The sequence below is a fragment of the Elephas maximus genome, chromosome 8, assembly GCF_024166365.1.
Source record: "Elephas maximus indicus isolate mEleMax1 chromosome 8, mEleMax1 primary haplotype, whole genome shotgun sequence".
Classification (NCBI taxonomy): domain Eukaryota; kingdom Metazoa; phylum Chordata; class Mammalia; order Proboscidea; family Elephantidae; genus Elephas; species Elephas maximus.
Genome location: NC_064826.1, coordinates 1,286,911 through 1,575,268, shown reverse-complemented (window position 1 = coordinate 1,575,268; position 288,358 = coordinate 1,286,911). Strand labels below are relative to the sequence as shown.

Sequence of the window (288,358 nt, the reverse complement as noted above, 5' to 3'; positions counted from 1 at the left end):
CTCAGGGTCTCTGGAGGGGGGCTCAGATCCTCCGAAGGGGACCTCAGGGCCTCTGGAGGGGGGCTCAGCACCTCTGGGGGCGGGGCTCAGGGCTTCTGGAAGGGGGGCTGAGACCCACTGTAGGAGGAGTGTCAGACCCTCTGGAGGAGGGCTTAGGGCCTCTGGCAGGAGGGCCTCCACTCCCCTGCAGCATGGGAACCTGGTCAGAGGAAGCCAGTGGAATTTCTAGAGCCCTCATGCTCTGCAGGGATTCATGATGGCAAAGTCGACCCACCTGTCCCACGGCACACACAGCCCTGAATATGCTGTGTTAGCATTTAGTATCATTTGAATCATGCCTGCCTGTCTCACCGTGGGCAGGCGCATGTCTGCTGGAGCTAGAAGGAGCAAAACTTGCAGACAACGCTCTGGCAGCGAGTTGCTAAGTGATTCAGATGTGAGACTCAAGTTTGCTGTGTGAAATTATGGTCAGATGGGTGACCGTGGCTGAGGGCCACCCAAGCCTGGGCACACAGAATTCACCTGGTCCAAAACATCATAGAGTACAGAAACTTACCTGCCAGCTTGGTTGTTCTCTTGATCACAACAACTAAGAGAAGGAACAAAATGTAGGGAAACAGTAAATAAAGATCTTTGCTAAAATATGACGATCTCTTCTCAGTCCAGGCTTCATGGTTGGGAGTCACAGGACCTTATTTAGCTCTCTGTTCCTCACTGTGCAGACCCGGGCCTCAAGGAGCCTCTCACCTCCTGAATCCTGTGGCTCTCACGCTCCCCTTGACATCCTCCAGGAGAGGCTCCAGGGGAGAACACATCTTTTGGCCTTCTCCAGCTTCCTCCATCTTCAAAGCCAGTCTCTCCCTGGCTGACCCTCAAAAAAGACCTCCACCAGGATAGTCCAGATAGTCTCCCTATCTCAGACCCTTAATTCGTCATATCTGCAAAGTCCGTTTTGTCGGATGATATACGGCACACTCCCAGGTTCCAGGGATCCAGGTTCCAGGGATTAGGACATGAATGTCTTTGGAGCACCATTTTTTTGGCCTAGCACACCTAGATGAATTTGAGAGTTGTGGGAAAAGGGCACTTTCCTTCACAGGTCTGTGGCCTCTGTTGATGGAGGAATGGTCTGAGCTCTGGCCTGCTCCCTCACACCTGTCTATGGGAAGTTGAAGACAGGTCCCAAAGGTCAGCTGACCACACTGGCTTCAATGGGAACAACACTGGCTTCAACGGGAACAGGGGCTGAGCCACGCTGGCACCTGCAGCCCATGGCCCACCTCTGCCTGGAGTTTACAGCAGATGGGCAATCGTTCCGGCTGCCTCAGGAGTCTTGGGACAAGTGAGATGGGCCTCTCGGGGGAGGGACACCCCCTTTCCTTGGGTAGAGATTGGAGGGACACTAGGGTCGAAGTGAGATTTTAGTCACTGGGTCTGAGAATAGTCAATGTACAACAAGTACTCGCTGGTTAGATAATTGATTTGGTTTAGCCTCTACTTAAACGACATTCAGTTGGCAGACGAAAGAATTAAAAATAGCAAAGTGGGTTTGGGTTCTTTGCTGATCGCTTGATTAGTTTTAACTTTGGTTCATCAATAATGTGCACTTGTGTGTCCTTTGGGAAGGAGTTTTTAAAAAGCAAGACCTTAGACACAAAAGCCATTCATCGACCACAGGCTCCTTTTCCTAAATTTTTGCTTTTACCAATTTCACATCTCCATGACGTGCGTTTCCGCCCTGCGCAGTCCGATCATGAGGTGTTGTCCTGCATGTGAATCATGGCGTGCATAGCTCAGCAGAAGGGCACATGTCCGTCCGTGGTGAACAGAAGTAAAACTATGATGCCACCTTCAGGGAACCAAAAGTCTGTCCTTACAAAGCACTAAATAGCTCCACATCGCTTAAAAATACTCCTGTGTTTGAAGACAAACCTTTCCGTTGTGCCGTGAAAAGAGTGGGTGAGGTACAGATGAAGTGGGGCCAGCTCTCTGCAGTGAAATGTGGTAAGACTGTCCACGGAGACACGTGGGATTCAGCGCCCCTGGAGCTGGGTTGTGACCCCCTGGCTCCTACGTTTGGTCACAGACACTGGAGAGGAAGGAAGCACCAAAAGGAGCCATCAAAGCTGCCAGCATTCCTGGTGAGATGCCTCCGTTGTCCTTGAGCTTGTGTGGATTGTTGAAGCTGCCAATGCCTGTGTCGAGGGTGCCAGCTTCCGGCCTCGGGAGTGTATCCTGGAGAGCCGTGGTTCACATGTGGGAGCCACGTGCGTTTGGAGAAGAGCATTAGATCGGCCACCATTGCAAACAAAACGGGGTTAAAAATTCAAGCTGCAAGGGGTTAAAATATGTCGTGGATTGAATTGTGTGTGTTGAAGTTCTAACCCAGTGAACGTGGCCTTGTTTGAAAATAGGGTCTCTGGAGCTGTCATCACTTATGAGGTCACACTGGAGGAGGGTGGGTCCTGATCCATCTGAGTGTGTCCTGTAGAAGAGAAGAGACACAGAGGGACAGACACAAGGGAAGACACCATGTGAAGACAGAAGCCAAGATTGGAGTGACGCAGCCACAAGCCAAGGAACACCTGGAGCCACCTGGAGCTGGAGGAGACTAGGAAGGATTCTCCCCTAGAACTTTCAGAGAGAGCGTGGCCCTGCCAACACCTGGATTTGGACTTCTGCTCTCCAGAACTCTGAGACATAAATTTCCGTTGTTTTCAGCCCCACCGTGTGTGGCTCTTTGCTACTGCAGCTCCAGGAACTAATACAAAATGCAGGTCTGGATTCTGAGACCACAGAGGGCTCATGCAGGGGAAACTGAGGCTGGAGAGGATCCAAAGCCTGCCTGAGGCCAGAAGCTACTGGACTCGGGGATGAGTGCCCAACGCTCAGCCTAGGGTCCTTCAACAAGCAGGCACCAGGCTGCTCTCTCCTAGAGCTGTCTGGCAGGATTCCGTGGGCTAAGGCCACAGCAGTGGAAAGAAGACAGCAGGGAATCGCTTTTTCACTATCCGCTCCTGCCCCTGGACCTGTGTGACCCAAGAAATGCCATCTGTACTTGAGCCAGAAAAAGTTTAAGACTAAGAGTTGTAGGACTCATCCTTCTACTGCACACCCAGAGCCTGTCCCTCCAGAAAAGCCTGGACAATCTGACCACTGGGGCTCAGCCACACCCAGGAACCTGTTCCTGACCCGCATTAACTAGCCTCCCTGTTCCTGTAGAATTCTGGCTCAAGGCTGTGTGTCTTCAATAAGTAAGGTTTGCTTCTTTATACCACTCTGCTTGGTAGTTTCTCTGCGTCTGAAGGGGAAGCATTCCAGAACCCACGAACCTCGTGGGCTAACACGGAAAGTGTAATTTCAGCACTGAGCACTAGATGGCAGACTCCCCCAGCTTGAGGCGTCGACAGATCTTTAACAAATTTCCAACAAGATCATTTTAAAACCATGTTCAAACTCTAGCTCCCTGTCTAAAAACGAATCTGTAATAAGGTGCATCAATAATCATAAATGCAGGGTATCACTACTCTCCCATTTGGGTAAATCATCGGAGGAAACACGATTTTCCAATCTCAAGTTCACCTAGAAGCCGAAAGGTGAGATAACCGACATTGAGTGCAGTTGGATATGTTATCAGGTGTTCTGAGTACAGTGTGCAGTCTTGCTAAAGACAACAAGGGCAAAATTCAGAAAATCAAATGAAGCAGTGTTTGTTTTGTTTTAATAACAGGCAGTGGGAATTTTATCTGCAGAATGAAGCATTTAGTGCTTTCACAGACACCGTTAATGCTGACAAGAATTTAGGGCTTAAAAGTTTATTTCCATAAATGTATTTTACTGTCTGATCAGGAGGGCACATGTCTCACAGTTTAAGGCAGAATCACTCTCTACCAGGGCTTTGAACCAGTGCATTCTGGTTCAAACCCCTTCTGAGAATTTACATTTCTAACAAGTTCCCAGGAAGTTATGCATAAGAACCACCTGGGCATCTTATTAAAATGTAGGTTCTGATTCAGTACATCTGAGGTGGAAATGCAAATTCTCAGGAGGGAACCTGTTAGAAATTCCAATTCTCAGCAGGGGTTGGAACCTAACTGGTTGGAAGCCCTGCTGTCTGCTTAGTGAGGCTTTGATTCCAGGATAATGTGAGTAGGAAGACCTTCTATGTAGCCCTCCCCCTGGGGAGCCAAAGAAGGAAGAATTACAGGAGAGAATCATGAAAGTAAAAATGTCACTTTATTTAATTTAGTTGACAGTTACACTATTCAGTAGTTTTTTGAAAACTAAAAAAATAATTAAAATATTCAAGTTTGTGTTTTAGTACATCAAGTTTGAAGCCAAGTTTGCAAAGAAAGTTTTAGTTTTTTCACACACAACCAAGCATGTGATAAGTGTTAAAAATTTTTTAAATATAGTCATTCAGAAATATTAGAAAAATAGACCAGGGAAATCATAAATACTACATAAGATTTGAAATATTTCAGCAACAAGTTTCCTCTTTCAGTTCCAAAAAAATTTTCTACAAATATATAATATGCTTCTGAAATTGAATAAACATAAACAAACAAAAAAAACATTGCTGCCAAGTCCAACTCATAGTGACCTTGTAGGACATTAGAACTGCCCCACAGAGCATGAGCTGTTAACCACTGCACCACCAGGGCCCCTGAATAAATCTAGGTCCCACTTTAAGGAATTTTATTTTATTTATTTCCCATAGGAAGAACTAAAAAAGAAAATAGTGTTAATGAGTGGCTACAATGAAAGACGAGGTAGGATATTATTCCACAAAGAGAAGGAAAAACTGCAGTCTGAAAGAATTCCAGGACACTTTTCATAGTTTTCTGTTCCCGCAGATGACATAGCGGCCGCAACAATGGGCTCAAACACAGCGATTGTGAGGATGGCGCGGGACCGGGCACCCACCAGCAATAGCAACAGTCCTGCAGATATTGTTAAGCTTGTCATAGCAAGTATAGTTTTTCTTTGAACTTTTTATTAAATTATGAAATACACACAGAAAGGTATGTAAATTGTAAGTGTACAGTTCCATCGATTTTCACAAAGTGAACACAGGTGTGTCCCAGCGCCCAGGTTGGACTACAGCATCAGCATGTTAACCTCGTCCCAGAAACCTGGCTCATGTCATTCCAGGTTCCCAGAGAAGCAGGACAACACCAACTTCCAGCATCACGTGTGAACTCGGCCTGTTTTAAACTCCGTACAGATGGAATCCTGGAAAGTGGCCTCTTTACGGTTTGGCTTCTTTAACGCAACATTGCGTTCTTCTGGAGGACATTTGGATACATTTTTGTTTTTATTAATACTGTTCTGAATGGTTTTTGTGTGTCTTTTGGTGAATACAGATTTGCCTTTTTCGCCGTGTATGTACTATAAAAAAAAAAATATGTACTATATTTTTTATGTACTACATTAGTTACTCAGCGCTGCTATAACACCAACAACAACAAAAATACCACAAGTGTGTGGCTTTAAAGAACAGAGATTTATTTTCACACAATTCAGGAGGCTAGAAGTCCAAATTTAGGGTGTGTCTCTAGGGGAGGTCCTTTTTTGTCAGTAGCCCCAGGAGTTGCTTGGTGTTCTTGGAATTCCTGGCTGTCTGTCTCTCCCCTGTGTCTCTGTGTCTATTCTGCTTTTTATAACTCAGAAGTAATCGGGCTTAGGACCCATTCCACCCTGATATGACCTTGTTAACATAACAAAAACGCCTATTTCCAAACAGGGTCATATTTACAGGTACAGGGGATAGAATTTCAGCACATATTTGCGGGGGACACAATTCAATCCATAACAGATACTTAGGAATTCTAAAAAATAACTTATATCTGATAGTCCGGTACACAAGGTCTGTATTGTCTATTTCTGCTGTCTCCTAACCCTGCCGTTTCTTGCTCATGGTTCCTTATTGTCTTGTATTCTTGGCTTCCTTTGAATACATGCTGCTCGTGGCTTAGAAAATACTCTGTGGGGATTTCTCAGGGCTGGGATGAAGAGCTCTTCCCACACAGATGGTTCACCGTCACCTGGCCAGGTACCCAACACTAGCGCAGCAGGGCCACCTCTCACCTGGTATACAGCTCGGGGCTCCCTGGACCCCAAAAGAGCCCCTGCAAATCCATGCCAGGACTTCACCGTGGCCACACTTCTCCAGGCCAGGCTTTTTCTTCTTTCTTTCCTTCTCCCCCTCCACCTAGTGCTCAGGCAACTTCCCAGTGGTCCTCTGGGGGTGGAACCCCTCCTATCAGGGTCCTAACTTATATGGGTAGGGTCTTCTATCAGATACCCCAACATGGGCAGGCCTTGACTTCTGTCCTCCCCTACCACTGTGTCCCCAAACCGAAGCGAATGACCCAGGAAGCAAATGATCCAGGGCAGAAGCAGCTGTGGTGTCTCGGGTCCTACCCCTGGATTCTCAGCCCCCAGAATTTAGCCTGGCTGCCCCCCACTACCTTGTATACACTCTAGTGCTTTTAATATTTCCTTATAAGCAGAATTTTTGGTCGTGTTCGACAGAAGGTTTAAAAAGAAGGATGAACAATTATCTGTGATGAAAATTAACTGTTGGTTCACCTTGATTCTTTTCTTTCATCCTTTTTTCCTCGATTATCTGATGATGTTTATCTGTTTTTATTTATAAGTCAAGACGTACATTTATTAACATCAGTAGCTTTTAGTTTTTCCTTCCCACCCAGAAGTCCTTTCCAGTGAATAGACTGCTTCTCACAGCCATCGCGTACAGATGGTTGCGTTGGAGAGCAGTACTTACAATCCACTGCTGAGGGAGCCGCCTTCCTTCTGTTCCTGTAGGTCATGGGGAAGCACAGCAGTGTGTAGGTCACGGCTTGGAGGTTGGATTAACTAGGACCCACCACCAGAGTCCTCCTTAGAGAAGTGAGGATGTCGAGACTGCGTCTCACATACTTTGGACATGTTATCGGGTGGGACCAGTCCCTGGAGAAGGACATCATGCTTGGTAAAGTAGAAGGTCAGTGAAAAAGAGGAAGACCCTCAACGAGATGGACTGACAAAGTGGCTCCAACAATCGGCTCAAGCATAACGAGGATTGCGAGGATGGTGCAGGACCAGGCAGTGTTTCATTGTTATGCATAGGTCACTATGAGTTGATGGTGCCTAACAGCAACACCAGATGTGGAAAATGAATGAGGACCCTGAGTACTCCTTCTCTGCCCAGTAACAGAGAAAACAGTCTCTGCAGCTTGCGTTTTCCCAGGCACCTGAGACAGTGGCCCAGGGACAGCAGGTGGATCGGGCAGCAGCTCAGCTCAGCTTCCTGCTGTGGCTTCAGGGCATTGTAGGGAGAGAGCGTGTCCAAGGGTGACAACTGAGTTTATTTTCTGGTTGGTCAGCAGGAGAGGTTCTAGAGGTAAGATCATTGTTCTTCATGTTGTTAGTTTCTGAGGTATGTTTTTATTTTGTTAGATGGTACACACACTCAACTTCTATTTTCAATATAGAAGAAAAATCATTTACTGTAGTTTTTGTCACTCTTGTCAAAGAGAAAAAGAACCGGTTGTATTGTGTTGACTCCAACTCATAGCAACCCCGCATGTGTCAGAGTACAACCGTATTCCATAGGATTTTCAATGGCTGATTTTTCTAAAGTAAATCACCACACCTTTCTTTCAAGGTACCTCTGGGTGACTTGAACCTCCAACCTCTCGGTCAGCAGCTGAGTATGGTAACTGTTTGCACTGTGCAGGGACTGAAGAGGGGGAGGGCAAAATGCACAAGTTCCTCAGTCGTGCCTGAAATAAAATAGATAAATAAACTCAAAGTAAACTTTATTTTTTTCCAAAATGATCAGTACATCTTCTTACTACTGTGTGGAATCAGGAGATGAATTACAACAAAAGCCAAACAGCAGCTGAAGCCCAGTTGTCAGTAAGCACCAACAGGTAAGCTACTGGGGAACCTTGGGTTAGGTCACATGACCAACACAGATTATTCCAGTCCTCGCCTCAGGAAGTCCTGAGTGGTGCCAGGGCACCCGATTATGCTGTCTTCCTGAGACCCACGTCCCACGTACTGAGGCTGCAGAGCCTCCCTCTCATCTGGCCCTGGGTTCTCTGTGGCATTTTAGAGCAAACCAAATGGAGAACCGTGTTCATATTGTTGTTGTTGTTAGATGCCGTCAAGGCAGTTCCGACTCCTAGTGACCGTGTGTACAACACAAAACACTGCTCGATCCTGTGCCATCCTCACCGTTGTTGCTATGCTCAAGCCCATTGTTGCAGCCACTGTGTCAGTCCATCTTGTTGAGGGTCTCCCTGTTTTTCACTGACCCTCTACTTTACCAAGCATGATGTCCTTCTCCAGGAACTGGTCCCTCCTGATAACATTTCCAAAGTGCATGAAAGGAAGTCTGGCCATCCTTGCTTCTAAGGAGCATTCCGGCTGTACTCCTTCATATACAAATGGATTCAAAATGCATTTAGAAAAAAATTATGTCTGTTATATTCATGATTTATTTTTAAGAAGGTGTTTTCATAAGATGATTAGAACCAGAAGGGCTGGAAGAAATAATAATATGCTGCCATGCGATATTCGAGACCATCTACGAATGCTATACTGCAGGGTCCCTATGGGTTGGAATTGACTCCACGCCCACGGATTTGGGTTTTTCTTTTTTTTTTTTTTTATGTATACTAATTATACATGTGTCTGCCAGTTTGTCGTACTGTGGTGGCTTGTGTGTTGCTGTGATGCTGGAAGCTATGCCACCGATATTCAGATACCAGCAGGGTCACCCATGGAGGACAGGTTTCAGCTGAGCTTCCAGACTAAGACTGAGAAGAAGAACCCGGCAGTCTACTTCTGAAAAGCATTAGCCAGCGAAAAACTTATGAATAGAAGCAGAACATTGTCTGATATAGTGCTGGAAGATGAGCCCCCCAGGTTGGAAGGCACTCAAAAGACGGCTGGGGAAGAGCTGCCTCCTCAAAGTAGAGTCAACCTTAATGATGTGGATGGAGTAAAGCTTTCGGGACCTTCATTTGCTGATGTGGCATGACTCAAAATGAGAAGAAACAGCTGCAAACATCCATTAATAATTGGAACCTGGAATGTACGAAGTATGAATCTGGGAAAATTGGAAATGGTCAAAAATGAAATGGTATGCATAAACATCGATATACTAGGCATTAGTGAGCTGAAATGGACTGGTATTGGCCATTTTGAATCGGACAATCATATAGTCTACTATGCTGGGGATGACAACTTGAAGAGGAATGGTGTTGCATTCATCATCAAAAAGAACATTTCAGTATCTAGCCTGAAGTACAATGCTGTCAGTGATAGGATAATATCCATATGCCTACAAGGAAGACCAGTTAATAAGACTATTATTCAAATTTACTCACCAACCACTAGGGTCAAAGATGAAGAAACAGAAGATTTTTATCAGCTCCTACAGTCTGAAATTGATCAAACATGCAATCAAGATGTATTAATAATTACTGGCGCTTGGAACGAGAAAGTTGGAAACAAAAAAGGGTCAGTAGTTGGAAAATATGACCTTGGTGGTAGACAATGCCAGAGATGGAATGATAGAATTTTGCAAGACCAACGACTTCTTCATCGCAAATACCTTCTTTCACCAACATAAACTGCGACTATACACATGGACCTCACCAGATAGAACACACAGAAATCAAATTGACTACGTCTGTGGAAAGAGATGATGGAAAAGCTCAATATCATCAGTCAGAACAAGGCCAGGGGCTGACTGTGGAACAGACCATCAATTGCTCATATGCAAGTTCAAGCTGAAATTGAAGAAAATCAGAGCAAGTCCACGAGAGCCAAAATATGACCTTGAGTATATCCCACCTGAATTTAAAGACCATCTCAAGAATAGATTTGAGGCATCGAACACTAGTGACTGAAGACCAGATGAGTGAGTTGTGGCATGACATCAAGGACATCATCCATGAAGAAAGCAAGAGGTCACTGAAAAGACAGGAAAGGAAGAAAAGACCAGGATGGATGTCAGAGGAGACTCTGAAACTTGCTCTTGAGCGTCAAGCAGCTAAAGCAAAAGGAAGAATTGATGAAGTAAAAGAACTGAACAGAAGATTTCTAGGGGCTTCTAGAGAAGACAAAATAAAGTATTATAATGACATGTGCAAAGAGCTGGAGATGGAAAACCAAAAGGGAAGAACACGCTCGGCATTTCTCAACCTGAAAGAACTGAAGAAAAAATTCAAGCCTCGAGTTGCAATAGTGAAGGATTCCATGGGGAAAATATTAAGCGACGCAGGAAGCATCAAAAGAAGATGGAAGGAATACACAGAGTCATTATACCAAAAAGAATTAGTCGATGTTCAACCATTTCAAGAGATGGCATATGATCAGAAACCAATGGTACCGAAGGAAGAAGTCCAAGCTGCTCTGAAGGCACTGGCGAAAAACAAGGCTCCAGGAATTGATGGAAAATCAACTGAGGTGTTTCAACAAACACATGCAACCCTGGAGGTGCTCACTCATCTATGCCAAGAAATATGGAAGACAGCTTCCTGGCCAACCGATTGGAAGAGATCCATATTTATGCCTATTCCCAAGAAAGGTGATCCAACCGAATGTGGAAATTACAGAACAAAGTCATTAATATCACACGCAAGCAAAATTTTGCTGAAGATCACTCAAAAACGGCTGCAGCAGTATATCAACAGGGAACTGCCAGAAATTCAGGCCAGTTTCAGAAGAGGACGTGGAACCAGCGATATCATTGCTGATGTCAGATGGATCCTGGGTGAAAGCAGAGACTACCAGAAGGATGTTTACCTGTGTTTTATTGACTATGCAAAGGCATTCGACTGTGTGGATCATAACAAACTATGGATAACACTGCGAAGAATGGGAATTCCAGAACACTTAATTGTGCTTATGAGGAACCTTTACATGAATCAAGAGGCAGTTGTTCGGACAGAACAAGGGGATACTGATTGGTTTAAAGTCAGGAAAGGTGTGCGTCAGGGTTGTAATCTTTCACCATACCTATTTGATCTGTATGCTGAACAAATAATCCGAGAAGCTGGACTACGTGAGGAAGAACCGGGCATCAGGATTGGAGGAAGACTCATTAACAACCTGCGTCATTGAGATGACACAACCTCGCTTGCTGAAAGTGAAGAGGACTTGAAGCACTTACTAATGAAGATGAAAGACCACAGCCTTCAGTATGGATTATCCTCAACATAAAGAAAACAAAAATCCTTACAACTGGACCAATTAGCAACATCATGATAAATGGAGAAAAGATTGAAGTTGTCAAGGATTTCATTTTACTTGGATCCACAATCAACAGCCACGGAAGCAACAGTCAAGAAATCAAAAGACACATTGCGTTGGGCAAATCTGCTGCAAAGGACCTCTTCAAAGTGTTGAAAAGCAAAGATGTCACCCTGAAGTCTAAGGTGCGCCTGACCCAAGCCATGGTATTTTCAATTGCATCATATGCATGTGAAAGCTGGACAATGAATAAGGAAGACTAAAGAAGAGTGGACACCTTCAAATTGTGGTGTTGGTGAAGGATATTGAATATACCATGGACTGGCAAAAGAACCAACAAATCCGTCTTGGAAGAAGTACAACCAAAGTGCTCCTTAGAAACAAGGATGGTGAGACTGCATCTTACATACTTTGGACATGTTGTAAGGAAGGATCAGTCCCTGGAGAAGGACATCAAGCTTGGCAGAGTACGGGGTCAGCGGAAAAGAGGAAGACCCTCAATGAGGTGGATTGACAAAGTGGCTGCAACAATGAGCTCAAGCATAACAACGATTGTAAGGTGGCGCAGGACCGGGCAGTGTTTCATTCTGTTGTGCATAGGGTTGCTATGAGTCGGAACCAACTTGACGGCACCTAACAACAATTATACTAGATACACTAAATACACTATACTAATCATATTAAATATACTAAATAAACCAAAAAAACAAACACCTTGCCGTCGAGTTGATTTTAACTCATAGCGACCCTATAGGACAGAATAGAACTGATCCATAAGGTTTCCAAGGAGCGGCTGGTGGATTTGAACTGCTGACCTTTTGACTAGCAGCCAAGCTCTTAACCACTGCACCACCAAGGTTTCCAAATACACTGTATGAATTATACTAAAATAATCCATGTTTATGTGTTTATTATACTTCTATTAAAAATTATTGATTGGGCAAAAGATATGAATAGACACTTTACTAAAGAAGACATTCAGGTAGCCAACAGATATATGAGGAAATGTTCACGATCATTAGCCATTAGAGAAATGCAGATCAAAACTACAATGAGATTTCATCTCATTCCAACAAGACTGGCATGAATCCAAAAAACACAAAATAATTAATGTTGGAGAGGCTGTGGAGAGATTGGAACACTTCTACACTGCTGGTGGGAATGTAAAATGGTACAACCACTTTGAAAATCAATTTGGCGCTTCATTAAAAAGCTAGAAATAGAACTACCATACGATCCAGCAATACCACTCCTTGGAATATATCCTAGAGAAATAAGAGCCTTTACATGAACAGATATATGCACACCCATGTTTATTTCAGCACTGTTTACAATAGCAAAAAGATGGAAGCAACCAAGGTGCCCATCAATGGATGAATGGATAAATAAATTATGGTATATTCACACAATGGAATACTACTTATCGATAAAGAACAGTGAGGAATCTGTGAAACATTTCATAACATGGAGGAACCTGGAAGGCATTATGCTGAGTGAAATTAGTCAGTTGCAAAAGGATAAATATTGGATAAGACCACTATTATAAGAACCTGAGAAATAGTTGAAACTGAGAAGAAAACATTCTTTTGTGGTAACGAGAGGTGGGAGGGAGGGAGAATGGGAGAGGGGCATTCACTAATTAGACAGTAAAAAAGAACTACTTTAGGTGAAGGGAAAGACAGCACACAATACAGGGGAGGTCAGCACAATTGGACTAAACCAAAAGCAAACAAGTTTCCTGAATAAACTGAATGCTTCAAAGGCCAGCGTAGCAGGGGCAGGGGTCTGGGGACCATGGTTTCAGGGGACATCTAAGTCAATTGGCATAATAAAATCTATTAAGAATACATTCTGCATCCCACTTTGAAGAGTGGCGTCTGGGGTCTTAAATGCTAGCAAACAGCCATCTAAGATGCATCAATAGGTCTCAACCCACCTGGATCAAAGGAGAATGAAGAACACCAGGGACACAAGGCGATTACGAGCCCAAGAGACAGAAAGGGCCACATGAACCAGAGACTACATCATCCTGAGACCAGAAGAACTAGATGGTGCCCGGCTTCAACTGATGACTGCCCTGACAGGGAACACAACAGAGAACACCTGAGGGAGCAGGAGAGCAGTGGGATGCAGACCCCAAATTCTCATAAAAAGACCAGACTTAATGGTCTGACTGAGACTAAAAGGACCCAGGTGGTCATGCCCCCAGACCTTCTGTTGGCCCAAGACAGGGACCATTCCCGAAGCCAACTCTTCAGACATGGATTGGATTGGACAATGGGTTGGAGAGGGATGCTGGTGCGGAGTGAGCTTCTTGGATTAGGTGGACACTTGAGACTGTGTTGTTATCTCCTGCCTGGAAGGGACATGAGAGGGTGGAGGGAGTTAGAAGCTGGCAAAATGGACAGGAAAAGAGAGAATGGAGGGAGGGAGCGGGTTGTCTCATTAGGGGGGGAAGCAATTGGGAGTGTGTAGCAAGATGTATATGGGTTTTTGTGTGAGAGACTGACCTGATTTGTAAACTTTCACTTAAAGCACAATAAAAATTATTTTAAAAAAATTATTGATTGTTCATCTGAAATTCAAATTCTGCTGAGCACCCTGCATTTTCATTTGCAAAACCTGGCAGCCTTACTACACAGCCTTCTCCCTAGGCCATCAGCACACTGAACTGTGTAGAAAAACTTAGGGAACTGTTAAAAAGGCTATTTGTCTACTATTTTAGAATGTTTAAAATTATTCAGAAGGGAAACTATTGAAAGATACTTTTTTAAAGCCAACTTTGTATCCAACACTTGGAAATAAGGTATAAGGAGGACTCCTCAGTGCTGGTTGGGATTACTTAAATATTTAGGGCAACGCACTCATCTTGCTCTCTATTAATGATTAAAGGGCCAAAATCTGGGACATCAACTATTATCTTGAGATATCTGTCTGGTAGAAGAGATAACCCTGAAAGGCGATTGATTCATTGCTTTGTAGGACAGTCACAAGGTCCCTGGTGGCACAAACAGTTTGCGCTCAGCTATTTGCCCAGAGGTTGGTGGTTTGACCCTTGAAAGAAAGGCTAGCACTCTGCTTCTATAAAGACTGCATACAAGAAAACCCTCGGGAGTAGTTCTACTCCGTAACACATGGAGCCACCATGAGTCAGAACTGACTCGACAGCAATGGGTTTAGGACATTGGCCAGTTTTACCTCACCTAGGACTCTCATTCTAACATTCTTTTATAACCCTCTGCAGTCAAATTGATTCCAACTCACGGTGAAGTCACGTGTTTAAGGGTAGAACTGTGCTCCATAGGATTTTCAGATGGCTATTTTTGTTATAAATTTTCTCCAGAAAGATGTTTACCTGTGTTTTGACTATGCAAAGGCATTCAACTGTGTGGATCGTGACAAATTACAGATAACACTGGGAAGAATGGGAATTCCAGAACACTTAATTGTGCTCATGAGGAACCTGTATTTACACTAAGAAGCAGTTGTTCAAACAGAACAAGGGGATACTTTGTGGTTTAAAGTCAGGAAAGGTGTATGTCAGGGTTGTATCCTTTCACTATACTTATTCAATCTGTATGCTGAGCAAATAATCAGAGAAGCTGGTCTCTATGAAGAACAGGGCATCAGGATTGGAGGAAGACTCATTAACAACCTGCATTACGCAAATGACACAACCTCGCTTGCTGAAAGTGAAGAGGACTTGAAGCACTTACTAATGAAGATCAAAGACCACAGCCTTCAGTATGGATTACACCTCAACATAAACAAAAACCTCACAACTGGACCAATAAGCAACGTCATGATAAATGGAGAAAAGATTGAAGTTGTCAAGGATTTCATTTTACTTAGATCCACAATCAGCACCCATGGAAATAGCAGTCAAGAAATCAAAAGACGCATTACATTGGGCAAATATGCTTCAAAAGACCTCTTTCACATGTTGAAAAGCAAAGATGTCACTCTGAAGACTAAGGTGCGCTTGACCCAAGCCGTGGGGTTTTCAATTACCTTATATACATACAAAAGCTGGATGGTGAGTAAGGAAGTGCGAAGAATTGACACCTTTGAATTGTGGTGTTGGTGAAAAATATTGAATATACCATGGACTGCCAAAAGAACAAACAAATCTGTCTTAGAAGAAGCACAACCAGAATGCTCATTAGAAGCAAGGATGGCGAGACCTCATCTCACATACTTTGGACATGTTATCAGGAGGGATCAGTCCCTGGAGAAGGACATCATGCTCAGTAAAGTAGAGGGTCAGCAAAAAAGAGGAAGACACTCAACGAGATGGATTGACACAGTGGCTGCAACGATGGGCTAAAGCATAACAATGATTTGTGAGGATGGCGCAGGACCGGGAAATGTTTCCTTCTGTTACACATAGGTTTGCACCTAACAGCAACAACAGAAATTAATTCTCTCCAGGAACTTCTCCTCCCCCCGCCACCCCCCGTTGTAATCCATCTTTCTGTAATTTCTCCAGCATTAACTTTGGGAGAGAGCCAGCATTTAGCTAAATATATCTAAGTTTGCCATCTTAATAAATTTTGCCATCTTAGTAGGATGCAAATTAACTTTTCCATTTATTTCTATGAACTATTTGATTAATTACTCAAAAATTACTCATCTTTTATTTTAGAACATAAAAGTAATTAAGGTTACTAATCAGCTGACCTTAAAATAGGGAGCGTGTATGGACGGTTCAGGTGGGTCAATGTAACCACATGAGCCCTTAAAACTAAAAGAGGGGGACGGTGCAGGTAAAAGAGGGGGACGGTTCAGGTAAAAGAGATTTGAAGTGTGATAAGGGTTGACCGGCTGGCTTTGACCATGGATGAAGGGGGCCATGAGCCAAGGAATGTGAGTTGTCTCTATAAGCTGAGAGCGGTCCCTGACCAATGGCAAGCATAGAAACAGGGACCTCAATCCCAAACCACAAGAAGTTAAGTTTGGTCAACAATCTGAATGAGCCCGAAATCTCATCGCTCTGGAAGCCTCCCCACAGGAGCCCAGCTGGCTGACACCTTGATTTCAGCCTTATAAAGCCCCAGCTGCCGGGAGCCTGGTGGCGCATTGGCTAAGTATTCAGCTGCTAACCAAAAGGCCTGCGATTTGAACCCACCCAACGACTACGAAGGAGAAAGGCAATCTGCTCCCATAAAGATTACAACCTAGGAAACCCTATGGGGCAGTTCATCAATGTGACAGCACACAACAACAAAGCCCAGAGTGGAGAAACCATTGAATCCACCCGGTCTTCTGACCTTTAGATCTTCAAGAGAATAAATTTGTGTTGTTTTCAGATGCTGAAACTGTGGTAATTTGGTACAGCAGTGATAGTGAACTAACACGAAGGCCTTATATCTAAATGCGGTGCAGTGCCCTGGCTGAAATTCCACTCTAATATATGTATTTTTATGTGAATGTTCATAGCAGCTTTATTTATTTGTTGTGCTTTAGATGAAAATTTACAGAGCAGGTTAGTTTCTCATTCAACAATTTATACACCAATTGTTTTGTAACATTGGTTGCAATCCCCGGGAAGTGTCAATACTCTCCCCTTCCACACCCCAATTCCCCATTTCCATCCATCCATTTTTTCTGTCCTCCTCCCTTCTCGTCATTGCTTTTTACCAGGCATTGCCCTTTTGGCCTTGTATACGTGAATGAACAGGAAGCATGTTCTTCATGTGTGTTATTGTTTGTCTTATAGAACTGTCTAATCTTTGGCTGAAGGGTGAACTTTGGGAGTGGCTTCAGTTCTGAGTTAGCAAGGTATCCATTGGCGATAGTCTCAGGGGTTCTTCCAGTCTCTGTCAGAGCAGTAAGTCTGGTCTTTTGTGAATTTAACTTTTGTTCTACATCTTTGTCCTGCTCTGTCCAGGACCTGTATTGTGATCCCTGTCAGAGCAGTTGGTGGCGGTAGCTGGGCACCATCTAGTTCTTCAGCTCAAGCCGGAGGAGGCTGTGAGTCATGTGGTCCATTAGTCTTCTGGACCATTATTGCCCTTGTGTCTTTGGTTTTCTTCATTCTCCTTTGCTCCAGGCAGGATGGGACCAGTAGCTGTATCTCAGGTGGCCGCTCGCAAGTTTTTAAGAGCCCAGAGGCCGCTCACAAAAGTTGGACGTAGAAGGTTTTCTTTATGTTTTTGTAACCTCAGAATGAGTCGCAAAGAAACCAACAGCCAAAAAGCTGTAACGGTGCAGCCCTGCAGCAGGGCTTGCTGAGTCCCACCCCTCCTAGATGTTCATACAGACAGATCAGCTAAGGTGAGCACACAGACAAGGCAACCAAGCTGGGAAGATCCCCGGGAGCCCCAAATGCGCCAGTGAAGACCTATCCTGGAAGAGGGGCATTAATGAAGCAATCAGAACGGGAGTTTCAGTGTGCCTCATACATAGATACATTAGATACATGCCGAGAGGTAAGGGAAAATATTGTGTTGTGGAAATAATATCAAGTGGCTATGAAACAAGAAAAGTTTGTTAAGAAAAACACAGTCAATTCTGCTTTCATGTGACACACGCACTTCTAAAAATCAAAGTACTGTGCAAAGCTGCATAGCAACAACCAGACGCTCATGGGGAAAATGGGGTTGGGGGACAACACTTTGACGGTGATACATTAAAAAAAGATAGGAAACTAATAAAAACGCGGTTTTACACACGTTAACTAAGAAATCGGTAAATGGTACAATAAATATGGTACCTTACCTCAGAAAAAGATCGAAGCTTTGTCTGTAGACATGGATGCTGGAAGGGCTGTGAAGTGGTGGCAGGAGCCTTATCTGAAATAGGATGGAAAGTTGTGGCCTCAGATGTGAAAGAATGTGGTTAATAGCAGCTGCGTGAGCTGAGGGACCTGGGTGAGGAGCATGTGTGCGTGTGTGTGTCCGTGTGCGCGTGCGTGTTTGTGTGTGCGTGTCCGCGTGCACGTGTGCGTACTGTGTATTCCTATGCGGTTCAGTTGGGTGCATTACTTCTGCGGCTCCCTTAGTGGATCTTGTGGATGAAGTCAAGCAGAAGCAAATGTAAAATTTGTGGTATGCTCTAATTGTTTCCTAATACATCAATCACATTAGGAAAAAAAATCATGTTTTCAAAAAAAATGTTAGAGCAAAACTGACTGTAACTTTGAAACCAAAATTCTATAATCAGCCAAATTCAAGAGTGAGAGTTAAAACAAAAAGAAATGCTTTTAGTTATTTAAGAACTCAGACAGCTTTCAATTCCTAGACATTCTCTGAAAGAAATCTTAGAGCAAGTGAAGAAGAGGAATTCAGGGGGAAGCAGTGAGACATGAGGAACTATTGTGAGCAAAGAAAAGTAAAACTTATTGTTAAATAGAATTTTATTATTCGTAAACTGAAAAGGCTGGATCTAAAATCTGAGACAATATCCATAGAAAAAGTGGGGGATAAGGGGTGGTGGAGGGGAATGAAAGGAAGCTGATTCTCTCCGTGCCTGGGGATAGGAGGAGGAACGATTTGGAAAGTGATTAATTTTAGGACTTTTTTTTTTTTTAAGAAAAAAAAAAACAAAATTTAAGTGTAACCCCTAGAGGAATAATTTTTTTTTAAACATGTAATTATCAATTATTAGAGAAAAAGGGGACCAAAGGAACATTAATCAAAAGCAGGAGAGAGGAGAAAAAATAAAAAAGAAACCACTGAAAATAGAAAACACAAAATTGGATATGACGAATAACATCCTTGTTGTTGTTGTTAGGTGCCATCGAGTCGGTTCCGACTCATAGCGACCCTATGCACAGCAGAACAAAACACTGCCTGGTCCTGCGCCACCTTACAATCGTTGTTATGCTTGAGCTCATTGTCGCAGCCACTTTGTCAATCCACCTCGTTGAGGGTCTTCCTCTTTTCCGCTGACCCTGTACTCTGCCAAGCATGATGTCCTTCTCCAGGGACTGATCCCTCCTGACAACATGTCCAAAGTATGTAAGACGCAGTCTCACCATTCTTGCCTCTAAGGAGCATTCTGGCCGCACTTCGTCCAAGACAGATTTATTGGTTCTTTTGCCAGTTCATGGTATATTCAATATTCTTCGCCAACACCGAAATTCAAAGGTGTCAACTCTTCTTCGGTCTTCCTTATTCATTGTCCAGCTTTCACATGCACATGATGCGACTGAAAATACCATGGCTTGGGTCAGGTGCACCTTACTTAGTCTTCAGGGTGACATCTTTGCCCTTCAACACTTTGAAGAGGTCCTTTGCAGCAGATTTGCCCAATGCAATGCATCTTTTGATTTCCTGACTGCTGCTTCCGTGGCTGTTGATTGCGGATCCAAGTAAAATGAAATCCTTGACAACTTCAATCTTTTCTCCATTTATTATGATGTTGCTCATTGGTCCAGTTGTGAGAATTTTTGTTTTCTTTATGTTGAGGTGTAATCCATACTGAAAGTTGTAGTCTTTGATCTTCATTAGTAAGTGCTTCAAGTCCTCTTCACTTTCAGCAAGTGAGGTTGTGTCATCTGCATAATGCAGGTTGTTAATGAGTCTTCCTCCAATCCTGATGCCCCGTTCTTCTTCATATAGTCCAGCTTCTCGGATTATTTGTTCAGCATACAGATTGAATAGGTATGGTGAAAGATTACAACCCTGACGCACACCTTTCCTGACTTTAAACCAATCAGTATCCCCTTGTTCTGTCCGAACAACTGCCTCTTGATTTATGTAAAGGTTGGTTCCTCATGAGCACAATTAAAGTATTCTGCAATTCCCATTCTTCGCAGTGTTATCCATAGTTTGTTATGATCCACACAGTCGAATGCCTTTGCATAGTCAATAAAACACACGTAAACATCCCTCTGGTATTCTCTGCTTTCAGCCAGGATCCATCTGACATCAGCAATGATATCCCTGGTTCCACATCCTCTTCTGAAACTGGCCTGAATTTCTGGCAGTTCCCTGTCGATATACTGCTTCAGCCATTTTTGAATGATCTTCAGCAAAATTTTGCTTGTGTGTGATATTAATGATATTGTTCTATAATTTCCAAGTTCGGTTGGATTACCTTTCTTGGGAATAGGCATAAATATGGATCTCTTCCAATCGGTTGGCCAGGAAGCTGTCTTCCATATTTCTTGGCATAGACGAGTGAGCACCTTCAGCGCTGAATCTGTTTGTTGAAACATCTCAATTGATATTCCATCAATTCCTGGAGCCTTGTTTTTCGCCAATGCCTTCAGAGCAGCTTGGACTTCTTCCTTCAGTACCGTCGGTTCCTGATCATATGCCACCTCTTGAAATGGTTGAATGTCGACTAATTCTTTTTGGTAAAATGACGCTGTGTATTCCTTCCATCTTCTTTTGATGCTTCCTGCGTCGTTTAATATTTTCCCCACGGAATCCTTCACTATTGCAACTCGAGGCTTGAATTTTTTCCTCAGTTCTTTCAGCTTGAGAAACACCGAGTGTGTTCTTTCCTTCTGGTTTTCCATCTCCAGCTCTTTGCACATGTCATTATAATACTTTATTTCATCTTCTCGAGAGGCCCTTTGAAATCTTCTGTTCAGTTCTTTTATTTCATCAATTCTTCCTTTTGCTTTAGCTGCTCGATGCTCAAGAGCAAGTTTCAGAGTCTCCTCTGACATCCATCTTGGTCTTTTCTTTCTTTCCTGTCTTTTCAGTGACCTCTTGCTTTCTTCATGGATGATGTCCTTAATGTCATGCCACAACTCATCTGGTCTTCGGTCACTAGTGTTCAGTGCCTCAAATCTATTCTTGAGATGATCTTTAAATTCAGGTGGGATATACTCAAGGTCATATTTTGGCTCTCGTGGACTTGCTCTGATTTTCTTCAATTTCAGCTTGAACTTGCATATGAGCAATTGATGGTTTGTTCCGCAGTCGGCCCCTGGCCTCATTCTGACTGATGATATTGAGCTTTTCCACCGTCTCTTTCCACAGATGTAGTCAAATTGTTTTCTGTGTGTTCTGTCTCGTGAGGTCCATGTGTATAGTCGCTGTTTTTGTTGGTGAAAGAAGGTATTTGCAATGAAGAAGTCATTGGTCTTGCAAAATTCTATCATTCGATCTCTGGCATTGTTTCTATCACCAAGGCCATGTTTTCCAACTATTGATCCTTCTTCTTTGTTTCCAACTTTTGCATTCCAATCACCAGTTATTATCAATGCATCTTGGTGGCACAGTGGTTAAGTGCTACAGCTGCTAACCAAAGGGTCAGCAGTTCAAATCCACCAGGCGCTCCTTGGAAACTCTATGGGGCAGTTCTACTCTGTCCTATAGGGTCACTATGAGTCAGAATCGACTCGACAGCAGTGGGTAATAACATCCTAGTAAATCACAAATCAATGTATTGATAAATAAAAGTCAATATGAATGGAATAGCTGTGCCTCAGATTAGATAAAAACAAATTAATCATATGATATTTAGAAAAGGTACAATAATAAATGACAAAGAAAGCTTTAAAGTAAAGAAATGAAAAATATTCATGCAAATACTGACAAAAAAGGAGGCAGTCTAGACATATTGCTGTTGTTAGGTGCCATTGAGTTGGTTCCAACTCTACATACAACAGAGTGAAACACTGCTCCAGCCTGCGCTGTCCTCACAATCATTGTCATGCTCAAGCCCATTGTTGCAGCCATTGTGTCTATCCAGCTCACTGAGAGTCTTCTTTTTTTTTTGCTGACTCTCTACCAGGCATGATGTCCTTCTCCAGGGACTGATCCCTCCTGATAACATGTCTGGAGTATGTGAGACAAAGTCCCACCACCCTTGCTTCTAATGAGTATTCTAACTGTACTTCTTCCAAGAGATTTGTTCGTTCTTCTGGCAGTCCATGGTATATTCAATATTCTTCGCCAACACCATAATTCAAAGGCATCAATTCTTCAGCCTTCCTTATTCATTGTCCAGCTTCCACATGCATATGATGTGATTGAAAACACCATGGCTTGGGTCAGGTGCATCTTAGTCCTTAAAGTAACATCTTTGTTATATTGATAGGAAATGTAATATAAGCCAAAGCAAAAAGGAGACAAAAACTCATTGCCATCAAGTACATTCCGGCTCATAGCGACCCTGCAGGACAGAGTAGAACTGCCCCGTAGTGTTTCCAAGGAGCAGCTGGTGAATTCAAACTGCTGACCTTTTGGTTAGCAGCTAAACTTTCAACCACTGCACCACCAGGGCTCCAAAAAAGGGCCAAGGAGGGATGTTTCATAAGCAAAAGAAGCAATCTAATAAGACGTGTAGTAATCATGCACATTTTAGTACTTAATAACATAGCTTCAAAAGAGGTAAACAAAAGTAATAGAACTACAAGGGTAATTGATAAAACCAGTGGGAGTATTCAATATACCACTGGCAGAAACTGACAAATTAAGCAGACCAAACATAAGGAAGTACAGTAAAACCTGCAAAGGCCAGAACCTGTGTAAGGCAGAAACCTGTCAGAGAAGGAAAATTCAAATATTTTCCACTAATAGAAAACCGCTAAGACTGCAAGATTGCACCTGTCAAAGGCATAAAACTTGCAAGATCCAGAAAAACAAGACAGTCCCATCGAGTTCCAGCTCCCGCAGGTTTCACTGTATAAAGAGAATTTAACACCAATAAGAGACTGATCAAATAGACCATCTGTACCCTGCAAAAAGAGAAAACACATCCTTGTTCAACGTAAATAGTACAGTTAAAAATATTGATCAAGTATTAGGCCGCAAAGGAAAACACAACAAATTCCAAAAATTGGTACCATATAGACCACATGGGTTGGACATAGGTGGGAAGGCTGACTGACTATACTGTACAGCTATAATCAAAACAGTTTGGAACATTGTATTCTTTTTTAAAAAGTTAAAGATTTTAAATTAACGTACAGTGAAAATAACTCTTTGTGGTGCATCAGCTTTATTCACAATCACTAAAAACTGGAAACAACCCAGATATCTTTCAGCTGGTGACTAGATAAACTGTGGTTTTTGACAAAAGGTTGAGTGGTGTGTCCACCAGGACGGTTATGATCTAGAACATTCCATAACTCCAGAAATTCTCTCATGCTGCGCCTTCTTTGTCAGCCTCTTCCGCCACCCCTCGCGCCTCGTAACCACTGATGTAGTCTCTGGCCTTTCCCAGAATGCCATGTAAATGGAAACAATTTGTAGCCTTTTGGGTCTGGCTTCCTTCACTTAGCAAAATGCATCAGAGATTCTTCCATGTTGCATGGGTTAATAATGAATTGCTTTGTATGTCTGAGCAGTATTTTATTAAATGGATGTACCACAGTTTATCTAGTCACCAGCTAAAAGATATCTGGGTTGTTTCCGGTTTTTGGTGATTGTGACTAAAGCTGATGCAAATATTCCAGTTTTTGTGTGAGCCTAAGTTTTCGTTTCTCTTGGGCAAATACCTAGAAGTGGAACTGCTGTGTCGTATAGTACGTGTGAGTCCCTGGGTGGTACAAACGGTTAACACGCTCAGCTGCTAACTGAAAGGTTGGCAGTTCAAATCTACCTAGAGGCACCTTGGAAGAAAGTCTTGCTTTTCTGAAAAACCAGCCACTGAAAACCCTACGGAGCACAGTTGTACTTTGACCCATGTAGGGTCGCCAGGAGTCAGAATCAACTCAACAGCACCTGGTTATAGTAAGTGCAGGCTTAACTTCATAAGAAGCTGCCAACCTGTTCTCCAAAGTGCAGCACGTTCTGCATTCCCACCAGTAATGTGTGCGTGCTGGTGGCTCTGCATCCTGGTCAGCACTTGGCGTTGTCATTAAAAAAAACACAGCCATTCGAGTAGGTGTGTAGTGCTATCTCACTGGGTTTTAATTTGCAGCATTTCCTTAGTGATTTATGGTGTTGAGCATCATTTCACTTACTTATTTACCATCCATGTATTTCTTTGGTGAAGTGTCCTTTCAGTTTTTGTTGTTGTTTTTGTCAAAGCCGGATTGCTCGTTTTCTTATTGTTGACTTTTGAGAGCTCTTTGTATATTCTGGATTCAACTCCTCTGTCAGGAATGGATGTTCTATTCCCATGGGTGCCATTTGCTCAGCCAAGTAAGAAGCCAGATCATGGGCTGCGAGTGAGGATGGGATAGGAGGTGTAGGAAGTTTGAGGGAGGAGAACAGGTAGGAAATCGTCTTCTGAGGAAGTGGAGGAGTGAATGGCGGGGGTGCGTGTTATGGTTAGCAGGTGGCATCAGGGCCAGCTGGAGGTTTGTGGTCCTGGAGTGAGACAGGGGCCAGGTGATGCAGCGTGATCTTTCTCCGCCCACAGTCGCATGAGTGGAGGACTGGAGCAGGCAGAGGGGTGGTTCTAACTAGGGCTATAGTTCTGCTAAGTGAGTATGATGAAACCAAAGAGGAGGGAAGGAGTGGAGGGTAACTCAAGGGGTTAGAATGGCTAGTAACTGACTACCCATGGCAACTGAATGGAGTAGGAAGAGAAGCGAGCACAGGAGAGGATGGGGGACAGTGGACCAGAGGTCCCAGCATAGCCAAAGGATTGTGGGGGTTGGGGTACAAGGGGGAGTGGACTGGGAAGGCAGGAGTAGTTGTCTGGGATAATGTTGGGGGTTGCAGTTGTTGGTAATGACCGGGTCCAGGCCATGAGCACAGGTCTGAGTGCCTGAGCCGGGAGGGGAAGTGGAAGGCATAGTCAGATGACGCAAGATTCAGGTCTGGTTCATTTGTTGTGGAGTAAGAACAAAAAAAAAAAAAAAATTTTTTTTTTTTTTTAAGAAGGGAGAATGGCCCAGAAGCACCAATGAGGAGGAAGGGCAACAAGGTAGAGATGATGGGGCAGCAGGCATCAAGGGAAGATCCAGACTCTGGGGCCAAGTGCACATAGGGCTAAATCCCAGGTCTGCCACTTTGCTGTGTGACCTCGAGCAAGTTACTTAACCTCTCTGGCTTTCAGTTTCCCCATCTGCAAAGTCCTGACAGTAATACTTAGATGTTAAGAGTTCCTGTGAAGACTGTGGACAGCAGGTGTAAAATGCTTAGCACAGTGCACTCAGTGCTGCTAACTATCAGGGTCACTAACACGCACACAACCAAAAGCTAAATGGGGAACAGAGCCCTGGGGTGACCATGGGGCCGTCCTCCGCAAAATGAGGCCAGACCTTTGAGTCCCACCATCCTGGCAGCAGGGGTATAGCAAGGCTAACAAGGGGCATTCTCTAAATTGTGCTTCCACCCCGTCAATTGCAAGATGAATAGAAGTTGATAGTGGCAACGAAAGGAGAAGCTTGCTCCCTCGGCCCGTGAGATCTTCCACCACCCCACGTCCCTGGAGACATGACAGCTGTGGGACCTCAGGGCTGTGACTCATCCTGGCAGACACCAGAGTTCCCGAAGCAGAGAGCCTCACCGAAACATGGCTGAAGAGGGCATGGACTTTCTGAAGCAGCTCAAGTCCCGCATAATTTGGTCTTGGATGTATCTCTGGACCATGTAGTGTCACCCCCTCTGACAATGTCACGTGGTGCAGTCCACAACCCTCGTGCCCCTTTAGTGACATCATTGGTGTCCCCTTGGACTTGCATCCGGGGCTAGTGCCCCCCTCTGTTACCCCTTGCTATGCCTCTGTTATATTTGTAAATATCTGTAGTTATAATCGGAAAACCTGGTGGTGTAGTGATTAAGTGCTACAGCTGCTAACTAAGAGGTCAGCAGTTCAAATCCACCAGGCGCTCCTAGGAAACTCTATGGGGCCGTTCTACTCTGTCCTATAAGGTCACTATGAGTCGGAATCAACTCGACGGCAGTGGGTGGGTAGCTATAGTCTTCATTGTAAATGTCAGTTATCAATTATATCCAGCAAGAAATATAAAATACCCAAGTCAACATCAAAATGTGAACTCTAAAATAAAAATTAGAGGTATTCATAAATTATCCCAGACGCTCATTTACCAAACTAGACAACTAATTACAATTATGCTCATCAATGCATGTAAAATAGGTCGTTCAACAAAGTAATCAAGAAAGTGTTTGTGAAAGTGCCTGATTCTTAGGTAAGAAGATGTTTAGTAGAAAAAGCTAGCCCACACCCTTCGATCATCAATAAATAAAATGAGTGGGACCCAGGAGGATTTGTAGGGAAAAGGAAACAGACTGCCTACGTGTTTCCAGCTGGGTGGGAGGGAGGGCAGGGCTTCCTGACACTTCTGCAGATCCTGGGGGCCTCATGTGCAGGAGAGACCCTTGTGGTCTACAAAGCCTAGAATACTTACCTCCTGGCCCTTTACAAAAAGAGCGTGCGACCCCATCTTAGAGCATCATAACGGGCCTCAAGCCGGCCCCGTTGGGTTGTGATCGTTGCTCTGCATTCTCAGCTGGCATCTCCTGCCCACTCACAAGTAAGACCCCCTTTTCAGGCCGACCTCCGTGGCCCTCTCAACGCTGCGCTCCAAAGCCACGAGGTGCTGCCTCCCTGCCCCGAGAGCCACTCCACGGTCGCCTTTAATTGACGGTGCCACAAGGTATAGTCCGAAAGGCTGGGCTGCACCTTTCTGTCGTTGTACGCGGTTACTGATGATCAACACATGTGTAATGAGTGCCCCCCCCATGTCCAGTCCCTGCCCCGGTCAGGAGTGGGAGGCTTCCAGAGTAGATGAGACAGAGCTGGAGCGAAATTGTTGTGTGTGTCATTGGTTTTGTTTCTGACTAGTATTCCACGGTAGGAATGCACCACAGTTGTTCAGCCATTCACCCACTGAAGGTTTCAGGGTTTGGGCTATTACAACTCAAGCCGCTATATTAGTCACACAGTGCTGCTATAACAGAGATACCACAAGTGACGGTTTTAACAAACAAGTTTATTTGCTCACAGTTTAGGAGGCTAGAAGTTCAAATTCAGGGCACCAGCTCTCGGGGAAGGCTTTCTCTTTCTGTTGGCTCCTGGGGAAGGTCCTTGTCTCCTTTCAACATCTGTGGCCTCAGCATTCCTTAGAGATTGCTATGTGTCTTACAACAATCCTCTGCTGGGTCTAGAAAGTTCTCAGCACAGGGCCCCTGGGTCCAAAAGACACACTCTCCTCCCGGATCTTCTTTCTTAGTGGTAGGAGGACCCTCTCCTCTCTTGCTCACTTCTCTCTTCTTTTATCTCTCGTCAGTTTGCTGTACAGTGGTGGCTTGCATGGTGCTGTGATGCTGGAATCGACACTACCACTCTTTCCAATATCAGAAGTGTCGCTCAAGGTGGACAGGTTTCAGAGGAGCTTCCAGCTTAAGACAGACTAGGAAGAAGAGCATGGCAGTCCAATTCTGAAAAAATTGGCCAGTGTAAACTTTATGAATAGCAGCAGAGCATTGTCTGATACAGTGCCTCAGGTTGGAAGGCACTCAAATATGGCTGGGGAAGAGCTGCCTCCTCAAAGTGGAGTCAAATTTAATGATGTAGGTGGAGTAAAGCTTTCAGGACCCTTCCTTGTTGATATTGCATGAGTCAAAATGAGAAGAAACAGCTACAAACACTTATTAATAACCAGAATGTGGAATGCACGAAGTATGAATCTAGGAAAATTGGAAGTCATCAAAATTGAAATGGAACACATAAAGATCGATATCTTAGGCATTAGTGAGCTAAAATGGACTAGTATTGGTCATTTTCAATCAGACAATCTTATGATTTATTATGCCAGAGATGACAAATTAAAGAGGAATTGTGTCACATTCATCATTAAAAAGAACGTTTCAAGATCTATCCAGAAGTGCAATGCTTTCAGTGATAGGATAATATTTATGCCTACTAGGAAGACCAATTAATACGTTTCTTATTCAAATTTACAAAAACAACCACGAATGCCCAAGATGAGGAAATTGAAGATTTTTACCACATCTGCAGTCTAAAATTGATTGAACATGCAATCAAGATACATTGATAATTACAGGTGATTGGAATGTGAAAGTTGGAAACAAAGAACAAGGATCAGTAGCTGGAAAATTGGCACTGGTGAAAGAAATGACAACGGAGATTCCAGATAGAATTTTGCAAGACCAAAGACTACTTCATCGAAAATATCTTTTTTCAAAAACTTAAATGGCAACTATACACATGGACCTCACTGAATGGAAAACACAGGAATCCAATTGACTACATCTGTAGAAAGACATGATGGAAAAGCTCAACATCATCAGTTAGAACAAGGCCAGGAGCCGACTGTGAAACAGACCATCAATTGCTCATGTGCAAGTTCAAGCTGAAGCTGAAGAAAACTAAAACAAGTCCATGAGAGCCAAAGTACAACCTTGAGTATATCCCAACTGAATTTAGAGACCATCTCAGGAATAGATTGATGCATTGAACACTAATGACCAAACTCCAGACAAGTTGTGGGATGATATCAAGAACATCATACATGAAGAAAGCAAAAGGTCATTAAAAAGACAGGAAAGCAAGAAAAGACCAAAATAAATGTCAAAGAAACTCTACAACTTGCTCTTGAATATAGAATAGCTAAATAAAAAGGAAGAAATGATGAAGTAAAAGAGCTGAACAGATGATTTCAAAGGGCAGCTCAAGAAGACAAACTAAAGTATTATAAAGACAGGTGCAAAGACCTGGAGTTAGAAAACCAAAAGGGAAGAGCACTCTTGGTATTTCTCAAGCTGAAAGAACTAAAAAAATTTAAGCCTTGAGTTGCAATATTGAAGGATTCTATCAGGAAAATACTGAACAATTCAGGAAGCATCCAAAGAAGGTGAAAGGAATACACATAGTCATTGTACAAAAAAGAATGGGTCACTGTTCAATCATTTCAAGAAGTAGCATATGATCAAGAACTGATGGTATTGAAGGAAGAAGTCCAAGCTGCACTGAAGGCATTGATGAAAGACAAGGCTGCAGGAATTGACAGAATATCTATTGAGATGTTTCAACAAACGGATGCAGCACTGGAGATGCTTACTTATCTATGCCAAGAAATTTGGAAGACAGCTACCTGGCCATCTGACTGGAAGAGATCCATATTTGTGCCCATTCCAAAGAAAGGTGGTCCAACAGAATGCAGAAATTATCCAATAATGTCATTAGTATCATGCGCAAGAAAAATTTTGCTGAAGGTAATTCAAAGACAGTTACAGCGCTGCATCGATAGGGAACTGCCTGTGCTTTACTGACTATGCAAAACCATTCAACTGTGGGGATTATAACAAATTATGGGTAATATTGTGAAGAATGGGAATTCTAGAACACTTGGTTGCGCTCATTTGGAACCTATACATAGAACAAGAGGCAGTCGTTTGAACAGAACAAGGGAATACTGCGTGGTTTAAAATTAGGAAAGGTGTGTGTCAGGGTTGTATCCTTTCACCATATCTATTCAATCTATATGCTGAGCAAATAACCTGAGAAACTGGACTGTATGAAGAACAGGGCATCAGGATTGGTGGAACACTCATTAACAAACTGCAATATGCAGATGACACAAACTTTCCTGCTGAAAGTGAAGAGGACTTAAAGCACTTACTGATGAAGATCAAAGACTACAGCTTTCAGTATAGATTACACCGCAACATAAAGGAAATAAAAATCCTCACAACTGGACCAATAAACAACATCATGATAAACAGAGAAAAGATTGAAGTTGTCAAGGATTTCATTTTACTTGGATCCACAATCAACGCCCATGAAAGTAGCAGTCAAGAAATCAAACAATGTATTGCACTGGGCAAATCTGCTGCAAAATACCTCTTTAAAGTGTTGGGAAGTAAAGATGTCACTTTGAGGACTAAGGTGCATCTGACCCAAGCCATGGTATTTTTATTATTATTATTAATATTTATTGTGCTTTAAGTGAAAGTTTACAAATCAGGTCAGACTCTCTCATACAAAAATTTACATACAACTTGCTATACATTCCTAATTGCTCTCCCTCTGATGAGATAACACAGTACTTCCCTTCACTCTCTCTCCTCGTGTCCATTCAGGTAGCTTCTGTCCCCCTCTGCCCTCTCATCTCCCCTCCAGAGAGGAGATGCCAACATAGTCTTATGTGACTGCTTGATCCCAGCAGCTTGTTCTTCACCAGTATCATTTTCCATCCCCTATTCCAGTCCAATCCCTGTCTGAAGAGCTGACTTTGGGAATGGTTCCTGCCTTGGGGTGACAGAAGGTCTGGGCAGGCTGATGTAGTCTCTGGTTTATGTGGTCCTTTTTGTCTCTTAGGCTCATAATTATTTTGTGTCTTTGATGTTCTTCATTCTTCCTTGTTCCAAGCAGGTTGAGACCAATCGATGCATCTTAGATGGCCGCTTGCTAGCGTTTAAGACCCCAGATGCCACTCTCCAAAGTGGGATGCAGAAAGTTTTCTTAATAGATTTTATTATGCCAATTGACTTAGATGTCCCCTGAAACCATGGTCCTCAAACCCCTGCCCCTGCTACACTGGCCTTTGAAGTGTTCAGTTTATTAAGGAAACTTCTTTGTTTTTGGTTTAGTCCATTTGTGTTGACCTCTCCTGTATTGTGTATTGTCTTTCCCTTCACCTAAAATGAAGCTTATCTACTGTCTAATTAGTGAATACTCCTCTCCCTCCCTTCCACCCTCCCCCCTCTTGTAACCATCGAAGAGTATTTTCTTTTCTGCTTAAACTGTTCTCCAGTTCTTATAATAGTGGCCTTATACAATATTTGTCCTTCAGCAATTGACTGGTTTCACTCAGCATAAAGTCTTCCAGATTTCTCTTGTTACAAAATGTTTCATGGATTCAACATTGCTCTTTATCATTGTGTGAATATACCATAGTTTATCCATGCACCCATTGATGGGCACCTTGGTTGCTTCCAACTCTTTGCTATTGTAAGCAGTGCTGCAATGAACGTAGGCGTGCATATATCTGTTCATGTAGAGACTCTTATTTCTCTAGGATTTATTCCAAGAAGTGGGATTGCTGGATCATATGGTAGTGCTATTTCTAGCTTTTTAAGGAAGTGCCAAATCGATTTCCAAAGTGGTTGTACCATTTTACATTCCCACCAGCAGTGTATAAGTGTTCCAGTCGCTCCACAACCTCTCCAACATTTATTATTTTGTGTTTTTTGGATTAATGCCAGCCTTGTTGGAGTGAGATGGAATCTCATTGTAGTTTTGATTTGCATTTCTTGGGTTTTTTTGGAATGGCTAATGCTCAAGAGCATTTCCTCATGTATCTGTTAGCCGCCTGAATGTCTTCTTTAGTGAAGTGCCTGTTCATATCTTTTGCCCATTTTTTAATTGGGTTATTTGTCTTTTTGTGGTTGAGTTTTAGCAGAATCATATAGATTTTGGAGATCAGCTGCTGGTTGGATACGTCATAGCTGAAAACTTTTTCCCAGTCTATAGGTAGTCTTTTTAGTCTTTTGGTGAAGTCTTTGGATGAGCATAGGTGTTTGATTTTTAGGAGCTTCCTATTATCTGGTTTCTTTTTGGCATTTTTAGTAATGTTTTGTATTCTGTTTATGCCATGTATTAGGGCTCCTAAAGTTGTCTCTATTTTTTCTTCCATGATCTTTATTGTTTTAGATTTTATATTTAGGTCTTTAATCCATTTTGAGTTAGTTTTTGTGCATGGTGTGAGGTATGGGTCTTATTTCATTTTTTTGCAGATGGATATCCAGTTATGCCAGGACTATTTGTTAAAAAGGCTATCTTTTCCCCAATTAACTGACACTGAAGCCGTGGTATTTTTAATCACTTCATATGCATGCAAAAGCTGGACAATGAGTAAGGAAGACCAAGGAAGAATCGATGCCTTTGAATTATGGTGTTGGCAAAGAATATTCAGTATATCATGGTCTGTCAGAAGAATGCACAAGTCTGTCTTGGAAGAAATATAGCCAGAGTGCTCCTTGGAAGTGAGGATAGCAAGGTTTCATTTCATGTACTTAGGGCATTTTATCAGGAGGGACCAGTCCCTAGAGAAGGACATCATGCTTGGTAAAGTAGAGGGTCAGTGAAAAAGAGGAAGACCCTCAAAGAGATGGATTGACACAGTGGCTGCAACAATGAGTTCAAGCATAACAACGGTTGTGAGGATGGCACAGGACCAGGCAGTGTTCTGTTCTGTTGTACATAGGATAGCTATGAGTCAGAACCAACTAGAGGGCACCTAACAACAAGATAAAAGGTGTGACTCAATCAAGGGTGTTGTTTTAAGTAAGGGTGGTGAGATTCAAGATACATCGTACCCTAATTCTGCCTCATTAATTTAACAAACATAACCTAATCCTCATTAATATAACCCAATCCTGCCTCATTAACGCAGAGGTGAGGATTTACAGCACACAAAATAGAGGATAACTGCATCAGAATACAAAATGGAGGACGACCACACAATACTGAGAATAATGGCCAAGCCAAGTTGACACATATTTTAGTGGACGCAATTAAAATCCACAACAGCTGCAATGAACATTCGTATATAGGTTTTTGCATAAACACAAACCTTCATTTCCCTGGAATAAATGTCCAAGAGTGCTGTTGCTAGGTCATGTGGTAGTTGTAGATTTAGTTTTTTTTTTTTTAAGAAAGTCCTGCCCAGTTTTAAAGGTGGAAACACAAGAGTGTGCTAAAGGTGAGAAGAATGCTCACAAGAGGTGAAGTAAAGGCAGAGGTCTGAGCAGAAGTAGACATCCCCATCAGCCTGAATACACAGTTTGGCTTTTTAAGAGAGTAGCAGGGCATGTTTTTTCAGGAGCGGTGAAGAAATAGGAACAAAAATGGGGACACTGACAATGGGGTAAAAGTTGTGTTTAAAAATTAAAGCAAGAAAAAAGAAACAATGTGTACACATATTCAGGGCTTAGAGCATGGAGAGGGAAAGGTGCGTTTAAGGGTTAAGATACAGCTCAACTCCAAGATGTTTCCTCAAATTTGGGCATCTGTAGATTATATAATGGTCATTCTAGAAATATACAGATCACCACAACTTTCGACAGAATTTTAAACTAACAATAAACTCATTAAAGTAATTGAATGTTTCATGTTTGCAATCTTTTACCAAGATGGCTACATGTAGTTTGATGATTAATACCCTGAGCCACTGGTCAAACACCACTGCCAGTTAATTTGTTTCTTTTCTCTTCATTCTACTAAATCAGAAAATTACAGAGCTTCACCATTGCAGGCTGTCAAGACGGCAGCAATTTTTTTGTTTCTCTAATTAGCAGTGGGAAACCCTGGTGGCATAGTGGTTAAGTGCTACGGCTGCTAACCAAAGGGTCGGCAGTTTGAATCCGCCAGGCACTCCTTGGAAACTCTATGGGGCAGTTCTACCCTGTCCTATAGGGTCGCTATGAGTCGGAATCAACTGGAAGGCACTGGGTTTGGTTTTGGTTTGCTAATAAGCAGTTATGGACATGCAAATGTAAAGAGAACCTAGAACTTTATGGAGAGAATGTTCGCTGAAGACCAACTTCTGTCCTGCATTAATACTGAGTTAATGAGCATATCAACAGGAACCCTGGTAATGCAGTGGTTAAAGCGCTCAGCTGTGAACCAAAAGCTCGGCGATTAGAACCCACCAGCAGCTCCACTGGAGAAAGATGTGGCTGCCTGCTTCCGTAAAGATTTACAGCTTTGGGAACCTTATGGGGCGGTTCTACTTTGTCCTATAGGGTCACTGTGAGTTGGATTCGACTCAATGGCAGTGTTTTGTTTTGTTTTGTTTTTTTTGACTGAGCTTATCTCCGTCAAAATCTAGGAGAGAGCAAAGGATAAATTTCAGCAGAGCTTCCAGACTAAGGGTAGAAAGAAAGGCCTGGTGATCCATTTCTACAATTACCCAATGACAATTTCACCCATCAAAACAGAACATTGTTTGACTCGCTTGCTTTGGACATGTCACCAGGATGGATCAACTGCTGGAGAGGGACATCATGTTTGGTGAAGTGGAGGGCCCACGGTGAGGGAGACCCTCAAGGAGATGGATCAGCACAGTAGCTGTATCGATGGACTCCAATATGCTGCAGAGAGTGAGGATGACAGAGAACCGGGCAATGTTTCATTCTGTTGAACATAGAATTGTCGTGAGTAGGAGCTGACTGTCCAGCAGCTCTCTAACCATCTCTGTTTTCATGGAGAGTATTTCTTTTTGTTTATTCTGCATTTGGACATGCTACTTAAATATGCTGCACGAGACATCATCAGTTTCTTCCCTGATGAAGAAAACTGCACATCAGGAAAGAGGTAAGCTCCGTGACCGAGTCACTACACCCCTCTTCTACATTCAGGCATCCTGGCGGTGGCTTCTCTGAAGGTTACAGATAACCGCATGGCTCTGCTGTCACGCTAGGTACAGGCTTCACAATACACCGAACACGGCTCAGTGGCCGCTGCAGAGCCAAGAAGGACAGACGTGCTGGCGATGGTACACCCTGCAGGAAGAAGAGCTTCCCCCAGGCTCTCTTTTAAACCCCACCAGCACTTCCCCCAGAGCCGGCGGACTTGCATGTGGGCCAGCAGAATCTCCTCATCTCCCAGCTGCCCACAGTCACCCTGACATCAGGCACACTTCAAACATCCCTCCTCAGAGCACCTCCCTCCTCGGAGCACATCACCGGCTGGAATGGTTTTCTGTGAGCAGAGCTGTGTGTGGAATCCTTGGTGGCCACCCCACACACAGAGCCAGGGTCCACCCACATGGCACCAATGGGCGTTTCTAGTCTGCATCACGGCACGAAAGATAGTCATAGAATGAAATGCCTCACTTCCGCAGCACGAGTTTTCGGTGGTGAGCAGAACAGAATGTCATCAAGCGTGTCCCCTGTTCTGCGTATCTGCAAGAGCTGACTCATACTTCGTATGCGGTGAACTTACCCAACTGTAAAGCAAAACCTCAGAGGTGCTCTTTCTGCTTTTATGTCACGTAAGTTATGTGACATCCCACAGGGTCATCTGATGTAGGCGTTTAGCCAAGAGCTCCATTATGGGTTGAAACGTGTCCCCAAAAAAGATGCGTTGGTGTCCCAACCCCTGTACCTGAGAACGTGAGCTTGTTTGGAAGCCAGGCCTTCACAGATGTTATCAGTTAACATGCCATCACACTGGAGCGGGGTGGGTCCTGGTCCCATCTGAGTGGGGTCCTCGTAAAAGAGGAGAAACACAGAGGGAAGACGCCACATGATGACGGAGGCAGAGATTGGAGTGATGCTGCCACAAGCCAAGGCACACCGACGGTTTCTGGCAACCACCAAAACCTGGAGAGACAAGAGAGGACCCTCCCGCAGAGGCTTCAGAGGGAGCACAGCCCTGCCGACCCCCGGAATTCAGACTTCTGGCCTCCAGACCTGTGAGTGAACACACTTCTGTTGTTTGAAGCGGCCTGGTTGATGGTCCTGTGTTCCAGCAGCCCCAGGAAGCTAAGACAAGCTTGTTCTGCTTTCTCTCTGAGCACAGCGCTATCTGGCGATAATTTTTGTAGCTGGTTTTACCAACTTTTCTGCAACCCTGTAATTAATCATACCCTTGCTACGAAGAGTGCAACCTTGCATGAAGTCTGAGTTTTGTCCTCATCTGCGCCTGTCATGACAAACTCATTTATTTCATGCTGAAAAGCATCGTCTTGCCCCTTGGAAGGAGGTGAAAACAAAAGCTTGGTTCATCAGGGGATCACCGTTTTGTTAGAAAATGCTGTGGCATCTCAGCGGCCTCACGCTAACGCTTGAAAAGTTTTGAAGGAAAATTAGCTGGGAGCAAGGTGGTCCTGCAGGACTGAGTTTTTGACACAGTTTCTGTGCTCCACACCTGCAGCCTCCTCCGGGCTGATTTTGAGAATTGTCCCCACGCACGTCCACTGGTCCAGCTCACACAGGTCTGCACCCCGTGTCTGCACAGACCCTGTTCACACCTACGTTGCTATTCTGAGCTGTACCGTTTACCTTCCTATTTCAGTCCCTTTTGAGTCATTGATCCTTTTTTGCACTGAGGATATGACATCACATAACGGTAATTTTGAAAACTGCCGGTTTAACAGTTATAAGTGATGTGGAAACAGACTGGGGACAACGGCGCCTTGTTGACTCAACGGGAGTCCCGCCGGCTCAGCCCGAAGCTCCAGTCCCGCCTCTGTGACACAGACCGGTCATTGCGGGAGCTCCAAGGAGACTCCTCAGGAAGGGCCTGCGGGCGCCACCAGTACTCAACAAAAGTGCTTGTGATCAATGTCCCTGGGTGGTGCCAAAGGTGAACACAATTGACTATTAACCAAAGGGCACCTCAGAAGAAAGGCCTGGTGATCTGCTTCTAAAAAATCAGCCACTGAAAACTCTGTGGAGCACAGTTCTACTCTGACACACATGGGGTCACCACAAGTCAGACTCGACTTGGCAGCAAGTGGTTGTTGTTTTGTGTGTGTGTGTGAGATTGTGCTGAACATGACGTTCACAGACTGAGAACCAGAAGCGTTCTTTGTGAGCTTATTCAGCAGCAAGTAGAGCAGAGCCGCTCTTGGAAGCGGACGAGACTGGGGCTCCATGGGCGACACATGGATCGATGGAACCGCGAAGGAGAGATGCTTGGGAGGCTGAGAACACGCTGCACTCTCCGGCTGCTGCGGCCACTAAGCAGAGCTTCAGGTGTGCTCGGTAAGTGACCACCACAGAAAAGAAACCCTTACAAATCAGTTTTAAAGAGGGGAGACACAGCGTCAGGGAATTCTACTCTAACAACGGGAGCGCCCACCAGGTGAGCAAGCATCTACGCAGGTGAATGTCCAAGAAGAAAAGAAAAGAAAATTCCAGGGTCAGAACTAGGGTGGGGTCCTTGCCTCGTGCCCAGAATTTACAGGATGCCAAACTGTAACCTTTTGGCAGTGGGCTTTTTGGTCTTTTGGTTAGCAGCCAAGCTCTTAACCAGTACGCCACCTGGGCTCTCTTTTTGCCAATTAATTTTGTGCAAATTGACATCCGGAAACCCCGGCAGCGTAGTGGTTAAGAGTTACGGCTGCTACAAAAGGTCAGCAGTTCAAAACCACCAGGTGCTCCTTGGAAACCCTACGGGCAGTTCTACTCTGTCCTGTAGTGTCGCTATGAGTTGGAAGCAACTCGACAATAATGGGCTTTTTCGGTTTAAACTGACATCCCACAGTGGTTTTAAAATTTACGTTTCTCTGATTGCTAATGAGGGTAAACATTTTTCATAAATGTATTGGCCGTTTTTGTTTTCTCTGCTGTGAAATGCTCATTTGGGTCTTTTACTCATTTTTCTTAGTGATTGATTTTTTTCCACCGGCTTTCTGTTATGTTTTTCTCCTTGATTTTGAGGTTTTTTGTTTTTTGTTTTTTTAAATGAATTCTGGATACTAACCTTAATTCTGTTGTGTGTGTTGCTCATGAATCTCCTGAACTTCTAGAGAGGGCCCTTCTTTGGGGTTTGCATGCTGAGGGGCTTGCCCCAGAGAGACCCCGTGCTGAGGGGCTTTTCCCAGAGAGCCCCTGGTACCAAACTCAGTGATTCGTCCCCAAATGTCAGATTCCTGTGAATTGAAGGTGCAGCTCCTGGAGCCAGCCTCGATCTTCCCACTGGGCCAGGCCAGGCACATTGACAGCCTGCTGACCATGGACGGGGAGGAAGCTATGTATTGTCCTCTGCAGGAAAGTCCTAGTGGGCTTCCACATCCCACCCCACACAGTCGGGCAGTCGGCCAGTCTACCGTGAAAACAATACTAGCAGAGAACAAGAGAGAACTCTTGGAAATTAACATAAAATAAAATTGTGTTTTCAGTAGAAGTATCAAAAGATAACAGAGGAAATCTCCCAGAAAGTAGGGAAAAAATTGAAAAGTAGATGGACAATAAGAGGAAAAAAGGTGAAAAATGGAGGTTCAGCCCAGCAGGCCCTACACCCAAGTAAGAGGAGTTCCAGAAAGAAAGAAAAAAAAAAAAAATGGAGGGAAGTAAACTATCAAAGAACTAAATTTACCAGAATTGAAAGACATAAAAGCTCATATTGAAAAGACCCACTAAGTGCTCAGCATAAAAATAAGAAAAGAGAAACCAGCTCATAGCCAAGTCAGTCAACAGTAAAATTTCAGAACACCAGGAGCAAAGGGAAGAACCTAAAAGTTCTCAAACAAAGACAAACAAAAAGAGGTTATAATACAAAGGACTAGACATCAAAATGGCATAGCACTTCCCCACAAAGCACTGGGTGATAGATAAGAATAGAGAAGTGCCTTCAGAATTCAGAGTGAAGATGATTTTCAAACAAATGCTGTCCCCAACCAAACTATCAATGAACTGTGAAGGTAGAACAGACAGTTAAGACACACAACTTGTAAACTCTACCCCTGCACACACTTTCCGGGAAGCAGTGAAATAAAGGGATGGACAAAGGCAGGACCGTTACAGAAGAGTGGGGGGCCCAGAAGGACAGATTTGGTCCTGGTGCACGGCTTGGGGCAAGTGGCCTCCACCATGAGCAAACAGACTAGAAATAATATCTGGCACATTTGGGTATGGTAGGCCTTCCTCGTCCCCACCCCACCCCCCCAGAAAAAAACCCTGGAGCTCACCGAGTGGCTTTATCTTCTTAGTTGGTAAAATGCTGCCCTGCCCAGCTCCTCCCAACCCAAAAGGGATGAAATGACAAGTTTTTAAGCAAATCTTTTTTGTTAGATCCACAGGCTAGTATGAATTCCTAGTAGCTATTATGGATTGAATTGCGTCCCCCAAAAGCACGTGTTGAACTCCTAACCCCTGTACCTGTGGATGTAATCCCATTTGGGAATGGGTTTTCTTTGTTATGTTAATAAGGGGATATCAGTGCAGGATGTATCTTAAACCAATCACTCTGGAGTATAAAAGGAGCCCAATAGGCACAGAAGCAGGAAGCCTGGATGAGAAGATTGTTGCCACGTGGAGACCACCAAGGTACCAAGGAAGAGAAGCTGGAAGAGACAAGGACCTTCCCAGAGCCAACAGAGCGCCTTCATCTAGAGTTGGCATCCCGAATTAGGATTTCCAGCCTCCTAAACTGTGAGAAAATAAATTTCTGTCTGTTAAAACTGCTCATTTATGATATTTCTGTTGTAGTAGCTCTAGATAACCAAGACAGTGGCCAAAGGTATTAGTTGCCCAGGAGTGATCTTTAGGTCTGGGAGGAAATTATGACTTCATGGCTTGCTTTGTGGCCAACACAATTCTTTCCAGTTTCTTGTATGGCCTCAACTGTGAAAGAAAATAATTGGATATGCTGTGATGAAAATAATAGAGTGAGTCCTCTTGTTGCCATGGTGACAAGAATAAATGAAATGCATTGCTATGAAAAATTGCCCCAAAGTGTACTTTAGCACAGTGGGTGTATTTGTCAAGAATTTTAACCTGTCAGCTTCCATCAAAATGGAAATATTTTGCATCTGTACCTTTAGCTGGTTTTGATTATGTTGAAAGAAAGTTGTGGAGAAGGAACAGACATCATCATGTTGGAGATTTAAGAAATTTTCAAATCGTGTCTTTCTAGGCACAAGCCTGAGTGTACATTGTTCCCAGTCATGGAAACGCTGCGTCAGCACCAGCCACAGCACTTCAGTGTCTTTCCCGTCATCAATAACCACCAGGCTGAGGCTTAGCGAGGGAAGGCAGGGGGGCACTTGCCCCTCGGCACAAGTACAAGGGGGGTGCAGGGGGCACAGATCCCACGGGGTGACACTGTCAGAGGGGGTGACACCACACGGTCCAGAGATACATCCAAGACCAAACTGCACAGGACTCGAGCTGCCCCAGAAAGCCCGTGCTTGCTTCAGCCATCTTTCAGTGCAGCTCTCTGCTTCAGGGACTCTTGTGTCTGCCAGGATAAGTCACAGCCCAGAGACACCACTCAAGGCCTGGGTGCCCCTGGAGGCCACGTGTCAGGCCTCCCACCCCCCAGGACGAGGGAGCAGCGGGAAATCACATGCAGGCTGCAGGGCACTTGGTTTCTGCTTTTCCCAGCTGCTATCAACATCTGTTCATCCTGCATTGTGTGTGTGGTAGGGGGGCAACTTAGAGGCTCCAGGTCCTGCTCAGCAAAACTTGTCACAGCCAATAAAGAAGGAGCTGAGCTGGGAGATCAGAAAGGCAGCTTTATTTTGTTGCACAAGGAAAGGAACAGTCGGGACTGGTGCCTCCAAGATTGCTGAGCAAGGGTGAGAAGGAAGGTTACTTTAAGGGGGTTTACAAGTAGGAGGTTCATACAAGTTACATCAGCAACATTCTTAATCACACTATGCAGGTGCAGTGTGGTTTACATATAACTTCATGCATTGCATGTTCAGAAAACGCCAGTGAAACTTCGCCTAGACATGGGAAAGTTAACATGCATTAGGCACTTAATAGTTGGAAGGTCACCCGAGTGTCAATATGGTGCCTAGGCTGGTTTCAGCTAACTTCATCTAGCTCTGGGCAGCAGTTAAGGAAAGGGAAATCAGGATGTTAATGTAAAGCTACAGGACAAGTCAAACAAGCGGCTTGAGGCAGTGGAATTGTCCACAGCCTGGGGACCTCTGTCTTACCTGGGCATTCATTACCCTCTCTAGGCCCCTGAAATTGGATTCACAATCAACACCCATGGAAGCAGAAACCAAGAGACACTCTGCGTTGGGCAAATCTGCTGTGAAAGGAATTTTCAACCCCATTATATGCATGAGAAAGCTAGACAATGAATAAGGAAGACTGAAGAAGAATTGATGCTTTTGAACTGTGGTATTGGAGAAGAATAATGAATGTATCACAGCCTGCCAAAAGAACCAACCAATCTCTCTTGGAAGAAGTACAACCAGAATGTTTCTTGGAAGCAAGGATGGTGAGACTGCATCTCACATACTTTGGACATGTTATCAGGAGAGATCAGTCCCTGGAGAGGGAAATCATGCTTGGTAAAATAGAGGGTCAGTGAAAAAGAGGTAGACCCTTAACAAGATGGATTGACTCAGTGGCTGCAACAATGGGCTCAAGCGTAACAACGATTCTGACCACGGCGCAGGACGGGGCAACGTTTCGTTCTGTTGTACGTAGGGTCACTATGAGACAGAACCAACTTGACTGCACCTAACAGCAACTAACAGGTTCCTGAAATATAAAGGTAATCCTTGAGTTATTCATCCAGTATTTATTTTTCAAAGTGTAACAAAAAGGGCTTTCCAGCCTGGAATAAAGTCCCTAAAAATATTTTGTTCTCCTCAAGCTACATGTATTAAAGTCACAAATTATAATCTAATTTCTCGTAAAACATTTAGCTAAACAGATAAATCTTGCTACTTTATTTCTGAATCTAACAAAGATTGTATAAAAAGCAACATTATCTTTTGTTCCTTTATTAATATTGCAGTGAACTCTTAACAGACCAATTGTGCTTAGATGTTTGATATTACTTACAAAATTAATTAAATTCTCTTGGACATTTCAAACTCTAATTAGAAATTTAATAATACATCTGATTCTCTCAAATACTTCAAGGACCTGAGAAAGAGTTCATGTAGAGGTTACTTACAAGGGGGAAGGTGGGGGTGAAGAGTTGGGCCAGAAAGAAGATGTGGCAAGCAGGGTAACTGACTCCATCTGAGACAGTGCACAACCTAGACTTTCCTAGTGCACAGCTGAAAGCTGACTGTATCTCCTGATGAGCCCACCCCACCAGCCCCTGTTCAAGGGCTGCCCCAGGGACGAAACATTCTCAGGCGCTTCCAGCCTTGGCTGCCTGAGGGCAATCTTTCCACAGGAGTCATCAGGACCTGGAGGCCCAAAATGGAGCAGCTCTGAGGGTGCAGGGGGCCCTGACCCAGACCCCTCTTCCTCTCACTTTGTGCTCAGTGGATTCATCCAGAAGAAGAGAGGGTCTGGTGGAACCAGCTTCTGCACCTCCCACCTCCTGAGCTTTCTAGAGTCTCACACCCCCACCAGCACCTCTGTGATGTGGCAGTCCAGACAGCTTTGGTTCCCAACACGGCCGTAACTAAGTGCCACACACTGGGTTCTCATTGTTGTTTGTTAGGTGCCTTTGAGTCCGTTCTAACACATAGTGACCTGTGTACAACAAAACGAAACACTGCCCAGTCCTGTGCCATCCTCACAATTGTTGCTGTGTTTGAGCCCATTGTTGCAGCCACTGTGTCATTCCATCTTGTTGAGGATCTTCCTTTCTCGCTGACCCTCTATTTTACCAAGCATGATGTCTTTCTCCAGGGATTGATCCCTCCTGATAACATGTCCAAAGTGTGTGAGATGAAGTCTCACCATCCTCACTTCTAAGGGGCATTCTGGCTGTACTTCGTCCAAGACAGATTTGTTTGTTCTTTTGGCAGTCCGTGGTATATTCAATATTCTTCGCCAGCACCACAATTCAAAGGCGTCAACTCTTCTTCTGTCTTACTTATTCAGCGTCCTGGTTGCACATGCCTATGAGGTGATTGAAAACACCATGGCTTGGGTCAGGCGCACCTTAGTCTTCAAGGTGGTATCTTTGCTCTTCAACACTTTAAAGAGGTCTTTTGCAGCAGAGTTGCCCAAAGCAATGCGTCTTTTGATTTCTTGACTGCTGCTTCCCTGGGTGTTGATTGTGGATCCAAGTAAAATGAAATCCTAGACAACTTCAATCTTTTCTCCATTTATCATGATGTTGCTTACTGGTCCAGTTGTGAGGATTTGTGTTTTCTTTATGTTGAGGTGTAATCCATACTGAAGGCTGTGGTCTTTGATCTTCATCAGCAAGTGCTTCAAGTCCTCTTCACTTTCAGCAAGCAAGGCTGTGTCACCTGCGTAACGCAGGTTGTTAATGAGTCTTCCTCCAATCTTGATGCCCCATTCTTCTTGATATCCAGCTTCTCCGATTATTTGCTCAGCATACAGATTGAATACCTAGTGCTGTCGAGTCGATTGAATAAGTGCTGTCGAGTCGATTGAATAGGTATGGTAAAAAGATACAACCCTGACACACACCTTTCCTGACTTTAAACCACGCAGTATATCCCCTTGTTCTGTTCAAACAACTGAGGAACACACACTAGGGGGCTTATAAAAACAGGAATTTATTCTCTTACTGTCCTCGAGGCCAGAAATCCAGAGTGTCGGCAGCGCCGTGCTCCCTCTGAAGGCTGCAGGAGAGCATCGCTTCAGCCTCTGTTGGTCTCTAGCGTCCCAGACTTGTAGATGCATCTCCATGCGGCCATCCTCCCTCTGTCCCTGTGGCTCTTGTCCTCTTTTATAAGGATGCAGCTCAGACTCACCCTACCCCAGTAGGGCCTCACACAGGCACATCTTCAAAGACCCAATTTCCAAACAAGGTGACATACACAGGTACAGAGGTCAGGACTTCAACATGTCTTTTAGGGGAACACAATTCTCTGCTTAACATAGACCACCATCTCTGGGGAGCCTCAGCCCCTTTGTACCACGCCCTCCTCAAATGCACTGAGATGTCCCCAGGGCTCTAGACACACTCCTCTCTGTCCCCCCCCCCCCCCGACCAAGCAGTGTACCTCCCAGGACAACCATGTTCTCTCCTCTCTGTCCCCCGCCCAGCAGTGTACCTCCCAGGACAACCTGTTCACTCCTCTCTGTCCCCCTCCAGCAGTGCACAACACAGGACAACCATGCTCACTCCTCTCTTCCCCCTCTCCAGCAATGCACCTCCCAGGACAACCATGTTCTCTCCTCTCTGTGCCCCCCTCCAGCAGTCCACCTCCCAGGACAACCATGCTTGCTCCTCTCTGTCCCCCCAACCACAGCAGTGCACCTCCCAGGACAACCATGTTCACTCTTCTGGCCCACTGCTCCAGGGGCATGAGGAGGCCAGATGACTGGGCAGCACCCGAGCTTCAGTGAGGACTTCACTGTATGCTCTGGTAAGCGTGTCCTCCCGGCAAACCCTGCACAACCAGCCAAAGGTAAAGTTGTAAAGACAGGAAGCACAAATTCCCCAAGGGGCTCCTGAGTGCTGTGGTGAGGGTTTTGCTCCTAAGTCCAACCATGGTTCCCAGAGCACAACGATCAGCCACTGGCTCCAGCTGTGTACTAAACCCCTGGGCTCTAGTTGTATACTGAACCCTTGGCTCCAGTTTTATACCAAATCCATTGGCTCCAGCTGTGTACTGAACCTCTTGGCTCCAGCTGTGTACTGAACCTCTTGGCTCCAGCTGTGTACTGAACCCCTTGGTTCCAGCTGTGTACTGAACCCTTGGCTTCAGCTGTATACCAAACCCCTTGGCTCCAGCTGTGTACTGAACCCTTGGCTCCAGCTGTATACTGAACCCTCAGGGTGTCATCTCCAAGCTGGTGCCTGCTCTGTGTTTGTAAGAGACCATTCTAACGTTCTTTTGGGTCAGGAGCTGGCTTGGTGTGTGGGCGGGTCTGTTGAAAATGGACTGCTACCTCAGCACAGACAGTATCTGCCCCCAGGCAGCTGCCCCCTGAGCTCTCAGGTGGTTTTTGTAATCCTACTAAACCATGTCTACAAATTTAGCAGGTGAAATTTTCTTCAACGCTTCAATCATCTTAAAAAGCAAAGAATACTCTAACGATTGTTGCCACACCTGCATATTGTTGTTGTGTGCCACGGAGTCAATTCTGACTCATGGCAAACCCACGTGACAGAGTAGAACTGCCCCATAGGGTTTCCTAAGCTGTAATCTTTACAGAAGCAGATCACTAGGTCTTTTCTCCCGTGGAGCCACTGGGTAGGTTCAAACCACCAACCTTTCGATTAGCAGCCAAGTGCTTAACAGTAGCACCACCAGGGCTCCTTACATCTGTATCCAAACAAAATCCATTGCCTTTGAGTTGATTGTGACTTATAGTGACACTATAGGACAGAGTAGAACTGCCCCATAGGGTTTCCAAAGAGCAGCTGGTGGATTCAAGCTGCTGACTGTTTGGTTAGCCGTAAGCTCTTCACCACTGTGCCATCTACATCTGTGTAAACACATCCAAAAAGTGAATTATTTCCTCATCGTCTCCCTACTTGCTCTTTTTTTTTTAAACGCCTCCGTAGGGCCATTAAGATCCTGAGTAGCCATGGTTACTTGGTTGGAAAGTCAGGACCAATCGCCTTGTTGTTGGTCAAAGAAACCCAGCCCATGAGGACACAGCTCCCCAGCACCCACAAGATGAGGTGGGACTCCCCGGCCAGAGCAACTGAAGGGGCCACGTTTATTTGCAGGATCAGCCGAGCTTTCTAAGCTCGTGTCCTTCAGCTGGGCTATGAGCAACCATACAGGTTTCCATTTCTTGAAACTCAGTTCCTTTCCCCAATGGCCAGTTGGTTAGGATAATGAGGACTTTGTAAAGTTCCTGGGCTTCACTTCATTTTGTTGCTAAAACGTCATGGTGGAACCTGGTGAATTAGTAACGATGTATGCTGATAGGGTCCAACCCCTTAATTGGTCCCTATTCTGCTCCCCTCTCTATTACAATGTTTATAGGCTTTCATACTAACTTACTGGTCTTGAATAATTCCTATGCACCTCAGTGACCAGCACTCTTTAATCACTTTATTAATCAAGGAAAATAGATCATACAAATTGAGTTCTGCCATTGTGCCTGAAGCGTCTGAAAGGGTACACCCATTACACACGGCCAACCACAAACCGCACTGGAGAGGGGCGCAGAATACATTTTGTTACAGGTCCTGTTGGGAATACTTCACTGAGTTCCTGGGTGGCACAACGGCTAATCGCTCAACCACTAACTCAAAGGTTAGCAGTTAGAACCCACTCAGAGGTGCCCCCCGAAGAAAGGCCTGGTGATTTACTTCCGAAAGGTCACAGCCATGAAAACCCTGTGAAGCACAACTCTGCTCTGTCACTCACGGGGCTGCCACGAGTGGGTCGACTTGACAGCAACAGGCTTGGTTTATTTTTGGTTTTGTGTTACATATGAGAAGTTTCCTGACTGTGGCTAAAGGAAAAATGTGTCCAAGGCTTTTCTTTCTAAAGCTAGTCAGGCAAGTCCTTATACTGACGAAGAAAAGACCTCACGTTTTAACAGCCTCCACCCCTCTGGAGAGCTTATATTTAGGATGTGGTTCATTTGAAAGCTTTATTTGCAGGTAAACTGGGTCAGTGTGGAATGGTAAGTCAATATGCACCAGTGAAAGATAACGAAGAGAAATGGCAGGTCCTGTCTATTTGGAACTTTCTAAAGATCGTTTGTTTTGCCAGGCGCCAGAGAAAGACATAGCTGGAACTTGGCAGGACAACGGGAGATGACGAAAGAACCGGCCTGGAATCGGTGCTGTTTGTGCCCATTTGGGCCACTGGACTTCTTGGGCCGAGTGCAGTGGACCAACTCCCGGGACGCCTCACCTGGGCTGATTCCAGGGGTCCCCCTAAACAGTGGTGCTGGGACGGCAGCTCCTGTAACTGCACCTGGAGACTGAGAAACACCCACCATAGGAACCAGGGACTGAGAAAAGCCCGCTGTATGAAAAGTACCTTTAAGAACTGGAGTCCCCGGGTGCCACAAACAGTTAAGCACTCGGCTGCCAGCCAAAAGGTTGGTAGTGTGAAACCCCCAAGAGGCACCTCAAAAGACAGGCCTGGCGATTTCCTTCTGAAAGGTCACAGCTGTGAAAACCCTGGAGAGCAGTTCTACTCTGTCACATGGGGTCACCTGGAGTCAGAGTCAACTCACTGGCAACTAACAATGTCAGACCAGCATCGAGGGGCTCCCCACTCTGGAAGCAAGCGTATCTCCGTTTCCGACATGCGTTCCCTGGAGTTTTTTGTCTTAAAAACAGCTGTACTAAATGCCATATTAATACAAAGCTGGAAATCAGCTGCCACAGTTTAAAGTGGCTATTTTCCAATCTTCTAAAGCCAGGGTTGCTGTAATTTGTGAAAATATTTTAATAACATATTTGTTAAAACTCGAAGGAATGTATAGTTAACAGGGTGGACTGTACCCAGGCTCAGTGGCCTGAGCTCACCAGGCTGGGCCAAGTGTTTCCACAGGTAACCTTTCCTCTTTGTACAGGAAGCGGGAAAAGAAACCTAAAATAAAGCAGAGTTTTACTTTAATTACTGACAGCCAACCAAGGGTGTTGGGTTTGTTTTTTCTCTCTCTCTCTGTTTCTCTGGAATATTCCATCTAGTGTTGGCAAAACAAATGCTTCAGAACAAAAGCAGAAGAAAGATCATGAAAAGAGCGCCGACATTAAGCTAAAGTGCCCCTCTGAAACACTATGTACTTGTTTTTTCCCTCCTGTAGCATAAGCTTTGTTTTGGGGTGAACCACATTCTGCTGGTCTCTCTCCCTGCAGAAGGCAGGCTCCCCCGAGCCAGCCTCAGGCAGGAGGAACAAAGCCAGAAGCAGGTTGAGCTGAGGTCAGGTACCTGGAGATGCCAAAGCCTGGTCCAGAGTAGAAAAGCACACTCCAGGATGGGTGGGGGCCAGAGGCGAGCCGGCAGCCAGAGACGCCAAGTGCAAACCAGGACAGGGAAACGCCCGCGTCTGGAGTGAGTTTAAGAGCAGACCAGAAAGCGGCGGATGGACAGCAGGATACAGGGTCTGCGGGCACAGGAAGTAGGTGTGCCTAGTCTACACAGGAGGCACCTCAAGGGGGCCAGTTAAAGCCGTCGGCTGCTAATCATAAGGTTGGAGGTCCAAGCCTACCCAGAGGTGCCTCGGACGAAAGGCCTGGTGATCTACGTCTGAAAAACCAGTCTCTGAAAACCCTGTGGAGCCCAGTCCTACTGACACACAAGGGGTGCCTGAGTCGACTCGACAGCAGCTCGTAACTGGTAAACCTACAGAGTCAGTCTTTGCTGGGGGCCTTCTCCTCAACCAGCTTCCACTGGTCTTCAAGCAGCAGTGCTCCGAAAAAATTAGGGAGGGGATGAGGAGCAACGGGTGTAAGACAGAGACTTGGTTACGCACAGACACGCACCACCACTGCAAACCCAAAAAGGAAGGCCTCAAGGCAACGCGCAAGATAGATATTCGTGTTGTTTATTTGAACCATAAATGATGTATGACTGTGAGTATAGCATCCAGCACCCATCTGTCAGTTTGTCCTACTGTGGGGGCTTGTGTGTTGCTGTGATGCTGGAAGTTATGTCTCCAGTACTTCAAATACCAGCAGGATCACCCACAGTGGACAGGTCTCAACAGAGCTTCTGGCCTAAGACAGAGGAGGAAGAAAGGTCTGGTGATTGACTTCCAAAAATTAGACAATGATAACCTTATGTATCAAACAGAGTATTATCCAATATAGTGCTGGAAGATGAGGCCCCTAGGTTGGAAGGGACTGAAAATACACAGCGGTCTTAACAGTAGACTCGAGCCTGTCAGTGATCATGAAGGCGTCACAGGACCAGGCAACATTCCATTCTGCTGTACCTGGGGTCACCACAAATTGGCGCCAACTCAGCAGCGACCACAAGAACAACAACTATAGCACACCTGAATGCACAGTGAGCCAGAGGTAATACTCATCCCATAATTCATTCATTCAAATGCTTACTGAGTACCGGCCATCAGGCACCGCGCTGAAAGCTGGGACGAAAAGTTAACCGAAACATTGTCTGTGCTATCAAGGAATTCACAGAGAAAGGGGCAGACAAGTAAACAAGCTGCTTGCGTGTAGTGCGTTGTGCGGGAAGTCGCCGGGTGCTAAAGTAAGGTGAAATCCACACTGAGAGCTGGAGGGGGAGCGAGCAGAACCTGTCTCCTTACCAGAGTGTCGAGTTTAATTACCCCTGAGAGCTGTGGAGAACTTGGAGAGAACAAGACAAAAAACGAACGAAGGCCCGAAAACAGCCCACCTGCAAGGAGCAGAGGCTGTAATGTGGTTGATCTTGAGAACTGTCAAAAGCGTAATTTTTAAAATGCTAAAATACATAGGAAGCCCTGGTGGTGCAGTGGCTGAAAGCTCAGGCTGCTAACCGAAACGCCGGCAGTTTGAATCCACCAGCTGCTCCTTGGAATCCTACGAAGCAGTTCGACTCTGTCCTATAGGGCCACTAGGAGTTGGAATCGACTTGACAGCAACAAGTTTGGCGGTTTTTTTGGTTTTAAAATATATACACATAGAAACAGGTGTCAAAGTTCTAGTTAATTCATTAATGAGGGAGTCAACAGGATGGCAAGGTGGTCCAAAGGCAGATAGTAGATATACACATGTACATGTACACACATACACGCACATATGTACACACACGCATGTACACACTACACACATATATATACCCACACACATATGTACACAATACACACATATGCATATGCATACACATGTATGTACACATATGTAGTGCATACACATGTACACACGCACACGCTACAGCATACGTGTACACACATGCACACGACGCACATACGTACATACATACACATGTGTACACACATGTATTACACAATGTGCACGTCTGTGGGCACACATATGTATACACATATATGTACACATGTGTACATGCATACATATGTATGCCCGTAATACACATATGTACACATGTATGTATACACTATGCACATGTACATACATACAGACATGTATGTACACAATATCCATACATGTGCACACACATATATGTATACACACACGTATACAAGCAAAACTTGGTAACTCGGTTTTAGGCCTGCGTCTGAGCGGGGCCTGGACTAGAAGTGGCCACTGGAGGACAGAGACTGAGGGAGCACACGTTCCACCTGGAACAGCAAAATGGCAGCTCCTTTGTCTTTATCCTTTCTTTCCCTGAGTGTCCACTTCCCCAACTCCCACTATTTTACTGTACTTTTTACTAATTATTAAAATAATACATGCTCAATGTTGTCGGTTGAATTGTGTTCTCCAAAAAGATATCTAAAGTCCTAACCTCTGGTACCTGTGGATACAACCTTGTTTGGAAATAGGGTCTTTGCAGTTGTTATCACATTAACATGAGGCCACACTGGAGTAGGAGGGCCTTAATCCAATCTGAGTGGTCTTCTTTTAAAAGAGGAGAAGAGACACAGACGCAGAGGGAAGGGGCCATGTGAAGATTGAAGCAGAGAGTGAAGTGATGCAACCTCAAGCCGAGGACACCAAGGATGGCAGGCAACAACCAGAAACTAGGAAAGAGACACAGAACAGATTTTCCCTCAGGGCCCTTGGAAGGAATGGACACAGCTGACACCTTGATTTTGGAGTCCCAGCCTCCAGGATTGTGAGACAATAAACTTTTGTTGTTTGAAGCCACCAAATTTGTGATACTTTGTTGTGGCAGCCACAGGAAACAAATACATTTGGTATAGAAAAACATTACTACGAAAGGGTATGCAAACCTACACACCAACGTCTCCAGATTGCCAAAGGGCCAAGACCTCTCCTCTCTTGGCCCATCAGCAGCACTTGACACACAGTAATCCCTCTGTCCTCCTTAAAATACTTTCTCACTTCCCTTCCGGGATTCCTTCCTACCTCACTGGCTGCTCCTTCTCGATCGCCTAGTTCCTCCTCTTCTCTTCAACCTGTTAACACTGAAGCACCCCTGGACAATCCTTTTTCCTCTTCTCTGTTGGTTATCTCATCCTGCTTAAGACCATAAATAACATCTATATGTTGACAACTCCCAAATCTGTGTCTTCAACCTGGATTTGTTCTCTCAGCTCTAGATTTACGTATCCAAATGCCTGCTTGGCATCTCCTCTCAGATACCTAACAGACTTCTCAAGCGTCCTATGTTCAAGCATACATCCCTAATCTTTCTTCACAAAACCTACTCCACTCATACTTTCCTCCATCTCAGTTAACAGCATCTCTATTTTTCTCGTTGCTTAAAATCCTTGTGTCATCCTTGCTATCACTTTCTCAGAACGTGTTCAAAATCCATCTGAAAACATGTAAGCAATCCATCAGGAAATCCTGTTGCTTCCTCCCTTGTTCCCTTGTAGTTTATTTTCAAGAGTAGCTAGAGTGAGCCTCTGAAAACATAAGTAAGATTATATTATGCCTTTGCCCAAGGCCCTCAAAGACTCCACATCCTTGCCCAAAGTAAAAGAAGAAGTCAGACTATGGCCTTCGAGTCCCCGGTCACTCAGCACACACACATACCTCTGAGGTTATTGCTTACCACTCTTCTCAGTGTGCACTGCATTTCAGCCACACTGCTACAGCCACTTTGTGAAGCTTTGTGGAAGTTAGGCATACATATTGTAAGTTACAGCAATTCTACTTCTAGTTATTTACCCAAGAAAAATGAAAACTCATGTTCACAAAAAGACTTGTACGTGAATGTTCATAGCAGATTTATTCATAATAGGCAAAAACTGGGAACAAGCTCAAAGTCCATCAACAGACATATGGATAAAGAATCTGTGGTAGAGCCGTAGAATGGAATACTACTAGCAATAAAAAGGAATGTACTACTGGTACATCCGATAATATGGTGCAGTGCGATTAATTACCTTTATGCATGGCCTTTCCAGCCCTGGTCTTTTGACTCCCACTCAGGTGATTGGACAGGGCTGTGCAAATAAGATAATCGTGGCCCACTGACGGGATTGGTCAGTTCTGGCTTAAAAGAGACCCATTTCCAGAGCAAAGAGGGGAGCCCACCACCACCAAAGAAGGAGAGACCTGAGGCAGAGACCCGGGGAGATGGTGCACTGGGCTTCCTGGCCCACGGAGTAAGAAAGCTGAGTGTCTTTGGGCAGAGTCTGAGGGCCAGGGAGAAGTCTATACCTCACCCACAAATTTGGGACTTGACAGCCTCCACAACTGCGTGAACCATTTCCTTCATATGGTTCATGAGTTCTGTAAGACGTTGCAGTGAATTTGGGAACCCAAAGACAAGAGGGAGAGTGCCGAGGGGAGAGGGATGTTAGAGATGATGTTAGAGATGATGGAGTGGTACAGCAACTTGGAAAAGTTGGAGATTTGGGACATCTTTAACCTCTGCCTCATAGGAACCAGCTTGGTGCTGATCCTTATAAAAGAAATTATTTGCTTAGCTGGTGTCAGAATAATGGGTTTCACTACAACAGCCCAGACTCACTGGAATATGTGGTTTTGGAAAAAGGGGTAAATGGCAGAATGAGAAACCTTTAGTTTCTGGATGGGATAAAAAACACCTGTGGATTGAAGCAGCTATTTTGTTGCAATCAGTTACCCAAGGCAAAGGCTGTTCGTGGCATTCAGGAAAGTGGATCTAACTCCTGAGGAATTGGCTAACTGGATGTATATGGAGATACAGAGTGATAAGGAAAGGGGCAGACAAAATTTCTTGGTTTCTGTAATAGCTGCAATGGCAGGGAAAAGAAGGTAGGGACTGATTTTAGCACTGAACCAAGCCCGGATCCGGTAGAGTCAGCTATGACCAGTAATCTCTGGGCCAACCTGGAAAGGAAAAATCAGGTCAGAACAACAAGCAGTTGGTTCCTCTACTACCGTTAACCGCCAAGGTAGCCCAGGAGGGAAACAGGTAAAACCAAGAAACTATATAAATCTGGAGGTATAGTGTAAAGGAGTTGCTTCAATTTGTAGATCAGTATAGTCAGCTTCCCAAGGAACCGTTACTAAAATGGATTGTGAGAATGACTAATTTAGGGGCAGTGTCTTTAGTTTTGAATGCTGCAGAACAGAAGAGTATGTTTGGGTTGATACAGACCCACAACTCACTATGGAACAGTCACGAATGATGATACAGGATCCAGTTACACGGCAGGCTAACCTGGAGGGGACAGCCAGCCTGGTAGGCTGGATGAAATTTGTAGTGAGATTTGTTTACCCTGAGGAGGGAAACTGCCCCCTCCTCTAAGTAACAAATGGAACTCTCCAGAGGAAGCAGCTGATGTGCTGCTTATGCAAGGCATGCTGGAATGGCCTTCTGTTGGTCGTGATAGTCATTCAATGAGTATGCCCCTTGCACAGGTCATGGCAGATATGGTGATCATGGGAGCCCGTTCTGCATGGGCACCCCGTGTAACCTTGCTACTATGAAGCAAAGCAACTATCTGAGAAGACCCGTCGGATCTGTTGGCACAGCTTCCCTGCATGGGTCTTACAGATGCAAGAAACATAAGAGTGATTCATAGGAAAACAGGAAGAGGCAATGGGGAAAAAATTTATCCCAGCACGAGAGAGATTTTTAGATGGTTACTAAAAATGGGATGAATATAGCAGACATTGATGGAGCTGAGACAAAGTTTTTAAGGCAGCACTACAGGAGTTTGGGTGGACCACTGGAAATTCCTGCTGGTCCCCCAATGTTAAAGAGGCCTAAACAAGTCAGTCCTGTTCACCCCAGCTGGGAGGTATTTAATGACAGGAATTCCCACCTAGGAGCATTGGAAGCGGAGGCTCAGCTAGCCGGTCAAGGTAAGGACTGACAAGGGGTCAGGGTCTTCTAGTCCAAACACTAGCAGGGCACCTAAGGTCATATGCATACGTGTGGGTAAAATGGCCCAGGGGTGGGGAAGAGACATTCTTGGGGCACCTGAACACAGGAGCTCAATGTACTGTAACCCAAAAACCTGTCAATAAAATCCCGAAGGGGCCTAAGTTTAGACTGGAGGGATATGGGGATACAATGGTTGATGGACTAAAGTGAAAGTTTGGATGAGAATTGGGAGGCTTAAACAGATCTTGTATGAAGTAGTTGCATCTCTCTTACCTGAATGTACTATTGGTGTGAATATTATGTTTAATTGGGCAACACTCCCTATACCTGATATTGTAAAACTGAAGGTATATAAGTCTGCCCTTAGGCCAGTATTGATTGGACATGCTAAATGGGAACTATTAGAATTGCCCAAACCTACTCAGGTTGTTAATTTAAAACAGTATAGGATACCTGGTGAACAAAAAGGAGATTGCTGCCTTCATTAAAGACATGATAAAGGCTGGAGTATTGGTGCTGACAAATTCTCTGTATAACAGCCCTGTATGGCCTGTGAAAAAGGCAGATGGCTCATGGAGGCTGATAGTAAACTATCGAGGCCTAAATAAAGTAGTGCCACCTGTGGCTTCAGCTGTTCCAGGCATGGTATCAACAGTGAAGAAAATACAGCAAGCTAAAAGAGATCGGCCTTGCAAATGCCTTTTTCTCCATACCAATCTCAGAAAAGAGCCAGCCACAGTTTGCTTTCAGGTGGGAAGGATCTCAGCTTACTTTCACTATGTTGCCGCAAGGTTACCTGAATTCATCAGCTTACTGTCATAGCTTGGTTAGAAGACAGTTAGACTTGGTGTAGATCTCAAGTACAATGATATATTACATTCCTGATATTATGTTAATATCAAGCACTGAAGAACAGGCTAGGGCTGATTTGAATACAGTGGTGGCCCACATGACCGACAGAGGCTGGTAATAAATCTGGCAAAACCCCAGGGCCCTGCCCAAACAAGGAAATTCTCAGGAATAACTTGGGCAGGAGCCATCCATGACACTTTGCAGGCAACCAAGAGTAAGTTGTTGTCGCTACCTACCCCCAAGACTAAGCAGGAGGCCCAATGTTTGGTTGGTTTATTTGGATTTTGAAGAACACATATTTCAGTCTGGGAATATTGCTGGCCCCCATTCATCAAACCACTCGGAAGAAAACTGCATTCGATAGGAGGCCACAGCAACAGCAGGCGATGTCTGAATTACAAAAAGCAATTTCACTCTCTCTGCCATTAGGCCTTTACAATCCACATTCAGACCTGATTTTGGAGGTATCTGTCACACATGCTTATGCAGACTGGAGCTTACGGCAAAGACCTGAGAGTACTGTTCTACAGTGACCGCTGGGATTCTGGAATAGGAAGTTTCCAGATGTTGTGGCATGATACATGCCCTTTAAAAGGCAGTTACTTACCTGCTGTCAGGGGGTTGATTGAGACTGCCTCAGTGACAGAAGGACATAAAATCATCACGAGACCCAAAATACCTATAACGTCTTGGGCGATGTCAGAGAAACGCTTTAATAAGAAAGGCAGTGCCCAAAATAGTTCCATAATAAAATGGAATGGTTCATACAAGAACAAGCTACTGGGGAAATGCAGGGAGGCACCCACCATATCCATGAGCAGGTAGCCTTTTTCCCATAGGTCCTACCCTGGAACCACCTGAGAAGCTGCCAGAGCTCGTTGCTACATAGACAGAGCCCTACGAACAACTTTCTGCTGACCAGGGGAAGGTTGCTTGATATACAGGTGGCAGTTCCAGGGTACATGGACATGTGAATGTAAATGGTTCTGCTGACTTGCTGTTATCCCCCTTTGCCTTCAATTTCTCCCACCTGTAATGGAAATGTCCACCTTGTGCCTGTTCCATCATTGTTCTTTGGAAGCAGAAAACTTGTAGTCTAGATTTCACAGGTTCACAGATGAAGAGGAATTTTGCTACAGGATGGAACATGCCTAAAGTCTCACTCATATTTTATGTAGATGATTTGGAAGATGAGATTTTGGACTTGGAGTTGATTTAAGACTTTTGGGATGATGTGTTGGGTGAATGTGTTTTGCAAGTGGGAAGGACACGAATTTTGGGGGGCCAAAAGGTGAAATGTTGTGGATTGTATTACGTCCCTTCCAAAAATGTGTTGTAAATCCTAACCCCTATATCTGTGGTTATGATCCCATTTGGGAATGGGTTGTCTTTGTTATATTAATGTGGCAGGATTAGAGTAGGGTATGCCTTAACCAATCTCTTTTGTGATATAAAAGAGCAGATTAAGCAAGTGGAAATGGAGGAAGATAGATGCCATGCCACGTGAAATCTCCAAGGAACCAAGAGATAGAAACTAAAAAGAGACAAGGACCTTCTGCCAGAGCCAACAGAGAAAGAAAACCCTCCCCAAGAGCTGATACCCCGAATTCAGACTTCTAGCCTCCTAAAGTGTGAGAAAATAAATTTCCATTTGTTAAAGCCACCCACTTGTGATATTTCTGTTACAGCAGCAGTATATAGCTAAGACACAAGCATAATGTCTCTGAGGTTTGTCCATATAAATGAATAATCTCTAAGTATCAGCACAAAGCTGGTTCCTATAAGGTGGAGGTTGAAGATGTCCCAAATGTCCAACTTTTCCAAGCTGCTGTACCATTCCATCATCTCTAACATCAGCTACTCCCTCTCACTTCAGTACTCTCCCTCCTGTCTTTGGGTTCCCTAATTCACTGCACCGTCTTATAGAACTCACGAACCGCATAAAGGAAATGGCTCATGCAGCTGTGGATGCTGTCAAGTTCCAAATGCGTGGGTCAGGCGTAGACGTCTCCCTGGCTCCCAGGGTCAGGTGCAGACGTCTCCCTGGCTCCCAATCTCTGCCCAAAGGCACTCAGCTTTCTCACTCCATGGTCCAGGAAGCCTGCTGTGCTGTCTCCCTGGGTCTCTGCTGCAGTTCTCTGCTTCTTTGGTGGTAGTGGGCTCTCTTTTCTGCTCTGGAATTGGCTCTCTTTTAAGGCAAAACTGACCAATCCCCTCAGTGGGCCACAATTATTTGTACAACTCCGTCAAATCACCTGGGTGGGAGTCACAAGACCAGGGCTGGAAAGGCCACACATAAAAGTATGTAATCGCACAGCAGGCCACCCCTTGGTTTTTCCAGCCATGGTTCTTTCATATTTGGAGGATAACTTCTCCCTCCCAATCATATTACCAGTCCAAAACAGTCATCAACAACTAGTCCTTCAATAGGGCAAAGAATCCAAAGGGTGAGTTTCCTCAATTACCAGGCATTCAGGTCTGCTGCGGATTTCCATTCAATCTGGTCAGGTTCTCTGAAAGTCATCTTGTCTTCACCCTTTCTGGCCTCTGACAAAATTCAACTCAGAGAAGATTATTCCCTTGTTCTGAGTCTCTCTGGAGGTATCAGTATGTTAGGTTTCCCCTGCTGCTTAGCACATTTTATTCATTCCTTTACCTTCAGCTATTATTTCTCCTTCCTCCCATCTGTCATTTATTTTTACCCAAACTTTTCACCTTGGGAAGGAGCATCAGGTTCACTGCTGCGGTTGTCCAGATTGCTGGTGGCAAGGCCAGTCTAGGAAGTGCTTCCCCCTCAGTCTGCTCCCATTCATGTGGGGTAGGGTTACATAGGTACAACATTAGTGGGCTTTCTCCCACTAGGCAATACGGAAATATGGCAACCCCAATTTGCCAGATGAGGGATAGGCATAATCTGTCCTAAAAGGCCCTTGGGAATTCTGGCATACGTGTTCAGGGGTATAGTTATAGTCTCTTGCTTAAGGATCATCCCTGCTTCTGGCACCCGCAGCTGCATCCCTGCTCCTGGGACCACAGCATCTGGCAGGAAAAAAAAAGACAATTTTAGATGAGATGGGGAAGAATTGTATAATGGCACTAGTGTCCTCCGCCATCCCTCTTCCCCAGATCCCCCAGAGAAGCATAGGAATCTGTCCAGTGGTGATCTTCCCCTTGTCCGCCTCATGTTGAGTGTGAGTACACACTCATGAAGGTGTATGAGCCAGCCCTTCATGCGTTTATGTCCCCCTATTTTAGATAACAAATGTTTCAATTGCCCATTACAATTCTCTATCAAACCATTACCCTGAAGGTGGTATGCAACATGGCATGTCTATTTAATATGATGTCTCTTGGCCCATTGCTGTACCTGTGGGCTGTGAAGTGTGTTCCTTGGGCTGCTGAAATATAACTCAGTGGCCAAATTGGTCAGTATCTTTTGTTCCAATTCCTTAATGATATTTTTGGCATTTGCATCTGTCACGGGACACGCAAAGTCAGTCCAGAATACGAATCTATTCCTGTGAGGACCCATTTGTAGCCACCCAGTGCCACTGGCGTTATTGTCCAATATAATCAACTTGCCAGCTATGTGCAGGGCCTTCTCCCTGAGGAACCTGCCCCATAGCCATCTGTAACCTCTGGCTTTCTTCCTGGCAGACAGAGCAGTCTTTAGTGGCATTTCGTGCCTCGGAGGGTACAAGGGAATGTGTCTAGATTCAGCCCATCTCTGCATTGCTGCAGCACCCCCAGGTCTGTTTATTTCATGGACACAATTGGTCACCTCAAGTGAACATACGAACAGGTCACTTGCTGATTCCAATTGCCTTCCAATCCAGGAAGGGGGTTTATCTGCTGGGCATCGACATGCTCTTCTCTGACGCCCCCTCTAAGTTCCCAGAGTGCTTTCCGTAGGTTCATGCCCCGCTTGGGTGTCCCCTTAGTAGTCCAATTTTCCATCGCCTGTTTGTCTGACCCTATAGCCAGGTCGTTAGCCACTGCCCATGAATAGGTAAAAATCTAACATATGGGCTCTCACCATTGCTCAATTCTACCATCATGGCTAGGAAAACAGCATGTAGCTCAGCCCACTGAGCTGATTTGTTCTTACCTTCCTCAATCAGAGTCTTTCCATCTGCTGGTCTTAACTCAGCAGCTTTCCATATCACATGTCCATGTACCCTGGAACTGCCACCTGTATATCAAGCAACCTTCCCCTGGTCAGCAGAAAGTTGTTCGTAGGGCTCTGTCCATGTAGCAATGAGCTCTGGCAGCTTCTCAGGTGGTTCCAGGGTAGGACCTATGGGAAAAAGGCTACCTGCTCATGGATATGGTGGGTGCCTCCCTGCATTTCCCCAGTAGCTTGTTCTTGTATGAACCATTCCATTTTATTATGGAACTATTTTGGGCACTGCCTTCCTTATTAAAGCGTTTCTCTGACATCGCCCAAGACGTTATAGGTATTTTGGGTCTCGTGATGATTTTATGTCCTTCTGTCACTGAGGCAGTCTCAATCAACCCCCTGACAGCAGGTAAGTAACTGCCTTTTAAAGGGCATGTATCATGCCACAACATCTGGAAACTTCCTATTCCAGAATCCCAGCGGTCACTGTAGAACAGTACTCTCAGGTCTTTGCCGTAAGCTCCAGTCTGCATAAGCACGTGTGACAGATACCTCCAAAATCAGGTCTGAATGTGGATTGTAAAGGCCTAATGGCAGAGAGAGTGAAATTGCTTTTTGTAATTCAGACATCGCCTGCTGTTGCTGTGGCCTCCTATCGAATGCAGTTTTCTTCCGAGTGGTTTGATGAATGGGAGCCAGCAATATTCCCAGACTGAAATATGTGTTCTTCAAAATCCAAATAAACCAACCAAACATTGGGCCTCCTGCTTAGTCTTGGGGGTAGGTAGCGACAACAACTTACTCTTGGTTGCCTGCAAAGTGTCATGGATGGCTCCTGCCCAAGTTATTCCTGAGAATTTCCTTGTTTGGGCAGGGCCCTGGGGTTTTGCCAGATTTATTACCAGCCTCTGTCGGTCATGTGGGCCACCACTGTATTCAAATCAGCCCTAGCCTGTTCTTCAGTGCTTGATATTAACATAATATCAGGAATGTAATATATCATTGTACTTGAGATCTACACCAAGTCTAACTGTCTTCTAACCAAGCTATGACAGTAAGCTGATGAATTCAGGTAACCTTGCGACAACATAGTGAAAGTAAGCTGAGATCCTTCCCACCTGAAAGCAAACTGTGGCTGGCTCTTTTCTGAGATTGGTATGGAGAAAAAGGCATTTGCAAGGCCGATCTCTTTTAGCTTGCTAACTCAATAAACATGATATGTCTATAAGTCACCTACAGCAGACTACATGGCTCTAGGAACCCAGATGTGGAAGTAGACGTGGCTCCATTTTCCATCACCCCCAGTCATCTATTTAGGAGATTTGTGCTTCCTGAGCTACTACTATAAGCATTGTGAATCTAGAGGTTTTCGTTCCCTGTGGGAAAACGCCTCCATCTAGAGACCCAGTAGAGTCCCACTGGACTTAAGCCAAGGCTGCTGCTCAGTCACTTTAGGGTCCTTGTGCCAAGAGTCCAGCAGACAAGGAAAGGTGTCACCATGTTGGCAGTGAAAATTGCCTCTGGTCATCAGTAGGAGGTAGGCAGGTAGGTCTGCTGCTACACACCTGTGCCATTGGTTTGGCACTCAGGTCATCCACTGGGACATCACTTAGTGCTCCTGTGCTCAGTTTTAAAGGTATGTGTACAAGTACAGAATATACTGCCCAAGAAGAGCAAGGTGACAAGGCTCACACCCTTCGGGGTTGAAGTCAGATCACCTAACAGGGCAAGTCACATTGATCAGCAGGAGCACTGGCCAAAGGAGAGGGGAGCCTGGAATGGGCAGTAGCAGAGGGGCTGATAAGCAACAATCATAGCCTGGAGACCAACCATGACAGTAGGGACTATAGTTCATTCCACTAACTCTTCCCTTGTAAGTTCCCCCAGAAACAAGACTGACCAGAATCCTAGAGGAGCTGCTCCAAGTAGGGCAAACTTATAAGAAGCAAGTGGAGTTGAGCAGCCCAAGGGGTGGACTGTAATGGACACTGTGCTGCTCCACCTAGGTCCTTTCCTCAGGACCAATGCAGCCATCCTCCACCTGCCAGCAAGACCAGCTGTGAAAGCTTACAGTTGGGTCTTTCATTGGAAATTGTTCTCAGCCACGGGAAACTGCCTTGCCCCAGATTGCAGTCTCTTCTCACGGATCACCCATGCCAAACATCTTATTGGCTTGTAGCTGTCCGTCTTTCAAAAACTGAAAACTTCCCTTTTTTTTTTTTTAAATGAATTGAAAAATCTGTTTTTCAATAATATTTCTATGTAGACATTCTCAGAATTTAGCTAGGAAGTGGGCTAACTAATTACAGTGGGGTATAGTGAAGGACGTGGCTTTCTCTGCACCCAGACTTGAGCGGAAGGACCACGTAGGTAGGTGTTTCCAACTTTTAAAAATTCTCTCAGTCCACTTCTGCTGCTGCATATCCCCCAACCCAGCCCATCTGCCTTGCTCATTTAGATTCTTAAAACAAGGTGCTCTGATCCTTCCCCCATTCCGCTCCTTTAGACCCAAATTCTGGCTCTGAGGGTTTTGACCCTGGGGCATTTCATTGCTCTTCCTCCTCATGGTAAGCCATATCATTTCTGCAGCTTGCAGAGTTAGGATCTCTGCTTATTCGTTTTTAGAAGGCTTTCTTCTCAGAGTTAACCCTCAAGTGGCTCCTGAAGTGAGACTCCTCCCTTCCTTGCTGGAAGAGGGTTCTAGATGATGATAAGGTGAGTAGCAGAGCCTTCAGCTGTGACAGGGCCTCTTGCCAAAGTCTGCGTGTGGTCCAGGTCCCACAGGTGCACATGCCTGGGCCTTAAAGTCACAGTACTCATAACCCAGTGTAAGCCGATGAGGGTGGGCACCTTGGTAACTGTTGCCCTCTTATTTGCCTCTAGATGACTCGATGCTTGAGGCCCAACCTATCGGCAAAACATAGGAAACAGAAGAGCCCCAACCTCAAAGAGATGGTTATTTAAAAGCTGGAGCTCATTCAGTCTTTATTATAGGTTATGACTCCCTGATCACTGAGGTAAGTAACTTAATTAGCTGAAATCCACAGAGCTTAACTGGTGTGTTAGAAACAGAAAAATAATCACTAATATGATTGCTTAGAGCTTCAATTGAAAGCCTAACTCTGCTCCTTTTGAGATGTAATTAATTTGTGTTTGTTGTCTAACACGAGCACATTCTGAATACCTCAAAATGCATTCAAATAAAAAAATACGTCAGAGAACTGAATGACGGCGCTATGGTCCGGGTTTATGTTCTACTCCACGACTTCTGGTTCTGGACAAAGCAATTTGGAAAGGAGCTCGCCAGGAGGGTTGGTGTTTCTTTTTTGTTTTGTCTTTTGTTTTTTAGCGTAAAACTTTTTATGGGCTTTCTCTTTGCGCACTTCCCATTTCTTTCTCTTCACTTTTATTCATTGTTTTGTCCCATCTTTTTCTTCTCTCTTTCATTCTATGATAAAAAAAAAAAAAATTTTTTTATATACTTTTTAAAAAGCTGTCTCTCTTCCTCTTTCTTTTAGTTTCCTCCTTCATTTAACCTTTCTCTAAATCCCCCTTGAGGGCTGAAGTCTTCCTGTTTCAAGGTAACATATGTGCTAGCTATGGCACACAGCAGGCCTGCCCAAGATATCAGCATGCCGAGAATGGTACCCATGGATGAGCCAGAAACTGGAGCGTGCATTCTAGCAAGGACATGGGTGCTTTAGAAAGCAGCAGCGGGACAGTTTTTGGAGGTGACGCTATACCCTGACGTTCAGCTCACGCGGTCACAGGCTTGTTTGAGGTGAAAAGGTCTCTGATGCACAGCCCACTCTATCTTCTCAACAGCCCTCCTGGTGGCTCCTCACTTCTTTGACCTCAGCCTCCTGACATTGGTGTCCTTCCCCCAGGTCATCCAATAAAAATGAGTGCATTAGATCCACAGGGCTGTCATTAAACTGCACATATTTACCTGGGCAAGCAGGGTCCTCTTTTGGTTTCCTCGCTGGCGATTGGTGTAGATCCATTTACAATGCTGTCTTGAAGGAGACAGTGATACGATGGAACAGAGAACTTGGGACAGGGGAGACAGCAGAGGAAAAGACTCACCAGGTGGAGTGCCTCACCTCAGTGTCAGGAGCTAGGGAGGAGCAGACAGAAGGACCCAAGTGAGGAGAGAAATGAACCGTGGGAGACTCATCTGACCCCAGAGGACTTGCACTGCTTTGCTGGCCAGGCTGCAGGAGAGAAGCTTCATTTCCTCTTGCGGATGCTGTGCTTCCCTGTCTCTGAGCCTTCCTCTCTGGTCTCTGCCTGATTTGTGACTTAGAAAAAGCAGTCAGTGACGCACAGTACATCAGAGCTGGAGAGGGCACAAGCCATGAGACTGAGGCCCAGAGAGGTTGGACCTGCCTGCCAGGACAGAGGGGCAGAGGCATGGGGCATTCTGAGTGATAGGGACCTTCTAGTGACCTCTGCTAAACCAAGCCATCAACACAGTGCTGTGGATTCCACTCCTGGGTATTTATCCTAGAGGAACAAAAGTGTGTCCACAGAAGGACTTGTACAAGAATGTCCATAGCAGCTTTGTACATGAAAGTTCACCACTGGAAGCAGCCAGGTGCCCATTACTAGGAGAAGGAATGGGCAATCTATGACTTGCATGCACTGGAGTGCTGCTCAGCAGAACTCTGGGCCCAGGCACCAGCACTGATGTCCCTCACAGACATCTCACTGAGCAAGGGTGCCAGATCCAGACACATGCACACTGCATGATTCCACTTGTGTGAAGTTCTAGGACAGACAAAACTAATCTGTCTGTAGTGGGAAAAATCACAATGACTGCCTGGGGGTGGAGGGATGCAGGGTAGGATTAACTAGGAGGAGACGTGAGGGGGGCTTTCTGGGATGATGGTAATGCTTGATAAGGGTTTGGGTTACACAGGTGTATGAAGGAGTCAAAACTCATGGGAGAATGTACTTAAGATCTGTGCATTTCGTTGTGTGCAAATTTCATCTCATAAGGAAAAAAAAATATTGAACTCCCTGGATTTCACAATTATGTTGCTGTTGTTGTTGTTAGGTGCCATAGAGTCTGTTCCGACTCATAGCAACCCTATATACCACAGGACAAATCACTGCCCTGTCCTGCGCCATCCTCACAATTGTTATGCTTGAGCCCACTGTTGCAGCCACTGTGTCAATCCATCTTGTTGAGGGTCTTCCTCTTTTCTGCTGATCCTGTACTTTACCAAGCATGATGTCTTTCTCCAGGGACTGGTCCCTCCTGATAACATGTTCAAGTATGTAAGACGCAGTGTCCCCATCACAATTTCACAATTATATCAGCTAATAAGTTCCTTTTTCCCTTTAACTTGTTTAGATCGTAATTTTGTCACTCATCAAGAGTCTTGACTGCTATGCTTGTCAACTGCCTCCACCACCTAGACACCCTCTTCCATTCCCCTCACCTCCCAATCAACAGGTTAGAGAAATCCAAGACCTATTTAACTCACTCCTCTCCTCTCTTCCAAAATTCAGTTTGGGACTGAGCCTCATGAATTCCACTACTGCGATAGTTGCTGAATCCCCAGTCCCTCCCCCACCCTTGCTGCCACTAACGGAGCTAAGGTCCTCATTTACCTTTCTAAGGACTTTTGCAATAACTTCCTAGCAGGTCGTCCAGCCTCCAGACTCCACCTACTTCACCTCCTTTATAGACCCCCTTTCATGAAGCTTAAGTCTAGTTACGTAATCCCCCTCTTTAAACAGCTTCAGTGGGCACAATTTGCTTCCAAAATAATAGTCCTCATTCAGATTTCTTAATACGGCCTCAAATCAATGGTTTCAACCTTACCCCCTTATCTCCTACCCTGCTCATATACTAAGCTCTAGCAAATTGTTCTCAGCTGGTCTCTGGAAGAGTCCCATCTTTCCTGTCTCTGGGCCACTGCTCAAGCTGTTCCTTCTGCCTGAGACAGTCACTTCTCTTCTCTTCCCATCCCCTCATCATCTCTGTCCACCAGAACCCTCCCCTCCTTTCAAGTCCTTCCCAAATGCATCTCCTCTGACCTCTCCTGGCTTCTCAATGGGATGTTCTCCCATTCCTCTTGAGCACTCCTTCCTTCCTTCACCTCCCTTGGCTCAGGAGTATGCTCCTTTCCATTCCATGTAGGTCTAATGGACCTTCGGGAGGAGAGACCTTGGCACAGGTGTGGTCATGTGACCAAGCTTAGCCGATCAGACCCAGTCTCTGGGGATTTGCCCCTGAGTGGAGACACTCCAGGAGAGAGGATGGTGCAAACAGATAACACTCAGCTGCTGAGAGGTTGGACAGCAGCTGGCTGAAGACATCCCAGGACATTGGGTGGTTGGCTGAGCCGGCTGCTCACAGCGCCCTGGATGGTGCTTAGCTCTCTCACTGCAGTCCCCATGGCTGCCCTGGTTCTAGGCTCTGTAAAGGGCCTGCTGATCTACCCAGGCTCCATTCAGTAAACCCACTATTTTTCTTACTTAGGTTACTTTGTGTCCATTTCCTTCATGGGCATCCAAAGATCCCTCCTGATAAGCTTTGAATCTCAGAGCACAGTGCTGTACATCTCAGAACCAATGGGTTAGAAGCCGGAGCATGGTGCTGTACATCTCAGAACCACTGGATTTCTGCCCCCACTGTTTTCCTTGAGTTTCTTCCTTCCCCCTTGCTCTTCTCCACAATCAAGAGCTGGTCCATTCTGTGTCTGCTGCCTCGAAGGGATGTGATGGAGCTGAAAAAAGAGAGAGAAAGAAGTTTCTTAGTACACCAGAAACGGCTCACGGCATTGGGAAAAGAAGCAAACTTTATTATTCATGATAGGACTCCCTGCCCCACTTGCCCAACCTCCCAGACCAGAGGAAAGATGGAGATCAAAGGCACACCCAAAGTGCCAATTGGTCCTGGAGGGAAGGATGATGCCCTCCATCCTGTGTTCCAGGTTCAACCTTAGGGAGGCAGCAGGACTGCTCCTCACCCCCGCCAAAAAAAAAAACAAGTTGTCATTGAGTGGACCGACTCATGGTGACCCCATGTGTGTCAGAGTATATCTATGCTCCACAGAATTTTCAATGACTGACTTTTTTGAAGTAGATCACCAGGTATTTCTTCCAAGGCACCTCTGGGGTTGGACTCTGAGCACCACCCAGAGACTCCCAGCAAGACCCTTAAAGAAAATTAATGGGAGGTGTGTTTAAGCAAGCTGAGAAGTGGCACACAGATTCTCATGCAAGCCAAATGAGAACGGCTAGAAGAGGCAGAGAGAACAAAAGACCCTGCAGGGCCACTCAAAGGGAAGGAGTGTGTCCCTGGCGCTGCTGCACAGATGGATGACGGGGAGTCTGGGGCTGTGACGTCTCAGCGGAGAGCACCGTGAGGTGACCCTGAGGAATGTGGAGGCCGCCTCATGATCCTTCACTCCTAGAATTTAGTCATGACTGAAAAATAGTGGGGACCCTGCTGAGTTTATTCTAACTCCCAAAAGGAGGCTGAAAACAAAAATTAGGTTGTATCTTAGTCATCTAGTGCTGCTATAACAGAAATACCACGAGTGGATGGCTTTAACAAAGAGAAATTTAGTCTCTCATAATTCAGGAGGCTAGAAGTTTGAATTCAGGGTGTCAGCTGCAGGGGGAGGCTTTCTCTCTCTCTTGGCTCTGGGGGAAGGTCCTTCTCATCAATCTGCCCCAGTTGAGGAGCTTTTCAGTGCAGGAATCCCGGGTCGAAAGGATGCACTATTCTACTGGCTCTTGTTTCTTGGTGGTGTGAGGTCCCCATGTTTCTCTGCTTGCTTCTAACTTTTATATCTCAGAAGAGGTTGGGTTAAGACAAAATCTAAGCTTGTAGGCTGGTCCTGCCTCATTAACATAACTGCCACTAATCCCATCTCATTAACATCATAGAGATGGGGTTTATAACACAGAGGAAAATCGCATCAGATAACACAATGGTGAACAATCACACAATCATGGCCTAGCCAAATTGATTCACATGTTTTGGGGGGGCACAATTCAATCCATGACAAGTTGCTAAAGAAAAATATACAAAGAAATTGTTCTTTCTCACGTGAGTTGAATCCTAAGATTTATCTCCCTATACGTTTATTTCTGTGTGTCTTGTCCTCCCGGTCAGACTCCGACAGAGCAGGGACTCAGAGGTGTAGAGAGGGTAATGAGCACTCAGGGGAAAACTGGCTGCTGGCCTCCTCGTCGACTGGGCTGTCTGACCTCCATGGCTGCTGCAACTGCTGTCACGAGAACTTACACAAAATAGATACTCAACAAATAAGTCTCTAAATTAAATTGGATGAAATCAAGTGTGAATTAGGAAGCGAGTAGCAGGGTGGGATGACCAATGGCAATGAGCTGCTTACTCCTGATTTATGGGGTGGCCCAGGGCACTTTACATATTTCTAGAGAAGATAGAGGGGCTGACTCGATGGTCTGAGAGTGTCAGTGGAGTCTGCTTCTTCACAGAGTGAAGACGGTTGGCCCCAGTGACTAGAAGGAGCCAGCCATTTCCCACCCACAGCCAGGATGTTGCCAGTGGAAATCTCAGGTTCTGCTCGGTGAGACTCATTACAGCCAATAAACAAGAGGCCAAGTTGGGAGAATAGAAAGGTACTGTTAGTTCATTGCACAAGGAAAGGAGACAGTCGGGGCTGCTGCCTCCAAGACTGCTCACAGGCAGCTTGCGGAGGCAGGCTTTTATGGAGAACTGACAAGGAAATTCATTATGATTATTCAGGATTGACCTTTATGCAAGCACCCAGAGTTTGGGGACGACTATGCTTTTTCTCTAGACAAGGGTTCAATCCCCCAGGATTAAGGAAGAAGTCTATTTTCCTTCATTAGGATGTTAAGTCTCCACTCAGAAGTGGGGTGCTTATATGTATTTTGTACTTAGTGAGCTAATAGGTCACTTAAAGTGTTAAGATGGTGAGAAAACCTGCTAAAGCTGGTTGAGGTCAGCTATGGCTGTTTTGTGGTTATCTTGTCAAGGACAATTTCAGAAGACTGTGCAGCCTATTCCACTCAGTGTAGGAGGATAAGCCAAAGCAGGTGTCTCCTAGAAGGGCTGAGCTCTGAGGCTACCTGTGTCAAGGAAACACCATGTTTTTGCAGAACTGAACCACAGAATTCTAGAACTGGAAGAGATGTTAGCTATCATCTAGTCAACACCCCACTTCCAGGTGAGACGAAATCTGAAGCTCAGGGGCACATGGTGACCTACCCAAGGTGGCAGAGTCATCGAGAGCCAGAGCAAGAATCAGTCCTTCTCATTTCCCCACCTTGACCTAGTGGCCACAGTAGTGGACTTGACAGGCCCATGATCATGAAGGTGGCGCCTGACCTGACAGCGTTGCCCTCTGTTGTACATAAGGTCACCAAGATGGAACTGCCTGGATAGCAACCAATAAGAATGGCATCTCCCTTCCTGCCCTACCCAGCCTAGATTCCTCCGACACTTCATCCCCACCGTCCACTCCCCCGACCCCAGCCACTGGCAAACTTCCCTTTGCATCTGCCAAGCTTTCTGCTCTCTGTACACCTGGGCTGCCAAGCTGCACTCCAGAACATCAGACAGCCCCACAGATTGGTGCCACCAAAATGTGTGATTGCTGGGCTCAGCAGGGACCCCTCCATGTCCCAAGCATTGGTTCATCCTTGTGGCCTTTCTCGCATCACTTCCACCTAGTTATTTCACAGTTCTGCTCACCTCAAGGAGCCCTGGTGGTAGAGTGGTTAAGAGCTACAGCTACTAACCAAAAGGTTGGCAGTTTGAATTCACCAGCTGCTCCTTGGAAACCTTATGGGGCAGTCCCACTCTGTCCTATACGATCACTATGAGTCAGAATCGACTTGACGGCAACGGGTTTGGTTTTTTTTTTTTTTGGTTTGCTTACCTCAGGCCTCTGACCCCACTGCCTCTCCCCTGTGCTCTTCTCAGTTCCTGCTCCAGCCACACTGACTGTCGCCATTTGTGTTCTTAAAATGCCTCACGCTCTTTCTCACCTGGCTTCCCCACCTATGGGCCTCACAAGGCTCTTCCTGCCTGTAACACTCTATCCCTACCTCCCCCTCAAGCTCTCACCCACTGCGATGGTTAAGGTTGTGTGTCAACTTGGCTGCGCTATGATTCTCGGTGTTTTGGCAGTCATATAATACTGTGATCACTTCCCTGTTGAGATCTGATATGTGATCACCCCCCAAGTTGCGATCTGTTGTGAGCAGTCAATCAGTTAAAAGGGAGTTTCCTTGGGCCTATGACCTGCATATGAATATAAGTGGACATTCTGGCTTTTGGCTACTCTGGATCCTGCAGCTGATTCCTGTTTGTCTGACCTCCAGTTCTTGGGACTTGAGCTAGCAGCTTACCTGAAGCCTTGCCTACTGATCTTGGGATTCATCAATCTTCAAAGCCTGTGTGCAACAGCCCTGCTCTCTGACCTGCCAATCTTGGCTTTGTCAGCCCCTGCAACTACGTGAATCAGGAGAAGACCTATGGCCTCGCCTGCCAATCTTGGGATTCGTCAGTCTTCTCAGCCTGTGAGCAACAATCCTGCCGATCTTGATTCGCCAGTCCCTATGGCTATGTGAATCAGAAGAAGCTTCTACCCTGATTCCCAAACTTGGGATGTTCCAGCCTCTACAACTGCATGAGTCCTTTCCTTGATATAAAACTTTCCATGTATTTATACCCTTTACTGGTTTTACTTCTCTAGAGAACCCAGCCTAAGACACCCATCTTGGCTGTACTCCCTCCTAGCCCTCAGGTCTTAGCTCAGCGTCATTTGCCCCAGGAAAACAGTCCCCTCCCTCCCCCATTCTGAGAACCTGGCCCTCCATCTCTAATGCCTGGTCAGCTGTGTCAACATGGCAAGGCTGTGTTCCCAGCATTCAATCTAACCCTCATGTAGCTGTTGTGAAATAAAATCTCAGTTTCTCTCTCTCAGTATATGTGTGTGTGTGTGTGTGTGTGTGTGTGTGTGTGTGTGTGTGTGTGTGTATGTGGGTGGGTGTTATATGTAGGATTTTCTAGGCTGGAATCTTCACAGGAGTGGATGGCCAGGTCTCTCTCCTGTGGAGCCACTGGATGGGTTTAAACTCCCAACCTTTTGGTTAGCAGCCAAGTGCTTGTCCAGGGTTCCATATGTATTTATATGTGTTGTTGCTGTCAGTTGCTGTCAAGTCGACTCTGACTCATGGTGACCCCACGAACAACATAACGAAATGCCGCCCGGTCCCGTGCCATCTTCACAATCATCGGTGTGCTGGTGTCCATTTTTGCAGCCACTGTGTATTTTGAGTATCTTCCAACCTAGTGGGGCTTATCTTCCAGAACTACATCTAACAATATTCCATTGTGATCCATAGTGTTCCCACTGGCTGATTTTTAGAAGTAAATCACCAGGCCTTTCTTCTTAGGCTGTCTTAGACTGGAAGCTCTGCTAAAAACTGTCCATCATGGGTGACCCTGCTGGTAGCTGAAATACCTACTGGTGGCATAGCTTCCAGCATTACAGCAACACATAACCCACCATAGTATGACAGACAGATGGGTGGCATGGATCTATATGTGTGTATATAAAAGAAAAACAGCCCAAACCTATTGCTGTCGAGTCGATTCTGACTCACAGCAGGCCTACAGGACAGACTAGAGCTGATTCTGTCTCTCCGGGGAATCCCGACAAACACACTGTCCATAAAATGTGTCATATCTTTAAATCACTGCATTGTTTGTCCGTTTCCTGCTGCAGGTTATAAGGTCTGGCATCGTTTGTGCTGACTGGTGCATTTTTACCACCTGCCTCCACAACTAGGGTGGGACCTTTAGGGGCAGGGACTTGGGTCCTCTGCTCTGTCTGAGAGCCTAGGACAGGGCCTGACATGCTGGACAGGCTCAATAAATAGCTGTTGAATAAACTAAATGACACCTGGGCTGTTATATTTCAACACAATGTCAGATTTTTAGGTAGCAGAAAACATTATGATTTATCTTGTAAATTAAAACACCCAGCAAATCTTCTTGAAATAATATGGATCTGTTTTGTTTGGAGGCCTCTCGCCTTGAGAGACCTTGAATTATCTTCCCAGATTGACGGCTGCGGGTCTGACATGTCTGTGTGGGGCAGCTCCAGAGCTCCCCACCTTGAGAAACCTCAGTTCTCCTTTTTATGGAAAGATTTTTCTACTGGAAAAGCCTAGGGGCTGCTTTAATGTGAAATAATGACCTTAAACACATGTGACAGCCCTTTTACTTAAAATCATTTATGAGATCCCAGTGAATACTTAATGACAGATTCAACTTTAAATGGCCCTTCCTCCCAAACGCTTTTGCTTTAATGACCTGCAACTGAAGGTAGCCTTTGTCAGTTTTAGAAAGCTCCTCCTACTTCCTAATGCCACCAAGGGACCCTGAGGGGACTCTGAGCACTTCTGTGAACCGGAGGCCTGAACTGGCCCAACTCTGCCACTCACTAGCTGTGCATTCCTGGGCATGTGGCTTTCCTCCTCTGAGCCTCAGCTCAACCATCAGTGAGGATCTCTAAGGCTGTTTTAGCTCTCCCAGTCGAACCTAACTCCAGATTAGAGAAATATTCGTGGAAATATAAGGCTCTCACCAATGTAGAAATATAAAGCTACTGTTCCTTCAGTCTCTAAAGTTCCAGGTAGTAAAAAAAAGTATTTGGCCAGTTTAATTAAGCATTCTTTTCAGCACCCAAAATTAAGTGTTTGGTAGTGTCTTAGTCGTCTAGTGCTGCTATAACAGAAATACCACAAGTGAATGGCTTTAACAAAGAGAAATTAACTTCTTTGCAATAAAGTAAGATGAAAGTCCAAATTTAGGGTGTCAGCTCCAGGGGAAGGCTTTCTCTGTGGCCTTCTCATCAGTCTTCCCCCGGGCTAGGAGCTTCTCCTCACAGGGACCCCCATCCAAAGGACGAGCTGTGCTCCCCGGCACTACTTCATTGACGGTATGAGGTTCCGCCTCTCTGCTAGCTTCCCTTTCCTTTTATCTCTTGAAAGATAAAAGGTGGTGCAACAAGATAATTATGAGCCCAAGAGACAGAAAGGGCCACATGAACTAGAGACTTACATCATTCTGAGACCAGAAGAACTAGATGGTGCCTGGCCACAATCGATGACTGCCCTGACAGGGAGCACAACAGAGAACCCCTGAGGGAGCAGGAGAACAGTGGGATGCAGACCCCAAATTCTCATAAAAAGACCAGATTTAATGGTCTGAGACTAGAAGAATCCCAGCAGTCATGGTCCCCAAACCTTCTGTTGGCCCAGGACAGGAACCATTCCCAAAGACAACTCATCAGACATGGAAGGGACTGGACAATGGGTTGGAGAGAGATACTGATGAAGAGTGAGCTACTTGTATCAGGTGGTCACTTGAGACTGTGTTGGCATCTCCTGTCTGAAAGGGAGATGGGAGGGTAGAGAGGGTTAGAAACTGGCAAAATTGTCATGAAAGGAGAGACTGAAAGGAGGGAGCGGGCTGACTCATTAGGGGGAGAGTAAATGGGATTATGTAGTAAGGTGTATATAAGCTTATATGTGACAGACTGACTTGATTTGTAAACTTTCACTTAAAGCACAATAAAAATTATTAAAAAAAAAAAAGTGGTGCAAGCCACACCCCAGGGAAGCTCCCTTTACATTGCATCAGGAGTGTGACCTGGTAAGGGTGGTGTTATAATCCCACCCGAGTCCTCTTTACCATAAAATTACAATCACAAAATGAAGGACAACCACACCATACTGGGAATCATGGCCTAACCAGGTTGATACACATGTTTTGGGGGGGACATAATTCAATCCATGACAGGGAGAGATTAAAATTAGATTTAACAGTCAACAGCATTACGAAAAGGGGAAATCCTAAAGGGTGATGTCTCTCCCACTAACCAGAGTCTTTAGTGGTTTGCAAAATAGCTTCTCTCACTTTAAGAGTTCCGGAAGCAACAGAAATGAAGACTCTCCATTCTATATTAATGTATTTATATTCGACTTGTTACAGAAAAGATCAATAAAGTTAATAAAAAATGAATCTTCATCCAGTCCCTACAGAGGAATCGATAGAGTATAATCTCTCCACCAAGAAGAAAAGAAAGATCTCAGGGTGAGATGCAAGTGGATGAAAAGTCACAGCCCTCTCGCGCTCTGCCAAGAAGAGCGGAAATACCGTGATTGAGGGACCAGGGTACCTGTGCCTTCTTTTTGCGGGGCCCACGCCCTGGGACCAGCACTGGGTTCAGAAAACAGCCTGTCCCTTACCAAGATTAGAAGCAAGATAGGAGTTTTTACTAGAGTAAAATAAGAGTCAGTGGGACAAGCAGAAGCAAACTTGCCCTACCCTACGTCTTTATGTTTGGAAGCAGGTCAGCTTGGAGAGCTCTGCTGTGGTGACTGTGGGGGACATACAGGACCTGGCCAACGAATGTCTCTGCTTTCTTCTGTAAGCATTAAATACCTTTTTTAAAAAATAACATTTACTGGTTTTAGTTTTGTTTCCCCTGATTTTGACAGTAATCCCCAAACACTAAAAAATATATAAAAGTCTAAAGAAGAAAATAAAAACTGCTCATAACCCCACCCTTCAGAAATAATCATCTCTAACATTCTGGTGTATGTACAGTGCAGAACAGGGGTGATTTACATCATACAGATAGATAACAACATATGATACATATTTTTCCCATGTAGTCTATCACGGCCTTTGTTCTTTGCCATTAAGTGCTTTTCAAAACATGTTTAAAAACAACGTAGTGACCCATCAAATGGCTATGTAATTTATTTACCCATTTTCTCTACTGTTTAGGTGATTTGAAGTCTTTTGTCATTCAATATAATAATATTGTAATAAATACCCTTGTACATAAATCTAGCTATATTCCTGTTTATTTCTTTTGGAAAAATTCCTAGAAGTGGAATTTCTGGATGAAAGTTTTTTAAGCCTTTTGATATATAGTCAAAAGGTCCTGCAAATTGTAACAACCTGTACCAAGATTAGCACATGGGTGGTTCAGTGGTAGAATTCTCATCTGCCACGCTGGAGACATGGTGGTTAAGAGCTATAGCTGCTAACTAAAGGTTGGCAGTTTGAATCCACCAGGCACTCCTTGGAAACTCTATAGGGCAGCTCTGTTCTGTCCTATAGGATTGCTATGAGTCAGAATCGACTCGATGTCAACAGGTTTGGTTTGGTTTTTGGTACCAAGATTATTAGTTTATACTCCCAATAGCAGAAAGTGAGAATATCCATTTTGATGCATTCTAGACCTCATAGGTGTCTTAGGCTGGCTCTCCAGAGAAGCAAAACCAGTTATGCGTATAAATATAGAGACAGATTTATATCGAGGAAATGGCTCAACAGGAAAGTGATTACGACATTATATGACTGCCAAAACACTGAGTATCATGGCCAGCCAAGCTGACACATGATCTTGACCATCATATCAGGTATTCTAATTTTAAAATCTTTAGTGGAATTTTTAATTGGAAAAAAAAAAAAACCCAAATGTCAGTATCCTTATACGCTTCAAGTTCTTGTCCATACGCATACATTTTTGGCATACTTTTATGTTGAAAATATATTTGTTATTGGCTTTTTTCATTCATTTCCTAGTCTTTAATTTTAAACCAATTTTTGTAGTACAGATGACTAACCTCCGTAGTTAGACTTCCAGGTTGTTTCCTATTTTTGCTCTCTTCAAAAAGCAGTCTCCGGCATATCACTTCCGTTAAATTTATTTTTTAGACCAACTTCCCAGGACAATGCTTTTCGTAGTCAAGAGTAGTAGGAGTAGTGTAACTGGACTAGAGCCCATGGTTGTTGTTGAGGTTCTCGGGATGACTTGATAGATTTATTTTCTAGGCGGTTGTACCAGCTACATCATTTTGCTGACTTTAATTCTTGGTAATTTTGCTTGTGACTAACTGTACTAAAAAAGAGGCGGGGAGAACTTACTAAAGTTAATATTACTAATATATTTATTATCTGGTGTAGTAGAACCCACTAATTATTCCCAATATCTGTTTTACCTGTCTTCTAAAGCAGGGGTCAAGTCAGTGAGCTAAACTGGCCTGTAACCTGTTTTTGTGCATAATGTTTTATTGGCACACAGTCATGCCCCCTTGTTTACATACTGCCTATGGCTGCTTTCACACAACAACAGCAGAGATGAGTAATTGTGACAGAGGCCATGTGTCCTGCAAAGCCACATGAAATAGTTACTGAAAATGTCTATAATAATAAAAGGCACAAGTTTTAGGCAGTATATGGGTGCCTGGAATAGACTTCATTTCCCAGCATCCCTTGCAGGAATAAACCTCATTTCCCAGCATCCCTGCAAGAACAGATTTCATTTCACGGTGTCCTCTACAGAAATAGACTTTGTTTCCCAGTGTCCCCTGTTTTATTGACTATGCAAAGACATTCGACTGCGTGGATCGTAACTAATTATGGATAACATTGTGAAGAATGGGAATTCTAGAACACTTCATTGTGTTCATGAGGAACCTGTACACAGATCAAGAGGCAGTCACTCAAATAGAACAAGGGGATACTGCATGGTTTAAAGTCAGGAGAGGCGTGCGTCAGGGTTGTATCCTTTCACCATACTTATTAAATCTGTATGCTGAGCAGATAATCGGAGAAGCTGGACTTCCTCAGGATTGGAGGAAGACTTAGTAACAGCCTGTGTTATACAATGACACAACCTTACTTGCTGAAAGCAAAGAAAATTTGAAGCACTAACTGATGAAGCTCAAAGACTACAGCCTTCAGTACCGATTACACCTCAACATAAAGAAAACAAACATCCTTACAATTGGACCAATAAGCAACATCATGATAAATGGAGAAAAGATTGAACTTTTCAAGGATTTCATTTTACTCGGATCCACAATCAACACCCATGGAAGCAACAGTCAAGAAATCATTGCATTGGGCAAATCTGCTGCAAAAGACCTCTTTAAAGTGTTGAAAAAGCACAGATACCACCTTAAAGACTAAGGTGCGCCTTATCCAAGCCATGGTATTTCCAATCAGCTCATATGCGTGTGAAAGCTGAACGATGAATAAGGAAGACCAATAAAGAACTGATACCTTTGAATTAAGGTGTTGGCAAAGAATACTGAATATACCGTGGACTGCCAAAAGAACAAACAAATCCGTCTTGGAAGAAGTACAACCAGAATGTTCCTTAGAAGCGAGGATGGCAAGACTACGTCTCACATACTTTGGACATGTTATCAGGAGGGATCAGTCCCTGGAGAAGGACATCATGCTTGGTAAAGCAGAGGGTCAGCGAAAAAGAGGAAGACCCTCAACGAGATGGATTGACACAGTGGCTGCAACTATGGGCTCAAGGATAATAACTGTGAAGATGGTGCAGGACTGGGCAGTGTTTCGTTCTTTTGTACATAGAGTTGCTATGAGTTGTAAAGAACTCAGGGGCACCTAACAACAACAACCTGCAGGAATGGACTTTATTTCCCAGCATCCTCTGCTGGTATGCCATGTGATGAAGGGCTGGCAGTAACATGAAGTGGAAGATTATACACACCTCCACCCTGACCCAAAGGTGATTTTGAAGGTAGAGGCCCAAAGCTGGAGCCACGGGGTGAAACCAGACTGGCCCCAATACCGTGAGCGTCCTCTGAAATGGACATTCTGCCCAGATTTCCAGAGAGAGCAAAATTAATTTTTGTTTTGGGTTTTCTCTCTCTAACAACTAAACCTAATCCTAATATACCTGGGTATAGAGTCCCCAGGTGGTGCAAAGGCACTCAGCTCCTAACTGAAAGGTTGAAGGTTCACATCCACCCAGAGATGCCTTAGAAGAAAGTCTTGGTGATCTACTTCTGAAAAATCAGCCATTGACGATCCTGTGGAGCATGGTTCTCCCTGACACACGTGGGGTCGCCACGAGTCAGAGCTGACTGGATGACAACTGGTTACCAGTTACGTCCATTTTAACAGAAAATGTAGCTAAAACTCTAAAGACATTTAAAATTTTCTGTCTTCAAACAAAAACACATTGTACCTGCATGCAAATCAAAGAGCAGACATTTCCAGAGCTTCCTAAAATAGTCCAAATAAGGGACCCCACCCCACACGGTAAAAGCGTCATGGCAAAACAGGTGTTTACATCTAAAGCTTTGTTTTTATAAGCTGTATTCCTCAATGTATTGTCCTCATCCTTAATGGGGCGAGGACAGGATGTTATTTCTTGTAATTATAATAATTATTAAACAAAGCTGCCACACCCTAAGTAATTGAGAATGTCAGGTTCAAAATATGTACTTTCTTAATATGTCACCACAAACGCACTTGGGGCGGGGGATCAGAGACATATTGTCTACCATTCTAGCTTTCTCCTCTTGCTGTTTTCTTTTTGTCTTCACTGTTAAGTAGTAAAACTGTCCCATCCCAACAGGTAAGAAGTCTGGGCCTAGTGGCACAGCAGGTAAAGGGCAGATGTTTTAACAAAATGCCTTTTTGTCAGTTTAATTAGCACCTGTGATTCCAGGCTGGGGGTGCAAGAGCTAGAAGCCGAAGCATGAACTCTAGAGAATCCTCCTTCCCCAGGCAAATGTCTCTCTGAGTCTCATTCTCCCCCTTCTCCTTCCAGGGTAGTGTCACTGGTCATTCCCGTTGTCCCCTCTTGGCTTTACCACTCTTTCTTGGATTAAAAGAGTGAAAACATTAGCCATTCTAAAAATCGTCATTATCCAAATATTTCTTCTTTGATGAGAAAATTTTTGAGAGCCATTTAGGGAACTAATAGTAATTGAGTATTTAAAGTGGAATCATAGAATTTGGGATAGCAGAAACTACTGCTAGGATCACTTAGCCTCACTCCTCACTCTTCGGAGAAGAAAACTCTCAAGGAGTGAGATGTTTTACCCAATGTCATGGGGGAGTCTGGACTAGAAAGTAAACCCTTGGCTTCTAATCCAGGCTCTTTTTACAAATGGAACAGATTATTCAGTCTCAAATCATAAGACTTTTTGAGGAAACATAGCCCTGAGCTTGATGTGGTTTGTGTAATGTGTTTTAACACCAGAGGGGTCCATCAGCGAACACACAGTCCCCCTCTTAAAGCATACTGACAGTCAGGACAGCCACGGTCAGAGCATGTTGTCAATAAAATAGACTCTGGGCCTTCACAGATTTGACCTTCAAAGACTCACCTATCCAAGGGTGATCTAAAGGGTCTATGGACTCAGTAGTTTTGCTGATGTGTGGATTTGAATCCTGTGCTGTGAAAATGGTGTGCCATTAGAACTCCTCTAACTTCAGGGGGACAGAGGAGAATCAAGATCAGCTTCAGCTCAAAGCTGATTTCCATGAGGTGGAGGTCAGACATTCCTCCACTCTCCAACTTTTTACAAATTCTGACACCAGCTGTCCCTCCCACGGCACTCTCTGCTTCTTTGCTGGGTTCACTAATCTGTTGCAATGGTCAGAGAGCACTCAAGTACCATACTCACAATTACGGAGTTTATTATGGAACTACCAGGTTACAATTCAGGACCAGAACACTCGGCATACACTTCTTTGATCAGGACAGCTCTTTTTCAGCTGTGCCTCAGGCAGGTCTCTGCCACTGGGCCCTGCTTGAACTTGGCCTCTCGTTCTTGAGCTTGGCCTTCTCTCTCAGCCCCAGCCCTCATGCTCAGCCTTGGCCCTTGCTCTTGGCCTTGACCTACGCTCAGGCTTGGCCTCTGCTCTGCTCTGCCAAGTGTTACAAAGCTCTTCAGCTCTGCCGATAAGTGCCCAAAGGCACCCTACTCTGCCAGGAAGCCTCTTGTCCAAAGGTGCTCAGCTTTCTCCCTCCATGGGCCAGGAAGCGCACTGTAGCCACTTCGTTTCATGGGCCGGGAGGCCAATGGGCCATCTCCCACTGCCACCTACAGTGTTACAGCTCTCCTGCCTCCTGGGTCTCGGAGGTTCTCAGTGCAGAGACCACACGTCCAAAGCACACACTCCACTCCTGGCTTTTCTTGATGGTAGTGGGGTCCTCCTCAGCCTTTGGGATTAGCTTCCTTTAAGTCTAGAAGGATGGCAGAACTCACCAATCCCCTACAAGGGTTCCATGTACCTTATTTGCATTAGCAGGCTATCCAATCCCCTTGGTGGGCCACGAGCACCAGCTTTGCATAGTCCCACCTGATCATTTTGTGGGAGTTACCAGACCATGGCTAGAAGGGCCATATAAAAGCAATTCACTGTACTGCATGTGCTCTGCCAGGCAAATCTCTCAGAATGACCCTACAGTCACCCAGGCATCTACCCACTGTCAAATACTCTGTGATTCTCTTGTGGTAATTGAGTACTCACAAACTCCCCTACAGTGATTTTTAAAGATTGTTTTTATTGCGGCTAATGCTTCTTTTAGTTACAAGTGATAGAAGGCCAGTTAAACTGGCCCAGGTCAAAAATAGGGGAAATGATTGATCCATGCAACAAAAAAGTCTAGGATATAACAGCTCCAGGCAGGGCTGGATCCAGATATTAAATGATGGGATTAGGAAACAGTTTCTGCCTCTCCACTTTGTTTTCTTCTGTGTTGACTTCCTTTTCAGGTTTCCTTCTGTCTGCTTGTGACGGCAAAAAGGCTATCACCACCCTACTAATTTAGATGGGTTGACACAGTGGCTGCAATGATGGGCTCAAGCATAACGATTGTGAGGCTGGTGCAGGACAGGGCAGTGTTTCGTTCTGTTGTACATAGGGTCGCTATGAGTCAGAACCAACTCACTGGCACCTAACAACAACAACAACTGAGCAGCCACAGAGGGGTTACCTTGACTTATTAAGGTTCCTAGAGTTGGGGGAATGTGATCAAAAAACTTGGCCTGCATGAACTGAGATAGATATAGCGGGTGATACCCAATGATGTACTGGTAAATGTTCAACAAGCTCTGCGATGAGGGAGCCTCATTTGTAGCATTTGCCAATTTCTGCGGTGTAAATTCTCCCACTGTGGAGGATTTCAAGCTACCAGCGTTGGGAAAGATGGATGCACAGGAGACCATCATTATATGTTTATGCCACACAGGTACAATAAACATAAATGACCTCAAGAGCACCTAACAACAAAATGTAGTAAAATAATTAGAAAACGATGTTTTTAGTATTTTTACCTTTGTTTTTAATGTCATTTGTTTAATCATAAGTTTATGTAATTTGATTTTAAGTAATGATTGTACATAACAGCGGGCTTGCCAAATTCCTGAAATTTAAAAAACTGCTCTCATGAGCCAGTACAAGCCAGCTTCAGCACACCCTGGCAAATGCCCCAAGAAGAGAAGGTTTCTACAACCAGAATAAGGTGGAAAGGACGCTGGGCAGTCAAAGATGATAGATGTCTCTTATCAGTGATAGGTAAGATTTTAGTAAAAGTTGAAATCTAGTTAGCTTAAGGGAATGCAAAAGAAAATTTTTATTCATGCCAGACACAGAAACATATTTTGAAAGAGTGTCTTAGAAAGTTAGGAGACATACAAAGATCTATTACAGAGAGGTAATAACAGAACTTTGGCAGCCTCAACCCTCAGAGTTGTGGTGGTTTGGTATAGGACTCCAGGGGACACACCTAAGACTGTGAACAGTTGTAGAGACATGGAGCTTGCGTGGGGGGGGTGGGGTGGGGAGAGGGATAGAATTGGAAAAGGGTTTCTCAGAATCCTGCTCCCACTTATATCCATCATAAAAGTCAATATTAGTAACTAAAAATGAATGTAGACAAGGCCTTTGTAAATTGGTGGAAGTCTGGTTTGTAATTTTTTTTGGAAGAACTGATATTGCATTTCTATCCACCAGTCCCTGGAGAACGACATCATCCTTGGTAAAGTAGAAGGTCAACAAAAAAGAGGAAGACCCTCAACGAGATGGATTGACACAGTGGCTGCAACAATGGGTTCACATAGCAACCACTGTGAGGGTGTTACAGGAACCGGGCAGTGTTTGTTCTGTTGTACATCGGGTCGCTTTGAGTTAGAACCATCTCAACGGCACCTAACAATAACCACAACCTCAGTAAGTCAAATGGCCCCTAAGAAGTCTGTCCTTGCTAACCCAAAGTGCACTGATCTCTACCTCTCTGGACTTCCGTAATACTTTGCTGCTGCAACAGAAATACCACTAGAGTTCAGAAGGCTGGAAGCCCAGATTCAGGGCACCAGCTCCAGGAAAAGACTCTCACTTCTGTTGGCTCTGGAGGAAGGTCCTTGTCTCCTTCAGCTCGGTTCCAGCTCTGTTCCTGGGTTCCTTATGGATTGTCGCGTGGCATCTGTCTTCCCCACTGGTGCTCAGTTGTCTCTGTGTCTATGCTGCTCCTTGTATCTCAGCAGTGATTAGGTTTAGGACACACCCTACATTAACAGAACAAAGACACCCTATTCGGAGATGGGATTACATCCACAGTATATAGGGGTTGGGATTCCAACACATATTTTTGAGGGACACAATTCAATCCGTAACAGGAGGCAAAGTTATCTTCCAGGTAAGGAAATGGAGACAATTATCACTCAATTAAGTATCTTAATTAATCATAGTACATATTAGCAAAAGTCATAGTCTTGAATGCCGTAATTATAGAGTCTTATTCAATATTTCTACCACAGCTGTTCCCCAGACATTTCCCCCACCCCTCACTGAAACAGCTTCTTAAAATGATAGTCTGGTTTGGGACTGGTGTTTTCTCATTTAAAGGAGATTTACACCATGTATCTGCAGCTCTCTCCTTTTGGTTTTACTTGAGTCTCTTTGGGCCAGCTGCCTTCAGCAGATGTAAATTTGATCCCTCAAAAGGATCACATCTGTTATGGTACCTGCTGGAATCTTTTCTTCCCATTTCACACAGAATGACATACAGTTCTGCCTACAGGCTGCTCTCTCCACACTTAAAATTATACCTAAATTTAATTTTAATTCCAAACACAATCTCTCAGAGCAGCAAATACAAAAAAGTAACTAGAAGTTTGAGAGTTTCTGATATGGTAATAACATGCAGAAACAGAAAAATTGCATAAATGTGGAATTTAAGGAAGAATATGGCAAACTCACCTTTTGCAAAACACCCTCACCTGAGGTAAACACAGTATTATTAAACTATAGTCAGATTCCACTAATATCCCAAAGACTTACAGAATGTGACTCTGCATAGCTGATTTTCCAAAAACAGTTGAAAGTCTTTAAGAATCAAAACTTTAACATCATACTCATTTGAAATCTTTCTAGTATGTATCACATTGTTTATAAATACAATTCAATCCATCTCTTAATGACTCACAGTCATCCCCATGAACTTTGTTCATCACACTGTGCTGTTGTAGCAGAGAGTGCACGAGACAAAAATAAGTCTTGCTCATTTCCATTCAGTTCCACAAACATTTGTTACTTTGCTCTCTCCCTGCCAGACATCCTGTGAAGTCCTCAGAATAGAGATGAAGCAATCATGGGCCCTGGATTCAGCGTTGCTTAGTCCCACTAAAGGGACGTTGGAGCACGGGAAATGGGCGGTGAGGGTCACAGACAACTGGCCCTGGATAGTGGTGTGGATTGAACTGTATTCCCAAAAATACGTATTAAAGTCCTAACACCTTACCTGTGGATATGATTCTGCCTGGAAATAGGATTTTTCCTTTGTTATGTCAATGAGGCCACCCCAGGGTAGGGTGGATCCTAAACCTCATCAGTAGTCACAGACACACACAGAGGAAAGACCGCGCCATGTGAGGATCCATTCACAAGCAAAGGAATGCCAAGGATCACCGGCAGACACCAGAAACTAGAAGAGAGGCCACAGAAGGAATCAACACAGCCAAGACCCTGATTTGGACTTTTAGCCTCTAAAACTGTGAGAAAACAAATTTCTGTTCTTCAAAGCCACCCTCTTGTGGTATTTCTCTTACAGCAGCACTAGGTGACTAAGACAACAGGTAAGCAGAAAGCAGATGATGAGGTAGTATGGACATGACCCTGGTATGTTTCACACGGGGAGTTCCCTGATGAGATTCAAGGATCACCAAAGGGCAGTATAAAGAATGAACAAGGCACAGGCACAACTGGAGACAACAAGATCAGCGTTTGTAGAATGCTGCTAGAGTCCAGACAAGAAGTGATGCCAACCTGAGGTGAGGCAGTAACAGATTTAGGAGGCAGACCAGCAGAATCTGGTGTCCATCTTAATGGCGGAATGAAGAAGAATCTAGATAGCTTGCTTTTGTTTTTTATTGTACTTTAGGTGAAAGCTTACAACTCAAGTTAGTTTCTCATACAAAAATTTATGCACACATTGTTATGTGACCCGAGTTGCTATCCCTACAATGTGACAGCACACTCCCCCTTTCCACTCCAGATCTCCCATGTCCATTCAACCAGCTCCTATCCCTTTCTGCCTTCTCCTCTTGCCTCTGGACAGGAGCTGCCCATTTTCTTATGTAATTCCTTGAACTAAGCACACTCTTCATGAGTTATCATTTTATGTCTTAAAGTCCAGTCTAATTTTTGTCTGAAGAGTTGGCTTCAGGAATGGTTTTAGTTCTGGGTTAACAGAGAGTCTGGGGGCCATGCCTACTGGGGTTCCTCTAGTCTCAGTCAGACCATTAACTCTGGTCTTTTTACATGAATTTGAGTTCTGCACGTCACTTTTCTCCTGCTCCATCAGGGACTCTCTGTTGCGTTCCTTGTCAGGGCTGTCATTGGTGGTAGCTGGGCACCATCTTGTTCTTCTGGTCTCAGGTAGATGGAGTCTCTGGTTTATGTGGCCCTTTCTGTCTCTTGGGCTAATATTTTCCTTGTGTCTTTGGTGTTCTTCATTCCCCTTTGCTCCAGGTGGGTTGGGGAAAACATGCATCTGAGATGGCCACTTGCTAGCTTTTAAGACCCCAGATGCTACTCACCAAAATGGGATGCAGAACATTTTCTTAATAAACTTTGTTGTGCCAATTGACGCCTCCATGTGTCTGTCACTTTGTCGCACTGTGGGGGCTTGTGTATTGCCGTGATGCTGGAAGCTATGCCACCGATATTCAAATACCAGCAGGGTCACCCATGGAGGACAGGTTTCAGCTGAGCTTCCAGACTAAGACAGACTAGGAAGAAGGACCCAGCAGTCTACTTCTGAAAAGCATTAGCCAGTGAAAACTTATGAATAGCAGAGGAACATTGTCTGATATAGTGTTGGAAAATGAGCCCCCCAGGTTGGAAGGCACTCAAAAGATGACTGGGGAAGAGCTGCCTCCTCAAAGTAGAGTTGACCTTAATGATGTGGATGGAATAAAGCTTTTGGGACCTTCATTTGCTGATGTGACACGACTTAAAATGAGAAGAAATGGCTGCAAACATCCCTTAATAATCAGAACCTGGAATGTACAAAGTATGAATCTTGGAAAACTGAAAATCATCAAAAATGAAATGGAATGCATAAACATCAATATCCTAGGCATTAGTGAGCTGAAATGGACTGGTATTGGGCATTTTTGAATCAGACAATCATATAGTCTACTACGCTGGGGATGACAACTTGAAGAGGAATGGTGTTGCATTCATCGTCAAAAAGAGCATTTCAAGATCTATCCTGAAGTACAATGTTGTCAGTGATAGGATAATATCCATACACTTACAAGGAAGACTAGTTAATACGACTATTATTCAAATTTACACACCAACCACTAGGGCCAAAGATGAAGAAATAGAAGGTTTATATCAGCTGCTGCAGTCTGAAATTGATCGAACATGCGATCAAGATGCATTGATAATTACTGGCAATTGGAATGCAAAAGTTGGAAACAAAGAAGAAGGATCAGTAGTTGGAAAATATGGTCTTGGTGATACAAACAATGCTGGAGATCAAATGTTAGAATTTTTCAAGACCAACGACTTCTTCATTGCAAATATCTTCTTTCACCAACATAAACGGCGACTATACACAGGGACCTCACCAGATAGAACACACAGAAATCAAATTGACTACGTCTGTGGAAAGAGACGATGGAAAAGCTCAATATCATCAGTCAGAACAAGGCCGACTGTGGAACAGACCATCAATTGCTCATGTGCACGTTCAAGCTGAAACTGAAGAAAATCAGAGCAAGTCCACAAGAGCCAAAATATGACCTTGAGTATATCCCACCTGAATTTAGAGACCAACTGAAGAACAGATTTGATGCATTGAACTCTAGTGACTGAAGACCAGACGAGTCGTGGCATGACATCAAGGACATCATACATTAAGAATGCAAGAGGTCACTGAAAAGACAGGAAAGAAAGAAAAGACAAAGATGGGTGTCAGAGGAGACTCTGAAACTTGCCCTCAAACGTCGGGCAGCTAAAGCAAAAGGAAGAATTGATGAAGTAAAAGAACTCAACAGAAGATTCCAAAGCGTGTCTCGAGACGACAAAGTAAAGTATTATAATGACATGTGCAAAGAGCTGGAGATGGAAAACCAAAAGGGAAGAACACGCTCAGCGTTTCTCAACCTGAAAGAACTGAAGAAAAAATTCAAGCCTCAAGTTGCAATACTGAAGGATTCCATGGGGAAAATATTAAACGATGCAGGAAGCATCAAAAGAAGATGGAAGGAATACAGAGAGTCATTATACCAAAAAAATTAGTCGATGTTCAACCATTTCAAGATGTGGCATATGATCAGGAACCGATGGTACTGAAGGAAGAAGTCCAAGCTGCTCCGAAGGCATTGGCAAAAAACAAGGCTCCAGGAATTGATGGAAACATCAATTGAGATGTTTCAACAAACAGATGCAGCGCTGGAGGTGCTCACTCGTCTATGCCAAGAAATATGGAAGACAGCTTCCTGGCCAACTGATTGGAAGAGATCCATATTTAAGCCTATTCCCAAGAAAGGTGATCCAACCGAATGTGGAAATTATAGAACAATATCATTAATATCACACACAAGCAAAATCCTGCTGAAGATCATTCAAAAACAGCTGCAGCAGTATATTGACAGGGAACTGCCAGAAATTCAGGCCGGATTCAGAAGAGGACGTGGAACCAGGGATATTATTGCTGATGTCAGATGGATCCTGGCTGAAAGCAGAGAATACCAGAAGGATGTTTACCTATGTTTTATTGACTATGCAAAGGCATTCGACTGTGTGGATCATAACAAATTATGGATAACATTGCGAAGAATGGGAATTATAGAACACTTAATTGTGCTCATAAGGAACCTTTACATAGATCAAGAGGCCGTTGTTCAGACAGAACAAGGGGATACTGATTGGCTTAAAGTCAGGAAAGGTTTGAGTCAGGTTTGTACTCTTTCACCATACCTATTCAATCTGTATGCTCAGCAAATAATACAAGAAGCTGGACTATATGAAGAACGGGGCACCAGGATTGGAGGAAGACTCTTTAACAACCTGCGTTATGCAGATGACACAACCTCACTTGCTGAAAGTGAAGAGGACTTGAAGCACTTACTAATGAAGATCAAAGGCCACAGCCTTCAGTAAGGATTGCACCGCAACATAAAAAGAACAAAAATCCTCACAGGTGGATTGATGAGCAACATCATGATAAATGGAGAAAAGATTGACATTGTCAAGGATTTTTCATTTTACTTGCATCCACAATCAACAGCCACGGAAGCAGCAGTCAAGAAATCAAAAGACGCATTGCATTGGGTAAATCTGCTGCAAAGGACCTCTTTAAAGTGCTGAAGAGCAAAGATGTCACCTTAAAGACTAAAGTGCGCCTGACCCAAGCCATGGAATTTTCAATCGCATCATATGCATGTGAAAGCTGGACAATGAATAAGGAAGACTGAAGAAGAATTGATGCCTTTGAATTGTGGTGTTGGCGAAGAATATTGAATATACATGGACTGGCAAAAGAACCAATAAATCTGTCTTAGAAGAAGCACAACCAGGATGCTCCTTGGAAGCACGGATGGCAAGGCTGCATCTTACATACTTTGGACATGTTGTCAGGAGGGATCGGTCTGTGGAGAAGGATATCATGCTTGGCAGAGTACAGGTCAGAGGAAAAGAGGAAGACCCTCAACAAGGTGGATTGACAAAGTGGCTGCAACAATGAGCTCAAGCATCACAACAACTGTAAGGATGGCGCAGGACTGGGCAGTGTTTCGTTCTGGTGTGCATAGGGTCGCTATGAATTGGAACCGACTTGACGGCACCTAACAACATGCCAGTTGATCTAGATGTCCCCCAAAACCATGGCCCCTGACCCCCACTCCTGCTACTATGTCCCTTGAAGTGTTTGGTTGTGTGTTCAGGAAACTTCTTAGCTTTTGGTTTAGTTCCCTGTATTGCGTGCTGTCTTTCCCTTCACCTGAGATCATTCTTGTCTATTATCTAGTTAGTGAATTCCCCTCTCCCCCCCCTTCCTCCCCACCCTTGCAACCATCAAAGAGTGTTCTCTTCTATGTTTAAACCATTTCTTGAGCTCTTATAATAGTGGTCTCATACAACACTTGTCCTTTTGAGACTAACTTCACTCAGCATAAGGTCTTCAAGATTCATCCATGTTGTATTTTGTGAATTTATTGTTGTTCTTTATCATTGCATAATATTCCATTGTGTGAATATATAATTTATCCATTCATCTGTTGATGGGCACATAAGGTTGTTTCCATCTTTTTGCTGTTGTGAACAGTGCTGCAATGAACATGGATGTGCATATATCCATTCACGTGACAGCTCTTTCTCCAGGATATATTCCAAGGAGTGGGATTGCCGGGTCATATGGTACTTCTATTTCTAGCTTTTTAAGGAAGCGTGAAATCGATTTCCAAAGTGGTTGTACCATTTTACATTTCCACCAGCAGTGTGTAAGTGTTCCAGTCTCTCCACAACCTCTCCAACATTTATTTTGTGCTGTTTTGTATTAATACTTCCCTTGTTGGGATGAAATGGTATCTCATTGTAGTTTTGATTTGCATTTCTCTAACGGCTAACAATCGTGAGCATTTCCTCACATATCTGTTAGCTGCCTGAATGTCTTCTTTGATGAAGTTCCTGTTCATATCCTTTGCCCATTTTTTACTTGGGTTATTTATCTTTTTATTGTTGAGGTTTTGGAGTACTTGTAGATTTTAGAGATTAGAACCTAAGCGGATATGTCGTAGCCAAAAATTCTTTCCCAATCTGTAGATTGTCTTACTTTTTTGGTGGAGTCTTTGGATGAGCCCAAGTTTGATTTTTTAGGAGCCCCCAGTTATCTAGTTTCTCTTCTGCTGTTTGTACATTTACTTATGTTTTGTATTCTGCATATGCCATGTATTAGGGCTCCTAGCATTGTCACTATTTTTTCTCCCATGATCTTTATTTAGATTTTACATTTAGGTCTTTGATCCATTTTGAGTTAGTTTTTGTACATGGTGTGAGGTAAGGGTCTTGTTTCATTTTTTCTGCAGATGGATATCCAGTTATGCCAGCACCATTTGCTAAAGAGACTGTCTTTTCCCAATTTAGCAGACTTTGGGCCTTTGTCAAATATTAGATGCTCATAGGTGGATGGACTTATGTCTAGATTCTCGATTGTGTTCCATTGGTCTATGTTGTTGTACCATTACCAGGCTGTTTTGACTACCATGACAGTATAACAGGTTCTAAAATCAGGTAGAGTGAGGCATCCCACTTTGTTCTAGATTGCTTTCTTAGTTTCCAACTTGCACGACTAGGTAGATGGTTTCATTAGCTGAAATGGGGAATTCAGAAAGAATGGGCTTCATAAGAGAGGCAATAAGTTTGGGTTTTCACTCATTTATTCAACAAATATTTATTGGCCACCTACTATGTATCAGTCACTGGGCCAGCACTGTGGGTATAATGGTCAGCAGAAAGGGATAAGATCCCTGCCTTTTTAGAACACACAGTCTACATAGGAATTGCAACTGTGATGATTGCTAGAAAGGGACATGAAGCTACAAGGGCTTTTAACTGGGGGATTTTATCTGCCCCAGGAAGTCAGGGTACCTTCCTGAGGGGCTAATATTAGAGCAGAGATAGGATGACCAGGAATAACTAAGTGAAGGAGAGACAGAGGACGTTCAGGAGGGCACAGAATGTGCAAAGGCTGGACTGTGGTATTTCCAAGGATCTGAGAGAAGACCATCACGGCTGCACCAAGGGAGTTGCTGCTGTTGTCAGTTACCATTGAGTTGATTCAGGGCAAGGGAGTGCAGGAGTTAAAGCTGGAAAGTGGATCAGTGCCAGACTACAGAAGGCCCTGGAAGCAGGCCTGATGGCCAGCCAGTCTACACTAACAGGACCATAATGCTGTTAAAAGACTGAAATACTCTGTACCATTGATGCACAGGTGCTGCACTGAGCTACCCTGTCCCTCTTCCACTACCCACCCCCCCCCATATACACTCTCCCTCCACACTAATCCTGCTTCCCAGCCCCTCTTCTGGACTTCCCCATGATCTAGTGATAGCCAGCGTAAGGGTGGGGTTAAAAAATGCTACTCCAAGACGCTGGCAGTTGTTCCGATTGGCTAGTACCTATGCGATACTGGTTGTTAGATATTTTGAATATACTCCCTACTGACAGAGTATGTAAGGACTTTAGTGTTTATCCCACAAGCAACAAGATGCCTTTTAAGTAGGTAACATGATCAGATATACATTTTGAAAATACCACCCCGATTGCAGGGTGAATAACACATTGGAGGTAGGCCAGAATGAGGACAGAAGGACCAGTTAGTACACTGGTGTAGTCCTTAGCTCTTTGTAGGGTGGTGATGTGGTAGGCATGGAGAGAAACAAACAGATTCAAGATATAGAGAAAAAATCCCAGCAGGCTTTCTTATTGAAATCAATAAGCCAACTTCAAATGTATATGGAAATGCAAAGGGTCTATATTATGGATTGAATTACGTCCCCTCAAAATACGTGTTGTAATCCTAACCTCCTGTATCTGTGGTTATAATCCCATTTGAGAATGGGTTTTCCTTGTTACGTTAATAAGACAGGATTAGTATAGGGTGTGTCTTAAATCAATCTCTTTTGAGATATAAAAGAGATTAACAAGCGAGAGACTCAGAGATGGGGAAGAAATGCCAAGCCACATGAAGACTGCCCAGGAGCAGAAGCTCAAAAGAGACAAGGACCTTCCTCTAGAGCCCGCAGAGAGAGAAAGCCTTCCCCTAAAGCCAGCACCCTGAATTCGGACTTCTAGCCTCCTAAACTCTGAGAACCCCCATGTATCTGTCACTTTTGTTGTCCTGTGTGGGTTTGTGTGTTGCTTTGATGCTATGCCACCGGTATTCAAACACCAGCAGAGTCACCCATTGCAGACAGGTTTTCAGCTGAGCTTCCAGACTAAGACAGGCTAGGAAGAAGGACCCAACAGTCTACTTCTGAAAAGCATTAGCCAGTGAAAACCTTATGCACAGCAGCAGAACACTGTCTCATCTAGTGCTGGAAGATGAGCACCTCAGGTTGGAAGGCACTTAAAATACGAATGGGGAAGAGCTGCCTCCTCCAAGCAGAGTCGACCTTAATGACATGGATGGAGTCGAGCTTTCAGGACCTTCATTTGCTGATGTGGCGTGACTCAAAATGAGAAGAAACAGCTGTAAACATCCATCAATAATTGGAACGTGGAATGTACAAAGTATGAATCTAGGAAAGTTGGAAATTGCCAAAAATAAAATGGAACACATAAAGATCAATATCCTAGGCATTAGTGAGCTGTAATGGACTGGCATTGGTCATTTTGAATCAGTCAATCAATGGTCTACTATGCTGGGAATGACAACTTGAAGAGGAATGGCATTTCATTCATCGTGAAAAAGAATATTTCAAGATCTATCCTGAAGTACAAAACTGTCAGTGATAGGATAATATCTGTACGCATACAAGGAAGACCAGTTAATACAACTGTTATTCAAATTTACACACCAACCACTAAGGCCAAAGATGAAGAAATTGAAGATTTTTACCAACCTCTGCAGTCTGACATCAATTGAACACATAATCAGGATGTACTGATAATTACTGGTGACTGGAATGTGAAAGTTGGAAACAAAGAAGGACCGGTAGTTGGGAAATATGGCCTTGGTGATAGAAGTCATGCCGGAGATTGCATGACAGAATTCTGAAAGACCAGCAACTTCTTCACTGCAAACACCTTTTTCCACCAACATAAATGGCGACTATACATGTAGACCTTGCCAGATGGAATACACTGGAACCACATTGACTACATCTGTGGAAAGAGATTATGGAAAAACTCAATATCATCAGTCAGAACAAGGCCAGGGGCCGACTGTAGATCAGACCATCAATTACTCATATGTGAGTTCAAGTTGAAACTGAAGAAAATTAGAGCAAGCCCACAAGAGCCAAACTACGACCTTGACCATATCCCACCTGAATTTAAAGACCATCTCAAGAATAAATTTGACATGTTGAACACTAAACACCAAAGACCAGAAAAGTTGTGGAATGACATTATACATGAAGAAAGCAAAAGGTCATTAAAAGACAGAAGAGAAAGAAAGATCTAAACGGATGTCAGAAGAGACTTTGAAACTTGCTTTTGAACATCGAGCAGGTAAAACAATAGGAAAAAATGAAGTAAAAGAGCTGAACAGAAGATTTCAAAGGGCGGCTCAAGAAGACAAAGAATTATGACATGTGCAAAGGCCTGGAGATAGAAAACCAAAAGGGAAGAACACACTCAGCATTTCTCAAGGTGAAAGAAACTGAAAAAAAAAAAAAAAAAAAATTTAGGCCTCAAGTTGCAATACTGAAGGATTCTATGGGGAAAATATTAAACAATGTAGGAAGCATCAAAAGAAGATGGAAGGAAGACAGAGTCACTATACCAAAAAGAACTGGTTGACATTCAACCACATTTCAGGAGGTAACATATGATCAGGAACCAACGGCACTGAAGGAGAAGTCCAAGCTGCACTGAAGGCACTGGCGAAAAACAAGGCTCCATGAATTGACAGGATACCAGTTGAGATGTTTCAACAAACAGATGCAGTGTTGGAAGTACTCACTCATCTACGCCAAGAAACTTAGAAGACAGCTACCTGGCTGACCTACTGGAAGAGATCAAATTTATGCTTATTCTCAAGAAAAGTGATTCAACCAAATGAGGAAATTATCAAACAATATCGTTAATATCACATGCAAGCAAAATTTTGCTGAAGATCATTCAAAAGTGGCTGCAGCAGTACATTGACAGGGAACTGCCAGAAATTCAAGCCAGATTTAGAAGAGGTCATGGAACCAGGGATATTATTGCTAATATCAGATAGATTCTGGCTGAAAGCAGAGAATACCAGGAAGATGTTTACCTGTGTTTTATTGACTATGCTAAAGCATTCGACTGTGTAGATCATAACAAATTATGGATAACGTTGTGGAGAATGGGAATTCTGGAACACTTAATTGTGCTCATGAGGAATCTGCAAATGGATTAAGAGGCTGTCACTCAAACAGAACAATGGGATACTGGATGGTTTAAAGTCAGGAAATGTGTGCGTCAGGGTTGTTTCCTTTCAGCATACCTAGTCAATCTGTATGCTGAACAAATAATCCAAGAAGTTGGACTATACGAAGAATAGGGCATCAGGATTGGTAGAAGACTCATTAACAACCTGCATTATGCTGATGACACAACCTTGCTTGCTGAAGAGGACTTGAAGCACTTACTGATGAAGATCAAAGACCAAAGCCTTCAGCATGGATTACACTTCAACATAAAGAAAACAAAAATCCTCACAACTGGACCAATAAGCAACATCATGATAAATGGAGAAAAGATTGAGGTTGTCAAGGATTTCATTTTACTGGGCTCCATAATCAACAGCCATGGAAGCAGCAGTCAAGAAATCAAAAGAAACGTTGCGTTGGGCAAATCTGCTGCAAAAGACCTCTTCAAAGTGTTGAAAAGCAAAAATGTCACCTTGAGGACTAAGGTGCCCCTGACCCAAGCCATGGTGTTTTCAATTGCCTCATATGCATGCAAGAGCTGGAAAACGAATAAGGAAGACAGAAGAATTGACACCTTTGAATTGTGGTGTTGGCGAAGCCAATTGAATATACCCATGGACTGCCAAAAGAACAAAAAAATCTGTCTTGGAAATACAGCCAGAATGCTTCTTGGAAGCAAGGACGGCGAGACTGCATCTTACATACTTTGAACATGTTAATCAGGTGAGATCACTCCCTGGAAAAGGACATCATGCTTAGCAAAGTAGATCAGTGAAAAAGAGGAAGACCTTCAATGAGAAGAATTGACACAGTGCCTGCAGCAACGGGCTCAAGCATAGCAACAATTGTGAGGATGGCAGCAGACCAGGCAGTGTTTTGTTCTATTGTGCATAGGGTCACTATGAGTCAGAACCGACTCAACGACACCTAACAACAGGCTGTGAGAAAATAAATTTCTGTTTGTTAAAGCCACCTTAGTCACCTAGTGCTGCTATAACAGAAACACCAGAAGTGGATGGCTTTAACAGAGAAAAATTTTCTCTCTCGCATTCTAGTAGGATAGAATCTGAATTCCGGATGCCAGCTCCAGTGGAATCCTTTCTCTCTCTGTCAGCTCTGAAAGAAGGTGCTTGTCATCAATTTTCCCCTGGCCTAGGAGCTTCTCAGCACAGGAACCTTGAGTCCAAAGAATGTGATCTGCTCCTGGCACTACTTTCTTGGTGGTATGAGGTCCCTGTCTCTCTGCTCAAGTCTCTCCTTTATATCTCAAAGGAGATTGACTAAGACACAACCTCATCTTATAGATTGAGTCCTGCCTCATTAACATACTGCCTCTAATCCTGCCTCATTAATATCATAGAGATAGGATTTACAACACATAGGAAAATCACATCAGATGACAAAATGGTGGACAATCACACAATACTGGAAATTATGGCTTAGCCAAGTTGGCATATTTTGGGGGGATATAATTCACTCCATAATACCACCCATTTGTGATATTTGTTCTAGTAGCACCAGATAACTATGACAGTCTAGAATAGCCAAAATGATTTTTAAAAAGAAGAACAAAGTTGAAGGACTTACGTTAACTGATTTCAAGCAATCAAGACAATATGATAGTGGCATAAGGATAAACAATACATCAATGGAATAGAAGAGAGAGCATTCAAAATAAAGTCCACACTGTATGACCAATTGATTTTTAACAAAGGTGCCAAGGTAAGTCAACGGGGGAAAGGACAGTTCAACAAATGGTGCTCAAAAAGGTAGATATGCATATGGAAAAAATGTATAATCAAAATTATCACAGACTGAAATGTCAAAGCTAAAAGTACAAAACTTCTAAAAGAAAACACTGAAGAAAATTTTTGTGACCTTGATTAGGCAGGTTTGTTAAACGGAATGCAAAAACCACACACACACACAAAAAGAATAAATTGGACTTCATCCATTTTTTTGCTCTTAAAAAAAAACTGTTGCTTTTCCAAAAATATTAAGAAAATGAAAAGATAAGCTACAGACCGGGAGAAAATACCTGCAAAACATATATCTGATACTTGTATCCAGAATATATAAAGATCTCTTACAACTCAATAAAAAGACAAACAAAAAAGGCAAAAATATATGAATAAACACTTCACCTCCTCTTAAAAGGTGTATAAATGCAAACAAGCTGACAACAAAATGCTGAACATCATCTGACATCAGGGAAATGACAAAGCCAAGGCCACAACTAGAATGGCTAAAATTAAAGTGACTGACAACACCAAGTGTTGATGAGGATGTGGAGCAACTGGAACGTTCACATATTGTTAGTGGGAACGCAAAATTGTACAGCCACCTTGGAAAACAATTTGGCAGTTTCACATATTCTTACCATAAAAACCAAAACCAAATCGAATGCTATCCAGCTGATTCTGGTTCATGGCAACCCCATGTGTTACAGACTAAAACTGCTGCATAGGGTTTTCTTGGCTGTAATTGCTACTGAAGAGGATCACCAGGCCTTTCTTCCATGGTAGCACTGGGTGGATTTGAATTGCCGTTAGTTTAGTAAAGCAGAAAAATCCGTTTTCATTGATTCCAACTCACAGTGATTCTATATGACAGAGTAGAACTGTCCCCATAATGTTTTCAAGGTTGTAATCTTTACAGAAGCAGATCGTCACGTATTTCTTCGGCAGAGCATCTGACGGTTTGAACCACCAACCTTTCAGTCAGTAGGCAAGCGCTTAACTACCATACCACATTAGTTTAGTAGTCAAGTGCCAACTGTTTGCACCACCCAGGGACCTTACTGTTACCATAAAACTCAGCAATCCCACTCCTAGGATTTTCCCAAGAGAAATGAATACATATGTTCACATACAGCTATAAATTGGAAACAACACAAGAGATGTCTGGGACTACCAGAAGCTGGGGGAAACCAGGAAGGATCTTCCCCTAGAGCAAGTGTTACAGATTGAATTGTGTCCTCCAAAAGGATATGTTCGAGTCCTAACCTCTGGTACCTGTGAACATGACCTTATTTGGAAATCAGTTCTTTGTAGATGTTATTAGTTGACTTAACTTGCAGTCATACTGGAATAGGCTGGGCCCTAATCCAATCTGAGTGGTGTCCTTATAAAAGAGAAGAGACACAGACACAGGGGAGACAGTCTTGTGAAGACAGAGGTAAAGCCTGGAGTGATGTTGCAACTGCAAGCCAAGGAACCCTGGGGTACCAGAAGCTGACAGACAGACAAGGAAGGATCTTCCCCTAGAGGCTTCAGAGAGAGCACAGGCCTACTGACACCTTGATTTCAGACTTCCGTCCTCCAGAACTGTGAAGAGAAGAAATTTTTTGTTGTTTTAAGTCTCCCAGATTGTGGTACTTTGTTATGGCAGCCCTAGGAAACTAAGGCAGTGAGCAAGGAAGAAAACACAGTGCCTTTCATGACCAAGTGTCACATCATCACTTCTACTTTATTCTGGTTATAAGAAGCAAGTCATTGAGTTTAGCCCACACTCAAGAGAGAGAAATCTGGCTCCACCTCTTAAAGAGAAGCATATAAAAATTCTGTGGACATATTTTAAAGCTACCATAAAGAACATTAATTAATTCCAAGGACTGCTGCATCTTAGAGGCTGAGGTCTCCTTGGGTGGACAGAGTGCCTTGCAGCAGATAAATTATACAATTTTACCAATGCAAAATCATTTTTAAATGGTTACAGCTGTCTTCAGTAGAACCCATATCATGGCTAACTTTAAAATTAGACAAGGAAAACTCTTAGCATTTTTATTATTTTCTTTGAGAATACTAGTCAGAGTGAGAAAATTAAAACTCATTGCCATCAAGTCAATTCTAACTCATAGTGACCCTACAGGAAAGAGCAGAACTGCCCCACAGGGTTTCCAAGAAGCAGCTCGTGGATTTGAACTGCTGACCTTTTGATTGGCAGGAGAACCCTTAACCACTGTGCCAACAGGGCTCTGTGAAAAATTAACATGTTTACAAAATTCATCTGTCAACAAAGTGCTATTTTCAAATAATCTGGTTGAAAATACTTTCAGTATTCCTTACACAAGGTATTACAAGGAGCATTCTAATATACTGAATATTATATTGCATTTGCCATTTTGAGTTTTCTTTTTACATTGCTCATTAGCATGCTGAACTCCCTATTATTACATGTATACAGTATGTTGCTGTTAGATGCCATGGAGTCGGTTCTGACTCCTAGCGAACTCATGTACAACAGAATGAAACACTGCCAGGTCCTATGCCATCCTCATAATCATTGCTTTGCTTGAACCCATGGTTGCAGCAACTGTGTCAGTCCATTTTGTTGAGGGTCTTCCTCTTTTTCACTGGCCCTCTACTTTACCAAGCATAATGTCCTTGTCCAGGGACTGATCTCTCCTGATAACATGTCCAAAGTATGTGAGACATAGTCTCGTCAGCCTTGCTTCTAAGGAGCATTCTGGTTGTATTTCTTCCAAGGCAGATTTGTTCATTCTTTTGGCAGTCCATGGTATATTCAATATTCCTTGCCAACACCACAATTCAAAGGCATCAATTCTTTTTCAGTCTTCCTTATTCATCATCCAGCTTTCGCAGGCATATGAGGCAATAGAAAACACCACGGCTTGGGTCAGGTGCACCTTAGTCTTCAAGGTGACATCTCTGTTTTTCAACAATTTAAAAAGGTCTTTTGTAGCAGCCTGCCCAAGGCAATGTGTCTTTGATTTTTTGACTGCTGCTCCCATAAATGCTGATTGTGGATCCAAGTAAAATGAAATCCTTGACAACTTCAATCTTTTCTCCGTTTATCATGATGTTGCTTATTGGTCCAGTTGTGAAGATTTTTGTTTTAGGCTTAAGTGCAATCCACACTGAAGGCTGTGGTCTTTGATCTTCATTAGTAACTGCTTCAAGTCCTTTCCACTTTCAGCAAGCAAAGTTGTGTAACACAAATTATTAATGAGTCTTCCTCCAATCCTGATGCCCTGTTCTTCTTTATATAGTCCAGCTTCGTGGATTATTTGTTCAGCATACAGATTGAATAAGTATGGTGAAAGGATACAACCCTGACGCACACCTTTTCTTTCTTTAAACCACGCTGCATTCCCTTGTTCTGTTAGAACTCCCTCTTGATCTATGCACACGTTCCTTCTTCGTAGTGTTATCCATAATTTGTTATGATCCACACAGTCGAATGCCTTTGCACACCCAATGAAACACAGGTAAACATCTTTCTGGCATTCTCTGCTTTCAGCCAGGATCCATCTGACATCAGCAAATGAAATCCTTGGTTCCACACCCTTTTCTGAATCCAGCCTGAATTTCTGGTAGTTCCCTGCCAATATACTACTACAACCACTTTTGAACGATCTTCAGCAAAATTTTACTTGCATGTGATATTAATGACATTGTCCGATAATTTCCATATTCGGTTGGATCACTTTTCTTGGGAATAGGCATAAATACGGGTGTAAAATGTAAGTATTGGGAACTCTGAAGCCAGGCTAAAGTTGCCTCAGAAGTTGAAAAATTCTTGAGCAATTCTTTCTCTCACCATTTCTTCTTTTCTGCATTCTTCCTTGACATTTATTTCAATCACCAGGTCCTAAAAATTACTTTGTGAGATCCAATTTGACATCATACTTATCTTACAATAATTATTCTAAATACAAACATTTTGGCTAAAAACCACATTTAATTTGGCACTGTTCTTTCCCAGGCCTGTGTCCTTACACTGTTGCATCTTTTTATACAGCAAGCAATCCTAACAGTCTAAACGCACCAGTTTTTCTCCTACAATATTTTCAGTATACTCAACTTCCCTTTTCTTGCCTTTAAAATAAACTCAAGAATCATTATTTTACATGTTATTAAGAGTGTATCTGTTAAGACTTTGTGGGGGAGGCAGCCATTTTAGACAGACATGCAGGGCCAGTACCATACCACCCTCACTGGCAAGAAGGAATCTCCCACTGCTCCTAACCTTTGCCATTTACTCAGCAGGAGTTAGTCTTTCATTCCCTAATTTGCCTTAAGCTAAACGAACATGATTAGCATTTGTTTAGAACTCTCACAATGAACAATGCATTCCATATGCATTAACTCACTGGACCTGCACATCCAAACTGTGAGGTACTATCATCTCAGTCCTCCTCCCTTCCAGGGTCAGGGTTCTAAGAGATTTGGCCAAAGATGGCCATGGTCACAGTAGACATCATGCAAATAGTAAGCAGGAGAGGCCAAGCTGACTTTTTAACCTAAAGTCCTACATCTTCCACTGTCACAGGCTGACTTATTTCAGTCCAACGTGTAAATTATAGTTCTCTGAGCCCTGCCCTGAAGCACTGCTTTGAAGGTGAAGGGAACCCACTTGTGGCAGGGACCTTGAGGATGTGGGTAACCAAGAGTCCTGCATGAGTCCAACCAGGAAATAGAAACCACAGTGGGGTAAACAGCAAAGCTGAATATAAAGAATTATTAACCCTGATAAAAGAGTAACTATCAGATATCAGGAAACTCAATGTGGTGCTCTGGGCTGCAAGAGAGCCCCCAGGGAAAAACAAGCTTGGAGGGTCCAGGCGTCCTTGGAGAAGGTGGGGTCAACTCACCAGACAGCAGAGAAGCCAATGACTGGGCCAGGCTGGAGCTGGTCTGGAGTTGCTGGGAGGGCAGGAGGCCCCCTCCAGAGTATGGACAGGGAGCAGGCATCCAGCCACCAGTGGGTGGGCTGCAGTGGGGGCACCCCTAGGGGCAAGAAGCCTTGAGAGTGCAAGCTGTGTGCATGAGTGGAAGCGGAGCCTGCAGGGTGTTAGGTATTGAATTGTATCCCCCCCAAAAAGACATGCTGATGTCAATCTCTGGCACCTGTGAACATGACTTTGTTTAGGAGTAGGGTCCTTTTGAAATGGAGTAGAAAATCCACTGCTGTCAAGTCAATTCCAACTCATAGTGACCTTGTAGCACAGAGCAGAGCTATCCCATAGGGTTTCCAAGGCTGTAAATCTTTACGGAAGCAGATTGCCACATCTTTCTCCCGTGAGGCAGCTGCTGGGTTCGAAACAACTTTTCAGTTAGCAGCTGAGTGCTTAACCACTGTGCCACCAGGGCTCCTTAGATGGACCCTAATCCCTTCCTGAGTGGTGCCGTATAAAAGAGAATAGACACAGATTTAGACAGAAGACAGACAGCCACGTGACAATGGAGAAATACAAGCCAAGGAACCCCAAGGTTGATGGCCATCACAGAAGCTAGGAGAGAGGCGTGGAACAGAGTCTCTCTTAGAGCTCTCAGAAGGAGCTGGCACGCGATACCCTGAATTGAACCTCAGCTCCAGAACTGAGGCAGTAATATCTGTTCTTTAAAGCCATCTAATCTGCGGTGTTTTGCCATAGTAGCCCTAGGATGCTAAGACAGAGTGAGCAGCTGCTGCTTGGTGTGACCCTCCAATCACAGGCAGGCGTGCGGGCACCCAGGGAGGGCTGGTAGAGGGAGTGCAGGCCCAGAGACATATCGATGGAACAGAACAGAGAGCCAGAGATGGAAACACACAAGTATCTCTCAACTGATTTTTGACAAAGGTGCAAAAGCACAACAATGGAAGGAGGACAGCCTTCCTGACAAATGGAGCTGGAGCAACTGGACATCCATAGGCCAAAAAAAAAATCAATCTCCACCTCCACTTCACACCTCATAGAAAAATGAACTCAAAATGGACCCTGGACTTAAAACGTAAAACTATAAAATTTTTAGAAGAAAAAATCAGGACTTAGGGCTAGGCAAAGAGTTCTTAGACTTTACATCAAAAGCATAGTCCGTAAAAGGAAAAATGGATAAACTGGACATAATCAAAATGAAGAAATTTTGCTCTGCAAAAGACCATTTGTGAGGACGAAAACACAGGTTCTAGATTCCAGTGGAGCAGGAACACCAGTAACAAGAAGACACATTTACATTAATGGCCCAGCAAAGCACTAGAATTCACAGAATGAGATTAATTTCAGCATGGGAAAGCTGGGAAGTCTGATGAGGACCTGAAGATGAAGTAAGGTTTTAACGAGTGGACCCAGGAGTGAGAAGAGCAGCCTAGGCAGATTACAAACACTGAAGGGAAGTGCCAGGAATGTTTGTACGGCGAGGAGCCCACTCAAGGTGGACTCAAACCTCCAGCCTTTGGGTTAGCAGCCCAGCGTGGTAACCACTTGCACCACCCAGGGGCTCTGTGGGCCAGTGAAGTAAGTGGTTTATAAAGTGTTTACTCAAGAACCATCACAGTAAATGATTTCTCTGTTTTTCAAAACCTTAGGTATCCTGGGATTAAAAAAAAAAAAGGCTTTTTTAGGCGGAGCATCAGAGTTTTACATTTACTTTTTGCGTTACGCACCTCATTCCATCAGGAAAACTTACGTGTCTGTGGGTCAGTGAATTTTATCCCATCACCAGTTTCTTCCAGGTGGTCTTGCTGGTACCTTCAGAATATAAATATTTTTGCACTGCCAAACAAAATTTCCTCATCTAGAAGCAATTAAATAAGCAATCTAGTAACAACTAGTGAAGGAGGCAGAGGAGGAGTTACCCAGGTCTCCCCTCTGAGTAAAGGGTTAGCTGTTGGGAGGAGGGGGCAGGGAGAACTAAGAGAAAGTATCTTTGACAGGAGTGGGAACAAGAGGAAAGTTATGTATTTTGAATATTCAGTTGCTGACTTCCCACCTGTTTTGTATGTTTTGCTCCCCCTCTGAGCTATGCAGGGGGAATATTTTCACATCTTTTTCTCATCCTGGTCTTCCCTCTTGGTTAACTGGTTAAAGCTGACCTGAGCCCTCATGGCCTGTCAGAGAAGCCAAAACCCACGAAGGGCCTTGCTGCTGCTGAGATGGACCAGTGGGGACGTTATCAGCAAAGATAATGTAAGGCTGTCTTCACACAACAGAGTCCAGTTTCTGAATTTACATTGTCAGCAGAAGGAACCAGGAACTATTTATCCAGATTCCAAATCGGAATTAAACATTATTAAAAACTGGTCAGACAACAGCAATTCAAAAGACTAGACAGGAAACTTAGGGGGCAGTAAGTTTATGTTAACAGGAGAGGAACAACTCAGAAAAGTAGAGAATGGTTGCACAACTTGAAGAGTGTAATCAATGTCACCAAATTGTACACGTAGAAATGGTTGAATTGGTGTATGTTCTGCTGTGCATACTCTGAACAACCACAATGAAAAATAAATAAAAATGGTCAGAGGAATTCTGCAAATTCTAAAAAGCTCTCTTCACTTACCATTCCAAGGAAAAATTAATTGGCGGATAGGAAGTAATCTTCCCATCAAAAAGTAGTATATCTTTTTTGGTTATTACCTGTTAACTGATGACTCCAGTTTGCACGGTTCTTGAGCACCCATTTTTCTATCAACAGAAAATGAACTGACTTGAAAAGCAACCGACCTACATACCAGGAAAACCAAGCTTGAAGGTCACTGAAATTTCTTGAATCCTCTGTATACACTCTCTAGATACTATGTTGTTGTTGTTAGGTACCCTCAAGTCAGTTCCGACTCATAGTGACCCTACGTACAACAGAACCAAACACTGCCCGGTCCTGCAACATCCTCACAATTGTTGTTATGCTTGAGCCCATTGTTGCCATCATTGTGTCAACCCATCTCGTTGAGGGTCTTCCTCTTTCTCACTGACCCTCTACTTTAACAAGCATCATGTCCTCCAGGGACTGGTCTCTCTTGATAACATGTCCAAAGTATGTGAGATGAAGTCTCACCATCCTTGCTTCTAAAGAAGCATTCTGGCTGTACTTCTTCTGAGACAGATTTGTTCATTCTTCTGGCAGTCCATGGTATATTCGCTATTTTTCACCAACACCGTAATCCAAAGGCATCAATAGTTACTATAGCTGTCTTTTAAAGTACAACACATAAACAAATCGTAATTAGCTACAAAGTTTTTCCTGGCACAAATGAAGTATGACCTGGAAAACACACGTCATCATTCATGACTAGAATGCTCTTTCCAATTTAACCAATAAAAACTTGGAATAATCCAAGAGCTACTTTACATAGATTCCCTAAGTGTGCTCATGAGAGAACAGTGGCTCAGTAGCTTACATCCCACTTTCAGCAATGGGGCAAGTTCAGTGTGGCGGGAGGTTCTCAGAGGACTTTTGCCCAATGTTTATGAAAAAAACATCAGGACACCCTGCGGGCAGAGAAGAGGCAGAGGAAATCTTCACAGAGCAGATGCTGTTGGATAGGTGACTGCAGCCCAAGGGCCAGGAGAAGTGGCAGAAATGGAAACTGGAAGGTAGACTGTTACCAGCTTTGGACTTTACTCTTTAGGTCTGTCAAACCATCAAGCACTTTTCGTAGGTGAGTTACATATTAATGACAATATACCAAATGGTCAGTATGTGCCAGATACCCAACACCATGAAATGCTGTAACTTATTTCTCAAAACCATCCTGGGGGTGGCAGGAGGGGCGGGGAAGTACTGCTTAAGGAGGGCTGAGTTTCTGCTAAAGGTGATGAAAAAACTTGGAAACAAATAGCGGTGGTGGTTGCACATTGCTGCGAATGTGACTGCCACTGGGTCCCACACATAAGATGGCTGAAACGGCAAATGTCTTGTTATACATACTTCACCACAGTTAAAAAAATCATCTTGTGAAGCTTGTACTGTTCCTACTTTACAGGTGGAAAAACTGAGGTGGAGACAGATGGGATAAATTTCTCAAGATCAAACAGCTAGTAAGCAGTTAGTCTAGCTTAGAGGCCATTGCGATGTTTTCAAAAGGTAACTCCGAGCTGTGAAGGATGAGTTAGAGGAGAAACCAGAGGCCGTGAGGAAGGCCCACTGCCACAGTTCAAATGAAAGATAATACGGGTCTGACCTTGATAGGATTTAGTGAACAAGTGGTCACGGAGGTGAAAGAGGGCCGAATAAAACACAACTGAGGCTTTTACTCCAATGACTGGGTGGATGGTGATGCCAACACCTGAGAGAGAAAACAAAAGAGAAGGCCTAGGATGGGCCAGGGGGAGAAGAGTAGGCTTTGTCTGAAGCCAAAATGGTCTGAAAGATGTGGGACATTCAAGTAGAAGGGTCTGGCAAGCAGTCAGGGGTCAAGCCTGAAGACAGGTAGAGGTGGATACCTTAAAGGAAGGATACTCTTGAAGGTAGTGAGGCGTGAGCTCCAGCCTCCTTACCTGCATTGGCCCTTCCAAGCCCCTACTGGGCCCCTATACTGTGCTCACGTTGTTGTTAGGTGCTGTCGAGCTCGTTCCCACTCACAGCCACCCTATGTACAAAAGAAACCCTGCCCAGTCCTGCGTCATCCTTACAATCTTTGCTGTTCGACTCCACTGTTATAGCCACTGCGTCAATCCATTTCGTTGAGAGTCTTCCTCTTTTTCACTGACCCCCTGCAATGTGCTCACGTAGTCAGATTTTTATAAACTTTTCAAAAGGTTATTTTAACTGCAATTAAGACTGCTGCTTCTTTGTACCCCAAATTCCTCTCCTTCACTCCAGTAAGATAGCTTTGAAGTGTTTCAGGCAGTTAGGGGGACTAAGGCCTGGTGGCATAGTGGTGAAGAGCTACGGCTGCTAACCAAAAGTTTGGCCGTTTGAATTCAGCAATTGCTTCTTGGAAACCTAAGGAACAGTTCTACCCTGTCGCATAGGGTTGCTGAGTTGGAATTGACTCGATGACAGTGGGTTCAGTTTGGTTTTCTAGAGGGAAGCTGAGTTAGGAACACAGCATAGTTTGGGTTTAGTGGGATACACCTATGTGTTTCCATGTACAGTTTTTGCTAGCCATTCTAGTGTGCGAATTTTCTTAAAGAGCCCCTCTCCCCCGACTGTGTAAACTTAAGGTACCACTAACCCTTAATGTGTCCCTGGGAAGAGCTGGAAAGTGATTATTTGAAACAGATGACAACTGAAGCCATGGAAGCTGAGAAGAACACACAAAACGAGAATGTAGAAAGAAGACTGCCAAGATGGAACCTTCAGGAAGCCACACTTGAGGTGGGTGGAAGAGAGCCAGGTGAAGAAAATGTTACCAGACTGGCTGGAAGGGCCATAGGAATGTGTTGTTTGGGAGCCAAAGGAGAACTACTTCCGAACGGAGGGGTGGGCAGTAGTCGTGCAAATGCACAGAAGAACAGCTGAACTAAATAGGTAGATTGGAAGAGGCTGAGTAGTCATCAGCAGGGCAGAAAGTTGACCATAAACTACTCTTTCAAGAGATAAAGTGCTGTTTGCTATGTCCAGGGTATCCTGCTAAGTGCTGCAGGGATACAAGCTTGTTTAAGAATGGCCTCAATGAGCTTATCCAGTGGAGGGAAGCATAGAATTCACTAGTGAGGAACAGGAAAGGTTTCACTAAAGAGACTTCTTTCAAGGAGCCCAGAAGAACTGACTGCATTTGGATGAGCAGAGATGGAGAAAGAGTAATTTATAAGGAAGGTAAAGTTGGGTGAGGGAATGCCTGGAACCCATTTGGAGCCTCACAGGAGCCAGTTTGAGGTTAGCATGATATGCATAACGAGCCAGGGTAAAATAAGATTGGATTGATCCACTGGAGCCAACATGAAGAGGGTGTTTCAATGTTAGGCATGGGGTGTTTGTAATCCTTTTGATAGGAACATTGTATTATTAAATGCCTTTGAGCAGGAACACGACATGACTGGGTTTAATAATACTAACCATGACATGACTGGGTTTAATAATACTAACCATTTCAATTTATACATGAGTTGGGGTCCAACCATTCTTTCTGTATACTATGTGCCAGGCACTATGCTGAATATTGTAGATAGAGGAATAAAGACAGTCCCTGTGTGGTGAAATGAGTTCATCTATGTGACCTTTTGCCTTGGTTTTTAGAAAACACCTGAAAAGATTTTTCCCCTAAATCCTGAGGTGTTACCTTTGCCCTAGTTTTCTGCCCCAGAGGGTTTGTTACTTTTGCCTAGGTTGATTGACATTTCCTGGGTAAACTGTAAACAACTTGGTTTCGAGACTTTTTGTCTGGCCCTAGGCTGCAGCCTGCCGTGTGATTGGTATGGCCCTTGAAGGGATGGTCAAAAGACTATGCAAATGAAGTGACTATGTTGTTGTTCTTAGGTGCCAGTGAGTCAGTCTGGACTCCTAGTGACCCTATGTACAACACAATGAAACACTGCCCAGTCCTGTGCCATCCTCAAAATCATTGCTGTTTGAGCCCATTGTTGCAGCCACCTGTCAATCCATCTTGTTGAGGCTCTTCCTTTTTTTCATTGACCCTCTACTTTACCAAGCATGATGTCCTTCTTCAGTAATTGGTCCCTCCTGATGACACGACCAAAAGAGTATGAGACAAAGCCACGCCATCTTCACTTCTAAGGAGCATTCTGGCTGTACTTGTTCCAAGACAGACTTATTGGTTCTTCTGGCAGTCCATGGTATATTCAATATTCTTCGCCAACAACACCATAATTCCAAAGCCATCAAATTCTTCTCCAGTTTTGTTTATTCATTGACCAGCTTTCACATGCATATGAGGTGACTGAAAACATAATGGTTTGGGTCAGGTGCATCTTAGCCTTTGTCTCAGTCATCTAGCGATGCTGTAACAGAAATGCCGCAAGTGGACGGGCTTTAACAAAGAGTTGTTTATTTTCTCACTGTCCAGTAAGCTAGAAGTCTGAATTCAGGGCGCCGGCTCCAGGGGAAGGCTTTCTGGTGGCTCTGGAGGAAGGTCCTTGTCATCAGTCTTCCCTTGATCTGGGAGCATCTCAGCGCAGGAACCTCAGGTCCAAAGGACACACTCTGCTCCTGACACTGCTTTCTTGGTGGTATGAGGTCCCCTTGTCTCTCTGCTCACTTCTCTCTTTTATATCTCAAAAGAGATTGGCTTAAGACACTATCAAATCTTGTATATCTCATCAATATAACTACCACTAATCCATCTCATTTCATCACAGTGATAGGATTTATAACACATAGGGAAGTCACATAAAATGGTAGACCATCACAATATTGGGGGCCACAATTCAATCCATGACAGTCCTCAAAGTGACCTCTTTGCTTTTTAACGCTTTCAAGAGGTTTTTTTTGCAGATTTGCCCAATGCAAAATGTTGTTTGATTTTTTTGTATGGGCGTTGATCGTGGATCCAAGTAAAATGAAATCCTTGACAACTTCAGTATTTTCCCCATTCATCATGACGTTGCTTATTGGTCCAGTTGTGAGGATTTTTGTTTTATTTTGAGGTATAATTTATACTGAAGGCGGTCAGCTATGATCTTCACCAGTAAGTGCTTCAAATCCTCTTCCTTTCCACAAGCAAGGTTGTGTCCTCTGCATATCCCAAGTTGTTAATGAGTCTTCCTTCAGTCCTGATGCTGTGTTCTTGTTCATACAGTCCAGCTTCTCTGATTACCTGCTTAGCATACAGATTAAGTATGTCCCCCTGGCACACACATACCTTTCCTGATTTTAAACCACGGTGTATCTTCTTGTTTTGTTTGCCTCTTGGTCTATGTACGCATTCCTCACGAACACTGTTAAGTGTTCTGGAATCCCATCCTTCACAACTTTATCCATAATCTGCTATGATCAAACTATAGTCACAAATGAAGTGTCTGTAGCCTACTATGCAAATGAATTATCTGTGGCCTACTGAGAGAGGATTGGTCAACTTGTGGTGCCTGCTGGAGGGGCAATGCCTTGAAATTGACAAGGAGTTGCAGACAGAAGTCGCCAACCCCACAGAGGTTTTTTGAGACAAGACAGAAAAAGTAGAAAACGGGAAGCAGGAAGATGCAAAAAGGAGAAAAGCAGCAGAGAGAGAAGAAGCAAAGAACCTTCTAAAGGATCCATATGGGTCAAGGGCTGGAACACTGAAGACAGTGACAGGCCCGGAAGAGGCTCTGTGGCAGAGCCAAAGGCAGGAAGGCCTGTCCTCAGGGACCAATAGGAGGCCTGTTCTGAGGGAGTTGAGAAGAAGCCTGTCCTGAGGAGCCAAGAGGAACCTTGTCCTGAGATGGCCAAGAAGAGGCTTGTCCTGAGGGGACCGAGAGGAGGCCTGCACAGCCCAGAGGGAGTGTGCACAGCAGAGAGGTCCTGCTTGCTTGCACAACCCAGAGGAGCTGAAAGAGCTGTCCTGCACTAAAGGCTCTGCCTACATGCTTCCTAATCCTGATCCCAAGTTGTACCCTACTTCCTTAATAAACCACTTAACTGTAGGTATGGTCTGTGAGTTCTTTGTGGCCATGACAACAGATTTTCGAACCCAGATGAGAAGTAGAGAGTGCAGTGGGAGGGACAGCTGGTATCAGAACTAGTAAAGAGGTTGGAGTGTGTAGATGTCTGACCTCCACCTCATAGGGATCAGTCATGGGCTGATCTTGATTCTCATTATACACCCCCTGAAGTTAGACAGGTACTGATGCTACTACTCCCACCATTTTACACTCTGGATTCAAGAAACAATCTGTGATGGAGAGGGAAATATGGAAGGAAAATAAATTGCAATGCCAAATTATAAACTCTTCAGTGAAAGAACACCTTATCTAGAGATGAGGGTGGAGTAGGTTTGGAGGGTCATAGAAAGCTTCCTGGACAAAGGATTTTAGGACAGTTTTCTGGAACTCTGAATGCTCGCCAGTTCTAGGTTGAATCATTTGAAAATGGCTATTTCATAGGCCCCAACTTAACTGAATGTAACGATGGCATTTAAGTCCCTCAGGAAAGACCTCAAATGTCTACTTAATTCATAACTATCTTACAGTAGTATTTTCTGACTTCTGGATCCCAAAACAAGAGGCATAGCAGTGGCAATATGAATACCTGAAACGAGAAAAGTTAGAATTTTAAATCCTCCCATCTCCTTTCCTGCATTCCATTCCATTCCTAAAGGTTCCTCTCCCAGGTCCACTGGCCCCAAGGCTTTCAGCTTGCTCTGAGACCCTCAGTGTTCTCTCAGACTTGCCCAAAACTTCCCATTCTTTAGGTGGGACTGATCCATGTTAGAAAGAAGACAACCCAACTCAACTAGTTAATGCTAAATGTGACTGAATGACTCAAGCTCTGTTACCCTCCTGGAGCTATTTTGATTTTTAGGAGAGGTTACTGAAGAATCTTTGGTGAAAATCCAAGCAATAAAAGCAAGGCCTTTTGTGAAGGCCTTTCTGTATGCAAGCCATTTATAAGTCAAGAGTTGAGAAAGTGGGGGGCTACCTATCCTATGGTTCCACAGTCGGATATATTTTGTGACTGTGGTAGGAAAACATCTGCTTCATATTTTACATATGTTGTTGTTAGCTGCTGTTGAGTTGGCTCCAACTCCTGGTGACCCATGTACAACAGAACGAAACACTGCCTGGTCCTGTGTCATCTTTGTGATTGTTGGTATGCTCATGACCATTGTTTTGGCCACCGTGTATTTTGAGTGCCTGACAGCCTGGGGGCTCCACTGGGTTTTCACTGGCTAATTTTCAGAAATACATCACCAGGCCTTTTTTCCTAGTCTGTCTAAGAAAAGGAAGTGAGGAAATAAAAAACACCACGTATCTACAGTGGAAAGTGTGGTCCCCAGGGAAAAGCCTTCCATTTTACCTCCAATCTTACCAAGTGCCCAACAAGAAAACTGTTAAAATACACCTATGTTTTCCTTACTAGATCATTAGTAATGTAGGCTATCCCCCAAGCATTTTGGAGGATCATCTATTTTGGCAATAAGAATGTATAAAAGATGTTGAGAAAAGACCACAGTTCAGTAGGAAGAGCCAAATACCCTGATGGGATGTGTCTTACAAGAGACAGGTGGTTACTCAGGAAGTAGTGAATGGAGGTAGTGCCTCTGCTCTAGGCCGAGGGCTGCTGCCCAGCATGGAACTAGAATCTCTGCAGTGTTTTAGTTTGGGAAGTCACATTCTTCACATCTCTTAGTCAGATGACAATTTGAAATCCTTCCTTGCTTGTTCACAGAGTTAGGTTGTGAGTGACGGCCCTAGGTATGCGGCTATCCATGCCTTCTCAGCCTCTGCCACATATCGGGTAGCTACTTGGGCTGCCAAAGTTTATATTTAACTTGAGTATTTCAGGTAGGGAGTATGACACTTAATTTCAAACTAATGGGATTAACTACTTCAGCCTGCATGTTAAGAAAATACTTAGTCACATCTCATACTATACATACATGCAATCAAATTTTTAAATTCTGTCTGTTTTTAATTTGGTTTTACAAAGATTAATAATAAAGTGAATCTTGGTGAAAATTTGCCAAAAATGATTTGGTTACAGGACTTGAAAAGGGAAGCTTGGTTTGGTTCTATTTTAGAAATGATCAAAAAAAAGAGGTGCAGATAATCCCAGGCTTTTAGGTCCTGATTCCTAAGGCCTGCAGGTGTAGGACACTGAGAATCCCACACTTCGGTGTGATGTCTGGGCCTCATTTTCAGGCCATCTCCCACAGCTGACTGTCTTACCTGCCCATCAGGATACTACATTAGGTTTGCCTCCGGTGCATTTATCTTCCATCCCAAGAAGCCTATTGATGGGATGTCTGTGTACGTGATGTCCTTGTATGATATGTCTGGTGGTGTACATCTGTGTCTGTGTGGTGTGATATGGTGTGGCATGATGTGCATGTCTGTAGTGTATGTGTGTGTGTTATATTTGTGTGATTGTGTGTGCAGTGTGTTTGTGGTATGAGGTGTGTGTGATGTGTCGTGTATGTGTCTATGTGGTGTGGGATGTATATTCTGAGTAGTGTGTGAACATGAGAGATGTATGCAGTGTGTGTGTGTGGTGTTTGATGTATGTGTCTGTGTAGCATATGTGTGGTGTGACATGCATATGTCTGTGTGAACATGTGAGCTATGTGTGGTGCATTTCTTTATGGTGTGAGGGTGGGTGTGCAGTGTACCTGTGTGGTGTGTGTACATGTATGTGAAGTGTATCCATGTGGTGTACACACATACGTATGTGTGGTGAGGTGTGTGATGTATCATGTGGTGTGTGAACATGGGAGGTATGTGCAGTATATGTGGTGATGTGTGTGTGGTGTATGTGTGATGTGGCATGTATGCCTGTGTGAACGTGAGGCGTGTCTGTGTGCTGTATCTGTGTGTGGTGTGTATCCACGCAGTGTATGTACATGTGTATGAGTACTGAGATGTGTGACGTACCTGTGTGGTGTGTGAATGTGTGAGGTGTGTCTGTGTGGTATATGTGTGATGTGGCAGGTATGTTTGTGAACATGTGAGGTGGGTGTGTGTGGTGTGAGGGTCTGTGTGTGGTGTGCATCTGTGTGGTGTGTGTATATGTGTGACCTATATGTAGTGTGGGGTATGTGTGTACATACGTGATATGTGGTATAAAGTGCGGTGTATACTTGTGCGGTGTGTGTCGTGTGTCTGTGGTGCCCGCGCACACTTCCCGCCCCCTCTTTGCCCCCACTTGCCCCACCTGCGGAGACCGCGGCCCTCAGGGCTCAGTGTTGTCGGCGTCCAGGACCGGCCGTGGGCTCTGAGGTAGCGAGACGGCGGCAGGCCCGGCGAGGACCAGGTGCGGCGGGAGGAGGCAGGAGGAGGAGCCGGGCTGAGGAAGAGGAAGAAGAAGAAAAGGTGAAGGAGGTGAACGGAGGAGAAGGCGGAGCCGAGCGGAGGAGGAGACAGAGCTGGGCCGAGGAGGCTGAGGAGGAGGCGGAGCCGAGCCAGGGGGGAGGCGGAGCCGGGCTGAGAAGGAGACAGCCGGGCCGAGGAGCTGAGGAGGAGACACAGCCGGGCCGAGGAGGAGGCGGAGCCGGGTCAGGGAGAGGCGGAGCCAAGCGGAGGAAGAGGCGGAGTCGGACGGAGGAAGCCGAGCGGAGGAGGCGGGGCCGGGCTGAGGAGGAGGCGGAGCCGAGCTGAGGTGGAGGAGGAGGAGGAGGAGCCGAGCGGAGGAAGAGGCGGGCGGCGCGGCGCACGGCGGGCGGGGCGGCCCGGGAGCAGGACGCGGCCAGGCCTCGGCGGGACGGGCTTCGGGCCTTGTCTGGCCTTCTCGGGGCCGGGCGGGCGGGGAGCGCGGACGTCGCGGGGCCGGCCGGCGCAGGGGACGCGGACGCGGTGAGTGCGGCGGCGGGCCGCGGTGTCGCAGCGGCCGGGCCGAGGCGGCGCCGGCGGAATGGCGGCGGCGGCGGGGACGCGGCGCGGCGGCAGGGGCCTGAGTCAGCGCAGCGGCTGCGCGCGGCCGGCGGCGGCCGTTATGGGGTCACAATCGGCGGCCCGTTCTCTCGCGGCCCGGACGGGCGGCTGCGGCCGAGCGCGAACCCGCGCTGGGACGAGGCGGGGCGCGGTGACCCGGTGACCCGCCGTGAGGACCGGCCTGGCCCCTCGGCGCGGTGGGCGCTCGACTCGCCGGCCGCCGCGCCGCGCCTTCCGCGGGAGCTGGGAGCGCGGCGGCGAGCGGCCTGGCCGTCTTGGAGCCGCGTTGCGGAGTGACGGACGGGAACCGAAGCGGTTTCCACTTAGGCCGCGGCCCGGGCCTCCGTCCCGACCCCGCGGAAGCTGCGCGGGCTGCGGTCGCTCTGCGTCGGGGCCTCGCTGCGTCCCCGAAAGCCCGCAGGGCGTGTGGCTGTGTGGCCGGTGCGTGTGGTGCCGGCGAAGTACACCGTGTGTCGGCGGGGAGGCGCCGGGACCTGAGGCTCGCTTTGTCCGGGAGGTTTTTGAATATTAGGAAAAATTTAGTTTGAAGTTCTGTTTATTGCTCTGCATGGACAGTCCACATAGTTGCATCGCATTTCAAATTCCGAAGCTGGTGAACGCAAGGTGGCCTGGCGTTAACTCCACTATGCCCATGTTTGGAGGTTTTGGAGCGTGTTCCCGAAGCTTCAGAGGGGTGGCTGGATTACTTTCTGAATATGTTAAACTTTTTTCCGTCGCTGGTCTCATCTTTTAAAAGCTGTTTTGCCTGAAAACCCCTAAACCAACCAAGCTTAGTATACTGGAAGTTTTCACCCATTTCTCCGGCCCACTCTCAGAGCCCCTAGCCCTAGCCCTTGTAGGCAGCCCCATTGCTAACTTGTACCCCATCAGAAAACTGAGGGACACTCGCGTGTGTGAGCCGGTTATGCACAGCGTCGCAGAGTATTAAAGCAGGTTAGGTTCCTGATGCTTAATGAGCACCTGGTGATAATTAGCCTCGGTGATGAACACAGCTTTATTTCCCGTATGTTTCAAACTGGATTCCTTGAGGGCAAGGAATATTCCTTATTTATTTTTGCATCCCAGATTAGCACAGAACTTGGTCAAGGTGGTACCTCAGTGTTTGGATGAATGTTCTGAGTAGTTCTACCTGTTATACCTATTGTTTGACCACTTGCCCTGATTTTGGTTACAGAAAACACCCCAATTACACTGTTCACGAATGCAAGCTTTGTTACTGTTATTGCACTGTTATTGAATTTGCTGTCTTTTTCCTCCATCCTTTCTTTTTCATTACCTCGTCCTTTCCCCCTCCGTACCCCAGTATCTAGCCCAATGCCCCAAAAGATATGCCCAGGTTTTCTTTACCTGTGGAAATCAAGCAGGTGCCAAGAAAACAGTTTGTGAAACTTTACTTAGCTTTTTTCCCCTTCAAAACTAGATTTAAGGTGTCGAATTTGTTTATCTTTTTGTGAGTTTTTTTTTTTTTGAATCATTTTTTCCCCCAGGCTAAATATTGCACTTTGTGTTTGAAAATGAAAAAAGTAGCCTGATAGTTGAGGCTCTTCCATGTTGGAAAGATGAGGCAAACCCGCTTGTGCTACTACAGAGTCCGGGATGCGGCCTCTGATTGGAAAGACCCTTCTCAGGTCCTTGGGGATCTTTTTCAGAAGTTCACTCCCAGTATGCCCAGTCATAGACAGTCTGAACACACTAGTCTTTAAAATGTCTAGAATTACTTGACATTCTTCAGTTTAAAAAAATGAGGGCCCCAAAAACTTGTGAACGTGTTTGTATTTTTATTCTTTGCTGTTTTAATTCTCCGTAGGTCCCATCTACCCTTGACAATTGAGTGGGTCAGCCTGGAATAAAATGCCTTTTGGGGATTGTTAGCTTCATTTTAAGCTTGTCTTTTAGATATTTCTAGAGAAAAGAATAATAGTTCTAAGGATCAATTCTAAGTTCATCTTGATTTTTAAGCTTATCTGGTAGTTTTAGTAAAGTGTGTTTTTTTGTTTGATTTTCAAGATCGAAAAATGAGCATCAAATGAGGAATAAATCAAATTTGGGATTTTAAGCTCCCTGAGGAGGTTAAGCTCCTAGTTTGTAATATGTGAATTTTATTTAGTAACAAAATTATGACACTTTTAGTGATTTTCCTGTGTTTTATTCACTCATAGATTTTTCTAGCTCTATATATAGCTGTGTGTTGTTACTAGCTTACGTATATGTGTGGTGTTTATTTATTCATTTATTTTTGCTTAGACGTAGAACATTTTGCTTGAGAGCAAAGACATGGGGTCTAGTCTGAGCTAAACTTTGCTGAGCCTGTATTTCCTCATTTGTAAAATGAGTTGGTTTTTAATCGCACTGTTTAAGATTTCTTTAGGCCCTCAGAGTGTTTGGCTTCTGTGGGAGTGACATAACTTTGAACTTCAACAGCATTTTGAAAAACTGCCTTATAAAATATAATCCACCTTAATCATGACTGAAAAGCAGAATTGTGAAGCCCAAGTTTGATAGCAATTTAAATTTTTTCCTTTGTGGGAAAACTTGGATCTAGGAAGCTTACCTCTCCTTTCCCTGCTTCCACCCTACTGCTGTCCAGGTTCCCAGGATCCCCTGCCACCCTCCCTGCCGCTGTGGCTCATGCTTTCTCCTGCCTAGAATATCATCTCTCTTCCGTTCCCTTAAGTCCCTGAGTGGTGCAAGCGGTTTGCGATCATCTTCTAACATAAAGGTCGGTGGTTTAAACCCACCCAGTGGCTCCGAGGGCGAAAGACCTGACTGTTTGCTGTAGTAGTAAAGATTACAGCCTAGCAAACCCTATGGGGGCAGTTCTGCTTTGTCTCGTGGGTCACCATGAGTTTGGTTTTCCTCCCCCTTCCTGTTACCTGGTAACTCCTGCACCTTCAAGAACACTTAGCACAGGCATTGCCACCCCTGGGTGAGAGCCCTTCTCGGTTCCCGGCACTGTCACAGCACCCAGCATTTGAATTTTTCTTGGGGGTTTCTTCCACTAGCCTGAGCTACCTTGGGGCAGGAACCTTGTGGACACATCTGTCCCCCTGCCTAGCACTCTGCACACATCAGCATACATTTAACACCTACTTTGGACCTCCTCCACTCAGGCTCTGCAGAGCCTAGAGGGCTATAGGCGCTGCTGTCACATCCAGCTTAGGGGACATGGAAGGAGAAACAAGGCTGTGGGTGGCCCCAGGGTTGGAAGCAGTGAAGCCCACATTAATACTCCTATGTACTCGTAGCAACTACAGAGCTTGAACTTTTAACCAGATGTCAGAAAGTGTTTGACAGACCTATACAAAGACCAGATTGATTTATAGGATTCATCTCTGATCATTCCTACAGAACCCATTACCAGACTCGGGTTGACTACCAGGAATAGGCAGCTTCTTCTTGGTCTTCTGGTGACCGGTGGTGTGTTGAAGGAGAGTAACTGGGCACTGATGGGATACAAATGAACAATTGTGGATCTTTGGGGCTGTTGTGAAATCAGGTATGGTATTTTGACTCATCAGCCTTGCAAACATTTGTAAAACGATGTAAGACTCTTGAGGTCCAACAAGCTGCCATTTTTTTAAAGGCTTGTTTCAGAAAATATTTTGGAAAACAGTGTGTGAGAGGACTGCAGTCATTTAAAGTATATATATGAAGTATGTATGCACTGGTGAAAATATTTAAAGTAGTAAAAATGTTTTAGGGTAGTGAATGTGTGTGCTTTTAAAATATTTTTCAAAAAAATTTTTGAGAACCAAAAGATAAGCCTGTCTAAGCATAGCACCAAAGTAGGAACTGCAAAGGGGAGATTTGTTGGACTACTGTAGAATGATAAAACTCATATGTTAAAATTCTGTAAGCATGATTAAAGGCAAATATTAACCTGAGAAAAATGTTGTAACTTACAAGCAAATTTTAATTTCCTTACTTTAAAAAAAAGGTACAGTAGGATGGATCACTTTATGTGTCCGTTCTCACCATGGTCTTGTAACTTCCACCAAATGATTGGGTGATACTGTACACGTAAGGTGCTTGTGGCCCCCCAAGGGGATTGGACAGCTTGATAATGATGCAAATAAGGTGTGTGGAACCCTAACAAAGGGATTGTTCAGTTTTGCCATCCTGCTAGGCTTAAAAGAGAGCCAATCCCAGAGCAGAGGGGGAACCTGGCTACCACCAAGAAAAAGAGCTAGCAGTAGAGCACATTCTTTGCATCCAGGACTCCTGGCTGAGAGCCTCCTAGGCAGAGGAGAAAGAGAGAGCAGTGTGACCAGAGACAGCTGGAAGCAGCAGCAGAGAAACAGTAGCAGCTTCCCAGCCCATAGAGCAAGAGAGCTGAGCGCCTACACCAAGAGGCTTCCTGCCAGAGTGGGGTGCCTCTGGGACTTACTGCAGAGCTAAAAGGGCTTTGTAACACTTGCCTGAGCAGGGCAGAAGCTGGGCCAGCCCAAAGCCTGCCTGCAACATGGCTGAGAAGAGGCTGTCTTGATGGAAGAACTGTATCCTGAGCATTCTTGAACCTGTACTGTAATCTGTTACTTCCCTAATAAACCCCATAGCTGTGAGTGGTCTGTGAGTTTCTGTGTGGCCACTGGAACCAATTATCAAACCCAGCAGAGAAGTAGAGAGTGCCATGGGAGAGGTGGTTGGTGTCAGAATGGGTAAAGATGGTGGAGAGAAGAGACGTGTCTGATCTCCGCCTTGCAGGAATCGGCCTTGGGCTGTTGATCTTGATTCTTCTTCCCCCTTGTGAAGTTAGAGGTCCAACGCCTCCCCCATACCATTTTTACAAAGGGCCTATAAACCAATAAGAAAAAGAAGGCCCCTACACATGAAAAAAAAGGGCAAACTGGTAATAAGAGAAAGTCTTCTCAGGAGACATGAGAAGACTTTCAACTTGGCTAGCAGTACTTGCAGAACTGCAAAACAGTGAGACAGTGGTTTTTAAAATGTTGGCATAGATTTAAGGATAAACCACTTATGGCCATGGCATGGAGAAATGGGCCCACTCGGATTCACTAGAAAGAGTGTGACTTAGTACAATTTTTCAGGAGAGAAATAGGTGACAAGACCTTATGGGACATATATGCTGTTAGAAATTGCTAATCCACTTCTAAGGATTTAGTCTGAGAAAATACAAAACTTTATTAATACTTTTATGTCCCATCATGGGTGTGCCGTTATGTACTAATTCCTTGTTATTGAACATTTGTTTTCATTTTTTATTTATTAAAAATGGTTATATAAGCACTGCTTAGGTGAATCTGAGCATTTATATAATATTTAATGGCTATTCATTGTAAATGATGCTGAAATAACTGAAACTGAAGCAGAAGTTCAAGCCTTGAGTTGCAATATTAAAGGATTCTTCAGGGGAATATTAAACGATGAAAGAAGCATCAAAAGAAGATGGAAGGAATAGAGTCACTACCAAAAGAATTGGTCGATGTTCAACCATTTCAGGAGGTAACGTATGATCAGGAACCAATGCTACTAAAGGAAGCAGTCCAAGCTGTATTGAAGGGAATGGTGAAAAACAAGGTTCCAGGAATTGACAGAATACTAATTGAGATGTTTCAACAAACAGATGCACTGCTGGAGGTGTTTACTTGTCTATGTCAAGAAATTTAGAAGGCAGCTTCCTGGCCAACCAGTTGGAAGAGACCCACATTTGTGTCCATTCCAAAGAATGGTGTTCTATCCGAATGCAGAAATTACTAGGCAATATCGTTAATATCACACAAAGTAAAATTTTGGTGAAGATCATTCAAAAGTGGCTGCAGCAGTACATGACAGAGAACTGCCAGAAGTTCAAGCTGCATTCAGAAGAGGACACAGAGTGAGGGATATCATTGCTAATCTCAGATGGATCTTGGCTGAAAGCGGAGAATACCACGAAGATGTTTACCTCTGTTTCATTGACTGTGCAAAGTCATTAGACTGTGGATCATAACAAATTATGGATAACATCTCAAAGAATGAGAATTTCAGAACACTTGTGCTCATGAGGAACCTGTACATAGATCAAGAGGCAGTCAGTTGAATGGAACAAGGGGATACAGCATGGTTTAAAGTCAGGAAAGATGTGTGCCAGGGTGGTATCCTTTCACCATACTTATTCGACCTGTATACTGAGTACATAATCATAGAAGTTGGACCCTATGAGGAAGAACACGGCATCAGGATTGGAGGAAGACTCACTAACAACCTGCAATGTGTAGATGACACAACCTTTCTTGCTAAAAGTGAAGAGAACTTGAAGCACTTACTGATGAGGATCAAAGAGCACAGCCTTCAACATGGATTACACCTCATCATAAAACAAAAATCCTCACAACTGGACCAATAAGCAACATCATGATAAAAGGAGAAAAGATTGAAGTTGTCAAGGATTTCATTTAACTTGGATCCACAATCAGTGCCCCTGGGAGTGGTGGTCAGGAAATCAAACGAAGTGTTGCATTGGGCAAATCTGCTGCAAAAGACCTTTTTAAAGTGTTGAAAAGCAAAGGTATCACTTTGAGGACTAAGGTGCACCTGAAGCACCTGACCCAAGCCATGGTATTTTCAGTCACCTCATATGCACGCGAAAGCTGGACAATGAATAAAGAAGATTGAAGAATTGACGACTTTGAATTATGGTGTCGTGGAAGAATATTGAATATACCATGGACAGCCAGAACGAACAAATCGGTCATGAAAGCAGTACAGCCAGAAAGCTTCTTTAGAAGCAAGGATGACGAAACCTCGTTTCACATACTTTGGACATGTTATCAGGAGGGACCAGTTCCTGGAGAAGGACATCATCCTTGGTAACATAGAAGGTCATCGAAAAAGAGGAAGACCCTCAACGAGATGAATTGACACGGTAGCCACAACTCTGGGCTCAAGCATACCTGTGATTATGAGGATGGCACAGGATGGCAGTGTTTTGTTCTCTTGTACGTGGGGACACTATGAATCAAAACCTGCTTGATGGCCCCTAACAACAACACAACAATTAAGTGACAGAGATATGCTATAAAACAGCATACATGATATCTCAAAAAAAAAAAAAATTCAGGTATGTTATGTATTTTCTTTTTTAAAGATAATCAAAACATTAATAGTGATTGTCTCTGAGTCGTAGGATTTTTGGGATACTATTATTCTTTGTGTTTTCATTTTTCCCGATTTTCTACAGCAGACATATATTATGATACAGTGAATTAACCCCCCCCCCCCAAAAATAGCCAAACACATAGCCGTTAAGTCAATTCCAACTCACAGTGACCCTACACGACCTACTAGATCTGCCCCATACGGCTTTTGTGGCTATAATCTTTATGGAAGCAGAGTGCCGCATCTTTCTCCTGCAGAGCAGATGGAAGGTTTGAACCATCAACCTTTGGTTAGCAGCCAAGTGTTTAACCACTGTACCACCAGGCTTCCTTAATACAGTGGATTAGAAATGGGAAGATGAGTCCAGCAAAGGAGACACCTGGCGACAGGAGAAGGCCCTCCACCCCCAAAGCCACACACCTGGAGAGAGGGCCTGCAGGGATAGAGACTAAAGTTACCTAGCGTGACACCGAGCGGACACCTTACCCCAGACTGTCATATTGCATTCGCTGTCTTTTTTCTTTTTATAATAAGCTAATATGGCTGCTTTCTCCTGTGGCCAGTTGTCTCCTTTGTTGGAGTCATCTTCCCTTTTTCCCCCCGTATCTTAATCCCCTCATTTTTCATGCCCTCCGTGAAAGCGTCTTAATCTCAAAACTCATTTACTGTCTTGGTATTCTATTATATTTATTTATAATTTTAGAGTGTATACTGATGAATTGTCTTTAGTGTGGAATTGTCTTTTCCTTATTGATATCGTGGACTTGGGATTCTTTTTTGCTTATTTCACAACTCTTAGTGATGGAGCCTCGGTGGTACAGTAGTTAAGAGCTTGGCTGCTAACCAAAAGGTCAGCAGTTCGAATCCACCAGCCACTCCCTGCAAACTGTATGGGGCAATTCTACTCTGTCCTGTAGGGTCACTGTGAGTCAGAATCAACAGCCATGGGTTAGGGGTCCCCCCCACCCCCACACCAGTGATGGTAGTAGTGGGAGCCCTGGTAGTGCAGTGGCCAAGTGCTGAGCTGCTGCCTGGAAGGTCTGCGGTTCAAACCCACCAACCACTCTGTAGGATAAAGATGTGGCAGTCTGTTTCGGTTAAGATTTACAGCTTTAGAAACTTTGTAGGCAGCTCTGTCCTGTCGTATAGGGTCGCTGAGTTGGAATTGACTCAGTGGCAATGGGTTTGGTTTTTTAGTTTTAGTAATAGTAGTAGAGGGAGCTCTGGTGGCACGGTGATTAAATACTCGACTGCTAACCAGAAAACCGTTAGTTCGAACCCATTGGCCAATTCGTGGGAGAAAGATGTGACAGTCTGCTTCCATAAAGATTACAGCCTTAGAAATATTAGGGGCAGTTCTACTCAGTCCTGTAGGGTCGCTGTGAGTCACAATCTACTTGACGGTACCTAACAACACCAGTGATAGTAGATGTATTTTTAAAACTGAATGCCTAAACCTTATTTTGTTATGCTTAAAAATATAAATTTGCTAAAAATTAGAAAAAATAAATTCTTTCGACATAGTCTGTGCTATAGCTTGGGCAATGGAAAAGTTACCATCAAATCAATTGTTTAACAAATGTGTTCTAAATGGCACAGATTAGAATACTATTCTCTATGATGGAAACCCTGGTGGCATAGTGGTTATAAGAGCTATAGCAGCTAACCAAAATGTCGGCAGTTCAGATCCACCAGGCGCTCCCTGGAAACTCTATGGGGCAGTTCTACTCTGTCCTATAGGGTCGCTATGAGTCCGAATCGACTCGATGGCAACAGGTAATGAGGTAATTCTCTAGGAGTTGGAATCGGCTCGACTGCAATGGGTTTTAATGGGTTATTGGAATTAGAGAAAATAGGTGCACAGAAATGCGTCACTAGATGCCAGAAAAAAATGCCTTTGCTCTGTAGAAATTAATTCTATACTGGCTGAAATAGTTAAATGTGCCTGATAAGCAAAGGCATTTGGGAATCAGGATGTGGAAAAAGACTGAAGGGCCCTGACCTCCCTCCTGCGGGGTGGACCAAGCCTACTGATGGGACTGGTCTGCAACTTTTTTGTCCCAGGAAGAGCCCCGGGGACAGATCTAGAGTTGAGGCCCGACTGCCCCAACTGATCTTAGGGAGTGGGAGACATTTGATTTGGGGAAGGCTGAGAAAATTTGAAGATTTGGAAGCTCTGACAGGTTGACCTTGAGGCTCCCCTTATAAGAAGCAATGAATACCGCTACCTGTATTTTCGCTACCTGTATTTTCTCTGACGTGTTGGTCAGTTTGTCATACTGTGGGGGCTTGTGTGTTGCTGCGACGCTGGAAGCTATGCCACCAGCATTCAGATACAAGCAGGGCCACCCATGGAGGACAGGTTTCAGCTGTGCTTCCAGACTAAGACAGACTGGGAAGAAGGACCCAGCAGTCTACTTCTGAAAAGCATTAGCCAGTGAAAACCTTATGAACGGCAGCAGAACGTTGTCTGATATAGTGCTGAAAGGTGAGCCCCTCAGGTTGGAAGGCACTCAAAAGATGACTGGGGAAGAGCTGCCTCCTCAAAGCAGAGTTGACCTTAATGATGTGGATGGAATAAAGCTTTCGGGACCTTACTTGCTGATGTGGCATGACTCAAAATGGGAAGAGACGGCTGCAAACATCCATTAATAATTGCAACCTGGAATGTACAAAGTATAAATCTAGGAAAATTGGAAATCATCAAAAATGAAATGGTACGCATAAACATCGATATCCTAGGCATTAGTGAGCTGAAATGGACTGGTATTGGCCATTTTGAATCGGACATGGATTCGAAATGGGAATGACAACTCGAGGAATGCTGTTGTATTCATCATCAAAAATAACGTTTCAAGATCTATCTTAAAGTACAGTGCTGTCAGTGATAGGATAATATCCATATGCCTACAAGGAAGACCAGTTAATACGACTATTATTCAAATTTATGCACCAACCGCTAGGGCCAAAGATGAAAAAATAGAAGATTTTTATCCGCTGCTGCAGTCTGAAATTGATCGAACATGCAATCAAGATGCGCTGATAATTACTGGCGATTGGAATGCAAAAGTTGGAAGTAAAGAAGAAGGATCAGTAGTTGGAAACTATGGCCCTGGTGCTAGAAACAATGCTGGAGATGGAATGATAGAATTTTGCAAGACCAACGACTTCTTCATCGCAAGTACCTTCTTTCACCAGCATAAACGGCAACTATACACATGGACCTCACCAGATGGAACACACGGAAATCAAATTGACTACATCTGTGGAAAGAGATGATGGAAAAGCTCAATATCGTCAGTTAGAACAAGGCCAGGGGCCAACTGCGGAACAGACCATCAATTGCTCATATGCACATTCAAGTTGAAACTGAAGAAAATCAGAGCAAGTCCACGAGAGCCAAAATACGACCTTGAGTATATCCCACCTGAATTTAGAGACCATCTGAAGAATAGACTTGATGCATTGAACACTAGTGACCGAAGACCAGACGAGTTGTGGCATGACATCAAGGACATCATACATTAAGAAAGCATGAGGTCACTGAAAAGACAGGAAAGAAAGAAAAGACAAAGATGGATGTCAGAGGAGACTCTGAAACTTGCTCTAGAGCATCGAGCAGCTAAAGCAAAAGGAAGAATTGATGAAGTAAAAGAACTCAACAGAAGATTCCAAAGCGTGTCTCGAGAAGACAAAGTAAAGTATTATAATGACATGTGCAAAGAGCTGGAGATGGAAAACCAAAAGGGAAGAACACGCTCGGCGTTTCTCAACCTGAAAGAACTGAAGAAAAAATTCAAGCCTCGAGTTGCAATAGTGAAGGATTCTATGGGGAAAATATTAAATGACGCAGGAAGCATCAAAAGAAGATGGAAGGAATACACAGAGTCATTATACCAAAAAGAATTAGACGATATTCAGCATACGATCAGGAACTGATGGTACTGAAGGAAGAAATCCAAGCTGCTCTGAAGGCATTGGTGAAAAACAAGGCTCCAGGAATTGATAGAATATCAATTGATATGTTTCAACAAACAGATGCAATGCTGAAGGTGCTCACTCGTCTATGCCAAGAAATATGGAAGACAGCTTTCTGGCCAACTGACTGGAAGAGATCCATGTTTATGCATATTCCCAAAAAAGATGATCCAGCTGAATGTGGAAATCATGGAGCAATATCATCAATATCACACGAAAGCAAAATTTTGCTGAAGATCATTCAAAAACGGCTGCAGCGGTATAACGACAGGGAACTGCCAGAAATTCAGGCTGGTTTCAGAAGAGGACGTGCAACCAGGGATATTATTGCTGATGTCAGGTGGATCCTGGCTGAAAGCAGAGGATACCAGAAGGATGTTTACCTGTGTTTTATTGACTATGCAAAGGCATTTGACTGTGTGGGTCATAACAAACTATGGATAGCACTGCGAAGAATGGGAATTCCAGAACACTTAATTGTGCTCATGAGGAACCTTTACATAGATCAAGAGGCAGTTGTTCAGGCAGAACAGGGGGATACTGATTGGTTTAAAGTCAGGAACGGTGTGCGTCAGGTTTGTATTCTTTCACCATACCTATTCAATCTGTGTGCTGAACAAATAATCCGAGAAACTGGACTATATGAAGAAGAACGAGGCATCAGGATTGGAGGAAGACTCATTAACAACCTGCGTTATGCAGATGACACAATCTTGGTTGCTGAAAGTGAAGAGGACTTGAAGCACTTACTAATGAAGATCAAAGACCACAGCCTTCAGTATGGATTATCCTCAACATAAAGAAAACAAAAATCCTCACAACTGGACCAATGAGCCACATCATGATAAACGGAGAAAAGATTGAAGTTGTCAAGGATTTCATTTGACTTGGATCCACAATCAACAGCCATGGAAGCAGCAGTCAAGAAATCAAAAGACACATTGCATTGGGCAAATCTGCTGCAAAGGACCTCTTCAAACTATTGAAAAGAGCAAAGATGTCACCCTGAAGACTAAGGTGTGCCTGACCCAAGCCATGGTATTTTCAATCACATCGTATGCATGTGAAAGCTGGACAATGAATAAGGAAGACTGAAGAAGAGTTGATGCCTTTGAGTTGTGGTGCTGGCGAAGCATATTGAATATACCGTGGACTGCCAACAGAACGAACAAATCTGTCTTGGAAGAAGTGTGGCCAGAATGCTCCTTAGAGGCAAGGATGGCGAGACCGCATCTTACGTGCTTTGGACATGTTGTCAGAAGGGACAAGTCCCTGGAGAAGGACATCATGCTTGGCAGAGCACAAGGTCAGCGGAAAAGAGGAAGACCCTCAACAAGGTGGATTGACACAGTGGCTGCAACAGTGAGCTCAAGTATAACAATGATTGTAAGGATGGCGCGGGACCGGGCAGTGTTTCGTTCTGTTGTGCATAGGGTCGCTCTGAGTCAGAACAGACTCGACGGCATCTAATAACAACAACAACCTGTATTTCACAAGGCCTGGCTGACACCTTTTATGACTGGCTGCTCCCCAGGGCATTCCGCCATCCTAAGACGCTATGTCTCAGCTGCTTCTCCAGGTCCCACAGTACACTCCTGGTCAGCCAGTCCTGCCTGATGTGCTGGGGCTGGACACCTGATGTGGGGGGGACGTCCCTGCAAGCAAAGACAGACAGGGGTTGAGGGAGGCTAGGACAAACAGCCTAGGGTGGCACTTCAGTGGTACTTTATAAATATCTTGCGTGTGGGTGACGCACCCTGCTTGTAGGTATCATGTCCTGCGTATGGATGACGTACCAGTAGTATGTCCAGCATGTGAGTATGTGCCCTGTGTATGGTGATGTGCCCTGTGTGTGGTGATGTGACGGGTCCTGTGTGTGGCGATGTGACATGTCCCGTGTGTGGTGATGTGACATGTCCTCTGTGTGGTGATGACATGTCCTGTGTGTGGTGATGTGACGGGCCCTGTGTGTGGTGATGTGATGGGCCCTGTGTGTGGTGATGTGACGGGCCCTGTGTGTGGTGACAGGCCCTGTGTGTGGTGATGTGATGTGCCATATGGGGGGTTTACATCTGCTCTTCAGCTGGGGCGTGACTGGTGAACTGTGTCACACATGGAGCCATGTTTGAACTGATGACCATTTTATTGATTTTTGGTCACAGTTATTTTTACAGTAAAGGAGTGCTGCTTTACCACCCGCAAGTTATTGCTTTTTCATGATATTTCCTTATTTCTTGAGGCCACCATTTGTCCGTGTTCTGTGACATGTAATGTATGGGGTAGGAGGAAAGACCTGTGAGTAAATACATTTAGGAAATGCTGGCTTGCATATCGAAGGACCTTTAACATGTTAATATGTGTTGCTATGTCCACTGGGAGAAATATTTTATTTCATTGATTCAGAAATGCCATTGACTGTAAGGTGCATCCTTAATGTAACAGTAGCTTTTTTTTTTTTTTTTTTTTTAATTTTGTGCTTTAAGTGAAAGTTTACAAATCAAGTCGGTCTCTCACACAAAAACTTGTATACACTTTGCTACATACTCCCAATTGCTCTCCCCGTAATGAGGCAACCCACTCCCTCCCTTCATTGTCTCTTTTCGAGTCCCTTTCACCAGCTTCTAACCCCCTCTACCCTCTCATTTCCCCTCCAGGCAGGAGATGCCAACATAGTCTCAAGTGTCCACCTGATCCAAGAAGCTCACTCCTCACCACCATCCCTCTCCAACCCATTGTCCAATGCAGTCCATGTGCGAAGAGTTGGCTTTGGGAATGGTTCATGTCCTGGGCCAACAGAAGGTCTGGGGGCCATGACCACCTGGGTCCTTCTAGTCCCGGTCAGACCATTAAGTCTGGTCTTTTTATGAGAATTTGGTGTCTGCATCCCACTGCTCTCCTGCTCCCTCAGGGATTCTCTGTTGTGTTCCCTGTCAGGGAACGGTTATAGCTGGGCACCATCTGGTTCTTCTGGTCTCATGCTGATGTAGTCTCTGGTTTATGTCTGTTGGGCTCTCTTTCTTGGTGTTCATTCTCCTTTGATCTAGGTGGTTGAGACCAGTTGATGCATCTTAGATGGCCACTTCCTAGCATTTAAGACCCCAGGCGCCACTCTTCAAAGTGGGATACAGAATGTTTTCTAAATAGATTTTATTATGCCAGTTGACTTAGATGTCCCCTGAAACCATGGTCCCCAAACTCCCTCCCCTGCTACGCTGGCCTTCGAAGTATTCAGTTTATTCAGGAAACTTCTTTGCTTTTGGTTTAATCCAGTTGTGCTGACCTCACCTGTATTGCCTGTTGTCTTTCCTGTCACCTAAAGTAGTTCCCATTTAGTATCTAATTAGCGAATGCCCCTCTCCCACCCTCCCCACTCTCGTAACCATCAGAGATTTTCTTCTCTGTTTAAACTGTTTCTCAAGTTCTTATAATAGTGGTCTTATACAATATTTGTCCTTTTGCAACTGACTGGTTTCGCTCAGCATAATGCCTTCCAGATTTCTCCATGCTATGAAATGTTTCACAGATTCCTCGCTGTTCTTTATCGATGCGTAGTATTCCATTGTGTGAATGTACCATAATTTATCCATTCATCTGTTGATGGGTACCTTGGTTGCTTCCATCTTTGTGCTATTGTAAACAGTGCTGCAATGAACATGGGTGTGCATATATCTGTTCGTGTGAGGGCTCTTATTTCTCTAGGCTATATTCCAAGGAGTGGGATTGCTGGATCGTATGGTAGTTCTATTTGTAGCTTTTTAAGGAAGCGCCAAATCAATTTCCAAAGTGGTGGTACCATTTTACGTACCCACCGGCTGTGTATAAGTGTTCCAATCTCTCCACAACCTTTGCAACATATATTGTGTTTTTTGGATTAATGCCAGCCTTGTTGGAGTGAGATGAAATCTCATTGTAGTTTTGATTTGCATTTCTCTATTGGCTAATGATCGTGAGCATTTCCTCAAGTATCTGTAACAGTAGCTTTTGAAGGAAGAAACCTCCACGACCACATGGTTTGTTTTGTAGACCATGTACTGACTTCAGCATCATAGAGAGTGAAAGATAGTGGGCCTTACAGCAGAGCTTTGGTGTGTAGTAAGGTGGTCTGCCTGCTCTTTCTATCTTTGGTGGAGCATCAGTTAGCATCTTAAGACTTGTGTTCTTTGGAGATTGATCCTGTTGGGTGCACAGTTGTGGGTTTAGCTGTCTGCAGACAAAGTTTACTTCGTTCCATGTCTACAGTCTTGAATCCTCAGTGCTTTCACAGGAAGGATCGCCTTAAACACATAGGCAAACCAGGGGCCAGCATTAGTGTGTCAGGGTAGTATATCGAGTAGTCAAGCCTGTGGCATCCACATTCACTGGAGGGGTCATATATTAAGGGTACGCTTTTATATGCAACCAAACACCTCATGGGACTTGGTTCTTTGGTTTGGAGGTTTAGGGTCATGATTTCCTGACATCCCAGTTAATTGACCTAAAATTGTATTTAGTGCTTCAGTTCTATCTTCTAGTTCGTTGTATAGTGGGGTCTTAAAAGCTTGCTGAGCAGCATCCAAGGTACAGCAACTGGTCTCTATTTACCTGGAGCACTAGAAGAAGGAGAGTCAAGAATAGGTGGAGGAAATGGCGCACGTGGGTAATTGTCTCCATGAACAACTGCCTCCTTTGCCACGAGACCAGAAGAACTGAGTGATGCCCAGCTACCATTACTGAGTATCTCAACCAAAGACTATCTAGTAAAATCCCGATGAAAAGGGGGGAAATGTAGTACAGACTTCCAAATTCTCATGGGATGCAGGCTTTTTGGAGCCATAGAGGTTGGATGAACCCCTGAAACCATTGCCCTAAGATAACTTTTAAACCTTAAACCAAAAATATCTTTAAAGCAAACAATAGTTGAGCTTAACTATTAAACAATGCCCGCCTCAAACGTTGTGCTCTTTTAAGATCTATCTTATCTGGGATCAAATTGACAATAGCAGCTTGAAAGATTAAGATAAGAACCTTAGATAAGACAGAAAATTTAGAAAACCCACTGCCCTCAAGTTGATTCTGACTCATAACCACCCTAGAAGACAGAGTAGAACTGCCCCATAGAGTTTCCAAGGAGCACCTGGTGGATTCAAACTGCTGACCTTTTGGTTAGCAGCCGTACCACTTAACCACTACACCACCAGGGTTTCCAGAAAATTTAGGGGGCAGTGAATTTATGTTAATGGAGGATGAACAATTCAGAAGGGGGAGTGAGAAAGGTTGTACAACTTGAAGAATGTAATTACTGGCACTAAATGGTACATGTAGAAACTGTCGAAGTGGTGTGTGTTCTGCTGTGTATATTTGCAACAACAAAAATAAAATTAATTATTAGAAAATAGTTCAGTGACAAAGCTATCATCAGTCCGTAAAAAAAAAAAAGTGCATTTTAGACTTGGAAAATGTTAATCTTTTCCTGAAAGTCTAAACTGCCGTTTTTAAAAGCTTCTCAGTTGAAAGTCAGAGGCAGGACTTTGTCTCTGCTCCTCTCCAGGGTTTTCTGAGCATCGTTCCTGATGCATGAAGTCGGTTCTCCTGCATCCTGCTCCGTGGATCCAGTGCATGAGTGTCATTCACATAGCATGTTGATGGGCATGTTTCTTTACTGGTGCCCTTGGAAGGCAGTGGACCAGGCTACTGCCTTCTTGGGCACTTTCTTGGCACCAGTGTCTGTGGAGGGCTTTGCCACCCTAGTTGTGTCCGGCCTGTCATCTTTTCTTACTCTTCGCGTACTTTGAAGAGAGTTCTTTTTGACTTGATCCTCTGTTGCAGTTTGTCTTGCTTTATAACAGTTCTTGAGGTTTAACTGTTCTGGCTTGAACTTCTGCTGCACTCCATTTAATCCATCTAACCTTGCTGCCTTCAGGGCCTTTCCATGTGGCTAATCTACCCTTACTTCCTGTCGTGGGTTGACTTGTGTCCTCCAAAAATATGTGTATCAATTTGGCGAGCTCATGATTCCCAGTTATGATTGCCTACCATTTTGTTATCTGATGTGATTTCCCTGTGTGTTGTAAATCCTGTCACTAAGATGTTGATGAGATCTACAAGATTAGAGAGTATCTTAAGCCAGTCTCTTTTGAGATGTAAAAGAGAGGAGCAAGTAGAGAGACTTGGAGACCTCACACCTCGAAGAGAGCAGTGCCGGGAACAGAGCACATCCTTTGGACCCAGGATTCCTGTGCAGAGAAGCTCCTAGCCCAGGGAAAGATTGATGACAAGGACCTTCCTCCAGAGCCAACAAAAAGAGAAAGCCTTCCCCTGGAGCTGGTGCCCTAAATTTGGACTCGTAGCCTGCCAGACTGTGAGAGAAGAAACTTGTGTCTGTTAAAGCCATCACTTGTGGTATTTCTGTTATAGCTACACTCATCCCAAATTGACCTCCTTTCTTGTTCCTTAAACCATACCGAATTTTTTTGTTTCTAGCATTATATCTGAGGCCCAGGCTTAAAAATTAGTGATCAGCTCTCTTTTTTCTCTTGTCTAGCTTTAGTGAGCCATCAGATTTCCTTAGTTCCTCCTTTAATGCCCCGTTTATTCGTGCTTTCTGTTCGGTTCTCTACCACAGCCTCGTTTTGCCCTCAGTCCTCATGCCTGGTGGAGCAATGTGTTATTATTACCTGTCCACCTGTGCTCGGGTTGGTGATGGCCACACTGACCACAGGCGTGTCCACTCTACAGGCGTGTCCACAGTGGGGATTTGAGGGCCACTGTGATCAGCCTTTGCCAGTCCTTTAGCACAATAGTGAAAGATGTCAAAGTGTAGATTGTGTACAATACTGGTATGCTTTTTCTATAAACTGGCCGTATAGCACGTCTCACCTTACTTTAAGAAAGGCAGAGTGTTTATTCTGGACATTTGTCTTCTGTCCTAGTTCTTTAAACTGGGCTTAAGACTTCTAGTAATAAGTCTGCTTTAAAATTTCGAGATAGCAAACCAGTTTGTGAAGGAAGTTCTGTTAACTTTGAGATTTTACCTATAATAAATTATAAATGTAGACATTTCCTTTTGATCCATAAAGCTGATTTGTGGAAAACTTAGGTGATTAAAGAATTCACAGTTTATAACAACCAGCACATATTATGCCGGTTTCAGTGTGAAGATATGGGTGCTATGTAAGGTGACATCCATATGGCTTTTTTGGTGGATACTTAGGTGAGTGTGTGTGTGTGTGTGTGTGTGTGTGTGTGTGACTAGGACAGTAGATTTTCTTACTAGTTGTAGTGAAAAGTGATTTTAAAGCACATTTCAGTAACTCCCTTGGCAACAGTGACTTGAACTGCTGTCTTAAAGAGGATTTTTTTTTTTAATGCAAAGGAAGATTTGCTTGTTTTATTGACGACCTAGTCCACACTAACAGGAGTATAAGCGCACTGTGTGTGTGTGTGAGAGAGAGAGAAATCCGGAAAAAATTTAGTTATAAAATGCGCTTCTCTTTAATTCATTGCGTTTATACCTTTCAGAAGTTGACTTATTTGCAGAGTTTTGATATGTAAATTGTATTTTAGGCACTTGAATTATGGTTATAAATCAAGGCCTCTAAAATGCCCACTACAAAGATGCGGTCCTGGAGGGCCAGCCCGAAGCCACAGGGAGGAGGACGGCGCTCCAGACAGCACAGGGCGAACACGTTGAGAAAAGATGAATGCATTTCTTTACTCTGTCCTCACCTTCCTCACCTGGAGAGCAACGGTGAGATTTGGATCTTACCCCAAAACCCACGTTGAGCTGGTGGTCAAAGCCCAGTGTCTGACGGTGCAGTCAGGAACATGGGGGCTGTTCGGGTTGTTAATTCACATCAGGTAGATGCCGAGCAAAGTGGAAATGTCATGGAGCTTAACGAATCGCATTTGAGTTTTTAAACTTTATTACACATTAATATGTTTATTGTAGGTTATGAAATTCAAGTTTTAATAAGTAATTTATAAAGATACCGTTTTATTCTACCACCCAGATTACTCCTGTGATGTAGGCACTTCCACTTTCTAAGTGAATGTTAATACTCAGAGCAGTCTTCGTTTATTCACTAAACATGCCTACATCAGCACTGGGAGCGCAAAAATGATGGCGGTTCACGTTAGGGTTCCCCAGGCCAGTGCAGCATGACAGCCAGAGAGAAGTCAGTGGCGGTTGTCACCTTGTATTATAACTGTTTCCAAAGTCTCTATGTAGCTGCATTTGTCAGCTGTTAGTTTACTCAACTCAGTCCTTCCTTCTTGCTGTTCTAGTTGTATTTCTGAATCTGCTGCTTAAGTAAGGATGTTTATTCTCTATGTTGTCCTTCTGGTGCGAATGCTTTTCAGCTGCCATCCCTTGGGTTCCTGTTCTGTTGTCGGCAGGCTTGAGTCGGGCAGACCAGGTTGAGTCTTGGCTTTGCCACTACTAGCATTGTGATCTTAGGTGAGTTGCCTCCTCGCTTCTGAGCTTCAGTCTTCTGTTGTAAAATGAAGACCATGAACCTTCCTCCTAAGGTGGTGAGGAGAAAATGATCCAGTGAGCGCTCAGTGAGTCTGATCCAGTGCTTGCATGTGTAGACGGCATCTTCCCTTTGGAGGGTGAGGAGCTCGGCAGGAGCACTCCTGTGCCTGCATGAGATGAAGTCAAGCAGAGGGAGGTCGAGGCTGCAGCCTGCCCTGTGGCATAGGTGCCTGGTGTGGGTCCCAGCCCACAGGGTGGTCTGGGGTAAGTCACCCACCCTCTCTGTGTGTCCTGTAGTATGGAGATGATAATGGTGTCTGATTTTAGCGCTGTTTTGAGGATTGAATGAGCTAATTAAGTGAAAACATTAGAACTAGTGAACCACATAGGCGTATCAGTTATTACTGTTATGGCGAGACTCCCTGGTCTTCCTCGACAGTGTCTGGTCCCCTGATGTCTACAGCAGTGAGCCATGCAATGGGAGCAGTCACTGGATAACTACAACAAGCATGTCTTGATGGCTGTATTTTACATGATATTTGTGAGGAAATTACAAATTTTGTGTAAGAGATACTGTCATACATCTGTACAAGTAAAACTCACCAATTAACATTTTCTCCCCATTGGTCACTTTTGTGCACTGTTTAATTTTTTTTAGTGAGGTGAAATTCACAAAACATAAGATTGATAATTTTAAATTGAATAATTCAGTGATACAGACTACATTCGCAGTGTTGTATAACCACCACCTCTAGTTCGAAAACACTTTTATTATCACCCCAGAAGGGACCCTGTATCCAGTAAGCAGTCACTTCTCACTCCTTGCTTGGCCCAGTCCCTGCAACCTCTAACCTAATTTCTGTCCATGGATCTACCTATTCTGGACGTTTCATATAGGTGGAATCACACGATATGTGGACTTTTGTGTCTAGCTTCTTTCACTTAAAGGTCCCTTGGTGGCACAAGCAGTTTGCGCTCCACTATTAACTTAAAGGTTGGCGGTTTGCATTTACCCAACAATTCCACAGAAGAAAGGCCTGGCGACCTGCTTCTGTAAAGATTTACAGCCAAGAAAGCCCTGTGGGACAGTTATACTCTGTAACACATGGGGTCACCGTTAGCTGAAATCAACTCAGTGGCAGTGGGTTTGGCTTTTGGTTTCTTTCACTAAGCATAATGTTTTTAAGGTTCATCCATGTTGTAGTATGAATAATATTCCACTATATGGATATTTCTCAAGCTGAAAAAAATTCAAGCCTCAAGCTGCAATATTAAAGGATTCTGTGGGTAAAATATTGACCAATGCAGGAAGCCTCGAAAGAGCATGGAAGGAATACACAGTTACTGTACAAAAAGAATTGGTCAATGTTCAGCTATTTCAAAAGGTAACATATGATCAAGAACCAATGGTATTGAAGGAAAAAGTCCAAACTCACTGAAGGCATTAGCGAAAAACAAGACTCCGGGAATTGACGGATACCAATTGAGATGTTTGAACAAATGGACACAATGCTGAAAGCACTTACTCGTCTATGCCAAGAAGATTTGAAGACAGCTTACCTGGCCACCAACTGAAGGAGACCCGTATTTGTCCCCATTCCAAAGAAAGATAATCCAACAGAATGTGGAAGTTATCAGACAGTATCATTAATATCACATGCAAGTAAAATTTTGCTGAAGATCATTCAAAAGCGATTGCAGGAGTACATCAACAGGGAACTGCCAGAAATTCAAGCCAAATTCAGAAGAGGAAATTGTTGTTAAGTGTCGCCAAGTCAGTTCTGACTTATAGAGACCTGGTGTAAAACAGAATGAAACACTGCCCCGTTCTGTGCCATCTTCACAATCATGATACTTTAGGCCCGTTGTTGAACCCACTGTGTCAGTCCATCTTGTTGAGGATCGTCCTGTCTTTGGCTGACCTCTACTTTACCAAGTATAATGTCCTTCTCCAGGGACTAGTCCCTGCTGATTACATATCCAAAGTACACGAAGTGAAGTCTTCCCATCCTTGCCTTGAAGGAGCATTCTGGTTGTACTTCTTCCAAGACAGATTTGTTTGTTCTTTTGGCAGTCCATGGTTTATTCAGTATTCTTTCCCAACAACATAATTCAAAGGCCTCAATTCTTCTTCAGTCTTCCTTATTCGTCGTCTAGCTTTAGGATTCATATGAGGCAATTAAAAACACCATGGCTTGGTTCAGGCGCACTTGAGTCTTCAAGGTGACATCTTTGCTTTTTAACACTTTAAAGAGGTCTTTTGGCCTCAGATATGCCCAATCCAATTCATCTTTTGATTTTTTTTTATTGTGTTTTAAGTGAAAGTTTGCAGTTCAAGTTAGTCCCTCATACAAAAACTCATACACACCTTGCTATGTAACCCTAGCTGCTCTCCCCCTAATGACAGCACGCTCCTCCTTTCCACCCTGTATTCCCCATGTCCATTCAACTAGCTCCTGTCCCCCTCTGCCTTCTCATCTCACCTCCAGGCAGGAACTGCCCATATAGTCTCATGTGTCTACTTGAGCCAAGAAGCTCACTCCTCACCATTATCATTTTCTGTCTTATAGTCCAGTCCAATCCCTGTCTGAAGAGTTGGCTTCAGGAATGGTTCTAATCTTGGGTTAAGAGAAAGCCCTGGGGGCCGTGACGTCTGGGGGTCCCTCCATTATCAGTCAGACCATTAAGTCTGGTCTTTTTAAGAGAATTTGAGGTCCACATCCCACTGTTCTCCTGTTCCATCAGGGATTGTCTGTTATATTCCCTATCAGGGTAGCCATCGATGGAAGCACCATCTAGTTCTTCCGGTCTCCAGCTGATGGAGTCTCTGGTTTATGTGGCCCTTTCTGTCTCTTGGGTTCATATTTACCTTGTGTTCTTTATTCTCCTATACTCCAGGTGTGTTGAGACCAATTAATGCGCCTTAGGTGGCCACTTGGTAGCGTTGAAGACCCCAGACAACACTCACCAAAGTGGGATGCGGAACGATTTCTTAATACATTTTCTTATGCCAGTTGACCTGTATGTCCCCTAAAACCATGGTCCCCAGACCACCATTCCTGCTACTCTGGTCTTCAAAGAATTTGGTTGTAGTCAGGAGACTTCTCAGCTTTTGGCTTAATCCAGTTGCACTGACCTCCCCTGTATTCTGTGTTGTCTTTCCCTTCGCCTAAAATAGTTTTTGTCTACTATCTTAATTAATGAATACCCCTCTACCTCCCTCCCTACCCATCAAAGAATATTTTCTTCTGTGTTTAAACTTTTTCTTGCATTCTTATAATAGCGGTCTCATACAATATTTGTCCTTTTGCAACTAATTTCACTCAGCATAATGCCTTCCAGATTCCTCCATGTTATGTTTCACAGATTCATCGTTGTGGTTCATCGTTGCGTGGTATTTCATTATGTGAATATACCATAATTTATCTATTCATCTGTTGATGGGCACCTTGGTTGCTTCCATCTTTGTGCTATTGTAAACAGTGCTGCAGTGAACATGGGTGTGCATGTATCTGTTCATGTGAGGGCTCTTATTTCTCTAGGCTATATTCCAAGGAGTGGGATTGGATTGCTGGATCGAATGGCAGTTACTATTTCTAGCTTTTTAAGGAAGTGCCAAGTCGATTTCCAAAGTGGTTGTACCATTTTACATTCCCACCGGCAGTGTTAGTGTTCCAATCTCTCCGCAACCTCTCCAACATGTATTATTTTGTGATTTTTGGATTAATCCCAGCCTTGCTGGGGTGAGATAGAATCTCATTGCAGTTTTGATTTGCATTTCTCTGATGGCTAATGATCATGAGCATTTCCTCATGTGCCTTTTAGCTGCCTGAACATCTTCTTAAGTAAAGTGACTATTCATATCCCTTGCCCACCTTTTTGATTGGGTTATTTGTCTTTTTGTTGTTGACTTTTTGCAGTATCATATAGATTTTAGAAATCAGACGCTGATTGGATTTGTCATAGCTAAAAATTTTTTCCCAGTCTGTAGGTAGTCTTTTTACTCTTTTGGTGAAGTCTTTTGATAAGCATAAGTGTTTGATTTTTAGGAGTTCCCAGTTATCTAGTTTCTCTTCTGCATTGTTAGTAATGTTTTGTATCCTGTTTATGCCATGTATTAGGGCTCCTAGAATTGTCACTCGTTTTTCTTCCATGATCCTTATTGTTTTAGATTTTATATTTAGGTCTTTGATCCCGTTTTGAGTTAGTTTTTATGCATGGTGTTAGGTATGGGTCTTGTTTCATTTATTTGCAGATGGATATCGTTATGCCAGCACCATTTATTGAAGACACTGTCTTTTCCCCGTTTAACTGACCTTGGGCCTCTGTCAAATATCAGCCACTCATATGTGGATGGATTTATGTCTGGATTCTCAATTCTGTTCCATTGGTCTATGCATCTGTTGTTGTACCAGTACCAGGCTGTTCTGACTACTGTGGTGGTATAATATGTTCTAAAATCAGGTAATATGAGGCCTCCCACTTAGTTCTTCTTTTTCAGTAATGCTTTGCTTATCCCGGTCCTCTTTCCTTTCCATACGAAGTTGGTGATTTGTTTTCTCCATCTCATTAAAAAATGTCATTGTAATTTGGATTGGATTGCATTGTATCTGTAGATCGCTTTGGGTAGAATAGACGTTTTTACAATGTTGAGTCTTCCTGTCCATGAGCAAGGTATTCTTTTCCACTTATGTAGGTCTCTTTTGGTTTCTTGCAGTAGCGTCTTGTAGTTTTCTTTATATAGGTGTTTTATGTCTCTGGTTAGATTTATTCCTAAGCATTTTATCTTCTTGGGGGCTGTTGTAAATGGTATTGATTTGGTGATTTCCTCTTCGATGTTCTTTCTTGGTATAGAGGAATCCAACAGATTTTTGTGTGTTTATCTTGTGTCTAGAAACTCTGCTGAACTCTTTTATTAGCTTCAGTAGTTTTCTTGTGAATTCTTTAGGGTTTTCTGTATATAAGATCATGTCACCTGCAGATAGAGATACTTTTACTTCTTCCTTAGCAATTTGGATGCCCTTCATTTTTTTTTTTTTTTATTGCTCTAGCCAGGACCTCTTGCATAGGAGCGATGTGATACAGGGCATCCTTGTCTGGTTCCTGTTCTCAAGGGGAATGCTTTCAGATTCTCTCCATGTAGTATGATGTTGGCTGTTGGCTTTGTATAAATGCCCTTTGTTAATGTTGAGGAATTTCCCTTCTATTCCTATTTTGCTGAGAGTTTTTTTTGTTTTATCACGGACGGGTGTTGGACTTTGTCAAATGCCTTTTCTGCATCAGTTGATAAAATCATGTGTTTCTTGTCTTTTGTTTTATTTATATGATGGGTTACATTGGTTGTTTTTCTAATGTTAAACCATCCCTGCATACTTGGTTTGAATCCCACTTGGGCATGCCGAATTATTTTTTTGATATGTTGTTGAATTCTATTGGCAAGAATTTTGGTGAGGATTTTTGCATCTAAGTTCATGAGGGATATAGGTCTGTAATTTTCTTTTTTTTATGGTGTCTTTACCTGGTTTTGGTATCAGGGATATGCTGGCTTCATAGAATGGGTTTGGGAGTATTCCATCCTTTTCTATGCTCTGAAATAACCTTTGGTAGTAGTGATGTTAACTCTTCTCTGAAAGTTTGCTAGAATTCGCCAGTGAAGCTGTCAGGGCCAGGGCTTTTTTTTGTTGGGAGTTTTTAAATTACCTTTTCAGTCTCTTCTTTTGTTATGGGTTTATTTAGTTATTGGGTCCTCTATGTTAGTTTAGGTAGGTAGTGTGTTTCTAGATATTTGTCCATTTCCTCTAGGTTTTCAAATTTGATAGAATACAATTTTTCATAGTAATCTGATATGATTCTTTTAATTTCAGTTGAGTCTCTTGTGATATTGCCCATCTCATTTCTTATTTGGGTTATTAGCTCCCTCTCCTGTTTTTCTTTCATCAGTTTGGCCAGTGGTTTATAGATTTTGTTGATGTTTTCAAAGAACCAGTTTTTGGTCTTGTTAACTCTTTCAGTTCTTTTTCTGTTCTCTATTTCACTTAATTCTGCTCTAATTTTTATTTTCTTTCTTCTGGTGCCCAAGGGTTTTTTTTTATTAAAAAAAAAAAATTTTTTTTTTATATTTGTTCAAGTTATAGGGATAATTCTTTGATTTGGGCCCTTTCTTCTTTTTGAATGTGTGTCTTTATTGCTATGAATTGACCTCTGAGCACTGCTTTAGCTGTCCTGAAGGTTCTGGTTGGAAGTGTTTTCATTCTTATTGGATTCTAGCAACTTCTTTATTCCATCCTTAATTTCTTTTGTAACCCAGTTGTTTTTGAGCAAGGTGTTGTTTAGTTTCCATGTGTTTGATTTCTTTTCCATGTTTTTTCTGTTATTTCTACTTTTATGGCTTTATAGTCAGAGAAGATGCTTTGTAATATTTTGATATTTTGGATTCTGTTAAGGCTTGCCCTATGACCTAATATGTGGTCTATCCTAGAGAATGTTCCATGTACATTGGAAAAGAAAGTATACTGGGCTGCTGTTGGGTGGAGTGTTCCGTACATGTCTATGAGGTCAAGTTGGTTGATTGTGGCATTTAGATCTTCTGTATCTTTATTGAGCTTCTTTCTGGATGTTCCGTCCTTCACCAAAAGTGACGTGTTGAAGTTTCCCACTATTATTGTGGAGCTGTCTATCTCGCTTTTCAATGCTGTTAGACTTTGTTTTATGTATTTTGAAGCACTGTCGTTGGGTGTGTAAATATCTGTTACGGTTATGTCCTCCTGGTATCAAACCAAAAACTCAGTGCCGTTGAGTCGATTCTGACTCATAGCAACCCAGTAGGAGAGAGAAGAACTGCCCTGTAGAGTTTCCAAGGAACATCTGGCGAATTTGAACTTCCAGCCCTTTGGTTAGCAGCCGTAGCACTTAACCACTATGCCAGTAGGGCTTCCCCTCCTGGTATATTGACTCTTTAATTGTTATATAGTGTCCTTCCTTATCCTTTGTGGTGGATTTAACTTCAGAGCCTATTTTGTCAGAAATTAATATTGCCACTCCTGCTCTTTTTTGATGTTATTGATTTTCTAACCAGAGGACTCCCTTTAGTATTTCTTGTAGTTTTGGTTTGGTTTTTGCAAATTCCCTAAATTTCTTTTATCTGGAAATGTCCTAATTTCATCTTCTTATTTGAGAGAAAGTTTTGCTGGATATATTGTTCTCAGCTGGCAATTTTTTTCCTTCAAGCCTTTATATATGTCATCCCAGTCATTGCTTTCTTACCTGCATGCTTTCTGCCAAGTAGCCCGAGCTCATTCTTACTGACTTTCCATTGTAGGTGACTTTTTGTTTATCCCTAGCCATTCTTCACATTCTCTCTTTATCTTTCATTTTGGCAAGTCTGATTATAATATGTCTTGGTGACTTTCTTTTGGTATCTACCTTGTGCGGGGTTCAATGAGCATTGTGGCTAGATACCTCCTCGTCTTTCATGATATCAGGGAAGTTTTCTGCCAATAAATCTTCAGCAATTCTTTGTGTATTTTCTTTTCTCCCTCCCTGTTCTGGTACTCCAATCACTTGTAGGTTATTTCTTTTAAAAGAGCCCCACATGACTCTTTGGGTTTCTTCATTTTTTTTAATTCTTTTATCTGGTTTTTCTTCAAACATATTAGTGCCAAGTGTTTTATCTTCAGTCTTGCTGATTCTGACTTCCATTGCCTCAATTCGGCTCCTCTGACTTTGTGTTGAGTTGTCTAATTCTGTAATTTTATTGTTAATCTTACGAATTTATGTTTGCTGTCTCTCTTTGGATTCTTGCAGCTTATTATATTTGTCGTTATGCTCTCGAATAACGTTCTTAATTTTCTCCACTGCTTTATCTGAGTGTTCCTTGGCTTGTTCTGTGTTTTGCCTGATCTCCTTCCCGATCTCCTGAAGAGTTCTGTATATTAATCTTTTGTATTCTGCCTCTGGTAATTCCAGGAAGATTCCTTGATGCTTTGTTTTAGGAACTTGTTGAAGTGATCATGGTCTGTGTCTTCGTGTGATTTGATATTGGCTATTGTCTCCAAGCCGTCTATAAGTCATTCTATTAATTTATGTTTGCTTACGGTGTCTTAGTTTCTTGTTTTGTTTTCTTTTGATATGCCCAAATGGGCTGCTCAAGTGAGCTAGTTTGATTATCGGTGCCTTTCTGTCACCAGACAGCTAGAGCTGTTACCAGGTTTTTGACCCCAGGAGGCCATTCACTTTACTTGTATGGATTCAGCTCATATGTCCAGGTAGTCGGTCACCAAGTGTGTAGTTCAGGTTCTCACCTACAGTCTTAGAGGAGCAGGGGTGATTGGTGTAGGCACAGGTATCTGGTCACAGCAAGGAGTCACGCTCTGAGCGAGGCAGGGAGCTGACAACTCATTCCCGGAATATCTGTGAGGAAAGCGCATCCCTGTCCTCTAGAGCGCACAGGCGGGTGGGCTCTGCAGCTGGGCTATAGGCATCCAATTCTTTTGACTGTAAGGACTGGGAGGCACCACTTATGTTTGCAGATAGGTGATGTGGGTAGAGCCACCAGTCCTGAGACCCCTGACGTGGGTAGGTGAGAATCCTGCTTAATAGGCAGAGTGGTGTCAAACGTCAAAAACCCACCTCTCCAACACAGCTGAAATGGTTGAAGTCAGACTTTAGGCACATACACCATTGCAGTATGCCAAGCAGGGCCTAAGCTGCTGAAATGGGCCCACACCAGTCCTTGCAGGGGTGAAAGGCATTCAAAGTCCATGGACCACTTGTGCTTGGGCCCAGCAAAGTTGCTGCTTCTGCCCTGAGTTCCCAGCTTGGGAGAGCCAGCCAATTATTTTTTTCCCCAGTTGTTAATTTGTTCCTCCTCCAGGGCCAGGAGAATGGCTCAGGGCACACAGCACGACCTATCTCAGGCCCAGGGAAAGAGGCCGCCACTGAAGCCAGCTGGGGGGCTGGAGCAGAGAGAGGAGAGATCAGATAAATGGAAGAGAGTTCTTTGGCAAGGAGTGCCTTTTAGTCCACATGGTAAATTAGACCCAAGTTCTTATCTTTTTGCCGAGAGCGCTGTTCTTCACTGATTCTGGAGGCATGAGTAGATTCTGTGCCACTTGCGTTCTCTGGCTGTGGAAAACGCATCCCAAATGCTACTGCCAGCCCCACCATGGTCATGCCAGGGGATCGGGCCTGCAGGGCACCGGTTCCCACTGAGTCAGGTCTGGCAACTCCTCGCTGCTTTTGAACCACTTCTCCCTCCCGCTTCTGCTGGGTGCAGTTTCTTAATTTATGCCTTTGATGTTCAGGGCTCTTAGTTTGTCATATGTATAATCAATAAACTTGTGTTTTGGGGTCTTTGTTGTAAGAAGGACCACCAGAAGCACCTGACTATGCTGTGATCTTGAGCGTGCCTCTGTTTTGATTTCTTCAGTGCTGCTACCATGGGTGTTGATTGTGGATCCAAGTAAAATGAAATCCTTAACAGCTTCAGCCTTTTCTCGTTTATCATGATGTTGTTTATTGGTCCAGTTGTGAGGATTTTTGTTTTCTTTATCTTGAAATGTAATCCATACTGAAGGCTGCAGTCTTTGATCTTCATCAGTAGGTACTTCAGGTCCTCTTCACTTTCAGCAGGCTAGGTTGTGACATCTGCATAATGCAGGTTGTTAATGATGAGTTTTCTTCCAGTGTTGATGTTGTGTTCTTCATATAGTCCAGCTTCTCAGATTGTTTGCTCAGCATACAGATTGACTAGGTATGGTGAAAAGATGCAACCCTGATGCGCACCTTTCCTGACTTGTTCTGTTCCAAACAACTGCTTCTTAATCCACGTATAGGTTCCTCATGAGCACAGTTAAGTGTTCTGGAATTCCCATTCTTTCCAGTGTTATCCATAATTTGTTATGAACCACACAGTGGAATGCCTTTGCATAGTCAGTAAAACACAGGTAAACATTTTTCTGGCATTCTCTGCTTTCAGCCAGGATCTATCTGACATCAGCAAAAACATCCCTGGTTCCACCTCCTCCTCTCAGTCTGTCTTGAATTTCTGACAGCCCCCTGTTGGCATACTGCTGCAGCAGCTTTTGAATGATCTTCAGCAAAATTTTACTTGGCATGTGATATTAATTATATTGTTTGGTAATTTCTGCATTCAGGTGGATCACCTTTCTTTGGAATAGGCATAAATATGGATCTCTTCCAGTTGGTTGGCCAGGTAGCTGTCTTCCAAGTTTCTTGGCATGGATGAGTGAGCACTTCCAGTTCTGCTTCCATTTTTTGAAACATCTCAATTGGTATTCCATCAATTCCTGGAGTCTTATTTTTCGCCAGTGCCTTCAGTGTTGCGTGGACTTATTCCTTCAGTACTGTCAGTTCTTGATCATATGCTGCTTCCTGAAATGGTTGAACGTCAACTGATTCTTTTTGGTATAAGTGACTCAGGGTATTCCTTCCATCTTCTTTGATGCTTCTCATGTTGTTTAATATTTTCCCTGTAGAATCCTTCAGTATTGTAACTTGAGGCTTGAATTTTTTTTTTCAGTTCTTTCAGCTTGAGAAACACCAAGTGTGTTCTTGCTGTTTGGTTTTTTATTTACAGGTCTTTGCTTTTTTCATTATAATACTTTACTTTGTCTTCTCGAGCCACCCTTTGAAATTTTCCGTTCAGCTCTTTTACTTCATCAGAGAATGTAGAATGGGGAATACCATTGCTAATGTCAAATGTATTTTGGCTGAAAGCAGAGACTACCAGAAAGATGTTTATCTGTGTTTTATTGACTATGCAAGGCCTTCCACTGTGTGGATTATAACAAATTATGGCTAGCACTGCAAAGAAATGGGAATTCCAGAACACTTAACTGTGCTCAGGTAGAACCTGTATGTAGACCAAGAGGCAGCCATTTGAACAGAACAAGGGGATACTGCATGATTTAAAATCAGGAAAGGTGTGCTTCAGGGTTGTATCCTTTCCCCATGGTTATTCAATCTGTAGGCTGAGCAAATAATCAGGGAAGCTAGTCTGTATGAAGAAGTACATGCCATCAGGATTGGAGGAGGGCTAATTAACAACCAGCATTATGCTGATGACACAGCCTTGCTTGCTGAAAGTGAAGAGAATTTGAAGCACTTACTGATGAAAATCAAAGACCACAGCCTTCAGGATATCACACCTCAACATCAAGAAAAAAAAAAATCCTCAAAACTGGACCAGTGAGCAACATCATGATAAGTGGAGAAAAGATTGAAGTTGGCAAGGATCTCATTTTACTTGGATCCACAGTCCGCGCCCGTGGAAGTAGCAGTCAGGTAATCAAATGACGTATTGCACTGAGCAAATCTGCTGCAAAATACCTCTTTAAAATATTAAAAAACAAGGATGTCACTTTGAGGACTAAGGTGCATCTGACCCAAGCTATGGTATTTTCAGTCGCCTCGTAAGCATGCGAAAGCTGGATGGCGAATAAGGAGGACCAAAGAAGAATTGATGCCTTTGAATTACGGTGTTGGCGAAGAGTGTTGAATATACTGTGGACTGCCAGAAGAATGAACAAATCTGTATTGGAAGAAGTACAGCTAGAATGCTCCTTAGAAACAATGATTGCAGGATTTTGTTTCATGTACTTTAGACATGTAATCAGATGGATCAGTCCCTAGAGAAGGACATCATGCTTGGTGAAGTAGAGGGTCAGCGAAAAAGAAGACCATTGATGAGTTAAATTGACATGGTGGCTACAACAATGAGCTCAGTCATGGTAACGATTGTGAAGATGGCGCAGGACCAGGCAGTATTTTGTTCTGCCGTACATAGGGTTGGAACCCTATGAATCGGAACCAACTCAACAGCACCTGACGACAACATGTGGATATACCACATTTTATTTATCCATGCATTCCTCAGTTGATGGACATTCAGGATGTTTTTGGTTTTGGCAATTGTGAATAGTGATGCTATGAACGTTCGTGCTTAAGTTTTTGTGTGGACATGTTTTCATTCCTCCTGAATGTATATCTGGGAGTAGAATTGCTGGATCATACAATAACTCTTTATGTTTTTGAGGAACTGCCAAACTGTTTTCCACAGTTGTACTGTTTTACGTTCCCACTACCAATGCGTGAGGGTTCCACTTTCTCTGCAGTGGGGTGAATGAAATGGTAAGTCATATTTACAATAAAAAAGTAAGAGCTCCACTTCAGATCAAGAGAATGGTAGGACTGTAGTTCCTTTTTGGATTAATTTGTAGTACAATGGAACGTGTCTTTGAAAGCTTGTTACAAGGCAAAGTTACCAATGAGAATTTTTGAACTTAGGGTTAAATTTATGTTTGTGGAAAGAAAATAATGAAAAAGCGTAAATCCTGGACCAGGCGAACTACTTCACTGTCACTCAGTGACCAGCAGTCACAGGGCAGATGGCTGCTCCCAGGAGAAGGCCTTTGAAGGCAGCTGGGTAGAATTGTGAGGATCTGAGGTGAGGCCTAGTTCCTTTAAATTATAGCTACAGCATTTGTGGTAGAATAAGAACGTCCTCTACTGAAACAGCCCTCTTTTCCTGTGGCATAGCCCCTGCCCTGCTGCTGCTGTCCCCGTCCGTTCAGCCATCTGTCCTCTGAGAAGGCATTATAAGCACGCATCTTGTCACGCCCTCTTGATCATGACAGTCTGATGTGATTTCTTTTTCCTCTGACCTTGTGTGGCAGTTTTTGTTTGAATCTCTAATGTGGCAGTAAATTGTTTATGCCCCCTGACATCTCCTCTAGGAACTTGAGCTAAACATTTTAAGTTGTATTACAGCTGTGTGTCTTATCACTGCTGGGGAGGGAAAGCCCTTATGTTGGCCATACCAGTTCTTAAAGCCTTCTTTCCGGTAGAGCACTTAGTGATACTGCTGTTTTGTTGTTGTTGTTAGGTGCCATTGAGTCGTTTCCAATTTATAACAACTGTCATGGATTGAATTACATCCCCCCAAAACATGTGTCAACTTGCCTGGGCCATGATTCCCAGTATTGTGTGATTGTCCATCATTTTGTCATCTAATGTGATTTTCCTGTGTGTTGTAAATCCTATTTGTGTGATGTTGATGAGGTGGGATTAGCAGCAGTTATGTTAATGAGATAGGACTCAATCTACAAGATTAGGCTGTGTCATGAGTCAATCTCTTTTGAGATATAGAAGAGAGAACCAAGCAGAGAGACATGGGGACCTCATACCACCAGAAAAGCAGCACCGGAGTATAGTGCATCCTTTGAACCTGGGGTCCCTGCGCTGAGAAGCTCCTCAGCCAGGGGAAGATCGATGACAAGTGCCTTTCTCCAGAGCTGACAGAGAGAGAAAGCCTTCACCTTGGGCTGGCACCCTAAATTCAGACTCCTAGCCTACCTAGACTGTTTTAGAAAATAAATTTCTCTTTGTTAAAGCCATCCACTTGTGGTATTTCTGTTACAGCTGCACTAGATGACCAAGACAGAATTTGGTACCGAGAGTGTGGGGTGCTGCTCTAACAGATCCCTAGAATGTGGAAACGGTTTTGAAACTGTGAATGAATAGAGGACTTAGAAGGAAGCGAGGAGAGCTGTTACACTGGAGATGGCACAGACGGTGAGAAGCAGCGGCAGAGAACCAGCAGAGGCAGAACCAAGAGACCAGCGCAAAACAGCACTGGAGCCAATCCACCGAGTGAGAGAGCTGTGTGCCTGTGCACAGGAAGCTTCCTGGCAGAGTGGGGTTCCCCCAGGCACTTATCAGTAGAGCTGGGCTTGCCGACCCACAGGGCAAGAGAACTGAGTGCCTTCCAGCCAAAGTTTACTGGCGGATTGGGGTGCCTCCAGGCACTTATCAGTGGAGCTTAAGTCCTTTGGAACACTTGCCCCTCAGCAGGGCAGACATGGGTGGTGAGGCCCAAGGGGCTGAGAGGCTGAGAGGCCAAGGAACCAGGAAGCAGAAGCTGAAGAGACAAGGAGCACAGAAAGAGCTATCTCAGTCTCAGAGGGTATGGCTACCACTTCTGGGTCTCAAAGGGTGGAGTCACCACCCAGATGAACTAGGAGAATGAGGACTGCATACTACCAAGAATGCAGCGCTGGAAGCAGAGCGTGTCCTATGGACCTGGGGTTCCTGTGCGGAGAAGCTCCTAGACCAGGAGAAGATTGATGACAAGGACCTTCCTTCAGAACTGACAGAGAGAAAGCCTTCCCCTGGAGCTGGCACCCTGAATTCGGACTTCTAGCCTACTGAACAGTGCGGGAATAAACTTCTGTTTGTTAAGCCATTGACTTGTGGTATTTCTGTTTCAACGGCACCAGGTGACCAAGAGAGCAACCTTTGTGCAACATAATGAAACACTGCTCAGTCCTGTGCCATCCTCACAATCGTCGTTACGCTTGAGCCTGTTTGTTGGAGCCACTATGTCCATCTCGTTGAAGGTTCCTGCTAACCACTAATAAACGTTGGTCTGTGTGCATTTGCCTATTTTTAGTACTTCATATGAATGGAATTGTAGTGTGATGGATTGCTTCTATGTGGTCTTTTTTACCATGGTCTTGTAATTTCCACCAAAAGGTTGAGTTGCACTGTGCATATAAGATGCTTGTGGCCCACCGAGGGGATTGGATAGCTTGCTAAAAATGCAGATAAGGTGTATGGCACCCTTGTGGGGGTGGGGCAGTGCAAATAAGGTGTATGGAACCCCTCTGGGGGTAGGACCATGCCGATAAAATGTATGGGACCCTAATGAGGGAATTGGTCAGTTTTGCAATTACGCTAAGCTAAAAATGAGCCATCCCAGAGGCAGAAAGGGGGGACCTAGCTACAAGCAACAGGAGATAGGAACAGAGCATGTCCTTTGGACCCGCAATTTCTGTGCTGAGACCCTACTAGACCCAGGAGACAGAGAGAGAGAAAGAGAGCTGTAACAGTGGAGATGGCAGGAGACAGCATCGTGGGCTTCCTGGCCCACAGAGCGAGAAAGCTGAGCACCTTTGCACACAAGCTTGCTGGCAGAGTAGAGTGCCTCTGGGCACTTGGAGGCTCGCTCCAAGCAAGACAGCTGAGTGCCTTCAGGCCGAGACTTACTGGTGGAATAGGGTGCCCCGGCCACTTACTGGCAGAGCTAAAGAGCTTTGTAACACTTGCCCAAGCAGGACGGAAGCCGGGCTGGGGAGCTAAGGGGCCAGAGAAAGGTGTACCTGCGGGCACAGCTGAGAAGAGGCTGTCCTGACAGAAGAACTTATACTCTGAGTTGTTTCAGATCCTGAATTGTAACCTGGTATTTCCATAATAAACCCCATAATCGTGAGTATTGTCTGTGAGTTCTGTGTGGCCATTGCAACAAATTATTGAACCCTGCAGGGGAGTAGAGACTGCCGTGGGCTGGGGGGGTTGGTGTCAGAATTGGTAAAAAGGTTGGAGAGAAGAGGTATGTCTGGACTCTGCCTCGTAGGAATCAGCCTTGGGCTGTTGGTGGTGGTGATTCTCTTTTGCCCTTGTGAAGTTAGAGGAAGTCACATACCTCCACCATTTTACAGTTGGTGCTGTTCTTACAGGGATCATGTAACGTGTTCTTTTTGTCTCACTTATTTCACTCAGCATCATATTTTCAAGGTTTACTCATGTTGTAACATGTATCAGGCCTTCATTTCTGTGACTGAATAGTGTTCCATTGTATGGATGGACCACAATTGGTATGTCCATCCCTCTGTTGATGGACACTTGGATTAGTTTCACCTTTTGGCTGTTGTGAACAGTGCTGCAGTGAACATAGGTATACAAGTATCTTATATCTGGTTTTTAATGCACCAGATGTTTAAGTCACTAGCTTTGAGTCAAGACATCACTGAGGCATCTCAAGCGCGTATGACCCGTTGATGTCTTAAGAATTTGGCTTTGAATTAGTTGTTTGAGCAGTAGCAGACAGACCCTGTTTCCTATTTGGGCATGTGTTTATGTTGCTTCTTGACTTTATAGCAGTGGGACTTAAAGATTTCACATGGCTTTAAATAGCTAGAGACAAAGCTCAGCCAGTGTCTCTAGAAAGCTGTCTGTTAGAATACTAACTGAAATTTTTCTATGCGTGTCAGTTGTAATTTGTTTGAATAGAAATTCCCTTGCTCTCATACCAAAAAAAAAAAAAAAAAAAACCAAACCCATTGCCATAAGTCGATTCCAGCTCACAGGGACACTATAGGACAGAGTAGAACTGCCCCATAGAGTTTCCACTGAACACCAGGTGGATTTGAACTGCTGACCTTTTGGTTAACAGCCATAGCTCTTACCAGGGTTTCCTTGCTCCCATACAGTAAGGGAATAATATGTTTACATTTTATAAGGGGAGTAAGTTTAATAATATATTTAAGCTTTATATATTGCAAAGCTTGAATTTCAGCTGTGAGGTCGTGTGTGGTCGTATGTGAGGTATTAAGTAGCCTTCTTGCTGATGCACAAATAGAACCCTGATTACTGAATGTACAAATGGTTCTATATTTACAAGACAGTAGCCCCCATTCTGGAGTCTTTAAGTTAGGATTCCTTCTTGATTAAAAAAGGGTGAAAATTAAAAATAATTGACATTCAAGTGCTAATCAGTGAGGATGCAAATGGAATAGAAACCTTCAGAAGTTTTGGGGATGTGAGTGTACATACAAGTCACCTGTGTGGGCTTGCCAGACCCTCCCTGGCGTGTCCAGCTGCAGGTTTGGTCCTGTCCTCACACATACGCGCTGTGGTGCCGTCCCTGGTCATGGTGTGGCTCCAGTGGAAGCGCAGCTGTTGGAGGTTGACCTGTCCTGGGTGGGGATGGAGAGCCTGGGCTTTGGGACCCTCACGCCTGGGTCTGGACCCTGCCTGCCACTCGTTACAGGCACTCAGGGCAGCTGGATGACCTTCCTGAGCCAGCATCTCCCACTTGTATGTGGAGAACACCGAGCAGGGGCAGCCTGAGTCAGAGCTAGACAGCCACCTATGGGACAGCCAGACCCTTTCCTTAATAGTGAACCACGTGGCACAGCTATTGGGACAGCAGGGTTTGAGGTGCCCTGGACATGGGAGTAATGAAGTGTATGTGGAGGAGGCCGGGGTTTGTTCATTTAACAGACCGAATGCCTGTGTGTGTTGGGTGTGTTAACTTGGACAGCAGTGTGGTGGGCAGGTTGGAGGGGACTTTGTTAGTGACCCAGGTAAGAGGCAGTACTCCTCAACTCTGGTGGTTCGGGGGAGGTGGAGGTGGAATTGATGGGGCTGATTTCATGGCCAGGTGAGAATGTAGGGATCAAAGCTAACTTCTCTTACCAGGACAGGACGTGGAGGGGCGGGGCGGGGAGTTTGATGGTGGAGAGACCAGTCGAGAGGCTGCACATGACCCTTACTCGAATGTCATGATGGAGCAATGGGGAGGACAGTAAGGTGTCTATATGTGAAGAGAGAATAGGCAGGACCAGATGGCCAGGCAGTTAAGAGAATCTGGTGGTGGTTCTGTGACCTCAGACTGAGCTGAGCACTGAGGTGGAGAGAAGGCCAAGGAAAGGAGCTCAGTGTTGGACATGTGGGCTTTTGGTCTTTGGGAGATCTGGGAACAGGGGGGTTCCTGGCAAGCTGTTGGCTTGAAGGTGGGCAGAGTGGGAGGGCCCTCCTGCAGCCTGTGCTTCTCTTCCTCCTTAAATCCTTACAGTTAAGTGCTGAGGGACACACGGTTAAAATTCTCTACAGAGTTCTTCCTTGAAGCCTTTGTCTTCTTGTGGGCAGTTCACACTCACTGAGGCCCAAGCCTTGGAAACTATGGGGCAGTTCTACTCTATTCTACAGGGTCGCTATGAGTCGGAACCCTGGGTTTCACTGGAAGGCCAAAGAATTGCTAATGCAGCTTAAGGACTTCCTAATGGAATTTAAGAACTTCGCAGCTTGGGAGCTTTCCAGTCTCAATTCTAAATGGTGTGCGGTTCCCTCTAACCTGCTAAATCCATCCTCATATCAAACAGTGCATAAAATATAAGTTAAGACGCATACAGTAGACATCAGCGAACCTACTTCCCCACCTAAAGCAGTAGAATATGCCTATTACTTCATATGTTCTTGCTAAATTGAGTCTTGTTTTTTCATCTAAGTTTTATATTGTTGAGAATATTCACGAAGAGTTTAGTGACGTTGATTACGTCCTTCCAATTGTGCAGCCATTCTCACCCTCCTTCTCTGAGTTGTTTCTTTCTCATTAACATAAACTCACTGTCCCGTATGGTTCCTATCCAGTCTTTCCATTTGCTGTTGTCAGTTTGGTCCCCTATAAACAAACAAACAGAAATACCAAACCCACTGCCACTGAGTCGATGCCAACTCATAGCGACCCTATAGGACAGAGTAGAACCTACCCTAAAGGGTTTCCAAGGAACGGCTGGTGGATTCAAACTGTAGACCTTTTGGTTAGCAGCCGAATTCTCAACTGCTACACCACCAGGCTGCAATAGGTAGTTCTTAAAAGAGTATAACGCTCAAGGCAGATCTTTTTTACTAGTAAAAGCTAAACTGTTTTTAGTTTTTAAGATGACTCGATTTTAAGTTTAAAGATGATCTCAGGACAATAGTTTCAGGGTTCATCTACCTTCCATGGCTCTAGAAAGTCTAAAGTCCTTGAGAATTTGAAATTCTTGTCTGCGTTTTCCCCCTTTTGATCAGGATTCTTTATAGTCTTGTTTTATTTTTTAGCAGTGTATTTTAATTGTATTTTCACTAACTCAAATACAGACTATTTTTAAAAGATAGAGCACCATTTTAAGTCAGTGCTTTATTTCTTTTTACATTTTCAGAAACCTTATTTCATGCCTTCTTGTTACACTCTGGTTTAAGTTACCTTGCTTTGTTTAACACTCCTTACCACTGGCTTCTGCGACAGCATCTGCTAATGGTGTGTTTGACCTTAATTTATAGAATCGGGGCAAATCACTTAGAGGCAAAAGCGATGTCTGGATTTTTGTAGCATTTGAGTTGAAATTGAGTTTGTACTACTTAAGGGACTCACATATAGCAGTTACTGTTTGTCAGGCACTCACTGTGTGTTCAGTATTTAATGTACATTACCTTATTTAAACTTCACAACACCATTTGAGGAGGAGCTTGGCCCCCATTTTGTAGACTTGGAAATTGAGGCTTAGAGAAGTTCAGGAATTTATCCAAGGTAGGAGGCAGAGTGTCAAACCCAGGCCATTCAGGATCCAGGATACATTTTAAATGTTGGTAATTCTGGCCAAACCCCCTTCTGAAAAGGGAGTGACCACTTCCCCTCATCTTGAAGAACGGCGTGGTGAGATTCACAGACCCCTTGTGAGGCTGAAGGTTTTTGTGTCAGTTTATGTGGGATACTTGCTTACCCCCCAACCCACGCCCCAAGAGGATTAATGACCACTTTGTGTTTCTTCCCCAGGTTTGTCTGCAATGAGAGCATCTTCTCTGCATTTCAGGGACACCCATCCTGAGCTGCTGTGAATAACTTTGGGATGATACTGTGTATTTCCATCTAATGGAGAATTAGCTGGGTCTGGAATACAGTTTGCTGCCCTGGACGACTTGAGACTATAGCTCACAATGTCATCGAACCGGAGCCAGAACCCCCATGGGCTGAAACAGATTGGTCTGGACCAGATCTGGGATGACCTCAGAGCTGGAATCCAGCAGGTCTACACCAGGCAGAGTATGGCCAAGTCCAGGTACATGGAGCTCTATACGTATCCTGCCATTGGGCTGCGTTCAAGCTTGCAGACGTTCGGGTACTTGGTGTTACCAGCTGTGCGGTATCAGCGTTTTATGTCATGTTTTCTGTCATGTAATCACAGCATTCCTTTTCAGCTTTAAAAATTAAGTAATTTACTCATTTCTTTTTGAACAGTGGTAAAATTGGCTAGTTAGTAGTCTAAAGCAGTGCTGTTAATTCAGTAGTCACTGGCCACAAGTGGCTACTTAAATTCATAATAATGGTAGTTAATAATTCAGAAGTTACTTCCTCAGCTTCAGGAGCCATCTTTCAGGGCTCAATAGCCAGATAGAATGCTTCTGTTATCACAGAAGGCTGCTGAGCCGTGCTGGACTGAGGCGGGGTCCGTAAACCAGAGCCCACAGCCCAGACCTCTTGTCAAAATTGCCATGCTGTCTTGGCGCTGTGGACACAGCTGAGTCCTGGGCAGAGACTGGTGGTTCCTCACAGGCAGAGCTTATCCCCCGTCTACAAGGAGAGTGCCCACGTTTACTCTTGTGGCTGTTTGGCAAGGTGATGTCATCCACTCGTTAGCTAGGTCTGTGATGTGTGCCAGGACAGGGCCACGCAGTCCTTGAGGTGTGAACGGTGTCGCTGCTGCTCTGTGTTGCACGTTCTGAAGGTATCTCGATTCCATTGTTATGTAGGAAATTGAAACTAAAGCTAGAGAGCAGATTACTACTGGGTTGCTGATTCTAGGAATTTAAAAGTTGATAGTTCAATGGACAGTTAAGCTTAAGTCTTTAATATGTATCAGTGATTATCAGACTTGGTTATGTGATATTCCAGAATGCCCCAACTAGGCCCATGTTTTCGAATTCTCAAATTAACATGAAATAGCTGTGACACTGTGTGCCTATCTCAGAATTAATTCAGTTAGCATTTATTGTATGTATATACATGTATTCATATATGTGCATATATATACTTACATTGTGGGGCACTTTGCTTTTTTATAATAGCTTTATTGAGATAGAATTCACTTATCATAATTTTAAAATGGACAAGTCAGTGGTTTTTAGTATGTTTGCAGAATTATGCAACCATCAAAACTATGCAGTTTTAGAATATTTCATCACCCCAAAAAGAAACCCCGCACCCATTATCAGTCACTCCCCTATTCCTCCCACCTCCCAGCCGCTGGCAACCACCAGCCTACTCCTGTCTCATTGGATTTGCTTATTCTGGACATTTCATATAAGTGAAGTCATGCAGTGTGTGGTCTTCCGTGACTGGCTTCTTCTCACTTCTGTTGTATGGATACACCACATTTGGCTTATCCGTTGGTCTGTTGGTGAACATTGAGTTGTTTCTGCTTTTTTGGCTCTTGTGAATAACGTTCTTATGAGCATCATGTACAAATTGTGTGTGGGTTTTCTCTTGAGTATGTACTTAGGAACGGATTGTTGCATCCTATGGTCTATAGAACACTTTGAAGGAAGGTGGAGTCTTTGCCAAATGAAATGGTTTATTATTCCACTCAAGAGGGTTGTGGCTTGCTAGGTACAGTGCTTTTTATTTTTAGTTCTTATAAGTAATAGAGCCAAAGGTGGTGGTTGCGGTGGAAAGAAGAGATGCCAGGTTGTGTTTCTGGTCTACCGGAAAGCAGGAGAGCACTGCTGTTTAGACTGAGGAAGTTTAATTGCTGATGTGTCTCTATGGAGAATTTGTTAATATGTAATTTTTTACTAAATTAGATGGGTCCCAGGTCTCGTAGAGTGTTCTGCTCTTAGAGACTGTGAGGAAGTAGAAGCTTTGTCTGCTTGCAGCCATTACTGGGTTCTTTTAGTCTACCAGTAATTATAATTTATAGTTGTTCAGATACGTGCAGTTTTAATTTTTTTAAGATTGCCACTACTGGTTATTACACTTTTCCTTCCAGTTTTGTCTGAGAAGGTAAAAGCTTCATACATTTATTAAGATTGGAGAATCTGAACTAATTGCTGAAGATGTGTTTAGCTGGTTAATATTAACTGACATACCTGTACGTTCATGAGGCTTTTTTGGGTTGTGACAAACATCCAGAACTTTATAAAAACGTTCACATTGGCATATGCGCAGTTGCCAATAATTTTGCTTCCATGAGCAACATTTTTGGAACTTTCGGAATTGTCTTCAAAATTAAACCCGTTAACCCGTTGCATTTGAGCTGATTGCAACTCATGGTGACCCTATAGGACAGAGTAGAACTGCCTTATAGGATTTCCAAGGAGTGCTGATGGATTTAACTGCTGACATTTTGGTCAGCAGCCAAGTATTAGCATCACATTATTTTGAGAACCAATTGTGGGGAATTTTCACTCAAAATGGATTTAATTTTTGGAGACTGTCAGAAATGGTTCTGGCATGTGTTCTGAGTAAAGCAGGTGACTAGATTGGGTAATGCCAAGTTTTGTCATTGGCTTTTATAAAAGGCTTGCATTTTATAAAACGCATGGGATCCTCATGATGGAGAGTCCGTGTTAACTTTAGAACACGTTTTCGTGCTTTAGAAGTTTTATAGGGTACTCCTGATTGGTAACTAGCTCCTATCAGGATTTATTTTCTGTGAATAGTATTGATGACATAAAACAAGATGCTGAAATTTCCATGGTAACTCTGCTGTTTCTTTCCTAAGGCCTACTAGAACCTCATGTTTCATCCCTGATTGGTATTCTTTTTTTTTAATTGTCTTAATTTTTTCCAGTTTCCTTTGAAAAATTAGAGATGTCAGCCTTCATTTATTCTCTTCATCTGTCAAGATGCGTGGGCACAGTGCTCCTTGTTTCAAGTTCCTTTTCACGGCAGTCTAACACGTCTTGTTTTAACTCTTTAGACATTATTTGTATAATGATGGCTAGTGTGGGTCCTGTTGTCATGAGGATGTGTGACAGGGACGCCCACACTGTTGTCCTGAGTGCATGACAGGGATGCCTCACGCTGTTGTCGTGAGAGCGTGTGACAGGGATGCCTCACGCTGTCGTTGTGAGGGTGTGTGACAGGAGGGACGCCTCACGCTGTCTTCGTGAGGGCATGTGACAGGGATGTCTCACGCTGTTGTGAAGATGTGTGACAGGGACACCTTACACTGTTGTGAAGGTGTGTGACACATACCTCATGCTATTGTTATAAGGATATGTGATGGACACTACACTGTTGTCATGAGGGTGTGTGACAGGGCACCCCACATGCTGTCATGAGACTGTGACAGGGTACCCTACGTGCTGTCATGAGAGTGTGTGACGAGGACGCCCCACACTGCTGTGGAGAATGTGTGACAGGGACGCCTTATGCTGTTGTCAGGAGGGTGTGTGACAGGGTGCCCCACATGCCGTCTGGAGGGTGCGCCTGAGATCAGGAGGTGCTTTTGGCACAGAGAAGGAGGGACGGTGTGCATGCACCTCACTGGCCCAGAGTTGCACTCAGAGCCGGGGGCTCAGCAGCTGTTGGTGGAGGAAGATGGGTGGGAATGCAAGAGAGGAGGCTGACAGGCTGTCTGTCCTGGAGACGCAGATGCAGCGTGCTGTCTTGGGAAAGGGGCCCGGGTCTGGGTGTGAATCAAACCTGCCTAGAGGCCGCTGGGCCCTGCTGTTGTGGCTGCTGTAGCAGGAAGGTGAGTTATCATACAGCATACACACTGTCCTGACAGCTCCAACTCAAAAGGGCAAAGAGGAGAGAAGGGAATTTGGGGAAAGAAAAAAGTCTCAGAGTACTTCACACCCAAAGTTTTAGCTCCTTTGGCTTTGTTGCCAGCCTCTTCTGAAAGGCTTCATCTCTGCTCTGAGAACTGTCTGTCTGTTCAGTCCTCATTTTCTATAATGTCTTTCCTGTGTTTGGGTGAACTTATAAGAATAGTTTTCTGCAGGAGGGGCTCCTTCCTTTGGAACGTATGGGGCACCGGCTGTACTTGGGGTATCGTGTTAGGCTAGGATGCAGACAAGGTCCCAGAGTAGAGGGAAGGTGGGACGCAGAGACCACTGGTGTGAGGGGCCCACAGGGTCACAGGGACAGCTCTCTGCCTCGAGTTGAGGTCACTGCTTGAGGCTCCCTTTGTTTTGCTGCCCCAGACCCACCTGCCCCTCCTTCCCGAGTCAGACTCCTCCTTCTGCGGTCCTCATATGCCTCGCATCACTGGATGCGGCCCTCCCTCAGACTGTGTCTAAACTTCTGTGGTTTCGTATCTGCTTAGACAGGTCCTTCCCACAGACATGTGCAGGTTTTTGTTTCTTTCCTCCCTATAGTACTATGAGCTGAATAGTTTCTGCTTTCTTAGCTGTTTTCAAAGCCCCTTTTTCCTCCAACCAGGAGAGTGGGGATGTCGTTGACTTCTCCCAGTCTGCCTGTTGCCAGCTGTTGCCCAGGGACGTCCAGGGTCGTGCTCTGCCCTCTGCAGTAATGTTGGTGATACAGTGCGTGCTTCCTGGGCTCACCCGCCGATCTGCCGGGTGCCTGCCGCTGTGCTTTGTGCGGGCAATGAGCTCGGCCACCCCTGGGCTGTGCGGGCGTACCATTGCCGTCCCCCTCCCTGGCTTCTGCACCTGCCACCCCTTCCTCTGTGGCTGGTTTTTGTCACGGAGGTTCCAGTGGCCCTTCTCCTTAGCCTGCCTCATCACAGTTCTCTCTTTGTTTTATGAAAAATCACAGTCTCATAGAAAAATCACACAAAAGGAATAGTGTACACTTTTGCCACCGTGGATTCATGATGACCTGCATCCAACTGAGTACACCTGGGCCTTTTTTGTCTTGCACTTTTTACTCCAGAGCTTGGTTACCCTGATTTTGCTCACCTAACAAGCATGACTCATGTCAAATAAACCTAACATAGAAAGGTTTTTCATATTTTTTTCCAAATGTAACCTGTCATCCTCCAGGCTTTTAAAATAAGGTGCTGAAGGACAGAACCGGCTCACGAAAAGAAACGCAAAGGTCAGTAGGCACATAGAGAGCTCCAGGCTCCTGATTACTAAGCTGACTGTTTGCTGGTTAGGTTGGAAACGGTTTTAAAGAAATGGTTACAGCCAGTGTGGGGGAGTGCAGGCCAGCACGCCCCTCCCGTGCAGTGCTTGCTGGCTGGCACAGTCCTTCTGGAGACGCACACAGAAATCATTTCTGAAGATGTAGGTGTGCCCTTGGCCCAGCAGTCACTTTTAAACATCTAATTCTCTCCTAACGAAATAGTTGTACGTGCAGAGCTCTCCAGTATACTTTAGTGGTAGGAATCGGTGAAAGAGAACCTGAATCTTCGCCAGGAAGGACTGGATGGGACTCTTAAGGAGCATCACTGCCGTGGGGTGAGGCATAGACTCGCCACTGCGAGCCGGCTGTGATCTGACCGCCTGGTGCCTCCCGTTGCACGGAGGCAGCCGTCTCTGGAAGCAGGTCAGGGTAGGTTTTCAAACACTTACCTGTGCTTTAGGGTTCTCAGAATAGAACATGTTTCTAAAAATATTCCGTGTTAGTTTTTATTATCTTCATTTCCTTATGCAAGTGTGAGTCCCAAATTATACTCACTTGCAAAAATTTTCTCTACTTTTCATTACTAATCTGGTACTTTGTGTGTGTGTATGTATGTGTATGCGTGTGTATATGTATATATAAATATATATACACACACCAAAAAAAACACACCTGCTGCCGTTGAGCCAATTCTGACTCATAGTCACCCTATAGGACAGAGAACTGCCCTGTAGGGTTTCCAGGGAGTGCCTAGTGGATTTGAACTGCTGTCCTTTTTTAGTCAGCAGCCATAGCTCTTAAGCACTATGCCACCAGGGTTTCCATGTATATTATATATATGTATGTATAAAATTTATTCCGTTATTATTTTTGAGAATATACGCAGCAAAACATATGCCAATTCAGCAGTTTCTACCTGTACGATTCAGTGACATTAGTGACGTTGATTACATTCTTTGAGTTGTACAACCGTTCTTACCCTCCTTTTCTGAGTTGTTCCTTCCCCATTGACATAAACTCACTGTCCCCTAAGTTTCCTATCTGATCTTTCAAGTTGCTATTGTCAGTTTGATCCCATATAGATAGATCTTAAAAGAGCATAATGCTGAAGGCAGATGTTCTTTACTAATTAAGCTAAAAACTCAAAGTTGAAGAAAATCTCAGGGGTTGTTTTTAGTTTAAGGTTTAATGATTGTCTCAGGGCAATAGTTTCAGGGGTTCATCAAGCTTCCATGGCTCCAGAAAGTCTTGGTTCTGTGAGAATTTGAAGTTCTGTTCTGCATTTTTCCCCATTTGATCAGGATTTTTGGATCAGAATTCTTCTATAGAATCTTGGAACTGATCTAGTACTGTTAAAATAGATTTCATGATTGACAAATTATATATCTATCTTATATAATATATAATCCTTCAGTATGTTATACACCAGCATAAAACAAAAATCCTCACAACCAGACCAATAAGCAACTTCATGATAAATGGGAAAAGATGGGGAGTTGTCAAGGATTTCATTTTACTTGGATCTACAGTCAACGCCCATGGACGCAGCAGTCAAGAAATGAAACAACATATCGTATTGGGCATATCTGCTGCAAAAGACCTCTTTAATATGTGAAAAAGCAAAGATGACACTTCAAAGACTAAGGTGCACCTGACCCCAGCCATGTGTTTCCAGTCACCTCATATGCATGCAAAAGCTGGGCAATGCGTGAGGAAGACCGGATAATTGATGCCTTTCAGTTATCGTGTTGATGAAGAATATTGAATATACCATGGACTGCCAAATGATTGTTTTTATTAGTGCCAATGTGGCGTGTTCAGTTTCTTTTCTCCCTAATGTGATTCACAATCTATGTACTCAGAGTGCTCTGAACATATTAAAATGAAATTTTGTAGTTAATCATGAATTTTGAGAGTTGTCTGCTTTTGAGAGGGGTCTGTGGGTTTGGGTTTACTTGCCGTGGGGGCTACTCCTTGACGATCCGTGCCGGCAGACCAGGTGCTCATCACCTTGCCAAGCGTCTGCGCTGGTGCTGCCTGGAGCACAGCCTCGTGAGGACGGGTGTTTCTGACACAACTTTGTTGCAGACTTCCTGGGTGGCTTTACTCCCAGTCGGGAGGGAAGTGATAGTAGCAAATGGTGCTGTTATGCTTAGCTTTGCTATTTTGGCTGACTTGACTTTCTTTCAGAAATGGTTTGATAGTGACTGGACATGGAGAACTGGTTTGACAGGTGTGTTTCCCTTCAGTTCAGCCCTTGGTGTGGAGCTGTGGCCCACTATGTTTCTCTGCGCATTGACCATGGGCCCCACTGACCGCTCTGTGTCCTAGCAAGTCAGGGGGCAGTGCCCCCCATCAACAGTGAGCTGGGAAACCTGGCTCTTGCCCGGCCTCTGTGTTGGCCCCAGCACCTGGGTGGGGAGCTGCTCAGGACCTTCTTCCTTCCAAGACTGGGGTCGCTGATATTTCCTCTATGATTTCCACTTTTATATTTCAATTCTTAATCCACTTGTAATGTATTTTGGAATATAGAATACGTTTTGAAATAGTCTCTTGTCTTAATACCATTCCTTGAATACTCTTACTCACTGACTTGAAGTAGTATATCCCTAAATACACTAGAATCTTAAGTTCTCTTGCTTTCTGATCTGATTTACTGGTTTATCTTTACGTTTAACTCAATATCAATGTTTTTCTGTTAGTTTTATCCACGTCATAGTGCATGCAGGTAAACTCAGCGTCTGTTTGTTACAGCACAGGGTGGTCTCCTGCCTTGCCCACCTGGCCCACCTCACACACACCCCTCTGTGGCAGCCCTTTCGGCTGTTGCTGACACCCCGATATTTCTCATTAGCGTGTGATACTGCTGCTTTTTGTTTGGTCCGTTGTAGACAGCTGTGACTTTTAGGAGACTTGACTTCCTGCACTGTCATTTCTTCTGGTTTTCATCTTTCATCCCCAACATGTAGTTTTGTTTAAATCCGTTTCTACATCATTTTAAGTTAACGTTTTGGTTATTTCAGTATTCGTTAATTCACCCTTGTGGAAATAATATTCAGAGCCGAGCATCCCAGAGACTGCAGTTATTAGCCTTTTGTTTTTCCTAAAGTAAAGAATTGCTTTTTTCCTCTATTGCATTTGTAACCTTCCCTTTGTACTGCTGGCTAAGTCTTCTCCAAGGGAGGTCTCCCACAAGGTCATCTGTACCAGGAACTCTGACCTCACCTTCTTCCTGCACATCTGTCCCCCGGCTGTGCATCCCCCACTCCTCAAGGACTTGGGGACAGTCAGTGCTGTTGATGTTGAGAGTGGGCTCTTACTTCAACTCTAGTTGTGAGCACGTTTTTGTTGGTGTATCAGAAGCTTACTGATACTTAAACGTAAGAAAATGTGTCTGTGTTGATCACTGTCGACCCAGCTGTACATGTTGCTTTCCTTGACCGTCCTCCAAGCCATGTGTACAACTACTGTACTAGTGTGCACCAGTCAAACCAGGCTCGGGGGGCCGGCGTCCCTCCCTCCAAGTCTAAGAAGGGACAGACACCCGGAGGAGCCCAGTTTGTCGGCTTGGAACTATACAAACGACTTAAAGAGTTTTTGAAGAATTACTTGACAAACCTTCTTAAGGTAAGATGTTTTACAACATACTGAGCATTATAACAGAATGGTTTAAAAAAAAAGTAGCGAAATAATGACTCTAACTTGAACACCAAGTCCCCCGTGTCATCTGTTGGCTGTTGTGGGCGCCAGCAGGTGTGTGAAGGTGTCTGGTGTTGATTTGGCTTCTACCCATCACGAAGGTGAACTCTTCGTAAGATGTAATCTGTCTTTAAAAACTTGTTAAATTGGAAGTTTTGGTCTCTACCCCATAATTTTACTTTCCATAAATTATTAACCATGTTGTATTTGCTCATTAGAAATTGATGAGCTTTTTAATTTAAAATGCATGGTCATGTATTGAAGTCTTCCTGTTTTATTTGTCAAACTGTGTGTTTTATATCAGAACATATAAACACTTGTTAGGTCATCTGCCCTGGAGGTTCCTGCACTTTTCATGTGCTTACGTGCGTATTTAGTGAGGTGAAAAGATTTTTGTTAAGATCCTGTTTTTAGTCTCATGTTCCCTGGCTGTATTCTTGTTACAATTTATATTAATTAGCATATCTTTGTGTACAAAATAATTTAAAAAGCTGGCTAAAACCATATGCCTTGGTGTATTTTAGTGAGGTGAGTTTGTGTTGACTTCCGTCTTCAGTGTGTCGTGTGACAAATAAGCCATCTTAAAGCTGTAGTTGACATGTTTTCAGGATGGAGAGGACCTGATGGATGAAAGCGTCCTCAAGTTCTACACGCAGCAGTGGGAAGACTATCGGTTTTCCAGCAAAGTGCTGAACGGGATCTGCGCCTACCTCAACCGACACTGGGTCCGCCGTGAGTGTGACGAAGGACGGAAAGGAATCTATGAGATCTATTCAGTAAGGGCCTTTGAAACCTTCCAAGTGTGCATTTTCTTAAAGATACATCACCTTCTTGTAACGGGGTCTAGCCCAGTATTAAACACTTCAGAATAGGAGATAAATTTCCTTTGTTCTCATTGATGAGTACGTGGCCCTTCAGTGCTTTGTGGCAAGGGAAGGAGGCAAATGCCTGGAGTGGGGCTCTGACCAACAACGGGCACCTCCCCGTTGACCTCCTTAAAGTCTCTCCCTTGTTACTTGACCTGAGGCGAGAGTGGCTGCTGTCCCTTGTGCCTGCGGCACTGCCCCCTCAGTCCCAAGGGCGCAACAGGACAGGGCCTGGGGTGAGGCTCAGGCCCCAGTACAGCTGGTGTCCCCCTTCGTGGCCTGGGAGAGGCTGTAACTGATACTCGGTCCTACCCTTTGGCCTTATAGCAGCAGCAGCGACAGCGACAGAGTGTGACGTTGAGATGTTTTTTGTTGGAGTGCATGGAAATACATGGGAAGGGAAAAAACTTCATCTCTGGCCTAAAGACCAAGTGAATATGCTATAGGAAAAATGTGTCAATCTCAGAGGGAGATCTCTAAGATAAACAAAATTCATTTTTTAAGAGACATGTGCATTTATAAATAAATTACTGAAATCCATTTTCTCAGTTTAAAAAACCGTATGTCTGTCCTCAGATATTTTAAGTCAACTTAATTGAAGAATAATTTGTATACAATAAACTATACGTTTGAAGTGTACACTTTGACGTGCTTACTGTAGCATACACTTACGAAATAGCCAACACAGCCAAGATACAGAACTTACTAGAGTTTTAGGACCTAGGGAACAAATTTATAGATAAAATCCATTGTTGCTCTTTGGGCTGATAAATCTTCTTAAATCTAGATTTCCATTTTACCTTAAGTGTTAAGACGCATGTGCGTAAGCATTGGTGCTTTTATGCCTTTCGAAGTTGTTAACTCGAGAGAGGCCCTTTGATCTCCTCACAATGATGGATTATCACCAGGTTATCGTCTAGAAATATTGACAAATAACAATCTAGGATTCAGTTTATTTACTATGACTTCTGTCTTGAAAAAACATAGTAAGAGCATAGACGTTTTATACTTTTTCTTTTCCCGCCAGCTTGCATTGGTGACTTGGAGAGACTGTCTTTTCAGGCCGTTGAATAAACAGGTACCTGCTTTTGTGTGTGTGTGTGTGTGTGTGTGTGTGAGAGAAGGAGAGAGAAACAGACTATGCAAGAGTGAGTGTGTGTGCATGTGAGTGTGTGTGTTTTCCTTTTAAATCCTTCAAAAATTTCATTTCTTGGCCTTTGCCTTTCTCACTCCTTTGCAGTGTGTCGAAAGTAACTCTCATCTTGGGTTGTTTAGTGGATTTGAATGCTTATGGGATACGTAGTAATATGGCATATACTGTACTCTATAATCTGTGTATCTCATATTTTTCGTGTATTCTTCCTAAAGGTAACAAATGCTGTTTTGAAACTGATCGAAAAGGAAAGAAATGGTGAAACCATCAATACCAGACTGATTAGTGGAGTTGTACAGTCTTACGGTAAACAATTTCTCTTTATTTACTCAGAGTTTCCATGACAAATGGCATTTATAACAGTGCTCCAACAGAGTCACATTAAACTGTTTTGCTATTTTCAAGAATATTGTTAGCAGTTACCGAGGTACTTGTAATCCTGAGTCGGCATGATTCTCTGTAATTTCACCTGGAAGTTGCTTTGTTCCTTTGAGGAAACTTTTGATGGGATGGACATGCGAATTATTTTCCTTTCTAGTCTCACAGTGAGGTACCAGACCTGTAATGTCTAGTGGATGTGTAGATAGATAGGTCCGTAGAGTACCATGAATGGAGCTGAATAATAATTCAGACGTCTGGTTTTGTTTGGGAAATTAAGATTGCAAAGCTGATGTATTAGAGTAATACAATTTTTAAAAAATCAGAGTTGCATGGAGTTTCTTTGCAAGTTTAAAATGAGTCGTTCTTTGTGTGTTTTCACTGAAGATTTACACAGCAGCTTAGGTTCCCAGTCAGCAGTTTCTACACAAGTTGTTCAGAGACACTGGTCACAGTCTTCACAATGCATGAACCTTCTCATTCTTTCCTTTCTGTTGGTTCCATTTCCATTGGTTTCCCTGCCCCCTTCCATTCTTATCTTTGTTTTAGAGTAACTGTTATTTCTGTTGCTTTTAAACATCACACCGTGGAGATTGAAATGTGCTTCCTGTTTATTTCAGTGGAATTGGGACTGAATGAAGACGATGCATTTGCAAAGGGCCCTACGCTAACTGTGTATAAAGAATCCTTTGAATCCCAGTTTTTGGCGGACACAGAGAGATTTTACACCAGGGAGAGTACTGAATTCTTGCAGCAGAACCCAGTTACTGAATATATGAAAAAGGTAAGTGCGAACATCTGCAGTGCTTAAGAGTAGATGCCGGTCAGTGCAGTGGTTGCTGTGTACGGCAGGTGTTGAATACTTGAGTGTGTGAGTCTCATGTCCTGGTCGCCCTGTGGAGCCTGTGCGGGGACGGCTCCGAGGAGAGCGTGGGGCCGGCCACAGCTCCCCGTGCCCTGACAGCCAGTCCTGGTCGCCCTGTGGAGCCTGTGCGGGGGCGGCTCCGAGCAGAGCGTGGGGCCGGCCACAGCTCCCCGTGCCCTGACAGCCAGTCCTGGTCGCCCTGTGGAGCCTGTGCGGGGGCGGCTCCGAGGAGAGCGTGGGGCCGGCCACAGCTCCCCGTGCCCTGACAGCCAGTCCTGGTCGCCCTGTGGAGCCTGTGCGGGGGCGGCTCCGAGCAGAGCGTGGGGCCGGCCACAGCTCCCCGTGCCCTGACAGCCAGTCCTGGTCGCCCTGTGGAGCCTGTGCGGGGACGGCTCCGAGGAGAGCGTGGGGCCGGCCACAGCTCCCCATGCCCTGACAGCCAGTCCTGGTCGCCCTGTGGAGCCTGTGCGGGGACGGCTCCGAGGAGAGCGTGGGGCCGGCCACAGCTCCCCGTGCCCTGACAGCCAGGGACTCAGCACAGTAGCAGGATGATGTTTACATTTTGAACCTCTTCTAGTTCCTGTTAAAATGTTCACCTACAGCCAGTGGGAGCCGTAGTCTCTTCATTGTGAGGATCGGTGAGAAAAGACGCTTTTTAAGAAATAAATGTTGTCAGGTTGCAAACTTCAGGCTTTTGTTTTTTTCTTCTAAAATGCCCCTTGAGGATCTAGCTATAACAGCTTTAGATTGTGATAGAGCAGGGTCCTTCTGAAACAATGGGGTCTCAGAGCCCCTAGCCTGAGAGGGGCCCAGGACTGCTCTGCACACACTTAATTCCTTATCTAGTGTGCGAGGTGTCTCTAAGAGGTGACTTAGCTCAGGGTAGACATTTCGTGTAAGGGGGAGGCAGTGGGTGTTGTCGCCAGGCAGGCTCTGCGGCCTCTATGGCAGCTGCTTTGCTCAGCTCAGCCACCGTGACGTGAACGCAGCACAGACACGCAGACTAAGCGTAATATGAACACAGCACACAGACAGTGAGCCTTATGAACACAGCACAGACATGCAGTGAGTGTGATGTCAACACAGCACACGTGACACGCAGTGAGCCTCATGTGAACACGCACAGACACGCGGACGGTGAGCCTCATGTGAACACGCACAGACACGCAGACGGTGAGCCTCATGTGAACACAGCAGAGACGCGGACAGGGAGCCTCGTGAACACTGTAGAGACACGCAGGCAGCCTCGTGTGAACACTGTAGAGACACGCAGGCAGCCTCGTGTGAACACTGTAGACACGCGGACAGTGAGCCTCACATGAACACTGCAGAGACACGCGGACAGTGAGCCTCGTGAACACTGTAGAGACACGCAGGCAGCCTCGTGTGAACACTGTAGACACGCGGACAGTGAGCCTCACGTGAACACTGCAGAGACACGCGGACAGTGAGCCTCAAGTGAACACAGCACAGACACGCGGACAGTGAGCCTCATGTGAACACAGCAGACATGACATGCAGACAGTGAGCCTCATGTGAACACAGCACAGACATGCAGACAGTGAGCAGGACTGTGTACCAGTAAAACCTTCTTTACAAAAAAAAAGCGGCAGACAGGATTTGGCCGTGGCTGAGCCTGCTGACCCCCGACTTGGCTATCTGGGACCTCCGGGGGCCTGCATCTGATTCCCACCTGCCCCTGGGAGAGCGGCTGGGCTGCAGGGTGCCTTTCTCTGCACCCAGCCACGTACATAGGATCCCTGCCCAGCGACCTGTGTGATGTTCCCATGCATTTTCCGGAGGGAGATGGTGGTGAGAGCAGGCACAGGAGGTTCAAGTGTGCAAGTCCTCAACAAACAAAACTTGGAAATCCACAGTGGTAGAACTGCTCAGCATTACATTGGGAGTCACAGTGGTTCTCTATCGATATTTGTGGGCTGAAGCAGCTTTTACGTGCTGACCTGGAAGCTGTCCAGGCTGACTGCCTGACACACGGCTCTGTAACGATCAGTTGGGGTCACCCTTTACTTCACAATTCAGTGTGCAGCACAGTGTCTGTACACACCTCTATTGAACTCCACCTTGTGTGTTCTGTGTTCTTAAAGCGAGGTCTCTGTCCAGTGCAGACTCTCAGCAGTGGCAGCAGTGCTACTTCTTACAGACATTGTGACTTTTGTCGTCTTGATCACCATGCTGCAGTCAGTCGTGTCCAGTGCAAAGTCTCTCAGCACGGTTCCACGTCAGCACTCCCAGAAGAGGGAATCTGCTGTTAAAATCAGGCTTGAGACAAGGAATCAGGAAGCAGGATCCCCAGTGACCTGTTCTCAGCACATCGCCTGCCTCCTGTTCTCCAGGGGAGCCCCTTCCGGAGGACCAGAGGCATGGCCGGGTCCCAGTAGTTACAGCAGACAGACCCTAGCATGCCTGCATGTGTGCGATGTAGGGAGTCTGAGAAACAGCCAGGTTTAACTGTGTGCACAGTGCCACTCTCATCTCACGGCCCCGTCTTAGACCGAGCCTGGGCGCACTTAGCACCTTCTCTGTGCCGTTCACTAGCTGGGTGACTCCCAGCTCTGCCTCAGCCTCCTCATCTGTAAGATGGGGTTGAGAGCTAAGTGAGCTTCCATATCACGTGCTTGGTGTGGTGTGCAAAAGTGCTGCTCCACCTGTGTCCCACAGGCCTGAGCATGGAGGGACAGAAGTACAGCACAGACGGCAGGTGCGTCCACGCCTCAGGGAAATCACTGTCAGAAAACGGGAGACAAGCCGTGACGGCACAGGGATGTAACGTGACCTTCCAGAGACTGCTCTCGGCAGGAGCTGGAGCTGGACCTGCAGTTCCTCGGTGGGAGGGTCCCGCGTTAGCCCTTCTCTCACCAAGAGCAGGGACTTCCCTTGCTCAAGGTCACTGTGAGGAGTGGGCCCCCTAGTCCACATCAGTATGTCTGAACGACTACTGTCTCCTGTGCCTGATGTGATCTGAGCTAAAACAAATCCGTATGGCTCTTCATGGTTTCCAATGTCATTTAAAAAAAAACCCTACAATATACTTTATTTACTTGATTTGTTTTCTTTCTTTTTTTTTTTTTACAAACTGTTCCTGAGAGAATCTGTAGGGGCAATATTTAGTTGCTTGATTCCATTCCATCATTTCAAGTGTCGTCTTGTTCTGATGTAACTGTCAGAGGCAGTGCTGGTCAGGAATTTGTGGGCGAGGCGTCCACAGAGAATACAGGGCTGTCATTCCATAGCCTGACGTGCTGCGCCACATCTGGGCCCCTCACTGTGCCCTGCAGAGCAGGCGCAGCAATGCTGTCTTCAGGACAGAGGTGAGAAGCCACTACGCTGTGAGAACACCAGGCTCATCCTCGTTTGCACACTGGCTGCGGGGGAGAGGGGGTCTGTGCATCCTGAGCCATCAAACCCTCCTAGTGGGCATGTGACGTGGACGGACAGCACATGGTCCACTCAGTAGGCATCCCCTCGGTGATGGTGCTCACAGCACCATCCGGACGCAGCAGGGCCTTACTCAGCACGTCCGAGTTGAGCAAGAAGGAAATCACACGTTTGTGTGGACCACTCAGGACACAGCAGGCTCAGGACACTGCCAGTGAGGGGGCAGAACCAAGCTGGAATGTGCTACAACCTGTTTTGTTCAGTAATGATTTGTGATGTGAACATATTTTGTATTTATCTGTTTTAGTGGATAATAGCATTCCATTAGCCGAAGATGCCACAGTTTATCTAATTACCACCTTATTGGAAATTTAATGGCTTGTAGTTTTTCATGAATTTAATATGTGCAACTCTGAGAATTTACTAGAAGAGCCTGCCCATGGAACTGCCTGCTTAGGCTCTGACATTCTCGAAGGTGTTGACCGTCTTTGCACACAACTCTCAGAGAACCATCCCTGCCCACCTCCCTGCCACCACTGGGGGGGCCGTAGGCCTTCAAACCTTGGGCCGTGTAGTAGGTGATGTGGCATTCGATTGGTAATTGTAAAGCATAAGTTAGGTCAGTATGGTCTCTTGGTCATCCAGTGCTGCTGTAACGGAAATGTCACAAGTGGATGGCTTTAACAAACAAATTTATTTTCTCGCAGCCTAGCAGACTACCAGTTCAAATTCAGGGCATCAGCTCCAGGGAAAGGATCTCTCTCTCCCTCTGTCAGCTCTGGGGAAGATCCTTGTCCTCAATCTTCCCTGGTTGAGGAGCTTCTCAGCACAGGGACCCTGGGTCCAAAAGACACGCTGTTCTCCTGGCTCTTGTTTCTTGGTGGTATGAGGTCTCCATGTCTCTCTGCTCACTTCTGCCTTTTATGTCTCAAAAGAGATTGGCTCAAGACACAATCCAATCTTGTAGATTGAGTCCTGGCTCATTAACATAACTGTCATTAATCCTATCTCATCAACATCATAGAGACAGGATTTAAAAACACAGGAAAACCACCTCAGACGACAAAATGGTGGACAGTCACACAATATTGGGAATATGGCCCAGCCAAGTTGACAGATATTTTTGGGCGATATAGTTCAATTCCTGACAGTATGGTCAGTCCTTTGACGTGTGTTAATTGCCCTTTTGTGTGTTTTTCCATAAGTTTTCTTAGCTCTTGAACGCTTATTTTTCCGCTTAAATTTTGTCAGATTTCTCCAAAATTATACCAGGTTTGAACATTATTTCAGGGAGAAATGGCTCCTATACAGTACAGAGTACACTTCTGTCTGCCATGTGTCCCCATCACTTGGGTGCTGTGGAGCCATCACTCTTGTCCCTGCATTGGTGGCCGATGGCTCCACGGTGGCAGCACACACATTCCTGGCACTTGTAAGGTGCACTGGCTGGTGCTGCTCCTGTCTTGAATTGCCTCTCTGATTCTTCTCTTCCTTGGAAGGAGGTGCACAGATAGCCCAGTAGAGCTCAGGACACAGATTCAGTGATCCAAAGGAGCCGGGGATGTTTGCCCTCAAGTTTGTTCAAAGTCTAGTTGCCTGTGATGATCTCCAGCGGTGATTTCATGGCCGACACGCGTGTGACTCTCTCTGAGGCTGTCAGTCCACAGTGGCCTGTGATTCCTCAGTTGGTGTCTGTGGCTGGGGGGACCCCAGGTTTCTCAGCATGTCAGATGGGAGCCCTAAGACTAACGAGACTGCCATGTGCCACCCACAGGCAGAGGCCCGGCTGCTGGAGGAGCAGCGCCGCGTCCAGGTATACCTGCACGAGAGCACGCAGGATGAGCTGGCGCGCAAGTGTGAGCAGGTGCTCATTGAGAAACACCTGGAGATCTTCCACACGGAGTTCCAGAACCTGCTGGACGCCGACAAGAACGAAGGTGAGCATAGACACGCACGAGGTGTGTGCAGGGGCGGGGGACCTTGGTGGAGCGTCACCTCGTGGTAGTCTTGGTACATGTGGCGGGTGGCCTACAATGTGCCCAGGCTGAGCGGGCACCCCTGAGCTGGACACAGCACTGTGGTGCTCCCCGAGGGTGGGGCCTGGGTGCTGAGGGCCATGCGTGGCAGGTGTACGGCACTCACCACCCAGGGCCTTGGGGGACAGATGCTGGGCGGATCCTTCCCTTTGAGAGGCGTCTGGTGTCGGTGGGGGCAGCACAGAGGGAGCAACACGAGAAAACCCAGGAGAGCAGAAGACGTCCCTGTGCCCTGGGCCTCAGCATGTGGGGGAGTGCGGGGCTTGGGCGGTGGGCATGGGGGCCAGGGGCACATCTTTGGGCAGGCCATGGGAGCATGCAAGCAAACCGGTGGAGGCTGTAGGAAGTTCTGTGGGCCTGAGGATCTCTCTCTAACATTTGGGGTTTCTCCTGATTATAAGAGCAATACCTTCCCGTCCCTAAAAATTTGTAATATACAGAAAAGTATAAAGAGAAAGTAACAGGACATAAGCCCATCACCTCTGATGGCCATATTCCACCTGTAATTAGGTTTTACCAAACAGGGTTTTGTGTTTTGTTTTTTAACTTTCTTGGAAAATCGTATGTGATTCAGAAAGTACTGCTAGACATTTTGTAGTTAGTACTGTATCTGGTCACGTATTTTTCAAGCTTATGGTTGGAATTCTTTGGAATGCTACAAATAAGGAACAAATAAACTGAAGCAAGAATTGTATTATCTCTGGAATTTATCAGGATAAAATAAAACACTTTCACCAAAACATATTGCCCCACAGAGACAGTTTAATCAAATTGTTAAAGCTGTTTCCCTTGATGATAACTTTCAGGAGGGTGGCCCACAACTGTGTAAAGTGCGCGCTTCACACCCATACTTGAACCAAGCAAGGCGTTGGGGGGAAATGACGGTAGTAAGCTGACCTGGGAACAAACATGAAGAAAAGATGAAAGCAGCATACTTGTCTGACATAAGTCATTGATGACAGGGTGTGCACGTCCGCCTGCGTGTCCTGATTTCAAACCTCGGGAGCGTCCAGGTGTGACTAGAGGGCATCTTTTCAGCTTGATACGGAATGTAATCTGTTCCCGATGGTCAGCGTCGAGTGACACTGCTCTGATTTCTTGGAGATGGAGGATTATAATCGTAGATCCTTAAAAGGGGGTGCTTAGGAGCTCCATACCCGATGAGTGGCTGAATCAGGCCCTCCCCAAGTGGTGTCCATGTCCCTGGCTTTTGTGAAGCAACCCCGTGCCACGCACATGTCGACGAAGGGCTCGTTTATGGACTCAAGCTGAGTATTCAGTCTCCTTAAATGTATTCACTTTTTTAAATCAGTGTTCTAAGTGCCTACTCTGTCAGGCATAAGCCTTTTAGGAAGCATCCGATGTAGTTTCTGATGAGGTTTTTTGTTTGTTTTTCTCTGTTCTCCTGTGGTTTTTCATATTAAGGGGAAAAACAAACTTTTATAGTAGAATAGCGTCGTTGTTACTTGTAGCAAAAATCGACTTCTGTGTACACACAGAATTATGACCACAGAGCATCTGGTCATAATTACGTGGCTTTGGCTGTCCAGGTCTAACAGCTTGGGTGTTGTGTTCCAGAGCCGCTTCTCTTCATCTCAGTAGGAACAGTCAGTGGGGTGGATGTCCAGTTGTTCGTGCATAAGGTGATGCCTCCTCTTTTTCCAGATCTGGGCCGCATGTACAACCTCGTGTCCAGGATCCAAGATGGCCTAGGGGAGCTGAAGAAGCTCCTGGAGACACACATCCACAACCAGGGTCTCGCTGCGATTGAAAAGTGTGGAGAAGCCGCGTTAAATGTGAGTAGCGCTGGGCAGTCGGGCCTGTGTATTTGGCGCTCCTTTCTGTCCAGGCAGAAGGTCCTCACTGGAACCAGCGTCACTCACAGGGACTCCTGCTTTCACCTGACAGCAGTTGTTCAGTGACTATGTCCGCAGCTGGTTCTCTGGCATGTTTTAGGCATTAAGAATATCACTTCTCAAGATTTTTTCCTTAATTTCTTCTCACTACCAAACTCGTTGCACCAGAAGAGAGAAGATTGTTACACAGAAAGAAAAGGTTAAAATAAAGCCTTATAGAAACTTGCTGCTGAAGTCCCTAGGTTGTGCCCTTCAGGAGCTTAGCTCCCACCGTGGTCAGATTGTGACCAGGTGCAGACAGGCTGTTTGCTCTGTAACGACCCTGTAACGCATAGCATTCTTTTACACACATGCACACACACACACACACACACGTTAGCTCCCCAGCAGAGCTCATAAATGCCGGTGCGGGGCTCTCAGACGCAGTGGAGGTTTCCATGGGAAGCCCTGCCTTTGTTAGGAGATAGGGTTGTCTTCAGTTTGTCCCTCCTGCAGAGGTTAGCTTGAATTGTGTTTGGGAGAACTAACGGGAAAGAAAAGTTCCTGGAACGCAGTTGATGCTCACACCTGACTCAGAAAACTTTCCTCTCTGGTTTTACTGTGCTTGGTGTTAATTATTTTGGCAGTAATGTATGTAGTATAGCTTTAAAACCCATGTTCCCCTGGAACCATCTGGGAGGCCCTTTTCTCCATTTTTAATCACAGCACTCAGTGCTTCACCTGTCGCTGCATCTCTGCAGGTTCTCAGGCATCAGGAAACTCGGAGGCACAAGGTGGTAGAATCAGATTTCACAGGGTTCCCAAAGCCCTCTAACTTGAATGTGGGTGTTGAATGTAAGTTACTAGAGGGGCAAAGGTAAAGCCCTTCCTTTAGGTTTGTAGAACATTTAATTCTACACTTACCAACGGGAAGGAACTAGCTTCTCGTTGGGCTTTGTGAAAAAATAGCCCCGTTTCAGTGGACCCTGAGCTTCTGGCTGAAGTGTACAGTGCTGCTGGGGCAAGGGCACAGGCCACCCAGGGTCAGGCCAGCCTCCCTGCCGACATGTGGCCCTGGGCCACCTGCTCAGCCAGCCGACAGAGGCCGTTTGAGGAAACAGGGTGGTGATAGTGCCCCCTCCCAGTGTCTGTGAGGAAGTACAGAGAAGTGCTCAGAGCAGCAGCGGGGCTGTGATCGTGGCTCTCAGCACTGTGTGTAGTTGCTCTTCACTTAAAAACTTGCCTGAATTATCCTTACACCTTGATGGTTTTCCTTATTTTCAAACTAAATGTTCTATTTTAAAGGGCTTGGTACACATCACACACATAAACATACATGCACACATGATCCATGTTAGACACATATGCTTGTACACATCCATTATACATATATACCCATGTATGCAAACATACACACATGTAAGCACCCATATGCACACACCCATGGTTTGGGCGGTCCGCCTGGTGCACCATCTTTCTGGGAACATGAGGTGTTCCCACAGTGCTGACTCGGACCTCAGTCCCCTGCCCAGACAGCAGGTTCACTTCCCTGGAGTGTGTTTTGTGGTGAGTCTGTCCTGTTGTAAGGTACAGAGAGAGGAGTAGATTGGTGAAGCCGTTTTTGCTTTAATCTATTCGTGTAAACTGTTACATGGAGTCCCTAGGTGGGGCAGATGGTTTAGTGCTTGACTTCTAGTCAAAAGGTTGGTGGTTCAAACTCACCCAGAGGCACCCTGGAAGATAGACTTGGTGAAAGGACACAGCCTTGAAAACTCTGTGGTGTAGTTCCACTCTGCACACACAGCATCACCATGAGTCAAAGCAACTCGACAGTAGCTAACAAGAAGCTGTTGCGTATTCGGTACGTCGTCTCTCTCCTCACTCCTGAAGGTTAATATCTGTCAGGACTGTGGAAGCGTTGAGAAACCATTTCCCCTCCTTGGGTCTTCCCTCTACCACAGGCCTCTTGTTCCGTGAGCAGGGTGTGGTGTCTCTGCAGCCACTCCTAGTCATGCTGAGTCGACATCCCAGACAACCTCCTGTCTGGCCTCCATCCACAGCTGAGCCTTGAGGTCTTCTAACCTGCCCTAGGGCTGCGCCTGCCTGTCCACCCGAGTATAGGGCAAGGCACCCGACTGGAACTCAGTTTTCTTGCCTGTAACTTGGGGCAGAGCAGAGCCCCCACATAGTGTGGCTGTAGCAACCAGCTGCGGGGGCTCAGCATCTGCCTCCTGAGTCCCTGCCAGCCCCTGTAGTGGAGCGTTTGGTTTGTCCTTTGTCCAGAAGCTCTCTGTTCCTCCAGCCCCCTGCTCCCACCCACCAGTCCCACACAGGCCTCAGTAGGCATGTTCAGACCCCATACGGCAGAGACTGTGTGCAATGGAGGCCATGGGCTGTCTGCCACTCCCAGCACAGGATATGAAGTTTTAGTACCTGCTATAAAAGATTGGAGCCCCTGGTGGCATGGCGGTTAAGAGCTTGGCTGCTAACCAAAAGGTCAACAGTTTGAGTCCGAGTCTACCAGCCACTCTTTGGTAATCCCATGGGGCAGTTCCACTCTGTCCTTTAGGGTCACTGTGAGTCAGAATTGACTCAATGGCAACAGATTTGGGGGTTTGGATAAGATTGGCTAAACACAGCTGTCACTTTGAAAGTATTGTTTTATATGATCTCTTTAAGTTGTCAAATAATTTTTTAAAATCACTATTTTTAATGCAGGTTTGAAGTCAGTATTTAATTTCAAGTGTGGAGAATACTCAGTTTTCCTTTATTATATGCATATAAACAAAATGTAGTGTATTTTCAATGATGACGCCTATTTCTTGATCTTGACTGTTCATTTCTTAGAAGAAGCATCTAAGCCTTAGGACCCCTTTCAGCAGCTCCTTGGCGTGGAGTGGCATTCCCAGTAACTGGCCTCTGCTGTCCCCTGCTTGCAGGACCCCAAGATGTATGTGCAGACCGTGCTCGATGTGCACAGGAAGTACAACGCCCTGGTCATGTCTGCCTTCAACAACGACGCTGGCTTTGTGGCCGCGCTCGATAAGGTGGGTGGGTGCTCCTGGGCTCATGTGGGGCTCATGTGGGTGGGACGCCCCCTAACTGTACCCCGTGCACCACAGGCCTGTGGCCGCTTCATCAACAGCAACGCAGTGACCAAGATGGCGCAGTCATCCAGCAAGTCCCCGGAGCTGCTGGCGCGGTACTGCGACTCCTTGTTGAAGAAGAGGTACCGAGCACTCTCGTTGATTCTCAGGAAATCTGTTTAAAGTTGTAGCTTTCACAGAGGGATTAAAAGTCACATTCAGTTTTACATACATGTTTTTCGAGAGGATTCCTTAAGCCTAAAATACCTCCTTGCCTTCCCGAAGGGGTTCTGTGTCAGTGCCCAGTTCGTTTCTCTTACCCCACTAACAGCCTTGGGACCCGTCGGCTGGAGGGAGTTCTGGTCCTGGGTCAGACCGCTTCTTACTGAGGGTGGAGGTGGCTCTCATTTTCCTTGTTACCACCTGTCAAGACTCTTGAGTGAGCGGCAGCTGCAGGCCCCCACCAGCCGTGTCTGCTGATGAGACAGCCCTGGAAATACAGGGCAGAGATGCTGATCCCACGCGTCTTAAGATGCGTTTTCACATTATGAGCTTCGTGCACTGCTCTTTCATGTTCTTACTTTTTTTTTTCTTTTTTAATTTTAAAAATTTTTCGTTATTGTTGCTGAGAGTATACACAGCAGACCATACACAAATTCAGCAGTTTCTACACGTACAATTGAGTGACACTGATTACATTCTGCAAGTTGTGCAGCCACCCACACCCTCTTTTTCTGAGTTGTCCTCCCTCATTAACACTGCCCTTAAGGTTCCTGGCTAATCTTCTCAGTTGCTTTTGTCACTTTGATCCCATATAGATAGTTCTTAAAAGAGCACAGTGCTCAAGGCAGACGTTCTTTACTAGTTAAGCTAAACTATCGATTGACTTTAAGAAGACTTCAGAGGATATTTTTGGTTTAAAGTTGAAAGATTATCTCAGGGCTAGTTTCGGGGCTTTATCTAACCTTCATGGCTCCAGGAAGTCTGAATTCCATGAGAATTTGAAATTCTGCGTTCTGCCTTTCACCCTTTTGACCAGGAACGTTAAGGGATGGTAGCCAGGCACCGTCAAGTTCTTCTGGTCTTGCGGCAAAGGAGGCAGTTGTTCCTTGTGGCAGTTGGCCACGCAGCCTGTAGCTTCCTGTTCCTGACTCTTCCTTCTTCCTCTGTCGCGCCAGGTGAACGTACCTTAGATGCCACTAGCAAGCTTTTAAGACCCCAGGCACTATGCAAGGAACTAGGAGGTAGGACAAAAGCACTAAACATGTTATTAGTCCAGTTAACAGGGATATCCCATGAAACCGTGACCTCAAACCTCCAAACCAGGAAACTTAATCCCATGAGGTGTTTGACTGTACACGAGCAGCCCCAGCCGTTGCTCTTTTGTTGTTGTTGTAAATAAACGTATCACACAGCCTTTGCCAGCTCAGCTTTTTGCAGGTGTACAACTTACTGACATCAATTACATTAATCAGCTGTGCAGCCCTGGCCCTTAATCGGTGTGATTTTTCCATCACTGTAAACTGAAACTCAGCACTCCATAAGCAATAACCCCTTCCCCCCTCCCTTCCACCCCTACTCATTGCCGTCAAGTCAATTCCGACTCATAGCAACACCATAGGACAGAGTAGAACTGCCCCAGAGGGTTTCCAAGGAAGCAGCTGGTGGATTCAGACTGCCGACCTTTTGGTTGGCAGCCAAGCTCTTAACCACTGTGCTACCAGGGCTCCATCGCCCCGCCCCTGGTAGCGACTAATAAACTTTGACCTATAATATACGTTTGCCTGTTTTTGTCATTTTATATAAGTGAAGTCATAGGATATTTGTCCTTTTGTGATTTATCTCAATATAATGTACATTCTTAACTGCTTTGTTTTGTATGTGATCACAAGCTTTATTACTTACACAACAGTTAGGATGAAGAGGAATTGGGTAGGGTTGATCATAGCATGGTCTTCCTTGGACCCTTGTCCCTGGGTGAGATGACAAAGCAGCCTCCTCTGTGTACACCCCTCGATGCATTGTAGGTGGAAGACAAGGAGTCTCGGGGTTTACAGAGCCTAGACCAGAGGGCTCCCTGTGCTGGATTGTGTGAGAAAAGGGGTGGGGGAAGAGGAAGGTGCCTTTGTTTGGGTGCAGATAGCATGGCCATCCTATGACCAGGGAGCTATCTGTTCACAAGAGAATGGCACGGTCTTCTTGTGACCAGGATGCTTGACCATCTTTGTGGTTTCCGCTGCCAGGTGGTGTCAGAACGAACATTCCTTCCCCTCTAGCTGCAAGATTAATTCTGTAAACCTGGATCTTCTGATTAATTATACGGGGCTGTGCTTTCTATTTTTTAATGACCTTACTTCTCAGCTGACGTTTCTAATCAGCTTGTGTGCACAAGGGGCGGGAGGCACCTTACCTCGCCTCCTTGCTCCCCTGGGTTCTGACCTTCTCCTCCTCCTGTATGTTGGGTTTTCCTCGGCCTCTCTTTCGGTTCAGCCGTTACCTGCAGTTCTTCAGCAGTGCTCAGGGATGATTGTTCTGTCCCCAACGTCCCAACAGCAAACACTTGGATGAGAGGAGAGCTCCTCTGGTTTTCTGTGGTAGTCGTTTCTCATGCCTCAGATGATACTATTGTGAGACTATTGAGTTCTATTTTAGCAGCCCTCCAAGGCTAGCACACTCCGGTCAAAAACAGTCACAGAGCATACACTACTGGAATAAAAAGACCAAGGACAGGTCTGACTTAGGAATACCATGCAGGCCTTGTCAGTGTTGCTAAGATATTAGAAAATCAAATTTATCAGTGAATTTTAAAAATTCATCAAAACATGGTAATAGTATTGTAGAATGTGAGGATGGCTCAATGGTAGCAAATCTCACATAGTTTATGATGTGAACTGAGAAAACCAGTGGTCATCCTCATGGATGACGGGAACACACAGCTCCTGTCGTTGCTCTTAGGTGCTGTCGAGTCAGTTTGACTCATGGCAGCCCTACCTGTGCAGCCTGGAACTGCCCCATAGGGTTTCTTGGCTCTGATCATTTGGAAGCAGTTCACAAGGGCTTTCTCCCAAAGCTGCTCTGTGGGGTTTAAACTGCCAGCCTTTCAACTGCTAGTTGAGCACTTAACCCTTTGCGCCACCCAGGGAGTCCCCAGGCTTTCCTAACCTGCCAGGAGGCCAATAGCTGGGACAGTAAGTTTACAGTCTGAGCATTTGATAATGCTGGTGCACTGGACCATTGAGCGGCTGTAGCCAGAGCCTCTGGGGCACTGTTACTTGATAACGCTGGTCTGCTGGACCATCGAGTGGCTGTAGTCAGAGCCTCTGGTGCACTGTTACGTGATAACACTGGTCTGCTGGACCATTGAGTGGCTGTAGCCAGAGCCTCTGGGGCACTGTTACTTGATAACGCTGGTGCACTGTACCATTGAGCAGCTGTAGTCAGAGCCTCTGGGGCACCGTTACTTGATAACACTGGTCTACTGGACCATTGAGCGGCTGTAGTCAGAGCCTCTGGGGCACCGTTACTTGATAACACTGGTCTACTGGACCATTGAGCGGCTGTAGTCAGAGCCTCTGGGGCACCGTTACTTGATAACGCTGGTGCACTGTACCATTGAGCGGCTGTAGTCAGAGCCTCTGGGGCACCGTTACTTGATAACACTGGTCTACTGGACCATTGAGCGGCTGTAGTCAGAGCCTCTGGTGCACTGTTACGTGATAACACTGGTCTGCTGGACCATTGAGCGGCTGTAGTCAGAGCCTCTGGTGCACTGTTACGTGATAACACTGGTCTACTGGACCATTGAGCGGCTGTAGTCAGAGCCTCTGGGGCACCGTTACTTGATAACGCTGGTGCACTGTACCATTGAGCGGCTGTAGCCAGAGCCTCTGGGGCACCGTTACTTGATAACACTGGTCTACTGGACCATTGAGCGGCTGTAGTCAGAGCCTCTGGGGCACCGTTACTTGATAACGCTGGTCTGCTGGACCATTGAGCGGCTGTAGCCAGAGCCTCTGGGGCACCGTTACTTGATAACGCTGGTGCACTGTACCATTGAGCAGCTATAGTCAGAGCCTCTGGTGCACTGTTACGTGATAACGCAGGTCTGCTGGACCATTGAGCGGCTGTAGCCAGAGCCTCTGGGGCACCGTTACTTGATAATGCTGGTGCACTGTACCATTGAGCAGCTATAGTCAGAGCCTCTGGTGCACTGTTACGTGATAACGCAGGTCTGCTGAACCATTGAGCGGCTGTAGCCAGAGCCTCTGGGGCACTGTTTCCATGAATGAAAAGGGACTTCAGGTTGGAACTCCCCTGACCACTCAATTTCATGTTCTCAGGCTATGGTGGTATGAATTTAAGTGTTGAGAGCTATGGAGACGTTCTCTTAGGGCTTCAGTTTGGCAGAATACCAGCATCGGCTTTATCCACTAAAAACATGTCTCTTGAGAGGTCATGTCCTAGTTGGGCTCCTGAAGGCAATGGAATGACAGACACCGGGAGTACATGCTGGTGATGAGTGATGCAGACTGCTGCCGGGACGGGTGGCCTAGGTGTTCAGCACTTCCCAGCATGGGCAGAGGAGCAGCAGGGTGTCAAGGGCTGAATTTTCAGAGCCAGCTGTTACAAGCAGCAGAACCTTGGCGAGCTTGTCAGGGGCCAGGTCATTTTAGATGAGTTAGGGGTCTCCTCTGTAAGGAACTATTACAGTAGAACCGGAGAAGTTCATCTGCATGATTGAGTCGGTTGTTAAAGGACAGCCCCATTTTGTAGACACACCTACAAATGGAGGCCACACTCTAACTCTTTTGTTATTTTCAGTTCTCAGACCATGAAGGGAAAGCTGCTCATGTGCCATTTTGGTTTTTTCCCAAAGTTAAAGCAGATTGTAGAAAGCAGTTCAAGAGGAAAGCTCATTTATTTATATAGGATTACGTAGAGTAGTATCTTAAAGGAAAACGTCATCAGAATGTTTTTGGGAGCTTTTTATAAATCCCTTGTGTTAATTCTCACCTTTGACGTTCTGAGTGGGTACTTCCTCAGTGGGGTTGAAATAGGATTGCCAGATGGCCGCAGGTAAGAAACCTTGACCTGTGCTCTTCCCACATACCCGTCTGAAGAGACATGATCGTTTGGACACTCAGAACCACATTCTGGTAGGATACTTTGACTGATGGGTACATGTTTTTTAAATGTTTGCCACTTGGTTTCAAAACCATGCCTTTTTCTTAATTTCAGCTCCAAGAACCCAGAAGAGGCAGAGCTGGAAGACACGCTTAACCAAGTGGTAAGGTGCTTGGTGATGGACTTGGGTCCGCGCGTTGTGTGGGGTCGTCTGCACACAGGGCGGTCACTTTATGAGAGCCTGTGGCTCTCCTCCCCACGCTGCTTGTCAGTTTCAGCATCTGTCCTTTCCTCGTCAGTCCTGAGTCCAGACCCACGAACGTGCTCTGAGGGGCTGATGAGATGCCCACTCTGAAGGGCCTGGGCAGTGCTCCCCCTGGCTGTGGGACGGGGTGGGGGCCGTGCAGCGGGCAGTGCGCTGCCAGGCGTGGGAGTTGCAGTGTGTCTTGTGGCGGCCCCGCTAGATGGTGGTCTTCAAGTACATCGAGGATAAGGACGTGTTCCAGAAGTTCTATGCGAAGATGCTGGCCAAGCGCTTGGTGCACCAGAACAGCGCAAGTGACGACGCTGAGGCCAGCATGATCTCTAAGCTGAAGGTGGGCTGTGAGTCTGCAGGAGTCAGTGTCGCACCACTGCAGGGCCAGCTCCTCCTGTGTTCACCCCTCCCAGGCAGCAGTAGCCCCCCAGCCATGCCATCAACCCCCTCCCTGGGCAGTACCCCCTGCTCTCACGAGACCACCCCAGTGCATTGGCCCCCCTCCCCAGTCACATTATGTCTGGACCGAGCTTCTCTCCCTCCAGCTGCTCTGATTGGTGACCCCCCAGGCCACACCCCTCACCCCCCTCCTCATTCTGTATGATCCTGATGGTCCCCCTGGTCCCTCCTGAAATCTGCAGTTACCACATTTTTGTAAAATGTCGTTTCCAGTTGTATCCTCCTTTTTTAAAAAAATAAACTCTCAGCGGCTTCCTCACTGACCACTGGGAGAGCCCTTGTGCTGGACACTGAAGTCCCCTCCCACCTGCCGCAGCATCTGCAGGACCGCCATGTCCTCAGCACACTGTCTCTCTATCATAACGGGACATCGTTTGGGTGTGTTTCAGCAAGCCTGTGGCTTTGAGTACACCTCCAAGCTCCAGCGCATGTTCCAGGACATTGGCGTGAGCAAGGACCTGAATGAGCAGTTCAAGAAGCACCTGACCAACTCAGAGCCCCTCGACCGTGAGTACCGTGTGCAGAAAGCATTCCTGGGGTTGGCACACGGGCTCTTGAGCAAGAGAAAGGGCAGAGTCGTAGTTGTCTAGTGCTGTTATAACAAAAATACCACAAGTGGATGACTTTAACAAACAAATGTATTTTCTCACAGTTTAGGAGGCTGTTGTTGTTTTTAGGTGCCGTTGAGTCTCTTCCGACTCGTAGCGACCCTGTGCACAACAGAACGAAACACTGCCTGTGCCATCCTTACAATCGTTATGCTTGAGCTCACTGTTGCAGCCACTGTGTCAGTCCGCCTCGTTGAGGGTCTTCCTCTTTTCCGCTGACCCTGTACTCTGCCAGGCATGACGTCCTTCTCCAGGGACTGATCCCTCCTGACAACATGTCCAAAGCATGTAAGACGCAATCTCGCCATCCTTGTCTGTAAGGAGCATTCTGGCCACACTTCTTCCAAGACAGATTTGTTCATTCTTTTGGCAATCCATGGTATATTCAATATTCTTGGCCAACACCACAATTCAAAGGCGTCAACTCTTCTTCAGTCCTTCTTATTCATTGTCCAGCTTTCACATGCATATGATGTGATTGAAAATACCATGGCTTGGGTGAGGCGCACCTTGGACTTCAGGGTGACATCTTTGCTCTTCAACACTTTGAAGAGGTCCTTTGCAGCAGATTTGCCCAATGCAATGGGTCTTTTGATTTCTTGGCTGCTGCTTCCATGGCTGTTGATTGTGGATCCAAGTAAAATGAAATCCTTGACAACTTCAACTTTTTCCCCTTTATCATGATGTTGTTCATTGGTTAGGCTAGGAGTTCAAATTCAGAGGAAGGCTTTTTCTCTTTGTCAGCTCTGGGGAAGGTCCTTGTCTCTTCCGAGCTTCTGCTTCTGGGCAATCTTCATGTGCTTGGTGTATCTCCTTCCCTGTCTCTCTTTGCTAGTTTGCGCACTAATCTCTGTTATGTTTCAAGAGAGATTGACTCAAGAACATCCTACACTAATCCTGCCTCGTTAACATAACAAAGAAAGCCCATTCCCAAATGGAATTATAACCACAGGCATAGAGGCTAGGATTCACAACACATTGCTGGGGGACGCAGTTCAATCCATAACTGCTGAGGAGAATGTGGGTGGTCTCTCAGATGCATTGGAAGGAGGGGAACTCTGTGGAGCAAAACATTCCTGATTCTAATTGAGGTGAGAAATGGTCGAACTTGCTAGTGTTACATTCAGCAGCATTTTCAGGGACTGAGTGCACCTTCTGTTAATGAGCAGTGAGTGGTGGGTCTGGGCAGTGGGTCCAGCCACTGACTGGTGTGTGTGCCCCACAGTGGACTTCAGCATCCAGGTCCTGAGCTCCGGGTCATGGCCCTTTCAGCAGTCCTGCACCTTCGCTCTGCCCTCAGAGGTAAGGGGCAGGACCGGGCTCTGGTGGGGGGTGGGAGGGCAGCGTACTTGTGTAAAGCCGAAGCTGGCTCGTTCTGTAGTCAGCATGACGGTGGTTCCCCGTGGCTGGAGGCATAAACCTTTCTCGGTGGTACATCCCAGAGTCCGTTAAAGTGCTTCACAAGAGTCTGATGGTATTTGTATTTACCAAGACTTTGTATGTGAACTGGAACCATATATTTTACTGATACGGGGGCCATAGCCTGCGGAGGGGCGCATGTTCTCTGTGATGGCCATGTGTTTTCTGTGATGTGCTCCTCTCTGCAGCTGGAGCGGAGTTACCAGCGGTTCACAGCCTTCTATGCCAGCCGGCACAGCGGCAGAAAGCTGACGTGGCTGTACCAGCTCTCCAAAGGGGAATTGGTAACCAACTGTTTCAAGAACAGATACACCTTGCAGGTAAGGTCACCTCTTTAAAGCACGTTAAGTCAAAATGAATGTAAGACAACAGAGAGCAAGGGTGAGGGGACTCGTGGAGCAGGCCCAGGGTTAGGCTTCTGACAAAGTAGTCTGAGGCCGACAGCCTGGGTGTCAGAGTCAGGTGACCTGGATTCTCCTTCTCCTGGCTGAGTAGCCAGGGGCAAGTTCCTTAATGACTCTGAGTCCCTCTTCCCTCCCCCATAAAATGGGGGCATCAATGTGGATATTTTGGATGAGGCCTGAAAACTAAATGAAACAGCGAGCTGAGAGTGTGGCAGGGCTGCCTGGCGCACACTGTGTTCAGATAGTCACTTAAAAAGCAGAGCGTCCTGTGTTCAATTGTGATGCACTTCTTACCTGGTGAAGCAGCTTCATGATGATGGTAACCCTCGGTGCTTACAGCAGTCACGCGTACTGGCAGTGTTTCCATTTTACAGATGAGAAAACTGAGGCTCAGGCTTTTTAAGTGATTTTTCTGGATCCTACCTTACATATGCCAGAGCCACAATCTCAGTTAAGGCCTTTTCCCTCCAAGACCGTAGGTTCTTCTGCTTCACAGGTAGTTGCTTTGTGTTAACACCTGAGGTTTCCCTGGAGAGGTTATGAATACAATTGCAAGCCTTTTTTTTTTTTTCTTCAATTTTTATTGTGCTTTGAGAGTTTACAAATCAAGTCAGTCTCTCATACAAAAATTTATATACGCCTTGCTATATACTCCTAATTGTTCTCCTCCTAATGAGACAGCACGCTCCTTCCCTCCACTCTCTTATCTTTGTGTCCGTTTGGCCAGCTTCTGTCCCCCTCTGCCCTCTCATCTTCCCTCCAGACAGGAGCTGCCCATATAGTCTCATGTGTCTACTTGATCCAAGAAGCTCACTCTTCACCAGTATCATTTTCTATCCCATTGTCCAGTCCAGTCCCTGTTTGAAGACTTGGCTTTGTGAATGGTTCCTGTCCTGGGCCAACAGAAGGTCTGGGAGCCATGACCACTGGGGTCCTTCTAGTCTCAGTCAGACCATTAAGTCTGGTCTTATGAGAATTTGGGGTCTGCATCCCACTGCTCTCCTGCTCCCTCAGGGGTTCTCTGTTGTGTTCCCTGTCAGGGCAGTCATCGGTTGTAGCTGGGCACCATCTAGTTCTTCTGGTCTCAGGATGATGTAGTCCCGGGTTCATGTGGCCCTTTCTGTCTCTTGGGCTCGTAATCGCCTTGTGTCTTTGGTGTTCTTCATTCTTCTTTGATCCAGGTGGGTTGAGACCAGTTGATGCATCTTAGATGGCTGCTTGCTAGCGTTTAAGACCCCAGATGCCACTCTTCAAAGTGGGATGCAGAATGTTTTCTTAATAGATTTTATTCTGCCAATTGACTTAGATGCCCCCTGAAACCATGGTCCCCAGAGCCCCGCCCCTGGTACACTGGGCCTTCAAAGGGTTCAGTTTATTCAGGAGACTTCCGACGAGGTTCTGCAGGCTCAGGATGGTCGTTCGTTTCCACTTTCAGGATTCTCCTCTGAGAAGGTAGTTAAAAGGCTTCCTCTTGTGTTGATCTAAGCACAGATGTTGTACACGGGAATGTGTGTTAACGTGCAGTTGAAGTTTTGCTTCATTTGTCCCTCCTACATGTGGAACAGTACAAACATACACACACTCACGTGTGCAGGCTCCGGGAGCTAATATCACAGCCTGTTTCTGACCAGTGGGCACTGAGCACAGGTGTGATGCAGCATTGGCCACATGCTGGCCCTCTTCCCAGGTGTCTTTATTAAAGGAACAAACCGTGCTTTTTCTTGTTTCTTTGGTTCTTTTAAAAATGTGTGTTAACTTTATGGAGATAACCCCATGCAACAAAACACACCAGTTGTGAGTGTGCGTTGGTGTGTGATGTGTGCACTCTCTCCACCACCACTGTGTAGCACCTGTCCAGGCTGGTTTTGGTCACTGCCATGACAGTGAAGAAGGAGCTACCACTGCTTGTGGCATCCAAGCCCTATCTTGGGGGTCAGGCCCCCCAGAGCGCAGAAGAGCCTTGCTCCATCTTCTTCCCTCCGGGTCAGTTTTCCAGCTGGGAACCGTAAGCCCTCCCAGGAGCCTGATGTCCCCAGTGTGCTTGCACATGCCCGGCGTTACTTTTGGCTCCTTGTAAAAATGGTGCGGCAGCATCAGATCTGCTCCAGTGTCGAGGAGGGGAAGGAGCATCAAGACCAGCATCAGCCCAAAGCTTATCCACACGAGGTGGAGGCCAGACATGCTCTTCAACCTTTTTTCTGATTGTGATACCAGCCATCGCTCCCACGGCACTCTCTACTTCTCTGCTAGGTTTGATAATTAATTACAGTGGCCACACAGAACTCACAGACCATACTCAACGATTATGGGGTTTATTAGGGAAGTAACAGGTTACAGTTCAGGATCAGGATCAACTTGGAGTTAATAGGAACAACGGGAAACAGATCTTCCATCAGAACAGCCTCTTCTCAGCCTCGGCTACAGGCAGGTGTCTCTCTCAGCCCTCGGCTTGTGCCTGGCCTGTGCCCTGCTTCAGCAGGTGTTAAAGCCTTTTTGCTCTGCCAGCGAGTGCCTGGAGGCACCCCGCTCCACCAGAAAGCCTGCTGCCCAGAAGTTCGGCACTCTCACGCCATGTGTCGGCATGCCCACTGGAGCCACCTTGCTCAGTGGGCTGGAAAGGAATCCACTGTGTCATCTCATCTCACACCTGTCTCCTGGTTCTCGGCCCCTGCATCCTGCTGTGCTTGCTGTCACTTCCTGCCATCTCGCGCCATTTCTGGTGTTACCGCTGTCCCTGTCTCCTGGGCTGAGGAGGTTCTTAGCATAGTGACCCTGGGTCCAAAGGATGTGTTCCACTCCTGGCTCTTCTTGATGGTAGTGCGGTCCCCCCATCCCTGGGTTTGGATCTTTTTAAACCTAGCAGGGTAGCAAAACTGACCAATCCCTTACGGTGTTTCTTATACTTTATTTGCATAGTCCCACCCCCACAAGTATTCCATGTGGCTGATGTATATTACAGGCAGTCTCTGATGATGGATTTGAGTTACAATGACCCACACTTTGCAACTGTCCATTTTGGTTTTTTTTTTTTTGTTGTTGTTTTTTTAGCGGGAGGTGTTGCTCCTGCTGTTGTTAGGTGCCATCCAATCGGTTCTAACTCACAGTGACCCTTTGTCCAACAGAACGAAACGCTGCCTGATCCTGCACCATTCTCACAATGGTTGTTATGCCTGAGCCCGTTGTCGCAGTCACTGCGTCAGTCCATCTCATTAAGGGTCTTCCTCTTTTTCCCTGACCCTCCCCTTCACTAAGTATGATGTCCTTCTCCAGGGAGTGGTCCCTCCTGACAACATGTCCACAGTACATGAGACAAAGCTTGCCATCCCTGTTTCCAAGGAGCATTCTCTCCCTGACTGTACTTGAGAACCAAGACAGATTTGTTCGTTCTTTTGGCAGTCCATGGTATTTTCAATATTGTTCACCAACACCACAATTCAAAGGTGTCAGTTCTGTTTTGGCCTTCCTTATTCACATTGTCCAGCTTTTGCATGTTTATGAGGCAATTGAAAAACACCATGGCTTGGGTCAGGCACACGTTAGTCCTCAAAGTGACATATTTGCTTTTCAATGCAGGACATGGCATGATAGAATTTTGCAAGACCAACAATTTCTTCATTGCAAATACATTTTTCTAACAGCATAAATGGTGACCATACATGTGGACCTCACAGGATGGAATACACAGGAATTAAATCAACTCCTTCTGTAGAAAGAGATGACGGAGAAGCTCAGTGCCATCAGTCAGAACAAGGCCAGGGGCCAACTGCAGGACAGACCATCAAACACTCCTACGCAGCTTCAAGTTGAAGCTGAAGAAAATCAGAGCAAGCCCACTAGAACCAAAATACAACTTTGATGATTTTTTTTTTTACATCTTGTTAGTAATGTGTACTACAAACTGTGTCACGGCACGTAATTTGCTCATGTTTTCGTTCTCAGATGTTCCCCACAGTTGTTCGATTTTATGATATACTGTTCAAAACACTGCTGTATGGATTTAGTTTTCTAGACTAAATCAGGGGCGTAGGTTGCTTGAAAATGTAGACCCAAACGCTGATCACTTTGCTAAAGCTGATAGGCAGTTCGGGAAGTAGTAAGATGTTACCACGAAAGAAAAAAAGAAAAGGACCATATAGACAGCTCTGACTAATTTTCTGACTAGAAATGCAATCCCTGTTCCCAGGCATAATCCAGATGGTTCAGAACCTTCCACATGTGGAGTTACTACCACAACTGACAAAATTCCAGCATCATCTCACGCTTCATCATCAGAGTAAAATTTTATGATTTGTATGTTTCTAACGCAAAAAAAAAAATTTTTTTTTTTTTTAATGCATGTATGTAGAGGGTCAGCAAAAAAGAGCAAGACTCTCAACAAAATAATTGACATAGTGCCTTCAACATTGAGCTCAAGCATAACAATAATCGCGAGGATGGCACAGGACCAGGCAGCGTTTTATTCTGTTTTACATAGAGTCGCTATAAGTTGGAACTGACTTGATGACACTTAACAACAACATGTATGAAAATATCTGTAAGTTTATAGCTAATGTTTCCAACCCCAAAGACAAAGATTGGATTTTATAAAGATATAAAAGGCAATGATAATGAAAACCAAAAACAAAAGGTACTTGACATGTCAGAACCGACTTATGATGGAGTTACTGGAACGGAACTCTGTTGTAAATCAGGGACTACCCATATTAGCAGGCTATCCAATCCCCTTGATGTGTCACAAGCACTTTATTTGCATAGACCAACCCAGTCATTTTGTGGGCGTCACAAGTCCGTGGCTAAAAGGGCCATGTAGTAGTAATTCACTGTACTGCACCCCTTGCTGGCCCAGGTCGGCCTAGGCAAGTGGTGATGTTCGTGGTCATTGCTTGTTGCTGTGGACTAGAGGCAAGGAGGGGAGAGAAGGGGCCTCTGGGTCCCTGGGAAAACGGGGAAGGCACTGAGAAGAGCAGGACTGAGTGTGCTGCCCATGCGCACCTGGTAAGAGGTGCCGTGTAGAGCAGTTTGGGTTCACTTACGAATGGTTTAGAACGTTACGTAGTAGATTACTTCTGATAAAACACCAGATGCAATGTCATTCAACACTGTCGCAGTCTCCTAGTGCTGCTGCAACAGAAATACCACAAGTGGGGGGCTTTAAAGAACAGACATACATTTTCTCACAATTCTGGAGGCTCAAAGTCCGAATCAGGGCCTCAGCCTTGTCGATTCCTTCCTTGTGGGTAGTCCCAGGCATTCCCTGGCTTGCAGGTGACCCTCACATGGCATTTGTCTTCCCCCGTGGGTGTCTGTTCCAATGAGCTCTTTAGTAACTCAGAAGGGATTAGATTTAGAACCCACCTTAGTCTGCTATGATCTAATTAACACAACAAAGAAACCTATTTCCAAACAGGATTATACCCACTGGTATAGGGCTAGGATTTGAACACATATTTGGGAGGACATACTTCAGTCCATAACAGATACAGGTTAACAGTGTATTCAAACACAGTTCAGAGTTTGTGCAGAAACAAACCTGAGCATGGGTGCATGGTGCGTGGGAACCTAACAGGTGTGTGGTACCTGATCTACCTGTGTAGTGTGTATTCATGTAGGCGACACTGCTTAGAAGAAAATTCACTTTATAGTATGGAAAGGTATGGAAAATAGACATGTCTTTCAGGAAAATGTTGCCAAGGCCCACTTTATTTTTTGCGTCTGTTTAAAGAATTTCATGACTTCTTCACACTGATGTTCTATGCACTTAAGTGTTTTCTTCTTTCATCTGTGCGTGGGGCTTCAAAGGCATCGACGTTCCAGATGGCAATCCTGCTGCAGTACAACACAGAGGACGCCTACACCGTCCAGCAGCTGACCGACAGCACACAGATCAAAATGGTACCTCACCTTCTCCCAGCCTCTCTGTTGCACAGGTTGACTGTGGGGACGGGGTGTGGTTGGTGTCTTCAGAATGAAATAGGTGTGAGGGATTTTACTGTGTTACAGAAAGCCTGATTTCTAAACTTTGTGTCAGCTGTAAATACGTGTACAGTGACACACTTTTCTTATGTTCACCACCTCTTAACCCTTTGTGCAGCTGGGGTTTTCTTACTAAGCTTAAGTTTCCACTTATTTTAATATTATTTTTCCTGTTAATTTTTCTATTGAGGTGTAATTCACATAACATAAAATTCACTGTTATGAAATGTACAATTCAGTGGTTTTTAGTATATTTGCAGTGTTGTGTAACCATCGCTATTTACCCCATTTCGGAACATTTCCATCACCTCAAAAAGAAACCGGTACCCATTAGTAGTCCCTCCCCTTTTCCTTCTCCTTCCAGCCTCTGGCAACCACCAGTCTATCTATATCTCTGTGGATTTGCCTGTTGTGAACAGTTTATATAAATGGAATCATACATACGTGGTCTTTTGTGTCTGGCTGCTTTTCAGCATATGTTTTTAAGGTTCGTCCATGTCGTAGCGTGGATCAGAACTCCATTCTTTTTTATGGTTGAGTAATACACCACTGTGTGGATATAGCCCAGTTTTGTTTATCTGTTCACCAGTTGATGGACATTTGGGTGGTTTCCACTTTTGGGGCTGCTACGTGTAGTGCTGCTATCAACATTCATGTACACATTTTTGTGTGGACGTATGTTTTCAGCTCCCTTGGGTTTATACCTAGAAGTGGAATTCCTGGGTCATATGGTAATTTTGGAGCCCTGGTTGCTCAGTGGTTAAGAGTTACACCTGCTAACCAAGGGGTTGGCAGTTTGAATCCACCAGCCGCTCTTTGGAAAACGCTTTGGGGCAGTTCTGCCCTGTCCTGTAGGATTGCTATGAGTTTGAATCGACTTGACGGCAACAGGTTGAATTTGGTATGGTAATTTTATGTTTAACTTTTTGAAGAAACGTCAAACTTTTCCACAATGGCAGCATCATCTTACATTCCCACGAGCAGTAGGTAAGGGCTCGAGTCTCTTCACATCCTCACCAACACTTGTTATTTTCCTTTTGTCAATCATGGCCATCCAGATGGCTCCTCGTCGTTTTGATTGGCATTTCCCTGATGACTAATGACATTGAGTATCTCTTCCCATGCTTACTGGTCATTTTGTAGGTCTTCTTTGGAGAAATGTTGGTTCAAGTCCTTTTACATATGTTAATTGGGTTATTTGTCATTTTAATGCTGGATTGTAAGGATTCTTTATATATTCTGAATATTAGATTCTTATAATAATGTGATTTGCAAATATTTTCTCCCATCCTGTGGGTCATTTTTCACTTGCTTGATAAAAGTCTTTTGTGCAGAAAATCTAATTTTTATTAAGTCCAGTTTACATATTTTTTCTTTTATTGCTTACGCTTTTTTTGCCATGTCTAAGAAAAAATGGCCTAATCCGAGGTCACAAAGATTTACTCCTATGTTTTCTTCTAAAAGTTTTATGATTTTAGTTCTTACATTTAAAAGGTCATTCATCCATTTTGAATTAATTTTTGTATTTGGCATGAGGTAGGGGTCTAAGTTCTTTCTTTTGCCTGTGGAGATTGTTTTCCCAGACCATTTGTTGAAGAGACTGCTTTTCCAATTGAATGGACTTGGTACCCATGTCAAAAATCAATTGACCATAGTTGTGTGGATTTATTTCTGGACTCAGTTCTATTCCATTGTGCCAGTACCACACTCTGTTGATCATTGTAGCTTTATAGTACATTTAGAAACTGGGAAGTACGAGTCTTGCAGCTTTGTTCTTTTTTTCAGTATTGTCTTGGTGATTTGGGCCCCTTGCCATTTTATGTAAATTTGAGGATCAGCTTGTCCATTTCTGCAAAAAAGACATTTGGAATTTGAGTCTGGGTAGTCTTGCTGAACACGTTCATTAAGCTCTGATACTGTGTGTGTAAATTCTTTAGGGTTTTTGATACGTAAGATCATCTGTAAATATAGTTTTAGTCTTTTAGAAGGTGGATACCTTTATATATTTTATTTCTTCTTCTTGCCTAATTGCTCTGGCCAGAACTTCAGTACAATGTGGAACAATAGTAGTGAAAGCCAGTATCCTTGTATTGTTCCTCATCTAAAAGTTTTTGGTTTTTCCCCATTGAATATAATGCTGGCTGTTTTTTTTTCAATTGGAAAAGCAGTCTCTTCAACAAATGGTCTGGGAAAATGATCTCCACATGCAAAAGAATGAACTTAGACCCCTACCTCACGCCAAATACAAAAATTAATTCCAAATGGATGAATGACCTTTTAAATGTAAGAACTAAAATCATAAAACTTTTAGAAGAAAACATAGGAGTAAATCTTTGTGACCTTGGATTAGGCAATTTTTTCTTAGACATGACAACAAAAGCGTTTTTTTTTTTTTTTTTTCATAGATGCCTATTTATCATGCTGAAGAAATTCTCTTCTATTCCTAGTTTTTTGGGTGCTTTTATTGTGAAAGGGCGTTGAATTTTGCCAAATGCTTTATCCGTGTGGATTTTTTAGTCTGTTCCTGTGGTTGTTACTTGATTGGTGTTCATATGTTGACTGTCCTTGCATTCCTGGGATAAGTCCTCCTTGGCCGGGTGGTGGTAGTGTTAGTTGCTATCAAGTCAGCTCTGACACAGGTGACCGGCCCTGACACAGGTGACCTGCGTACAACAGAAGGAAACGTTGTTTGGTCCTGCGCCATCTTCACTATTGTTGGTATGCTCGAGCCCATTGTAGTGGCCACCATGATGCTGCATTTGATTTGCTAGTATTTTGTTGATGATTTTGCATCTGTATTCCTAAGGGGGGACCCCTGGTGGCATAGTAGTTAAAGACCTGCTGCTGCTAACCAAAAAGTCGATAGTTCGAATCCACCAGGTACTGTTGGGAAACCGTACGGGGCAGTTCTACTCTGTCCAGTAGGGTCGCTATGAGTCAGAATCCATTCGATGGCAATAAGTTTGGGTTCACTGTTTTTTGTATTTGGTTTTTTATTCCTAAGAGATATTGGTCTGTGATGACTCTGTCTGGCTTTGGTATCTGTAATGCCATCCTCAGAATGAGTTAGGAAAGTGATTTCTTTTTAAATAGTGTTTCCATTTAGTCCCAGAAACATCTCAAAATCAAGTACCAAAGCAGGTTTGCTCTTTGCGTGCAGGAGTCTCGCTCCTGCTGACCCGTGTGAGTCAGAAGACAGAGCCTGGTGGGCTCGGCTGCCTCGTGGGCTGGGAGCTGCTCCTCCAGCTGATGTGGGAGCCTGCAGTGGCGTTGGGCCAGTCTCCTCCCTGTTTGGGGACGAGAACATGTATGAGGGGTGTGGCTGCACTCCCCCGCCCAGACCCTTCGCCCTGACCTCACTAGCGGCACCCCCAGCTCCCCTATTCTGGGTGGGTTTCCTGTCTGGAGGCCCCAGTGTCACAGCTTTAGCCTTGACCTCGGGAGGAGGATGGGCACCACCAAAGGATGGGACCACGGTTCTGGCCACGTGGCCTCCTCCAATTCAGGTGGTGCAGACATGGGGCCAGTATGTGTGGTGAGCTGTCAGGTGGCCTGTCCCTGTGGCGTGAGGACACTACTGTGCACGCTGCTGAGTGTCACCGTCTCGTCCTCCTGATTGTCAAGGCCAGCCAGGGGTTGGTGTCGCGCTGGGGTGTGGGGGCAGGGCCTAGACAAGGCACCCTCTCACATTCCTTTGGGAAAACAACTTCTGTGGGTGGTGGTTGTCTTCTACAGCACAGTGGACTCTGGGCCACCTATAATTTATTGCAAAGAAAAATGCGTTTTCCCTCTAACTTGTTGTTTTCTCTTTGATTGCAGGACATTCTAGCCCAAGTCCTACAGATTTTATTAAAGTCAAAGTTACTGGTATGTGCGTACCCTTTCCATGTTAACACGAGAAGAAAGGCTTTTCCTGAAACTGTGTAGTAACAGTTGTTTTCTTACAGGTCCTAGAAGACGAAAATGCAAATGTCGATGAGGTGGAATTGAAGCCAGATACCTTAATAAAATTATACCTTGGTTATAAAAAGTAAGAAAAGTCTAATTGATAGCTGGCCCTGAGCCAAGCCATACACCTGGCGCCTTCCCCGGGGTTGCCGCACATGGGAAGACCGGGGTCCATGAGCCCGGGTCGGGGTCTAGGAGCCCGGGTGGGGGTCTGACAGTCCTCGTGGTTTCTCCGTGCCTCTGCGTAGAGTTTGTTTCTTAGCGAGCAGACTCCTGGGCAAGTGTGTCTCCTGAATGGCTGAGACACTTTGAGTCTGTTCACTTCCAAGTGTCTTGATTTTCTCATCTGACACAGTTGGGGGTGAGGGGGCAGATGAAGGAGCGGCGGTCCCATTGGGTTAGGAGACAGCAAGCAGCCTAGTGGCTAACACAGCCTCCATTTTCCTACAGTAAGAAACTAAGGGTTAACATCAACGTGCCAATGAAAACTGAACAGAAGCAGGAACAAGAAACCACACACAAAAATATCGAGGAAGACCGCAAACTGCTGATTCAGGTGACTTGTGGGAGGTGGACGGAGGGACAGGAGGGGTGGATCATTGTCCTGAGTATATGATGGTCTTAGGATGGGCAGTAGGTGGCCAGGGTAGGGCAGAACGGTGCAGCCCCACCCTGCAGGTTGGAAGCAGGTGGGTTGAGAGATGGGGGCAGGAGGGAAGAGGGTGTTTACTGGAGGTGTGGGCAGCTCAAACAGCCTTAAAGATTTAAACTTTTATTTTAAAATACTTCATTGTTGTTGGGTGCCGTTGAGTCATTCCAGCTCATATTGACCCTATAGGACAGCGTAGAACTGCCCCAGAGGGTTTCCAAGGCTGTGATCCTTATGAAAGCAGACTGCCACATCTTTCTTCCACAGAGTAGCTGGTGGGTTCAAACTGCTGACCTTTCTTGATAGCAGCTGAGCACTTAACCATTGTGCCACCACGACTTCTAAAATACTTTATCCAAAAACCAAAAAAAAAAAAAAAAAACCCAAACCCATTGCTGTCGCCTCATAGCAACCCTACAGGACAGAGTAGAAATGCTCCCATACGGTTTCCAGTGCTGACCTTTTGGTTAGCAGCTAAACTCTTAACCGCTGTGCCACCAGGGTTGATGCAGGTGTTTCATAAGAGCTGAGGAACAATTTTAATGTTTGTCAGGTTAGCGCTTGCCTGCATCTCTGTTGCCTATTACGGGTATAATCCTTGGCGTGCAAGTTCTGTTGGTGTCCTCGGTGGCCCCTCCCTTACTGTCGCCCCCTGCCCCCATTGTGCCTGCAGGCAGCCATCGTGAGGATCATGAAGATGAGGAAGGTCCTGAAGCACCAGCAGCTGCTGGGGGAGGTGCTGACACAGTTGTCCTCGCGCTTCAAGCCGCGGGTCCCTGTCATTAAGGTACAGGCATCGCTCGGCCACAGAGCTGCTGAGATTCAGAAACGTGGCCGGGGTGGGCTGGCTGCATGTTGAGGAGAGGAGACTCGCCTTGTTCCTAAAAAAAAAAAAAAAAAAAAACCCAGTGCCATCGAGTCGATTCTGACTCATAGTGACCTTATAGGACAAGAGTAGAACTGCCCGATAGTTTCCAAGGAGCACCTGGCAGATTCAAACTGCAGACTCTTGGTTAGCGGCCATAGCATTTAACCACTATGCCACCAGGGTTTCGCCTTATTCCTAGGTAACAGATTTTCTGGCATTGACCTGGATATTCACAGAGAAGGTGCACAGGGCTGGAGTTCAGCTGCTTCTCCCCTGACCCTGGGCCCCGAGAGCTGCCCCACTTGGTGCCTGCTGTGTCGTGCGGGGGTCCACGCGGGCTCCTGCCACTAAGCATTGGTGGGCCATCCGTGGCGTGGCATGTCACAGTCCTTTGTCATCTTTACAGCCACACGGCTGGGCTGCATGGGAGCCAACCACAGCCCACTCTCCTGGTTTGCCACCATCTAAAATAGAAGCGGCCGGCTTCTTTCCAAACCCCTTGGGTGAGACCCTGGTAGCGCCGCAGGCAGAGAGGAGCACCAGGGTCACCGTGGGCAGGCACAGGCAGTGGTGAGCAGCTCAAGGCTGGCAATGAAGACGCTGGCCATGCCTCCACAGGCTCCTTCTTCCCATGTGTCCTGGGAAGGGGGTGTCATTTTACAGAAGGAAGGGCTGGGGCTTGAGGACAGCAGGACCTGAGGTGACAGCCAGGGCAGAGGACAGGGACTGGCTGCCGAGCAAGCGCTCAGGGGCCGCAGCACAGTCTGACGGTAAATGTGTTTTTCTTCCCTTCTGCTGCCTCTTCCTTTGTAAACCTGGCGGTAAATGTGTCTTTCTTCCCTTCTGCTGCCTCTTCCTTTGTAAACAACGTCCAGAAGTGCATTGACATTCTGATTGAGAAGGAGTATTTGGAGCGAGTGGACGGTGAAAAGGATACCTACAGCTACCTGGCGTAGCCTTCCAGGAGGGTGTGGCCATGCGACCACGCCACAAGGAGGGAGGACGCTGCCACCCCGCTCTCGGGGGCCCCCGGGCCGCCGCCTCAGCCGAGACCGACACCCCAGGGCAGCCTCAGGCCCACACCGAACCGCTCAGGACTGACACTTGCCGTCTGTGTTCACAGACGCGACGCCATTTAACCTAATTTAAGGACCGAGGGGACGGGCCTCTGCTGAGGCTGCATGCGTCACATCAGCACACGCGGCCAGAGGGCAGGTCCGCGGCCCCGCGCCGCCGCCGTGGAGACATTTGTACAGTGTGCTTCATTTTTTAATGTGTGAAAATAAAGAGAATTAAAGGATTTCTGTAAAAGTTGCATTTGGTTTTGTCTTAAGTTTTACTGATTTCTATATGTAAATAAAAGATATAACAATTATGCAATTTCACATATTCGCAGTGGTTTCCTAGAGTCTGAAAGGGCTCATTTGTTGCACCGAAAAGGTTTTAAGGCCCTTGTGCTGTGTGTTGTTTTACATTCAGGCTTATTTCTGAGGCTTCTTCCTGCAGGGCTGGAAGGCAGTGCTTGTGAGGACAGCGGTGTCCTGACAACCTGAGGGCAGCAGCCTTCCTCAGGCAGGGAAACCGAGGCCGGGCAGGGCAGCAGCTGCCCCTCACTCCAGCATGAGCAACCAGCAAGGATCTCCACAGTTCTTAGCCAGCCGTTACAACAAAAGGGGCCACAGTTTACAGATGGAAACAGCCTTCGTCCTAGGGGAGCGAGTGGCCCGCAGCCCTCCCTGTGCACCTGGGGCCCGTCTCCAGGCAGCGGGAAAGCAGCAGCCCTGTGGCCACAGCCCAAAAGAGTGCCAGGCATCTGCGGCAGCTGCCGGTAAGTGGACGGCAGCTCAGCGGTCAGAGCCACGGGATGCAGCCAGCACCTGGACATCCCTGCAGAGACCAAGGTTGCTCTGCCCATGTGGTAGTTCTGCGGCCCATGTGGGCCACCAGCCATGCCACTCCCAAGCCCCAAATGCAGCCGCATCCTGGCTCCACAGAGGGCTGCTGCCAGCTGACTCAGTTCTCAGTGTAGAAGTTCAGAGTACCAACCGGCTCCTTAAGGGGCAGATGCCCAGACACACTTAGTGCGTCTACAGGAGGCCGTGGAAAGGTGGACAAGGTGTGGCAAAGAAGCAAGCAGTGGTTGATGCGGTAGTGACTGAGCGCTTACCTGGTTCCAACACAGCCTTCAGGCTTCTCCCTCCTCACATGGGCAGGCCCCCGGGGATGTGGACCAGAATTGAAAACCCCTCCCGCACCCCCACGGGAGCTGGACTGCTAGACATCACTCTCATGGCCTTGCAAGGTGAGGCCGCTGAGACCCAGGGGGACCTGGCCCTGGAAGATGGAGAGGGCAGACAGCATGAACTGCCTGTGGCCGCTATAACGAAGGACTGCAAACTGGGTGTCTTCAATTTATTCTCTCAGCTCTGGAGGCCAGAAGTCTGAAATCAAAATGTCGGCAGGGCTGTGCTCCCTCTGAAGGCTCTAGGGGAAGGTCCTGCCTTGCCTCTTCAGCTGCTGGCGGCTCCAGGTACTTGTCTTGTGGCTATGCCACTCTAGTCTGTCTTCATATGGTCATCTTTTCTCTGTCTCCATTTCATTTATAGGACACCACTCAGATGGGGCTAGGACCCATCCTATTCCAGTAAGGCCTCACGTTGACTGATGACAGCTGCAAGACCCCATTTCCAATTAAGGTCACACTCACAGGTACCAGGGTTAGGATTTCAACCTATCTTTTTGGGGGGGCACTCTGACCCACAGTAAGGATCAAGAGACACCTGGGATTTACAGTCGTCTTACTGACAGCATAATAAAACAGCCTACGTCCTTGCTGAACCAGTCTCGAAAAACTGTCAGATCGATTATGACTCACAGAGACCCTGTAGGACAGAGTAGAACTGCCCCACAGGGTTTCCAAGGAGCAGCCGGTGGATTCAAACTGCTGACTTCTTGGTTAGCAGCCCAGCTCTTAACCACCGTGCACTGGTATTTAGTTTTCCTTTGAAAAAAATTTAGATTTTACCATGCCCAGATGAAAGGTCAAACATACTGATAGGTTTGTCTTTGAATTGCACGCCCATCTGGAAGACTATGCCTCAGTCTCTCTTTCCAGTTCTCGCACAGCCTGCGGTGGACAGCGAACGGTTTAGTGAGCACGGACCACTCCTCAATGCCCGTCACCAACACGTCCTGCCCTAAAATCGCTGGTAAGCTGAGGGGTAAGCAAAAGCCTTTTAGCTACTTCCAGAAAGATCCTAAAGCTCACTCAGCTCTAACAGAGCGTATCAAGTTTGAAATGATCAGAAGGGTCGTGTGTTGAATGTCTACAGCTGTGACTGCACGATGTCTCTCTGCAGATGGGGTGGGAGCGGGGCCAGGTCACCTAGTGCATATGCTGAAGGCTGGAGATGGGGTGAACCAGACAAGACACAGGAAGTACTGAAGCAGCTTCTGGGTAGATGTGACAGTTGTTTTTTCTCCTCCTGGGAGTGGGTCATACTGTGTTCCTCATGCCTTGTACTTTTTTGTTGGTAACTAGACATTTAAAATATTTTAATTTGGCAACTCGGGGAAATCAGATTCTCTCAGTTTGTTGTTGCCGCTTGTTGGGACCGCTGTTTGGTTAATGACTAGACTAGCTTTGTGAAGTCTGTATTCTTTGTCATGCGTGGCCACTGAAAAAGTCTGTTCCATCTTCATGGTCACCATCGAGCTGGAGTGTGGGAGGTGAATTGGTGAGTTAAAGTGTTGGTGCTCTCAGCAAAATTCAGGGCCACGCCAAGGGCCACCAGTGGACATGAGGTGGCGGAGCTGGAGGTCCCGTCTCCTGGAAACAGAGAAACACACAAGACCGGAGTCTAAGGCAGGGTCTCCTCACAACGGGAACCAACTGAAAAGCTGTCCTGTGCAAAAATGTGACAGAAACCAGAGAAGGCCTCAGCCTAACTCACCTTGCTTCCTGTTCTGGCAATATCTGTTTAACTGTGTAGAAGAGGCAGTAACCACCCGCCAGGGGCTGACGTTGGCTCTTGGTGGGCTTCCCCACAGGTGCCAGCGTCAACCGCGTGGGACACAACTGCAGCCTCAGGAGACAGGAAGCCCAGTGCAGCCCACCTGCACATGCATCTCTTAAGGCTAGGCTTTGGAGGCTGTCTGACCTGTAGGTTCTGAGGGTTGCCCAGCATCCTGTGTGTGAGAAACAGGCCTGGGTGGCACTGCTGACCAGACGCCCCACCCTGCTGGCTTCATGCACAGGACGGCATCACCTGTGCCCTCAGTGTCGTTCTGCTTGTCAACAACCAGGCAACACAAGACAGCAGACACTGGAGACCTCAGGCATGACAGCCGAGTCCATCACATCAGAAACCGCCTTCCTGGACAGTTAATTAATGAGTGTGCAACAAGGGAAATTCAAGTATTCTTTATTCAAAGTTGAAAAATGTACCACACGGCGTTATTGCAAAAAGTCACTGGTACAAAACACTCTGTAGCTGGTGAGAAGGCGATAAAAAGTGGGTTTTTAAACTCGTTACTATAAATTACTGTTACAGTACTTTGCAAATTCAGAATTCAAACTGCATTTCTAAGTTGCTGCAGCACTAGAGATCCCAGCACCGAGGCAGCAGCTTTGGGAGGCAGCAGCTGTCAGGGGATCTCCATCTCTCTCTCAATCCCCACATACTTCAGGGCATCGGCCTGGCTGTATCTGCAACGACAACAGACATGGAAGCCATCAGGAACTGTGCCTGTTGCATCCACCCAGGGTTGAAAGGCCACAGCAGATGCCACCATGGCGAATGAGAACCACCACAGGACCCCCCGGGGTCGCTGCTCCTACACCCCCACCCAGCTGCTGCCGAAGGGACTCCAAGGCAGGCCGCCGCTCCTCCTCCCTCCAGACACTCACACTGGAGGGGTCGAGCTGCACATGTCGTGTAAGACTTGAGACGTGAATGTCGGCCCTACCCCACACTAGCTATGGCACAGCTGGCTCAGGGCCTGAGCTCACGTCAGAAACGGCCCATCCTGCGGGCCTTCACGCATCACCAGGAGGGGACCCAGGGATGCGAGGCCTCGCTGAGAGCAGTCAGTGACAACATGAGTGACGGGCGCCTGCGATCACGAGGCTCGGTGTGCTGACGCTGAAGACACCAGAGAGCTGAACAAGCTGTGCAGTGAGCAGGTGCTAGCTGTGCAGTGAGCAGGTGCTAGCTGTGCAGTGAGCAGGTGCTGGGAGCACACGAGACCAAGTGTGTGCAGGGCATATGTGACGAATGGAAAATCCTCACCAAGCACAAGGCCTGAGGCAAGAAGCCCACCTGGGGCCACACTGGGAATGGGCGTTACCCACCTGTAGTCAAAGAACAGCTCCTCACCGGTCTGGATGGCCCGCTTGGCGAAGATGCCGATCCTGTGGTCACCATTGACCATCATCACTGGGAGAAACACGTGGGTGAGCGAGTGAGCGACGGCACCGTCCAGACCACGCACAAGGCTCCCGGCACCTACCTTTTGCATAGCAGTTTGGATTTACCGAATGATTCGCAAAACGGATTTTGTTACCCTTGCGGGTTGCGTCCACCACAAAATCTGCAGAGAAAGAATAAGCACAACCAGTGAGTACGTTCAGTCACAGATGAGGAAACATCAAGTTACCTCGATTCTGGAAATACAACTGGCTCTGATCTCGGGTCTGCCTTCCAGAGCGAGGACACCATTCAGCCAGCCTCACCCCGTGTGGAAAGAAGGGCACGTGGGACCGTGCTGCTGTCTGGACTGGTGACAGCACTCACAGATGGTACTTAACCACTGTGAAGACTGATCACTACGCCGAATGCTACAAAAGAACAAAACCAGAATCCCGCTCGACGACGACCACTGTCCGATTTGATGCCACATTACTATTTTCCTCACACAGGAAGTCTGGAACGCGCGCCTAGGCTTCCCTTCTGCTAGCCCCCACCAAGAGGGATTTGGGAACACCCCCTGTAACAGCCCCAGAACACGACCCTTTAGTTTCAGTGCTTCCGTCCCACCTGGAGGACTGGGGTTGCCAACCCAGGAAGCAGAGTGGCCTAGAAGAGCTTAGTGACCCGTGCTCCCTGGGAGAGTGACCACAGCCGATGGCGCCCAGCCCTCACAAGAACAGTGGCCCAGGGGACGCGTGTCTCCACGCACCGTTATTGAGGTTGAAGAGAAAGCTGCACATGTACTTGTCATACACCTTCCCTCTCCTGTCAGCTTCGTCCTGAGAAATGATCTGCAAGGAGAGTCACGAAGCGGGTCAGGGGTCACCCTGCAGGACACAGGCCATTGCGGGCCTGGGCCTCCTGAAAACACATGTCTGTGCCACCCACACATCCCGTACAACTCCACAGCGAGGTGAGCAGATGTCCTGGGCAGAGCCACCACCCAGCCTCCTCCTACCGAGATGAACTGAACCAGTCCTGGGTGTCTCCCTATCAACCATCACCAGACACTCAAAGCTGCCTGCGACTGGACTAAACTCCAGGGAAGAGCCAACCAAACCCCCTGAACAGGCGGTCAGCAGGCTCTGCTCCCCGGGATACCCCTCGGGGGCCCCTCCTTACCTCTCCACAGTACTCAGAGATGAACTCATTCTTCTGAACCGGGTCTTTGATGAAGATGCCCCAGCCCGCCACGTCCGAGGGAGCCAGCAGTAAATGCTAGGACAGACCGTCACGGGTCAGCACAGGCCCAACGCGGCTGCACCAGCTCGTGGAAGAGGGGAGTGGCCTTTGATGTGGCGGTCCTGCCTGTCACCTCCTCAGCCAGGGACCCCACTACTGCTGTGGTCCTGGATGCCCCTGAATCGCTCACTCTTGATTTTGATGTGAGAACACCCAGCCCCCTTCTGGGACCTCCCCTCACAGGCCCCGCCCACCCCATGAGAGCCAGGTCCATGTTCTGAACACACGAGGAGGGAATATACCCCACAGGCACATGGGGTGGGGGCACTGAGTCCCAGTGTGAGGGAACAGGCACACAGCCGCGCACAGCACCAAGGTGAATGGCCACGGCACCTGGACACCCACCAACCAGACTGCACCGCAGGGGAGAAAACCCACAGGCCATGTACACAGCCACCTACATAGCCTGGTTCAGCAGGCGTGGTCTCAGTTACATGATAAAGCCGTCAGTGAAACACACACATGCACACATACACGTGTGTGCCCCTATTCTCTCTCAAGAGCGAGTGGAGGAGCCCTGGTGGCACAACAGCTGTCGCTCAGCTGCCAGCAGCAGTTCAAACCCATGGAGTGGTTCTGTGGGAGAAAGATCTGCTCCCGTCAGGACGACAGCCCAGGAAACCCAGCAGGGCCATTCCATTCTGTCAAACGGGGTCACTAAGAGTTGGAATCGACTTGGTGACATCCAACAACAGAACTGCTAAAGCATCTTTGCATCAAAATGCTAAGACTCATGGGGAAAAAGAGCAGGAGGACAGCACCATGACCCTGGATCTGACGAGGTCGACAACTTCCTAACTTACAAGGTCCTGAGAATTACTGGGTCAGAGCAGTGCTTGATACACATCAAATAATAAACATCAACTATCACTATCACAAACGGGATCAGCCAAGAACCACAGTCTACCCTAGAAAGGAAGTGAAATGACTTCTCCACGCACAACACTGGTTTCCTTGGTCAGGAATCGACTTCAGGACTGTGGTCCCAAGCTGCCAGTGTCAGACACCTGGCTGAAGCAGCAAGGTCCTACACAAAGCAGGAGCTGAGTCTGCAAGCTTGCCGTGGATAGTCACCTTTCACCCTGCTCAAAAAGGAACCCAAAGACCATGTGACGAGGACAGGTCTAACAGGAGAAGCTACTGGCTGCCATCAAATGACTTCAACTCATGGCGACCCCACATGTGTCAGAGTGGAACTGGGCTCCACAGGCTTGTCAATGGCTGAGTTTCTGGAAGTATATCGCCAGACCTTTCTTCCGAGGTGCCTCTGGGTAGACTGAAATCTCAAGCCTCTCAGCAGCTGAGCGTGTTAACCATCTGCACCACCCAGGGACTCAGAGTTCTGTTGTCTAATCAGAAAGGAGACTCAAAGCTTCCAGGAAAAAGCCTGGTCCTCCCAATGCAATGCCATCAACAGCTGCTTCCTGGGACCTCCTGGTAACCCCTGCATCCCCCACCAGCAGTGCTCACCTTCTTGGAGCCTCTCTGGATGCTGCAGTTTTTGCAGGACACATTCTTGCTGTCCCAGTGCTCTGCGGCCCCGCAGGTCAGGCATAGGTCGGGGTCGCACTCTCGGACCGCCAGGTAGCAGGGGCACTGCTTGGTGTTGCACTGCGCTTTGCAGCGGCACCCGGGGAAGCGGTTCTGGCCTTGGGAGACAAGCCCTTCGTCACCACCATCGTTCCTGCCCTCACCCGACCCACCTCGGTGTGGACAACTCAGCACTTCTGCTGCCTGTAAACCATCTGGGCAGGTATCCTCCGAGTCCCCCAACATTCTGTGCCAACTTTACTATGAATTTAATTTACATGATCAAATAAGAAAAAAAAGATTAATACAGAATTACAGGCAGTGCTGAAAGTCAAACTTCTGTGGTTCAGACTAGCCATGTCCTATTGAAAGTTCAAGGTACATACAGTAATGCTTCATAATAACACAAAGGTGCTACTTTGCAACATGCATCAAAATATCATTATTGTTACCATATTACCTCCTTAAAGATGTCCTAATGTGTCTTGAAATGTTTCTTTAACCTTTTTTAGGCACAGAAAGGTACACTACGTACTAAGACAAACATTTGACTAACGGCCGTTAGATATGAACTGTATCTGTTTCCCACTGACATACAAATTTGACTTCAACAGACTTAGGAATGGAAGTGTTGGTAATCCAGGGACTGCCTTACAGTGTTGCCTCCTCTGTGCACCCCACCCACATCACCAGGAGACCAGGAGCACACTCCTCACAGCCAGGTTGGGATCAGATGTGAACTGCAAGCCACAGTGGCACTCACACTCCGAGCTGCACTGGCAGAACTTCTCGCAGAAGTTCTGTGCGATGACACAAGGACAGGAGCTGTCACAGGGCTGCCGTGGGTGGTCGCAGGGCTGGTAGTTGTATACGTGGTTCGAGGAGCCGTCTGGAGCAGACAACAGCAGGGAGACCGTTAGTCCTGGGAGCCACCAAAGACTACACAGCTAGCCTGTCATTCTTGAAGCCAAGCGGGATTTCGTTGCCATAGCTGTGGTGTCACTCATATTCCTGTTTACAAAGTCACAGCAAAACACCACCTTCCAGCCCCACATGCTTTTGGACTAAAGCTGCCCCCACTCTGCCCCAGTGTCCACCCCCATCTCAGTGCCACTAACAATGGGCTGGCTGCACACCCAGGATTGCTGCATGGAGCCCAGCCAGACGCCTTCCATTACAGTGGCTCAGCACATCCACCCACCACCTTGGGATGTCCCAAACTAGGGTCATGATTGCCCAGTGCTACTCTAGAACAAATGAGAGCGGAGTGAAGTTGAAGAGGAGATGCTAACCCTTTTTCAGTTGTATCTTTCTGCAGTGGGCAGCCCACAATCTGCAGAGACAAAGAGAAGAAATAAGCTCAAGATGGCAGGAAGTGAGCATACCTCACGGGGAGCTGGGGGAACAGGCTGCACACGGACAGGGGTGAGGTCCCCGTGCTGTGAACAGGCCTCCCATGCCCCACCTTGCCTCTCAGCAGCTCAGCCAACCACACACAGGCATCCCCACCACAGAGCAGAGCGGCTGCTAATATCCCAGCTGCCCATCGCGCCCATCTGCGACCTGTTCTAAAGTCAACCAGAAACATCAGAAACACATGCTAACACCTCCATTCCTCTGGGAAAACATCTGAGGTCTTTACCCTGGGTGAGGCTGGCCCACGTTCATTATACAACTGCAGCGTGTGCATGCTGTTCTCAGGACCGATCCACCCACCCACCAGCAGAGCTTCTCCTTAAAAAGGGGGGTCTGGAAGCCCATCTTTCCTTTCCCTTCGTGGTTTCCTGGCTCTGCACCTACAGACCAGCTGGCCTCACAGCTCTGTGGACGCCATCAGAACAGGGGGCTGCCCACCTAGAAAATGCGGGCTCCCAGAAGACACACATCTAAAACTGGCATGACGCACGCACACGTGCCCAGGTTCATGTGCACGTACACATTCTACAAGCGCTAAAGGAAGTGTTTCTGTGGCCTGTGTTGGAGAACTACTGAACATACTGTTTTCTTAACCAAGATGCAGTGTGACAGCCACCTGTGACTCCCAGACATAAGCTTACTAGTGGCAGCTGTGCGGACAGAACGGACGGGCATTCTCCTGTGGCCTGGTCTGCCAGTGGCCCTTGCTGGCTGGCCCGGATGCCCACGAGGACTTACCGGTGTTTCCTCTTCTTCTTTCTGGGAGGCGTGTCAACGTCCTCGGCGGGAGCAGGTGCAATGATGCTGGATTCCTTGACTCTGAATTCATACACCTGACAAGAGGCACAGTCACAGCCATGAGGACAGACGATGGGAGTGAGCCTTCCTAGCCTCACTCACACGGAACCACGCCTCACGGCCTCTTCTGCGGCACGGCCAGGTGCTAGGGATGCCATCCTCACACAGGGAGAGAGCTCAGTACGTGCCCTTCCAGGGGAGCAATGCCAGCTTTTCCTTTCTTGCTGGTTTTTAGATCCACTGCTTCCTAACGGACAACTTTATAAAACACCTTGAAAAATAATTTTAATTCCATTCCCTCTGGGGGAAAAAATTTAATCCTCTTGAGAAGATGAACAGGTGCTTAATGGTGCCGACGTGATTCCTGGGAGTGGCCGGGCAGTTTCACCCTGGCTGGAAGCTGCGAGCACCGCTGTCCCTGATGGGCTTACCTGTCTACACGTCTTGGTCCCGATGAGCCGTGCGATGGCACAGAAGTTGTCGTAGTAGGTGCCGATGAGGACCCGGAACATGGAGGCCTCTGCGCCACTCCACTCCACACTCTCAGGAGGCTCAGCGTTCGGCTTCATCTTGATTGGCGTTTGGCACCGAGAATTTGCTTCTGTAAAACCAAAGTCCGGCGTCGGCCAAGAAACAGCCGTTGAAGGGTATTAATCAACAGTGGGGAGGGGCGCAGAAGGTGCACCATCATTCAGAAGAATTCAGAAGAACAAACGCTACAAAATGTCCACGAGCATCTCCTCGCAGGGCGGCACCTGCGCTGCCAGGCTGCACGAGCATGAGCTTCTCAGTGAGAGCGTGGGTAGGCTATGTCCATGGTGCATCCGCGGGATAGCCGGCCACCAACCCTATGTCCGTGGCTGGTCTCATTCTCACGTTAAAGTGAAAGAACTGACTGGCTGCCCACTCGGGAAAAGGCAGACGAACAAGCAGACGGGATCGTCCACCCCCAACATCCCAACTCATCGACACGCCCCAGAAAGCCGCTTGTGACGCTGGACACTGACCCCCGAGACCCGCAGAGCCACAGCAAGCCTGGCCGGTGCTCTCACCCGAGGAGCTAGACGTCTCGTCCTTCTTCTCCTCTTCCTCCTTGTCATTGTTCTCCCCGCCTGTCTCTGCCCCAGCCTCCCGGTCACTGTCCGTGTCCTTTGACTCCAGCACATTGATGGTGGGGGTGCTGGGCCGGCTGCTGTTGTTGGGCAGCCGCCCCCTCCTGCGACCCCCAGGGCGTTTCGGGGGGGTCTTGATCCGCTCAGCCGTGAGGGCAGCGGCGAGCTCCTTAGCTCCTTCCTAGAGACGGAGAGACACAGAGGTCAAGGCAGAGTCCCACACTCATCTGCTGGAGGGAAAAAGCAGCTGCCCAGGAAAGTCAGCCAAGAAAGCTGTGACTGTTCATTTATCACACCTAAATGTACGTGTTTTCCATCTGTTTCTCATATTTTTGAGAAATTCATAAAGGTAAGTCAGAGTTCTTATCAAGACAGTTCTGCATGCTTGTGTGTTAAGTTAGAATATGTGTCCTCCTGGGTGAAGGATGGCGAGACTTACCTTGGACATGTCATCAGGAAAGACCAATCACCAGAAAAGGACATCACAGTAAAACTGAGGGTCAGCAAAAACAAGGGCAAGCCTTAACGGGATGGACTGACACAGGCTGCAACAATGGGCTCAAACATGGCAATGACTGTGAAAACAGCACACAACTCGGCACATCTCATTCCATTTATACATAAGGTTGCCGTGAGTCGAAGCAAACTGAAAGGCAGTTCCCTTCCACAGACACACACACAGTGTATTTAAAAGTGAATCTTTTCGAAAAGTAGAAAACCCTAACCTGCAGCCCAGAGTCAAACTTTCCCATCTTCTAAGATAACAAATACCATCTGCAGCAAAATTTAAAAGGAACAAGAATACCCAGCACATCAGCAGCCTCGACTCTGTCATTTCGTGTCTTCCTCTTGTTGTTAGGTGCCGTGGACTCCAAATCATAGCAACCTCCTGTGTTAAGAGTGGAACTGCCTCCTAGGGTTTTCAAGGCTATAATCTTTACGGAAGCAGAGTGCCGCATTTTTCTCCTGTGGTGTCCTGTGAAGCTGATGGTGGGTTCAAACCACCAGCCTTCCAGTTGGCAGCTGAGCACTTAACCGCTGTGCCACCAGAGCTCCTTTACCTTACTCTTTAATTTTTTATTCCTCCGAGGACATGGAACAACTTCTGGAACAGGACACAGGCTACATGCGTAGGACAAGGTGCAAAGAAATAAAAGCAGGAGACATCCGTGAGGGCATGGGGCAGACGGACCAGGACCACTCAGACACACAGCCAGAGTTTTGCGGTGTAAAGGCTGGCGTGGTGTTCAGGAACCCCAGTTTTAGAGGAAATGGAAAAAGCGTTGGAGAGCAGCCAACAGTTTTATACTTTATCTCACAAAAACCAAATTGCTTAAAAATAAAATACCATCTGCAGGTCGCTGTTGTTGTTAGGTGCTGTCGAGTTGGTTCTGACTCAGAGCTACCCCACGTACAAAAGAACAAAACGCTGCCCAGTCCTGCGCCAATCTCACAATCCTTGGTATGCTTAAGCCCACTGTTGCAGCCACTGTGTCGATCCATCTCCTCGAGGGTCTTCCTCTTTTTCGCAGACCCTCTACTTTACCAGGCATGATGTCCTTCTCCCGGGACTGATCCCTCCTGATAATGTGTCCAAAGTGTGTGAGATCTAGTTTCCCATCTTTACTTCCAAGGAGCATTCTGGTTGCGCTTCTTCCGAAACAGATTTGTTCATTCTTTTGGCAGTCCCTGTTACATTCGATATTCTTTGCCAACACACAATTCAAACACATCAAGGTCTTCCTTATTTGCTGTCCAGCTTTCACATGCATACGATGCAATTGAAAACGCCATGGCTTGGGGGTCAGGCATGCCTTAGTCCTCAAGGTGACATCTTTGCTTTTCAATAAGGAGATCTCTTGCAGCCAATTTGCCCAATGCAATGCATCTTTTGATTTCTTGACTGCTGCTTCCAAGGGTGTTGATTCTGGATCCAAGTAAAACAAAATCCTTGATAACCTGAATCTTTTCTTCTTTTACCATGATGTTGCTCATTGGTCCAGTTGTGAAGATTTTTGTGGTCTTTGATCTTCATTAGTAAGTGCTTCAAGTCCCCTTCACTTTCAGCAAGCAAGGTTGTGTCATTTGCATAACGCAGGCTGTTAATGAGTCTTCCTCTAACCTGATGCCCCTTTCTTCTTCATACAGTCCAGCTTCTTGGATTATCTGCTTAGCATACAGACTGAATAGGTATGGTGAAAGGATACAACGCTGAGGCACACCTTCCCTGACTTTATACCATGCACCATCCCCTTGTTCTGTTTGAACGACTGCCTCTTGATCCATGTACAGATTTCTCAGGAACACAATGAAGTGTTCCGGAATTCCCATTCTCCGCAATATTATCCATATTTTGTTATGATCCACACAGTCAAATGCCTTAGCATGGTCAATAAAACACAGACACTTTTGAATGATCTTCAGCAAAATTTTCCTTGTATGTGATATTAAGATATTGTTCGATAGTTTCCGCATTCAGATGGATCACCTTTCTTGGGAATAGGCACAAATATGGATCTCTTCCAGTCAGTTGGCCAGGAAGCTGTCTTCCATATTTCTTGGCATAGACGAGTGAGCACCTCCAGCGCTACATTCGTTTGTTGAAACATCTCAATTGATATTCGTCAATTCCTGGAGCCTTGTTTTTCGCAAATGCCTTCTTGGGACTTCTTCCTTTAGTACCATTGGTTCCTGATCACATGCTACCTCCTGAAATGGCTGAATGTCGATGAATTCTTTTTGGTATAATAACTCTGTGTATTCCTTCCATCTTCTTTTGATGCATCCTGTATTGTTTAATATTTTCCATAGAATCTTTCAATATTGCAACTCGAGGCTTGAGTTTTTTCTTCAGCTCTTTCTTCAGCTTGAGAAATGCTGAGGGTGTTTTTCCCTTTTGGCTTTGTATCTCCAGCTCTCCTCACATATAATACTTTACTGTCTTCTCTAGCTGCCCTCTGAAATCTGCTCAACTTTTACCTCATCATTTTTTCCTTTCGCTTTAGCTACTCAACGTTCAAGAGCAAGTTTCAGAGTCTTTTCTGATATCCATTTAGGTCTTTTCTTTCTCTCCTTTCTTTTCAATGACCTCTTACTTTCTTCACGTATGATATCCTTCCACAATTCGTCTGGTCTTTGGTCATCAGTCTTCAATGCATCAAATCTATTCTTGAGATGGTCTCTAAATTCAGGTGGGATATACTCAAGGTTGTAGTTTGGCTCTCGTGAACTTGTTCCAATTTTCTTCAGTTTCAACTTGAACTTGCATATGAGCAATTGATGATCTGTTCCACAACAGGCCCCTGGCCTAGTTTTGACTGACAATATTGAGCTTTTCCATCATCTCTCTCCACAGATGTAGTCGATTTGATTCCTGTGTATTCCATCTGGCAAGGTCCATGTGTATAGTTGCCATTTATGTCAGTGAAAAAAGGTATCTCGATGAAGAAGTCGTTGGTCTTGCAAAATTCAATCTTGTGATCTCCAGCATCATTTCTATCACCAAGACCATATTTTCCAACTACCGATCCTTCTTTGTTTCCAACTTCTGCATTCCAACCACCAGTAATTATCAGTGCATCCTGATTGCATGTTCGATCAATGTTAGACTGCGAAAGTTTGTAAAAATCTTCAATTTCTTCATCTTTGGTCTTAGTGATTGGTATGTAAATTTGAATACATGCACATGTCTTTCTTGCAGACATGTGGATATTATCCTATCACTGTACTTGAGGACAGATCTTGAAACGTTCTCTTTGACGATGAATGCAACACCGTTCCTCTTCAAATTGTCATTCCCGGCATCATAGACCATATGATTGTCTGATTCAGAATGACCAATACCAGTCCATTTCAGCTCACTAATGCCTAGGATATCGATCTTTATGGGTTCCATTTCACTTTGACAATTTCCAATTTTCCTAGATTCATACTTCGTACATTCCAGGTTCTGATTATTAATGCGTATTTCCAGCTGTTCTTCTCATTTTACATCGTGCCGTATCAGTAAATGAAGGTCCCGAAAGCTTGACTCCATCCATGTCATTGAGGTGGGACTGTACTTTGAGGCAGCTCCTCCCCAGTCGTTACTTTGAGTGCCTTCCATCCTGGGGGCCTCATCTTCTGGCACTATATCAGACCATGTTCTGCTGCTATTCATAAGGTTTTCGTTGACTGATTCTTTTCAGAAGTAGACTGCCGGGTCCTTCTTCCTAGTCTGTCTTAATCTGGAAGCTCAGCTGCAATCTGTCTGCCATGGGTGACCCTGCTGGTATTTGAATATCGGTGGCATAGCTTCCAGCAACGCACAAGCCCCCACAGTACAACAAACTAACAGACGTATTGAGGCAGTGTGCTGCTGCCCCTCCCCAGATCTATCCAAATCCAACAGGAAAAGAGGCCCATTTAGTGCTCAGAAGTGGCTTGCCTCAGAGGGGAGCAGGGAAGAATAAGATGGCACCTCCTATTTCCCCAACCCCTCACCTTTTCTACATCGCGTTAAAAAGAACTTCATGTGAGTCCCCAACTGACGACATACTCGAGTTACAACAAGCCACACTTACTAGTAACACATACTACATCTAATGTCGCAGCCCACGATTTGCTGATGTTATTATCACTCTCTTACCAACCCCAAACACATAAAAATCAGATTTATAAAGATATACTGAGAAACAAAAGAGGTATTTGACTTAAGTCAGAACCAACTTATAACAGAGTCAATGGGACAGAACCCTGCCATAAGTCAGGGACTAACTATACACATATACTACATTACATGTGGCCCACAATCATGGGTCTAAAATCCAAAGAAGGGATGCAGCCACGAGAAAGTCTCAAAAGCAGCCCCACACAGTCACAGGCAACTGGGCTCTAGGTGGGCTGCTGTGTTTCACACACAGACTTCACAAGGAGCTATATGCATCCTTGATCGTAAAGACATTGTTGCTGAGCAGAAAACACAGTGAACAAAGGACGACTCAGGACCGATGAAGGACCACGAACTGCGAGCCACACTACTAAGTGTGGGCCACAAGGGAAGCAAAGAAACAGCACAGTGAGACAACATGGCCAAGTGTGGCTCAGAGGATGCTGCCCACCAAGGCCAACTGTGGCGCAGGAGTGTTCACCCTGACTTCACAGACCTCCAGAGTTCAAATCGGACTTCTCAGATATCTCAGGAGAACAAAGCAAAAATCTTACCAGGTGCTGGTAACACTGTGGTCCACAGGGTTTGTTATCGAGAGCAGTTTCTGTATTCTTCCGCTTGTACGTGTTGGGTGTCGCATGAAAAGCTGCAAAGTAAATGAAACAAAGTGTCTGAGTGTAACTATAAAATATTTAATCTTCATCCCCATCTCAGTGTTAAAGTCAACAGTGCACCATCCTGCCTTTTGGTCCACATTATCTTAAAGCTGTGCTCTGGGCTCTCCGTGAGTTACCACGGAGGCCCTCACCAACTCCCCCAGAGCACCCCACTCCTTCTGCCCATCCCCACCGGGGAGGAGACGGCCAGTTCTGCGGCAACTAGTGGCTTCTTGTTCCCCACACATGTAACTGATGCGCACAGACTATACACTATGATTGCGAACACTCAGTTAAACTGAATCTAATGAATCCGCAGGACGACTGACGTTTCCTCTACTTGTAGTCAAATTTCCCATCTTTACCAAAGGATTCTGACATCTACAGTTTCCTGGTTTCTGAAGAAGGGTCAGCAACTAGGTCGTCAATGGGCAGTGGGGTAGGCCCCCGCCCGTTACGTTCTTTTACAGAGGAGCCTGTTTAATCAGCTGGCGACAACACATCAGCGGCCAGAGCAACCCCCATCTGAGACACAGGATTTTCATTTGCCAGAGTTAGTCGCGCACGTTTCGCTACTCATTTCTAATAAAATGTTTTTAGTTTGGAGGCCTCCTCCAGCATATGCTATATTTCTAGACTGATCCTCCTGCCCCCAATTCAGTGAAAACACATGCACACACTGTTGCAAGCACACACTGTTGCAAACACAGGCACACACGCATGCGCGTGTACGCACAACCGTGCACGCACACATATGAAGTCAGGGCCTCTGCTAGGAGGCATCTCTTAATTAGAATTAGAAAGCCAGGAACTTGTTCTTGTCTTAGGCTGTACTGACTAGGACTCTCCTAATACACCACAGTCAATACAGTCTAAGACACCAAGTTCTGGCCATAAAGCTAGAGAGATAACATACTAACATTCTTCATTTCCCACTGCATTTGGCTAGAACAAGAAGAAAAACTTTTCTCAGGACCAAATCTCCCTCAGCAGAATTACAAGCATCAATTTTTTGGCAACACTGTAACAAACCCTTTCTTCTAGAAATAGCTTAAAGGTTGAACATGATCTTTTTAAGGAGGCATCTTAAAATACTAATATTCAAAATAAGATCTATTTCAAGCTAAATATAATGTGGGGAAAAGATCATATAAAATTCCCGGTGAGAAAATAAGAAAGGAAATTAAGGCCAAATACTTTTTAAATTTTACAAAAAGGAAAAAACATTAATATTAAGGACTTTTTTTTAAAATTATTTCAAAAGCAATCCATAAAATCTCAATGACAAGTCTTAGCTAGAGGTTTTCAAGCAAAGGAAAAAGACTTAACTGTCTACTTGAGAATAAACGAGCAACTCTAAAAATTGACTACAGTATAAAAATGACTACAGTGTACTGTGTAGCCCTTAGAATACCACAATGTGTCAGCATATTAGTGGTGCATCACACGCAGACCCGCGGCCCCTCTCCAGTGGGGACTGTACAAATTCGGAGATAGAAACAGAAGAAGCTGCCTGAGCTCACGTGGCTAGCCGGCAGCAGATGGGACTGAACCTCAGTAGGTGCTTTCACTACAGCCAGATAACTTCTTATCTCTACAAATCCGTCCTCATAGCCGCTGCCATTCACATACAGCTCTTCTCTTACGCACCTCTCTAACTTGTTACCCCATGGTAACGATACACTGTCATAGAGTACAACATGTCAGTTTTACACATTAGCTTCTGCTTACGGCACTGATCTTGTCTGATCTGATTAGAACTGAGTGTTACAGTTAGTAACAGACATCAGACAGCTTTTATAAAAAGTGTCTCAGAGAATACAGTGTCAATATTCACAGCAGAGGACAGTGACAACAGCAACAACAGCAAGCAGACACTTCACGCTCCAGGCTCTTGCCAAGAACCCTACAGGCCTCAGCTCATTTAATCCTCACAAAAACCCAGCTATTAGAGTCATGATTGCCATTTTACAGATGAAGAAAACTCAGGTTTATAGTGTTAGGGATTGAATTGTTTCCCCCCAAAACATGAGTTGGAATCCTTACCCCTTACTTGTGGATGTAATCCCATCTGCATATAAGGTTTTCTTTGTTAATGAGGTAGTATCGGTGTAGGGTATGTGTAAAACCTACTCACTTTTGAGATACAAAAGAGCAGAGTACGCACAGAGAAGAAAATGAGCAGAAGATGCATGTCACGTGGAGATCGCCAAGAAATCAAGGGGCTCCAGAAACCTGAAAACCCTTCCTCCAGAGAGACTGAGAGCCTTCCCCTAGACCAGGGCCCTGAATTCAGACTTGCAGCCTCCTGAACTGCAAGAAAATAAACCTCTGCCCTCTTAAATTCAGCCATGTGTGATACTTCTGTTACAGCAGCATTAAGACACTAAGACACAGAGGTTAGGTCACCCTGTTAAGTACACAGCAAAAATGGACTCAATTATGTTTTGAGCATTTAACCATTTACATATGAGAAGTATCTTAAACTGTCAACAATCAACTACAAACTCTGGGTAACTTTTTCCAAATACTAATCGTTTAAGGTATTACAAAACATCAAAACTTAACACTAAATACACAGAAACTTATGTAAACATGTTTTGGCCTATTTCTCGTTACACAAATGCTGCTCATCACGTCAGCAGTGCCGTCGGCTTACTCACAGTGGCAGCTTTGCGAGAAACAACTGCTCAGCGAGCACCTGCGGAAACCTTGTAAGCCTGGCTTCCAAATTGGATGCCTGTGCGTGCAGGGCCCAGAGCAGCCCTCCAGCAGCAGAGAAGCACGAGGAAATGTGACAGCTCCTGATTCTCACATCCCAACCTCTCCGTTTATTCCCAGCCAGGAGAGCTGCTACGGCTGCAGTAGCCCACAGTGCTGACCCCGTAGCCCAGGATGCGCTGAGCCACACTTACGGTGCAGGAAGCAGTCGTACTTGAAGCAGCGCCGGCAGAAGAGTGTGTGAAACGAGTGCAGGCTCTGCTCCCGCTGCACCGACTTGGCGTTGGGCCCATCAATGTTAGGGGTGCATTCGGGTGGCAGTGCCCCAGGCAGCTGCTGCTCCGTGAGCTCCTTGTACCTGGAGACATAGGGAACATGAGAGAAGGATAACCTCATAAAAGTCAGGCTTCAAAAAGGTTTCTATGAAGGTAACATTTTTTGACATTTATCATACCTAAAACACAAAGCTAGCAGTCTACAACACTGTAGATAAAGAGTCAATTAAACATTATGCATGGTACTACAACAATCAAATCCACTGCTGTGATTCAGGTGTATCATGGAAAAGAATATTACAATATTGATTTTAATTAAACATTAACTGCACTAGAGTTGCTACCAGTGTGCAGAGAAGCGCTCCTTAGGTGCAGTGCTGAGTGACTACATAAACGTCTGTACACACCTGACCCACACTAAGTGTAGCGCAGACACACAACCTGCTTACGGCATCTTACTTATATACACGACATCACACGCCAACACAGCCAGTCACACATCACACGAGGCAACACTGCTCAAAAAGCCATGTCTTTTGGTGAAAGGTAAGACAGCACCTAATCCTGGGGAGGCCAGCACAGCCTGTCCAAGGCAAGGCCATGGTAGCTCCAAGGACACATCCAAACTCTCTGAGGGACTGAACTGCTGGGTAGAGGGCTGTGGGGACCATGGTCGCAGGTAAATCTAGCTCAACTGACATAACATAGTTAATAAAGAATATGTTCTACATTCCACTTTGGTGAGTAGCATCTGGGGTCTTAGAAGCTTGTGTGCAGCCATCTGGGATACTCCACTGGTCTCACCCCTTCGGGAGCAAGGAAGAATGAAGAAAACTAATGATACAAGGGAATGATTAGTCCAAAGGACTAATGGACCACAACTACCACGTCCTCCACCAGACTGAGTCCAGAATAACAATATGGTACCTGGCTACCACTGATTGCTCTGACAAGGATTATAATAGAGGTTCCAGACAGAGCTGGAGAAAAATACAGAACAAATTTCTAACTCAAAAAGAAAAACCAGACTTGCTGGCCTGGGAGAGACTGGAGAAGCCCTGAGAATATGGCCCCTGGACACCCTTTCAGCTCAGTACTGAGGTCACTCCTGAGGTTCACCCTTCAGCCAAAATTGAACAGGGCCATGGAACAAAACAAGACTAAAGGGGCACACCAGCCCTGGGGCAGGGACTAGAAGGCAGGAAGGAACAGGAAAGCTGGTAATAGGGAACTCAAGGTCAAGAAGGGAAGAGTGGTGACATGTCATGGTGACATGACATTGTTAACCAATGTCATAAAACAATACGTCTACTAACCGTTTAATAAGAAACTAGTTTATTCTGTAAACCTTCATCTAAAGTACAACAAAAATAAATAAATAAGCCACGTCTCACTTTTCCTTTAGTTCTTCCGCTGTGCCCTTATCTGGAAACATCGAAGAAATGGCTTCAAAAATTTTATCAGAAGGAAACTTCCGGGGTGGACGGCTTTCTTTATCTAAAAAGGGCAATAGGAAGTTAAAAAAAAAAAAAAAGAGGAAAATAGATTCTCGATCTTTCACTTTCTCCACACAAACTCTTTATATCAAAGCTGAAATCATCAACTTTGTGTTTCATTTACTTCTAAGGTATTTTACACGGGTCTATTTTTTTTATAGAGTACTCGTGGAAACCCTGGTGGCGTAGCGGTTAAGTGCTACAGCTGCGAACCAAAGGGTTGGCAGTTCAAATCCACCAGGCGCTCCTTGGAAACTCTATGGGGCAGTTCTACTCTGTCTTACAGGGTCACTTTGAGTCGGAATCAATTTGACAGCACTGGGTTTGGTTTTGGTTATACAGTTCTCAGTAGCTCAGATAAACACAACATTCAAATTCAAATGTGAAGTTTAAGAGCCCTAGGAGGCAGAGAACCCAAGTTGTGATCCCAGCTCTGCTGGAAACTGCCTGTGGCTGTGGCTGGTCCCTCAACCACCTGGGTGTGTCTTCGTCTGTAAAATGGAGTTCAACTAAGTGATCACTAAGGGCCCTTTGCATTATAAAAAATTTTGTGTTTTGTTGAAATTACAATTTTCCCTCAAAATCCTCTGTGCAGCCATCATAACAGACTTTGCCCACTATAGAATACCACCAGAGGCTGTCTCAGAATAACAGTTTTTCCAGGAAGCACGGGACTGGTGCAGATGGGATGCACTTTGGGCCACTCACAACCCCAGCGCTGTCCTTTTGAGAACGCAATCCTGCACACATCTGGCCTCATGAAATCCGTCCCTCAACTACAAAGCGGGTCTAGTGACGCACTATCTTGTGTGTAGCAGTCGGTGCCCGCGTGTGCTCAGAGTGCCCCCAGGGAAGACCACAGCCTGGTGACGTTATCCTGACAGCCAGGAAACAAGGAGCCCTGGTGTTACAGTTTAGAAGACTGTCGTGTGATAGTTAACAAAAAGGAGAGAGAAGGGCTCAGTGCTGCGTTCACCGCACTGCTGGCAGAGCTGCGCAGATGCCCTGACAGACGTACCGTCACGGGGCTCCTCCAGGTCTTTCTGCTTCTCTTCTCGCTCATCAGGGTCATCTGCATCGTCGTCATCATCATCATCACTGTACTGACCAAGCGCATTCACCAGCTCCACAAAGATCTCGTCATTGATAAACCCGCACTCTGAAATTTACCACATGGATTATCGGAAGCCTACGGGAGGGTAACAGAAGCCTGTTCTGATGCGGAAGAGAGCCACAGCCCATCAGTCAGCGCCAGAGCGTAACTGCTGAAACACGAGTGGATGAGACCCTTCTCGGGACTGGCCTTGGCCAACTTCGGAAAGCAGGTTTATCTCCACCACCTGCATTGTCTCCTTCATCACCCCTCTCCAAGGTACCCAGGGGCATGGACCTAGCTATCCACTAATGTGGTAATGGGTGGTGACCTCCCTCCAGACACTCCCATCAGCCTCTAGAGATGGATCCAAAGCCCCAGTTCTACTGACAGACATCCAGGGACTGCACGCGCCTGGCAGGGCCCCTGGGCAGCAGGCCAGTGAACACCTTTGTGCTTGGGCCACACTGAGTCTGCCTGCATATCGCACATGGGCTGAGCCACCCACTTCACCATGACATAGTCCTGACACCGGCAAGCTTTCATACAGTTTCTCTGACACCATAACTTATGTTACAACCAACTATGGGATCTTTCAAATGCCTGTCAGTTACATGGCAAATGTGATCCTCCAATTTACAAACAGGGAAAACATCAAAAATTTTAGCTTGTGAGCCCAGGCCAGTTCTTACTGACCAGGGCAAAACCAAACTTTAATATTTAAAGGCTCTTTTCTTGCCTGTGCTCAGTAAACCAGAGTACCTTTGTCAGGCCCTTGGTCCCTCTCCCTGAGAAGTAACTAGGTGCTCACCTCTGTCCCCATGCACTTTGCCATCATAGTTCTTGATCAGCTCTTCAATGAAGGTCCCGTCCTGGTCTAAAACTTCATCCCCCATGTAAGGAATGTTGTGTAAAACAGTTTCATCTTCCACCTCAAAGTAAAAAACAGATGCAAATCAGCTACCTAACAAGAAAGAAATGTCGTATTTTAGTTATGTCTTTACCTGGTCCCCCAGATCTTAAAGTTAGGCAGCAAACCCTAAAACAAGGCCCCTCTCACCAATTAACCCATTATCTGAGGAAACTGTTTACAGAGATTTTTTTTTTTTAATGCTGTATTTTAGCTAACCTGTCATCAATCGTTAAGACTTACCATTATGTTAAGAACCTCTGAGCAGGGAAAAGCTGCTGCCAGTTACACCAGGATGCACCACTCACTGTCAGACACCTTCCTACACTCAGACGTTAGACAGGCGGGGAGGGGTCTTAAACTGATGAAATCAACTACATATAGCTATATTTTTAAAACAGCAGGATAAGAATTTCTGAGCTTCGTTTTATGATCAGGACAAAGAGTGCTCCTGGTCCATTAAAGTTTACACTAAAAAGATTCACGCTTGTATGTGAAATTCCACAATAATGTAAAATATGTCAGTCCTCAGGTGAGCGGGATGCCTGTCAAAGCTGGGCAACGCTACTAAAAACGACAAGGCTCAGAAGACAATAGGGATGAGGAGGGTGCCCAGCAGGGAAGAGCCAGAGAAAAGTTGAGGGTGTGCTCAAGCTGACCATCAGAGACCCCCGATGGCGAGCTCGCAGTGTGGCCATGATGAAGACGAGGGTTCCATAGACCACACTTAAGGAAACTCACATGAAGTGAGCACAGGGCTCAGTCTTAACAGGTCTTTGAATGGGTGACGGTTGAAAACAGAAGTATAGAGAGGCAATTCTCATCACAGGACGGCCCAGCTGGCCCCTGACTGAGCAGCCCAGGGCTGTCTGAAGTGGGCTGGTCAGGTCAGAATCAAGCAGCAACTCCGGTGGGCAGGAGAGGATGCAGGAGGTGCCTGTCAGTACAGCAGACAGGAAGCGCAGAGAAATGACATGTGGACCAGTACAGAGTTCTCACAGACAACGGTACTCAGACAGCTGAGAAGGGGGTGGGAGAAAGGAGGACAAATGAAAGCGCAGGCTCTCACGTGCCGGTCTACTCCAACCTGAGGAAGTGTGCATACTAGAGAGGCCTGTCTTCGTCTCATCTGACCTGCTGAGGCCCACTAGAATCAGGAGACTGTATCTCTTTGGATGGAGTCCCTGAGTGGCGCAAACAGTTAATGCACTCAGCTGCTAACCAAAAGGTTGGAGGTTTGAGTCCACCCAGGCATGGCTTAGAAGAAAGGCCTGAAATTGACTTCCCAAAAAATCAGCCACCGAAAACCTTGTGGAGCGCGGTTCTTCTCTGATACACACGGGGCTGCCATGAGTTGGAGTCAGCTCACTGGCAACTGGGAGTGGTAATTTCTCTGGCCATAAGCCAAGATGAAGGGACAGCTGGCTCCTTTTGTCTTCCCAGGTGTATCCCTACAACCTTTGCTCCCCAGAACGTATTCCGGCCCTTCTCTAAGGGCAGTCTGCCTGATTTGCTTTGATCAGTGCCCAGCAGAACCCATGTGTGACTTGTGTACATCGCTGACACTGCAAATACTATGTCCTTTTGGAATGTTACAGTCCATGTCATACAGAGCCTCCTTTTGGCTCTAGCAGTCGGAGTTTCTGAGCAGCAAAGCCTCACACACATCTGTACAGCTACAGGACAGCAGCTAAGATACCATCAGCCCCCACAGGACAACTGTTCAAGAAGTTCCTGGAGACATTAGCCAAACCAAACCCACTGCCATCAAATCAATTCCAATTCGTAGCAACTCTATAAGACAGAGTAGAACTGCCCCATAGGGTTTCCGAGGAGTGGCTGGTGGATTCGATCTGCAGACCTTTTAATTAGCAGCTGAGCTCTTAAACACTGCACCACCAAGGCTCCCCTCTAGAGACATTAGAAACATTTAATTCAAAAAATCTAATGATTCTCTCCTGTAGGCTCACCAAGGACTTCCTTCACCCTCTTTATTAGCCCTCCCATTTTATATACCAATTAATACAACTCTGTACTTTTTATCTAAAAGTACAACTCAAGAACACAAAATGGACTTTCTTTCCATCCCATCTCTGTCATCCTACTTCCTTCCACGAAGAGTCAAATGCCAGTGTGTCATTACAAGTTATGGGGCCACTGTCTGGCAAAACATGTTTAAGCTGGTGTTCTATAAGCCCCAAGAATATTTCATCATGTACATTATCGCAAATAACATGCTTCCTAAAATGGTTTTAAATTATGGGTTCTCAACTGACAAAAACTCAAAGTCAGACTGGGACTGCAGGGTGCTGACTGATCTTTGAAAGGATAAGAACTTTAAGCTTCATCTTTTAAACAGGTTTTGATCCCAGGTGTGGTTTTTGCTGAACCGTTTTCTTTTGGTGAATGTTTTAACCTAAGGAAGCAGGACTAGTGAAAGAGCAACCCTGTGAAGACTGTAAAAACCAGCCGAGGCTGCCACTGAGGCCCTTTTACTTACATTTGATCCCCTTGGCAAACAGAAAATTACCGTGCATTTCTACGTGAGGTGGGTCTCCAGATGGAGTGAGCAGAGAACAGGTACGCACCATGAAGTTCTGCTGCAGGGGGGACCAGGAGTACATGATGGGCACGGAGGCGACCGCGTTCAGCGTCTTCAGGGGGATGGCTTGTGTGGGGAAATCCAAGTCACTGCTCACGGAGCACTGGGGCAGAAACGACAGAAGGCACTTAGGACTGGACAGCCTCGAGGTGCAGCTGGCACACTGTCGAGAAACTGCCCACTTCAACAGGGGTGCAAAGGGTATCCTCTACCTCCACCTAGGCCAGTAAACTTCACAGCCCCAAAGAGCCTCTCTTCTTCCTTCTCTTTTTAATTAGAGTGAAAACAATTCTTACATTTTACAAATTTTCAAACCCTCTAACCCTTCATATACTTACCAATATCAAGAAGAAACAAACGTTATTAACCACTCCACACTTTTCTTAAATCTCAACCACATGGACGAGTAATATAAAGAGCAAACATGCCACTTACATCTTACCCAGTGAGAATAAGGAAACTTATTAACCTTTTTTTCCCCTTTTTAGTATTTGCTGATATTATCAAATGATACACAGATATAAATGTAATATATCTGAGTTTCAGTCACAAAATGGAGTCAAATAGATTCCGTAAAGCCATAATCTCTAAATTAGTAATGACAACAGCTAAAAGTTAGCGCTTCCTATGTGCTAGGCACTATTTCAAGCACATTACATGTTTTATCATATACAGCACTGTAAAATGGGTACTATTCTCAGCCCCATTTTACAGGCGAGAAGACTAAGGCAAAGAAAGGATCAGTAATTCACCCAAGGCAGTACACTGGACAGGTACACCCAGAAAGCCTGACTCTGGAGCCCTGCCCTCACACCCCACCCACACACACTGCCTTAAATACCGTATTTCATCTAATCTACGATGGCATCGATTTTAAGGCACACTGTTACTTTATATATCACGAAGGAAAAATTGCTGCCAATTGACTATGACACAATGCTTTCTCATCACAGCAACTCCAGGACACATCCCAGTTTCAGGTGTTAAAATGTTAACACATACAAACTTTTGATTCTATGAAATACGGTAAGTCTGTGCTAGAGGCAACCTCAGCACTCCTCAGGGCCCAGGTATCAGCTTTCTTGTAAGCACCACCACCCAGTGTCAGGCCTCCAGGCCTTCTCAAAAACGCCCTACAATCAGTGAAAATTGAGCAAAGAAGTCGAACTGAAGGAGTAAAATGAAACAAAAAAATTTTATATACACACATGTGTAACTGTTAAACGTCTCATTTTTTAAAGAAGTCTTGAAAACACCGGGTGGGTCTGGTGGAATCAGAGTGGAAGCGCACGCGGGCCAGGCCCTCGCGCTCCATCGGCCAGGGTGATGCTGCCATAGACACAGCCATCACAGCCCAGAAAAAACTCCTTCCTTGGTCGAAGGTTTATGGAGACAGTGGTTAGGGAGAACTGTGCCAGGTTAACCCACTGGTCTGCTTTCCCAAAGGGCAAAGATAAAAAGTGATCACACCACCAAGCCCAGGGCTCCAGTAAGTAATGGGCGTGACCAGCTGCTGACACTCGGGAACCTGATCCAGCCCGCCTCCTCCCGTCCACAGGTGACATTTGTTGAGCACCTACGATGTTGCAGGCACTGTGCTAAGTGGTTCTACTCATCACAGCCTCAGGACACAGGTGTTTGAGCGCCACAACCTCACAAACGAGGGGTGGGGCTTGAAAATCAAACAGCCCATCTTCAGAAAGGGGGCGACCGACACAGCCAGGACCAGCGGACTGTGGCAGGGACAGCCCCTGCCAGACAGGCTGCCAGGCGCAGTCACCAGCACACTGTGCGCAGTGTGGGAGAGGCACAGGGAGCCCGATGGCGGGGCGGGGGGGGCTCCTCTCTGGTGGCCAGGTGTCCCTCCTCACCTGACTGGGCAAATGGGGAGGAGGGGGGCAATAATTACCAAAGTATTAGATACCCTCAAGTGATTTTAAGTATAAAATAATCTTCGTTTCTTTAAAAAATGTAAAGTTTTTGATCTTGGTTTTAAACTTGCGGCCAAATGAACTCTGTGGCTTAAATTCTGAAGATCAGCTGCCTTTAAAGCTTAAACCTGCTTTAACATTGAAATCCAAAATCACAAAGAAGGCCAGTTAGGCAGCTGAGTATACTTTTCGACAACTAGATGGAGGTCTCTCTTCTGTGTGCACCAGTGATGTGGAAAACGCACTGACGAGTCCACTGGCTTTCCAGGAAGAGCAAGGACTTCACAAGCACGGAAAGTAAGAAGCAAAGGCTATATATAGTGCTGAGCACTACTTCCAGTCCCACACCTGTCACGCTCCCATCCACGTCTTCCCAATTTTGAGTCAGGAAATAAGCTCTCTGAGGCAAAAGCAGCTGAGGCAAAGTGTCGTTGTATCTCTCCCATAACCAGCACAGTGTCTCAAAACGAGTAGGCACTCAAAAAATGTTTCTGGAATGAAGAGACTGCACTTCCTCTGGTCTCCCCTGGCAGAGACATCAGCTCCAATTTCTGTTTAAAGCTAAGAGAGCAGGCTATTCAGAAGACTGAAGGTCGAGCCCACGTAGGTATCTTTGTAGGAGCTCCAGAGACCTATCCCATCCCGTAACTATTAACCTTAACTAATAACCACATTCCTTTCTTTTATGAAATATTCAAATGCAAAAGCATTTGATGGTAAAACAAATTTGGGAATTTCTTAATTATTTATTGACTTATAGGAAAGCAACTCAAAAGTCCCAGTTACTTACCAGTAACTTCTTTTTCTTTGAAAATGTATCATCCTTGACCATTTCTGTAATTAAGTCTCATCTCTCTCAGATTCTGAAAATGATGTTGACCTTATGGGCAGTCTCCACAACGTTTTACTTGACCAGAAAGGCCCCGTGTCCTAGCACTCACCAGGAGGCCTGTGCAGACGACCTACGTTCTCCAGCTCTAGCTCCAACTTGAGGGCCACACAAGTTAAAGTCATTGCAGACGGCAGTCATCAGTCATAAAGGAAGAACAGAACTCTGCTAGTTATCAAGGATGCTACCTTTTCAGAGAAGCAGCTTACTGGTAAGGAACGAGGTTCCTCTCAGGACGGTAGACTTACATCAACCAGCTGGTACAACAGGCGAGCACGTGGCTGGGCCACTGGGGGCTGCAGAGGGGAGCCACGCCCAAACTAGCAGCTGTAGGAGGACACAGCCCAACTGAGACTCTTGGCAGAGGCTGGTTCCAAGCAAAAACTGTTATGGAAAACCGCGGAGGGAAGAGCAGGTGAGTGGCCTGCAGGGAAGGGAGAAACATTAACACACCTACTATGTGCCACGCACGGTGCTAGAGACTTCACAAACGCTATCGTCTTTAAAATCCACAGCTCCCTGTGGTGCAGGTGTGATGCCCTGTTTGACAGTGGGACCCCCCAGAAGGCACTAGCCATAGCCATCCTGCCTGAGCAACCTTCAACATCAGGAGGGTTAAGTACAGCTTCCTTATAGTAGGGGAAATACAGTCCATTAGCCAAGTGAGAAAGTACTCCTGGACACTGACTGCCCCATTTAGTTCACGCCAGAAGACACAATGAACAGTTGATATTATCTGATATCCTTCAGCCTTTCCAAGTAAAACAACAAGGAGCCTTCTCACAGCTATGGTGTGGGAAGGTCGCCACCCCAGGGAGGAAGTGAGGAGAAGGCATTAGCTGCCACCCAACTCTCGAGAAAAGCTTAGGATGGTTTCCGACGCTCCCTATATTCTTCAGGATTTGAGCAGAGAAAAGATAGCACGCCCCAGTTTAAAATCAGCTAGCCCTTCTAGTGAAAATGATAGCGTCTAACTTAAATTCAGGCTCCTTTTGTGGGAGTAAAGTGCTGAAGGAAAAACTACCTTCAAGTGTGAGATATCAAAGAGTGCGACAACTGTCCACCGTGGGCAGAGTTAAGAGGCGGCAACACAGGAGTGAGTTTATAACCTGGTTGAGAAGCCAAAGTGGGAGAGGGGAGACATTCCTGAACAAAATATGTGGCTCAAACGGCAGAGGGTCAGAAATAAAAGTGGGGAAGAAAACAAACCTGACAACCTCATGAAAGCAGCGAATCATGGGTATTAGAGCAGAGAGGAGCAGCTCCTACCAGAACTGACCATAAGTTATCTCCACTGTGTTACAGGTACTGACTGCCCAGCGCCTTTGTAGACTCAGGGGGATCCGCCAACCTGCAGCATTTGACAACTGCCCAGCGCCTTTCCAGACCCAGGGGCCTCGCCAGCCTGTAGTGTGCAGCCACAACTGCCCAGCACCTTTCGGACCCAGGGGACCCACCAGCCTGCAGCATGTGGCCAAAACGGCCCAGAGCCTTTCCAGACCAGGGGTGACCTGCCTGCCTGCCCTCAGTGTGCAGCCACGGCTGCCCAGCACCTTTCCAGACCGGGAGTGACCCGCCAGCCTGCAGTGTACAGCCACAGCTGCCCAGTGCTTTTACAGACCCGAGGGGACCCGCCAGGCTGCAGTGTGCAGCCACAACTGCCCAGAGCCTTTCCAGACCCAGGGGACCCACCAGCCTGCAGCATGTGGCCAAGACTGCTCAGCACCTTTCCAGACCTGAGGGGACCCGCCAGCCTGTAGTGTGCGGCCACCGCTGCCCAGAGCCTTTCCAGACCCAAGGGGACCCGCCAGCCTGCAGTGTGCGGCCGCTGAGCTCTCACAAGTGCCAGAAAAAGACGCTCTCACAGGGTCAGTGAGCTCACACTTCTCCCTGGAAAACAGCCACACCCATGTGGAACATGAGTCAGATAGTGTCTGGAACACAGCTTCCGGGGTTTAGAGCCCTTCAGCATCTCCTAGCTGCAGAAGCCTGGCCTTCACTGTCAGTGAAAGAAACAAAAATTCAAACACAAAAGCTAAGAAGTAGAATAGAGATGCTGATACAAGCAGCGTCGTCTGTGCTGGCCCGACAGCGGGCTGTCGTCCCTGAAGTGCTAAATCCTTGCTCAGAGGTGGACTTGCGCAGGTGATCACCCGCAGGTGGGGTGACTCTGTTCATCTCTGCAGAACAGATTTACCTCTGCTCCTCGACACAGAACGGTGGACCACTGGAAGGGCAAATAGAGAAAAATTAAAAACCAGAACCCCAACTCGCTCTTCATACAAATGGAATTCCTGACAGGTTAGAGGATATCAAAACATAAAAAATGAAAACAAAAAGAACTACAAGAACCAAAGAAAAAGACAGGCAGATGACTTTACAACCCTGAAGAGGAGAGAGACTTCCCAAGCCTTTAAGAAACACCAAACCAACCAAACCCATTGCCGTTGAGTCGATTCCGACTCATAGCGACACCACAGGACAGAGTCCATCTGCCCCGTAGGGCTTCCCAGGCTGTAAAACTTTGAGGAAGCAGACTGCCTCATCTTTCTCCCACGGAGCGACTGGTGGGTTCAAACCGTTGACTTTTTGGTTAGTAGCTGAACACTTAAGCCTGAGCCACCAGGGCTCCTTTAAGAAACACAAGAAAGAAAAAAAATTCCAATTGGACTACAAATTGGAAAGTAAGATCTACAACACAGATGGTTAAAAAAAAAAAAACTAATACTCATAATACACAGAAAGTCCTTACAAATCATGAGAAAAAAAAAACCCACTGCCTTCGAGTCGATTCTGACTCATAGCGACCCTATAGGACAGAGTAGAACTGCCCAATAGAGTTTCCAAGGAGCGCCTGGTGGACTGGTGGACTCGAACTGCTGACCTCTTGGCTAGCAGCTGTAGCACTTAACCACTACGCCACCAGGGTTTTCAAATAATGAGAAAAGGACCCCCTAATTTTAAAAGATCCAAGACCATAATAACCAATTCACAAAATACATATAAAACAGACAACAAAAAGACTCTATCACTGATTAAATGAAATTCAAATTGTGGCGATTTTTTTACCTATCCAACTGACAAAGATGAAAAAGACTGATAATATTTTGTGTCAGGAACATACAGGTAAAAGTGTCTACTTTCATAGACAGGAGGGAGAATATAAAACAACTGGGGCTGGAGAAATCTGGTGGTATCTACTGAATTCTAAATATGTTGCAAACAGAGCCACACATTTGCACACACGCACATCCTTCTGCCCTTGCAATCCTTCTTTTCTAGGAACTTCTACAAAAGCATCAAAAGATCCAAGAATTTGTGTGAAGGACTTCACAGCAACACTATATATTTGTAGAAATCAAAATGAAAACCCTAAATGCCCATTAATTAAGAAGAGGCCCAGGAATTTTGGTGTGTCTTTGAGAGTGACGGGGGGCTGGGTGGAGGCTGTGGCCTGTTGCACAAATGCTGGGACAGTCACCTGGACAGTAATTTTAAAAAATAAAGTCATCATTAACACATTAGTACATAGAGAAAAAGAAATCTGGACAAGTGAAAGTCAGGGGACTTGGACGAGGGGGAATTCTGCCTTCTGATTTATAACTTCTGTGTTATGTGAATTTTCACAATGATAACGTATTACCTTTTGATTGGTGAGAGAAAGACAAAAGTTTCATTAACCCCACACACACCCACACAGGCTAGTGTAAAACTGTCTCCTCAGTTGCCAGGGTAGCTCGGGAAATCTGCCCCAACTCTCCCAAAATGTTACTCAAGTAATATTCTTTTTAAAAGTCTTATTGAGAGAAGATAAAACAAATTCTAAGCAGTAAATTTAAGTCAATCCAGGTTATCAAGCTAAATTATGACAAAAGTTCTAGATCTAATTAAATTTTCTTAAAACAATTTTTAACATTCCTGAGTAGGTAAGCAGTTCCTTTGCTTTTGGTATTATTTTGTTTTGTATTTTAAATAACTGTCACATTTTGGTTTTTCATTTTGGGAAAGAGAAATCGGGGGGGGGGGCAAAAGATTTCTAACTCCCTGTGATAATCAATTTAATAATTAAAAAAAAACCTATATACACAGTATTCTAAGAGAAAAACAGTACAAATTAAAAGCAATTTCTGCTGGTTTATGAGTTTTCCAAAATATGAACATTTGACATTTTTTAAAAATTCACTTATTAAACTTAAGATATTAAAATAAACGGAAACATCATAAATGACTTTTCTTTAAAAAAAAAAAAAAACCTTTTGGAAAAGTACAGAATGCTTATATCAGCTTCCTTTCAAAAGAAAAGGAAAGCCCTCTTTGTGGTCATTTAAGAAACGTTCTATTTCAGCCTAGAGAAAGCAAAGGCTGAATGATTTAAAACGTCACCTGGCCAGAAGGATGCCGTGGTACTAGGAGACTCAACTCTCCAACCAAAACCAACACGCAGCCACAAGAGGCAAGTGACAGCAGGGAGCAACCACAGGAGAGCTCCTGGCCCAAGAAGGGATGCTCAGACTTGCGGGGCAGACGCCTGGGGGGGGCAGACGCCTGGGCTCCTGGTCAGCCCAAGTCCCTGCTCTGAAAGTGAGGCATCACCTCAGCACAGAGCGTGGTGTCACACCTTGGGTACTATGCATGTTACTTTTTTTCCTTGTAAATAGTTTATAAATTTCTATTCACAACTGAGGTGACTGCACACCAAGTCAGCAAGTAATACAATCAAGTGTTTACATGTAAATGAGACAATAAATGTTCTTCTTCAACAAAAACACTTAAGTCCAACAGAGGCCATATTCTATGTTCTTTTGATGGAACCCCCTTCAAAAAAATTGTATTTGCAAATATCATTTCAAATATTACTAGAATGAGCAAGTCTACACACACGAAGAAGTCCAAAAGATGCTTTCCAGCTCTTCGTGTGTGAGGACGAGGCTGGCCCTCTGTGCTGCGAGGCTGGCTCTCTGTGCTGCCTCCACTGGAAACACACTGAGGAAGCCCTGCGCTTAGACGGACACCAGGTAGACAAGACACCAGCCTCTTTCAGCTACACGCTCTTCTGGGAAATGTCTGCGTAATGGCAAGACATTTTTAAATCCCTAAACCAGTAGCACCACTTGCCCAGAAGACAGGCATTATTTGACCAAGCCTCTCTTCACAGTCTAATATGTAGGTAGTAAAAATCTTTATAAGAGGAATCAACGAAGGAGAAAGCACCTTCTGTTCTTGTCAGTGGACAGACAGACAAAAAGAAATACTCTAATGAGAACTACCAGAGTAACTCCTAACCAGTTTCTTCATTAAACTGGAAAAACACACACAAGAATGTAATTACCAATTTAAGAAGATTTACAGAAGATAAAATTCTTCACTAAATGATAAGACAAAGTAATGAAAGTCACCTAGACACAATTTTTTTTTACAAAGAGCCACATATTTGGGCAATAAAGTGAATGTCCCTTGGCCTCCATCTACTGCATAATGACATTTTGAAGCTGAATATTCCTTTAAAAAATCAACTGGAAGAGTTAAAGAAATAAATGTAAAAAACTTATTACAGTCACAAAAATTTCTTAAAAGAGGAAACAGACACATACACTGTGTTAGAGTCCTGATGGCAACCCTGCTTAGGTTCTGTGACCTCAGCAATAAAAACAACAGGTACCCAAAGCATCTCAGAAGCACACACCAAAGACGCCTGCAGTTTACCCACCAGGCCTGGCTCCTCCACATTGCTGAAGGCAGCTTCCCCAGCAGGCCTCCGTGAGGTCAGACATCTTCACCAAGGTAACCTAGATACCCAGTAAAGAGTGAGTCTCTCCACTGCAAAAGCACAGAAGAGTCAACGCTTGACTCAAGAACAAACACTTGCCGATTCGCCATGCTGCCAAGGATGCAAGCAGACATCATCAGCACTCAGACAGGACTGGCATGTAAATAAGCAGTTAATTGGCCAAGGCGGTCCTGGCACTTCCAAATGCTGAAAGCTCAACTCAGGTCTTGGATCAACACTGCGTCGGAAATCCTGCCAAGCCCAGTGCTCTACAGTCTACAGGGGAGACTTTTCAAAGCAGGCCAACTTCTATCCTCCTGTGTGTCTGAGTTACCTCATATTCCAGTGCGTAAAGCACACAGAAGAAATGCATAGAAGCTGGAAATGCTCAAACTGAAGAAAAAACAAACAAGGAAATATTCTCATGTGAAAAACAAGGGGTTAGACTAAGAGATCTTAAAGTCCTTTCCTTTCCTAAAATTCTGTGATTTATTATTGTGATAATGCCAAAAAGCTTATCACAAATGGTATAAATCTTCGGTGATAATGGTTCAAAAAAAGGGGTAAGTAAACAAGAAGTCTTTTGAAGCAGTATCAGCTTCAAACAGTAGCTCTAAAAACTAATGACCTTGACCAGGTAAGAGATGCAAGTGACAAAAGCTGAATTCCTGAGGCTGGGGACTCTTTTCCTTCTTTTTCCAAGTATTTTGTGATAATCTTTTTTCTCCACCTGTGTAGCAGTGTGGAAGTACTAACGTTAGAAGACAGTTCTGTTTTATTAAAATGCTAATTGCTTCTCACAATTTTTTATTTCACATAAACTCTCAAAAAAGTTAGGTATCTTTAAGTTCAATTACTTTTATCTCCATTTGACAAAACTGGAAGCAGAATTCAATGAGTAAATATTCCTGTGAAGTTTCACAAAGACAGTGAGCTTTCGTGCTTCTTGCTGTGTGTGGGCAGCACGCAGATCATGAGAGCAGGCAGGTAGACTCGCTCCTATGGATGCTTCCTCGCCTTGCCCAGAAAAAAAGGAGCGACAGGAAGGACGTGCCCCTCCTTAAGACAATGAGGGCAGGTCTGCAAAGCCCTGCAACACAGGGCCAGGAGCCCCTTTCGCTGCTTTTATTATAAATCTAAATTGGACTTTGGAAAGCACTTTGAGATTTGTGATGGGTAGTAAAAGTAAATACTGCATGTGTTTCTACTTTATTTCTCCAAATCTCAAAGATTTACCCGGGGCGGGGGGGAACAATGCTTCCTTTTTCTTCATCTCTAAATTTTCAAAAGGGTCACCAGACAGATCTTTCAAAAAATACTCTGAAGCCCTGTCCTTGTCCTTTTTGAGAACACTGTACCTGAAAAGTGAGAGTCCCTTTCATCCCCAGCGTGTTAAAACAAAGTCATTGGCCTGTGGCATTTAGAACACACCATGGCAACTTCCTGAGTATCAGAGAACTTACCATCAAAAGAGCAGAATGATGGGAGTTCTGGCGTGTCACACCACGCATACCACACAAGCCAGCGTTTCAGCAGTGTCACCAGGACCTGCCTGCAGCTCTGAGGGGCACTGAGGCTGGCCTCACTGACAGGCCCTGGGAATCACAGGTCACGCCGTCACCACAGGCCAAGCAACGGCAAGCCATTACCTGATTGCTAGAATAATGTTACCTAAAAAACAGCTACTCCCTGAAAAAACTACTTTAGGACAATTCCACCGTCTGGACGCTCCCCACGTTTAGACATCCAGATCGACAAGCACTGGGTACAGGAGTCGCGCCCGTTTTCTGCCTGGACTCCTACTGAAACGGGCCTCCACATCCTGTGCCCTGTCTACATGCAAGCGGCATTTTGACTTCATATTTAATTACAGACTCTAACACACATTTATTGCCTCCCTTTGAAAATAGGAAACTCTTGGGGTAATGAAGATATACCTCATTCAGGAAAGGCTATGGAAAAGGCAATTCCATTCTCGCAACACTGAATTTTAAAAATTCCCAGAGCCTCAGCCTTTGAATAAAATGCACAATAAACCGCGTTCCTAGTCCATGAGTATGAAAGGGAGCATTTCCTACTACATGGCTAATTCCTATTAAGGGAGGAAAAGATGACAACTGTGCATCAGAAAGCCAGGCTCTAAAAAGGGACCTGAGGAGGACATCAGAGCGTACGGACGTAGGAGTTCACCTATCCACAGTGAACACACATTCTAAGCACTGGGGACTCTGTCACAGAACAGTGAACAGTGTGCTCTAACTGCTGTTCCCAGCTGCACTGAAAACCCTGCATGGGAGGGGCATCCCCAGGTCAGTGCATCCTCCCCACCAAGCCAGCACCCAACCCAAAAACCGAAACGTGCTGTAAGCCCGCGGCACGCGTGTTCACCAACCTCCCTGGTCCCGCGCAAAGAGCTCACAGAAGTCAGGATGTGCACAGGCTGTATCCTTCGCTGCTTCCACTCCTGGTTTAAGATCTCCGTTCTTTCCAAAATTTTCTGACGATTGGAACTAAACATACTCTTTAAAAAAATGAAGAACAGAAATTGTCCATTGTTAGAGAACAGAAGGCTACAATCTAGTGATTTCCCAAATATATCAAGAACATTTGCTCAAATGCACGCAGATTTTACACTACACTCTGGTTTCCCACATTCATATAATGCAAAACCGCCACACCTGTTACTTTACTGATGGTGGGGGGGAAGACGGTATCATTGCCACCCTTTCTTTGGCTTTAGAAACATAAAACCATAAAACACATTCCTTTATGTCTTGTTTCTGAGTCTGTGCATGCAACATAAAGGTATCCTCAGAAGAGATGATTTCCAAGCAGGGTGACAAATCGCTGTGTGCGCACCGATGTGCAGGGGACACTGCGGAGTTAACTGTGACAGCTCAAGGGACCCTGCTGTGAACAGGACTCTGGTGGGAATGTGCCATTCAAATTAAAGCTTACTTGACTTTAGGGAAAAGCCACCCAGGGTGGGTGTGTGCCCCTCACGGGAGCCAATCTCACCTTGACCTCATCCGCCCGCCGGAACCGCTTGAGCTGCCGCAGCCGCATGTACTCGGACTTTACGCGCTTCCGCCAGCACACAGGCCCCTTCTCAGACTTCTTCCCGGTCTGGCCCATGATCACTGCAGAAGCAACGGTTTCATGATAAAATCACTCATCTGGCCAGCCTAGGCTGACTGCTGAGGCTGTAATCCCAGCAGTGACAATCAATGACCACACACCATACCACCCATGTTTGCAAGACACTCTGCAGTTACACCTTGAAGATATCCCACAAAACCAGCTGCCTTCCAGGGTGTGACAGCATGACAGGAACCAGAGGGCACTGCCTCCACAGTTCTTACTCTCTGAGAGCCTTGTTTCTGTGGGAAAGAAATGCCTGAGCACATTCTAAGTTCTTGTCACTAAACTGGCTGTTACAGAAGGCAGAACTGACTAGTCAGAGGGGTCAACAGAAAGAAGTGGTGATAGGTCCAGTCACTGTGGGTGGAAACCCACCCGTGCAGCACACAGCAAGCTTGCATCCCAGCACTCCCCACCTGAGCCCCTTCCTCTACAAGGGGCTCCCGCCAGCAGAGTGGCCGAGAGATGCAACAAACCCTGAGGTGTGGCCCTCGGCTCGCTCCCAGGTGGGCCCCACTTCCTGGGGTCCCAGCACCCTTGGAGCCCACTTAGGTCCAAGTCACATCCTTTTCTATCACATTTCCTCCAAAAGCACAGAGGTCACATGACATGTTGAGATGAGATGGGCAGTTCCCGGCAGAGCTTTATTATAGGCACACCAAGGACCTCTGCTCCAGTGTCATCCAGCACTGAGAGGGTGGGGTACACATGGAGCAGCTGCTGGCTGCAGGGCAGGAGCCAGGGAGAGAGCAGCTATGGGGAGCTGCTGGCAGAGGTCTCTAGGCCAGAGACTGCAGTGAGAGAAGAATGAATGAGTCCAGGGGTTACTTAGGAGATAACGTCACCAGGACGTCGTGATGATTTAAAATGGAAAGTGAGAGAGGAAGTAGCTTTCTGGATGGAATAACTAACCAGGGATGCATGCACCTCTGCACATAACACCCTCAGGCATACGGCACTGCCTGAGGAGAAGCTTCAGAGGAAGAAAAAGGGTCCTGAGGCCAGTGGTAACTTCTACAATACTCCATCCACAACCACATGGTGATGCAAAAGCAGAAGGTGGTTTATTCAGAGCTGAAAGAAAGGGAGACAAAGAATGGCATTTTCTCGAGCATGTAATAAATGACTATTATGAAGCAGGTAACAGGTGTACAAAGGTGAATGAGACACACCTTGCCCTTACAGAGTTTACACTCTAGCCAAGAAGGCATAAAGAAGCAAATGCAGTCTGGTACGCGCTCCAGACACAAAAGTACCTATAAGGTCAGAGTTAGGAAGAGTGGGGAAGAAGGATGCGCACTTGAGAAGGACTGCAGGCAGACAGGACAAGGGAGCCTTAAAGATGAGCTGGATTTCTCTGAGGTATGAGGGACTCTATGGTCTTTTTCAATCACCTCCTGTGCATGTGAAAGCTGGACAATGAGAAAGGAAGACAGAAGAAGAACTGATGCATTTGAACTGTTGTTTTGCCAAAGAATACTGAATATACTGTGGACTGTCGGATAAATAAACCCATCTTAGAAGAAATACAGCCAGAATGCTCCTTAGAAGCGAGGATGGTCATCAGGAAAGACCAATCACTAGAAAAGGACATCATATTTGATAAAATAGAGGGTCCATAAAATGAGGGAAACCTTCAGTGAGATGGACTGATACACAACAGCCACCAACAATGGACTCAAACATACCAACAATCATGAAGATGGTACAAAAATGGGCAACATTTCCTTATTATACACAACGTCACCATGAGTCACGGGTAACTCAAGGCAACTAACAACAAAGGCATGAGCTCGAGAAAGCTGGGCGTGGGGCAGGTGAAGGCAGGGAGCTGGCCGGAAGACACTGTCAACAGGAGCAAGGGTGGGGGAAAGAGGAGGAGACAGCTCTGAGGATGGGCAGGGGCGACAATGAGGGCTGAAGAAGGTCACAGGCCCCAAGGACGGCCTTCCTGAGGGGGCTGGCTGGGCAAATCTGTGGGTTGTTAGAACGGAGAAGACTAACTCAAGCAGAAAATGAGGTTAGCAAGGGAAGGTGAAGCAGGACAAAAAGACGTCAGTTAGGAAGAAACACGTCAATAGTTCAGTGACGTGTTTGCTTTCATACATGCTAGCTTAGTTAACAGATGAGCGTAAGTATTTCTACGCAAAATTTTTCAGACCTTTCAGCACTCCAAAGGCCTAGAAACTAGAAGGGAAAGGAATCAGCTAAAAATGAGAGCCCACTGGATCATGACAACTAGTCTACCTGCTGCCTTGGCCACTTCCTGGTCCTTGGAGCTGGCGCCCCTGCGCCATAAAACCTGCAGGACTGTGGTGCTCAGTTAATGCACTGTGGCGTGGGTACTGCGGCAACATGCCTTTTAAGACGCACATTTTATGCCCTGGTGAAGAGACAGCACTGTATTGTTTGAGCACTGCTGCCCTCCTTCCAAGCAAGGTCTCTAATAAAGCTTGCCATGACAAGATTCTCCCCTCTTACCGAAGATGCCACCTGAGCCAGACAGGATGCCAGGTCGACACGACACTTCAGAACTGACTCCAGAACAAACATCTCTGTAACAGGGCATACACGTTGCTGTGTATATTCTCAATAACAAAATAAATAACATTTAGGGAAAAAAGGAGGGCATATACCATAAGTTCTATGCTTATAAATTTCTCAACACTCTTCCAAAGAAGTACATAGGTTAAGACTTTAACCTACAGGATGGTCTGGTAACTGCAAAGTGGGGGGGGGGGGGGGGCGGGGGGGGATAAATATATATACACGTGCGCACACACACACACTATATACACACACACACTATACATACACACACATACACACATATATACACACACACTATATACACACACTACATACATACACACACATACACACTATATATGCACACACTATATACACACACACACATATATACACGTACACACACATACACACACACATACACACAATATATACGCACACACTATATACATATACGCATACTATATACACACACATATATAGACGTACACAATATATATATATACACACATTATATACACACACATACATGCATATATATACACACACTATACACACACACACATATACACACACATATATGCTAGTTCATTCAGGAGAAACTATCAAAATGTAAGGATCGTGACCTCTGAATTACAAGCTAAGAAATAAATCTAAGTGTTCAGACTGTTCTTTCAAAGTATGGGGATAGGTAGGCAGATCCTTGAAAAGATGAGAAAATTTAAGGCACCACTGAGAAGGATGTTTTACAGAAAACAAACGCCCACCCGCCTTCACAGCACTCTATGTCTGTCTATGAATGTCTAGCTTTCCCGTTTGTCAGCGGGTCGGCTCCCACTCTTAAGTTCCTCAATAGAAGAATCGTTTTTATTCACTTGTAAAACCCCTGAGCCTGGCTACGTGCCTGGCAAACAGTAGACTTAAAGACAAATAAAAACAAAAAACACTGAAATGGATGACTTGCAGGCTTGTCTCCCACTGGGCCCAGGTATGGAAGGGAGGCTGCCTGCCCGCACTTGAGGCAGAAATGTCCCGTGAATCTCAGGGACGGAATATGGGCCCTGTGGCCTCACCTACCCTTACCGATGAATACAACTCGAGCACAAATCCTGGCACCTCTGGGATTTACATTTGATAAGAAAGCTGGTATTTCCTCAAAGTCCTCATCCAAAAACAGGGATAGCACCACCTACCCTCAAGGCTTGTCAGATACACCAAATGAGAGCCACACACACACATACCTGGCCCTTCAGCTGGCCCACAGCAGGTCCTCCCACGACAGGGCAGAGCTGGGCTCAAGTGGGCCTTCTGACTCCATTTCTGTGCTCGAGGATTAAAGCTCCAAATATGATGTAGCGGCAAAGGCAACATTTATTTAAACACTGGCTACTACGTGGATGGGGACTTGTGGATACAACCAGTTTTTTGTTTTGTTCTGTCTTTAATTTCTCGTTGGAAAGATGTTCTAGTTTCATAGGTGAAATGACATTATCCAGGATATGAAAACAGCTTCCTCATTCAAAACAAATCATAACTCCAGTGATTGGAACGAGACTCTACCTGTGAGTGAAAATTCAAAAGCCAAACCAGACTATGGCCAGGGACGATCAAACCCTTCACAGAATACAGTACAGCCTTCCATGACTGCTGTTCTACAGGTTAAATAAAACTCAGGAGAGACCACAAAGTCCAGCCTGTTTTATGAATCAAACCAATCTCAGAAAGATCACCCACACGGGCAGGCCCTTTAACCTCACTGCCCATAAAAGTAAACACAAGAGTGTTTGCTTCAACTCACCCCTCATCAGGGACTCACACAGCTATCCTCCAAGGGTCAGGAACATCTGAGGAGGCGACTCAGCTGACCAAGGACACCATCTCCCTGGAGACAGTGATAGGTCCATCACAAGGACTCTTAGGAATGGTCTCTACTAGATTTGAACATGGAAACATGCAGCCCAAGGAACTGCTGGGGGCATCTTGTAACCACAGAAGGAGAGTCTGCAAAGAGCAGAGTCAACAACAGAAAAAGAGAAAGAAAGAAACCACCGCAGGCACACTGTGCACGCCCTGAGCCAGGCCAGCCCTGCCAAGTCACCTCCCCATTCCTTCAGTTACAATAGTCAACAAACTACCTTTGTTTGTCTAAACCAGTCTGGGTCAGGCTTTCTACCACCTGAAGTGCAGGGGCTTCTGGCTAAGGGACATCCAGGGCTGAGATTTCATGCCCTGCAGCAGCAGGTCCTGGCAGCAGGTTTCCTCTTCACCAGCGACATTCTTGAAGACTAGTGATGCAGGGCTGACTTACTCCCCACTAGGAGACAAGCCTCTCTACCTCTCAGATGACCAGGCTGCACCTGCCCTGAGTCCAGCTGAGTCCAGCTCTGGTCTACCTAGGAGAAGCCTTACCTAGGAAGACTCCCTGTCCTTCACTCAGTTGCTAAAGGCCAAGAAACCAAAAACTGTCCCCTAGCCGGCACTTCAGTGCCCTTGGCTACCTTTCTTAAAGGCCCTTTACTCCTAAAAAGGATTTGCTAAACCAAGGTAACATTCCAGTTGTTCCTACTTGTCCAAAGAAAACCAAGTGATAACTACAAGTACCGCTCATCCTTCCTAACTAGTCTAATAGCACTAACTTCACTCTCAATTGAACAGACAGCTAAAGAAGGTCAAATCCAAACCCAACAAAATTTAAGCAATATGATTTCAATATCCTCTCCTAACTAAAATGCTGGTTTCCTTTACACCAAAACCAGTTGCCATCAAGTTGACCCCAACTCATGGACACCTCATGTGTCTGAAAATAGAACTGTGCCCACAGGGTTTTCAATGGTTGATTTTTCAGAAGTAGATCCCCAGATCTTTCTTCCAAAGGACCTCTGGGTGGACTCAGACCTCCAACCTTCTGGTTAACAGCCAAGCACGTTAACCGTTTACACCACTCGGGGAGTCAAAATACACATTCTTTGTAGCATAACTTGAGCTCTATTTCAAGCAAACAAATATTCTCCAAACAGGCAAAATTACTAAGGAGGGGCCACAACTTATCTTTTCCAGCCTGTTCGAGCAACATTTCTGCCATCTACAAAAAAAAACTACAAGTCCCTAATTCACTCTAGAAGGCATTTCCAACCTTTTCTAACCCATAAGTACTTTTTATGGTAACATACAATACCACTGCTGTTGTTAGTAGTCATCAAGACGATTCCAACTTGGGGCTTTAAAATTAAATTTTGCCAATTCTGCTTACACTGATTAAATAATTTGAATACTGAAGTACTGTAGATCAGAATTGATGAACAGGGACACTCACGCTGCAATTTTTTCCACCCAATATATGACAGGTCAGCATACTTCAAAATTAAGTTCCTCTTAACAGAATCTTTTATAAAATCCATGAAGATGGATTCTACTTTTCCCATTTAACAAATGATACATGGTGTTTCCTTTTAAATAATTAAAATGCATGATTTTCAAAATTCAAAAGTAAAATGCTTGGTTTGGAGACTGTACACATACTAGGCACAGGGAAGGTTCTCAGTAACTGGCTATTACTTGTAAACACACTGAAGATACTCATGTATCTGCAGATAGAACATAGAGAATTTCACTATGTGCTACTGGATCAAAAACACACAAGGGTGGCTTTAATGATGTTTGAAATTCAATGTTTAGCAAAAATCAATCGTCTTATTTTCTTAAATCTTTGTTTTGCTTATAAGCATTCCTCAGCGAGTAACATACGTAAAGATGGTCTTTAGTATTAAAAATTAAGACACTAAAATGAATAGGTCATGATGTTTTGTCTTTTCAACACTTAAAAATTTACTGAAGACAGGTTGATACGCCATCTATTAATTTAGCTCATATAATACAATTAACGGATAAAGATCATCTTGAAAAAATTTGCAGGATCTTTTTTATACTCCTCATTTACTTTTTTCCATTATCAAAGTTTCTCAAGCTTTCTAACTTTAATCAACAATCTAGTATGGATGTAAATACAAATTTTATAAGCCAATGACAGCAGAGTTCACTGGGTGATACACAGAGTATACAGCCATGCAAGCTTCACTTAATTAAAAAAAAAAAAATTTTTTTTATATAGATGCTCGCAACTCTAAAGAGTTTTGTTTTGCTGGGAGAGGGGGACACTTAATTTATGACTTGCTGCTAAAGAGATCGCCCAAGTTTTCAGTGCTCTGGTCCTAAAACTATGTCACAATTATTTCCTTAGTATCTGTTGTTGTGTGCCACCAAGTCCATTTCGACTCACAGTGAGCCCATAGGACTTCCTTAGGGTCTCCTAGGCTGTAATCTTTACGGGAGTAGGCCGCCAGGTCTTTTCTCCAGAGGAGCCACGGTCAAATTGCCAACCTTTCACTTAGCAGTTGGCCACGGAATCACTGCACCACCAGAGCTCCATTTATTAGTATATAAAAATTGACTATGCAAAGGCATTAGACTGTGTGGATCATAACAAATTATGGATAACACGGCAGAAAATTGGAATTCCAGAACACTTAACTGTGCTCATGAGGAACTTGTACATAGTTCAAAAGGTAATTATTCAAACAGAACAAGGGGATACTGCATGGTTTAGTCAGGAAAGGTGCAAGTCAGGGCTGTATCCTTTCAACATATGTATTCAATCTGTATGCTGAGTAAATAATCCGAGAAGCTGGACTACATGAAGAAGAACGAGGCATCAGGATTGAAGGAAGACTCATTAACAACCTGCGTCATGCAGATGACACAACCTTGCTTGCTGAAAGTGAAGTGGACTTGAAGCACCTACTGATGAAGATCAAAGACCACAGCCTTCAGTATGGATTACATCTCAACATAAAGAAAACAAAAACCTTCACAACTGGACCAATAATCAACATCACGATAAACAGAGAAAAGACTGAAGTTGTCCAAGATTTCATTTCAGTCGGATGCACAATCAACACGAAGCAGCGGTCAAGAAAGCAAAGACTCACTGCATTGGACAAATCTGCTGCAAGAGGCCTCTTGAAAGTGCTAAAAAGCAAGGATGTCACCTTGAAGTCTAAGGTGCACCTGACCCAAGCCACGGTGTTTTCATTCGCCTCATATGCATGCGAAAGCCGGACAATGAATAAGGACAACCGAAGAAGAAGAAGGTCTTGATGCCTTTGAATTGTGGTGCCGGTGAAGAATACTGAATATACCATGGACTGCCAAAAAAAACGAACAAATCTGTCTTGGAAGAAGTACAGCCAGAATGATCCTTAGAAGCAAGGATGGCCAGACTACAGTCTCACACACTTTGGACATGTTATCGGGGCGGGGGGGGGGGGGTGTCAGTCCTGGAGGACATACATCAAACTTGGTAAAGGAGAACATCAGCGAAAAAGAAAAAGACCCTCAATGAGATGGACTGACACAGTGGCTGCAACAATGGGCTCAAGCATAACAATGACGGTGAGAATGGCGCAGGATCAGGCAGCGTTTCCTTCTGGTGTACACAGTGTCGCAGTGAGTCAGAACTGACTTGATGGCACCTAACGAGTATGCGATATGAGGAATTTTTTTTTCTTTAATCAAGGTACTTGACAGCACCTATAGACAACAAAAAGAAACCAAAAACCAAACCCATTGGTGTCGAGTTCAATTCCAACTCAGAGAGACCGTACAGGACAGAGGGGAACTGCCCCATAGGGTTTCTAAGGCTGTACTCTTTAGGGAAGCAGATTGTCACATCTTTTGCCCAAGGAGCAGCTGATGAGTTCAAATCACCGACCTTTCAGCCAAGCTGACATACAGGTGAGCAAAAGAGAATTCCTCCCTTGAACTTAAAACGAAGGAGAAGGGAGAAAGAAAAGTACAACTGCATAAAGCACATATTATGGCAGCTCGGTGTAAGCAGGAAACACGGTGTCTAGTTGTTCGGGCGAAGGGAAAGAGTATTTTGAGTCACACAGGTTAAAAATCATCTTGAGATGCTAACTAAACTGACAAGGAAGATATCCCAAAAAGAGAGGGCACACAATCTCCAAGTGAAACTTCCTAGAGACTAGAAGACCAGTAGAGTTCAACATGGGAAAGGCATACAAAAATACTGGAGGGAAGATTCATTGAGAGAAGTTGTTCTTCCTCTTCTTTAGACTGCCTTGAACATTAGTTGCAGGAGTTTCGTATTTGAATCCCCCACCACTGGAAAGACTGACACGAGATGCCTGGTGGCATCTGGACCCCAAAGTTTTGCTTTTTTTCCTTTTCCCTTCTTAAAACAGGGAGGAGGAGGGGTGTATTACATATACAATGAAGAAAAACTAAAAAATTTACTTAGCTGTCAAAACAAACAAAGCTTGGCAATTTTGAATATCACTTCTATATACAAGATTCTAAGATCAAAGTTATGTTTCATTTACTTTTAATATTTCCATTCATCTTTTGAAGAAAATAAAAAATTTAAGGCTCAGCTCACTAATAAAAAGATCTGAATTATCCAAAACTGAAAATTGAATTACTAAATACTATCACTTTCTGTATTAAAACTAGTTAACTTGATTAAAGAAAAAAAATTCTCCATATCACACACCTGTTGTTAGGTGCCATCAAGCCAGTCCCGACTCACAGCAACCCTTATGCACAAGGGAAACGAAACACTGCAGGGTCCTGTACCATCCTATCATTGTTATGCTTAAACCCATTGTTACAGCCACTGTGTCAATCCATCTCATACCTAACACTATACAAATGAAAGCTTTTTAGATTATATGTTTCTTGTAAACACATGACATTTCGTTACACTAAGAATTAAAGAAAAATTGAGGCTAGATGAACCTCTGAAACTATTGCCCTGAAACAATCTTTAAACGTTAAACCAAAAATATTCCCTGAAGTCTCCTGAAGGCCACAATAGTTTAGCTCAACTAGTAAAAAATACCTGCTTTGAGCATTATACTCTTTTAAGAATTATCTATATGGGATCAAAGTGACAACAGCAACTGGAACGACTAGTTAGGAACCTGAGGGGGCAGTGAGTTTATGTAATGGGAGAGAAACAATTCAGAAAAGGAGGGTGAGAATGGTAGCAAAACTCGAAGAATGTAATCAATATCACTGAATTTACATGTAGAAACTGTTGAATTGGTGTATGTTCTGCTATGTATACTCTCAACAACAAAATAAATAAAATTTTTAAAGAAGAATTAAAGAAAACAACTTGTGGATTAGGAATAAATTCATTTTCATATAGTTAACTGAATTTAAACAACAATGCTCCCAGCAGCAGTAACACTACCTTGATCCATGTACAGTCACAAATCCAAAAAAAAAACAAGCTAGAAAATTGAGGCGAAAATGTTCACAACACATATCTGACAGAGAACTTGGACCCAGAATATTTTTAAAGACCTCTTACAACTCAAAGAAAACTCAATTTTTTAAATGAACAAAAGGCTTGAACAAAAAAACTATATATACAAATGACCAATAAGCATATGAAAAGATGTTCAATATGACTGATCATCTAGGAAACACAAATACTGCACACCAAAGGCACTGCTGCCAAGCCAACTCACAGCGACCCTACAGGACAGAGTAGAACTGCCCCATAGGGTTTCCAAGGAGCAGCTGGGGGATTTGAACTGCCAGTCTCTTGGCTGGCAGCTGAGCTCTTAACCGCTGCACCACCAGGGCTCCTGGCACTCGTTAGATGGCTAAAATTTAAAAGGCTGGCAATGCCAAGTGTCAGCGAAGATGTGGACAAACTAACTCTGGTACAGTCACAGCTGTTTAACTGTAGTGATCCTAGGTACCACAGAAGGAAACACTCTCTGATCCTGTACCATTCTCACAAATAGTTTGTTATGCTTGAGCCCATTGTTGCAGTCACTGTGTCAATCCAACTCATTGAGGGTTTTTTTTTTCTTCACTGACCCTCTTCTTTGCCAAGCATGATGTCCTTCTTCAGGGACTGACCCCTCCTGATAACATGTCCAAAGTATATGAGACGTAGTCTTGCCACCCTTGCTTATAAGAAGCGTTCTTATAGTTGGATCTATATTTACCACATACCAACTCCTAGGGGTATTTACTCAAGAGAAGCTAAAACGTATGTCCATAAAAGACTTACACAAATGGTCATAGCAGCTGTATTAATGTCTTAGTTATCTAGTGCTACTGTAACAGAAATACCACAGATGGGCAGTTTTAACAAACAGAAATTTGTTTTCTCAGTTTCAGAGGCTAGAAGTCTGAATTCAGGATGCCGGCTCAAGGGAGGGCTTTCTGTCTGTCGGCCCTGGAATAAGGTCCTGTCTCTGAGCTTCATATGGCTTGGCATCTATCTTGCCCCAGTCCTGCTTCTCTCCCTTGCTTGTTGAATCTCTTTTATATCTCAAAAGAGCCTGACTTAAAGACACACCCTATATTAATCCTGTCTCATTAACATAACAAAGAAAGTGCCTCCCTAAAAGTGACTATAACCACAGATATAGGAGTTAGGATTTACAACACATATTTTTGGGGAACACAATTCAATCCATAACAATTAATAAGAGCCAAAAATTGGAAACCACTAAAGCATCCACCAATAAAATAGGTAAATGGATAAACAAGTTATGGTATAGCCATACAATGGATAACCACTCAGAAATAAAAAGGAACTCCTGATACAAGCAACACCATGGGTAAATCTCAAACACATGCTCAACAGAAGACGCCAAGTCATACACCGTAGAATTCCACCTACATGAGGTTCCTGAACAGGAGAAAGGTCAAGAGTTGGGGGTGGTAGCTGACTGCAGAGGTGCATGAATGGCCCGAGGTGATGGCACGCCGCTCATCTTGACAGACAGATGCGTGATGACACACGCATACACGTTTCCTAAAACTCTTGGAACTGTACTCTTAAAATGTGTGCACTCTATTGTATGTAAATGACGCTTCAATAAAGTTGATATTTTAACTAAAAAATTAATACTTTCCTAGAAGGCAATTTGACAACACTTATCAAAACCTGATCACCTACTGAAACAACAATCACGAAGGTCATGCAGGACCGGCAACGTTTCTCTCTATTAGGTATAAGGCCATCGAGGCAACTAACAAATAATATTAAAACTCAAAATGTACATAATCTCGAAATGACGATTCTCCTTCTAGAACACTGTCATATTAGCATTCAAACATATATAAAGACATTCACTTCTTTTGAGGAGAGAAAACAGCATCCACCTTGGAGCACTGGTTTACAATACGAAGACTCATTCATAAACCAGAATACCACGTACCACTTACTGAGGAAGCACACACCAGCCTGGTGACTCAGAGCAGAGAGCAGCAAATTCTTTCATAAAGGGCCACATGGTAAATATTTTATTCTTGTTTGGGACTGGTTGTTTTGTTTTGTATTTTACAACTCCTTTAAAAAAAAAATGTTTAAACCATCCTTAGCTGGTGGGCCTTACAAAAACAAGCCAAGGAAGCCAAGGGGTAGATGTGGCCTGCAGGATTATTTGCTTAGAGATCAGGGCTTTCAAAACAAAGTGCCCAAATTCAAATCCTTACTCTACCTAGTTGTTACCTAATCTCTCCATCTGTTATTACAGTTTCCATATAAATTAATAAACATAAAGCACTTAGAACAGTGCCTAATACACAGCAAGCCTTAAAGAAATATCAACTATTTTTTAAATGAAATAGCTCTTTAAAAAAAAAAAAATTTTTTTTTTTTCCCCTAGATCACACGGAGCAGATAATATGGAGTCAAACAGAACCAAGTTTGGATCCTGACTGCAAATTCTTGGCTGATAAACCTGGGCAAGCTCTTGACCTCTCTAAACTGCAGTCTGCCTATCTGTAAAGGTTTCTGTAAGAATTAAAAATAAAGTATCTAAAAAAAATAAAGCATCTGACAAATAGTAGGTACTTGAATAAAAATTTTTTTTCATTTCACTTTTATCATGTTTCTGCACCAAGAAGCGAGTGGTGCAGAGGCATGATATGGAACACTATAAACATTTTAGAAATTTTTTTTAGCTAGTACTCTTAAGATACTCAACTCAATGGCAATGGAGTTAGGTTTTTGAAATATTACTGGACTTGCTAATCTATACTTATCCTTTTAAAAGGATGCTAGAGAACATCTCAATAAAAGATTCATAATTAAACATTTTCACTATTTACTTCAGTTTTTAGGTTCAAAATCTACGTTGAATTATTCCAGTATAGAATTCAAATATACCACGGACTGCCAGAAGAATGAACAAATTCAATTTGGAAGAAGTACAGCCAGAAGACTCCTTAGAAGCAAAGATGGGGAGACTTCATCTCACATACTTTGGACATACCAGGAGGGACCAGTCCCTGGAGAAGGACATCAAGCTTGGTAAAATACAATGTCAGGAAAAAAGAGGAAGACCCTCAAGGAGATGGACTGACACAGTGGCTGCAACAATGTGCTCAAACAGCAATGACTGTGAGGATGGTGCAAGGCTGGGCAGTGTTTTCATTTTGTCATACACAGGGTCACTATGAGTTGGAACTGACTCGACAGCACCTAACAACAACAGAACTTACTGATTTTAACAAGACTTTTCAATGAAAAAATTTACTACCCTCTCTCCTGCCCTTGTATTTTTGTTCAAGGATCATCACATCGAAATCACATCAAATCAAGCTGGCCATCCAGACACATCAAGCTTCTCTCTAGTTGCCTAATATAGCAAACATGAATAACAACAGTTGCATCTAAAAATCAAAAACCAAACCAGCTGCCTGTAAGTCGATTCCGACTTGTGATGACCCCCTGTGTTACAAAGTAGAACTGCTCCATAGGGTTTTCTTAGCTGTAATCTTTACAGACTTTTCTTCTGCGGCACCATTGGGTGGGTTTGAACCATCAACCTTCGAGTTAGTAGCTGAGAACAAACCATTTGCACCACCCAGGGACCCTAAAATACTAAATATGAATAGCAATAGTTCTATTTCAAGGATATCTAATTTTCAATATTAGAATATCATCTAATGTTGAGTATTACAACTAGAAAAGCCTGGGATCTTGCTCACCTTGACATTGTTACTTGACATTGTTACTGCCTCTCAAGGAGGGAGAAAAACACCTTCCAAAGTTCCTCACAATAAAATTTTTATATATATTACTTACTTTGCAAGTTTCTTTGTCAAACTATTTCCTTACATTTTTTTTCAAATCTCCATTCATTCAACTATTAAGCTCCCGTTCTCCAGCAACCACCAAGCTAGGTGCTAAGTATGCATAGAAAAGTAAGATAGAGCCTCTACTTCAAGGCACTTGAGTGTAGTGGAGGAGACAGACACATAAAGCAGTGACTACAATACAACTGGACATATGCTATAAGAAAAGTAAAGAGCTCTGGCTGCACAGTGCTTAAGTGCTCAGCTGCTAACCAAACGTTGATGGCTCGAACCCACCAGCCGTTCTACAGGACAAAGATGTGGCAGCCCGCTTCCATAAAGATTACAGCCTTAGAAACCCCATGGGGCAGTTCTACTGTCCCATACAGTCACTCTGAGTTGGAATCAGCTCCACGGCAACGGGTATAAGAAAAATATAAATAAAACCCTGTGAGAACACAACAGTACCTGGGAATTCAAGGAAGGGTTCTAGAAGGTACAAAGCCTATCATCCTGACCATGAGCCATCTCTGAATTTAATGAATTGCTCCTCTCCCTCATGCTGTCCCTCAAACTAAAGGTTTCACTTGCCCCTATAGAACCCTTCATAATTTACAGGGGAAAAAAAAACATCATCAGCTACACTGACAAGTCAGATTTCAAGGCTAATCCATAAATCATTTCTAATTGACCCTAGAATGTATTACGTTACGGGTGTATTTTTTCCTGTTGTTAGTTTAAATTAATTCAGATTCTCTGAGCAGGCCAACTCAAAAGAATAGGAAATATCCTGGAAAAATCCCAGTGTGGCCTAGGGAAATCTGTCTAAAACTTTTAAATGGACAGCACAAAGAATCACTTTCATATATACACACAAAGCAAAGCTAGTATAAAGGTATTAGAGCACTTTTGCATAATGGCACTAAATCAACAAGTGTTTTTTCATTCCTGCTACTTAAATTGACTAAGCACATTTTCAATTCAACTACTTTTTTTTTTTTTTTTTTTTGGTTTTTTAAAACCAATTTCCCAAAGAGACTTAAAGACATCTTTTAGCAAGTACAAAGATAATTACCAAATACAGAACACACAAGGGCAAAACTATAATTCTTACTCTAAAATATCTACATTTATGCCAAACTCTGCATAACTCGCTCATGGCACAACAAAAGACAAGATTATCAACACCATTTTTTAGTATAAAATTACTGGTAACTGATATAAATGTAGGAGTCCCTAGGTGGTACAAACGATTCACATGCTTGGCTGCCAAGGGAAACGATTAGGTTCGAGCCCACCCGGAGGCCTCTCGGAAGAAATGCTTGGCAATCTATTTTTGAAAAATCAGCATTGAAAACTTTATAAAGCACAGTTCTACTTTGACATACACGGGATTGCTGTGAATAGGAATCCACTCAACTGACTTTTTAATATAAATGTAAACATTATGTAACTATCTCTGTCAGGCATTTGAGCAGCGCCTGGAATGACTGTTCAATGCCCTCCAATACTGTAAAATATGTCATAAAGAATTTTACCCTGCATTTCTTTGCAAATTATGAGTGCCTGTTTTTCTAAAATTTTCTTGAATATATTCACTTCTCACAAAAATTAAAATTTGTGTTGCAATTTTCCTACGTCGTCTCCACCACGCTGAACATTACATTCCCTAACACACCACTAAAAAGAGAGAAGGGGATTTTGATATGCATATCTCAGAACAGAATCCTATCTTTTCCTAACTTTAGGGATTATGAACACAAAATTAAAATAGATCTTAAATACTTTCATTTCCTTACAAATAAAATTATCAATAAGCGACTAAGAATTACTCACTTGTTCTACGTTTTATTCCTAAATGTGAAATAGTTGGTAATGCTCATGAATGTAATGAAAAACTCCAAAATGTCTAAAAGTATAGACTACACTGAACTGTGCTAGCATTAGTGTTTATTCAGGTTTATTTTTTAAGTATGTTTCTTACATTACACGCTCAAGTTAAACTGATAATGATCTTTCAAACTCAGAAAGTAAACCTTGTACTAAAATATTTTTAACGGCCGAGAACACATTTTTATTTCCCGATGAATGAAAATTTTGCAGACCCTGTGTGACAAACAAAGGAAGTTTAGTTTTAACTGTGGGCAGCTCACGTTCCATTTCTTAGGCACAAGTATTCCTGCATTCAGCCTTTGGTGACTCACTAAAGCTATTGTTCACGAAAAACAAGACCAATTAACAAGAAATTGCTAACCGTAATCTAAACACACATTAGTCATAGGCATTTTACTTTGATCAACCATTTCTACCGTTTCATCCTCATCCATCCCCTAGGGATTTGGGGAATAATGGCTTATTAAATGACAGCTGATTTCGGTGCACCTGTCGCCATTCTCAGATGTACCAGACAAGTTGGCCGAAACAGCTGAGATTTTTGTTAAAAGATTCCGGTTTTTCAGGGCGACAACTCAGTCACGTACAGGCGCTTCCCCGGTTTTCCCAATTGCTTCTCGATTCCTCCCATTTTCAGAACTAACTCGGGCACAGATTTTTCAGGGGGCGGGATACACAAAGAAGCGGGAACTCAACAAACAGCCCTCGTCAGGGACAAAACCCGGCGGGGCGAGCAGCTCCGCCCCTCAAACTTCACAGCCGACCGGTCGCCGGCGAGACCCCCGGGCTGAGAGCTCCGGGCGCGCCCGCCCCGCGCCGTCCCCGCCCCCCGCGACCCCGGCCGTTCCCAAGCCTCCCGCCCCCGGAACCGCCGGCCCCGCGGCCGAGCCCCCCGCCACCCCCGGACCCCCGAGCCCGGCGCCTTTGTCTGCGCCGCTCCGCCGCCCCCCGCCCGGCCCGTCCCGCGGGCGCCCGCCCCACACAAAGGCTCGAGCTGCGCCCCCCGCGCACAGGACGCCCGGCCCGAGGGCAGCGCGGGGAGGGGCCCGCACGCGCGCCGCTCCGCCGGGTCGGGGTCTCGGTCCGGGAGCGCCGGCCCCGGGGTCGCGGGCGCCGGACGCACGGCCCCGCGCGGGTCCCCTCAGCCCGCGCACAAAGCGGCGCCAAGGAGCCCGCTCGGGCGACTCCGGGCACGGCCAGCACGCCACCCGCACCGCGACCGGCCGCGGCGCACGCCCTCCCCGCGGCCGCACTACCTCAGTCCTGCCGTCGTCCCGCGCCGGCTCCCGCCGCCTCTGCTTCCCCGCCGGTGTCGGGCGCTCCCGGACCGAGCGCCAAACGCACGGCCCAATCGCCAGCGCTCTTGTTCGCGCCCGCCGCTAGGAAGCGCCGTTATGATTGGTCGAAGCGGTGTGGCTACCGACCAATCACGGCGCGGCCGCGCGCAGAGGCGCCGAGCGAGCCCCAGAGCCGGCACGTTCGGAGGACTGGGCGCACAGCGCGTGCGCGGCCCCAGGATGGGGCTCGGCTGTGGAGGGGCCGCCACCGCCTCTTTGTTCGCTCGGAGGACGCACGGCGCCTCAGGACGGCGGCAGGCAGGCAAACGGAGACCGAGGGCCTGGGGCGCGGGCGTCCGGGGGCGGGGACGCGGGACGGCTGGGCGGGGCCGCGCGCACCGCTCTTGGCGGGAACTTCGGAGCGCCCGGGCGGGCTGGCTGGTGGGGGAGGGGCCGTCGCCGGGTTTGAACCAATTCAAGCTGGGGGCGTAACGGCCGTAACCGTCGTCCGGAGGGGCCGGGGGCGTAACGGGCGGGCGGGCGGGCGCCGCAGCCGTTTTCTGCCCGCGCTGCCCTCAGGCGGGCGGCAGCGTCGCCTCACGGCCCTGCGACCTGCGGTTACCGCACGCTTCTCCGGAAAGGCCGCGTGCAGCCGCGTCCGGTCGTGGTTCCGAGCACGTGTCGGCGTTGGAAATGGCCCAGTCCGGGTGCCGACGTTGCCGCAGGCTGGCGCGGGTGGGAAAGCTGGGGTGCACGCCGCGGTGTGCAGTTCCTGAAAGTGGTCTCCCCCGGAGGAGCTAGGGATGTTCACTTCAGGCTACACCGGCCGGTTGCTTCACCTGACAATGAAGCTAGGGTTAGTCTGGATTTATTTTTAAGGGACTGCGGCTCTAGGGCAAGATACCACTCTCTCGCGTAGACTGGACTCCATAGGAAATTCTGACTGGGAGAAGAAATGGTCACCCATAAACTGTCGGGTAGACGTCTTCGTCTGGGATGGTTTAACCCGTGATTTCCCCACTTTTCAGTGTTGGAAAGTGTGTTCGGAGGGAAGCTGCATAAAAAATGATGTGCCCAAATAAAAGGACAATTATGAATAAATGACAACAAGCGTGCAAAAATAAGTAGGTTTCACAACTGAAGTGTGGCTGTAAAATAACGATTTCATTCACCTAACAATCATCTTCCATGGTAGAAATACCTCCATTTAGACCAGTAACTTATAACTGCTTTTAATAACTACTTTTTAGAGCAGTTTCAGGTCTACAAAAAATTTAAACAAAAAGGAAGAGAGCTCTCCACATATCTCCTTTTTCTCCACCCCATACACAGTTCTTCCTGTCATTAACATCTTGTATTAGTGTGTTACAGTTGGTCAAAGAGTATTGATAATATTAACAAAAGTTCACAGTTTACATTAGGGTTCACTATGTTGTACAGTTCTGTGGGTTTTGACAAATACATAATGGCATGTAGCCACCATTGCAGTATCATACACAGTAGTTTCACTGCCCGGAAATTCCCTGTACTTCACCTACTTATACCTCGGAAACCCTGGTGGCGTAGTGGTTAAGTGCTAGGGCTGCTAAGCAGAAGATCAGTTCAAATCACCACGTGCTTCTTGAAAACCGAATCAGCCAGTTCTGCTCTGTCCTACAGGGTCACTATGTGTCAGAATTGACTCAATGGCAATAGGTTTTCTTCCCAAAGCAGGACAAAGTTGTGGCAGTCTGCTCTTGTAAAGATTTACAGCCTTGGAAACCCCATAGGGCAGTTCTGCTCTGTCCTATAGGGTCACCTGAGTCAGAATCACCTCGATAGTGGTGGGGTTTTTTTTGGTTTTTCTTCCCCAAAACCCTTTGCAACCACTAATCTTCCTGTCGCTATAGTTTTGCCTTTCCTAGAATATCATATAGTTGGAACTGTACAGTACATAGTCTTTAAGACAGGTGTCTCTCACTTATACGCATTTAAGTTTCTTCCATGCCTTGTCATGCCTTGGTAGCTCATTTCTTTTTATCACTGAAAAATATTTCATTGTTTGGATGTACCACAGTTTCTTTATCCATTCACCTATTGAAGGACATCTTGGTTGCTTCCAAGTTCTGGCAGTTGTGAATAAAGCCATTTGCTTGCAGGTTTTTATGTACAACATAAATTTTCAAGTCATTTGGGAAAATACCAAGGAGCATACTTGCTGGGTCATATAGTAATGCTGTGTTGAGTTTTGTAAGAAACTGCCACCCTGTTTTCCAGAGTGGCTGTTCATTTTGCATTCCCACCAGCAATGTATGAGAATTCCTGTTTTCTCCACATCCTCCTCAGCACTTAACATTGTCAGTGTTCCTTATTCATTGTCCAGCTTTCACATGCATGGTAGGTGGTAACTTTCACATGCATGGACAATGGTAAGTGACCTCAGAGTGCTAGGGGCACAGGCAGATCTTTTAGGGCCTCATGGAGCAACCAAAGTTTATGTACATGCTGCTGTTGTTGTTAGGTGCCCTCCAGTCAGTTCCAACTCATAGGGACCCCTAGGCACAACAGAACAAAATATTACCTGGTCCTGCACCATCATCACAATTATTGCTATACTTGAGCCTGTTGTTGCAGCCACTGTGTCAGTCCCATCTTGTTGAGGGTCTTCCTGTCTTTTGCTGACCCTCTGTTTTACCAAGCATGATGTCCTTCTCCAGGGACTGGTCTCTCTGGATAATGTGTCCAAAGTATGTGAGATATAGTCTTGCCATCCTTGCTTCTAAGGAGCATCCTGGCGGCACTTCTTCCAAGACAGACATATTTCTTCTTTTGGCAGTCCACGGCATATTCAGTACTCTTCACCAACACCACAATTCAAAGGCGTCGATTCTTCTGTCTTCCTTATCCATTGTCCAGTTTTTACATGCGTATGAGGCAATTGAAAACATCATGGCTTGGGCAGGCACACCTTAGTCTTCAGGTGACATCTTTGTTTTAACCCTTGAAAGAAGTCTTTTGCATCTGACTTGCCCAGTGCGATGCATCTTTGATTTCTTAAATCCTGCTTCCATGAATGCTGATTGTGGATCCAAGTAAAATGAAATCCTTGACAACCTTAACCGTGTCCCCATTTATGATGATGTCATTTATTGGTCCACTTGTGAGCATTTTTGTTTTCTTTATGTTAAGGTGTAATGCATACTGAAGACTGGTCTTTGATCTTCCTCAGTAAGTGCTTCAAGTCCTCACTTTCAGCAAGCAAGGTTGTGTCATCTGCGTAACCCAGGTTGTTAATGAGTCTTCCTCCAATCCCGATGACCCATATTTCTTCATATAGTCCAGCTTCTGAGATTATTTACTCAGCATAAAGATAGCATAGGTATGGTGGAAGGATACAACTCTGTTGCCTACCTTTCCTGACTTTAAACCATGCAGTGTCCCCTTGTTCTGTTCAAATGCTGCCTCTTGGTCCATGTACAGATTCCTGATGAGCACAATTAAGTGTTCTGGAGTTCGCATTCTCCGCAATGTTGTCCATAATTTGTTATGATCCACATAGTCAAATGCCTTTCCGTAGTCAGTAAAACACAGGTAGACGTCTTTCTGGTATTCTCTGCTTTCAGCCAAGATCCATCTGACATCAGCAGTGATGTCTCTGGCTCCACGTCCTTTTCTAAATCCAGCTTGAATTTCTGGCAGTTCCCTGTTGATGTACTGCTGCAGCTGCTTTTGGCTGATCTTCAGCAAAAGTTTGTTTGCACATGAAATTAATGATCTTGTTCAATAATTTCTGCATTCAGCTGGATCACGTTTCTTGACAATAGGCATAAATATGGATCTTTCCCATGTGTCTGTCAGTTTGTGGTTCTGTGGGGGCTTGTGTGTTGCTGTGATGCTGGAAGCTGTGCCACCGGTATTCAAATACCAGCAGGGTCACCCCTGGAGGACAGGTTTCAGCGGAGCTTACAGATGACAGTGGACTAGGAAGAAGGACCTTGGTGGTCTGCTTCTGAAAAGAATTAGCCAGTGAAAACATTATGAATAGTAGTAGAACATTTTCTGATACAGTGCTGGAAGATGAGCCCCTCAGGTTGGGAGGCACTCAAAATATGACTGGGGAAAAGCTGCCTCCTTAAAGTCAACCTTAATGACACAGTTGGAGTCAAGCTTTTGGGACTTTGATTTGTTGAGGTGGCACGACTCAAAATAATAAGAAATGGCAGCAAACATCTATTAATAATCAGAACTATTAATGTACACAGTATGAATCTAGGAAAATTGGAAATACCAAAAATGAAATGGAATGCATAAAGCTCAATATCCTAGGCATTAGTGAGCTGAAATGGACTGGTATTGGTCATTTTGAATTGGACAATCATATGGTCTACTGTGCCGGGAACGACAACTTGAAGAGGAATGGTGTTGCATTCGTGGTCAAAAAGAACATTTCAAGATCTATCCTGAGTACAATGTCCCTACGCCTACAAGTAAGACCAGTTAATACAACTATTATTCAAATTTACGCACCAACCACTAAGACCAAAGATGAAGAAATTGAAGATTTTTACCAACTTCTGCTGTCTGAAATTGATGGAACATGCAATCATGATGCACTGGTAATTACTGGAGATTGGAATGCAAAAGTTGAAAACAAAGAAGAAAGATCGGTAGTTGGAAAATATGGCCTGGGTGATAGAAACGATGCCGGAGATCACGTGATTGAATTTTGCAAGACCAGCCACTTCTTCATTGCAAAGATACAGTGCTAGTAGGAGTATAAATTTGTACAATCACTTTGAAAAACTGAGAAGAGGTAAAATCTACTAAACTTGAACAAACACACTCAAACCTGTCGCCTTTGCGTCGATTCCAACTTATAAGAGCCCTATAGGACAGAGTAGGACTGTCCCACAGGGTTTCCAAGGAGCAAGTGGAAGATTGAAACTGCTGACTTTTTGGTTAGCAGCTGAGCTCTTAAGTACTGTGCCGGCAGGGTTCCAAATACACTCTATTGACCTAGCAATTATACTTCTGGGTGTGTATACCTAACAGATATTCAGACCACCAGCCTTAAGTAGCCACACGCTTAGCTGTTTTTGCCACCCGGGTACTCCTTATATACATGTGTGTATATTTACCAAAAGATATCAAAGGAATAATTTCTTTAAGAAGAATCAGCTCAAAGCTAACTTCTATGAGACGGAGGTTGAAGATGTCCCAAATGTGCAGCTTCTCCAAGCTGCTGTAGCACTCCATCATCTCTAACACCGACTACTCCTCCTTCCCTCAGTACACTCCATCCCATCTTTGGGTTCACTAATTCACTGCAACATCTCACAGAACTCACGAGTCGTATCTGTAGTTAAGTGTTTTACTGGGGAAGTAACAGCTTACAACTCAGGATCAGTATCAACTTGGAAATCACTGGATACCACTTAGAATACAGTTCATCAATCAGAACAGCTTCCAACCAGGATAGCTCTCAGCTTCTTGACCGTGCCTGCAGGCAGGCAGTACTCTTGGCCTGGCCTCCCAGTTCGCGCTGCTAACGCTGCTGCTGTTGCTCGTGCCGCTGCACCATCTCACCATCGTCAACGTTACAGCTCCTTCTCGAGCTCTCCCTTGTCTCTCAAAACATCTGCTGGGTTGGCTGCTTGTATAAGCATGTCACACAGTCCTACTGGGTAGTTTTACGTACCCTATTTGTATAGGAGACTGACCAATCCCCACGAGGGTTTTACATACCATATTTGCATAATAAACTGTCCAATCTCTGCAAGGTATGTAAAATAGACCAGTCACAAGAGAGGCTGTGGCCCAAGCAATTATTTTTGGCAGAACTACAAACCCAGGGCCAGAAAGGCCACATAAAAGAGAAACCTGTTGCACTGCAGATACAAGAATGTTCATATACTTACTAGACAAAACCAAACACCTTAAGGGATTGGTTTACTGGGATTGAGGGCTTAGGACCATAGTCTTATGGGGCAAGTCAGTCAGTTGGCACAGTATAGTCCGTTAAGACAATGTTTTACATCCTGGTTTGGTGAGTAGTGTCTGGGGTCTTAACAGCTGGTGAGCAGCCATCTAAGATGCAACTATTGGTCTCTACTCGTCTGAAGCAAAAGAGAAAGAAGGAAGCCAAAGACTTAAAGAAGAAACTAGTCTATAGAACTAATAATCTACACAAACAACAGTGTCACCTGCCTTGAGACCAGAAAAACTAGATCGTGCCTGGCTACAACTACTGACCACTCTGACCAGGGACACGTTAGATGGTGTTGGATAGAATGGAAGAAAAATGTAGAACAAAACTCAAATTCCTTGAAAAAAAGAAAAGGCCAGACTTACTGGACCTGTAAAGACTGCATTGAATTCCCAAGATTATTGCCTTGGGATACCCTTTAGACATGGAACTCAAGCCAGTCCCAAAGATCAGCTTTCAGCTAAGTGACATATTGGCCCATAAAATACATATCACCTGTGAGTAATAAATGCGCGCCTCTAAATAATCATCCAAATGAAACCAAACAGTAAACATTTTCCCTAGACCAGACATGAGATGGCAAGGGCAAGGGGGCAGGGAAACGAGATTAAGGGAAAAAGAGCAGCCAGAATGGAAATAATGAGAATGCTGATATATTCTGAAAAATGTAACCAGTGTCACTGAACAATATATATAGAAATTGTTAAACAGAAACTTAATTTGCTGTGTAAACTTTGACCAAAACACAGGAAAATATTTTTTAAATGATGAAATGCAGCAGTGAGGCGGCAGAATCATCCCTTAAACTGCGGTATTTCCATCACACGCACTTCTGTTAAAAAAGTGGGCAGCTTTTCTACTTGGAGAAAAAAAAGTTCATAAAAGCACTATTTCTAATAGCTAGAAACTATCCAAATGCCCATCAACAGAATGAATAAACTTGTAGTAAATTTACAAACAGAATATCCTATAGCAATATGAACAGTCTACCTCTCCATGCGATAGTATGAATGAATATGATAAACCTGATAAGTGAAAGAAATCAGAATAAAATATATGTCTCTGGGTGGACTCCCAACTGCCAAGCTTTCGATTAACAGCCAAGCACGTGTATTTATTTAAAGTTGTTTAACAAGCAAAATTGTCGCATGGTGCTAAAAATCAGAATAGCTGGTTATCCTTGGGGAGGGTAGTGACTAGAGAGGGCAGAGGGCCATTTCTGGGATGCTGATAATGTTGTTTTGTCTGAATGCTGGATAAATGGACATTTCTGTTGTGAAGATTTATCAAACTACATGTACGCCATTTCTAGAAGTATGTTATACTTACATAATAACCTTGAAAAGAAAAAAGGAACAGGAGAAAGAACCAGCAAGGAGAAGTGAAAAGAGTTCGTCAGGAAGGAGGAAAGCCAGGGTGAAATGTCCTGGAACCCACATGAAAATAGTTTTCTCAGAAGGAAGAGGTGTGTACAGAATACATAAAGAGTCCTTACAGCTCAACGGTAAGAACATATTAAAAACGGACGAACGTCTTGAGTAGACATTTCTCCAAAGAAGGTATACAAATGGCTTAAAAGTATATGAAAAGATATTTAACATCATTAGTCATTAGAAAATGCAAATCAAAATTACCATGCGATACCACTTCACACCTGCTAGAACAGCTATAACTAAAAAGAAAATAACAAGCGTTAGCAAGGATGTGGGCAAACTGAAGCCTCATACATTACAGATGAAAATGTAAAAGGTGCAGCGCAGTCACTTTGGAAAACAGTCTGGCAGTTCGGCAAAACGTTTATAAACAGTTACTACTTTAAAAAAAAAAAACAGTAAACGAGTTGCCATCAAGTCAGTTCGGACTCATGGCAAGCCCATGAGTGTCAGAACTGTGCTTCATAGGGTTTTCAATGCCTAATTTTTCAGTAGATTTCCAGACCTTTCTTGCTAGCCACCTCTAGGTGGACTCAAACCACCAGCCTTTTGGTTAGCAGCAGAGCACATTAACCATTCACACTACCCGAAGTGCCAGAGTTACTGTATGAGCCAGCAGTTCCGCCTCTACTTATCTGTCTACCCATCCAAGACGTATTACAGATGTTCACAGTACCATTGTTCATAATAGCCAAAAAGTAAACATACCCCAGATGTCCGTCAGTGGATGAATGGCCAACCATGTACATCCATACAATAGAACATTAATCAGTAATAGAAAGGGATGAAGTACTAATACATTGTACAACTGAACCCCCAAAACACACTAAGTGAAAAGTTAGTCATAAAAGGCTACATATTTTATGGTCCCACTTCTGTGAAATGTCTGTTGCTGAGTGCCATCAAATCAATTCCGACGTATAGTGACCTAGTGTGACAGAGTAGAACTGACCAGGAAGGTTTTCTTAGCTGTAATGTTTATGGAAGCAGATCTCCAGGTGTTTCTTCCACAAAGGCCCTGGGTACCGCCAGCCTTTTGATTAGTACCCAGGTACTTAACTGTTGCCCCACTAGGGCTCTTATGAAATGTGTATAGAGAGAGCAAATAAAGTAGTGATTGGCTAGGGCTGGGAGGAGGGAGAGAGGAAGGAAGAAGTGACTGCTGACTGGTATAAGCTGTCTTTTGGGGGATGATGAAAATGTTCTACAGTTAGATTATGGTGATAGCTACACAAGTCTGTAAACATACTAAAACCATTTAAATGTACAATTTAAATGGGTGAACTTTATGTAAATGATATCCCCACAGAGTTGTCAAGAAGGAAGGGGTGATCACTCAGGGACACAAATAGGGTAACTTGTTCAGACATTCCCCCACCAAAAGATTCTATGCCAGGTAATGATACTTGCTCACAAGAAAAGTTCAAGACAACTAATTTAGGGATAAAATAAATCCACTATGTACATAAGGAAGGATGATCACTAAGCTATCAGTCAGAACCTTAGGAAAGGTACCTGGAAAGTACGTTACCTGAAAATAAGGCCCAAAAAGCCACCAAACAGTAGTTGTCTTACCATCAAACTTTAAAAAAAAAAAAACCAATTTGGTGTGTCCACAAAAGGAAATACTGTGAGCATTTTTTATCACTGGACGTAAAAGGATTAAGAGGAGAGTGAGGTAGGATCTCGGGAGGGAAAGGAGAGAATCGGCTAAACGAAGACAAAGGATTGGGACTCTAGGCCGAAACAGCAAAAGTTGAGGTGAATGTGTTCAGATTTTTTGAAAACATGAATAAAATGAACTCAAAGTTTTCACTGAACCCCAACATGCTTCAACTAAAAAGCATTCCTTGAATTCTCTGCTGTGTATTTAGAAGAATTAAGAATTACTTCACTTGGTAAGTAATAAACTTAAGGAACTCATTACTTAAAAATAAAAACATAGTATTGTATGTAAACATACATAAATACGTTGGACAGACATAAAAGAGTCAAAAAGTGTTTACATAAATATTTAAAATAGTTGTATGTGACCATTCATTCCTTCAAAAGACATTTACTTAGTGCTTGATATGGTCCCTGCCCTGCTTGCACCAAATCAGGCAGGTAGGCGGGACAAGGAGGGCAGGAGTGGGGATCTGAGAAGGATTCTGCAAGAAAGCAAGAGGCGAGGGAGGAGAGAGGCTGGGAGTCAGCCGCAAAGAGAAGTTGAGACTGCTGTGGGGTTTGGGGCAGAGGAGGAGAGTTAGCAATGCCAACGTTAAGAAGTCAGTGATGAGGCAGCCTAGACCTGCTCCCAAAACAGAGTGACCTGTGGCTCCTGGCTCTGGGGTCTCAGAAACTGGCGACTGACAAGTACTGTGAAATCAGGACTGGGCTCGGAGCTTTCTGACGGAGGAATTCCCAAGTTACTGGATGGGGGGGTTGGGGTAATAAAGATTGGGTAATAGATCTTCCAGTCAACAAGATGCTGAATATCATTTTTCCCGCTGTTCCAAGTCCAAGGTGGTGCCATCCTCCAACTCCTACATGTCCTTAGTGGGTTGGGGCTGCATGGTTCTCTGTGCTACATTAGGTCCTTCTGGGCCTCAGCTTCTAAGATCTGTGGCCTTTGTTGGCCCGGGACATGGGCTAGATGGACAACTCAGGCAGTTCCCCTATGGTCTACACAAGCTCCATGACAACCTGTCGACACCCTGCTGTGCAGTTCTGAGAACTGTGGACTAAGGATTTTCCTATTGTTAAAAGCATGTTGTGATTCAATATGTTTAATGTAAAAAACATTTCCAACTGCAGAGATTCACTGCTAACTTGAGAGGGAAATATTTCCCCCCTGATGAAATTTATCAGACTGGGTGTATGATCTTTTGAAAAGAAAGAGTACTGGTGATAAAACTTAAGCTGGGAACCATGTTTTAAAAAGCAGCCATTTTAAACTAGGGCAGTCAGCAGTCTACCAAAGTGAGGGAGCTGATTTCACTCAGTGTGGTCCACACACCGTATCTGATGGGGTTTTTGAGAATACCACCACTGAGCTTGGAGCATCGCACTGGTAATCTTACAAACCAATGTCCTTTTTAAAGTAGGCTGGATCTGGCAGGAAATGAGCGATTATTAAACTTTCTATGGTGTTAAATCATTTCTGCTTTCAGATTGTGATTATCACTTGTGTTTTTATAACATTCTAAAGAATCTAATGTCTACTCCAGATAACTGCTTTTAATACCTGAATGGCAGCCCAAGTTAGCATTGCTTTACAACATGTTGTTGTTAGGTGCCCTCGAGTCAGTTCCAACTCCTGGAGACCCTGTGTCCGACAGAAGGAAACTTCGCCCAGTCCTGCGCCATCCTCACAATCATGGCTGTGCTTGAGCGGGTCGTTGAAGCCACTGTGTCCGTTTTCTTTTTGTCCGTTGATTGTATAAACACAACCAGTGCCATTCTATCCCAGGGTTAATGGATTTGTGATGTCTTTCTTTTCCATAACATTTATATTTACATGTTAACATTCTTGTTTTTTAGTTAACTGTTTTTTTTTTTTTTTTTCCAGATTATGAAAGAAATGAAAATTGTCCACACTCTTCTCCTGGAGAGAACCAGTTTTACCATTTTGGTGCCTTTGCCTTCAGTCATGAAAAAGCAACACATTAATTTAGGAATATTGTCTCATTATGAAATGAATACATGCTGGTTCAGAGAAATGTGTCAAACCTTCTTAATAAATGTGTTTTCAGATAGGATTTTAAGTGAAATAGGAAGATTTGAGGAAGCAGGCTCATGTGAGTCGGGAGTGTAAAGTGACAGCCTCTTGGAGATGATTGGGCAGCATCGGTCATTGTTCAGAATGTAAATACCTTCTGACCTAGAGGCCCCACTGCTGGGAAACTTTCTCACAGAAGTGTTCCCACACGCACATAGAGGTGAGGGTAGTAACTGAAACGTTGTTTATAATACCAAACATTCCCAAATGGCTTCATGCCCATCAATAGGGATATAGCGAAACAAATTATAAAACCCATACCCACTGCCGTCGAGTCAGTTTCGACTTATAGTGACCTTGTAGGACAGGGAGCTGCCCCATATGGTTTCCAAGGAGCAGCTGGTGAATTCAAACTGCTGACATTTTGGTTACCAGCCGTAGCTCTTAACCAATATGCAGCTATTTAAATAAATGAGATTAAATGAATAAAGTTAATTTGTTCTCTTTTTTTTAATAAAAAGAATGAAGAAAATATATATGTACTGAAATTTAAAGATCTCCAACGTGCAGTATCAAATGAAAAAGGCAATGTGTAAGACAGTCTATAGTATGATAACATTTGTGTAAATATATGAGCTGTATGCACAGAAATGCAGCTATACAAAGAAAAATGCACAGAAAGGGACTGGAAGGACAGACACAACCCTGTCACCTCAGGCAGGAAGCCAGGTGGGTGGATGGTGGAGGGCTCTGGGCTCCAGCTCCCAGTGAGCATGGCTTCCTCTGACCCACAACAAGAGTGTGTATATCTGTCGTGTACTCCACCAGTGATTGTTAGAGGTCGTAATGAGGTATATTTATTATAAAACATTTGGATAATATGTAGAAACATAATTAAGAAAATAAAAATCACCAAAGATAGCCTCCTTTACTGTATTTCATGTGTGTGTCTATGAATTGAGATCATACTGTATGTTTTGTGTTCTGTTGGTACTTACTGTTTTCCATGATGTCCTGTGTTTGAAAACATGATTTTTTTAATTATGAAATATTTCGAACATACAAAAAGTATAGAAACTGACATAATGAGCACCTGTGGACACAAGCCCAGCTGCGGGATTGAAGACCATTTGTTGGCTCCTCAGATTGTAGTACAGCCACTAGTTCATGGGTTTCAGATTCTGTATGAGAGAGGACGGATGAATTCTTGAGTCAGGAACCCTTGCCACAGAGCAGAAATGTACACCTCCTTCATATACAGTTTTTGAGTCGAAATCAACTCGAAGGCAACAGGTTTGGTTTTTTTGGTTTGGTATTAAAACTGGATTTTATCTGTGAAACAAATAGGAGATAAACATATAAGAAATGTTCATTATGTACTCATTCACTGACACGAAATTACCAGATAGCATCAAGCTGCTGTTTTTTAATTCTGAAATTACCGTCAGATGCGCTCCTTTGAAACCCCTCTCGCAGACCTGTGAACACCTGGTGATAATTTGGTACGTATCTTCCAGATTTTCTGAATCCGTGTACAAATGGCGCACCTATCTGTATACACTCAGATCTGAGTTCATGTTGCATGTGTTTTTGAAAGGAGACTTCAACTCAACCTCATTCCTCCAAACTTATAATGAGAAATTCGTTATCGTGTAAATACAAATTAGCAGTCTTCACGGTTAGAATTTTATAAATGAAGTATGCTAATAAGTTCAAAGTTAATTAAAACAAAATCGTCCTTTTGTATTTCAGGAGGAGCCCTGGTGGCACAGTGGTTAAGCGCTTAGCTACTAGCATGAAGGTGTTCTCACTGGGCAGGGGAGTGATGAGGCAGTCTGCTTTATGATCGTAAACACTTCTTGCTGTTAGGTGCCCTCCAGTGGGTTCCACATCATAGCGACCCTACGTGGAGCAGAATGAAGCACTGTCTGCGTGCAAAGATTTACAGCCTTGGAAGCGCTGTGGGGCAGTTCTACTCTGTCCTATAAGGTTACATGACTGGCAATACATTTCGCACGTCCACCTATGGACTTGGGGCTTTTTTTTTCCCCCCCAGGTGTTCTGAAGGTTAATATATAAATGTTCCTGGAAACTTAAAAATTTTATGGAAAGAGGGCCATTTCCAAAAGCCTTCCATTCAAATCATCAACTATTTTCATGTGCATTTCAACACTGCAACAGTCTGCCAATTGCACAGAAATGCCAAAAGGCACAGCTAGTCAAGCGCGGGTGTGGGTGGGAGACAATGCTAAACAGTTTAACAATAACCCACAGCCCTCGGACCAACTGCAGTCAACTGTGCGATTCTGGGTATTTAAGGTTCCCATCTTAATTCTTTTCTAAGTAAGGAGACTTTTTATGGTTAGTTTCACAATTATGAAAAATAAAATGCCCAACACTGGCCGATTAAATGTAACGAAAACAAAGCAAAACTACTCTCAAGTAGTCTTTCCAAGAACTATATGAGCCACCAGCGTCTTTTGCATTTCATTTTTGCAAATGCATTGTGGGTAACGCCGAGCTGCCTAGTAAAGTCAAAGGGGCGGGCGCCCCAGCAAGGAGGCCTTGGGGAGCTGCGCCTCAGCCTCACCGTGCGAGCGCCGCCCCGTCAGGTTCTAGCGGCCTCTCAGCGAGGCCCCGTCGGGACATTGCGGGGGCAGCCACATCCCTCCGGGGGGACTTGCAGTTACTCCACGGTCTAGTCATTAGAACCCTTTCCCCAGAAATCCCGGTCAACGCCACCCAGGTCTCCAACTGGCTAAGGAGTAAGAGCAAGTAAACAACAGTCAAAGAGGTGACTCAGGCAAGACTCCCTTCTTTTCCTCCAGTCATTGTAAATACCACCCAGACAGCCCGCGCGTGCTAGAAGACCCTCTTCCGGGAGTACTTCAGAGGTTTAAACCATCCAAAAATCAGTCTCCGCTCCTCCGACCGCGTCGCAGGCCAAGGGGCTTCTTCTCAAGAGCACGAGCCATTGGTGACTTTTTAAAACTTTAAGTATTTACAATGGATGTTTAAGGACAAACTTAGACAGGGCTGCCCACGCTTGCATATTTTGCACATAGAAAAATTTGCCAACCAAACTATTTAATTATTTTCCTTAAGGGAGAGGATTTTGGCCAAGGATGTGGAACTGAGCTTCGGTATTTTACGTCAGGTGTCAATGATGCTCCAGAAACTGAAATATGACGTAGATTCATTCCCACTCGTAGCAACCCTATGAAGAACAAAACAATACACTGACCGGTCCTGTGCCATCCTTGTAATTGTTGCTATGCTTGAGCCCATTGTTGCAGCCACTGTGTCAGTCCATCTCGTTGAGGGTCTTCCTCTTTCTTGATGACCCTCTACTTTACCAAGCATGATGTCCCTCTCTAGGGACTGATCCCTCTTAATAACATGTCCAAAGTATGTGAGACGAAATCTCCCCATCTTTGCTTCTAAGAACCGCTCCAGTTGTACTTCCTCCAAGACAGATTTGTTCCTTCTTTGGGCAGTACATGGTATATTCAATATTCTTCAACACCACAATTCAAAAGCGTCAATTCTTCTTCAGTCTTCCTTATTCCTCACCCAGCTTTCACATGCACATGAGGCAACTGAAAAAACACCAAGGCTTACATCAGCACACCTTAGTGTTCAAGGTGACATCTTTGCTTTTTAACAGTTTTGTTTTCTTTATGTTGAGGTGTAATCCATACTGAAGGCTGTGGTCTTTTATCTTCACCAGTAAGTGCTTCACGTCCTCTTCACTTTCAGCAAGCAAGTTTGTGTCATCTGCATAACGCAAGTTGTTAATGAGTCTTCCTCCAATCCTGATGCCCCTTTCTTCATATAGTCCAGCTTCTTGGATTATTTGCTCAGCATACAGATTGAATAGGTATGGTGAAAGAATACAACTCTGGCGCACACTTTTCCTAACTTTCAACCATGCAGTATCCCCTAGCTCTGTCCAAACAACTGCCTCTTGATCTATGCTCAGGCTCCTCATGAGCACAATTAAGTGTTCTGGAATCCCTATTCTTCGCAATGTCATCCATAATTTGTTATGATCCACACAGTCGAATGGCTTTGCATAGTCAGTAAAACAGAGGTAAACATCTTTCTGGTATTCTCTGCTTTCAGCCAGGATCCATCTGACATCAGCAATGATATCCCTGGTTCCACGTTCTCTTCTGAATCCAGCTTAAATTTCTGGCAGTTCCCTGTTAATATATACTGCTGCAGCTGCTTTCGAATGATCTTCATCAAAATTTTGCTTGTGTGTGATATTAATGATACCGTTTGATAATTTATGCATGCAGTTGGATCGCCTTTCTTGGGAATATGCATAAACGTGGATCTCTTCCAGTCAGTTGGCCAGGTAGCTATTTTTTCCTAAATTTCCTGGCATAGACAAGTGAGCACTTCCAGCGCTGCATCCATTTGTTGAAACATCTCAATTGGTATTCCATCAATTCCTGGAGCCTTGTTTTTCACCCATGCCTTCAGTGCAGCTTGGACTTCTTCCTTCAGTAGCATCGGTCCCTGATCATATGCTACCTCCTGAAATGGTTGAATGTCGACTAATTGTTTTTGGTATAGTGATTCTGTGTATTCTCTCCACCTTCTTTTCACACTCCTGCGTCATTTAATATTTTCCTGGTAGAATCCTTTATTACTGCAACTGGAGGCTTGAATTTTTTCCTCATGTTTTTCAGCTTGAGAAATTCCAAGCATGTTCTACCCTTTTGGTTTTCTCTCTAAAGCTTTTTGCACATGTCATCATAGTACTTTACTTTGTCTTCTAGAGCTGCCTTTGAAATCCACTGTTCAGTTCTCTTCATCATTTCTTCCTTTTGTTTTAGCTACTCAACATTGAAAAGCAACTTTCAGAGTCTCTTCTGACGTCCATTTTGGTCTTTTCTTTCTCTCCTATCTTTTTAATGACCTCTTGCTTTCTTCATTTATGATGTCCTGATGTCATTCCACACCTCGTCTGGTCTTTGGTCATCAGTGTTCAAGGCATCAAATCTATTCTTGAGACGGTCTCTAAATTCAGGTGGGATACACTCAAGGTTGTACTTTGGCTCTCGTGGACTTGTTCTAATTTCCTTCCATTTCAACTTGAACTTGCATGTGCGTAATTGATGGTCTGATGTGCAGTCAGCCCCGGCCTTGTTCTAACTGATGATATTCAGCTTTTCCATCATTTCTTTCCACACATGTCGTCGATTTGATTCCTATGTATTCTATCTGGCAAGGTCCATGTGTATAGTCGCTGTTTATGTTGATGAAAAAAGATATTTGCAATGAAGTCGTTGATTTTGCAAAACTCAGTCATGCAGCACTGGAAGTGCTCACTCATCTACGCCAGGAAATTTGGAAGACAGACAGCTGCCTGGCCAACTGACTGGAAGAGATCCATATTTATGCGTATTCCCAAGAAAGGTGATCCAACTGAATGTGAAAATTAGCCAACAATATCATTAATATCACACACAAGCAAAATTTTGCTGAAGATCATTCAAAAGCAGCTGCAGCGGTATATATTGACAGGAAACTGCCAGAAATTCACGCTGAATTCAGAAGAGGACATGGTACAAGGGATATCATTGCTGACATCAGATGGATCCTGGCTGAAAGCAGAGAATACTAGAAAGATGTTTACCTGTGTTTTATTGACTATGCAAGGGCATTGAACCATGTGGATCGTAACAAGTTATGGATGACATTGCAAAGAATGGGAATTACAGAACACTTGATTGTGCTCATGAGGAACCTTTACATAGATCAAGAGGCCGTTGTTCAAATAGAACAGGGGTATACTGGGTGGTTTAAAGTCAGGAAAGGTGTGCGTCAGGGTTGTACTCTTTCACCATACCTATTCAATCTGTATGCTGAGCAAATAATCCAAGAAGCTGAATTACATGCAGAAGAATGGGGTATCAGGATTGGAGGAAGACTCATTAACAACCTGTGTTACACAGATGACACAAACTTGCTCGCTGAAAGTGAAGAGGACGTGAAGCACTTACTGATGAAGATCAAAGACCACAGTCTTCAGTATAGATTACACCTCAACATAAAGAGAACAAAAATCCTCACAACTGGACCAATAAGCAACATCATGACAAATGGAGAAAAGAATTAAGTTGTCAAGGATTTCATTTTACTTGGATCCACAATCAACGCCCATGGCAGCAGTAATCAAGAAATCAAAGGACGCATTGCATTGGGCAAATCTGCTGCAAAAAACCTCTTGAAAATGTTGACAAGCAAAGACGTCACCTTAAAAACTAAGGTGTGCCTGATCCAAGCCGTGGTGTTTTCAATCACCTCATATGCATGTGAATGCTGGACAATGGTAAGGAAGACTGAAGAAGAATTGATGACTTTGAATTATGGTGTTTGTAAAGAATATTGAATATACCATGGACTGTCAGAGCCCTCATGGCGAAATGGGTAAGAGATCAGCTGCTAACCAAAAAGGTGAGCAGTACGAATTCACCAGCCACTCCATGGAAACCCTATGGGGCAGTTCTGTTCTGCCTGTAGGGTCACTATGACTCAGAATTAACTTGAAGGTGATGGGTTTTGTTTGTTTGTTTGTTTTGGTCTGAACTGTTAGAAGAACAAAGAAACCTGTCTCAGAAGAAGTACAGCCAGAATGCTCATTGGAAGCAACGATGGTGAGACTACTTCTCACTTAATTTGGACATTTTATCAGGAGGGATCAGAGTCTGGAGAAAGACATCATGCTTGGTAATATAGACATCAGCGAAAAACAGGAAGACCCTCAATCAGATAGACTGACACAGTGGCTGCAACAAGGGGCTCAAGCCTAACAACGATATTGAGGATGGCGAAGGACCAGGCAGTGTTTCATTCTGTGGTACACAGTGTGCTATGAGTTGGAATCCACTTGATGGCATGCAACGACAACAACAACAACAAAGGAGTCATAAGGAATCAACTACATGGCAATTTTTTTTTTTCAGGCGTCATGGTTGTATTCACCTGTGTAAAGCTGTGGTTCCTCTCACACTGCCTGCAACGTGGCACGCCTCGTCACCTGGCCCCTGCATTACCCCAATATCAGTGAATATTCCGGAAGCATTGCAGCTGCCCTTTCCTCCCCATGAGAGCAATGGTGGGATTTGTTGCTCAGATTCATCGGAAGATTAAAGAGAAAGATATATTGTTAGAAATCAGACCGCTCATATTAAGCCTTGGATATTAGATTCTCTAATCCCAGGAAATGAACCAACTATCCACTTAATCTCTTACCTGATCAGTTGATAGGAAGAAAGTAAGTTCTAGAAGTAGGATTAAAGCAAAATCCATAAAAAAAACTGTTTGAGCAATACAGCTAGATATGAGAGGAGGTTTGACGCAGGAGTAGAATGTAGCCAAATCCCAAAGCTCCAGGAACCACAGCATCTATGGTGGGATTAGTCTGTGAGACCGTGACACACAATTATACCATCGGGGCTTCTGAATAAAGTTTGATACACTTCCTTCTTCAGTGAGGGTCATGGCAGCACTTTCTCAGTCACGGTAAGTGGATAAGCTCTTTATGGATGAAGGGGCATATAAAAATACTAATGTTATTAATATATTTTTTCCAATAATGAAAGTTAATTAAGTACCTGCTAAATGCTTCCACTATTAAGCATAACCCAGCCCACCCACGCAGTGTATATGCTTTTAAGGGGGTTGCTTTTTAAATAATTTTCTTAAATTCAAAGACAAAGTTTTCGTGTGTGTGTGCGTGTGCGTGTGCAGAAAGCTAATCTGAATTCATAATGGAACGATTCACTTTGCAGAAATTCACTTTCAAGAAACTTTGAAAATTCTATTCCGTCAGGTCAGAGGTGCGGACACTGGAATGGGGATGTTAATATGCACCTAGGCGGAAAAACGCTGCTGGGAAGCAAGCAGTTTTCCTTGATAGCCAGCACGTGAGCATGAATCGCTGACCAGTGGAGGGTTTTAAAGTCTAGTACTTCGTAAAGAGAGAAACCATCTCAGCCACCTCTGCAGGGCAGAGGCCACACCTTAACCGTCTTTGCATCACCCCAGCGCCCAGTTTAGAGCTTAGCTTTTGAAATGCGCTCAGAGTACGTTCTTTGAAGGGATGTAGGATTTGGGTATCAAGCCTGGAAGTGTCATTTCTTTACCCACAGTCATCAATGATGACTTTTTCCAAAGGCATTTTCCCTGCCCTCGGTGATAGTTAACACTCAGCTCAGACTGCAGGCTTTGGGTGAAGATATCTGAACAATAGCCAGAGAAGACAAAGCCGGTTACTGAGGCCGCTCTGGCTGCTCACGTTGTTTAGAATTCTACGTCGCCAGCACTGTGTGCCAGAGAAGCACCGACTGCTTTTCAGGCAATGCAATTGACAGTTAATAAGGTGGCTAGGCTGGTCCAGGGAAGGATTTGTTTTGTTCGCTAATGTTAAACAGAAAACACACATTTTAATAAATTCTGATGAGAGCAACCCTTCTGGGTGAACTTCGAGGAAATAAACAGACAGGGGACACATGGGCAGAGGTCCACTTTTCTAAAACCTGGAAGGATGCTGTACCCGTTGCCGTCGAGCCGATTCCGACTCGTAGCAACCCTAAAGGACAGAGCAGAACTGCCCCATAGAGTTTCCAAGGAGCACCTGGTGGAGCTGAACTGCCAACCTGTGGGTCAGCAGCCACAGCACTTAAGCACTACGCCCCCAGGGCTTCCTGGAAGGATGCATTCCCAGTCATTCTTTGCTTTTCAGATAGATTCCTTTGCATTGTTCCAGCCTGAACCTCAGAGCCCTTGGCTGGCATTTTGCGTGTGCCCTTTCATATCGAAGGAGCACAGTTGTAGAACAGAGTATACATAGAGTCCCACTTGTTTTTTAAAACATATGAAGAACTCTGGATGTCTAACTGGACAGTCGTTATTGTGAGGAGCAGGGCAGAGGAGGTTATAAGGAATTTTTACTTTTAGCCTTACATATTTCTGTGATACTTGGATTGTTACACTAGGAATCTATTGCTTTTATAATCAGAAGAAAGGCATATTGGCATATAGGGCTGAGGCGGATGACGATGACAGTAAAAACAGCATTGGGAAGAGCGTGAGGGCTCTAGGTGTTGAGTCCTTCTGTCCACAGATCCTGTGTGTGAACGAGGATTTACACGCACATTGACTGAAACGGCGAAAGGCCTGCTACCCCCTAAGGCCCGTCATCCGAGGGAGAGACAGAGCACAGACAGGGGGCCGGGTTGGGACGCAGACTTGGAGATCTCCCCTGGGGGCAGAAGGCTGGTGTGGCTGGGGCTGCGTCTAGAAGATGTTGTTGTGGTAAGTGTATGTATATATAACATGGAATTCACCATTGTAGCCATTTTAAGTGTCCAATTCAGTGACATTAATTATAGTCACCATGTTGTACAACCATCACCACCACTATTCCCAAAACTTTTATCGCCCAGGAGAAAATCAGGGCCCGTTAAGCCATAACTCTCCCCACTGCCGCCCCTCCTAACCAGTGATCTATTTCCTGTCTCTGTGCACATGCGTCTTCTAGATATTTAGTGTGAAAGGAATCATGGTGGGGATGGAGGGGACAGGCCCTGGCAGGTGGGGGTGAGGGGGATGGGCCCTGGCAGGTGGGGAGTCAAGGGGGTCAGGCGGGCAGCCAGCAGACTCTCAGGAACACCTCCGTCCCCCCAGCCACGCAGTTCTGGCGGAGCAAAGTCCTGGAGGTGGCCAAGGACTTCCCCGAGTACACGTTCGCCATCGCCGACGAGGAGGACTATGCCTCGGAGGTGAAGGACCTGGGGCTTGGCGAGAGCGGGGAGGACGTCAACGCGGCTGTGCTGGATGAGGGTGGACGCAGGTTCGCCATGGAGCCCACTGAGTTCGACGCCGATGCCCTGCGCGAGTTTGTGACAGCCTTCAAGGAGGGTGAGCACATGGGCCCCACAGGCCCCCACCGCCAGGCTGCGGCACCCCCAGAGGCCTCCCTCAGGTCCTCATTGCAGTGGGAGATCAGGGTCCCACCGCCAGCCTGCGGCACCCCCAAAGGCCCCACTCACGTCCTCATTGCAGTGAGAAAGCCGGCCCCCACAACACACCTGCGATCTTGTAAGCGGGGGCAGGGTGGCCCCCAGAGTAGGGGGAGGACGGTGCAGCAGAGCCTTCACTAACATGTGGGAACCTCTTTCGTCCTCTGGGGCGATCCCTACAATGTCGGCTTGAAAGAAAAAGCAGGATTTTGGGGTCCAGCTCAGAGCTTCTTCAGGTTACCCGCAGGCAGGGTGTCTATCTGGGAGCCGGGAGGTGTGGGACATATCTGAAGGGGCAGCCACGTAGGGTCCCGTGACTCGACGCAGAGCCTCGTCAGCACCCTCTTGGCCTCCGGAGGGCGGCCTGGAGCAGGGCCAGCTCCTTTTCTCCTCCTTGGTTTCTTTTCCGTTCTTTTTTCTTAATAAGAATGGCGGGTGTATCTCGGAAATCTTTAGGAACTTTTCTTTTTTTAGTTTTTATTGTGTTTTAAGTGAAAGTTTACAAATTGAGTCAGTCTCTCATACAATATTTTTTTTATATATATATTAAAAAATATATATATATACACCTTGCTATGTACTCCTGGAAACCCTGGTGGGGTAGTGGTTAAGTGCTAGGGCTGCTAACCCAAGGGTGGGCAGTTTGAATCCACCAGGTGCTCCTTGGAAACTCTACGGGTCGCTATGAGTTGGAATCCACTGAACTGCACTGGGTTTTGGTTTGGTTTTTACATACTCCTAGTTGCTCTCCCCCTAATGAGACAGCCCGCTCCTTCCCTCCACTCTATTTTCGTGCCCATTCGGCCAGTTTCTGACCCCCTCTGACCTCTCATCTCCCCTCCAGACGTAAGCTCCCCACAGAGTCTCTTGTGTCTACTTGATCCAAGAAGCTCACTCCTCACCAGTATCATTTTCTATCCCATAGTCCAGTCTAATGCCTGATTGAAGAGGGGAACCTTATTTTTAATATACTGGAAGTAAACTAGGCTTTTGGACATTTTGCGAAGGTAGGCAACACACTTTGAGGCTTCATGGAAGTCTTACCGAGCTCGGTGGGGCCGGCAGAGCTTCGGCAGACCCGATTTCTCTGGTCTTCTAGTCACGACTCCTCCACGTCCATGGCCCTGGGGCCTCATCTGCCTGCTGTCCTGCGGGGCCAGCATCTCCAAATCCTTCCACTCCAGATAGGTGGGCAGGGCCCGCCTTCCCTTTGGCCTCCAGGGCCGGGTTCTTCTCGGCCTGGCAGGGTTGCACTGGCCTACCCTGGGGCCGCTTGCAACCCCCTCCCTCACCCTGGGGCCCCCTGCCACCCCCGCCCCCACCCTGGGGCCCCCTGCCATCCCCGCCCCCTCCTGGGCTGGCGGCCTGTGTGCACTGACCCACCCCTCTTGCTTCCCCTACAGGGAAGCTGAAGCCAGTCATCAAGTCGCAGCCAGTGCCCAAGAACAACAAGGGGCCGGTCAAGGTGGTGGTAGGAAAGACCTTTGAGGACATCGTGCTGGACCCCAGCAAGGACGTGCTCATCGAGTTTTACGCCCCGTGGTGCGGGCACTGCAAGCAGCTGGAGCCCGTGTATACCGCGCTGGGCAAGAAGTACTCCAGCCACAAGGGCCTGGTCATCGCCAAGATGGACACCACAGCCAACGAGGCCAAAAGCGACCACTACAAGGTGGATGGCTTCCCCACCACCTACTTTGCACCCAGTGAGGACAAAAAAAAAAAAAAAGCCATTGAAAAATCCATTCCCATCAAATTGATTCCTACTCATACCCCCCTAAACTGCCCCATAGAGTTTCCAAGGAGTGCCTGGTGGATTCCAACGGCCAGCCTTTTGGTTAGCAGATGTGGCTCTTAACTAATACACTACCAGGGTTTCCTCTGGCTTGTAAGAACAGATTTATGGTTCACTGTTCTGGAGGCTGGGAGTACCAAATGTAGGGTGTCTGCAGGCAAATGCTCCCTCTGAGGGCTCTAGGGAAGGATCCTTCCTTGACTCTTCCAGCTTTTGGTGGCCCCTGGCATTCCTTGGCTTGTGGCTGCATCCCCCCAATCTCCACCTCTGCGGTCAATGGCCGTCTTCCCTCTGTGTCTCTTCTCCTTTTCTCATAAGGACATCACTCAGGTTGAATTGGGATCACCTTCTCACAATGGCCTCATTTGAACAGGCCACATCTTCAAAGTCCCCATTTCCAAACAGAGTCACATTCACATTACAAGGGCTAGGACTTCAACACATCTTGCTGGGGGACACAATACAACCCCCAACGGTGAGAACCATTGATGGTTTCAGCAGGAGCCTGATGTGATCGGGTGGGTACTTTAATCCTGAGATAGCACGTAGTCATTAGGCATTTAGCAAAGCGGAGCTAGGTTCGCGGTTTGCCAGGTTACCTCGTGTAACTGTCTCCAAGGTGTGGGTGCCGTTGTGCCCCTTTGAGGAGGTGCCAGCTGCCAGGTGCAGGCTGGGCGAAGGCAGAGCTGGGGTCTGCACCAGCGGTCAGTCACCCCTCTGGTGGACCTCCTCTAGGAAGGCTGAGTGGGAGCAAGGGCAGGCTCTGCAGTGATCAGTGACTGAGAGCAAATGGGCTCCAGGCGGGCTGGGGAAGGACTCCAGGCCTCGGGCTGACCAGGGCTGAGTGGGTGGGTGTTGTCTGAATTGAGGGGGCTTTTGTTCCTGTATTAAGGAGCTTTTCCAGCACACTAAGGAGCGAGCTGTGTGCCCCCACCCCTCACACTCCTAGAACGAGGGCTGGGCTGCACTATCTGTCCATCCCCCTTTTCCATGACGAGGGATTACAGTGAAGATCCCAGGCACGTTGTCTCACCCCTGCATGCTTGGGAGTACGTTTCCTTCCGTAACCACAGCTGTGACCACGGCTTCCAACGTGAACACGGCTCCCTGATGTCCCATGCCCACTCCACAATCAGATGTCCACAGATGTCCCCAACGCCTTTTTCCATGGGTGCGTTGAGGCCTGCGCTGTGTCTCTTGAACCTCTTTCTAGAGCAGTCCCCTCACCTACTCGTTTTCCCATGAGGCTCACTCACTGATAAATAGGAACAACGAATCTGTGCCCCGTGGAGGTGTGTGTGGCACGAGATCAGTCTGAGGAACATTCACTTATCACTGCCCAGCTGAGTATCTGGGGTTCCTGGGTAGTGCAGACGATGGACCTGCTCGGCTGCTAAGCGAAAGGTTGGATGTTGGAGCCCATCAGAGGCACCTTGGAAGAAAGGCCTGGCAATCTACTTCCGAAAAATCTGCCATGAAAACCCTGTGCTACACAGTTCTACTCTGACACCTTGTTGCCCCGTTCCTGAGTGATTGTCACGTGGCATCTATCTTCACCCACTGGTGCTTGCTTGTGTCGATGTCTTGCTGCTCCTTGTAACTCAGAGGTGATTGAGTTTCGGGCACACCTACAGTAACATGGCCCCATCGACATAACAAAGAACCCCTATTCCCAAATGGGAGTGTGGCCACAGGTGCAGGGATTAGGATCCCCACACATATTCGGGGAGGGGGGGACACAATTCAATCCATAACACCAGTTTAGAAAAGCACTCCTCCTAACTTCAGTGCGTCTTGTCTGCGTGGTCATTGGTTAATGGTGCCAGGCAAGCACCGTGGGAAAGCAGACGGGGGAGGTGGGTGGCCTCCCAGGGCTGAGCACCCCTTCACTAAACAACTTTTGGATGAATGAGTGGACAATCAGGGACCCTGGGAACAACCAGGCTTGGGATGGGGAAGGGTCTCTCGTGCTGCCTGCTGCCCCTCCCCCAGCCTCCCCCTCCTCTGTAACTGCCCCACCACAGCACCCACTTTCCCTCCAGCACAGAACAGAACATACGGAGTTCTCTACTCGCCAGGTTCCCCTCTTAGATTACGGAGATACCCAGGAAGAGGGGAAGACAAAGGGCCACTTGTCAGCAAAGAGAAGGCAACCTTTTAGAAATGGGGGCTGTGGCTTGGGGAAGGAGCCTTTGGGAAAATACCTCTCTGTCTACAGTTCCTGGCCTTGGGCTCAGCTCAGGTCAGATGGAAAACTCTGATGGAAAACATGGGAATCGCGGACCCTCCCTGCCCCGCCCACTACTAAAGCACCCAACTCAGAAATTACTGACAAGCAGAGTGGGCTGGTGACTGTGGAGATCTTCCAGGTCAGAGGTTAAAAGATCCCGTATCTGAACAATTTGAAGGCCAGCGTAGCAGGGGTGCGGGTTTGGGGACCCTGGTTTCAGGGGACATCTGGGTCAATTGGCATAATAAAATCTATTAAGAAAAGATTCTGCATCCCACTTTGCTGAGTGGCGTCTAGGGTCTTAAATGCTAGCAAGTGGCCACCTAAGATGCATCAATTGGACTGAACTCTCCTGGAGCAAAGGAGAATGAAGAACACCAAAGACACAAGGCAATTATGAGCCCAAGAGACAGAAAGGGCCACATAAATCAGAGACTACATCAGCCTGAGACCAGAAGAGCTAGATTGTGCCCGGCTACAACTGATGACTGCCCTGACAGGGAACACTACAGACAACCCCTGAGGGAACAGGAGAGCACTGGGATGCAGACATAAAATTCTCACAAAAAGACTTAATGGTCTGACTGAGTCTAGAAGGTCCCTGGAGGTCATGGACCCCAGACCTTCTGTTAGCCTGAGACTGGAACCATTCCCAAAGCCAAATCTTCAGACAGGGATTGGACTGGATTATAGGATAGAAAATGATACTAGTGAGGACTAAGCTTATTGGATCAAGTAGACACGAGACTATGTTGGCAGCTTCTGTCCGAAGTGGAGATGAGGAGGCAGAGGGGGACAGGAGCTGGCTGAATGGACACGAAAACAGAGGGCGGAGAGAAGGACTGTGCTGTCTCATTAGGGGGATAGCAACTAGTAGTATAGAGCAAGGTATATATAAATTTTTATATGAAAGACTGACTTGATTAGTAAACTTTCACTTAAAGCACAATACAAATTAAAAAAAAAAAAAGATCTGGTATTTTCCTTGGACCTGCAGATAAGTTGGCTGCATGAAAGGGCTGGGTATGGGCAGGTGATAGGGAGTGGTGGAGAGCTGGGCACACAGCTCCAGGTCTCACCTGAATGGACCCTTCTGCTTGACCCCCGCCATTCTGCACATGGGACTCTGGGCCTGCTGTTTCTCTTCTGGTTCTTTAAGAAAAGACAGAAAAAAACAATTTTTTTTAATCCTTCAATTTTTAAATGTTAGATCTAATACAAATTCTTGTTATCGACACTATGTAGGCCAAAGACAAGACATCTGAGGGCTGGATTCAGTTAGAAACTTCTGGCCTAAGGCACGTCCTCTTTTCTTCCTGATTGTGTTAGGATCACAAGATACAGACTGGCACGGAGGACCCCCTGAGTGTGGCAAAGGCTTGGGGGTGGGCTTAGGAACACAAGAGACACTGGTGTGGAAGCAGCGCCGACCCTGGTCTCTCAGAGAGCGCTGGCTTTTCTAGGAGTCAGGCCTCAGGGAAAGGACAGGCTTGCCCACTGTCCCAGAGCTGCCCAGGTACTTCCAGCTGCCCCAAACAGCAGTGCTGGGGACCACTGTCAGCGTGTTCCATGTCACAGCTCCAGGCTCAGGGTCCCCTTGCTGAGCTGACACCCGGCGCAGACCCTCCTTGCCCCCTTCCCTGCTGCCCCAGGGACCCAAAAGCACGCCCCTGTGGTGCTGGCTCCATGCCCTCCCATCCCCCAGCCATCCTCACTGTGATCACCGCCAGGCACCTGCCTCCCACTTTGCCCCTTCCTACTCCCCTGCAGAGGGGCTCTCAGAGGCGGCTGTTTAAACATGCTTTCCACATGGAGAATGTGAGAGACAGGTGGCCAGCTCTGGGAAAGGCTTCCAGAACTTTCCCCAGTGAAGCAGACAGAGGCCTGGCTGAGCGCCACCGAGCCCCAGTGAACCTGGCCCACCAGGCTGGCACCTGTCCTGCCTCTGGCCCTGGAGGCTCTGTTTTTCAAGACAGACAGATGAGAACAGAGGAGGGGCTTTTTTACACCGAAGAAGGATACCTGGAGGGAGAGAACACAGGAGGGGCCCAGCCAGTGGCAGGAGCAGGTCCTGGGATTAGACCAGCATGGCTTCTGGGGAAGTCCCCTCCAGACCCCTAAGGAGGCCTCCCCCACCCCATGGCAGGACAGCCACCTGCTCAGGATGCGGGAAGGCCCCTCACATTTTCAAGATTGAAGAGCTGCCGGCCTACCCCCAGAGCAGACCCTCACGGAGGAGGGGCCGAGCTTCCTCACACACTGGGCTGGGGTAGTTGGGTGCTGAGGCCCAGATGCGGTCCAGTAACGGGCCCTGGCCGGCCCAGAGGTGACCCCTGTGAGCTAAGAACGGCCCTCAGGGCCTGGTGGGAGCTCCCAGCGCTTGTCCTCCTCCAGCTCTGCCTGCGTGAAATCTGGACCAGAACCCAGCAGGCAGGCCCTGCACGACGCCAGCCCCGGGTCCAGTACCACCTGGACACCAGGGTCTGCCCAGCAGGGTGGAGGCAGATGCCTGGGGCTGTGGCCTGAGTGTAGGTTCATCTGGTCTGTTTCCATCTTCACAGTCCAAGGCAGAGGGGCCCCAGGAGAGAGAGGTCTGACGCCCCCCTCGTGCTCTGGGGGGTGACCACCGAAGGCCTGAGGAGCAGTCGTGGCTGGGGGTGCCAAACTGGTGCCCACTCGAGGCTGAGTGTCGCCCCCAGGCTCTTTTGTTTTTCTCCTGTCTACTTCCCTGTCCAACTAAAAAAAGAAAAATTACATTAACTTGGTGTGACTTTCCCTGATTGCTTCTAAGTTGCTCCAGGGGTACACCTGCCTTCTCAATGACTGTCCAGAAGCTGCTGGGGAGATCCATGAGGCCTTGTCTCCACTTCATCAGACTGTTCTCTTCTTTCCTTCTTCTGAAAATGAGGACATTTGCTGAGTCTTCATTGTTCATTTTCCTGTTTTGTTCTGTTCACTCACTCACTCCACACATTAATTGAGCGCCTACTGTATGTGGGGCCCCGTGCTGGTACCTGGGGGGAGGAACGCTGCCGCCCTGCCACCCGACAGAGCCCCCTGTGGTCCCTCTGGTCCCCTGGCTCAGACCCCTGTCTGTCCTCATCCCTGGAACAACGGGACACCTGGGGGAGGAGGGAGGGCTGCCAATAGAGGGGCCCTGGGCAGGGGCGGTGCCTCAGCCAGGACTGAGTGCGGGGCAGGGGTCTCTTGGTGCAGGGGTCTCCCAGGACGGGGGTCCTGGGAATTGAGGGGGTGGGGAGCCTGTCCGGAGGGAGCGGTGGTTCGAGGGCAGGGGCTCCGGGGCAGGGTATCCCAGGAGGAGGATCCTGCGGGTCGTTAGGTCCCAGGGCAAGGGTTCGCAGAACCGGGGTGCTGAGGGGGGCGTGGATCCCGGGTGGAGGCTCCCGGGGTGGGGCTCCCGGGGCGGGGGATCCCGGGGTGGGGGCTCCCGGGATGGGGGCTCCAGGGGCCGCGACTCCCGTGTGGGGGCTCCCGGGCAGAGGCTCCGGGGGCGGGGGCTCCCGGGGTGGGGCTCCCGTGGTGGGGCTCCCGGGGTGGGGGCTGCCGGGGCGGTGACTCCCGGGGTGAGGGCTCCCGGAGGGGGGCTCCCGGGCGGGGGCTCCCAGGAGAAGGATCCTGCCGGTCGGTGGCTTCCAGGGCAGGGGTTCGCAGAACCGGGGTGCTGAGGGGGGCGTGGCTCCAGGGTCTGGGTTCCCAGGGCGGGGGCTCCCGGGGCGGCGGCGCCCGGGCGGAGGACCCGTCTGGGGTCGGGAGCAGGGGGCGAGGAGACCGGTCCGCACGCCCCCGCTGCGGGCTGAGCGCCGCCCGAGGGCGACGGGAAGGCACAGCCGAGGCCGAGCCACCTCAGCGCCGGAGCGGGCGCCGCTCGTTTGCATGTCTCTCCCAGGATGCCCCGCGGCGCGCGCAGGCGAGGAGAGCGTTTCCCCTGGTCCCACCTTTTCCCGGACCAGGTGACCGCGTGCGGGGTTTGGGCACATACCGTCATCCGCAGTGGGGTGTGGGCGTTCACGAGCCGTCCCTGCGGGAGGTCACCGTAAGGGTAAAGAGTGCTACCCCTTGACCTCTAAATACTCCCAGGGCGGCCCCGCGACGGACTGGTCCGAAGGCAGTGAGTTCTCTCCGCCGATTTCTCAGCCAATTACAAGTCGACCTTCTCGTCTACCCCGCTCACTGCTGCGCTTGACTGGTCTTTTACGGGCCCCACCTCCGCCCGGGGCCGGGGGCTTACCGGCTTTATTTTCGTTTCGTCTGGGACAGGCGACTGAGATTCTCCGGGCCTCGTTGTCTCCGTCACCTCCTGGAAACCACAGCTTCCTTGCAGAGTTGTGAGGTTGCAGGAGCCCTCAGCGAGTCCCCAGGACGCAGAAACGTGCGCTCAGTGGCCCGGTGCTGGCCGCTGTGCGATGGCAGCGCCGCCTTTCCCTCCAGGCAGATGCGCATTTCCCGGGGACTTGTCCAGGGGCCTGCCCAGGTGACCTCGGTGCGGCCTTGCTCGTCTCCCGTTTTGCTCCCACTGACACACGTACAACACGTGGAGGTTCGGGGTTCTGCTCTGTGTGCAGAGTCAAGCAGAACCGCACGGCACAAAGGATTTGCAGATGCCCCAGGCCCCACGTGCCTGCCCTGGTCCCTCAGCAAGCGCCCACCTGGATGAAGAGCAAACCAGGGCTCGCCCTTTCTGCAGGGACCAGGGGACACAGGGGCCTCCCTGCCCAGCAAGGTCCAGGCGGGACTCCCCAACCGCACCTTCCCGCAGGCGGTGCTGCGCGCGTCCTTCTCTGATGTGCTGCTGTGCGGGGAAAATCAGGCAGGACCTAGCCATTGCCTTTCCAGTAAAAGAAGAAAGAAGGATACAAAGTCCTTCTCCTGTCCCACGAGCAAAAGACCGGTCTAGTGAAGCAGTGGGAGTGGAGAAGGAACAAAGGAATCTGTAACTGGTTGTGATCAATTAGTTGTAAGCCCCACACTGCACTCGGACCAGCCGGAACACTAACCCTACCGCTTCCTATATAAGGCTGCGGGGCCCACTTCACTCTACACTTAGGGCGAGAGTTATCAGCTTTGGGGGGGGGTGGCTCTCACATGCACAGACGGATGCCTGCACGGTGACCTGCACGTCACGACATGCACACACCTGCACGGTGACCTGGCCCGGACGCGCGCCTTTCCCTCTCCGTGGACCCGAAACCCGCCGCCCGGGCCCGGGGCATTGTGGGAGATGGACGCTGCGGGGCCGCCCCTCCCCCAAGGGCGCCCGCGTCCCGAGGGGCTGCAAGGTGACCCTCCGCCTGCACCCAAAGGGTCCAGCGCCTCCGGGCCCGGAGCTGCGTCCCCTGGGCGCGCGCGCACCGGCACCTTCCTGGGCCAGGTGTGCCCGCCCCCAGGTGAGACGCGCCAGGCGAAGAGGAGGGGACGCTGGTGAGCGCGGAGCCCGCTGCAGCTGTGACGGGACCCGAGTGTCCGCAGCGTCGGACCCGGGCGACAGGCTGGCGGGGCTTCGGCTTCTGCTGGGGGACCCTCGAGACCGCACCCCGACACCTCACACATCTGTCCCGGTGCCTCAAGCCCCGCACCCGACACCTCTGCACCCCGACAAGCCCTCTCCTACACAGCCGACACCCTGCACAGCGTGACGGCCCCGGCACCCCGACACGCCCACCCGGCACCCAGACACCCTGCACGCGCGCCCCGGGCCCCCGCGAGCCCTCTCCTTGCGCTTGGGCTGCGCGCAGCAGCGCCGGGATTGGGGGCTCACCGGGGTCCGGACAGTCGGTTCTCGGACCCGCGCGCGCTCCGAGGATGACCCTTGACAACTTCGGTCTTTTCTCTGTGTATCATCATGTTGCTTATTGGTCCACTTGTGAGGATTTTTGTTTTCTTTATGTTGAAGTGTAATCCATACCGAAGACTGTGGTCTTTGATCTTCATCAGTAAGTGCTTCAAGTCCTCTTCACTTTCAGGAAGCAAGGTTGTGTCATCTGCATAACTCAGGTAGTTAATGAGTCTTCCTCCAATCCTGATGCCCTGTTCTTCATATAGTCCAGCTTCTTGGATTATTTGCCCAGCATACAGATTGAATATGTATGGTGAAAAGATACAATGCTGACGCACACCTTTCCTGACTTTAAACCATCCAGTATCCCCTCGTTGTGTGCGAACAACTGTCTCTTAATCTATGTACAGGTTCCTCATGAGCACAATTAAGTGTTCTGGAATTCCCATTCTTCGCAATGTTGTCCATAATTTGTTATGATCCACACAGTGGAATGCCCTTGCATTGTCAATATAACACAGGTAAACATCTTTCTGGTATTCTCTGCTTTCAGCCAGGATCCATCTGACATCAGTAATGATATCCCTGGTTCCCTGTTCTCTTCTAAATCTGGCTTGAATTTCTGGCAGTTCCCTGTCAATGTACTTCTGCAGCCACTTTTAAGTGATATTCAGCAAAACTTTACTTGCGTGTGATATTCACGATGTTGTTTGATAATTTTTGGATTAGGTGGGATCACCTTTCCCGGGAATAGGCATAAACATGGATCTCTTCCAGTTGCTTGGCCAGGTAGCTGTCTTCCAGATTTCTTGGCATAGACGAGTGAGCACTTGGAGCACTGCATCCATTTTTTTAAACATTTCAACTTGTATTTCTGTCAATTCCTGGAACTTTGTTTTTTGCTAATGGCTTCAGCTCAGAGCAGCTTGGACTTGTTTTGCTTCCCTAGAGAACCTAACCAAGACAATACCTGACAACGGTGACTTGGCTTGGTTGAAGGGGATCAGCCTGAGGGCCCAGGTGAGTGGTGAACACCCAGTGTGCCAGGCAAGGGGTGAAAATCTGAGGCAACAAGTGGGCGGTGAAGGCTCAAGAGTTTACTGGAGGGCTCTGGCACCAGTGGACTTCTCTGGCAACTTCACATGCTGGGGCCCAGGCCTCCAGGATCTGTCTCATCTTGGTGTTGACTGGCCGGCTCCCTGGTAGCACTGCCACCGGGTCCCCTGTGGAGAGAAACACCGGTGCCGTTCCTACGCCCTGGTTGCAGACACAGCTGCTGCCCTACTCTTGGCGGACGACAGAGCTGTGTGTCTCCAGACCAAGAGTAGGATGAAGACCTGCCGCTGGGAGAACTCCAGGGAAAGTGGCAGTTTTGCAGACAATGTGACCTCACCAGGCACTAAGGGAAAACGGAAAGGAAAGGGGCCTGGAGGAAATCAGCCAATTGCTTTCGTTGGGATTCTTCGCGATTTTGTGTGTGTGTGCTCAGAACTTCCCAGTTTTTTCTATAATGTGTAGGTGTTGTTTCTATAATTACAAAAGCCCAGACCTTTGTATTTGTTTCTAGTTCTGCTGTAGCAAAGCACCACAGATGGGTGGCTTCTCAGGACAGATGTGTATTGTCCTAGTGTTCCTCCAGAAGCCTGGTGGCACAATGGCTAAGCACTTGCTGCTACCCGAAAGGTCAGTAGTTCAAATCCATATGCTGCTCCTTGAAAACCCTAGGATTCTACCCTGTCCCTTAGGGTCTCTATGAGTCAGAACTGACTCCACAGCAGTGGGTTCATGTCCTCCGGAAGCTCTGGGAGCATAATGGCTAAGCGCTCAGCTGCCCATCGAAAGGCTGGCAATTCGAATCCACCCACTGGAAGCTCAGGAGAAAGACCTGGTAATCTGCTCCCACAAAGATTACAGCCTAGGAGCCCTATGGGGGCAGTTGTACTCTGTCACATGGGGTCAACTCGACACACCTTAGAGAAACAGCAAATGTTCCACCTGTTCTTCTTTACATCCACTTGAACAGCTTATCTCTCAGTCAGTTACAGTGACAGTTCCCAGCTGGCTGGCTTCCTCACCCCTGAGTCGGCCCCACCATTCTTCTGCCCTTTCTAAGGCCGTCTTTACCATATGATGTCTCAATCAGAAAATTACCAAGGTTCCCTATTGCTGCTGTGTGCTGTCATGTCGATTCTGACCCAGTGTGACAGAGTAGGACTGCTCCATAGGGTTTCCTAGGCTGTAATCTTCACCCGAGCAGACCACCACGTCTTTTCTCTCTTGGAGTAGTTGGGTGGGTTTGAACCGCTGATCTGTTAACTGTCAAGCGCTTAACCACCGCACATCAGGGCTCCTCCAAGGCTCCCTAACGCCACGCTTGATGCTCTTCTGCTGGTTTAAGGTCCCCCAGCATCTGGGCCCACCCTACCCTTCCTACACTTTATAGTGATGCTGCCCCCAAAGTCCTCACTTATCAGTTTTGGAGGGTGCCAGGGAGTCAGCTCATTGTTTTTGACTGTAAGTAAAGGAAAAGAATCAGGCATTCATCTGGCATTTCGTAATTGTCCTGCACCTCAGAGCAGTCTAAGAGCTTCTGAAGGAGTTTCTCTCTATACAGGGTTGCCAACTGACAAAAGAAGAAGGAATGAGAGAACTGAAGCTTCATTGTCTTGCAACCCCTGATGGATGAATGGATCTAGGCAGCAATTATCAATGGCTGCTAACACCACAGAAAGGGATTATCAAGGAGTTCACAATAGCACTTATAAAGCAATACAAAGATAGTGCAACCTGAATGGGGTCAAGACTGCAGCTCTAACGGCCCGTTTACAGGAGACACAGCACGCAGGAACAGTCAGTGAGGTTGGTCCTGTGGAAACCTCAACAGAGGGAGGAGAGATCTTTAGACTGAAAGAGAATGAAGAGACAAAAAGCAAGTTAGTCTTTGCCTAGGGTTTGCTGGGGGGAACAGGAGTGACTGTTAACGGTATAGGGGTTTCTTTTCCGTGTGATGAAATGTCCTGGGATTAGATGGTGTGATGGTTGCACAACCTCGTAAACACGCTAAAAACAATAGATTCGAAGATTTTAAAGGGACGAATTTTATGTGAATTATATCTTAATTGAAAAAAAATTTTTTAACACACTTAAGGGACATGTCAACCAATTACAGCATAGATCTGTGGAGTCCCTGAGTGGTGCAAACGGTTTGTTTGCTCGGCTGCTAATTGAAAGGTTGGAGGTTGATGCCCACCTGGTGGCACCTTGGAAGAAAGACTTGACAGTATGGTGAAACCTGTGTGAGCCAGAACGCCACGGGACTGCCTTGCCACTTTTTTTATCGCTTGTTTTAATGGAAAATATTTGAGGTTTCTTTCTCTGACAGGTTTCTGCCTTACACAGGTGTCAGCTTTCTCAGGTTCACTGTAGAGGCAGACCCCAGATTACAAGGGAGTTCTGATCCTAAATTTGTCTTTAAGTCAAATTTGTCCCTAAATCGAAAGAGTTAGGTAATGTTCGTATCGCAGGTCATTTAGGCAAATGTTTGTCTTAAAAAAAATTATACGGTATATAGTGTCCTTTTCTATCCATAAAAAACATTAAGGAAACACTTCCAGATAAACTCTCTTTACCATACTGATACAGCGATCACAACGTTCTCATGCGTGTCACAAAGCAGCACCCATTTGTTATTATGAACCATCTTATGTTCCTTGAATTTGTAATGGAATAGGCTTTATGGAGGTTGGTTCATAACAACAGATTATAAGATTACGTAAAACAGACGTTCGTACCCCAGGCCCTGCCTGTACTTCCAAGAGATCACAGCCATTGAAAACCCTGTGGCGTGCAGTTCCACCCTGACACACATGGAGGCGCCTTAAGTCAGAGTAAAGCCAACAGCGCCTGGTTTGGTCTTTTTGTTTTGGTCAGAAGGACAGGTGTGCCTGGGACAGGCGCTTGTGGCTGGTAGTTGAGTCAAGGGCCCTCTTGTGGGGGCTGTGCCCTTAACCTGTGACATTTGGCCCAAATCCGCATAGTTGGGGTCAGAAGTGAATTTGCAGGAAGCCAGAAAATTAAGTGGATGGTGGAACAGGGGCTGTAGGCCAGGATGAAGGTCACACAGGTGCTTTGCCTCGAGGGAGGGCAGGGTTTTTGGCACAGTCAGAGGCTGGGGTGCTCAGAGATGGGAGTGGGGACCAAGGGGTGGGCTCCAGAAGTCAGTTTCCGTGCTGGCCCCGGGGAAGCAAGGCTTTCCATACCCAGATCAACAGGGCTGTTACCCCTGGAGGGACAGTGAACAAGAGACAGCCAGGGTACTGTGACCTAGATCCCATCACCTGGGGCCCCTCATGTCCCCGGTGTCAGGGCACACACGGTGCCCACCTGGTCTGCATCGTGTCCCCTGTGAGCACACGCCGTGTCCACCTGCTCAGCAGCTCTATCCTCCCTGTGAGCACACACAGTGCCCACCTGCTCTGTGGCCCTGTCTTCCCTGTGAGCACACAGTGTGCCCACCTCCTCTGCGGCTGTGTCCCCCGTGTGAGCACACACCGTGCCCACCTCCTCTGCGGCCAGGTTCTAGAGCAGAGTCCACTATCCAGGCACTTGAGGAACCAGCACCCAGGCCTGCAGGCAGAGAGTTTGGGGAGCAGAGGGAGGCTGCCTGACTCCTCCAGGTGTTTGTTTTACCCTTCATTTCCCATAACCAGGTCCACCAGGTGGAATCATGACACAATTTGGACGACAGTTCACTGAAGTGAAATTTCCGGGGACTGGGGTGATGTCTCTCTCAGGGACCCACCACCAGCCCTTCGCTCTCTTGCCCACTGCAGGAAGGAGGGAGGGAGGAAGGGAGGAAGAAAGGAAGGAAGGAAGGAAGGAAGAAAAAGGTATGTATTTGTTCCTGCCTACTCAGGAGCTTTAGGGAGTGATATCACCTTGTTATTTTCTTGGCTTTGCTCTGATGGATGGCCTCACTATCAAAGGCTACACTTAAGAAAGGCCATTGGTTTTATTACTCCTGTTATTGTTACCATTACTATTTTAAAGCAGAGCAAACAGAAGGGGATGGAGGAGAGACTTGGTAGCCTCCCCTTCTTAGCTTGCACTGTAGCTCTTGCCCTTAAGCTCCCCTAAACAAAGAGACTAGGCTGGAGACAGAGATGCGTCTGGAGATCAGTAATGACATAGATCACCAGGGCCTCACCAGGTCTTGACCCTCAGAAGACAATCAGGGACAATTGTGCCTGGGGCCCTGAGAACGGATCACGCTTCTGAGCAGATAAATGGGTGCCTGGACACCTGCCCTCTCCTAGGCTCTACCCGGAGGCCCACACTTCCCAGGGGGCTGCACTGGCTGCACCCCCAGGGCACAGGAAACGAGACAGGTGTCCTCCAAGCCCAAAGCCTCAGGAACCTGGCGTTTAGGCTGCATGCAAGTAGAAGGATCAGATCTGCAGGTTGCCATTTCTGGTTGCTAACATCAGACAAAGAGCAATGCCACCCTCCGTTGCTTTGAGTGCAATCATTTAAGCATGTTTTGCAGAGCTGCCTTTAACTGAATGCAAAATCAAATGGTAAAAAGCCAGTCAAATTCAGCAGTGGGGGGGTTGTATACCAACTTTAGTGACACTAACGTTAATAAGTTCTGATAACCCACTGCCATCGGACCAGCCGAACCACCAGCTTTCTCTTTCATTATATAAATCACTTAAGTAGCTACTCTAAATAACTTAGGATGAGTTAGTTACTAGTTTACAAAAAGGTCTCACGTCACCTGAACCACACAGTATAGTGCTACAAAAAGCAGCACGTTGCCTGATGGTTTTCCTTTTATTTGAAACAGCATAACACAGATGCGTACTCTAAATGCACGTAGTTGCATGCTGGGAAAGAGACACTGATGGTCAGACGGAAGCCCCTCGTCCTGCACAGATCTCTAAGAGGTTCGTGAGTCACAGGAGAGAAGTGAACATGCTTGTCCCAGATGTTCAGCCGTAGAAATATTGAACGTTGAATGTCAACAAGACGAGCTTTTATCTTTCATCATCTTCCTGCCTGTGATCTGCAAATACTTTCTGAGGCAAGGTGGCAGCAGATGGCAGTAAGACCCAGGGATTCCTCTCCACCGACTTCGTACTAGAGCTTGTGCTAGAGAACTGCTCAGCCAGGATACATAGGACATTCGTGCTTGTTACTTGGTAGGCTTTGTCTCTTTCCCGCGCTATCCTAATAGTTACAGGAAGTCAGATGGTTATGTCACTTTTCACATAACCTTATATTCCACCTTGAAGACAGGCTACTGCTGCTCCTGGAAGTTGTAGGAGGCTACACTCTACCAGTGCTTAGGCAGGAGCACCCAGGACAAATTCCAGGTAAGAAACCCCACGCACTAACAGCCACGGAGACAGAGTCACACAGGGAGAAGACAGACCAAGAACACCAAGAAACAGCCAGGAGCTGGAAGAGACAAGGACGGAGCTTCCCCTGGAGCCAGCAGAGAGAGCAGGGTCCTGCTGATTTCCTGAATGTGGACCCGTAGGCTCCAGAACTGTGAGACAGTACATTTCTGTTCTTTAAGCGTCCCACTTTGTGGTACTTTGTTACGGCAGCACCAGGAGACTGAGACAGTGTTTGTGGAATATTACTCAGGAACAAGAAGGAGTAAACCACTGAGGCAGCCACACGAATGAACCTCAGGGACAATGATGAGTGAAAGAAGCCAGGCAGAAAGCAGGCCTCGTGTATGACTTCATGTATTTGAAACTCTAGAGAAGGGAAAATGAACCCCTGACCTTAGAAAGTAGATCTTCGGTTCCCTGAGCTGGGGTGGGAGTGGGGCGGGCTGCCAAAAGGCCTGAGGGTCTTTTTAGGGACAGAAATGTTGTGTGTCCCCATTGTGTTATACAGATGAACACATTTTTTAAAACTCATGTCAAAATACACTCTCAAATGGGCGCATTTTACTGTTTTTAAATTGTGTCAATACGCACTTCACTAAAGAAGATATTTAGGCGGCTAACAGATACATGAGAAAATGCTCTCGATCATTAGCCACTAGAGAAATGCAAATTAAAACTACGATGAGATTCCATCTCACTCCAACAAGGCTGGCATTAATCCAAAAAACACAAAATAATAAATGTTGGAGAGGCTGCAGAGAGATTGGACTCTTATACACTGCTGGTGGGAATGTAAAATGGTACAACCACTTTGGAAATCTATCTGGCGTTTTCTTAAAAAGTTAGAAATAGAACTACCATACAACCCAGAAATCCCACTCCTCGGAATATACCCTAGAGAAATAAGAGCCTTCACACGAACAGATATATGCACACCCATGTTTATTCCAGCTCTGTTTACAATAGCAAAAAGCTGGAAGCAACCAAGGTGTCCATCAACGGATGAATGGTTAAATAAATTGTGGTATATTCACACAATGGAATACTACGCATCGATAAAGAACAGTGACGAATCTGTGAAACATTTCGTAACATGGAGGAACCTGGAAGGCATTACGCTGAGTGAAAATAGTCAGAGGCAAAAGGACAAATATTGTATAAGACCACTATTATAAGATCTTGAGAAATAGTTTAAACTGAGAAGAACACATACTTTTGTGGTTACGAGGTGGGGAGGGAGAGAGGGTGGGAGAGGGTTATTTACTGATTAGTTAGTAGATAAGAACTACTTTAGGTGAAGGGAAGGACAATACTCAATACACGGAAGGTCAGCTCAACTGGACTGGACCAAAAGCAAAGAAGTTTCTGGGATAAACTGAACGCTTCAAAGGTCAGCGGAGCAAGGGCGGGGGTTTGGGGACTATGGCTTAAGGGGACTTCTAAGTCAATTGGCAAAATAATTCTATTATGAAAACATTCTGCATCCCACTTTGAAATGTGGCGTCTGGGGTCTTAAATGCTAACAAGCGGCCATCTAAGATGCATCAATTGGTCTCAACCCACCTGGATCAAAGGAGAATGAAGAACACCAAGGTCACACGATAACTATGAGCCCAAGAGACAGAAAAGGTCACACGAACCAGAGACTTACATCATCCTGAGACCAGAAGAACTAGTTGGTGCCCGGCCACAATCGATGACTGCCCTGACAGGGAGCCCAGCAGAGGACCCCTGAGGGAGCAGGAGAACAGTGGGATGCAGACCCCAAATTCTCATAAAAAGACCAGACTTAATGGTCTGACTGAGACTAGAGAAATCCCAGCGGTCATGGTCCCCAAACCTTCTGTTGGCCCAGGACAGGAACCATTCCCAAAGACAACTCGTCAGACATGGAAGGGACTGGACAATGGGTTGGAGAGAGATGCTGATGAAGAGTGAGCTACTTGTATCAGGTGGACACTTGAGACTGTGTTGGCATCTCCTGTCTGGAGGGGAGATGGGAGGGTAGAGAGGGTTAGAAACTGGCAAAATTGTCATGAAAGGAGAGACTGGAAGGGCTGACTCATTAGGGGGAGAGTAAGTGGGAGTATGGAGTAAGGTGTATAAAAGCTTATATGTGACAGACTGACTTGATTTGTAAAAGTTCACTTAAAGCTCAATAAAAATTATTTAAAAAAATTATGTGTCAATAAACATAAAATAAAAAGAAAGTTTTTAAGTGAAGCAAATTGGCTTATTTAAAGAAAATATTGGGTTAATAACCATTGAAGTGATACTTAGAATTCACAAAAACCATGACCAAGGCTGGGAATAGTGTCCACGGGAGGATTTTAACAGACACTGAGATTACACATGTGAACAGTCTACAAATGGGGCCAGGAGAGCTGCTGGGCTGAGTGGGCTCGGGTCAGGACCAGCGGGTGGAGAGGAGGAGGTGTGAAGAGGGAACGGATGGATGGACTGCACAGTTGGCTGGCTCTCAGGTCCTTCTTTGGCTTCCCTGGAAACACTCTTTTTCTGTAGGAGGACAGGCCCTGTGTTCCTAGGGGTCTAGTGCACTCTTTCCATGTGCCGACCTGTGTGTTTCCTCAGGACAGGCTGAAAACCCTCCTGCGGCCCCATCCCCCTCTGCGGCCTCTTCTTTACTCTCCAGCTATATTAACCCACGCTTTGTGGCTCACGTATAAGTTACGCTCTGTAGCCTCAAGGCCACAGTGCACCCGGTCCCTCCTGCCTGCCCTGATTCTGACTGGGCCTCCTGTGGACGGAGCATTTGCAGCTCAGTCCGCGCAGTTCTACAGCGATGCCCCCAGCGAACTCTGTGCCCAGGACGCAAACCGGTGCTTCCTCGGAAACACACAAGGAGAAAATAACTATGTAAAAAACAAAACAAAAGCCTTGCCTTTGGGCAAAGATCACAAAGGAGTACGAAGAAAGGTGACAGAACTCAGGCAGCTTCCTTTCTTTGAAAAATTCACTTGTACTAGGCATCTTTTTGGGATGACAGGGGTGTTCTAAAACTGGGTGGTGGTGATGGCTGCACAGTTCTGTAAATTTACTAAGAGTCATTTAATCTCGTGGTATCTGAACCTCAATAAAGCTGATTTAAAACATTTTACTTGTGTTCTTACAATCAACTGGCAACGAATTTGCAGGGGGCGGGGGGGAAGCCCTAAGGGACTCAGCACGCTGTCATTCCAGTCTTTCTACAAACCCGTGCTGAGTACCTGCTATGCGGTCTCTGGGTCCCGTGTGGGGAGTGGTTGGGGGTGTCAGAAAGATTCGGAAAAGCCAGCCTCCAGGGAGTTTCGTCGGATGCTTGCTCACAAGCTCTGGGGGCTGTCCAGCGTGCTCAGGCCCAGAGGTTCCAGTCTACCACTGTCGTCCTGTGGTTTGTTCACCTCGCTCTCGAAGGCAAGGAATCGCGAGGGCCTGTGTCAGCAGGAAAGGAAGTGTTATCTGAAGCTGGTTCTGCTCAGTGCGGCTTCTTGTCAATGAAGACACCTCGAGGTGAGGAGGGAGGGAGACCATTTATCCCAACTGTGCAGGCAAGGAGCAAGGTGGTGTAGACCTCAAATCAAGCTCCTCAGACAAAGGGAGGCAGAACCTTTTATACCGTCTCTTACAAGGAAGTGAATACTAACATTATGGACCACGTAGGTTATCATGGGGCGCAAGTATAGTAAGGCAAATTGCATTTTTTTCTTTGGCATGTACACTTGTAAGCTGGGTTTGACTGTCTTGAGCCACAGGCAGCGCCCTGAGGACAATGGACAGGAGCAGCAGGTTCCCTTGGTCTAAGTAGCTCCCTGCTGAGCCACACCCAGTGCTATCCCTTGACGCTTTGTTTGATAATGGCTAAGCAGCTCCTGGCTGCCTTGGCTATCAGAAGGAGCCCAGTTTGGGGCCAGCCATGGGGGCAAAGGAGGAGGCAGCTAAGGGGGCGGGGTCAAGGCTATGCTGGGTTGGGGATCTGGGCAGGGCCCCTGTGAGCTTTGAGCATTGATTGACACCAGGAAAACAGGAAAGAGTCACCTGTCCAGCCCTAGGAGTCACTCAGTCCCTGTCCTTGA

General features: G+C 45.5%; 3 protein-coding genes and 1 long non-coding RNA gene across 13 annotated transcripts; 2 read left to right on the top strand and 2 right to left on the bottom strand.

Annotated features, from left to right (window-relative positions):
* Positions 1–58,825: 58,825 nt before the first annotated feature.
* LOC126081951 (uncharacterized) lies at positions 58,826–110,701 on the bottom strand. Its single transcript, XR_007518477.1, has 4 exons — positions 110,456–110,701; positions 64,998–65,248; positions 62,458–62,625; positions 58,826–61,956 (listed from the first exon to the last, which is right to left on the bottom strand). It is a non-coding gene; the product is annotated as an uncharacterized LOC126081951 (long non-coding RNA).
* Positions 110,702–110,954: 253 nt separating this feature from the next.
* CUL1 (cullin 1) lies at positions 110,955–193,720 on the top strand. 4 transcript variants are annotated; one of them, XM_049894179.1, is made up of 24 exons: positions 110,955–111,093; positions 114,541–114,688; positions 129,811–129,994; positions 150,120–150,420; positions 158,834–159,008; positions 159,689–159,856; positions 160,974–161,024; positions 161,315–161,405; positions 162,098–162,261; positions 167,513–167,675; positions 169,440–169,570; positions 172,549–172,656; positions 172,732–172,838; positions 177,934–177,982; positions 178,284–178,415; positions 178,924–179,041; positions 180,368–180,444; positions 180,750–180,881; positions 186,765–186,857; positions 190,758–190,805; positions 190,886–190,968; positions 191,337–191,442; positions 192,209–192,322; positions 193,279–193,720. In XM_049894179.1, the coding sequence occupies exons 4-24, from the start codon at positions 150,281–150,283 to the stop codon at positions 193,357–193,359; spliced, it is 2,331 nt and encodes a 776-aa protein (XP_049750136.1). In that variant the 5' UTR covers positions 110,955–111,093; positions 114,541–114,688; positions 129,811–129,994; positions 150,120–150,280; the 3' UTR covers positions 193,360–193,720. The 4 variants fall into 4 exon arrangements, with proteins under 4 accessions (XP_049750136.1, XP_049750133.1, XP_049750134.1 ...); XM_049894176.1 differs by lacking the exon at positions 129,811–129,994; XM_049894177.1 differs by lacking the exons at positions 114,541–114,688; positions 129,811–129,994.
* A 3,091-nt stretch (positions 193,721–196,811) lies between these two features.
* EZH2 (enhancer of zeste 2 polycomb repressive complex 2 subunit) lies at positions 196,812–246,987 on the bottom strand. 7 transcript variants are annotated; one of them, XM_049894173.1, is made up of 20 exons: positions 232,583–232,824; positions 229,979–230,100; positions 229,353–229,481; positions 218,360–218,476; positions 215,673–215,793; positions 214,787–214,927; positions 213,667–213,769; positions 212,192–212,355; positions 209,175–209,266; positions 203,913–204,153; positions 203,292–203,461; positions 202,801–202,895; positions 201,939–201,979; positions 201,410–201,535; positions 200,587–200,765; positions 198,997–199,092; positions 198,584–198,665; positions 197,915–197,995; positions 197,757–197,841; positions 196,812–197,111 (listed from the first exon to the last, which is right to left on the bottom strand). In XM_049894173.1, exons 1-20 carry the CDS (start codon positions 232,710–232,712, stop codon positions 197,051–197,053), a joined length of 2,376 nt encoding a protein of 791 aa, XP_049750130.1. In that variant the 5' UTR covers positions 232,713–232,824; the 3' UTR covers positions 196,812–197,050. The 7 variants fall into 7 exon arrangements, with proteins under 7 accessions (XP_049750130.1, XP_049750131.1, XP_049750128.1 ...); XM_049894174.1 differs by having other exon boundaries at positions 229,380–229,481; XM_049894171.1 differs by lacking the exon at positions 232,583–232,824 and adding an exon at positions 246,910–246,987 and having other exon boundaries at positions 196,812–197,841.
* Positions 246,988–267,768: 20,781 nt separating this feature from the next.
* On the top strand, positions 267,769–274,616 carry LOC126082098 (protein disulfide-isomerase A4-like). Its single transcript, XM_049894551.1, has 3 exons — positions 267,769–267,967; positions 269,472–269,794; positions 274,485–274,616. The coding sequence occupies exons 1-3, from the start codon at positions 267,907–267,909 to the stop codon at positions 274,614–274,616; spliced, it is 516 nt and encodes a 171-aa protein (XP_049750508.1). The 5' UTR covers positions 267,769–267,906.
* Positions 274,617–288,358: the final 13,742 nt, after the last annotated feature.

Bases quoted from the DNA above. Each gene is read 5' to 3' on its own strand.
- CUL1 (XM_049894177.1), top strand. From the start codon at position 150,281: ATGTCATCGAACCGGAGCCAGAACCCCCATGGGCTGAAACAGATTGGT. The intron at 177,983-178,283 runs GTAAGGTGCTTG...CGGCCCCGCTAG, and splicing joins AAGACACGCTTAACCAAGTG to ATGGTGGTCTTCAAGTACAT. The intron at 180,445-180,749 runs GTAAGGGGCAGG...TCCTCTCTGCAG, and splicing joins CCTTCGCTCTGCCCTCAGAG to CTGGAGCGGAGTTACCAGCG.
- EZH2 (XM_049894169.1), bottom strand. From the start codon at position 232,712: ATGTTATTTATTTTGTTATTGAGAATATACACAGCAACGTGTATGCCC. The intron at 213,770-214,786 runs GTACGTCTGTCA...TGCCCTTTTTAG, and splicing joins CCTGGAGGAGCCCCGTGACG to ATAAAGAAAGCCGTCCACCC. The intron at 209,267-212,191 runs GTAAGTGTGGCT...TTTACTTTGCAG, and splicing joins GTACGACTGCTTCCTGCACC to CTTTTCATGCGACACCCAAC.
- LOC126082098 (XM_049894551.1), top strand. From the start codon at position 267,907: ATGGAGCCCACTGAGTTCGACGCCGATGCCCTGCGCGAGTTTGTGACA. The intron at 267,968-269,471 runs GTGAGCACATGG...CTTCCCCTACAG, and splicing joins TGTGACAGCCTTCAAGGAGG to GGAAGCTGAAGCCAGTCATC. The intron at 269,795-274,484 runs GCCATTGAAAAA...GTCCTCCTCCAG, and splicing joins AGGACAAAAAAAAAAAAAAA to CTCTGCCTGCGTGAAATCTG.